At 44.1% G+C, this 288358-nt stretch overlaps 1 protein-coding gene and 1 long non-coding RNA gene across 10 annotated transcripts; both read right to left on the bottom strand.

Annotated features, from left to right (window-relative positions):
• Positions 1 to 115786: 115786 nt before the first annotated feature.
• LOC139755011 (uncharacterized) lies at positions 115787 to 120707 on the bottom strand. The gene is made up of 2 exons (XR_011714015.1): positions 119196 to 120707; positions 115787 to 117636 (listed from the first exon to the last, which is right to left on the bottom strand). It is a non-coding gene; the product is annotated as an uncharacterized lncRNA (long non-coding RNA).
• Positions 120708 to 125334: 4627 nt separating this feature from the next.
• Positions 125335 to 266578, bottom strand: LOC139755009 (uncharacterized). 9 transcript variants are annotated; one of them, XR_011714012.1, is made up of 4 exons: positions 266449 to 266578; positions 259662 to 259890; positions 256046 to 256138; positions 125335 to 125613 (listed from the first exon to the last, which is right to left on the bottom strand). XR_011714012.1 is itself a non-coding variant. In XM_071672917.1 (3 exons), the coding sequence occupies exons 1-3, from the start codon at positions 265215 to 265217 to the stop codon at positions 125549 to 125551; spliced, it is 318 nt and encodes a 105-aa protein (XP_071529018.1). In that variant the 5' UTR covers positions 265218 to 265232; the 3' UTR covers positions 125335 to 125548. The 9 variants fall into 9 exon arrangements, 1 of the variants encoding a protein (XP_071529018.1); XR_011714007.1 differs by lacking the exon at positions 266449 to 266578 and adding an exon at positions 265194 to 265232; XR_011714010.1 differs by lacking the exons at positions 256046 to 256138; positions 259662 to 259890; positions 266449 to 266578 and adding exons at positions 131164 to 131453; positions 131751 to 132014; positions 132140 to 143784.
• Positions 266579 to 288358: the final 21780 nt, after the last annotated feature.

The raw sequence follows: 288358 nt of genomic DNA, 5'->3' as shown, positions 1-288358 counted from the left end.
ACCTCAGCACGGAAAGAATCAGTAGTGTATGCATCGCTTCGAAACAAAACGTGTCTCTGATTTGTCCTGTACTGTCCCATCTTCGCTTCCCAAAACTCAAGATTCTTTGCGGAGATGAACAGACTTCAATGCTTGCACCATCCTGCCATCTCCGTCGAGTTGCATCGTGCAACACAGTTTTGTGAGAATCATGAAAGGCAAGCACAGGTATTTTCTAATGCCTTGCATGTAGTGCATATCATTAATCCCTCATAACTTCTGCATGGTCTGATCATCAGTTATCCCCACACGCCAACGATTATCATATATTCTCATACCTTATGCCACTACTGCCACACATCCCAGGCCTAGCACCACTCCTGCCACAAATTCAGACAGCCATCATTCTAAAGACACCACTGCTATCCTCACATCCCTTGGGTAAGCACTGCTTTCCTTCACACACTTAAAATACAATGAAGACGACCCATATTGCCACCACCTATTCATTTAGGACCTGACCTGCCACTATTGTATCACATTCATTTCCCTAAGCAAATAACTATATAGAAACGATCCAGAATTATGACAACCGAAGAAAATAGCGGGGTTTTGTCGTCGTCTCGACCCCCACAAGGCCTCTTTTCAAGAGACTGGGTTGTTGAACTAGTCCACGACCTTGAGATCATACTTTCATGGTCGACTGAACCCAAAAGAAGATTGAGAAGCTTTTGCACGCATGCGAACGTTGACAAAAATGTGGATACTTTACAATTAACAAGTTGAAATGAGTCTCATAACAGGCAAAGCAAAGGCTGTGGAAATATTGCCGTGATGGAGCTGCTGGAAACGAGTTGCTCAGTGGAGCGCAACTCTCACGTAATTTTCTCATAGCCTCTCGTAACTGCTTTAATGTAGCCAGGGCTCCAAGACGGCCCCCATGCCGGGACGCGATAATGCCACCCCTCGCTGGAAATGAGCGGCTGTGGGCTGCGATAGGCGGGCCCCTAATTTTCTCATAAGAAGTGGAAGCGGTCGGAGAAAATTCAGAGATGGATGACTCCACCGTGACTTCTTTTTCTCTTTGAGGTGAGGAGGTGAATCCCCAATGAGCGTTGCCTGGGGCTGAGGTCTAGAGCCTCCCGTGCATCCTTGATCATCACCAGATCATTTCAGGTTTGTTTGTCTTCTGCTGCTCTCCTGAAGGTGGTTCATGTCCAAAAAGATGGATTTGGGCAACTTTGTTTACAATGGAACACTGACGTTGCAACAGTGTTTCCTTTGTTAACTGGTGTTACTTGGTTCGATGACCACAGTAGTGTGTGTGTGTGTCAATCATGGTCTTATTCGATGTAAATGGGGTAAGCGTACATGTTTGCTTACAGTGGTGTAAACAGAAATGCGAGTGGGGCGCCTGCGGGCAATGATTCTGCGAGTAAATGCATGCGAGCGAGGAAGTCTGCCTGTTGTTGCTCCCAGTATGCACGTCGATTTTGTAAATATTTTCTCTTGAAAAGTTCATTGGTGTAGCTCATCTTAACTGTAATGCCTATGCCTTGGTTTCTACAGTATACAAAGTCACCATTCTCCCCAGAGCATTTCTCCAACCGTACGGTCTTCCCGTATCAAAAGTATGATCTTAAGATAAGCCAGTGATATCTTTTTAGGTCTGGTTATCCTTCCCGAGACACACTGGGGAAACCACAGCATGCCCCAGCTCTTGATAGCGTGTGGCATTGAGATTTCATGCAATTCTCCATTTTTCTAGTCTTATATGGTAGTTTATATATAGTTTCCTATCTTGATCGGTCATTTCCGCAATTGTTGAAAGATCAACCTATACTTTTCCTATCAACAGCGGTTTTCCTCTGGGTCCTGCCATGCAACCTACTTCATTTAGAAGATTTTCCAGTTTACTGCCACGCTGCTAACTTTGCATGCTTCTATATCTTGTACATCCGCGTTTTCGTTTTACAAAGCATACCGAAGTTGACTTTTTTTTTGTAGATTCCTGGTGATGTCTCCGAATGCGAAAGCTTGATGGAAATAAAATGAATAACTTTGGACAAATGGTATTTGAGCACCCACCTAATGGTAGAATGATAGAGAAAATTAGAGAAAGAAATAACTGAATATGCTGTCTTATTTAATTCTATGCGCATGAAAAAACTTGTTCCCAGCTTGCACTAATCTATAACTAAACAGATATATATATATATATATATATATACACACGGCCATGAAAAGTCACCTTTGGCGAGCCACTTCCAGTTAAGGGCCCAAAGACAATTATAAGCCAATGAATTAGTAAAATTTTATAAATCTATAATTACCTCAGGATCAGTTTCTATGAGCGGTTCCTGGTGCAGCACAAGACCCTTTTACGGGCTCCTGCAGCCCAAGGCTGCGTTCTTCAGTAGCAGAGAAATGTAGACTCCTTTGGAGTGAAGTTCTCTGGAAAGACTTTATTCTCAGTGTGTATACAGCTTTGCAAAATTTGGCTTTTTATTCGCGGTGTAATCTCGAACTGAGAGTCCAATAAGTTTTATATATATATATATATATATATATATATATATATATATATATATATATATATATATATGAATACACTAACCTGAGGAGTGTGTGCGTGTACATGCAAGATTAAACATATGGTATTGTACATATATATATACAAAGTTAAGAGATGGGACGAGTTCAAGACCAACTCCCCGTAATACAGACAACAACATACCCAAGCTCTGGTAATATCTCGCTTCTGCTCGTACTTCACCTTTCACCTGTGCTGATATGTTCAGGACTAACTTTATTCCCTTACCTCTCCTTTATTAACCTCTAACTCTACCCCTTACGTTTATCACAGTAGCCCTCGCCTACCACCCCAGGCCTCACGTCTATCTGCAGGTGTTGCGGTAGGACGTCCCTTCGATCAGTTCCATAGTTCCAGGGGTTATAGTCTCTTGCCAACACGAGCGCGCACCACCTGTCGCCGACGACCTCCTCACCTCCGTACACCACACACCCTCCTTTCCCCCCCTCCCTCAACACACCCACCCCACACAATCGCCACGCACCACAACTACACACCCACCCACGAGTCCGCCTCGCCCTTCTTGAAGCCCCTGGCGCGTGCCACCAACCGGAAGTCTAGTAACCACCACCACCGCTGTTGCCAGCGTTTCTCACGACGGTAATTGATTTTTTCCTCCGTCGTGCGTCACAGTAAGAGACACGTGTTCTCGTTTTCTAGAGAACAAGTTGTGTCTCTCGAATGATCACCAGACACAAGACCGCGGTGATAGACTACGTAAGTGCGTCATCACACAAACACACACACACCTGGCTGGCCAGCCAGGTGTTTACGCCTTGAGCACACACCTGCTTGGCCAGGTGTTTAAGCACAGCGAAAGAGCGCGCGCGCACACACACACCTGTCCCAAACGCCTGACTACTGAGGCCCAAGTGATGGACGGACACCAAAAGCCCTTCAAACTGCTAAGAACACACACACAGAGCCGGTGTGTGTACATAAAGAAAGTATGAAAAAAAAGAAGCAACACGATTGTAAAACTCTCCCCCATAACAATATTTGCCAATGGTGATTGTACACTAACTTCTATACATTAATGTCTTCTATAGTAGGCATCAACGACTTTAACTTATACGACAAATTCTCATGGTTCAGTTCAACGTAAATTGGTTCCAGTTCTCGTGGAAAGTGTCATTAGTCCCGTTTTAATGACGCGTATTAACGTTTCTTAACTTCAGTCAATATGAATGAAAGAATCCAACTAAAAAGTAAAGTCCTAACTTTACTGTGTGTTGTCCAGGCCTTATCAACGAGCAAGAAAATGATTACAAAAGGCAATGATCCCAGGTTTTATTGATCATTAGTCGTTCTAACTTTACCGTTAATAAATGTCGTAGATTTATAGATGAACAATAATGATCTCGCCTTTTCTGATTAACGTCAATGGTTCCAGATTTACCGATTAGTTTCAGTGGTTCTATTTTTACCGTTATACACCAATGTTCTTCGTTTCGCCGATTAGTATCGGCTGTTCCAGTTTCGCCGACTAGCGACGGTGGTCCCAGTTTCACCGATTGACGTTCACCAATTGACGCTAGTAGTCACAGTTTCACTAATTGGCGCCAATATCCCTAGTTTCAGATAAATATCAGTGGTGCCAATTTCAGTTTTACCAATTAACGTCAGTTGTCCCAGTTTCCCCGATATGCGCTAGTGGTCCCAGTTTCATCGCTTAGCGACAGTGGTCCCAGTTTTGCTAATTAACCCCGATGGTCCCAGTTTCAATAGCGCAAGTGGTCTGTTTCATTGATTGGCGCCATTAACTTTCACCGAAAGATCCAAGTAGTTACACAGGCAACCTGTTTCCTAGTATAAGCCTACCCACTACCACCCTCGTACGCCGTCGGGTGCTCCCAGATCCACATCCCTGATCACAAGACTCCCTTCAGGCCACAAGACTCTCGCCTCCCCTTCAGGCCACAAGACTCCCTCCCTTCCCTTCAGGCCACAAGACTCCCTCCCTTCCCTTCAGGCCACAAGACTCCCTCCCTTCCCTTCAGGCCACAAGACTCCCTCCCTTCCCTTCAGGCCACAAGACTCCCTCCCTTCCCTTCAGGCCACAAGACTCCCTCCCTTCCCTTCAGGCCACAAGACTCCCTCCCTTCCCTTCAGGCCACAAGACTCCCTCCCTTCCCTTCAGGCCACAAGACTCCCTCCCTCCCCTTCAGGCCACAAGACTCCCTCCCTCCCCTTCAGGCCACAAGACTCCCTCCCTCCCCTTCAGGCCACAAGACTCCCTCCCTCCCCTTCAGGCCACAAGACTCCCTCCCTCCCCTTCAGGCCACAAGACTCCCTCGCCTCCCCTCGTGCCGCCCATCAGGCATCGCGCTTCCCTCCCAAGCCGCGGCCGTCCCTGCCACCTGCCGGGCCAGCAGCTGCGCCCATCACCTGGAGGTAATTGTGCGCGCGTCCATCACTACCGCCGCCGGCCACTCACGGCACCTGGAAGCAGCCTCGAGACGCCGACGACTGGTGGGGAAAAGGTGTTCGAAACGGGGAAAAAAAGTAGCGTCTTTGGTGCTCTTTGCTAGACGTCCTTGTTCTCTTGGCTGCTTTCCGGTGGACCTCGCTGTTATGAAGTTTTTCTTTGTTCCTGGGTATTTCTCGCTGCATCGAGTCCTTTCCTCCCATTTACGTTCTTTCTATGTCCCTGCAACCGACTGTAGTACAGTCAAAAGCTGCAGCAGCCCATAGAAAATGGGATCTTAGGGTTATGATGGTAAGAAGTCTGTATCAGCTGTTCCTTTCTGCCCTTCGTTTCTCCTGGCTATTATTACCAGTACATTGCTGCCGTTTGCAATGCCTCGCAGGTCTTGGTAGATCCTGACCACCGCTGGTTGTTTTTGTACATATTGTTGTTCGTTGGTGTTCCCCGACAGCTTTTCATTGTCCCTGGGTGTTGAGCGGTATTCCTTGGGGCTCCCCGCTTCTCTTCGCGGTTACTGGTTTTCTTTGGTGCAGTTGTTTCTCGGGTAATGACTCAACCCTTCAGTCTTTACAAACCCTATTGCTCCCGCCGTCATTCCAGTGGTTCCTTACTCCGAAGTAACACCTGAATGATTTGCGTCCCAACATGAACACCTGTTCGTGAGTTAGCCAGAATTAAGTCTACGGTTTCAGTTACCCAGCAGACATCAATCGCGTCGTTCGTTGTATATTAGCAACATTTAGGTTAAATACCCAGTATCAGCGTCCGATTTATTACCTACCCAATTTCAATATCCTGATCAATAAATCTCTTACAGTGAAAGCCATAAAAAGACGATAGGCAAAGCTGACCGTAATCAAGGCCGGCTCTGGCGAGACTTGATACAGGTGAAAGCGGACAATCTTTAATCCAAAATCCAGTTTGAAACAGACTAATAATGATGCAGCCTCTGCTCAGCTTGACTGCTTCAGCAATACCGTGAAGAGAGAGATTCCAGAAAATCGGACCCGACCTTAACAAGGTCGACAGTGACCAAGAATCATATAGTCTGATGCTACTTTGCCTGACCCCATGACTTATCTTCAGTTGACCATGGCCGCTACTGGCCTTAAAACACGACTGAGCTAAGCTGACTCGCATCAAGGCTTGTTCTTAACCAATTAAAGACGAGACAAAAGTGATAACCATGACTAAAACACCAGCCCTAACCACCACCAGCTTTGGTCGCTACTGATAACGGCCGATTGCAAGAACAGACTCGTAAAGTCACTAATCATGTCCGTGACTAAACGTAAACATGGCCCCGACCCTCATTACTGGATAATGCTACCCTTAGAATAAATTGATTTAGCCTAGAAACGCTGAACGGAACACGTGAAAACTCGTGAATTCTGACGAATCTGAGCAAGCTGACCCTTGGCTAGACAACCACCATGGGTAACCATAAAATAAACCTCCATAACGAGGAACCATTACTAAAGCTGATCCCAATTACAGTTTAAGACCAAACTTAAGTCACAGTCTATGCCTGGCCAGTGTTACACCTGACTTACGCTGACCCAAGTCAAACTGACCTCAGACCAAGTGAGGTCTTGACTGAAGTTGTCTTCAACGATGGATGGCCCTGATATAGGACTTCTGTTTGACCCTGACCAGGTGATCTGTTTCAATCTACGACTGATCAAGGCCAAGTTTTAGACAGATCCTAAAGACCGACCGACCCTGATTATGTCCAATCTGCATCAAGACTGATCCTTGTCATCCTGAAACTTCAGGGCGTTTAATTTGACAAGTACACTCCTGCCTCAAGATGGCCCCTATCCTAATTTCCCACAATTTTCTCCGCGTGGCTTCTCGTGTCTTGACGCATCGTTCAGACCAACAGTGCTTCGTTCGTCACCACCAGGGAACCAAGGCGAAAGTCTTGAATTTTTAAAGGGAACGAAGAGGGCTACTGGCAGAGGAAGCGGCAGGTGGGAGGGAAGGATGTCTCTCCTTAGCGAAGCCTTAGACACAGCCACACCCCAGCATGACACGTGTGACCATGACAGTTCCTCTCTCTCTCTCTCTCTCTCTCTCTCTCTCTCTCTCTCTCTCTCTCTCTCTCTCTCTCTCTCTCTCTCAATACGGTGGCTCATGTTTCCCTCCCTGGTCCAGGTTGCTATTCCTTCTTTCCTCCTCACATACACACGGGTTAGAAATACGCGGCAAGACTTCCATCGGTTTAGAATCAGGAGCCACAAGGCGGAAGAGAGTTGTCCAAGTGCTCTACCATCAGGTAAACAGAATCTTTCTGACCCTCTTGTTACCTTACACACATTCTGACCCGACGAAAGGTTTCGTATCTTATACTTCATACAAAAACACGAGTTATACCAAAGATAAAGCCTTCAGTTACAAGAAGTAATGGTTTATATCGTGAGCCTTTAGTTACAAGTGCTAATGCTTTATATCGTGTTTATTGCAGTAGTTTCCTGTCTTGTCTATCTAAAGCCAGTGAAATAAGGAGTCATCTATCATTTCATCACTACGTTAGGACAAGTCATTGTAGTACGCTTAAAGCACGGGTTAAACAAGATCATTTACCCCTTCTCCTTACTATGGTTAATTCACTGTTCTCGGGGGAGAGCCATGAGAAAACCGACCAATAAATCTGTTGAATACAAAGTTACAGAAAGATACTGGATGGATGGAGTCCCAAATCCGGCTGACGCTACCGTCTACTTAGTCGTATTTTCAGTCTACCATCATCATCATTACCTATATTGTATCATATATTTTTCAATAAAAAAAGTTGTTTTCTGTATGGGTGTAATTAAATCTCGGTGCATAAAATATATATATATATATATATATATATATATATATATATATATATATATATATATATATATAATATATATATATATATATTATATATATATATTTATTATGCACCGATATATATATATATATATATATATATATTTTTTTTTTCCCCAAAGGAAGGAACAGAGAAGGGGGCCAGGTGAGGATATTCCCTCAGAGGCCCAGTCCTCTGTTCTTAACGCTACCTCGCTGAGGCAGGAAATGGCGAATAGTGTGAAATATATATTTTTTTCTTTCATTCAAACTATCCGCCATTTCCCGCATTAGCGAGGTAGCGTTAAGAAAAGAGGACTGGGCCTTTGAGAGAATATCCTCACCTGCCCCCCTTCTCTGCTCCTTTTGGAAACATTAAAAAAATAGAGGGGAGGATTTCCAGCCCCTCGCTCCCTCCCCTTTTAGTCGCCTTCTACGATACGCAGGGAATACGTGGGAAGTATTCTTTCTCCCCTATCCCCAGGGATATATATATATATATATATATATATATATATATATATATATATATATATATCCACGGGGAAGTGAAACACGCTAAGTTCATCATCATCAGGGGAGGTAAAAGTAAATTATAACAGTCAGTTGATATACAACGTAGAGAAATAGCTAGGACGCCATTTGGTAACATGCAACTACCCGAATGTAGACCGGGTACGTTCAAGGCTGGCACACAAGCGTATCAAACTTACATGGACAAGGGGAAATAGTCAACAAATTTTAAATTTTGGCAACTTTTGTTTCTGACCAGCACGTGACCTTGACAAGCTACGTCACACCACCTGCTATGACCTGACCTGAAAGCATAATGCCCAAATCAAAGAATAATGGGATCTTCCTCCTTCGCTTCGTGATCTTACCATAATCGTAACCTAATTGAAAATCATTCCAATGAAGGAAAACATTTCAAATGATGAATGGGAATTTTTCATTATTTTCATTTAAGCAGATGCAAAAATACTTTATCTGACAATCTGACATTCAGAAACAAGGCCAGAGTTAAGTCAATCATATGATTAAAATCTTACATGAAAGAAAATGGCACTTCTCATTTCCAACCCTGACATCTTTCCTATAAACAATATAGTTTACAGTGAGAGTGATAAGCTAAGCTGGAAATGATAATCTTGCCGTTTTCTGTCGAGTTAGAAATTTATCACATGCCTGACTACAGTAACTCACCTTGTTTCCAAATTGAACGATTGCATCGGAAGGTAATAGCGAATCTAGTCTTACAAGCCCCATATAAATCCTCAATTTATCAGATGTTCATTTTTTTTCCATCGATATTTGGTGGCTTTGTGATTAAGAGTGGTTTATATGAAGCGTTATCTGAAAGGGTGAATTAGTCAGAAGGGAAGTTGTGTAGCGTATTGCAGGTGGGCCATATGTGCATTGCTGGTGTGCAAAAAAAAAAAAGTCTGGGAAGGTAGGCTACTGAAGGTCTTGGGGTGGGAACCTGGTTGGTTGGTTGAACAGGTTAAGGATGGAAAAAAGAATGCAATGGGCAACCTTGGGGTGTGATTGAAGCCATGAAGGCTGGCAGAATTTGACCTTTCCACAAATTTTGGATTTGTGGTGTGCTGGCTAGGGTCTGTGGTTGGAGGGTGTATCTGGGAGGTTAGTGGTTGCGGTAGTTTTGTAGGTTTTAAGTGTGCAGTAATAATAAGTGTCGTGAAGCTTTACTTTTATGAATTGTATTTCAAGAATATTGCTATTGTATTGAGTGGTGTCAGAGAACGTGATCTAGTGGTTTAAGGACTCCTTGACCTTAAAGTCTTTGTCTTGTCCTCGAGTTGTGTACTTACACGAAGGAGGAAGTGTTGATCTACTAGATATAGATCTGGTAGCTCTCACCTTGGATGAGGGTTACATGTATGTTGTGTTCTTAAAGTAGATCGAGTAAGGTTAATACTGTACCTACATCGAGGAAGTGATGAAAGCCGGCGAGAATAAAACCTTTGGTGTCATCATGGACCATTCAAGAGGCTTCTCCTGCCCAAGACTGTTCAAATCCCAGTAGCAGGGAACTGGAGTCTCCTTTGACTCGAGATGTTTTTTGACGGAACTGTATTCGTAATGACAGCCTTATCAATCATTACTTTACTCGAGGTTTAATCTCAAACAGGCGGGGGGGAAGAGAGAGAGAGAGAGAGAGAGAGAGAGAGAGAGAGAGAGAGAGAGAGAGAGAGAGACCTGAGAAGCCCGAAATAATCATGTACCAGCAGTAAAGAAGAAAGAGCACTGAGGAAGGAAAACATCAATACAGACAAGAGGTGAACGATGGAAAAGTATGGTACGGCGAAGATACAGGGAGAGCAAAACATGATTAAGTCGACAATTTAGTGAAAAGATGAAGATGTGAATACAAGTAAATCTAAACATCGTAAAGAAATGCTATATTGAATTAGGATGACGAAAAGACGAAGAAGCCTTGTAAGATGGCAAGATGAGAGGAATTAAAAATGACACGAGTAACATACGAGGAGCAGCATAACGATGGCGCAGGTTGGAAAAGACAAAAAAAATACGGAAATGAGCGAAGAAGAGAAGGAAACAAAAATAGGATATGCTTAAATGAGAAATGACTATTCGGAGCGGTCCTTAGTTAATATAGAAAACGAGGGAGTGAAGAGGGACTCAAGGAAATCCAATAAATGGAGTAAAGGTTGAAGAGGAAGGTTAGGAATAGGGGGAGACAAAATTATGTAAAAGAGGACAAAATACAGAAAATCTAGAGGACGAACGAGCGAGAAATGGAAATAAAAACAAGAATGCTAGCATTCACAAACTAATGTAAAAAGCTCCTTCCAACAAACCCATCTTTGCTACTCTTCAAGAATATACCCTGATATACCTTCGACACCACTGGTGTTTGACCTGACCCTTATTGGTTAGGTTAAAGATCACACCAGAGGGACAACATGCTCTCTCTCCTACAAATGGACACATGATAGATGCGAGACATGAATAGGTGATAAAGAGAAGGAAACATGAGGCGGGGAAAAGTGGTAGACCAAGAATGGAAGGTGAAGGAAGAGGGAGAAAGGGTCAATAGGTTTAAGAAAGGGAGAAAGTTTAGAAAATAGGAGGAATGAAGGAGGAATAAAGACAGGAATGGACAGAGGAAAGGAGGATGAAACTGGAAGGAATAAAGATGGAGGAACAGGAGGATACAGAGGGTGAGGGAGGGCTGGTGCTGCTGACGGCGTCACGGACGCTGACGATGGCCACGCCTCGCCAGCCAAGCAGGAGCCTGGCACGGACACCGCCACATACGCCTCTACCAACTTGTACTGTAAGCACCATCATCAACGATGTCACCCAAACGTTACTAGGAAGTACTTTGCAAGCAATCTTGGCCTCTGAGTACATAACACACAAGACCCATCTCGTTACTTATTTTTTTTTTGAGATCCTAAAAGGGTCTTTGGGCGATTTAGGACTTATGGCAAGGGTAAAAAGAAACTATAGCTGTGCATCTTTCTAAAAAGAATGTCTGAATAAAGCATAAAAGCACTAACGTCATCGTATACAAAAGGGTGAAATCCAGAGAACGAGAGATTGGTGAAGTGTGCCACACTGCAAATCAGCAAAGGCGTAACAAGAAGACACTACTGTGGAGGGGTTAGCAGCTAAAAGGCGGCGTTAGGTCAGGATTTCGCCAAACGCTCGGCACTTCAACGAAAATCAAAGTTCGTATAGTGTGTGTGCGTGTATGGTTTCACGAGCGCGTCTGATTAGGTTTTTGTACGTGCATCTGTGGAAAACTACAGTCGTTCATAAGAGTTTTAAATTCTTAAAACCCTATCTGGATGAGTTTATCGTATAGTAGAACTTTTTAAACTTTTGTATACCGTCAGAATTCACAACATCACTGATCCCATTCAGTGTACAACCCCACCGACTCTTTTCTAACAAGTTTGTTAAATTTCTTATGGCATCTTTCTATGAAAGTTTCACCACCTTCGTAAAGTTCGTGTAGAAATTCAAAGGTTGTGATCATATCACCCTTACTCATCTCTCACGTTGGGCAAACTTTTAACCTTTCACTGTATACCATCTTTATTGCCCTCCACTAGACCTCCGTTATTTTTTTTTTTTTCTTTGCGCGTTTCTAAAAATTTGATGACCTGACCTGAAAAAGGACTTTTCAGGTCAGGTGTGAACAGTTTGTCGAATATTTTCTCACCTTTTCTCATCCATGATGTTGAATGTGATTCTAACACTTGCCAGGACGTTTCGTCTCCAATACAGTTCTAATGCGGAACTCCAACTTAGGTACGACGTTCCGTTTAGGTACAATGTCGACAGACTCCCCCCACGTCTCTCAGTCGTACAGTCACGCAGCTTTTCTTCTGCTAGATGGTAATTGAATCGTGGCCTTCTTTCACCGATTATTGATTTGCGGGCTTCACTTACTGTAACAATCGAACTGCGGCCTTCATTCACTGTGTCTCGTCCTTATTACCTTGACTAACGTGTGCCGAATTTCTCGAGCCATTTATCAGACCAATTTTGAAGTTTGTCAACGTCCCCTTGCAAGTTGACGCACTCTACCTTGCTTATTCATTCACTTCGCGTTATCCACAAACGTACGACTGGGTGTGCGTGTCTGTAGCAGATAATGTACGAGTTTAATTATAAAGATTACGATCATAGAAATAAAAAGACCACAGAAATAGTGATAAAAAACAGTATCTTTACTAGAAATATATAAAAGTAATAATGACGAAGATTTATCAATAGCTTACCACATTAAATGTAACAAAGAGGCTGAAAACTCTTAGAAATACAAACAATTACCCCCCTACCAAAAAAAAAAAAATAAGCACGTTATTAAATCAAGCGCCAAGTCATATACGGTAAATCCGGCGCATACAACTTCTTAGTTCATCTATACACATCCTCAGCCCTTACCCAGCTCGTTACTGTGAAACAAACACCCACGTCAAGTGAAGTCAGTATGCCTATTAGCATCCTTTCGTATGTCAGCTAAATCTTGCCTGCAGTTACCTATAGTAAGTGGGCGGGAGTCGGGCAGGACACCTTTATAATGAAAAGTATGATAAATGAAGTCTATAGGGAAGATTGAGAAACACTTTCCTTAATGAACTCGGAAAATCAAGTGTCCTCTTTCTTCGTCTTGTGATAACGCAACCCTGACGACTTCATGACCATGGCAGTCGACGGTCCTCAAGCCCAAATAAACCAACCATTCTACATACACACGTCCAACGTCACCAATCAGGATCGTTCATTGTTGTGCTGCCAGAAAACTAGTCTCACATACGCCATCTTCTACAATCATATCCATCTTGTAGTTGTGCTGCCAGAAAACTAAAGTGTCACATACGCTATCTTCTACAATCGTATCCATCTTGTACTTTCACATGATCAGTGGAGTTTCAAGCACAGTTTAACGTATGGAGAAACGTGTTAGAAGAGTGAAGGTACGTTTGTTTGGATATGCCTCCGAATATTTGCCATCGCCCTGTGGTTATCGAAGATCTAAAAACAGACTGATCTTCCCCAGTGCGTCCTTCAGTGTGCATGATGTAGATAAATGAATATCATGTGTTTACTCAGCGTAATCACCAAATGATCAAGCTCGGCTTTACGACCCAGGCCACCAGCTGGGATCACACACGAGCTCAAGTCAAGCGAAAAATTGTCTTCGTGTCTTCCGTGCTGAAATCGAAGACTTTTAATGGATCGTAAGTGATTTTTAACGATGTCAGCAGACTTGTCTCGGACCACTAACATCACTTAGAGCAAAACACCTGCGCTAGATCAACTGTGGTGTGGTGTGGGATGAGAACGGTCAGAACAACCACGACGCCATTTGAGGGGTGGTAAGAACTTATTGGTCAGCCCTGTACCTAACTGGATAATACTCAAGCTGCCTTTGCGGCATCAAGTCCTCAGACAACCTAAAACTTTTCTGTGGGGAAATGACCCGCCCTTAGAACGCTAGCTTGTAGGAGCAAGAACTACTCGAACAGTGCATCCTGTGGCGGTAAGAACGACCCGGACGACTTTAGCATCGACTTTCTGCGGAAATACGAGCTGCGTGAACCACAAGTGTTACCTGTGTAGCAAGAACTACCAGGATGATGGTAGTATCACGCTTGGAGACCAGAACTGCTGGAGTAACCCTGGTGTCAACCTGCGAGGATACGAACTGTTTGGACAAACCAGACGCTATATGAAGAGACAGGCAGGACAAAATTGGCATCACCTGCGTCAGTGCAGACCATCTCAACGTACTGGACTTATCTTTAGCGTTAAGAACCAAGTGGGTAAACAAGGTAACTATGGATTGGATTATAGAATTTAGGCTTCCAAGTACTAGAGCTTCTAAGGCTATTAAGCGCTCTTAATGGAGGTAACCTTAGCCTGGACCCTGTCAAAGCCACATTGTGTCGTTCACTTCTAATGTTCTTAAGAACATCCCGGACAATACTTGTTCCACCTGTGGGTGGAACCCTGGCGCCAGGTGTCCTTTAATGAAAGGGTCTCATCCGGTGCACGAGCTGGAACACCTGGCCAGTTAGTGTGTGCGAGTGTCTCTTGCGCTTCTTATACAAGAAATCCTTTCTTTCCTCCTTTCCTCCTCGTAAAAATCGATCGTTTAGCCTTGAAAAAATCTTACTCATTCGGCTTTCCTCTTTCGTTGTTTCAAGATATTCACACTACGCATTTTTCATTTCATACTTGAAAGTTTGTTGACATTCTCTAGTCTATACTTCATTCTTGTCTTGTTTTACAGACTTTTTCATTTATCCTGCATAAGAATATGGGTGGCCGAGGTTCTCTTGATCTTAGTTATTCATTCGTTTCCTCAATGTATTTTCTTTCTGCAGTAACATCTATTCAATCTCATGCAATTTGTTCATTTTTAAGGCATCGCTTCATTTTTTCCCAAACATTCCTTATAATCTCAAAAAAAATCCTTCAATCTCTAAACCGATCTTTCATATACCATGTGCTACCATCAATATAAAAACTCCCAACACCTCAATCTTACACACTTACCACAATCTTCAACTTGACCTAAAGTTTCCAACAGTTCAGAACCTCTCCAACCATCATGTACCTAACGCATCATTATCTCCCACGCACTCCCTGCGTGTAGTAAAAGGCGACTAAAAGGGAAGGGGGGGGGGGGTTTAGAAATCCTCCCCTCAAGTTTTTACTTTTCCAAAAGGAACAGAAGATGGACAAGATGATTTCCCCCTCAGGCTTAGTCTTCTGTTCTTAACGCTACCTCGTTAACGCGGGAAATGGGGAATATGTATAAAATTTTTAAAAAATCTTGTGTACATAATCTTAGAACACAGCCTTGGCCCTAACATCTACGAGTGGGACCCGCTGAACAGACTCACCTGTCAGGTCTCGCTGAACACTATACAATTTCTCCCTTCTGCCTGTTGGAAGAACCTCGTTGCAAGTACTCGTAAATGAGCAAGTTATTCCTCAGGGATATGAACGGAACCTCTGACCTTGCTTATTCCATTCCCATTTTCCCCTTCCATTAACGCTATATAATATATCCTAGCCCGAGCTAAGTACCCATTCTATAACGACCAGCTCCTAAAGGTGGATGAACATTTGGGTTGACTGTGGACAGACTGCCGCAACCAGGATTCGAACCTGTGCGCTAGACCCTGGATGGCCCGTGAATGCGCCACGGTCAAGAACGCTAACCGCTACACCACGGGAGTCCATATTTTCCCAACTTATCCAATGTTTGTCTCTTTCTCTAGTGCTCGGTCTCCATCGTCCCTATTCTGATCTCTTGACCTTTCATTTCCTCTTGCGCCACTGCCTCCGTGTCTTCCATCATCAGTCATCACCACAACCCCGTCTCTGAAGACGCCAGTCCGAGCTGCACCTGTTGCCACGCTCTGGGGATGTTGCTTCATCGGAAAGGCATTTGGTGTAGCTCTTGAGCGAGTATGGCGAGCCTCTTGAAGTAATTGGAAGTAGGAGAACATAGGGTGAGGAAGCTCAAGGGACGTAGTGTGAAGAGGAAGAGAGGTAAAGGAGGAAAGGAACAAGATGTGGTGCAAGTGGAAAGGTATGTTAGAGGAAAGCAGGGGAGATGAAGTAGTTATGAGGTGGGGTTGGGCAAGAAAGCAGATAAGTATAGCAGGTAAGAAGGAACGGGGCAGTTGGAAGAGAAGGACAAAGCAGAATAAACGGGCGAAATATAGGAAAACTCAAGAAAAGAGAGAAAAGGACGATGGATGACCATAAATGTATGATAAACAGAATGACCATCGCATACCCGTATATGAGGGGGTACCAGTGTGGCAAAACCCTGAGAGAATTGTGCGTGATTGTACACGAACAGGGTAAATGAAATCTGGATCATGACATACCTCCAGCACACAACAATTTCCCTCTTAATACGACTCTCTGCATCCGGTTGTGACTCGAGCGAATAATAGGACTAGTCGCAGACGTCCCTCTCGGTCTCACACTATCCATATTTATACCGTAGTCTTTCCTTAGTTTATCAACAATACTGAGATTTTTCTTCATGACCAAAAGAATACCCGGCTTACATCAAGACCCAGCCATAACGAAGGAGATATTACATAATGCTACAATAGCTGCAAAAAATATCAATAATGAATACCTCGGACGAGCGGTAATTATTGGATGAAGGCCCGTACAGATCATCATATTAGGGAGGAGCAGTATGATGGTTTCAGCAGTGGTAGAGGACGTTTGCTTTGAAGAATTGAGAGAAATGCTTGAGCACCAAAAGGATTTGTATGTGGCATTTATGAATCTGGAGAAAGCATATGACGGGGTTCATAGAGGTGCTTTGAGGAATATGTTAGTAATACATCGTGAGAGATGAAAGCTATTACAAGTGCTGATGAATTCTTATCAATAGAGTAAGGCGTGTGTGCCAGTGGGTAGCGAGGAAGTCACAGGTGAAGATGGATTTGCGATAATGTTATGTCACCGTCTGATTCGTTTCTGGGTGGGGTAGCGAGGAAGGTAAATGCAAGGGTCTTGGAGAGAAGGGTAGGTATGTATTCTGTTAGTGATGAGAGTATCTGGCTAGTGTGTGTTTGTGGATGACGCGGCAAAGATGGCAAATACAAGAGAGAAAAAAAAATGAAAGTCGAGATAACCGAGGGTGGTGCGCTGAAATAGTTTGGACCTATGGAGAGTTAGTAGTTGACCAACAGGATATACAGTTTGTTTCAGAAGTGGCGAGGACAAGAAGACCAAACTGGAGATTGAAGGATGGAATGAAATAGATAGAGTGATCGGGGCCTGAACATGCAGGAGGGTGAAAAGCATGCACGGGATAGAGTAAATTGGAACAATGCAATAAAAGGTAATCTACGTGCTGTCAATTGACCGAACCTGGCATCTGAAGCAGCCGGGGGAAACCACGGAAATGTGGGCAAGGCCTGATCGTGGCTAGAGGGTGTGATTTCGGTGCATTACTCATAACTAGAGATTGGATGAGAGTGAACGAGGCCTTCCTTCGACTGTTCCTGGCGCCACCTCACTAACGCGGAAAACCGCAAACGTATGAAAAAAAATCTAAAGGCGCATGATTTTAGATACAAAAAAAAAAATCACTAACCCAAGCAGCAGTAACATCAGTGACGTATTAGCAACAGAATCTACATCGACAAAACAAAAGCAAAACTATAGAAACATCAGCAGCAGGAGCAACATTATCAAAATCAATAACAGCTAGAACATCAGCGGCAGCAACTACTAAGCCATAAGCAGCAATGAAAACTAACAGCATCAGCAAGAACAGCAGTATTAACGACGTAGTCAAAAGCAGTAATGCCATTAGCAACAAGAAAAGCAGAATGACTAGGAAGAGCATCCCGAATCTCGAAGAACAGCGGCGGCACCAACAACATTCTTTGAAGAAGGCTGGGGTGGGGACGCCACTGCAACGGAAGGTTTCTGGGAAACCCATCGCGTCGTCAGCCTCATCATTTCCGGCGTGTTAGCCTGATGCAAGAGGCCATCTGGCGCGTGCGTGTGTGTGCAGGGTGGGTGTGGAGAAGGCTAAGGGCCTGCTAAGGGGTTGGAGACTTAACATAGAAGCAACAAGGGAGCCCAAAAGGCAACAATAATATGTAGATGGTTCTCATCAATAACAAAGACATTGACTATGTAAAGAAGGGAAGACTTGGCAATATTAAGAGCCTATAGAAGACAAACTATGTAAAGAAAGGAAGACTGGACATATTAAGAGCCTATAGAAGACCAAGTAAAAGTAGGGTTTAAGGTAGCGGACTAAGTAAAAATATGATCCACACAGGCAAGGGGAAGAAACAAAATTTGCACCACGTAGAGGTTCCAAGGCGGCAATCATGGGAACTGGCCAGATCATTACGAAAATTATCATTCCTCAGCCACAGAAGCCCGATCTATTCCACGGCCTTAACTAATAGCATGATTATGGCCGCGGGTCCGCAGGAGCTAATGTCAAACTACTTCCGCCAGCACGAGACCTGACATTTCCTCAAGTTGTATACAAACGCGTACTTTTCTATTTGTTTATATTGGTGTTTCTGGATCCCTGTTTGTGTGCAGGTGCTTCTGTGTGCGTGCGCGCTCATCTGTCTACCTACATTCCCTACCGTCTTCTACCAATTATCCCTCCGTTTCCAGTTTTCCCCCGTCTTTAAGTTTGTACTTTTGATATTAAACTTACCCGCCTTCCTGTGTGTTCACTTCTATATCCATCTCTTTCCTTTCCTGACTTTTCATACGAACATGATTGTAGTTATTCCCGCTTTCTGACCCCCCACAACCATAAACGGAATGGCTCCATTTTGCCCCCCCTCACACGACTACTTTCACCCCAACCGTTCATCGCGGTGTTACTGGCGTCAAGATCAACAGATTAACCCCAATTGGTGCGGTGATAATGGCCTGCCAAACCACCAGTCCAGATCCACCTACCATAACTATTCCCTCGGTGCCGATGATGGTCTTCGTCAGGAGCACGGCAGTAATAGCCTCCAGTACCGATTGGTAGTATTAATCTCTGAGTTTACCTCCTTTACGCACCGGCTACAATTCATGTATGGAGATTAATTCATTACCTGGCCTTATCTGTGGGTACCGTCTAGACGACCACCCCTTGCTCCCCGACTCCTAGGTAAATCACAGGCGATTTAAACCAGCTGTCAGCTAAATCTCTCGTCAGGTAATCATGTACGCAAGTCAGTCAGTCAGCCATCTGGTAACGCAATCTTCAGGTAAACCACAGACCAGATAAACTAGTGTTAAGGTGGGTTCAGATCTTAAGATTAACGATTCAATAGGTAGGCTAGTCTTCAAGGAAACGACTTACAAGGCAAACCAGTCGTTGGATAAAACAGTGGTTTAGGTAATTTGAAATGTAATCCAATTATTAGGTAAAGTATTTGACTAATAAACCAATAGTTAGGTAGAACGGTCAATTATTATATCGATCTTCAAGTGAGATTAAGTAATACATGAAGTATAGCCAAGATTTGGCAAATCCGTCATTTGAGGAAATTCACCAGATGAACCTGAATAACCCGATCATTTTTGAAAGATTCTCTTCAGGCATTGTTTTCTCGCTAAATTTCAAAATGCTTCTTCGTACCAAAGTAACAGACGATACAGACTAACCCAACAACAAAAGACTAACAAGTCATTAAGCAAATACAAAATGTCCCGATTCAGTTTAACCTTACCTAACAATACTCAATTTAAACAAATCCATAAACATGCTTTCCAAGCCTAATGTAACACGCCTATCGTAAACTCTGCCAGACCATGGGGTTTTCTTCTATTACATTCGGTTGGTCATGTAACTCACAGAAACTAAACATAGGAGTTAGCAAGTGAGCGCAGTAGTGGCGAGTGTGTACAAGGTTCGCGTACATCGATTGGGTGTCATTTATAAAGTGGCCGGAACCTGTTGTAGCTTTGCCTATCTTAGCTGGACTAGTTGCATCGAAAAGTTGTCAGTTTGAGTGGGAGAAAAGCCTGAGCAAGCGAGCTGGAGACCTCGTTATGTGAAAAGCCGCCTCCTTGAGAGCTAAAAGTCTCGTATGTATTCGTTCAAGTTTTGCTGAACTTTGATTAGAAGACTTTAAGAGTTAAAAAGTTTCGTTTGATTACAAGACTTGTTTACGAATTAAAAGTTTCGTTTTGTACCAGTTATAAGTTTCCACGAGTCAAAGGCTTGCATGCACGAGTCAGAAGATTCATAATACAGGTTTCGAGCCTCTCATTACAGTATAGAAACCTCTGCTGAAAGAATCGTGCACCCCATGTGTATAGTTGGATTAAAAGCCTTTTGTGTAGGAGCTATTATTTTCACCTGTATCATTTTAGTCGCGTTTGTGTATACTTGGAAGATATGTTCTAGTTAATCTCCTGTATGTGAATGACGAGTTGTTTGCACAAGATCATATTTCGTAAGTCAAATCAAAGTATAAACTTTGGCTGGCTCACTAGCCTATCACTGAGGACCATATTCCCGGATACGAACACGCTTGGGTTAACGAGAGCAGAATCTCAAGGTTTAGTCTGGCAAGACCCGTCGTAACTGTGGTGTGTTACCCTACCCGAAGTTGGTGCCCAATTATCCACCATCTAGATGGACGAACTGTTGGTTGAACCGAGCGCCGTCTGCCATAGCCGAAAATCGAACCTGGGCTAACCACAACAGCCGCTGTTATATCTTCCACACAGACGATCGTTTTAAGTTTGAATTCTACAGTGTAAGAGTAGGAATTCTTTCCCATGGAAAAATCTCATATGCAGATTTAGGCAACTAACAGATAGAAAACTCGTGAAGACTTGCCTCAGAGGTCCGAGATCAATATCAAAATGTTCTGTTCACAAATACCAAATTCATGGATTACTTAAATATGCTTCTAATTCTCATATTACTAACTGTCACTGGTAGAGGGAAAATTATTACTATCTAAACAAGTCTGCCTACGAGGCAAGAATCATCACTCAAGCAGATCACTCGCAACGTTCTTGCCATCATGAGATCTTGCACCGAAATAGCCACGAGTCCATCGACTGAAATATTTTCTCAAATCGAAGCAGGATTCTGCTTTTGATTTAATCTGCGGTGGTGGACGGCGACGGTGTGGCGTGCCGGCAGACTGGATGTGGGCGTCCTTAGGATTTAGTGGTGTGTGTGGCCTGGAGGATGCGAGTAACGAGTGGCTTGGGTGTGTGGTGGGGCAGCCTCGATGTGGGAGGTTGTCAGGCTGGGTGTGAATGGTGGGTGGCCGGGCGGTGGTGGTGAACAGCTCAGACTTCGGCCTGGATATTGCTTTATAAAGTCATCTACGTTGGAAGAGAGCCGTGTGGAGCGGGTGGTGATCATGACTTGGGTGGGTATATGGCTTAGGTGCACGGAATAGATGGACCATGAGTGGATGGTGGTTCAATTGTGTGTGTGCAAGAGAGGACTCACAAGCATTTTAATTGGGGTGGTATAATTTCGAGGTCAAAGCGCATGTCTATCCGTCTAATTTTAACCAAACACACTATCTATATCTATCCATCTCTCAGCACACAGGAAATTGAAGAGACAAGCAAAACTATGAACGTAGAGTTTTAGGAAATTGATGGTATGGGTTCAAAAAGTAATTAAGCATGCAGAATAGACAAGAGCCAAATTATCTTAAAGGCAAACTTTGTGCAGCGCTTTTACAGTAAAGTGAAAACAGTCTCCCTAGGAAACGTAGAACACTATAATGAACAAAGACATGATGGCAGAAACGAAGTATGTAGACCGCGAGGAAGGAAAGCATTAGTGCCACTTATCCAATGGATATCTTTCTGTAATACATATATCTTTCTTTCAAACTATTCGCCATTTCCCGCATTAGCGAGGTAGCGTTAAGAACAGAGGACTGGGCCTTTGAGGGAATACCCTTACCTGGCCCAATTCTCTGTTCCTTCTTTTGGAAAATTGAAAAAAAAAAAAAAAAGAGGGGAGGATTTCCAGCCCCCCCCCCCCCCCCCTCCCTTTTAGTCGCCTTCTACGACACGCAGGGAATACGTGGGAAGTATACTTAATCCCCTATCCCCAGGGATAATATATATATATATATATATATATATATATATATATATATAAACACGCACACACAGGAGGAAGGCAGTTCTAGTTTATGGCTTAAACAGGGATGTAAGATGAAATGACAATGAAAGGGACGAAATTTATATAAAACATGAATAAACCGACAGCAGAATGAAGCAAATGACAATGAAACAGAATATTAATCAAGTAAAAACAAGAAAAAACTGCGGGTGAATATGACAGTTGCGTGGGAAATAAAAGCACAAGAATGCAATTAAAGGATGGCACAAGAATAAAGTGAAAATGAAGATACCAAGAAATAGGACGAATAACTAACACTATGGCAACATGGAAGACGCAGAAGCTTTGATGAATGAAAGCATAACCACCCGTACATGTGTACGAGAGAACTCTAAAGAATTTTCGATGCCTCATGATGTAGAATGGATGAAAGTACGTATCTAAAAAAAAAAAAAACCTGAATATTTAAAGTAATATCCTTAAAAAAGTTGAAATAATGGAGCATTTTCTTCACATCAGGTGGGTTGCAGGGGCATTTCCATACTGGTCAGATATTTCTACACATTCAGATTTGTCTAATGAAATCATTTCTTAATGATACTTTACCGAAGTCCTCTTAATTCTCCAGCCTTCAACTACAGACAAGATCATTTCAGTCTTAACATAACGCAAAAATCCCTTGACAAAGACTTCAGAAACTTGCTAAGAGAGAAGCTGGAAACTAACCATAAGTTTCTTAATTAAACTATGTAGGTTTCGATTTGCTCATCTAACATTATCCCGGATGTGGATAAGAGCAACACAGTGTATCCTCAAGGCATCTATATACCAAGAAATGGGTCGACAAAAACCTCACCAACTTTTCCCCACTATCCAGCTGTGTGATCCCGTGGCTATATTTGCCAGCATTATGACCCAACTCATTTTAGCTCCTTTTTAGCGAGCGATATACAACATTAGCGGCAACGAATATTCGGCAGATACGCAGAGATATGTAATTAAGAAGTGATAAATGTAAACTCCACATCTTATACAATTCAGCCTTTTAGCACTAATGAACCTGATAAACGTTCAAATTAGCAATAACCTCGATTGCCTTTTTTTTTAAATGGCCTGGATCAGAAACGGATCTACTACATCCATGGACGACCAGATGCGATATTGTAGATCGAGATGAGATTGCTACCTTGGCCCTCTGATCTGGTCTAACCCGAACGAAAACGCAATCACCTTGATGCTGATTGGATGAAAGTTGCTCAACTTTTTTTTTTTTTTTTTTTGGTCCACGGCGCGCGCACATGAACCCATCACTGCGAATAATGAATCTGTCGCCGAAGTCTTAAAGAGGAAGAACACCTAGATGTGAGCGGGCGTTCCCTCACCCGTGGTACAACCTCCAACCGGCCATAAACACGAACCATTTAGTGGATAAGTTATGTATATACGATGGTGTATCTAGGCCTTCGTTCCGCATGACTGATGGCACTCTTGCGATTCCGTGACGCCCTAAAGAAGACCCACCTGCCGGTGTCAACACACAAGGAGCTTTGTTGCGAGGTGTCATATAACGTGTGGTTGTAGCGCGGTATCATTTCGTCTGTGTTGCTCCCCGCGCGGCTTAATGAAGGCTGTCTACATCTATCGACCTCTCGCTTCGGGGAGACGATCTAGTTCCATATTAATGTGTTGCATATACAATCGGATGGCGGAAACGGTAGCTTTTTCTGTGGTGTCGAATCCCTTCCGATACTCTTTGGGTAATTGGTTTGATAGCTAATGTTCCATGGTTGTTAATTCCAACAGGAGAAACAGTTTCCATAGCTGCTTCACTGGACGTTCCTCTCCCAGGCAGCTCAGTGAATGGGTGGAACCAGGCTGATTACAGAGAGAGGGTATAATGGGGGGTGGGAGCATCGGGATGGTTAGTAATGAGAATGGAAGCGATGAAGAGCTTGTCGAGTTGTACGCTGAAAAAGGGGTTGGTGATCGGTGTTCGCAATAGTAGAAAAGATGGTTAGTGGGAACTGTTGGCTTCCATACTATATGAAATCGGTGCAAAAGGGGAGACACTTCTGGATGAGAGTGCGGTGAGGGGGGGGCAGCTGGCGAGATGTATGATGATTACCTTGTGAATGCAAGGGTAAAGATTTGTCAAGGTGATTGGAAAAGTGGAAACTTAATGGTGGAGAAGACTGTGGTGAATGTACATGATTTTGGAATAGCGACTGCGTGAAGAAATACCAAGAGATACGAGTTTACAATTCTACATGAAGATATAACAGGAGTTAAAATACTGTATCATCTTTGTTCATACACTACAGAGTAAAAGTAAACCAAAATGAAAAGTAACTTTATATATATATAAAGTACACTTATATGAAGATAAATCGCATCATTCACGGTCTGTATAGAGGTGACACGATCAACATCTGTTTAGCAGGTGTGCAACAACAAGACCAGCTGTGCCTCGGGTCAACACACTGACCGAATATACAGAAGGAGCACGAGACTCGGGTCGCCCAGCAAGTATGATTAGACACAGGACCAGCTTTCGGAGAGGACTAATATACAAACCATCGTGATATAGAAACAACACGCGGTTCATATAGAACAGGTGGCCAGACCTGTTGAGCCTCTGGGGATATCTACTATTATCAAGGTCCAGAGGCAGCCGAAGAGAAGAGTGTCCAGCAAGTGTAGTCGAACACAGGACCAGCCAGCTCAGGCAAAGGGAATGAAGGCAGCTTTTTATCTACGGTAGTTGAGCAGAAAATGGTTAAAAACGGATGAAGAAGTTCTAAAACTTCCTATACTAATAGTGTTGAGTTGTATTTACATTTAAAAATTCTACAAAAAAAACAATTTCTGCAGATACGTTTGTTGGCTCAACACGAGCCAGCAAACGTTCAGTATATGTGATGCACGAGACCGCAGTTTGAATTGAAGAACGTAGTGCAGATGCAGCTCTTAGCAGTTTTAAGTATCTCGTGACTTAAAACCCCCAGAACTCACCACGTGGAGGTGGCTGCATTACGAGTTCCATCCCATACCCAACCCAACCACCCTACCATATTGGGTACTGGGGCAACATGGTGCTTTTGTGTTTACTGGCATTATCTAGAGGCGAAGCACAATCCCAGGATTGTTTGCATGTATAGCTCACCTCGAATGGATTATTCTACCAGGGATTCTCAATCAGGTTTGAGGGCTAGTAATCACATGAAATGGCTCGACACATCTTCCACAAGTGTCTTATTTGTAACTATTTGATACATCAAGAGGTGGGACAGAGCCTTTCGTTTTCCCAAGATAAAATTAGTTTAAATTTGTAGTTGAACTCTGCGAGTTTTAACGGTGACGTAGTGGGACTTCATTTTCGTGGAGATGGCTGATTAAACATTGCAAAAGCCCGACAAGAGCTCCACCAATCCATCAATATTGCCAGTTTCATCACAACGTTATTTCATTTATATCAAGAACTCCATCAGTGGAAAAGTTCAGAATGACTATTTCCTTAACCCACCAGGAGTTACATAGCCCAGGTATTGGGACCCTAGTTCACAATGTATATATATATGGCCTTCATTGATCGCTCTCCTATAGCATTTTGTAAGTTTCTAGAAAATACTTCCAGGTTTTGTCCTCTCGACCATCAAAATATAGTTCATTAGTTTCAGATGCATCAATTTCACCTTGCAGCCAATTCAGATTTGTTCTGTTTGGCCTATCTAATCCTGTTTTTGTTAGCGACGTCTATTTGGTCACCGCTCGTGAGAACTAAATCTTGTACAACAGCAGACTCTTGCCACAACAGATCTGCCCGACATACTAAGACGAATGATATCTTGCCAGAGCTGGAAGCTGAAGCCGCAGTCAAGTCTTTGGCCGTGATGCATCTAAACGAAGAAGTCCACTTAACTGGTGGTAGGTCTATTTCCCTCTGGTCCACTTGCATTTCCGTCAGTCAAAGGATCACTTTCAAGAAAAGTACTCGACTCTTCATGGGGTTGATATTCAAGCCTCTAGTTTGGCTCTTTGTTCATATTTCCTTCTTACTTTGTTGCAACTTTAAAGATTCCCGAGTGAACAATGGTCCTTATGACCACCTTCCTTGTACTTCTGTACCATGAAAGTGGTCTGCTTTTACAGAGGAACTTTCCAAGGTTTCTAAGAGATCACTTACAAAAATCATTTATAAAATCACAAAAACAACGTTCCTTTAACTTCATCTTAAAAAGGTAGCTCTCATCGCTAATTAGTCATCTTTTCTATTTTCTCCCTTACAAGGTTTCTGATTAGGGTCATCCCTCTCAGCGTTCACACTTGTCTGTCCGATTTCCAGCACGATGCATTCAACAACAACTTGAGAGGAGCTTTTGTATGCCCAACATACAAAGTAGATCCTTTTCAGAATTTTTTTTTTTTTCTCGAGTTATTGCTTCATCTTCTGAGACAGAACTTGTCCTTTATCAAACTTTTATATTGTTTTTTTTTTTTTTTACATATTCTCGTGCTGAAAAATGCTATATTGAGAAAAAACATTTAGGTCAGTTCCTCAAGAAATGCGACACCGTACAGGAAAGCAGAACTCCTGAAGCCAAAGTTACTTTATCTGTACTGAAGAGGTCGAAATATTTGCCCCTATTTTTCAAGTCTTTCGCCAAAACTTATCTTCTGATTACTATGTTTTCTATTTCAGCACGTCAACAGCGCTGTGTGAAATTTGGCGTTGTTTCACAATCACGTAATGCCTTTGATTTGCAGGTTTTGCGTCGACAGACGGGCCCGTGAGGGCAAAGCTGGTTGCAGATACTGATAAAACAACTTGTTCTAACACACAGGGTAGATGTCCTTCAGAAAATCTTCAAGTCCATCTTGCCGAGAGCATCAGGGAGCGAGCCACCAACGTCAGGAAGCAACACTCTGGGTGTTGAGACGCCTCAGTAAATTCTTTTCCTCCTCACGAAGGAAAGCGGACCCTTCCAGACAGTGCGACGAAGTGTAAAGTCCAAGAAACGTTTGCGTTTGATGCTTCAGGTTTTGTCGAGGACAACGAACACGAAGCAAGACTTGCTGTCGATTCCTCGATCCGCGGACGTCTGGAGGAAATCTTCGCCAGGAACCTTTCACGCCGAAAACCTTTCAGTCTTCCACAAGTGCCATGGTAGATGATGTTGCCGATGCTGTAGGCGATTATACAATCGTTACTTGTCACGTAGCTAATAACGATGCACTGAAGGAGAGCTCGCAGGAGCGGTCGGAAATATATCTACTTATTCGAAGTTTCAGAGATGAAACTTAAATGATTTCAGGGGTTCTATCCGGGATCAGCACAGAACGCCTTGTTTAGAAAGGCGTCACGTCTGCATAATAGTGAACCTCTGTGTTCAGGAAGTTCATAAACTGATAGTATTTCTACATGCAGCCTTATATATGTTTATGCAGGACGGACTAAAACCGAATGAAGTGGGACCTGCGCGTTTGGGTAGTCTCCTTAGCGAGTTTACACAGGCGTTTTGGTCAAAAGAGGGATGCAGTCCGTGTGGGGCAGACCGATCCCCCTTCGTTAACTACCCTTCGAAATAGAATAGTTTTAAAATGATACCCATGTTTACGAACGGAGAATACCCAATAAGATCTCAAACAGCGTTACGAGGAAATAATTCTATTGTAACCCGTGATCATTTCAATTTCATTTGTGGAAATCGGAGATAAATCTCAAAACAGTAGGACTAGTTTAAGGCCCCCCAGCACAAAACCAGATGTAGGAAAAAGATTGTGATCAGTTGGCAGAATATCTTTATTGAACAAAGTTAATTCTACATAGATGAAACATCCGTGGGGATCACTATCAATTTCATCACCGCGAGTTATGACAGCAATATAGTATCTATGCGTGCGCTATTTGACAAACTGAAAAAATCAATTACATCAACTGCTTTGGTATTACACTTAAACGTATATGTACTGCTAATCATGGAAGACGATGCAAATAGAGCATAATTTGTTCATTTGATCAGCACCGTCGATGGTGCGGGTCTCGCTCCATCTACTACCGTGCCTCGGGTTAGTGAATGGGTTAATAGTGGGAACCGCTTCCTATCCGGGTCTGGTTATGCGAAGGCCGTCCATCCCCGTCAGGGCTTCCCGAGGCCGGCCCGAGATCAACGATCTTTGACACTTATCATAAGCCCGGTGCGCTCGGGACGATCGAGACAGGAGTAGTACGAGACGTCCTACGAGCCCCGCATTCCGATCGTGGGGTCCTTCAGGAAGTCGGACATCGTGGCGTGTTCTCTCAGAGGGTTAGGGCTCACTTACCGGGACCTTGAGGTGTGCTCAGTAAAAGCCCTAATCTGGACCCACTCCCTTTACAGGATGTGGTCCAAGAGCACAGGTTAGTAATCGGAACTGCTTTGTACATCTGGTGTCGGCCGTCGGGCTGGCGAGGGTGGCTCGCACTTTGTGCGCTTGTGGCGAGCGGGATTAGGCTGTTCTCCCGAAGCTCCAAGGGCAGATACCAGTTCCTAAGGTCGGGTTGTCGTGACGAGCGATGGGCGTCTTGACAGGGTCGTCTGCTACTCCCGTACGACAGGCAGCACTGGAAGGTGAGCGGTGCTGGAGGGTTTTTTGTGCATCAAGTCAGTAAGGTGAGGTATGATCACACCATCGTCTAACTGCCGCCTCTCAACTTATATCTATGCTATAAACAGTTTCATGTACCATCTTCCTCTTGGCGTGTCCATACGTTCGTTCCTTCAATCATCAACTTTCACACCATGTAGTTTCGGTCAATTGCACGTCCGTCCCATCACTAATTGGGAATCTATGAAGAGAATCTAGCTTAAAACGAAGGTTGGATGATGTATTTATGGGTTCAAGCGGTTGGTTGTAGGGTGGACAGACTCCGAACCTGCGTAGCATGGGCCAATAGGCCTCTTGCAGTGTCCTCACTCAAGATAAAGTAGGTGAGAAACACACAAGGGTTCATGGCAAGAACAGAAAAGGGGCGAGGGAGAATCTGACGAGATATACACATGGGGAAAAAAAAAAAGTTGGGGCACAGAAGAAACAAGACGAAGGGACGAGCGAGAGCCGACAAGGTTAAAACAAGACAGCTCAACAAAGATGTGGTATAAGCCACGAGCGCTGGAAAAAAAAAAAAAAAAAAAAAACGGTTATACAAAAAAATGACATTATAACTTCGAATAACTTTCTCTCTTGTCATTGGCACAAGGTTCATGAAATAGAGGTCTATTAGCCGTTAAGCAGATATGTGCCGAGATACTGTCCATGTTTAGTTTACATGATTAAGACAACAGGAGGCCCGATTGGCCCACGACTGGGTAACAAAAAATGTTAAAATGTAATTCCGCTCAGCAGTTTTTTCAAGCTATCACCAACTCCCCACTGCTGCACATAAGCCTTCTACTGAATCCAAGTGTTCAAAATTCTGAACAAGTTCGGGAAGGTGGATCACGAACACCTCTATAGGCGTGTTGAACATTGGAATAACTTACAGTCAGACGAAAGAAATGTTAAGAAATACCTTAAAATGTCGTTGACAAATTTCATAGATTCATGTATACCGAGAAAGTCGCCAATAATTAAGTGTATAAACGACAGCGGTAACGGATACAAAAAGGCTAATGTGGAGCAGCGGGGAGTGCGATAAAAAAAAAAAAAAAAAAAAAAAAAAAAAAAGGACGAGCGGAATTACATTTTCATAAAGTCTTTTTTTCTTTCATCTAGACCATCTAGTCGTGGGTCAATCACGCCATCTGTTGCCTGTCTCGTGTAAACTGACGTACAAACTCCTGATGTCCGACTCTAAAGTCCCCCCGACCATGATGATGCTACGATGATCCTGCACTTCATCGTCTAGTACGCTAAACCTATTGCGAGTGGAGAGCTCGTTACCAGTAGGTTGTTTGGTAATGCTTCAAGTTTTCCTCGCAGGTTGGAAGATATGTACAGTGTGACGAGTCGAGAGGGTTGGTATCCCTGGCAAGTGAATGTCCCGAGTCGTTACGCGGACTTTAAAGCGGCTTAGTACATATAGCTCCATTATGCAGTAACATAAGAGAACCACTGTCATCAGAGAAGACGGTGATAGTGCAACATAGGAGCTGAAAACAACGAAGCGAGTAAGCCATGTAGAAGCTAGTGGTGTATACGAGAAAATTACGTGATGCCAGACACCGCCACACTATCGTGCAAAGAGCATGCCAATCAGGTAATGTATAGCTCTTATCACCACACATTCCCTTGTCTTACTATATACGCGATAGTAGACAAGACGGTTATAGCGATATTCTACCAGGAATATCCTGCATGTTAAGTGGCCGCAGTGGTTAGAGATTCGTTGTACGAGTGTTAAAGAGTATCATAACATCACTAATATTGATTTGGTTCGAAGTGTCATTATGAAGATTCACCTGCACGCGTTACAAAAAGGAGGGAAATGGGCACGAGTAAAACAGTCACGAAAACTACGGTCATGACCCGGGACAGACAGACCGACTGACTGTGGGTGAAAAACGCAAACACTACAGTCTTCACAGTCATTCGAAGACTATGTTTCAAGGTGCTACACCCATCCACACGCAGAATGGAGGGCAGGAACATCAACGTCGAAAAATCGAAGTGAACCGCTAGGGAGTATCATGTCCCTCCACCAACTAGCTTAAAAGATACAGACAGAGGTGCTCGCCCAACTAGTGTCGCAAGATCCACAGACTTGTTGCTTCGAGCTTTGCTATCAGCATTCTGTGTGTCCATACATTCCTTCCTTCACTATCAACCCAGTTTAGGTCACTTACTGACCCCCCTCCCCCCCCCCAATAACTGGGCTAGTATTATACTACACACACACAACCTGGAAATAACCATATCGCATCCCAATGTCGTCGAGCAGGATGGTGTGTGTGGGGCGGGAGGGGAAGGGAAGAAATGGGTGGGCCTAGACAGTATGCAACATCTGGGTTACTAAGTAGCAAATGAAGATGCATTACTGAAAACAGCCATGTTAAATGTTTAGCATCAATTATATAGGCCCATATTCCATCTAGTGGAGTCTGTGTTATAACACGTAACATGTCCAACACCACCATTAGTGCTACATATACGATGCGAGACATGTGCAGCCCAACACTTAGTGGCAGACGATCAGTCGCAGTGCTCGGATGGATACATTCGACAGGTGTTGGATAACTAGTCTGCAAAGGGTGGCTCACCAGTGACATTATGTCGAAATACCTTAAGATGTTTTGTTGTCCTCGCTGACGGTGAAGACAGCAAAATATCCAGAGATCTCATGATCCAAAGATCCCATGATCTCAATCCCATCGAAATTATACAGTCTGTAATGGTGAGAGGGAGACGAGTGGCTATCATACCCAGCATCAGAGCAAAGCCATTTTAGGTGAAGTGAGCACAGCAAACCTGGGAAAAGCCGAGGACCCCACAGGGACGGCAGTTGACCGAGTCTGGTAAAATCGATGTCAACTCGGCTGAAGTGTGTTCTTGTTTACACGAAGTACCGACTACAAAGCTTAAGAGATATGTTCAGCATTGTGTGACATACGTGGATGACCATACTAGATGGTAGGCAAGATACATGGATATATTTATAATAAAACACCGATGACAATACAAAATGACAAAGACGATGTTTCGAAGGAGTTGTGATCATCATATTGTGGTTAAGTGCCAACATCAAGGTACTGCCTTACGGATGTTATGAGCAGGTGCACACTGTCGGGGACAGAATAAGCAAACAATCAGGTACAAAATATTTTGTGCTGGCGAGGCACGTGTCAAGGTCACGTGCGCTATATCATATATATATTTCCTTAGAGTCCACGGAGAAATTAACTTCCAAAGTGCATTTTCGTGTGATGAAATGGGATATACAATAAATATAGCATTCTGTTGATATACAAGAAATGTAGCTAGGACGCCATTTGGCACAAGACTGACTACTATGAAATTAACTATAGCGTTACACGTGGGCATTAAACACGGCAGCAGTGCCATTAGTTACAGCAATTCTAGGAAATGGGCTATGTCAACACTGGCGTAGGCGCGTACCAAGACACACTGATAACACATACATATTCTACGATTTCGTTCAGTCTAGTACTGGTACGATTGCCAGGGTGGTCGATACTTTTTCTAACGACTGTACGAGGGCGAAACTTTTTTTGTAGACAGAGCCAGCAGCCAAACTGCTACTTGGGCCAAATCAGCGGTACTCGAAAGCCAATATACCGTTCATATACCTTCCCTGTCGGTGGCTTTCTTCCACTTACTACGTACGAGAAAGAGCATGTACCTGCTCACGAGCGCCTACGATGATATTATACCATGATGGCCGGGACTTTCCTTTTATGTTGACAACGGTTCCCTCGCTCGCCTCTTATCGTCTCATCACCTGCCTCGTTTGTATAACTATTTCTTATCTTCCAGCAGCTACTATACTCCTCTTCTGGCATAGTTATCTCCATTAAAGGTTCATCCAGTAATTTCTTCAATGAGCCAAATTTTGAATGTTTCTGTAGAAACTCTTTGCAAGTTGCTTCAATCACTAGGCATTGCAGCATTTATTATTCGTCCCAACTTACTTGCCCTCCAATCTTTCATTTTTGTCTGAAACGTTTTCGTTACATTTCCAGGAATTAATCGAGGGCAATTGTGGATAATTGTTGCTTGGCATACATTTCTCTTACCTTTCCATGTTCGAGACATTCTCTAGCTCTTCAATCTTCCGTGGTAGTTTAGATGCTCTAGTCCATTCATTTTGATTACGAAATACTTCTAAATAGTGGCCAAAAACGAATATGGTTCAGCTGTTCTTTGTGCGATTTGTTTACAAAAGTGATTTTGCGATCGTTAAAAAAATTTGTGCTGACCTGATAGTTGCAGAGAGCAGAGTGCTATGGTTTATGAAATTCTGCCGACATGAAGTTTGAAAAAGTATTTTTCACGTATCTCGTAGTTTAAGAACCTATGGAAGTCTGATAACGAGGTAGTCTTGTTACCATCCTGGTACTCTGTTTTGTTTCGAGTAATATTCGAACCACCCAGAGTTCGTCCTCCAAGTATATAGATGTTACCCATGAAACACGTCCTACTCCAGCAACATCTTTGTTCATTTTCAACGAATCTATAGTCCATCCAAGGACATGATTCACCCTCATCACGGATATACTTCGCTCCCCCCTAGTCTTTTCGCAACGCAACCAATGACTACCTCACGCGACGTTACTTGGAACTGTAACAAACAAATCATCCAACATCTGTTATACATCTGGTAACGGAGCAAGATATAACCGATACGCAACCGAAACAAGACTATGCTATACCCAAATATAAATAACCACGAGACAGTATCAAAGTCCACTCAAATAAGAACTATATTTCACCCTAACGTGATCATATTCCGCCACCACACAGCACTCCAGCACAACCGTTCATCACCATCATTCACGACCAAGATTTATAATCTCGCCAAGTCTACAGCTCGCCCCAACCCTGCCACCTCATCGCCTACGAAAAAGAAGCTACGAAAACACACTGTGGTACCTCGGACAGTCCGTACAAGCGGCGCCCTCCCTCACAGCTCGCAGGGTGGCGGCCAAGATCCGTGGCTGTGTCATCAAGGCTGCCACAAAGCACCTATTGAAACACCCATAACCTGCCGATGGTCGAACACGCTCTGATGAAGACGTTATGGCGAAGCGGCTCACCTGCTCCTCCGAGGCTCAGTGGCTAAGACCCTCATTATGTACCTCTTAAACCTCATTATGCCTTAACACAGGGCAGGTGTGGAGCTCGGCACTTTTGTGCTGCCATAATGTCGAAAAAAAAAAAAGGGAGTAATACTACCGAAAGTCCAGCGGTCAGAATGTTGGCATAGTTCACGAAAAACATTTGAATGTTACCGCAGATAAACATAGTACATACAAATGAACAGAAGGACACGACCTTGAATCGGGTCAGCTGTACGGGTGTGCTCGAGTGCAATGTTGTATCACTTGTTTATTGTTAATTCTATGATTAACAGTACGTCATCCTCCACAGTCTTGGATATTAAAAATCCTGCGACGATAGCCTAAAACCTTTCCTTCGCCGTCTTTTATGAACGGCTGTCTAGTTTGGGTCGGCTGGCACCACCAACATCCATCCCTCTGTCGTTGTTAATGCCAATGATACAGCGAATGCTGTTGCCGGCACTTGCCGCTGTCATCACAGTATTGCTACTAAAACGCATAAATCTCGTATGATACAAGGATCGGGCAAGCATTCCTTTTGCTTACAAGTCGCCCCTTGCACATAGAAAGTCGATAACTCGCTGTCGCTGATCAAAACTGTCACGAGCTTCTGCAGAGCAAACCAAAATCGAATTCTCTCTGGCGCAATCGACAACATATACGTGCTGCTTACAGTAGAGAGTAAAGCCAGTGACTGAAGCGAAATATAACGAATTGTATGAAGATCGATATCGAACACTAACTTCCACACAGCACCATAAGAATGAGGCGTTGCCTTTAAGTACTCTAATCATTGACTCATTCCATACGTTAACAATCCTAAAGAAAAAGTACTTAAAGATCACAGCGCATCACCATCGATAAGCGCTTCTCTTGTAGTTAAGTGTTCATTACAATGGCCCCAGGTATTTGCTATCAATGTACTACTTTAAAAGGTTGAGGTTCTATCAAGGAGATTACAAAGATTTTTCCGATTAAAACTGTAGTGATCTGGAAAAGAGGTTTAAACGAAGTGGGTTTTATGCGAGATGAAGGCGGTGATCAAAGCCTTAACTGCGGAAGATTTAACACTTAGCGACGAGTTACAGCGTCTGAAAATGGCGCACTGTAACTCACCCACACTACTTCCTCACCAGCACCTACTTTCCCCCTACCCACAGATATCCTGGCCCACCCCTCCCCACGCAACCTCTTCCATATTTGTTCAGCGCCCACTGGCTGCCCCATCCCACCCCTGCTGGTACCCTCCACTCACACCCAATACCCATACAGTCCCTCCCAAACCTAATCACGTTCATCCTAACAAAAGCTATACTAACACCGACGTTTCCGAAGCAATTAAGATATTGATAAATGGTATATGCTCACCAAGACACCACCACACCTACAACCGGAACACGTCGATATACACATATATAAACCAAATGTCTACAAACTACAAGACACTAGAAATCAAGGACAGTGTTCACATATGTACGCCCCACATACTCCGGAACATTGTTCTCCTCATGTGCTTCAAGGCAATGAAAACATCCCAACTTCTGCTTCGCAACAGACCCGCAGTGACCAAGACGCCCCTTCAGGAGGCCTGTCATTTATTAGCACAACGGCATTAGTGAGGAGAGTGAACCTCACTCGTACATAGGAATGATACGGGCGCCTTACTTGCCACCAACAGAATGAAGTCATGAAGAACCAATACGACAATTCCCGCTTCACAAGACCTGGATGAGAACAAGGTCATCTATAGAGAACAGAACCCTCGCAGTCTCTTGCTTCCAGAGGCAATTTACATCACAAAACCTATAACACAAAGTCAAAGATCTTGAAATCCTACCACCTTCAAAACGCTACACAAGCCTAACCGATGAAACGGCCAATGAGCGATCAGCTTAACCGATAAACTCCGCCCATCTGTCTCTAACCGATCCACCAGAATCGTATAGAAGTGGCCACACACCACAGAACCTTTAACAATTAGATGCATAAAAGTCTAACGACTTTCATAATATCAATAAACCAAATAAAACGAAGAACCTGGTTGATCACATAGTCGTCTGTACTTTTTCTTTACTTACTATTATCTATCAAAGTCTCTCCCTACACCCCGCCCCCCTACCCACACTCTTCCATTCTCCAACCTCAGACCAATCAACGCCAAGGACGTGTGACAAACTTTACTTCAGCCACAAGTCGAAAACAAATCCAGTTTGAAGTTCCATATGGAACAATTTAGCTCCGAAACTTCGCTTCCCTTTGGGGAACTCCTGAAACTAGGACCACCAAAAAATTGTATGGGAAATAGAAACTGTACATAAGAAAATAAGTCAAGGAGAATGTGCCATAGTCTTCAACCTCGTATGCCCAAGAAAATATCCTGTCTGGCTACATATATATAGTCTCCCCAAAACTCAAATGTGGATGTCCTCCTAGACCAATTATCTCTTAATTTTGCTTTGATATATTATCCAAATGGTTAGCTAAACACCTTAGCCATGTTAAAGGAAAACTTTCTCCATCGCATGTTAGAAATAGCTTAGATTTTGTAAACAAGGCTAAGAACAATTTGCCTGAACAAACCCGTTAGCTTTTAAGTGAACTGCCTATTCACCAAAGTCTCCATTGAAGAAACGATCGCTTACTGAAGGAGGAAATCACTAGGCTCAGTCTCTGTTTACCCCAACCTGTAAACCCTACCGTTCACTCAAGAGAACTTGAGTTTTCAAACCAGTTTTCCAGAAAGCTGAATGTAATTTCTATATACTTTGTCATTTTTTGTTTCATTCTCAGCGACTTTTTCATGAAGACGTTTGAGATAGAGTAACTTTCTATCGGTAACCATCCAAGAATCCGGCTTGCATACGTTGATGTATGGTTCGCATGGCCATCTCCCGAAGACTATTTTTACGAATTAAGGAACAGTCGACCCACCAAATTCAAGATCAAATGGGATAATTTTTTTTCTCGACATGTTAATGAAGCAATCTGATCACTTACCCTTCAAGGTCTACATGAAACCTACCAATGCTAAAGGTATATTTTTCAATACATGATTATGGAAATACATCTGCAGTTAGGTGTATGGGCTTTTTTCAAGAGCATTATGTATATACAATCCCAAAAGTCTGGAAGATGTATGTAACTGTGAAAGATGTACTTTTAGGCAATCCTGTTATCCCAAGTAGTGTGTGAACAACGCTTCGCAGAAATCCCGGACGACACTTTATAATTTAGTAACAAATATGTTGAAAGGATGATAGGTTTCATTGTTTGGTGCTGCCCTATTCTCCCAACGTAGGTAATGCAGGAAAGGTGCTATATAAAAGTTGCCATCCAGTATAACACCACCATAAGACCATAATTCAAAGTAAGCAAATCATCAGAATACTGGGAGTGTTTACGCCGTTAAATGTATGGCTTGTAAAGATATATACATTAGCCAGACAGTTAAAGAAACTATATTGGCACAGTCATTCAGTATTCAAGAGTTGACCACAGCATTGCTAAACATTGGCAGGAAAACGATCGCCTGTAGACCTTAACTCGCACACATTGTACCTCTCATAGGATTATGGTACCCGGTACATCAATCATCAAGTCCATCTTAATGCGAAGTTTAATTTCCCCCCAGGTAAATTTAAAGCACAGACTTTTATCCAAATGATTATGGAAAAAACTAAATACAGAAGAATAGCTGAACACTCATCTCGCTATGCAGGACAACCAACCACCTCCCAACAAAACCCCCCCATAACCTGGTTGATCCCAGAGTGGTTTATACTTTCTTTACTTTCCATTACCTACTTATCAAAATCTTCCTATACCCCCCTCCACACAGAAACACTCAACTCTTCCATTCTTTAACCTCAGACCTCCAATCAACGCCAAGGACGAGCGACTTCAGACTTTACTTTAGCCACAAGTCAAACATATCCATCTTGAAGTTCCATATGGAACAAGTTAGCTCCGAAACGTCGGTGCCCTTTGGGGAACTCCTGAAGAAATTTTAAGAAGACCATCGAAAAATTGTACGGCAAATAGAAACTGTACACAAGAAAATAAGTAGAGGAGAATGTGCCATACCCTTCGATATCGTCTGCCCCCACAAAAATATCCCGCCTGGCTACATCATATATATAGTTTCCCCCAAAACTCAAATGTGGATGTCCTCCTAGACCAATTACCTCTTCCTCTCAATTTTTCTTTGATATGTTATCCAAATGGTTAGCTAAACACAGCCATCTGAAAGGAAAACTTTCTCCATCGCATGTTAGAAATAGCTTAGATTTTGTAAACAAGGCTAAGAACAATTTGCCTGAACAAACTCGTTAGCTTTGAAGTGAACTGCCTGTTCACCAAAGTCTCCATTGAAGAAACGATCGCTTACTGAAGGAGGAAATTACTAGGCTCAGTCTGTTTGCCCCAATCCGTAAACACTACCGTTCAGTCAAGAGAACTAGAGTTTTCAAATTGTTTTCCCGAAAGCCGAATGTAATTTCTATAACAATTTTAGTCATGGGATATCCACTTTGTTCAATTTTCATTAACTTTTTAATGAAGTTTTTCAATTGTTTTTCTCGGTATGTTAATCAAGGAATCTGATCTCTTATCCTTCAAGGTCTACACGAAACCTACCAATGCTAAAAGCGTATTTTTCAATACATGATTATGGAAATATATCTGCAGTTGGGTGAATGGTCTTTTTTCAAGAGCATTACGTATATACAATCCCACAAGTCGAAGATGTATGTAACTGTGCAAGGTTTACTTTTAGGCAATCATATCATCCTAAGTGGTGTGTGTGTGTGTAAACAAGTCTTCGTAGAAAGCCTGGACGACATTATAATTTAGTAACATATGTTGAAAGGATGATAGATCTCGATGTTTGGTGCTGCCCTATTCTCCCAACGTAGTTAATGCAGGATAGGTACTACATAAATGTTGCTATCCATTATAACACTATCAGCAAGACGATAATTCAAAGTAAGCAAATTATCAGAAAATTGGGAGTGTTTACGCGGTTAAATGCAAGGCACGTAAAGATATATACATTAACTAGACAGTTGAATAAACGATATTGGCACAGTCATTCAGTATTCAAGAGTAGACCACAGCATTGCTAAACACTGGCAGGAAAAAGATCTCCTGTAGACCTTAACAACTCGCACACATTGTACCTCTCATAGGATTATGGTACCCGGTATATCAATCATCAAGTCCATCTTAATGTTAAGTTTAATTTCCCCCCCAGGTAAATTTAAAGCACAGCCTTTTATCCAAATGATTATGGAAAAAAAAAGTAAGATAAGAATACAAAAGAATAGCTGAACACTTATCGATAAGAATACAGAAGAACAGCTGAACACATCTCGCTATGGAGGCCAACCAACCACCTCCCAACAAACCCCCCATAACCTGGTTGATCCCAGAGTGGTTTATACTTTCTTTACTTCCCAGTACCCACTGATCAAAATCTTCCTATACCCCCCTCCACACAAACACTCAACTTTTCCATTCTCTAACCTCAGACCTCGAATCAACGCCAAGCACGAGCGACTTCCAAGTTTACTTCAGCCACAAGTCAAAACAGATCCATCTTGAAGTTCCAGATGGAACTAGTTTCTTCCGAAACGTCACTGCCCTTTGGAGAACTCCTGAAGAAACTAAGACCACCACCGAAAAGTGGCACGGCAAATAGAAGCTGTACACAAGTAAACAAGTCAAGGAGAATGTGCCATACCCTTCAACCTCGTCTGCCCCCCAAAAAATATCCCGCCTGGCTACATCATATATATAGTCTCCCCAAAACTCTCAAATGTGGATGTCCTCCTAGACCAATTACCTCTTCCTCTTAATATTTCTTTGCTATATTATCGAAATCGTTAGCTAAACCCTTTAGCCATGTTAAAGAATAAGTTTGTCCATCGCATGATAGAAATATCTTAGATTTTGTAAACACGGCTAAGAACAACAATTTGCCTGAACAAACTCGTGAGCTTTGAAGTGAACTGCCTTTTCACCAAAGTGTCCATTGTAGAAACTATCACCTACTGAAGGAGGAAATATCCCGACTTTGTTTACCCTAACCCGTAAACACTACCGTTCACTCAAGAGAACTTCAGGGTTTTTAAACTGTTTTCCAGAAAGCTGAATGTAATTTAAATTTTGTCTAGTCCTGGGATATCCATCTTGTTCCATTCTCAGTAACTTTTTCATAAAGTTTCAGATTAAATTTCTATCGGTAACCATCCAAGAACCAGACATGCATACGTTAATGTGCGCTTCGTATGGCCATATCCCGAAGATTTTAATTAAGGAATAGTCGACCCACCATCAAATTCAAGATCAAATGGGGCAAGTCAAATTTTTTTTTTCTCGATATGTTAATGAAGCAATCTGATCACTTATCCTTCAAGGTCTACAGGAAACCTACCAATGCTAAAGGTATATTTCAATACATGATTATGGAAATACATCTGCAGTTAGGTGTATGGGCTTTTTTCAAGAGCATTACGTATATACAATCCCACAAGTCTGGAAGATGCATGTAACTATGCAAGATGTACTTTTAGGTAATTATATCATACCAAGTGTGTAAACAAGTCTTTTGAGAAAGCCCGGACGACACTTTATAATTTAGTAACAACTATGTTGAAAGGAAGATAGGTCTCAATGTTTGGTGCTGCCCTATTCTCCCAACGCAGGTAATGCAGGATAGGTACTATATAAATGTTGCTATCCATTATAACACTATCAGCAAGATAATTCAAAGTAGGCAAATTATCAGAAAATTGGGAGTGTTTACGCCGTTAAATGTATGGCTTGTAAAGATATATACATTAACCAAACAGGTAAAGAAACGATATCTGCACAGTCATTCAGTACTCAAGAGTAGACCACAGCATTGCTAAACATTGGCAGGAAAGCGATCCCCTGTAGACCTTAACAACTCGCACTGTACCCCTCGTAGGATTATGGTACCCGGTACACCAAGTCTGTCTTAATCTTAAATGTTAAGTCTAATTTGTCCCCAGGTAACTTTAAAGAGCACAGGCTTTTATCCAAATCATAATGAAAAAAAATCTAAGATAAGAATATACAGAATAGCTGAAAACTCATCTCGCTACGCAGGCCAACCGCCCACCTCCTTAACCCCCCCCCCCCCCCCCCCCCATAAACACAAGCCAGTCCCCACCCACTTTCTCTTTAGCGTTCGCCAAAGACCATAACTTGAAGTTACGATTCGGATTCCTCAAGAGAGATGTTTTGATGAACCAGTGATGTAAAGATTTATCCCACCCCAAACGACTGTTCCAGTCGTATGGTCGACCATTCGACGATTTTCAAAACAGCAGTTTGAAGAAACGCATCGAACTCAAGAATGAAATGGTAAACAAGTTTTTAGCACTGAAAGAGGAAACTTGTCTTTCAAACGGATATAAAGACAATGGAAGAACTGTAGGCTGGACTACTCTTCAATGTATATTCATTTAAATTTTCGTCTCAATGTAGATAAATTCATTCTAAGATTCAGATACATATAATTCGAGATAGGACCATCACTCATTACCTCACTTGCCATCCTTGCGTTATATTATCCTTAAACGCTCTTTCAAATGGATATAAAGACAATGGAAGAACTGTACGCTGGACTACTGTTCAATGTATATTCGTTTAAATGTGTCAAAACGTGGATAAATCTATTCGTAGATTCAGGAACATATAATTCGAGATGGGACCATCACTCATTACCTCGTTTAACATCCTTGTGCTATGTTATCCTAGGAAATTGTGATGCAACGCCTTAATATTCACCCCCCCCCCCTCTCATGAACAATCTATTCAACGTACCTATGCACTTTTTTTAATCTACTACTGCCGACAATACTTGTCATCTGAATGATACCGCTCCTTATTTTCCCACCCATTACACTATCAGAGCCGTCAAGCAGAAAAAAAAATTATCTAAAGATCTATCCAGCAATAAAATTACAGCCGATAACAAACTTTCAAGATTTGCATCAAAAGCTTCAAAAAAAAAAAAAAATGTTTACGTTTATCCGTCTCTCTACCTATTTTTATTTCTATTTTTTTTTTTTTTTTTTTGCCATTTCTACCAACTTCATGGGAAAAAAAAAATCTGGAAATAAGTATTCTCCCAACCACACATACATACACTACTGAAGGTTCTTCCACCCTCAGGGTTCGTGATCGTCATGAAATTCCACTACTTGTAACTGGAAATAGGCAAAGCACCAAGGGAGTGGAAAAAGGTTAAAAGTAATACCCATCTGCAAGAAATAAAAAGACCGGGTAGAGGTGCAGAACTACAGACCAATCTCCCTGACGAAGAACATGGTTCACAAGGCAGTGGGAAATAAAGCAAACAGACTTTATGCAGCGAGGATAAACACAGTTTTAGGGAAAGGAGGTCATGTGTAATGAATCTTCGACTTCTAAGACAACGAGCTCAGTCTTAGTGTAGACTGAAGGTTGGGTAGATTGTTTGCATTTATAATGTCTGAAAGTATCGGACATTTTACCACATGAAAGTCTGATTAAGAGGTTGGATCATCATCAAGCAGGAATAAGAAGGAAGACTTCGAGGTGAAGACTAGAATAAGCTTCTCAAGTTAAGTCACCGCACCTAATGAAGCACAGAGATGATGGACATGGTGGTCTAGACTAGACCAGCAGATCCCAACCTGGGCATCGCAAAGGGTTGCTAAGGGGACGTGAAGCCTTGGGAGAACATTCTTCCATGCACACGTCATAGTCTTGGGGGATATTGAGAGTAAGGACAGTAGGCCCTAAGCGAGGGTGAAGGATGAGAAGGTACATCGCGAGTAGAATCTCAAATACTCGTTATAAGGTAAAAAACAAATTTCTAATTCTGCAAATAGGCCCGCGACATGCGGGGTTGTTCGCACGTTGCTCTCAAACATGTTTGAAAATCTCAGCGAGGTGATAAATGAATCCAAAAGCGGTCTTGATCATCCCCTGGAGGAGGAAGTTGTCCTGGCACATCGAGTCCTTAGAGAAATACTCCCGACAATACTAGACTAACAATAGAAAAGGAGGCACTGGTGAGGAATCCTTTCTCTACTCAACCTCCCAACACTTCAAACCCTCCAGTCGACGTTATGTCTCTCCTATACTTGCCAGTCTCGTTACCATACAGTTGTGTCTCCGTTTGTCATGTCTTACTCCTCCCGAGCCACCAGTCCCTGTGACTCTCCATCCGTCATTTTGACACCATGCCACCCGTGGCCTCTCCATACCCCCAGCTAGCTAGCCGGTCTGGATATCATCGAATTCCTAAAATGCCTACGTCATCAATAAGATTTTCCTACGAAGGTATAAACCTGCATTTTTTTTTTTTTCACACGTGATCATCCGATATCAACGCGTTAAATCGATAAAGATTAACCTCAACACCGTGTTGTGGTTTGGAAAATCTATAAAGCAGTTGACGGGGTCTATAGTGAACTGCATTAGTTGTCACTAAACCTTAGAATAGTTAGACAAATTCGAAGTGGGTGAAACTAGTCGCTTAACCTTGGAAAAGTTAAACTGAAATTCGAAGTGGGAAAACATTGCATGTTGACAGGGGAGACCCTATGCAACCAAAACAATTCGTATTCTTTTCTTGTCTTAAATACTACGAGTTCTAATTTCATGAAAATTAAGCATTTTCAATATACTGTCTGCAAAGCTACCTTTAGTACAACATGTCTTCATTCTCTTTTACTGTTTTTGTATATTTCACAATGACATCAATTAAGCTAACCATTATTATTACTTGCGAGTATATCTACATTTGATAAGAATATTAGTAAATCTACCGTTATCCTACTACACATCCTTCCGCTTCATAGTGTATATATCATGAACATCACGTATTTCAACGATTTACGCAATTTCTTGCCACACTTCAAGTGGAGGTTTTTTGGGGAGGAAATCTGGCCCAGCGACAAGCCAGTTTTCCAAGACATTTTCTTGACCAAGTTCACCAAATAGTTTTCTTTTTAACTACGCAACGATAAACAGTAAGGTTAAGTGAAGGGGGGGAGAGAGAGGGTTGGCGAGTGTTCATGTGCAGTGATGGAACGCCCGAAAGTGTGTGATGTGGGAGCAGCAGTAAGAGCGCGCCTGCGCCGCCTCCTACTCATTACCACCATGGAGAACCAAGCTGCACGCCTCTTATCACCACACCCGCCACTTGGCTAATTCTATGCGGTTATTACCAACACCTTGCTGGAATATGAATCAAGTTTCGACTACTGGGAGCAAAAAAAAAAAAAAAAAGTAATATTGCTGCCGGCTCTTACAAGACTTGCTTTTAAAAAGACGAGCGCTATTAAACCGCTAAAAGGCTATAATTTTACATCTAATTCAAACAGTGGTATGTCCACCGGGGGGGGGGGGGGGGGGGGGGGGGGGGGGGGAGGGTTAGTGTAGGGCTGGGTTGCAGTCGATCAAGAGCGACGGCAGCAGGATCCTCGCAAGATGGGCGCCATCGGGGAGGGAGGGAAGGCAGCTGGCAAGTCTTGAAGGCTGTCCCACACACACACACACACACACACACACACATCCTGTCCCAACACACACGCACCAGGCTCCTGCTTGTGTTCTTGTTGTACGACCTCGCACACCACTCGGCGTTGGCTCCTTTTAGAATAAATGAGCGATGCATCATGACCAAAAGCGTATCGTTAAACATCTGACCAAGAAGCTATCGTTATACAGGAGAATAACGAGCAATAAATTCCCGTTCAGTCATCTGTTTGGAGCAAAGGCATCCCGTCCTTCCTATCGAGTGAAGAACAAGAGTTATATTGCCTTTAGATTCACCTTTTACATGCCATTAGTGCAATTACCTTAGACGATAAAGAGTCTAGAACAATTCTCGTCGTTCTTACAATCTCCCCCATCGCAAGCCGGCGATAGTTCTGATGTATATCAAGTATGGTAGAAGGTTAGGCTGAGGTACGAGACTGGCAAGACTTTGGTAGCGGTAAGGGTGCGGCAAGAGAAATGCAAGGATTTTCAGTCTGGCTGCGGCGGAGAATGTTATAATGGCATAAGGGAGAAAGTCCAATGGCAGGATGGTTGGCATACTTTAAAAGTATGGTAGGTGAGAAGCAGTGGCAATTTAAGTTTGCCGATTATCATATTCTACCAGAAGCACAGACTAGACCCCGGATAATATATCAAGGTAGTTTAAGTAACAAATAGAATGGACATCTTAAAGAGATAAGGCCATCAAGTAGTTAGTGCTGCTTACGAGAAGGATGTTCACCTTCATGAATGATAACCACTGAAGGTGCTTGCATGTACTTGACCTGTGGCACGAGCTGGGTTAGTGGAGGAGACTACGGTCAGGCTTTGCTGTCTGCTCGATTTCACTGTAGTCCTATACATTTTCTGAAGGTTTTTGGAACCCGTCTTCTCTCTGCCACAACATGAGAAACAAAAGTGGTTCATTTGTGTCTAATGACCGTTTTGTCTACAAGCGTGAGGCAGGTGCGGCGCTTCGTCCACGCTCTGGTGGAAACCACGCACCGTGGATCCTTTAATTGGTCGACTCGGGGCCATCTAACTCCTCCAGACGCTACTCGTCACCCAGGGGCTACATGCGGCCCAACCCGATCCTCCGCCGTTCAGTTCAGAACACGTCGCACGCTCCTCTCATTCCGCTACCTCTTTACGTGCTACATGTCCGCTCGCTCGTTTTCCCTCCCTTCCTTTCGACCATTTACTTGTAGCCAAACATCCTACTACTTACAGTCCAGCTAGTGATATGCCACCCAGCCATTTCTCCGACGACGACATTGCACTCGATCCCGATATATGCCACTTGCTACACGCCACCTACTCCACACCAACCATCTTGCTAGATGACATCCAGTTCCTACCTGCCCCTGACCCGCTATACGCTACCTTACCCAATACATTGCACGTTAACCCACTTTATGCTACCCAAATTGTTACGACGCACACAGCATAACTCTCGGCCCGCTACAGGGGCCTCAGTCCAACACAAATACTCATGCTACATACGCAATACCTGCCGTCCAATTAGATACATACCACCCTGCTACTTGCCACCTACCTCGTCACATACAATTACCTTGCGTCTGGTCACCTCCCTTACCTGCTGCCCAGCTCTCCAATTATGGAAATCAAACCAGATTTTACAGTAGAAGTGGCGACACCTACCAAACTATAATCTGAGCTGATAGATTTATGAAGGACAGGAGGAAGAGATGTGGGACCTCCAGATACACGAGAACAAAGCCTATAGCTTTACCAATAGCATCTTCCTCCTTGCCTCACCACTAATTCACAACCTTCGTAAAGTGCTAATCGGTGCCTAAAAATTAGTGAATTAACAGCCCTCAGAATTTACGACTCTCACGAAAGCAAGGGTATATGAAAACTAACCTAGTTCAGAAGGGCATACATGACCATAAACCATCCTTGTATGTTATGGTCTGAAAGTTTTACCATCACAGCGCCTGTTAGACGTCTACACCACAAGAAAGTGGGCGAGTTGGAGCCTTCCGATTCTTCATAAATACATCCGACTGTATGAAAGTAGTTTGTTACACTCCTGTAATCACAGACCACATGCCCCTTGTTATCCATCTTCCACATGTATTCCTCATTAAAAAAATACAATGGCGATCCCCGGAATAAAAGTTAACCACATCTGGTGATCATCACACCAAGACAAACACAATGAGCCAACAAAACACGTAGTCCTGATGGTAGCAAATCTAAAAGACCAACCGTTCAAGACCCAACTAACCAACTTCCAGTCAAAAGCCATGTCACAAGTGAACAAAGTTCTGTGATCTGCAAGTGTAAACTAATAACGCCAAGCAAGGGCAAACCACCACCACAGACATGGCCAGGTGGAGTTACCTAAACTAGCACAAAATCAACACCCGGTGGTAAACAAACCATTAAATTATAACAGAACCAGCACAAAATGCATGACGACTAGGTGCAGCTGGACTCCAACAGGAACACACTACTGGGTCCTAACGAGGCTGTTCGTGATGAAGCTCACGGGTCAATGTGGTAGATAGATATTTTGAGCAAGATGATCTTTAAACTTATCGCACACGAGAGGACTTGCAGATAATGTCAATCGTGGATTTCAGACGAAACGTACATCAATTCTATGTTTATAAGTATCTACGGCACTTTTCAGATACTCTAATTGGCAATCCATTGGATATAAGAAAGATCCTGTTAAAGAAAAAGTCTTCCTCCTCACTGTTGCCTTGGACGAACAAACTTTTGCCACCGAAAATCACAAGCGTCAGGATCAGCCAAGCCATTCAAACGCGTACATGTTTGTTAAAGTATGTACTCTTTCTAAAAATATAACAGCCACTTACAATGGGGAAAATGCTGACAAAGTGCACGGACATGAAAACACGGACCAAAAAAAAAACGAAAGGAATCTAATCTTTTGTTCTACAAAAAAAATTAAATACGGCATATGGAAAAATTTATCGAGAACACTAGATAAATGTACAGATGTGTACGATGACTATGAACGAACGAATCAAACGTAATCTCACCATAGCTGTAACAAGATGAAAATCAACGCTCACGAAGAAAAAAAAAATGAAACGTAAGAAAACTGCAAAGGAAAGGTTTTCAACATCAAGAGAGCAAATACGCAAAAAGGAAACTATCTTGAATCCCAATTTCTTAGGTAGGACGCATCAAGAAACAGGCAAACCCTACAGTGGAGAACAGCGATTTAAAGAAAATCAATTAACTTCAGCAGCTGTACCAGCATCACAGTTCCAGCAGTGATAACAGGACCATCGTTAAAGGCAAAGGTAGTAATAACTGACAGCAGAATCAATAATATTACCAACAGCGAGAGCAGAGTAATGACGGTGAAAAAAGTTACCATTAATGGCAGCAGTACATTAAGAAAAACGTTATCAATAACGACAGATGACGGTGAAAAATCACCATTAATGGCAGGAGTGGCAATAACCCCACACCCTTATGTATGACAGCAACAGATTCAATAACAGTCATCACTACAACGGCAGGAATAGTGTTAACACCATCACCATTAATGCCAGCAGCAACACCATCAATGGAGGGAGTTGTAATAGTAATAGCATCACTAATTGCAGGTGGGTCAATAATGACAGCGGTAGTAGTTCTAGTAACACTATCAGTAACATCAGTAGCTCCAGTAACAGCATCGCTATCGGGAGTCGTAACGGCAATAAAGGCATCAAACTCAACGGTAGCAACATCAGCAACAACGTTGTCTACGCCAGCAGCAGTACGACCGTCAACAATGAGCATCACTTAAAACATTCATCAAATCAAACGTTGATATTTTTTTAAGCAGGAGCAGCAGTACAAGTATAGCAGCAACCAGATGGAGGTAACAACACCCAGCAGACACGGTGGTTATACCATAGTGGTAGCAGCAGGAACACACCACCACCACCACCTACAACGTCAACGAACAATATTCTTAATAACCGCAGCTGTAACCACCTACAACGTTAACCATAATAACCGCAGCTGTAACCACCTACAACGTTAACTATAATAACCACAGCTGTAACCACCTACAACGTTAACCATAATAACCGCAGCTGTAACCACCTACAACGTTAACTATAATAACCGCAGCTGTAACCACCTACAACGTTAACCATAATAACCGCAGCTGTAACCACCTACAACGTTAACTATGATAACCGCAGCTGTAACCACCTACAACGTTAACCATAATAACCGCAGCTGTAACCACCTACAACGTTAACTATAATAACCGCAGCTGTAACCACCTACAACGTTAACTATAATAACCGCAGCTGTAACCACCTACAACGTTAACCATAATAACCGCAGCTGTAACCACCTACAACGTTAACTAATCTTAACCGCAGCTGTAACCACCTACAACGTTAACTAATCTTAACCGCAGCTGTAACCACCTACAACGTTAACTATAATAACCGCAGCTGTAACCACCTACAACGTTAACTAATAATAACCCCAACTCTAAGAACACCTACAACGTTAACTAACCTTACTAACCTCAGCTGTAACATCTAAAATGTCAACAGTAACCCTATCCATAACTGTACCAACAACAATGGCACCCTTAGTATAACACTTCCACCAACAACTTTTAAGGTATTAGGAGCACCAACAGCTGCATCAACAGGAGGCAGCGCACTTGCAACGTAAACAGAAACAACGGAAGTATTAACAAATGAGGCAACAGTGGTATCATGGACATCAGCAACCACAGCAATACAGTTTATATGGTATTCAGTGGCTACCATTGTTACCTGTTCGTGGCCACTCTACACAAGCCCCTGTGTACACACACACACACACCCTGCCTCCAGTATACACAATGGACGCGTCTGTAGTCCAGGTGTACCAAGTGAATGCTAGATGTGTAGATACACCCATGGGGAGGAATGTCTGATCTGCCTCAGTCTCGACGTAAGTCTAGGTTTCTCTTCACCTTCATTCATCACCCTCAACACTGGTGTTCCTTAGCCCGAGGTTGGCGGCTTGATGTACACACTAATTTTGACGGAAGACTACAAGTAGGAAGAAGAGAGTTGAAAACAGTTTATAGGGAGACAGGAGGAGGAGAAAAAAAAAATGAAGTGGAGTAAAAGAGGTACGGAAGGAAGGAAGGAGATTGCGAGATAATGAGGTTCAGAGAGGAGATGGAAGAAGGTAAGGAGAGGTAATAAAGTGGAGATATAGAGGATATGGAAGAGCATGAGATGGAGAAATAATAAAGTGCATAGATAAGGGGTCGTGGAATGGAGATGTGGAAGAAAACAGAAGCTATTGACAATTTTATAAGACGCCGATAACATGAATAATGACGTTCGTTCCCAGATTTGATTGCAGTGTGCGCCTTAATAGTTAACCATGTTTAACACTAATCTTGAACGTGGCGGGTGTGCATACATATATACATGGTGCTGAGCGGTGCGCTGATGAACGCTAAGCCGCTGATGGGTGTTAAGCTCATCAGTAAGCTTCGTATAAATATATGTTCTCCACAAGCCTTTGTAATACGGTACTCAAAAGAAAAAAAGTATATAAAGCTTAAATTTATAAATTTGCACACGACTTATCGCGTATTGCTACTAGAATGCAAGCCACTTGACAAAATATGTACTTGATCAAGATGCCGCAACTGAAGAACATAGGAAATACTGAAGTATCTAGGCGAACAGCAGGAGTTATATATATATAACCGTGTAGACGTCAACCTGTTGTCACCTGAAAGTTATTGGATAAATGGTAAGGACGGCGGTGGTGGAGAGTGGTTTGTGGCGAGTAGTCCGTGGTGACTTTATACGGGACGTTACCCTTGTCACGAGTTTTCGCCGCAAGACACCCGATATAGCGAGATGTACCGACGAGGAAGTAGAGCTTCGTGGTGAAGGCTAGCGTTCAGGATCAACTCTTGGACCCGGGCCTTAGACGATCCTTTCCTACGGAGGCCCTTGATCGCTTCTACCGACCGGCCTGGAGCAGTAACCTGTAACCGCTGGTTCAGGCCCTGTCCGGCTACTAGGGAGGGACCAGCTGCCATCTTCGCCTCTTCCCTAGCGAGGAGCTCTACCTCCTCATCGGTCCATCTCGCCTTGAACACGACGTGCTGTAATTTGGAGGTGGTATAAATTGGCATGTGCCAGACGTTCGTGGACCCTACAGCCCCGATAGCTGGCAAATGCGCGTCCACAGTGTGGCAAAGTGAGAGCAGTTATCAGTGCCGAGCGAGATGCGTTCCGAAAGGCGCAAGACGTGGAGCGGCACCCAGGAAGGAGCACCGCGTGGTAGAAGGCGCGCGAGTGTTATTTCCAGTGGGGAAGGAAAGTTTCGCTGATCCTGGTGCCGACCCCACGGTTTTATCTGTCCCTGACGCTCTACGGTACCCCGGAAGTCCTTAGGGAAGTATGGAAATTAACCGGGAAAGACACCGTGCGAGTAACATCTGCCACTCTTAACTGGCGTGGAGCATGGTATCGGGAAAGTGCGAGTGCTCTCCGTGGATTAGGACTCTCCTACCGGGACCTGTGCTCCGTGAAAGCCCTAATCTGAACCCATACCTTTTACAGGATGTGGTCCAAGAGCACAGGCTAGGTCAATAGCCCGCAGTGTCCATCTGGTGTCGGCCCCCGGGCTGGCGAATGCGCATCCCTCTGTGTACTTGTGGGAGACTGTTGGCTATCCGTCGCCCTGTGGCGTACAGGCGGGTATCAATCCCCGTGGGCAGTTCGTTTGTCGGGGGTGTGGGTGTCCTGGTGAAGCTGAACGCTGTTTCGGTCTAACGGATCGCAGCGGACGATAAAGGCGTCGGTGAATGCCACGCGTATGCGATCAACGAGGTTGTACACTCCGAAGCATGTTCCATCTTTTCACGTGACTAGAGAATATACAGCACCGTCGGTACGCTTAATTTTTTTTTTTTTTTTGTTTCACGGATAATTGTTATTTCCTTCACCTGCAGCGTGTCTGTATATGGTCCGTTACTGCAGGCTGGCGAGCATCTTTTAAGGAATTTGTACAAGAATAGGAAACAGAGGCATTTCCCACTTTCCCGGGCAAGTATGCAACTTCATTTGACATTACTACACCTACTTATGCACCGAAGGAACCAGTTTCTTAATGTTCACCTTAAACACCCAGCCAAAACCAGTGTTCTCCTGAACATGTACAGGAACTACAGACTCGACATGACATAGCCCAGTGCATCTATACTGACGGATCTCTCAACACTGCCAATGGGAGGGCAGGCAGTGTTGTGATCCAGCCTAATGGTAATAGATCAGATAAATGTTAGAACAAACAACTGGGCATCTACTCTACAAACTGAATTGTCCGCCATACTTATCGCTCTTGAAACTCACTGCCACGGACAGTTTAATCATCTCTACTTGCCCTCAACACCTCGAGGTCAGAATGCAACTTGTTTCTCTCTGATGCCAGAGATAAATATTCAAACATTATTACCTAAGGTATTTAAATCAAATTGCTATTGGACTTGCATACAGGCGTCCGTGATCATTAAATCCATTTCTAATCTGGTCAGTACAAGACCACATGGACTATGTAATGAACCAATAATGAAAAACTAATACTTTACCACCGAAGTCTGATGAAGACTAACCTCTGGAAGCCTTTTGAATTACCGTTCACAGGATGAGCAAAAGGGGGGGCACAATAAATTTTGCCGTTACATCCACTAATACGCATCACGCTATACTCATCAGCTTTAGTTATTCACCTAAACCCATCCATCCATAGTCATCCACCTATACTCCTTCACCGCCTCTCATTGTTAAACATATGCAGCTAAAATCAATCTAGCTATAATCGTACAGCTGTATTTATCTAACTATAACCAACCACTTATACTTACCCACATACTCATCCGGCCACATATCCCACGCTCATCAAAGTACATACGAAAAGAAACGCTCTAGGATCTACACGAATGTGCACTCCACCGAAAATTTTGTCACATTCCCTAATTTACACTCGTTTGAACGACTTTCACCCAACCAGTCATCGATTTGTATTCGTCTAGCCCCACGCACACAGTCCTACTCACAAAGCCAAACTAATCGATCATTATTTACACTTAGCAACTCCACAAAATAATGAACCTTCATTGAACCGCAGTCGCCATATTCACCAAAATTAAGTTCATGACTCCTCCCCCCCAAAAAAAAAATTGAAACATTCAGAAAGCCATTACCTGTTACGACATTCACTCGTTGACCAACACTTCCGTAACCACCACACTCGCCAAGCATCATTAACCGAGTCTTGCTGATCAAGCCAAGTGTGGCAAGTAATACTCGAGCCGTCGTCATCATCGCGTCCTCCCACCACCACTACCATCCAACCAGTGATCATCTCCATAGGTTAATCCTAATGGTCGGTCGACCATTAGATCAGCATGACACAGCTACCAAGACGGCCCGCTAATGGCTTCATTGTTGGAATTAGCATTTTAAGCCTTCATGTACATCCCCGCGCACAGTGGAGTGAGAAGTCTACGTAGTGTGCGATCTCACTCGTGACAGCCACCAAGACTCTGTGCTTTTAGATACTGTAATCTACGTGTTCAGCCCCCGTGGATAAGAGCCTCAGGCGCTGGAGATTATAAACCCTCAGTGTGTCCTCGTGTGAATACATGATGCGCTTGACTATATTGGTGATGGCGACATACGACGTTAAGAAACCTTATACGTATAAAGATTCCAGTCTGAGATATTGCGACATTAATGACTGACCATAAAGATCGCGATGCTGATATTGACTCACGATATCGAGCTACATGGTAGATGTAGTAGATGACAAAACTGATAATGATTAGCATGATTTTTCTTACGATAACCCAGACGGCACGGACCATCAAGGCCATCCCATTAACTATACATATACTCTCGGTTGACTGGACAGACTGCCGCAACCAGGATTCGAACCTATGCGCTCGACACGTACTACACATTTACTGAAAATGTAAATCATGCAGACGATAATAAGCGATACAGATGATCACATATGCTTAACAGTCAAGATCATGAACAAACCAAAAGTAACGATGCGTAGGAAAGACAACAGGATATTATACAGCAGCCTCCACTGCTCCACGTCACTACAAACGTTAAATGATCTCAATCGAAAACTGGTCTGTTATGCATGTCCTCGTCACTGACAAAATTCACAGCGCTTCCCTCATGTTCGCGCCAACAGTTGTATAGTCCTCTCAGATCAATACTATGGAATTATAAACAACACACTTCTGAAAATAATATATAATGTTACCTTGCTCTCCGTCCAGGCTGATGTAATTTACCCTTCGTTCGTCAAAAAATCTATAGGAATTGCCTAATCTATTTGCTTTTCTACTTTCTCTCAAGTAAGACATACACGTCTTCATCTACCAACAGTGTCGAAAGACCGTAATATTCTGCTGCTCTTTTCATTCGTTTTGCGATTTCCTTTGTCCATTTCCTCAAATACTCGCTAGTCTACTGGTTTCTGTCCAGCAAAAACATCACTAGCATCTGCCTTACAGCGCCACCGTCTTAACGACATTCAAGACGCATCAACTTGGGTCGTCAAGTCAATATTTGTACAGGACAGACCCCGCCTTTAACCCGGCAGGAATGAAGGCGCCCGTGGTCACCACTTCTGAAGGCCCGTCTCCACACGGAGCTGGGTAGACAGTATTACCTTAAAATAACTGGCTCGGTAATTCCCACAGGTGCTCTCTCGCATATTTCTCAATCCCCTTCACCGCATCTACCACCATCGCCGATCTCCAGTCACCACCGCTATCCTAATACCCGACCTTCACTACTACTACACCATCCCACCACTACCCTCTACCACCCACCCTCGGCACCAGCACCTCCTTCCCTCCCTTCCTAAATACTGGATGATCCCAGTCCCCTTTAGCATCCCTACCATCATTCCGTTATGTACATTATCCGTACTATTATCACTAACCACCATTACTCCTATCGTCACTTCCAACACCACATCTTCCACTCCATGCTCACAGTCTCAATATTACCACAAGTCATGTGCCATCACACGACAGCCTCTCCACTCCAGCTCGCCCCCAGCCAATCTCAAGGCTCACGGGGGGACTTTTTCTTGGGGTGTTTACATATTCAGTGACCGACAGGACGCCCCTAGCACGTCCAGTCCTTTGTTCCTTACTTCCCGCTGGACGACATATACCAGATCCTACGATCTGGACTCTGGCAGTCGCTACCACCAAGATAACATAACTTATATAAAGTTTTCAAGTTTCCAAAATTTGGATTAACGAACAAAGGATCCAGAGACCAAATTCATTTCGTTGGAGTATCAACACGAATAAACGAACTTTTAATCAGAGACAAATGACATTTTCATAATACAAACAAAGGCCACGATACCACGAGAGAGAGAGAGAGAGAGTTGACAAGTAAACTACACCATAGTAATCTGCGAGATTCATATCTTATTTATCTATTCTACTTTGTCGCTGTCTCCCGGGTTAGCGAGGTAGCGCAAGGAAACAGACGAAAGAATGGTCCAACTCACATACACATGTATATACCTACACGTCCACACACGCAAATATACATAGATATACGGTATAAAATCGCTATTATAATCGCGTCTTGATATCACTAGCACTCTCGAGGCAATGAACGGTAAGTAAATTTATCAGATGTGATAACCTTTTCAGACTGTTCTTTCAGCTGCTTCAAACACAGGGGAAAGGAGAGTCATACTGGAGCTATATAGTATGGTGCAGTGTTTTACCAATACGTACACTAAAAACAAAAACTGGGATATACAACTTCTGCAGGAAGGATTCCCTACAGTTTTTATCATTGATGAATCATTGGTAAAAGTCTCGAAGGAACCCAACTTAAGTGTCAAGTCTATGATTTTTCAGTCTGTACAGATCCTCGCCAAAACCAGCACTCCTGCAGGGGATACAATAGGAAATGCACTGCACTCGTTCTCTTGGCAAGACTGAAAAACCTTAAAGATAGTCTGATCAAATCTTATCTTAAACTATTTTTAGCACGATCTAGTGATGCATTTGGATTCGAGTAGCATTACACAAGATGGGAAAAAAAAATAGTTACAAGAAATAAGTTTTCTCCACTATGTGGACATCCCACCTTGCTTTCTACTTCCCCTGCATTTCTTTTTCTGATCTTTTGAATTCTTCTGTTCAACTGCTTCCTTAACTTCAGATTTATACAAGACTTGGGACGAATATTCTTACTTTAACCGAACATCGATGTAAAAATCGGTGGCAGTGTACAAGACATGAAAGAGAACATGCCTAATACGATACTAAGGTACCATACACCATGATCAACCATATACTCGTACATCTACCCTCAATGTGATGGGATCATGAAATGTTAGGTCTGGCTTGCGTCCAATCCTTCGTTGATAAAACTTAAGAGCGAAAGGTAGCCCACTCAGAATTATAGAGGATCTCCAAAAATATGTACTGGATTTTCACAGCTGTTCTGTAGCTACAAGCAAAATATAAATAATCAGGAGCAAGCAGGTAGGCAGTCTACGATCCCTTTCCAATTCATTATAGTAACTTCCCATTAGGGGATGACTTACCAGACACTTTTAATGCAGGTAATTATAGGTTAGTGTTGGTTAAAAAACTATCAGAACAATACAATCGGCAATCTCCGTTCGATCTTAATTAGTAATACAGTAACTCGAACCATAAATATTGAGAGTGTCGTAAATATTTGCAAAACAAACCGTTTGGCTGTCAAGAGTTGCCATTCCTACCCCAGCGGAACTTGGGACGAGGCACGAACCCTCGACCCCCATCCGAGATGAACACCTCTGCCGGTCACATTGCTAAAGGTAACGTCACCTTGCATCAGCTGACCGGTCACGAACAATCTGTAGTCCTACCAGCTATCGCCTCTTGCAGGCCCAAGAGGCATAAATAATACAAGCACACCCACATACAACTGCAGAAGGCAGACATATACAAGAGCTGTGAAGGTATGTAGGGGTGTGTGTGTGTCTACTGGGTGTGTGCGCGCATCTATACCTTCATCTTTAACTGTGTGTCTACTAGGTTGTGTGTGCGCGCGCATGTATATCTTCATCTTCAACCGAGGATCAGGAGCGTCTATGTAACCTTTCAGCTCACGGCAACGCATACTCAAGGAGTGTACTATACACTGAAATGAAGTCATCGGCATTTTTACAACGCTTCTCTATCATTCACTTCGTAAAGTAAAATGTGCCGTAGGTGGACAAAACTATATTCACATCCCCGATTTCTTCGACACTTACGTCACTGTAGTGAAGACCAAACTCTTCCTCTTTGGAAGTACGCCTTGATGAAGCTCATTCCCAAGAAAGACAATCCCATATTTACCGCCCAACTGCTCTCACCTCTGTTTTAACCAGAGATATTGAAACGTTCCTAAATATAATAGTGTCAGCGGAAGAGGGTGGAGGCGTTGGACATGAAATATCAGAAAAACTTGGAGTGAGGTGGTTCGAGCAAGCGAGTGTTTAAATGGTAAGGTGTGGTGATGAGAAGAGCGAGGTTGAATGAGCTGAAGAGGGTGTGCTAAAATGGTTTTAAGATGGAAACAATGAGCGAGGAGAGGTTGACAAGAGGATATCAGTGTCGAAAATATGGGTGAAAAGACTAAATTAGACAAGGATATGGTGGAAAACATGAGTGGTTGGGGCCTGAACATGGTGGAGGGTAATGGGTATGTAAGGGATAGAGCGAATTTGTACGATATCGGATATAGGGGTCAACGTGTTGTCATTGGATTGAACCAGGACATGTGAGGCGGCCAGGGGAACCTAGAATGGTCTGTGGGTCTTCGTAGTGGGCGAGAGGCTGTAGTTTCGATATACTGCACATTACAGCTAGAAAATGGATGTGCGCGAATGCCGCCCGTTTTCATGTTCCTGAGGCTACTTCGCAAAAGAAACGGCGGACAATACACGATTACATTATAGCTAATACTTTTGTATTCATTATAGGACTAGAAATTACACATTTTCAAGTTCAAAAACACGTCCAACGAGCCTTCTGAAACCCGTCTCCACAAAAGTGCTTTACGACTCTGCGTATTCCCTCTGTAAAGGATGAAAATCTTTTAAAAAGACCCTAAGAGTAAAACTAACCAAAATGTCTCGAGAACCTTCCCGTCAACTCCCGTCTTTGCCGGAGAAACATAAATATCGCCAAGTATGTCCACCTGCACCACAGCAAACATTAGCCCTCCCGCCTGACAAAATACACTTATTTGCTCACACCGAGAGCTAAGTTACGGCATGCAGGGAGCCTTACCGTTGCTCACACTGGTCTCTGCTCGGGGCCGTTTCATTTATAACCAGATTCATTCCCCTTACGCACACGTGCCTCATGCGAGTGCAATAAACATTCACTCAGATTCGTTAATTTGGGACGCGGGTCAGAAGCCAAGAAGTATATGGCCTTGGAGAAAATGCGACTGCATATATAGCCTCATGCCCTCCGGTCTTACACCTGTTCGTATTACATCAGCCCATTTCATTCTGTATAGTTCATGGTGCCATCGAGGTAATAATAAACTCTTATGGACAAAAAAAGCACATGAACGTACTTTAAAATCCATATACCATTATACATTCTTGGCCGTTACCCCGTTTTACGCTTTTAGGAGAATTACTAGAATAATTAATAAAAGGAGACCATGCAGACATATAGATGAACATAGTACATTTTTCAAAAATTGTTGGCGGATAAAAACGGGGCGGGTTATGGTACGAGCAGCAACCGAATAGGGGAAGAAATAACTAGATAACATGGGTGGAGTAGAAAGACTTCGAGCTTGACATTTTTCTGCGTCAAGTAATTAGTCTTCTGTCAAACACACTGAAATACAGAATATGTCCTTTACACCGAGCAATTTATGTGGATTTACACCAGTGCTATACTGAACCAAGTGTATGATTTGATGATCCTACAGAAACGTTTTGTAACGTTTTCTTTTTTTTATTTTTTCATATTCTAGGTGATCTAGTTTGTGTCCAGATCTTGGACCCACAAACTTAATCATTCACATGATGAACATCTCCAGATAGGCCAAAGTGCCAATAGTACCTATAGTCTAGCCTTAGTCTAATGATTATAAACTGCTGATCTCGTTATTTCCTTCACATACATGTTTTACTTTTGACACATTTCACCGAAGGAATGTTTATACTTCTGCTTATCTGAACTCTTCTTCGTACTTCAAAGAGGTGAGTTGCGCGATATCGAATTTCAGTTCTGACCATTCCAATTGACAACCTAACGTTTTTCTTCAGCATCTCCTTTACTAAGTGCAAGTCTGGCTAAATGTTAAGCTTGATCATGTCCATGGAGACCTACGCGAGAGGGAATCCATAATTCCCTTTTGAATCCCTCGAGCAGTTATTAAACCTTTGAAATGTCCACATGACAAGATATGCAAAGAATCAGAATTTACTATTAACGTCTCGTACTACTGGCTGTTATCAATACACTAGTGGTGCTACTTCACTATGCTTGCTTTTTTTTTTTTTTTTGGGGGGGGGGGACATTTCTCCTAAAGTCTACAATATAGACGTTAGAATATCTACATAAACGCAAAGTATATAATATGGTCTTTAATTGAACTGCATATACCGAAACTACAATATTGTATACATTAATGTACCAAAGGTCCATGATACGTAGGTTAATGTACAGTCGGCATAGATTTGCAGAGACCCAACAAGTATTGGGTGGGTCAACAGATCTCGTGGTAATGTTTTGGTAATCCATGCATTACCTTGTACTTGTAATTTATTCATTCTTACCACAGTAACACACATTTGGGCAAACTTGAACAGTGTAAGACTTACGTAAAAAAGAAAAACCTGGAAAAACACGGCTGATTAAGATCCGTGCCGTTTATGATTAGAGTCGACAATCTAAAAGCACGTATTTCACAGCACCGTAGCTGTCGTACGATGGCTGCTGAGAAGCCATTGTACACTTTAAACCATAGCAAACTTTATATCAATGACCAGTTTGAAAATGAAATGCATGACATTACTGAAACAATCATCACAACTTCAATCCACCCCTGTCATCTACGCACAAACACTTTCCCTTCCTTTCACACCTCGCAAGATCTATTTAACCTGCCGTTCGAAACGATGCTCGAAACTGCGCCTTTACAACTTTTATTTCTTGCCATCGTCCGTACCGAAGTACTGCCGGGAACTAACGCAACGCTGATGTACGAGAATATAACGGGAGCAGCATGTTTACATAGTCAATACAGATCAACCACAAGCAAAATTTACAAATAGGAGGAATTATAAGAATAAGACAGGACGTGGCGCTTTCCTCCTGCTGTTGTCATAGTGTTGCAAAGTACAGTTCACTAGTGGTGTAGAAGATGCGACAAGGAATGGAATTTACGGAATCACAGGTTATTTGTACCCACGAATGCCACACGTACAGAAGACCAACAAATCCTTGTTGAGTGAACAACGGAACCCTTCTGTAATGCTGTAGCTGTCTGGTGTCACCTACGACTTCCAATGTCTTATTCTACAGTAGGAAACCGTTTTCATAAAGAATAGTAGAAGACCCGCCATCAAAAGTGTGCCGAATGACAAAGACCGTACGAACTGGCCCAGGTTCGTCCAACGCTATGGGAACGAGGGTTCGAAGTTTACTAGGGGATTGCTTTCTTTTTTTTCTCGTGCGAGACTACCTCCAATATTCACGGACGTCTACACTACTGACAACCAAATCAGACCAGATACGACCTGGGGAACATTTACGAAGTTGCCGGGAGTGGTCACGCCGCATGTAACGTGCGGGTGATGGCCGCGAAGGATCGTCACTCGCTTTTATAAAGTCTTTAAGCCGAGTAACTTGAGTGATTGCGCACTCTAAGCCCTAGCTTCGTTGGTTGGTTATTCAGTACATACCAACCAACAGCTGAGAGTCAGAAGTTGTCCAGCTACGTTTACTGGTACAGCAGGGAAACTACTAAAGGGCAATCCCTAGGACTGAAGCACAGCGGCAGTGTCCATCAACTGACTGCAGTTCTCCGCTTCCTTCGGGCGGCAGCACTATGCGACCAAAGCCGGAGCGTCTACCTTTGTCACGGGTTTTCGCTTCGTGGTACTAGTCACGTATAACCCATTCCTCAGTGAATAGCGTGCCAGCCTCTGTTGGTATGTCGGGTACCAGCAACATTCATGAGGGAGCGGCCGACGACAGGTCACCCTCTTGCCCACATTGTGGGAAGACCTTCGCCAGCTTTCGGGGATGTAGGGTCCACGAAAGGTAAGCACATGCCAACTCGTTTCATCAGGAGTTGGCAACTAGGCATGTTCTGTCCAAGGCTCTACGATATGACGAGGAGGTGGAGCTCCTCGTCAGGGCTTATGCCGGGATGGCAGCTGGTCCCTCACTAATTGCCGGGCAGGGCTTGAACCAGCGGTGGCGGGAGATTGTTCCATCTAGGACGGTCGAGGCGATCAAAGGTTTCAGAAACCGATCTTGAACATCTCCTCCAGGAAACTTGGAGTCGAAATGATGGTTGGTGTGTCGAGTGAGTGGAGTGTCTCATCTACAATGAAAAGCAACACGTGGAGTGGCGCCTCGGAGGAAGCATCGCGTGCAGGAATGCACGTGCGTGCCGAATCCACTGGAGAGTCCTGCAGAAACTCTGCTGGGGACGGTTTCCACGGTTTTAACCGTCACAGCTGCTCCGCGGGTTCCCCAATCCCAATCAATTGCTTCCTTTGTGGCGGAGACTCTCATATCTCGACACATTAGGACCTGGCCCCACAACTCCATCGTAGGGTGAGGACATACTAAATGTTGCCCTAGACCATCTGCGTCAGGTTAACAGCCTCGCCGCGATTAGGTTAGCCGCAGAGCTCCTGTGGTTAACCCGAAAATTGCTGGAATCATGGTGGAGATGGATCAAGGCAGTCTGTGAACTCTGGCCGCGTACGCCGCGCGGAGGAGGTTCCTTTGCGTGGAAACCGCCTTAGACGGGAACAGTACCGGAAGGTACAGAGACTATCGTGAAAATAGGTCTTTGGCCGCTGGACAGGTTCTCAAAGGCGACTGGGAGGTACCGCCAACTTCGGTTGGGCCGGAACGCCTCAATCCCTTTTGGGGAGCTCTCCTCTCTCGACCATCTGAGCCGGACGAACGTGCCATCACCGACTGCGACTTAGAAAAGGGACAATCAGCAGAAGTTGTCACCGTAGGCGAGGTAGCACATCACCTGAAAGCCACCCGAATATCGGCCCCTGATGGGATGTCGACTAGATTGCTGAAGTTCATTCCTCCGAGGGTCCTGGCCAAAATGTTTAATCTATGGCTAGCCAAGTCTGCAGTGCAAGAACCACTGAAGGCAAATCGAACGGTGCCGATACCCAAGGTACTCAACCCACCTGAAACCAAGGGCTACAGGCCAATCACCATCTCTTGTGCCATAGTCCGTCTGCTCCATAGAATACTGAGCAGCCGCATCTCGAGCCTCGTCGAGATCGATGGAGCTCAAAAGGCATTCGTCCCAATGGATGGATGCCTCGAGAACCTCACGATCTTTGATGCGACCGTCGGCCGTGCGCGGGCACACGCCCACGGTGTGCACCTGGTATTCCTCGACATGGCCAAAGCATTCGATAGTGTTAATCATAGCACTATCGAGCGGACCATGTCGCGAAAGGGCATTCCAGCCCCCGTCAAGGCATATGTCATGACGTATGACCGAGCCTTCACTCACATCGAAGGCAGCGACGAGATGGAGAAAATAAACATGATTCGTGGGGTCAAGTAGGGTGACCCATTATCACCAATTCTCTTCAACTTTGTGATTGACTAGGGAATCGCAAGGGTGAAGGAGACTGGTGTAGGGGTTAGGTTAGGTGATCAAAAGATATCAGCACTGGCGTTTGCCGATGATTTGGTCATGGTAGCGCAGACGCCCACTGGTTTGCAACAGGCAATGAACGTGATGGCCGAGACCCTCGCGGGGGGTGGGTTTCAAGTCAACCCAGGGAAATGTTGTACCCTCAGCATGGAGGTTGACGGCAAGCGCAAGACTTAGTACGTCAACAAGAACATGACGTTCCAAGTTTTGGGCAGCGCTGTCGGATCCATGAATGCTGAGGACGATTATAAGTACCTCGATATTCTTATCGGAGCAGGAGGCCGGCGAAAGTCCTACAGGGCCCTGCTAGAAGAGGGGCTCCACAACATCACCAGAGTCCATCTAAAACCTCAACAACGGATTGCGTTGCTTGTGGGACATTTGGTGCCCAAGCTCATGCATCGACTGGTGTTGGGGGAAGTTTATAAGACAATTAGCACGTATGGACAGGCAAGTGTGAGTGGCGGTCCCCCGCTGGCTGCGCCTAGATCATGACGTGCCTTGTGCATACTTCCACTCGGCAGTTGGAGATGGTGGGCTGGGTATATCGGACTGTCGAGACCGTCCGGCTGGACAAACAAGCGCGATTCGAGAAATTACTCACCTCGACCGACCCGGTGATTCGGGCAGTGATGAGCAAGCTCCAGCGCTGGACGACCTGCATGCATTGCTGGTCGGCAGGTGGGTAATAAAACCGAACGCCTACACGCATGGAGGGCCAATCTGACCAGCACCGTCGACGGTGCTGGTCTCGCTTCATCTGCCACCGTGCCTCAGGTTAGCAGATGGGTTAATAGCGGGAACCGTTTCCTGTCAGGTTCTGACTATAAAGGCTGTCCAAGTGAGGATAGGCACCTTACCTACCCCTGCCAGGGCGTCCAGAGGCCGGCCCGAGATCAACGGCCTGTGACACCTGTCAGAAGCCCTGTACGCTCGGGCATATCGCTCAGATGTGCCCTCGTACTCATGGCGGGAGGGTAAAGAGGCACGACAACATCTGTGCCTATTTGGCCGGACGATTGAGGCAAAGGGGTGACGAGGTGTTCTGCGAGCCGCGCATTCCGGTTGTGGGGTCCTTTCGGAAGCCGGACATCGTGGCTTCCAAAGGCACAGAGGCCGATATCATCGACACTCAGGTCTCTGTGTTCCACTTCGCGCTTTAAGTGAAGTATAAGTGCAGCTACTACGGCACCCCGGAAGTCTTACATGACGTACGGGAATATACCGGGAAAGACACCGTGCATGTAACATCTGCCACTTTAAATTGGCGTGGCGCATGGTGTCAAGAAAGTGCGAGTGCTCTCAGAGGGTTAGGGCTGACGTACCAGGACCTTGAGGTGTGCACCGTCAAAGCCCTAAGCTGGACCCACTCCCTTCACAGGATGTGGTCAAAGAGCACAGGTTGATAATCGGAGCCTGCCTTGTCCATCTGGTGTCGGCCAACGGGTTGGAGAAGGTCATCTCCCCCTTCGTGTGCTTGGCGGAATTAGGCTGTTCTACCGTGGCTCCAAGGGAAGGTACCAGTTCCAGAGGTCGGGTTGTCGGACGGACGGTGGACGCCTTGGCGGGGTTGCCCATTTCTTCCGTGCGACAGGCCGCACTGGAAGGTGAGCGGTCCTGGGAAGTCACTGTGCGTTCAGTCGGTAGGTAAGATATGTTTTGAACCATCATATGACTACCACCTCTCAACTTCTGTGTGCTATCAGCAGTCTGATCTTTAAATCTTCCCCTTACTGTGTCCATACACTCCTTCCCTAAATTAAGAACTTTTTTCACTATCAACATGTAGTTAGGTCGCCTACCGACAACCACCCCTGCTGTAGTTTTGAAATTACAAAAAGAATGCACAGTCGTAGTTTTAGTTATACTTTCCTGCACGTCCCATCACCAATTGGGAATTTATGATGAAAAATCTTACCCAGATGGGATCCTATGTTCATGAATTTTTGCTGCCATGGATAATTTTCAGATTTAAATCACTCCTTTCATCCATCTGTTTACCCCCTTCCTCATACCATTCCAAACTTTATCCTTCCCCTACATGCTTCCTCCAACTATACCACACATCACTATAACCCGTTCCAACCTTTAAGTACCTATAGCCACCATCTCTCACTCTCCTCCCTCTAACGACTACGGTAGGTAGAAGCAGCAGTCGATCCACTGCTATGGTCCATTTTACTACCTAATGTCCGACGGTTCTATTTACCACCACCAACACTATCCTCCACTTGCTTGCTCCATCCTTCAACCAAATTTCCCGTTGTGACGACTGCCCGTCTAACTCCGTCCTCTCCTGGTCTTACTCTGCCAACCTAGCCCCCTACATTTCAGTGCTGTATATACCAAGACTTCTTTCCAACATTTTTCCTCTCCTACAGTAAAACTCCCATGGAAATCCTTCCTTTCACCTCACCTACCATATTCACCATATATGGAACATTACGGATGTGTTCCATATAACTTAGCTGCTAAGCTTTATCCTAAATATCAAATCAATCGCCATCTTCAGATCCCTTAATGTCCATTTCATAGAACTAGAAACAGGCTGTCAGTCTGATGCTTTCGTGTTTATATTTCATCTCTACGATTAGTGAAGCCTACCTGTGTCTGCCTCTTGTATGTTTGGACACTAAGTAATCTACACTTTTCGTGGCTAGGAATTCCCTGTTGCTTGGTCATGTTAGGGTTGGTATTTCATTCTATTTTTTCTGGGAGAATTACACGTTCGAGTTCGTCAGTCATTGTCAGAATACTTAAAATTTATGACAATCCATATCTTTACCGGCCGTCAAGGATTCTGCTACGCTTCTCAGAGACGTGTATGTGAATCATAACGTCTTCACTGCTAGAACTGAACCTCCTAATGGCTGATGAAAAAAAATGTCAGACTTTTTGTGAAAGGAACAAGGAACGAAAAGTCGATTCCAGTTGCCAAAGAAATGAAATAAAACTCTTGACAAATAGATTGGTTAAGACTGATATAAGAACTGGGATGAAAAGAATATACTAGTGATCAAAGAATGAAAAAATGAATAAAGTCCTCGAGTACTCCTAAAAACAAAATGACTCCAGCATTCATTAGCCCAAGAATTATATTTTGATACTAAACATCAGGAGAAAAGTCGAGCTTAGTCACAATAACAGCAAAGAAAAAGACACCAATATAAAAGCCAATATAAACAATGAAGCTTCAGAGACGGGGGGGAAAAACCAGTGACGCGGGACAAATTCATTTACATATGACCTGGCTGGGTCCACAATCCATTACCAATGGAAGGATACTTGAGGAAAGGGAGAATCATAATTAGAGGAGACAACATACAAGCACTCTCAAGTCTAAGGGTTCCAGGGTTTAGATGGAAGCTGATAAATTCTCATCAGTTGTCTTCAGTTTACAAAGCTGTAAATCAAATATAAACTCAAGACACTTGTATTTGTGTAGAAAAAAAAATGACATGGTCGGGAATATCTGGTATAACAAGAGGGACATACACAAGGATACGTGGGCGAGTAGGTTAGATGGCAAGCGGGCATTAGATCATCCAGCAGGCGTGCAAGAGAATCTTGGTAGAGAACGTGCAGAGATGAGAAGTATGATCACTTCATGTGGGGGAAGAATAAAGGTCTGCAGAGGTACAAGGGAAATATCATGATATGGGTTGTCAGAGGTTAGCGACTGAACTCTAATGAGGTTTGTTTGGAGATAAACCAGCAGACAGAACCATGGGAGTGAAAGAAATAGGAGGTATTCAGAAAAGCAGCACTTGCACGTCCTAGAAAAGTGTATGGCATGCGAGGGAGGGTAATGAATTATAGAGTGAGGATGTTACTGGTGAAAGAACACAGGACATGTAAGTGAATAAAGAAAAAAAAAAGCAATAGCGAAGAAATTGAACGAGGAGACTGTACAAACAAAAATTGTGAACACAAGCAATGAAGTATTGGATTCTATTCAAAAACAATAGACTAAACCAATTGGATGTGTGGGAAAGAATTTATGATTAGTGTAGTAAACAAGGCAAACTGTCGAAGCATTAAAATAAAGTAACATATGCAGGTGGTTAACATACAGCGCAAGAAGTACAAAGTAGAAAGGCTAACACTCTTCAGTAAAGGCAGTAGGTCGTCCTCAACATACATGCACCTTAGATATATTTGTGCCATACTTAGAGATCATTCAGATGTCTAAGTCATGGGTCAAGTCTCTCCACCTCTAGCAGACATGAAACTGACGATGGAAAAAATTATTTTTCCAATAAAATTAGACCTTGAATGAAAGTTGGAAACTAAACTCCTTTTTTTTTTTTTCAAACATATCTTTCGAAGAACGTCTTTAGTTGTACATCTCAAAAAAAAAAAAACTGGCTGAAATACAGCCAATCAATTGCCAAAGAATTTATTGGTGGCCTTTGACCACTAACGGAAAAATAGCCAGTTCACGAGTATGAGAATGTGAGGGCATGACATGACCAAGCGATAGCCTTACACAAATGATCTCAATCCTCGATCCATACAGAACCGTAGAAACATAACATCTTATACATTGTACGGGGATTATGAAAAGGTATCTGTATATAGTGTCTCGCCTCAGCTGAACGATTTCATGGAAGAGCAACCCAAAATATACATCTTTGGCATGTCTGATCTGCCCTATAGAATATGCTAAAAGACATCCTTTAGTGTATGTTTCAAAGAATTATATTTTCCATTAAACCGAAATGGTTTTGTACACAATTTTATCGGTTCAATAGAAACAGGTAAATGAATACTGTCTAAGACTTCAACCAATTATTCTAAGAAGTCATCAACGAACTTTTGTGAACAGATGAAACATCAAAGCTTACAAGTTTGAAATCAAAATCGACATTGATATTAAAGTTTAACAATCCACATTGTTCATATAATTTGATACCTTGCCCACCACTAATGGGCTTAAAAAAAATTGTGCGTGATGGAGCCCACTGATCTCGATAGGCTTTGCTGGAACATCTGGTTTATGCTTTGACAAGTCAATACGCATATTGTAACGAAGGGAACAAATGAAAATATTTAGAGAACCAGTACCTTTCATCACAAATTGTCAAAGTGGTTAGTTTATTAAGCCCATTAAGCTTTCCCTCCGCCCCACTGATCTTTCCCCTACCACTCCTGTCACCACCTCCACCCATCCATTCTCCCCTCCCCATAGAGAAGGATCAATCCCTCGCTCACCCATTCTTCCCTCTCCAACACCCTCGACAGATTTTGGTACCTCCTACGGAGACCAGTCTATCCCCATAGACTTCCTCACTGTAGGCGGCTCCCTCTTCTTACAATGGAAGATCCAGGAACTTGGGCCTCAGACAGACCTCGCCCACTTTTTCGCTCTCCCATCAAGTAGATGTCGCTCTACGCCATCAAACCATCACATGATGTCCCCACTCCGCCTCCCTGGCTATATTGCTTATACCCTGCTTCGGCACAGTGGACAGGCTCATGGCCTAACTCGTGCGTAACACCATTTCATCCATTCGCCTCCCTTTGCCCGACTCTCATACACCCCCGTCCGAGTTAATTCGTCTCTCTTACTCTTGGTGAACGCACCCTTCGTGTTGTCAATGCTCATTTCCAGAGACTCTGGATCCCCAGGTTCTTCAAGACCTCCATGATGGGAAAGCCACTCTTGTTTGCGACTTTAATATCCGATATTCCACACCTACTCCAGATTAACGCTCCAGGTACTCTCAACGGATCTCCTCAGTCTCTTGCTGGGGAGGATAATGTTCGCTTTGTATGTTCTGATCATCGTACTCGCCTCTCCCATATTTTCCTTGAAGTTGGCTTACTATTGATCGATCTTACCTTCTCATCCTACAGTCTGCACAGAGCCCGCTCTGTATAGTGACCACCTTGCCGTTACCACCCATCTCTTGCTCTCCTCCTCTGCCCCCTACATCAGCTCCTTATCTGTCCCCGCGCCTCCGTCTCAAAATGTTGTACCTTCCTTTATTAAACACCTTTCTAACCTGAGCGGATTCTCAAGTCTTCCCTCACTCCCTTGACTCTTATGTCTCCGATCTTGTTGATGCCGTGCATAACTTCCAAAAAATAAATCTAGCATTCAAATAAATGTTAATAGTTTTCTACAAGGGAATTTCACGGTTAATTTCTATCAAAACGATATATAAACGTTATTCCGTAAAAAACTATAGTCTTGAATAGTTACGCCAAAGCCTGAATGTACCATTAACACTAACATGAAGATAAAAATAAAACTTATTAAATGTATAATATTCTGTTGTCGACTCGTCCTTAAACGTCAAAGGAACGCGTTTTATACGGTGCGACAGGTACACATCTCAAAAAACAAAAAACTAAGATATAAATGGTTTAGCTGCCTTGCCTTTCGGTCAGTTGTCCACTGAACTCTGTGCCGAGTGGACGTTATTCTCTTGAGCTCTTACTTCACAGCTGTGATACGAAGAATAACGCCTGCTGCACGATATTTTAGCAGTCGTAACTATACCGGGGAATTCATCAGGGTAAACTCGAGCAGAAACATAAGCTGTCGACTGTCTAGGGCTGTACCATCTGTGGTGTTTTACTCTTAAAATCTTTTAATGTCAAGATTTGCCTCATCGTAAGCGACCCTTTTTAACTGCATTAAACTTACTTCCTAGTGACTGCAATACCCTCGTGTCCAAGGCATGGCAAGTTTAAATGACCCTAGATGAAGTTTGTATATATGTGTAAAGAACCCTGGGGGAGAATAGTGGGAAGGACGCACCTCGATGCTCTCATGTTCGTTCGAGACGCTTGGCGTCGACAGGAAAAATTATGGTTCACAGCAGGATGAGCGAGGGGAGGCCACGAAGCCTCACGCTACCTTTGTAGGCATGTTCAGGGATGTTGGAGTCCTCTTAAGGCTAAGAACCGAAGTGAGAGTTAACACAAGCTTGTATACAGCAGCCTGAACGATAGACAGGCTTCGTAAGGATTAGGGGATTGGACATACGAAGGGAGATGTAAGTTTGTTACAGGCCAGAGTGACGAGGTGTTTTCTCGACTCTTAGGAGGTCACCAGGGATAAAAGAGCCCGACCTGACGTCTCCGGCCTGTGTGACACCTGTCAAGCCCGGTACAATATGGGCATTTCTCGCAGATTGGAGAGGCGCATGGTATCAGAGTGCGAATGCTCTCAGGGGGTTAGGGCTTCCTTACCAGGACCTGGAGGCATGCGCCGTGAAAACCTAATTTGGATTCTCTCTACAAGATGTGGTCTAAGATCACAGGTTACTAGTAATCGGTCGCCTGCCTCGTAATAACTATTGTCGGTGTTTCCCCTTTGTGTGGTTGTGGGTGACTGTTGGCTGTTCGAACCCTCGAGGCTTTCGTAGCGGGTACCAGATGGGTTGGCGTGGCGCGGGAATCCTAGGAGTCTTGCAGGATAGCTTGCTGCTGCCTGTCAGGCCGTACTGGATGGCGAGCGGGGCTGGGAGGTGGATTGTGGAGGTCCTTAATGTGAGGCAAGGTTATGGATTAACCATTTTCCGTTCTGTCTGCGTCTCATCCTTTCTTCTGCCTCTGCTATTAGCAGTTTGACGTATCGTCTCCCCTTCCCTGACATACAGAACCCGGCTAACCATCATTCACTGTTGACATGTAATTAGTTCCTTACGTTATTAACTTGCACTTACTATATCCAGTCCTCGGCACTCTTACCAATAATTTGAAATTGAAAAAAAAAAAAAAAGTCATTTGAAAACTACTTGTACATAAGATTTTTGAGGAAGTGAACACGTACGAGAGAATTCTCGTGGAATGGAACAGATTCTTTGGTTAATGTGACGTTCTGGTTCATGGAAAAGTTTCCCTGCTGTATTCTGACACTGGTCTTAGCCTCGTCCTATGTACCGAATCACTCTGTTCATGTAAAAATTCAGGACCTGAATTCCTATCTTGTATATATCGATATGACAGGTCTTTTTACATTAATATTTGAATAATTATAGACTTTAGTATATTTAGTTTTTTTTTTTTTTTTTGGTCATGCAAAGAATTGGATCGTGACACTGTGGGCTTTGGCTACTGTTTATAGTTTTCGCATAGAGGGAAAATAATCCCAGAGCAGGTTGGAGGATCCCAGTTTCAAGTGAAGACGGTGAATTGATCCGTGGTGTATTATATGGAGCACTTCTCAAGGAAAATAAGAGCCCTTATAAATGATAGCTTTACCCTCTAATATAATAATCTAACGTGTGGATAGAAAAAAATCCGGTTGCCATGTAGGGAATTCTTACGTTAAGATACGCAAGGACATTAACCCACATCATTACAAAGTATAGATGATGGAAAATATGTAAACGTCCAGTAATACACGACCTCACGCACAAAAAAAACACTAACGTAGTACTGGCGCGATTATGAAGCAGGGAATGAATCACGAGACGTGCATTTCTTTAGTATGACTAAGATTATGTTGTCCATGGCAGTGTGATCGTTAGGGAAATGCCCCAGAGACAAATAACGTTTGCGTTGGCATATACTATCGCCACAGGAGATTCGTTATCTGAATACAGTGTATCTAATACCTTGGAAACGGAACTGGTTCGACCTGCATCGAGCTGAGCTTCGCAGCGGACAGTAGAATCATAATGTTCACTTCGAATCATCCCTATGTTACACGAGATGAAAACCATGACAGGTCAAACTATGCCCGAGCAGCAAGGGGTTCCTGCTCTAGTGGTTACATCGTACCGTAAAGCAATATTTGAGTTATGAAGCCCAATCTGCACGTAGAGCCGCTGTAAAATGGTATACCAGTCATATGCTAAAGAGTAACTGGCAACTCAAGTCAGGGGTACCAACACCACAGTACTTTATTTTTCTTTTTCAAAAATTCTCGTGGTGTGGCATGCTGTATCATGCTGCGGGGGCGCAGAATAATTTTTAGTGGGTGTACAATTAGTATTCAAATATGACAAGGACACCCTTAAAAATATCCCATCAAATAGATATAAAGTCCCATGTAAAGACTAACCAATTATATATTGGAAAACTGTGAAAGATTTGAATACTAGGATCTCAATTATAGTGTTAGGACGACCCAACAAAGTTGCTCCTTCCCGGTCGGTAACGTTATCAAAGGCAAAGACCGTAGATAAATCAAATTGTTTTAGCGAAAGAAATGTAATTGAATCGTGTATGATCTCGGACATTCGATCACAATGTAAACATGTTCTTTGGTTATTTTAAATGCGAAAAAACCGAAATTAGTAGCATCCCTAGAATAATCCTGTCCATACACCATACAAGACGAGATAGGTCAGATATGTCAGGTCACATCAGTAGATTTCACCATCAACCTGGTCTCCACGGGGATTAGTGAAGCCCCGCCTCACTACAATGTGCATTTAACGAGCAGCACTTCTCTCCCATTGCGTCCGAGCATGTAATAAGCGAAAGTACTTACTCCAAGTGGTGGACTGGAAGACCTCATACAAGAGGAATAGAAGGGAGGAAGTCTCGCTAGCCTGTCAATGTCTACTCCACCTCATACAGCATCAACCTACAACCTTACACCAACAGAAGTTTCCAGTCTAGATGAGAGGCGTGTCAAACAAGTTTAACAATAGACCCCTTTTCATCCAGAGCAAGAAGAATCACGAAAATTCAGCTGGTGCCTCACTAGTTGCCGGGCAGAGCCTGAACCAGCGGTTGCGGGAGATTGTCCATTCTAGGACGGTCGAAGCGATCAAAGGGCTCCGACGCAAGGCGTCATATAAGTCCAAGGTTCAGGAACTGACCTTGAACCTGATCCAGGAAACAGGTGAAGGTGAGGTGCTGGATGGTGCGTCGATTAGGAGGAGTGTCCCAGCCACAACACGAAGCAACACGCGGAATGGCGACCAGGGGGAAGCCCCACGTACAGGGATATACGCGAGTGCGGAACCCGGCGGTGAGATGAACATTCCTCCCGCGGTTTTATCTGTCCCAGCCATTCTACGGATCCCCTAACCTCAACAAACGCTTCCTTCCTTTGCGGCGGACTGTCGCTTATTTCGACGTATTACTACTCGACCCCACAAGGACATCATGGGGCGAGGACGTCCTAAATGTTGCCCTGGACCATTTGCGTCAGGGTGACAGCCTCGCCGCCCCCAGGGCCGCTGCAAAACACGCATCACAGATATTAAGTTCTTGCAGCTCGCCCCAAGACCGCCCGGATCGTGGTGGAGGTGGTTCAAGGCAGTCAGCGAACCAAGGCCGTGTACGCCAAGCGGAGGGGACACCTTTGCGTGGAAATCAGCTTAGAAGGGAGCAATACCACAAAACACAGACTATCTAGAAAATAGGTCTTTGGCTGCTGGACAGGTACACAAAGGTGACAGGGATGTACCGCCAACTTCGGTTGGGCCGGAACGCCTCATTCCCTTTTGGGGGGGGCTCTCTTTTCTCGACCATCTGAGCCGGAGGGACGTGCCATCACTGACTATGACCAAGAATGTGAACAACTGGCAAAGATTATCACCATAGACGAGGTAGCACACCACCTCAAGGCCACAAAAACATCTGCTCCTGGACCTGATGGAATGTCGACTGTGTTACTGAAGTCCATTCCTCCGAGGGTACTGGCCAAGATGTTCAACCTTTGGCTTGCTACGTCTGCATTGCCAGAGCCTTTCAAGGCGAACAGAACGGTGCTGATACCAAAGGTCCCTAACCCTACAGAGCCCAAGGACTACCGGCCACAAGATTCTGAGCAGCTGCATCTCAAGCCTCAAGATCGACGAGGCTCAAAAGGCATTCGTTCCAGTGGACGGATGCCTTGAGAACTTTACGATCTTAGATGCGATCGTCGGTCGTGCGCGAGCACACGCCCACGGTGTGCACCTGGCATTCCTAGACATGGCCAAAGCGTTCGATAGTGTTAACCACAGCACTATCGAGCGGGCCATGTCGCGGAAGGGCATTCCTGCCCTCGTCAGGTCATATATCATGTCGACGTACGACCGAGCCTTCACCAAAATCGAAGGCAGCGATGGGATGTCGGAAAAGATAGACATGACACGTGGGATGAAACAGGGCGACCCATTATCGCCGATGCTCTTCAACCTTGTGATTGACGAGGGAATCGCGAGGATGAAGGAGACCGGTGTAGGGGTAAGGTTGGGAGACAAGACCGTATCAGTATTGCCTTTCGCCGACGACTTTGTTCTGGTTGCGCAGACGCCCACTGGCTTGCAAAAGGCAATGGACATCATGGCTGCGACCCTCGCGGGGGGTGGGCTTCAAGTAAACCCAGGGAAATGTCGTACCCTCAGCATGGAGGTTGACGGCAAACGTAAGACTTGGTACGTCAATAGAAATAGGACGTACGAAGTCTTGGGTAGCGCTGTCGGCTCCATGAGTGCTGAGGACGAATATAAGTACCTCGGGATTCTCGTCGGGGCCAGGGGGTCGCCGTAAGTCCTATGGAGCCTTGCTAGAAGAGGGGCTGAGAAACGTCACCAGAGCCCCTCTAAAACCTCAACGAATTGCGTTGCTAGTGGAGCATCTGATCCCCAAGCTCATGCATCGACTTGTGTTGGGGGAAGTATTTAAGACACAGTTAGCACACATGGACAGGCAAGTGCGGGTGTCGGTTCGCCGCTGGCTACGCTTAACCCATGACGTGCCTTGTGCATTTTTCCACTCGACAGATGGAAATGGTGGGCTGGGCATACCAGACTTCGTTTCAACCGTCCAGCTAAACAAACAAGCGCGGTTCGAGAAACTTCTCACCTCGTCCGACCCAGTAATTCAGGCGGCTGTCTGAGTCTGCAATCTTGAGCAAGCTGCAGCGCTGGTCCGGACCCGCATGCATTGCCGGTCGACAGGCGGGAAGTAAGACCGAACGTCAGCACGTATGGAGGGTTAATCTGGTCAGCACCGTCGGCGGTGCGGCTCTCGCTCCATCTGCCACTGTGCCTCAGGTGAGTAGATGGGTAAATAGCGGGAACAGTTTTCTGTCCAGTGCCGATTACGTGGAGGCCGTCCAAGTGCGGATAGGCGCCTTGCCCACCCCTGCCAGGGCGTCCAGAGGCCGGCCCGAGATAAACGGCCTCTGTGACACCTGCCAGAAGCTGGGTACGTTGGGACACATCGCTCAGATGTGCCCTCGTACACACGGCGGTAGGGTCAAGCGACACGACAACATCTGTGCCTTTTTAGCTGGACGACTGAGGCAAAGAGGTTTTCAGGTGTCCTGAGAGCCTTGCATTCCGATTGTGGGGTCCTTTAGAAAGCTGGACATCGTGGCTTCTAAGGGTACGGAGACCTATATCATCGACACCCAGGTCTCCGGTGTTCACTTCCCGCTTTCGGCTGCACATGCGTACAAGTGCAGCTACTACGGTACCCCGGAAGTCTTACAAGGCGTACGGGAATACACCGGGAAAGACACCGTGCATGTAACCTCAGCTACCCTGAGTTGGCGAGGTGCATGGTGTCAGGAAAGCGTGAGTGCTCTCAGAGGGTTAGGGCCGACATACCGGGACCTTGAGGTGTGCAGTGTCAAAGCCCTAACCTGGACGCATTCCCTTCACAGGATGTGGTCCAAGAGCACAGGTCAGTAGTCAGAGCCTGCCTCGAACATCTGGTGTCGGCCCACCGGGCAGGCGCAAAGTCATCTTCCCCTTGTCGGCTTGGGGTGTGCGGGATTAGGCTGTTCTCCCGTGGCCCCCACAGGAAGGTACCAGTTCCTGAGGGCGGGTTGTCGGACGCCTAGGCAGGGCTGCCCATTGCTCCCGCGCGACGGCCGCACCGGAAGGTGAGCGGTGTTGGAAGGTCGCTGTGCCTAAGTCGACAACCTAAGTCGAACGGGCCCAACAGAGTCCGAAACATCGTCTAACTGCCACCTCAAACTTATCTCGAACTGTGCTATCAGCATTCTGGCCTATAGTCTTCCTCTTATAGTATCCACACAGTTTTTCCAATTAACTTCCTTCACTATCGATACGTAGAGTAGCCGACAATCAAGCCCTTCGCACAGTAGTTAGATCTTCCCCATCGCACCACTACTAATTGGCAAGATTGAAAAAAAAAAAAAAATGGGAACCCGGCACCGCAGACGCGAGTGAAACTAACATATCTGAGGTGGGCAGCGAGACACTTATTATGTCAAAAGATTCCCCAAGAATGGTGCTTCATTCGGGTGATTAGGATGTAATTATGTCAAAATGTCAATACAGGTAAGAGGTATTCACTGCAATCTATTGGCGCTCTTAATATATATAGTATAGTGTGCTGCTGGTATAATAGACTTAAATTCTTAAGTTATTTTCATTAACTCAATAAAATCACTAACATCTATTGCGCCGTTTTGGTCACAATAACACCTCATTAAAGTATATAACTACCATATTTGACTGTTCTTTAGTAATTTTCAAAAGCAATAATTTTAAGTTCCCCTTTACTTTGTATCTATACCTCGTTCTCTTTCGTCTGACGATGCAATACTTGTTAGCGTAAACTATTACATATTAGATCACAAACCCATCCGAGTACTTGTATAAAGGAAGCTGTGCCTCATGTCTGGGCATGGTTTGCTGGAGGTGCCACCTCAAGACTTATTACCACCAGGGCGGCGGGATGTTGGTACTGGGGACAACATAGGGGGTTACATGACGTCTAATCCCTCCCTCCCTCCCTTCAGCAGCGGTGCTCGACCGAGAAACTCTCGGCATCCCATATATTACGTCAAATTCAATTCATACTACACTGAACTACCTTCAATTCATGCTCTAAGCATTTCTCGTTCACAGACTACACTCTCATACAGTTCTATCACGATCTTTTGTGCCGAGGTCCGAATACTACACAATCTTGAGCCTTGTCCAGATCGATGGAGCTCAAAAGGCATTCGTTCTTGTGGAAGGAAGCCTCGAGAACCTCACGATCTTGGACGCGATCGTCGGTCGTGCGCGGGCACATGCCCACGGTGTGCACCTGGCATTCCTCGACATGGCCAAAGCATTAGAGTGTTAATCATAGCATTATCGAGCGGGCCATGTCGCGGAAGGGCATTCCTGCCTTCGTCAGGGAATATATGTTGATGTATGACCAAGCCTTCATCCTCATTGAAGGCAGCGGAGAGATGTCGGAAAAAAATTAATACCACTCGTGGGGTCAAACGGAGATCCGTTATTACCTATCCTTTTGAACTCTGGAACTGACGAGGGAGTTTTAAGGGTTAAGGACCGTGTAGGAATCGGGTTCGGAGACCAATTGGGTAGACAGATACCAAGGGGAAACAGTTTTGCGAGTTAGATTTTTCCCGCCGACAAGTTCACTTCACACTGCAACAGCCCATCGATCCTACTATAAACAAACACTCTGTCATGGAGCCTAACAATTCCTGTTGACATGCCACACTAAACTGCACGAATCTATATGTTGAAAATTAAAGGGAAAAAGCCACTGGGTAAAACCATGTCTACAAAAAGTATCTGCTGCCGATAAGAATGATAACGTATCTATTGTCCAGTGGCTGCCCCGAGAATCAGTTTCGCTGGCTGACGTCACTGACACCCGGCACAAGCTACAGAGTCTGCCCCTCCCCTGCCGGGCGCCAGGAACACTGTCCAACGTTACGAGGGTACAAAAAGATCAGACGAGCCCAACCTGACGACAACGAGATGATTTAGACAACGTTCTCGCTTGGACCTTAGTTTCTCAAGTGATGGACTTTGCTTAATACTGTTCCGAGTAGGTTTTCCTCTACTAAGTTTTCCCATTTTCATAAATTATTTGGATTAAGGACATCTTGTTTGAGCACCCACCTAGAGGGACGCAAAATCAGACCATCGCAGTGCTTATGAAAGCGGCAGTGTAATTGTAATGTGACCTTGACTCCTGAAACCCTAGCTCCGTTAAGCGACTATCCAGCAAGAGTCATTCAGCAGCAGAGTCTGTGGTTGTCTAATCTACTTACTGCCAAAGGGTGATCAAAGGGCCACAACAGTGGCAGCCTCCATCACCTGACCGCAGTTCTATACTGTCTAAGGGCAGTAATACTTAGAAATCTTCCGGGGCTTCAACCCTTGTCACGGGTTTTCGTTCCGTGGCACAAGTTACGCTTAAAACAATCCTTCAGGAATAGCCTACCAGCCACTTATGTTGGATGCCAATAGAAGCAAAGGAGGGGTGCGGCTCACGTTTGGTTTACCGCTTGCCCATATTGTGGGAACATTTGCTAGATATCGGGGCCGGGGAGTTCACGAGAGGCTGGCACATGCAAACTCCTTCCACCACGAGTTGGCGACACTGCACACGTCAAAGGAAAGATTGTCCGACAAGGAGAGAGAGCTGTTCGTAAGGGAACAGGCGATGATGGCAGTTGGTCCCTCTTTAGTAGCCGGCCTGAACCAGCAGTTACAAGTTTCTGTTCATTACCGGACGGTTAAGGCAATCAAGTGCCTTAGACGGAAGGCATCACACCTTCAGGATTTGATCCCGAAGGTTAACCCTCACCACGAGAACGATGTAGGTGGTGAAGTGGACGCGTAGCGTGTCGGTTGGGAGAAGTGTTCAGGCGAATATCAGAACACGCGGAGTGGCACCCAAGGGGAAACACCAGGTGAGGAAAGGCGTGTGCCCGCCAATTCCGTCAAGCCTCTGTGGATAGTGAGCGGTGCTGGGAACTGGACTATATGCCTATATAGTAAGGTACGGCCCAACTACTTTTCGTTCTCACCATGTCTAATCCTTTTTTCTGCCTTTGCTATCAGCAGTTTGAGCTACTGTCTTCCATGACCTAAACAATTGGCTAACCAACCTCACTATCGATACATGTAAATAGCCTTAAACCAACTAGATTTTAGCCCCTTTATCAATTGCTGAATAAAGTTAGAGAGAAGAACCAAATCTTTCGTATTCAATTATATGTGCATTAGAGAAAACCTGCTCCCAGCGTATACTATTTTAAGACTACACGACCGACCAGTACATCAACGATAGTTCACTAGACTTTCGGAAGAAGTTGATAAGATGAACAAATACGTTTGAAATAAAGGCAGTCAGTAAGACTAAGAAATTACTGCGAAATATAACGAGATATTATTTGACCTTGGACTACACAGAGGAGGTCCTTCACAGTATTACAGAGACGCATGCTACAACCACGGAAACTCCCATCATGAAGAAACCATTTACCTACGTTTTGTTTATAAGCCATCGACTTGTACATTTACTTACGTTTTATTTATATACCATCGACAGGTCACGTGAGGGAGGGAGCGAGCGACCCCGCTCCCCACACACACTATTGTGGCTCTTGCAACTCGAACTTACTCAGTTTTACTAATCTCGAGGGAACAATTGTCCGAGGACCAGATGGCCTTCCTTAATCTAGGAATCAACTGTTAATTGGCCTCAATATATATGAACAGGCTAACAAGGCAGCGGAACCATCAGTTCTACGATTTGTATACATTTCATAGAAATGGTTGAATTATAGTGAACTCCGACTTTCAGGAGCAGATAATGTCAAAGAGTATCAAAAGCAATCATCGCCCTTCGAAAACACCGCTCACACCATGTCTACAGGAATTTGCGAAATGACAACGTAATAATGAGAGGATCGTTGTCAAAGACACAGAGCAAGTCGAACAATTACGTCGACCTTGACAGTAATGATTACCTGGAAAAATGAGACCATACTGTAAAATCCAACAAAATTTCAATAGATTCCGTGAAACCACACAGACAAGACTCAAAAATGCGCCTCAACTCTAATTACAGCTGCGAATGGAGAGATGACAAACTACATCTTCTAAAGGGAGACTTTAAACAGATATTTCTACAGAAACGAAAGAACGCAAAAGCCCGGAAATAAAGTATCATCTCACAGTTCCCTTCACCTCCATCCAAGTTAGCCAAAAAGCTAAACTTGTGTAAGTGTCGATAATGCCTCCGATATGAAAAGTTTTTACGATCTAGAATGTAGTTTTCATGCAGTCGTCAAAAGTATCCTACCCATTTTCATGTAATGAGAAAACATGGACATTAGGCGATTTTATTTATCCAAATCCAACACCACTGGTTAGAAGAAAAATTTGAGGTACAGATTTAACCATCCAACATTAATCTGAACTACCTAATGGAAAAAAATCAGGAATAATTCTTCAAGATATATGGAATTCATTTTTCCAGAAGTTTTTCTTAAAAACTATATGACACATTCAGCCAATAGATATGTACGACCAAATACTAGTTTATATGCGACCTTTACTTTGCCGTAACGCGCCCATCTTGATGCATGTAAGTGTTCTACAGCGTCCAAGTCGGACTTTAAACAAACCACAAGACCAATACTCGTCATACTATATTCCCAAGACTCCTGAAGTCTGAACACGAGACTGAAATCAGTTATCTAAAAATCTATGGCAACAATCAGCCTAACCATCCCTTTTGCCTCAATTCGAAATTTCACAGAACTTTATCGGCCTTTGGAAATGGTCTACAACAAGGTCTTGTGATTCATCCGGGAGTCTCGGTTCTTCCCACAGGGGAACCGTCTAAGCTACAATGAATGAAGGTTGCATGCCAAGCTTTCATTTTTTTTTTTTTTTTCCAGTCCTCGTCACTTCAGCATAACATCACAAACCATACATGTCCAGCAGTTAGCGAGTGGTTTCCCCGACATCCCCATACAACTCTTGCTACACCCACCCACATCCTCGGATCTCAACCCCATCGAGCATGTTTGGCCAGCCATGATGAAATACATGCGGGTACAAGGAAGTCACCAACTTGTGACATTGTCACCACAGCATTACAGGCGTGGCAGCATCTGGGAAGCCATTAGGGATAAAACCAAACATACGTGTGGTTGGCAACCATGATACCTCGCAGGTTTAATGCAATCATAGTGGCAGGAGCAGCTTACATTAAATGCTAAACAAAATAAAGGATAGCCAATTGGTGTGTACATAATGAATTTGTGTAATCAAAATTGTTAATAACTATGTCTTACGAGATTATCAACAAGATATAATTTACTTCTACAGGACAACTCTCTTTAGAGGACGGGTAGTAACAGCTATGTTGGAAAACACAGGCCGCTACCGATATGGAAGGTCAAGCATTCACTAGTTCTGTAAAGTACTAAACGTATTTCTTATATTGATATAATGTCATTTCATGGGAAAAATGAAAGCCATGATCGAATCTGAGAAACTGAATGCCTTTCAGAGGAAACCATCTTGAGCACAAACCGTGAGGAATAAGACTGTGTACAAGTTCCCACAAATTGCACTAATGCAAGTCGGTGCAACTGCCGTGCTTGCAAACACCTTTTAACAAAGTTGAATTATCACGTTACTTCCAAAATGAACCTGACACACCTATACCTTAACTAAATACAGTTTTGCAGTAAAGGCAAGAAATTATCCTTAAAACAGCGAAGACGAATTCTTTTATCAAGAACGGCTCTCAGACTCTGCAACTTGGATTAAGCAGTTGCTCAAGTACCCAATCTGTCGCCTGCAATACCTATGATTAAGTATTCTTCCAGCCATATATGCTTGAGACTTCTCCATCGTATGTAGTCAAAACTAGGCAGAAGAATCCATGGCGAGGATCTCCGTTCTGCAATAATCAAAACTCCACACAAGTCATGGAAAAATAGTAACAACTATCTGTGTGGCAGTGCAGACTCAAAAATCTTTATATATATATATATATAGTAATGAAGCCTTAATCTTGGTTATGCATTTTTTGAGATAAGCAAGTTGTGTTGATCCATTTTCTATATCCATTCACTTTAATTTTTACTTATGCTAGCTTTCAGGCTTTTATAAATACATTATGTTAAGGTAGGTAATACGAGGGGGTTTGATGGAAGAATAATCTTTATGATAGTGTAGTTAAGAGTAGATAGTGATTTTTAAAACGGAAAAGCCCGAAAACCTTTCATGTAGCTAAGGAGGATCAAACAATTGTACTCAGAGGAGCGAATCGTAATATTTATAAAGTTTAAACATCTATGTTACTGCTTGTAACTTCATCGATTAGCAAGGTAAATAACTCGTGTAAATGATCGCTACACCGGAGATTTCCAATCATTCTGAACGATGATTTTGTAGATGTCGAAATAACTTATCACGTCGTGTTCTAACTTGTGTAGGGGGTACCACCTCTGGTTGATTTTAAGGGGCCCATAGCCTCAGGGAAGAGAATAAAAGTCGTGGAAAAGGAAATGCTTTTCTACGGACATATATTTTCTTCCCCTACCACCCCCTGCCTTCTATTTACTTTAACAAAATTACTCAAATATAAAACAGGTTTTTTGCAGGGACTATTCTATCTATTCTTCTCAGAAATGAAAAAGTGACCGAATCTTTATGCAATTTTATACATACTCTGATATATGTAGGCGGTACTATCTAAAGGACCCATATCATAAGGAAAGTATAAACGCTCACGAAAAACAGTTATTCATGGCAAATATTTTCCCGTACCATCCTTGTCTCAATTTCTTTATGAAAACAGTCAATAACGCCTTTGATATGAAAAGGAGTCTCAATATAGAATGTAGTATTTTCATGCTATAGTCAAAGTCAAGTAACTGCCCATCGTATTTATGAAAATACATCAAACTATTTAATCTACCCAAACACCGCAACACTGTTTAAAAAGAGAAAAGATGTAATCAAACTTGATCAACCATAAACTTTGAATTTCCTAATGAAAAAAACCCACACATTTTCAGTAATAATTCAATGAAGGTATATGGATTTCAGCTTCGAGATTTTCCTTCAGCACTATACGAAAGAAGCAGCCAGTAGATAGGTATGACCAAAAACTACCGATCTTTACTAGATGAGAATTTAACGGCATTCAACTTTAGCAGACAATACTACCATTCGACATACCCATCTTTATACAAGTGAGTGTTCCACAGACTGAATTTCAACAAACTTCAGGACCAATGTTTGTCATTTTATTCCTAAGTTACATTTACAATAGATACCAATGAAATACAAAGTTTAGTGGGCTGAATTTCCTTCACAGATCTGTTTAGCTCAAACTAAGAAGTACTGTCCCATCCCATCGATTCTAATGTAAACAACACTCATGGAGTCTAACAATGTCTGTTGACTGTTGCAACAAACTGCACGAGTGTGTACAGGCAGTTAGAGAAAAAAAAAAAAAGAATCGTTCGGTAATACCATGGTTATGAAATAAATAGAAGTGCACCTGCTGCCGTTAAGAATGGTATAGTGTCTAAAGAATTGTAATCCGTTTCCGATGGGTGCCCAGGGAAAAGTAGTTTCGATGACGCTTTCCCCACGCGTTTTTGTGGAGGATTTGTAGAAAATCAAGAGATATTTACGGGACCATAGACTTGTGTTAGAAGCCATTCACAGAGAAAGCACGTGTTATCAACGTCCAGACAAAGATGATCGCCATACACCTATATGATGGCCCGCTAATAAGACGTGCAAGGATAGTACAAGTCATTGACCCGCCACAACCTACAGAGTCTGCCACTGCCGGGCGTCAGGAACACGGACCAATGTTACGAAGGTATGAGAAATCATACGAGCCCAACCTGACCTCGGTTCTACATCCAGACAATAACTATTGATTGGCCCTTCTCGGTATATTTAGTGATGGTCTGCGTAACAATGTTCTGCGTTTTCCGTAAAGTTTTTTCGTTTCCATATATTTAGATTGTATTAAATGGACTACGATCTGCTGGTGCTTGAGCACTTGCCCAATGGTAAAATAGAAAGTTAGAGAATATTAAAGATTAATGACCAAAGCTGCTGTCGTATTGCATTAGAGAAAATCTGCTCCCAGCGTATACTATTTTAAGACTAGACGACCGACTATTACAACAACTATGGTTTACTAGACTTCCAGAGGAAGTTGATACAGGAACATACGTCTGAAAGAAAGGCAGCAAGACGAAGAATTACTGCGAAATATAACCGAGGTTTTAATTAACCATGATCTTGGACTACAAACAGAGGAGGTCTTTCACATTATAGAGACGCATGCTACGGTCACGGAAACTCCCATCATGAAGAAACCATCGAGGCTATATGGTGGCTCACTAGCCACTCCAACCTAAACACAGCTTTACTAATCTCTCAAGGGAACACTTGTCAGAGGACAGGATGGAATTCCTTAATTCAGGAATTAATTATGACTTGGCTCCAATACATATGAACAGGCTAACAAGAAGGTGGAACCATCAGTCCTGTGATTTGTATACATTTCAGAGATATGGTTAAATAATAGTGAACTCCGACTTACAGGAACAGTTACAGGACAAGAGTCCCTAAAGCAGACATCGCCCTTCGAAAGAACTACTAGGACCACATCTACGGGAAGCTGCGAAACAACGTAATAATGAGAGGATCGTTGTTAGACGCGCAGAGAAGTCGAACCCTTACGTCATCGTTGACCGTAATGATTACCAAGAAAAATGAGATCATACCGCAAAATCCAACAAGACTTCAAAATGTGCGTCAACTCTAATTACGGCTGCGAATGATGACAGTACATCTTCTAAAAGGAGATCTTGAACAAAGATACTTCTACGGAAACGTCAAAACACAAAAGCCGGGAAATCAAGTCTATCATCTCACAAATCCCTTCACCTACATACAAGTTAGCCAAAAAGCTTAAACTTATCAAAACTGTCAATGATGCCTCTGATATGAAGAGGTTTTACGATTTAGAATGTTTCATGCAATCGTCAAAAGCATCCCCTCCATCTTCATGTAATAATGAGAAAACATGGACATGCGAATAATTCAATGGAGGTACATGGATTTATTCTTTCCACAAGTTTTTCTTGAAAACTACACGAAACATTTAGCCAACAGATGTGTACGACCAAATACTAGTTTATATGAGACTTTTACTCTAGTAAAATTTAACCGATTAACTTCATTAGGTATAATATTGCCGTAACAGACCCATCTTAATGCATGCTAGTGTTTTACAGTGTCCAAGTCAGACTTTATAAACAAACTACCAAGACCAATGCTCGTCATACAATATTCCAAGACCCCTGAAGTCTGAACACAAGACAGTAAAACCAGTTATCTAAAAAGGTATGGCGACAATCAACCCGATTATTTTAGCTTCAACTCGAAATTTCATTGTGGGAAGTTTCTCGGCATTTGGAAATGGTTTACCATAAGAGATTCATCCAGAGTGATTATGTTCTTCCCATAGGGGAAAATTCAAGTCACAATGGTTTCTTGCCAAGCTCATTTCAAATGGTCCTTTCTTCGTTTCAGAAAAAACGCCCTTTGAATTTTTAGTAGTTTGCTCAACCCACTAACAATTAAATCGCAAGACTAGTCTTGTGAAGATCCGTCTTGATTGCTTAAGTTTTCACTAATAATGTTAGAAATACTTCTAGTGGCTTCGCAGCAGCTTTTATCCTTTGTCTACAGAGGCAATTCTCGAGGAATTGGGATGACCGTCTTAAATAACTCACCTGAATGTTGAAGAACAATTATCAGGGATTGTAGAATTTGAACAAGGTGACCTTTTACAGTAATGTGGTATGCTTTGAGACGCAAAAGTCTCGATCTCTGCCAGATGCAAGTAGTCAAGCTCAAACAGCATAGCCAATTCGCTATCGTTGTATCCCACTTGCTAGGATGCCGTCCACTTCATTCTGAAGCAACAGGAAGTGATAGTCTCTATGCAAGTTTTTCACAACTCGCTAGGTATAGTCCAGTTAAGCAAATAAAATTTGTGGACATGCTAGTGCTGAAGCACATCAAGTCTTGAAGAAATGGGTCGGTGATATGGATTACAGGTTTCCTTCAATCACTATACTAAGGATCTCCCTTGGGCGATGAACGTTCTCTGTTCTAAAAGGTGGCGGCGGCAGAGGCCGTCGAATTTCCCACAAGTAGAAAAGGATCCAGTCATTTTCCAATCATGTTACCAGTCTCATTGCCTAATGGATCCAATACCGGATGGTCGTGTCATGTCGGTTCTTGTTTCCTTAATCCACATTTCCAGCTACAGAGGAACGGGCTTTCGGGCAATGTCCTGAAGTGCTATGATTGCAATTGTTTCCCACATAACCATCCAAGAGCAAGTATTCACCTTGTAACATTCGACGATCCCTGATAATTGCACTTCAAACACTCCAGTGTGTGTAGCAGACTGCCGTGATCTTGTGTGGTTGCTCCACTTCGTCTGATGTGAAGATCAGACATTATTCGAGAGCCACACATTCTCTTTTAAAAGCGCTGCACTTTCATCGTTTCCTGTTTACCATTATTTTATGCGACTTCTCCTCCCAATAGTATAGCACTTTGCGTAGAACAAGAGATTCAGATTATCAGAGGCTGGAAAATACCCTAAGATTACTTGTCCCTGGGAGGCACTGCTGAATGGCCTTATTCTGTCGACAGAAAAATCGTACAGATTTCATCTTTCCAGCACGATTCTAAGTATCAATCGTGAAATTCTGCCGAGGGAGGATTCCTCGACAGCAATCTCTTGTCACTCCAAGTTTTGTTTTTAGTGAAGATAGGGCGCCAAGATTCTGAAACTGCGGAGTCACCTGTTCGGTCTTCAGTCTATGATCGCTTGGTTAGTGAATGAGAGGGGTGAAAGTAGCGAGCATGGGATTTTCACCTACTTTCAAAAAGGTTTTCTCTAGCCATACTGGCTCAAATTGTCACTGTTACCAAGATATCATTTAGTGTACCCAAGTAGGGCTGATGCTTCAGAGGGTGGAACATTAAATCAACAGCAGCACTAAGACCTCTCCCACCATCAGGTAGCGCCTGGCAGTTTCCTGCTTACCCGGGCAAATCGAGTCAAGCCGGCATTTGTGATATACTGACTGACTTCTTTCAAGGAAGGGATGGGACCATTCTAAGGAACAGCCACTAGCTTTGGGTGACCACACCATGGGCCAAAAGTAACAGATTTTCTCATCTTTCAAAGAGTTACACATCCCTCCTTTTACACGAGACGGGCTGTTAATATATCTTCACCAGACTATTTAGAGAATCTTCGTAGTGGACCTCACTCCTGTTTTCTGAAAAATTCACGCGGAATTTTTGCTGAAGATGAAAAAACCACACTGGGCGTCACGGTCGTATAGCAGCAAGTAAATGGCATAAATACAGAATGTAATATGTATTTGAGAACGTTCAGAAATACAGCTTTTGGGACTGTAACATTAAAACATCTTGCACCGACGGTCCAACATCAAAACGTTATCTTTGGCGGACGTTAAATGGCAGGTTTGGCACAGAGTGCGTCAAAGGGTGTCAATGTGTGGGTATGTATTTTGATCATAGTATTTTTGAATATTGTTATACAGTATGATATCGACAGTTATACTAATGGTATATTCCATTACAAAATTTTGATGCATTATACTTTCATAACGCCATCAGATTCAAGGCAAGGCAAGAGGAGTGGTAGGGTCAGTGGTGGTCTGCGTGGATCGATGCACGTTAGGTGGTGTCGTCCGTCAGCTAGTTGATGGGAATGACAAGTTCACCGACCACAAGTATACTAACGTATTAAAGGAGGCTCCTCTGCCATCCATCAAGGCAGTTTTTTTTTTTTTTTTTGGCGGGAAATCTCTTACCTCGTGCAGCATAACAGCACAAGCCATACGTGTCCAGCAGTTAGCGAGTGGTTTCTCCGACATCCCCATATAATCCTTTTGCCACATCCATTCATCCCCGGATCTCAACCCCATCGAGCATGTTTGGGCAAAAATGATGAAATACGTGCCGGGTATAGGACGTAACCAACTTGTGACATTATCACTACATCATTACAGGTGCGGCAGCATCTGGGAAGCATGGTGTCAGGAAAGCGTGAGTGCTCTCAGAGGGTTAGGGCTGACGTACCGGGACCTGGAGGTGTGCAGTGTCAAAGCCCTAACCTGGACGCATTCCCTTCACAGGATGTGGTCCAAGAGCACAGGTTAGTAGTCGGAGCCTGCCTCAAACATCTAGTGTCGGCCCACCGGGCAGGCGCAAGGTCATCTCCCCCTTGTCGGCTTGGGGTGTGCGGGATTAGGCTGTTCTCCCGTGGTCCCCACAGGCAGGTACCAGTTCCTGAGGTCGGGTTGTCGGGCGGGATGGTGGACGCCTTGGCAGGGTTGCCCATTGCTCCCGCGCGATGGCCGCACCGGAAGGTGAGCGGTGCTGGAAGGTCGCTGTGCCTAAGTCGGCAACCTAAGTCGAACGGGCCCAACAGAGTCCGAAACATCATCTAACTGCCACCTTAAACTTATCTCGAACTTTGCTATCAGCATTCTGGCCTATAGTCTTCCTCTTATAGTATCCATACAGTTTTCCTATTAACTTTCACTCTCAATACGTAGTGTTAGCCGACGAATCAAAACCTTTGCACAGTAGATACATCTTCCCCATCGCACCACTACTAATTGGCAATGTTAAAAAAAAAGAAAAAATAAAGATCAAACATACGTGCTGGTGACAACCATGGTGCCTTGCAGGTTTAATGCAATCTTAGCGGCAGGGTCAGCTTACATTAAATACTAACCAAATACAGAACCAATTCACGTGTTCATAATTCCTGAATTTGGGTATTCATCCAAACTGTCAACAGTTACATTAATGCATTATCAGTACGAGTGTTTTTATACAGTTGCAGAATAACTGTAGAAGGGATGATAACCGCTTTTTTTGGGGAAAAAAAAGCTACTACCGAATGGAAGGTCAAACTTTCACAGGTTCTGTAATAAACATTCTATATGTTCTGTTTGTGAAAGAATATCAGCGAGCGATTTCACGAGGTTATTTACAATGTTACAAATATGATTAACGATTAAGACAAAATACCACAATGAATCGCTATATGGAATCCACATTAACACAGGGTTACCAACCTCTAGCACAAACAGCCTTCATATACCAAAATCTATCGACCATGGTCATTGTTTTCCCCACACAGAATGTTCAGTTGTTTTAGCTGTTGTACATCATTGGTGAAGTTTGTGGTGGCCACACCTCGCGCATTCCTTTAAGCCACGCTACTAATTGCCTCCATCTTAGACTGCGAGACTAGGCTTTACCTCTACGTTGATTACTACGTTTGTAGGCGATATTGCACAGCGTCATCTGGCAGTCTAGAGAGCACGTCAATGGGTAAAGTTTACCATGACTCATAGTAATCTGAAAAAGTAATATGAATTTTATCCAAGATTATAACTGAAGAAAGAATGTTATATTTGTCTGGCTGTCGACCCGGGTTTCAACAAACAAAAGGATCCTTCAAGTTGTTTGGAGTTCACTATGTATGGTTCGTCACAAGGAGTTACCTTCAAAGATACATAGAAGTTTAAGAACACTCTTATCAGCTGTAAACACTTAGTGAAATCCAAACAGCACGGCCGAGTCGCTATCGCTAAACCCATTTGTTAGGATGCCGTGCACTTCATTTAGAGGAATAAGTGATCGCGTCTATGCTAGTCTTTCACGACTCGCACTGTATAGTCCCATTATGCACATGTTGAACGTGTATATGCTAGTGCTGGAGCATCAGTCTTAATGTGGAAATGGGTCAGTGAATTGGAGTAGAGGACAGTTTCTTCATTCTTCAATCAAAGTAGTGAGGATCTCTTTTTGGAGATGGACTTCGTAGTCTCTAAAAGGTGGCGGAGGCCTTCGAATTCCCCATTATTGGAATAGGAGGTAGTGACTACTCTACTAAGTTTCCAGTTTCTCTGAAGGTAAATGGATCCAACACCGGATGGTCGTGTCAAGTCAGTCTTCGCTTCCTTAAGTCATATTACCAACCGAAGAGGAATGAGCTTTCGGGAAACGTCCTATGTGATAAGATTCAAACTGTTCACGTTATCAACCATCCAAGAGAAAGTATTCACCTTTTAACATTCTACGGTCCCTGATAATTGCACTTCAAACACTCCACTGTGTACCATACTGTCGTGATCATGATCGGTTGCTCCACTTCGTCTGATGTTTGTAAATACGCTGCACTTGTTGCTTTGTCTGATCACCTCTTTTGGAGAGCTCCCCTGAATAGTGAATGATTTTGCATCTAACGATTCAATCCGATCAAGATTTAAGAAAATACCCAAAAATAGACTAACCGTCCCAGAGAGGCCAGACTGAATGGCCCGATCCCTTAGGTGTTGGAAAAATTGAAAAGATGTAATCTTTTCAGCACACTTGAATACAACAATTGGGAAATTTTCCAAAGGAAGGAGTCCTCGACACCAATGTTTCTCTACCAAGTTCTGTGTCTATGAAGACAGGGAGCCAGGAGTTATCTGCAGAGTTTTGTGTTCGGTCTTCAGTTGGTGTTTACTTGGCATGAACATATAGGGTTGAAAGTAGAGAGCCTGGGATTTTCACACTTTCAAAAGGCTTTCTATATATTTGTTCCAATTGTCACGATGTTTGAGACTTTTTAGTGTACTGAAGAAGGACAGATGCTTGAGAGGGCGAAACATTTTTCAATAGCGGCAGTAGGACCTCCCCACGAACAGCCACAGCGCCTAGAAGTTTCCTAATTACCAAGGCAAATGAGGCCATTAAAACCTTCGCGATTGTTTTTTAGTTAAACACTGATTTTCCTTCACTGAACGGTTGGGAGCATTTGGTCTGGCCTCTCAGGAACGGCCAGTCTATTTTGGGCGACCCCATCATGGGCCAAAAGTAACAGAATTTAGCTTATCGTTTCAAGTTGTTACACAAACCCTCCTGTTATACGAAACTGTTGCTCTGCTGTCTTCACCAGACATGCAGAAAATCTTAGTGGACCTCAGTCCTGCTCTCAATGTCGAATTTGTGCCGAAACAAGATCAATAGAAAAACCACACGGCGTCACCGTTGGAGAACATACAAGCAAATGTTGAGTAAATGTCACACCGAGGCCAGTATCGAGTATGCCGAGAGGGACGACAGCTTTTAGGACTAGCTTTCTGCGACGGTTGAAACCTCTAGCACGGATGGTATCCACAACTACGATATATATGACGAATGATCAGTAGCAGATGTAGCCCTGTCCAGTGCGCGTCCATGTACGAGTTCGTCTGTTCCTATGATTATATTGTACTATTCTTGGATATACTGTTTTACATTCTGTTCCGTCCTGTTATAATATTGGTATACCATATTGTATAGTACTTTCCGATATACACTTAAAATGCCATTAGATGCAAGGTAAGGCAAGATGAGCGGCAGGGTTAGTGCTGGTCTGTGTGGATCGATGCACGTAGGTGGTGTCGTCGGTCAAGTGGTTGATATTGGGAAGAGCAGGTTCACCGACCATAAGTATACTGGCGTATTAAAGGAGGGTATTCTGCCAGCCATCGAGTGCGTTTTTCCCAGCCGGAAATCTCTTCAATCTCGTGTAGGATATAAGTGTTCAATTAGTGTCGTTTGCCCAACATCCCGGATGTAGTCTTTTCCAAGGTGTCAGAAGCACTTCATCTTAGGTCACGTGGCATATTTGGAGAAAAGAGACTCAAAGACTAAGCAATTATGCAAACCACACTTCTACAGTACCTCAACAAAAGGAGGTGGAGCTCATCTTCATGAAGGGCAAGGATCCAATATCAATGGCAGCATTTGTAAAATTTCTTTTTCCGTGAAAAGGAGATTCCAAAAGGAACTTTTGAAGACTGCCCAAACTGTTAACACTAGAGTATCTATGCTGCAAGGTATATTCTTGCTTCCAGTTGTACTACGCTAGCTGGGATACAGTCAACCTTAGGAGAATTTGGAAATCATGGCTTCATCGTACGTTTTTCCCGACTTTGGTAAAGGTTGTCGATATTTACCTAAAGCAGGAAAGGGGATGGTAGCTCTTCCGTCACGCTTTCCAAGATGAGACCCATATCTAATGCTGGTGGTTTTATAGATGCAACAGTGTATAGTTTTGTGATGTCAGTTCTCAGTCCAAACCCAAAGTGCTGACAATTTTTTTGGCTTTCGGCGAGTGTCTCGACGTGTTATCACCAACTATGCCACGAGATGGAACATTCGACAATTAGCATACATAATGCAACAATGGACACACCCACTCACTTGTCAGAGACTTGTGTTAACCGTTTTGGCTTTGTTTAAAGGAACCGAAAATGACGAGCTGTATCCCAGAAAGTGTAGTTACATGCGCTTTTTATCGAGATTGCTTTAGTACATATACTCATGAATCTCCCAAGAATTACATCATATCAAGGAAGTTTTCTTACGCCTAATGGGATTCATTAAGGCAGCAATGACTATCTTGTATTAACCTTTTTTAGAGGCAAGGCTGACGAGATATTTCCAAGCTTCAGCGGAGCCCGTGTATCATGATGAGCACGCCACAGAACGTACATCTCCTCCCCGAGAGCGTACTTTGCGTCGTCGAGTAGAGTTTCTTCCTGGCGGGGTTTCTTTTTCTCTCAGTTTCTTTTGGGAAGGTTGCGACTGAGGATGAGGGTCTTACTGGGCTCTCTTGGGCAATCTCTTCGGTGATGGTGATCGCCTCTGGCATTCCTTTAAGTGCCATAGAAAGAGAGTCTGACTAGACTAGCCATGATGAAGCCTTTGAGGTGCTCTACGCCTGCGGCTGGACACTAGTCGGCGGCTTCCGAATCCTTCAACACCATGATAAAGACCGTATCCTCAATGTGCTCATGGGTTTAGATATTTGTCCTGGCGTTTTAAGGAATCTTTTTGAAATGTGGTGTTGGTTGACAGCTTGTATGCTGCAACCCCCGGAGATTCTATGGCAGGTGTAGGTACCAGTTCCCTATGGAGGTTTGGCGTAGCGGGGGAGTAGGAGTCTTCTTGACAGGGCAAGTCTGTTACTCCTGTCAGTCAGGCCGCATTGGACGGAGAGCGGTGGTGGGAGCAAGTCCTTTGTAGGACAGTAAGACCCAACCACTTTTTATTCTGCCCGTTATCCTTTCTTCTGCCTCTTAAGTCATCTAATAGATTTATCTTCCTCACCTATACATCTGTTTAACCAATCTTTGACTATCCACTCGTGTACATAGTCTTACCTTACTAAGCAGTACTTTATCCAGTCTTCGGCATTTTTAACAATTGGTAATTGTTTAAAAAAGTACCTAACCACCATGTGTACTGTATCTTGTCTGCCTTTGTCATCTTAGTCCGAGCTATTGTTGACTTTCACACCTGACTAAACCTATAAACATCGTTTAAATAACCTCTTGCCCTTTAATATGTTGCCCTTTTAGTAGTTACTTATTATCAGTAATTTGAAATTGTTTAAAATAAATTACTAGTGGGAATGTACTCCTCACGGGTAGTGATAACATTGAGGCCATGAAAGCGATTGCAGGCGCACTCGCTATCCCCGCCAGGAGTTCTACAGGCCGAAACCGGACAAAAGCCCGGTGCGCTTGGCTATATCGCCCAGGTATGCCTACGTGCCCACGGGGGTAGTGTACAGCGACACTAAGTGCCTTTTTGGCCGGCCAACTGACATAGGTTACGACGTGGTGTGCAAGTCTCTTATCCCTACTGCAGGGTCCTTTAGGAAGAGAGACGTGGCTTATAAAGAGCAGAGACTAGCGTCATATATACACAAGTCTGGTGTTTGCTTCGCACTCTGCTGCACATCAATGAAAGTTCAGACATTACAGCACCCCGGGAGTTCTTCAGGGCGTACGGCATCTTACAGACAAAAAGACAATGCGCGTAACGCCAGTCACTCTGAACTGGCGAGGAGCATAGTGTCGAGTATGTGCAAGTGCTCTAAGGGGGAGAGGGATTTCCAACCGGGACGTAAAGCTGTGAAAGCCCTAACCTTTACAGGATATGGTCCAAGAGCACATGTTAGTCAGTAGTCTGCCTATAACAAATGGCGTCGGCACTGGCTGGAGTGGGTGCTCCTCCCTCCAGTGTTCGTGGGAGGTGGTATCTGGACGTTCCCAAGGCTACCATAGGGGGTACCAGTTCCCGATGGTGGTTTGGCGTGGCGGGAGATAGGACGCCTTGGCAGGGTAAGCCTGCTACTCCAGTCAGGCCGCATTGGACAGAGTGGTGGTGGGAGCTGGACTGAGAAAGTCCTCAGTTGGACAGTAAGGCAAGGCCCAACCACTTCGGTCTGTCCGTCATCCTTTCTTCTGACTCGACTATCAGCAATCTGATTATTTTCCTCTTCCTGACCTTTAGCAAAGGTCTAATCTTTCACTATCCATTCGTGTACATAGTCTTATCTTACTAACCAGCACTTTAGTCTTCGGCACTTCTAGCAATTGGTAAAGAGTTAAAAAAAAAAGTAATTAACCATCATGCGTACTGTATGTCTCATCATTGGCATGTGCCATCTTGGTCAGACTTATTATGTTCTCCAAGACTTGCACACCACCGACTTACCTCACTATTAGCACCGTGTAAATAACCCCTTGCCATTTAATCTTTTAGTGGCTAATCTCAGCACACACTAATAATTGGAAGTGGTTGAAAATGTCTAGTAGAAATTTACTCCTCACGGGTAGTGATAAGGCCATCAATGTGATTGCAGGCGCACACTCTACCCCCTCCAGGGCCGCTACAGGCTGGCACCGGTCAAAATCCCGGTACGTTTGACCATATCGCACAGGTATGCCTACATACTCACGGGGGTAGTGTAAAGCGGCACGATAACAGTGCCTTTTTTGGACGGCCAATTGACATAGGTTACGACGTAATGAGTTATAGATACTATTCTGTTTGCTTCGCACTTAGCTGCACACTAATACAAATTCAGCTATTACAGCACTCCGGGAGTCCTTCAGGGCGTACAGCATCTTGACGGGAAAGACAATGCGTGTAACGCCAGCCATTCTGAACTCGTGAGTACTCCTCAAGGGTAGTGATAATGTTTAGGCCATGAAAGCGATTGCAGGCGCACTCCCTATCCCCGCCAGGAGTTCTACAGGCCGAAACCGGTGAAAAGCCAGGTGCGCTTGGCTATATCGCCCAAGTGTGCTTACGTGCTCACGGGGGTAGTGTACAGCGACACGATAAGTGCCTTTTTGGCCGGCCAACTGACATAGGTTACGACGTGGTGTGAAAGTCTCTTATCCCTACTGTAGGGTCCTTTAGGAAGAGAGACGTGGCTTATAAAGAGCAGAGACTAGCGTCATAGATACACAAGTCTCCGGTGTTTGCTTCGCACTCTGCTGCACATCAATGAAAGTTCAGACATTACAGTACCCCGGGAGTTCTTCAGGGCGTACGGCATCTTACAGACAAAAAGAGAATGCGCGTAACGCCAGTCACTCTGAACTGGCGAGGAGCATAGTGTCGAGTATGTGCAAGTGCTCTAAGGGGGAGAGGGATTTCCAACCGGGACGTAAAGCTGTGAAAGCCCTAACCTTTACAGGATATGGTCCAAGAGCACATGTTAGTCAGTAGTCTGCCTATAACAAATGGCGTCGGCACTGGCTGGAGTGGGTGCTCCTCCCTCCAGTGTTCGTGAGAGGTGGTATCTGGACGTTCCCAAGGCTACCATAGGGGGTACCAGTTCCCGATGGTGGTTTGGCGTGGCGGGAGGTAGGACGCTTTGGCAGGGTAAGCCTGCTACTCCAGTCAGGCCGCACTGGACGGCGAGCGGTGGTGGGAGCTGGACTGAGAAAGTCCTCTGTAGGACAGTAAGGCAAGGCCCAACCACTTCGTTCTGCCCGTCATCCTTTCTTCTCACTCGACTATCAGCAATCTGGTTATCTTCCTCTTCCTGACCTTTAGCAAAGGTCTAATCTTTCACTATCCATTCGTGTACGTAGTCTTATCTTACTAATCAGCACTTTAGTCTTCGGCACTTCTAGCAATTGGTAATGGGTTAAAAAATAATCATGCGTACTTTATGTCTCATCATCGGTATGTGCCATCTTAGTCCGACCTACTATGTTCTCCACGAGTTGCACACCGACTTACAACCTCTCACTATTAACACTAAATAACCCCTTGCCATTTAATCTTTTAGTGGCTAATCTCAGCACACACTAATAATTGGAAATGGTTTAAAATGTCTAGTGGAAATTTCCTCCTCACGGGTAGTGATAAGGCCATCAAAGTGATTGCAGGCGCACACCCTACCCCCGCCAGGGCCGCTACGTCTTGGCACCGGTCAAAAGCCCGGTAAGTTTGGCCATATCGCACAGGTATGCCTACATACTCACGGGGGTAGTGTAAAGCGACAATATAACAGTGCCTTTTTGGACGGCCAATTGACATAGGTTACGACGTAGTGCGTTATAGATACAGTAGTCTGTTTGCTTCGCATTTAGCTGCACACTAATACAAGTTCGGCTATTACAGCACCCCGGGAGTCCTTCAGGGCGTACAGCATCTTGCCGGGAAAGACAATGCGTGCAAGGCCAGCCATTCTGAACTCGTGAGGCGCATGGTGTCGAGTGTTTGCAAGTGCTCTAAGGGGGGATAGGGCTTTCCTACCGGGACCTAGAGCTACGCTCATTGAAATCTCTGACCTTTACAGGACGTGGTCCAAGAGCACAGGTTAGAGTCAGTAGCCTGCCTGTAACAAATGGCGTGAGCACTGGCTGCTCTCCTCTTGAGTGTTCGTGGGATGCGGTATCTGGTCGTCTTCAAGGTTACCATGGCGGGTATCAATTCCCGATGGTGTTCTGACGTGGCGGGGAGTGGACGCCTTGGCAGGGTAAGCCTGCTGCTCCTGTCCGTTAGGCCGCAGAAGCAGCTGTGGGGGGCTGGGTGTTGACCAAGTGTAAATATAGTTTTCGAAGCACTTTTTCTAAGTACCAACGTCTATCCTTATTTTTGCCTTTGCTAATCGCAGTCTGACCTATTCCCTTCCTCTTGCCGATGTATACACCTCCAACGAAGGTGAAGGTTCTAACTTGGACCCATTCCCTTTACAGGATGTGGTTCAAGATCACACATTAAGATCGGTCAGCCTGCCTTTAATATCTGGTGTCGGCCTTTTGTCTGCCAAGGATGGCGCCGCTTTTAGAGTTCGTGGAGGGCGGGATCTGGTTATGCCCCCTCACTCTTATGGTTGGTACCAGTTACCGAGGCGGGAAAGTTAGACATCTCGGCAGGCTAAGCCTACTACTACTACCGTCAGTCGGGCCGCACTGGTTGGTATGTGATGGGTACTACGGAGGGCTCGGGACATATCGAACCACTTTCCCAAACTGTTGTGTTCTATCCTTCCTTCTGCTTTTGAAACCAGCAGTCTGATCTGTTTCCTTCCTCTTGGCCTACACGTGTATTAACTTGCTTCACTATCTACGTGTAGTTAGCATCCTTTGCCCCCTCACGATAGTTTCCTTTGATCAATCTAACCAAAAAATTCCCCACGATGCCAAATCTACTGCCTTATGTTTTAAGAGATGCCAGATTCCACACTAAATCTAAAACTATATGGTCAGGAAAGAAATCCTATACCTTTACCACAAGATGTGCTAAATGTTCCGGAGACGATCACTCTGGACAGTTGTACGGCAGAACGGAGTTTGTGCGTGAACTGCAAGGCCAACCATCCAAGCTAGGACCGGGAATGTCCCCCGGTTCATGTTTGAGAAGGAAGTGTCCAGTTAAAGGCACTTGATCTCATTGTGAAGCAGGTAGAGTAAAAATCTGTTACACCCCGCCATTTTTTCAATATATCACCCCGGTTCCAATGCCCTTGGTGGATCTAAACCTTTCTAATCAATTACCGCAAAGTAAATCAACTATAGGCGAATCTTAACGCCCATTAGTAACGCTCAACGGAAGCCAAGAGGAAAAATCGTTAATCTCACCGTAAATTCCAACTTCTCTTCTGAACGTTGGCAGGAGATCGGACAGGAAAGTATTGAGCCACCGACCTATCTTTTTCATCGTCAGATGTAATCAACATCATCACCTGGGATATTTTTGACAAGACTCCCTAGGAAGTGACCATTTCCTAGTCTGCTTTATCACATGCACCATCACAATCTCCAACTGAATATCTTCATTAAAAAGGTAGACTGTCTTTCACAAGGCTGGCAGTCCCAGATATTTCCGGTGATAACAGGAAAGTCCAAAATATAACCAATACCAACCTCAGGGAGACCGAGGCCTCTGGGAATAAAGTTAACAACAGTTTCCTCGAAGCATAAGAGTTCCTCAAGGGAGATCAGACTACCGAAATGCACCGCGTGAGCGCAATAGGAGGCTCAGGATTTTCGACTAATAGCCCTTGCATTACAATTACATTGCATGTAAACGAACAAGGGCCCAGGCAAGAACTGATAACTAAAAACGCTTATGCTTCGATAGTCAAGAACACAACCATCAGTCGGGTATGGTCCACAATAAAGAAAACCACAATATATAAACCCCCAATACCCCCACATCTGGACTCATAAAACCATAATGAAGACCGTATTCTCAATGTGCTCATGGGCTTGGATATCTGTCCTGGCGTTTCAGAGTCTGAAATGTGGTGTTGGTCGATAGCTTTACTTGTTTGCTGCAATATGCCCCTCCATACATATATATACGTGTGTGTGTGTGTGTAAAGTCCTGGCGAAATACTTTTCGCACGACAGATAACACAGGATTCTCAACGAGACTTGACAGTAAGAGAACCCAACCCAAACTGAGCGTCCGGACCTACTCAGACACTTTACTGGTTAATGTGTTCGACTCTTTTTGGTCGAGAGATTTTTGTACAACATCCCAACCCTATTGTCTAGGGGTGGTATGTCACCATCAGTGAACGTCTGCTGGGTTTAAACCGTCGCTAGACTTGTCAGCTTTACCCTACTGTTGTAAGTAGAGGTCGTTCCGATAGTAGTCCTGCTTAGTAAGTGAGGAACGACGGGTTCAGACATATGGTTCGGTTCTTGGTCGATCACAGTGAGGATGCTGCTCCGCCACTTACGGCAGGCAACCTGACTGGTGCGCAAGTAGTCTGCAAACTGTTCGGTACGGCACCCCAGTAGTTTGGTCATACAAAAATAATTCATTCACAGCTGCGTCAATAACTATTCATTTTGGGGGAAAGACAGAAGAAAATAGAGCCTCCTTTTAACAATTAGAGAGGTTATGGGCATCCTACGGTTCCTCGTATTCTAACAATGCAATTACTTCAATCTAACCGTCGAAAAATTCCCCACGATGCCAAATCTACTGCCTTATGTTTTAAGAGATGCCAGATTCCACACTAAATCTAAAACTATATGGTCAGGAAAGAAATCCTATACCTTTACCACAAGATGTGCTAAATGTTCCGGAGACGATCACTCTGGACAGTTGTACGGCAGAACGGAGTTTGTGCGTGAACTGCAAGGCCAACCATCCAAGCTGGGACCGGGAATGTCCCCCGGTTCATGTTTGAGAAGGAAGTGTCCAGTTAAAGGCACTTGATCTCATTGTGAAGCAGGTAGAGTAAAAATCTAATGTTACACCCGGCCATTTTTTCAATATATCATCCCGGTTCCAATGCCTTTGGTGGATCTAAACCTTTCTGATCAATTACCACAAAGTAAATCAACTATAGGCGAATCTTAACGCCCATTAGTAACGCTCAACGGAAGCCAAGAGGAAAAATCGTTAATCTCACCGTAAATTCCAGCTTCTCTTCTGAACGTTGGCAGGAGATCGGACAGGAAAGTATCGAACTACCGACCTATCTTTTTCATCGCCAGATGTAATCAACAACATCACCTGGGATATTTATGACAAGACTCCCTAGGAAGTGACCATTTCCTAGTCTGCTTTATCACATGCACCATCACAATCTCCAACTGAATATCTTCATTAAAAAGGTAGACTGTCTTTCACAAGGCTGGCAGTCCCAGATATTTCCGGTGATAACAGAAAGGTCCAAAATATAACTAATACCAACCTCAGGGAGACAGAGGCCTCTGGGAATAAAGTTAACGACAGTTTCCTCGAAGCATAAGAGTTCAAGGGAGATCAGACTACCGAAATGCACCGCGTGAGCGCAATAGGAGGCTCAGGATTTTCGACCAATAGCCCTCGCATTACAACTACATTACATGTAAACGAACAAGGGCCCAGGCAAGAACTGATAAATAAAAACACTTATGCTTCGATAGTCAAGAACACACCCATCAGTCGGGTATGGTCCACAATAAAGAAAACCACAATATATAAACCCCCAATACCCCCACATCTGGACTCGAAACCATAATAAAGACCGTATTCTCAATGTGCTCATGGGCTTGGATATCTGTCCTGGCGTTTCAGAGTCCGAAATGTGGTGTTGGCCGATAGCTTTACTTGTTTGCTGTAATATCCCCCTCCATACATATATATGTGTGTGTGTGTAAAGTCCTGGCGAAATAGTCTTCGCACGACAGATAACACAGGATTCTCAACGAGACTTGACAGCAAGAGAACCCAACCCAAACTGAGCGTCCGGACCTACTCAGACACTTTACTGGTTAATGTGTTCGACTCATTTTGGTCGAGAGATTTTTGTACAACATCCCAACCCTATTGTCTAGGGGTGGTATGTCACCATCAGTGAACGTCTGCTGGGTTTAAACCGTCGCTAGACTTGTCAGCTTTACCCTACTGTTATAAGTAGAGGTCGTTTCGATAGTAGTCCTGCTTAGTAAGTGAGGAACGACGGGTTCAGACATATGGTTCGGTTCTTGGTCGATCACAGTGAGGATGCTGCTCCGCCACTTACGGCAGGCACCCTGACTGGTGCGCAAGTAGTCTGCAAACTGTTCGGTACGGCACCCCAGTACTTTGGTCATACAAAAATAATTCATCCACAGCTGCGTCAAGAACTATTCATTTTGGGGGAAAAGACCGAAGAAAATAGAGCCTCCTTTTAGCAATTAGAGAGGTTATGGGCATCCTACAGTTCTCGTATTCTTACAATGCAATTACTTCAAATACGAGCAGTTAGCTTCGAGAAATACCACCTACAAACCAAGTATCTTATATCTCCAAAAGAAAATTTCATCCAATACTAGACATGAATAATCATATATATGCACAATCACCACAAGGAAATACTAAAACCCTGAGCTCTTTCGTGTATTACATCATAGGAATGTTATGAACCGAGAAAATAGGTACAATGGAGTGTACATATACAGAACTGGAGGAAACTGAACAGTTATGCGACCCTAGTTTATACACATAGAACTGGAAGAAACTTTTAGTAGTCTTACGACACTATAGTAAGAGTCGAGGTTGGCGGAAGTTTCTCAAGATTTTATCTCGATTCAACATCTTCAGGATGACCTCAATGGGGTATAACAGGACAAAGTTGTCATAGGACAATGAATTTACGTACATTTGATAAATGTTTTTCCAACTTTCTCTACAATGGAATTAATTTGCCTAATACTTTGATGTTCAGTATCCTGATGCGCGAAATCTTAGAATTCCCGAGTATTTTCGTTGTGCCAATTATGCTTTTTATCACGTTATCGAGACAAATGGGAGTGAAGGTGGAGGAAGGATAAGATTAGTAATAGAAGTTTATGGCAGAGTTTCGACGGGAAACGAGTAATGACACTAGTTTCATCACCGTTCCCTACTCAAAAAACTAGCTCTGGACGCATTCCAGATGGAAGAAGGTATAAGAGCAGTTAAAGGGTCTGTACTCCGAAGCACCACAGGGGCGCGCACCTCACCAAGTGGGTTAGTGTGCGCACAAAGGGTCAGTAGCAGCCTATACACTCCCTATATACTCCCAATCGCGACCCCGGTATATATGGGCGCGATAATGACAGTGGGGACAGACTGCGGACTAGGAAGACTGAAGATCTCAAGCAGACAAATTATTAGCTCCAATCAGAAATAAACCATACCACAGACTGCCCCGTAACAACTGTTGAATATGCCATTCCGAGGTACGCTCAGTTTTCAGGGATACAGAAAATAAAGGCTGTAGTGGTGTCTTACTCTTTGTTAAAGACAATCTTAATCCTGTACTTATTCCAAAAAAAAAAAATGGTCAACAATAAACTCCATTTTTGTCGAAATTATGGAACAAGCTTCGCAAGAAACTAAAAGCAGGATTAGTTTACAAAGGCGATGGTTGAGGTATAAGAAACAGGAAAAATTTGTAATGAACAAAATCCGATCATAATGGTAGACTAACATACCAGTATCTACTAGAAGAATCTCCATCCAGTAGCACGAAGCGTGGGCTCTACCTAAATTCCCTCGATTGTGCCCCAACAATTAAGAAACCTACGCACGACGAAAATATTTACTTCAAGGTAGAGTGAAGATATTGTACATAACGTTGGCAAAAGTGATCACCGAAGTGGTGTTCAACACTGCCTGTAATGCTGGTCCAACATGATATTCGCGTACAAAAACTACCAGATTATAGACTAATTTTAATGGTCTTAGCACTGCTCTCGACAGGCAAATATCTGGGATGTCGTTAATGATGTGGATGTAGTTTTGGAAATCTTCAGCAATACTTTCAAAGTGGATGGATCCTAGACGCAATTTGCGTATAGGGCCGTGTTCCACAATGAGGCCGGAGTGGTGGAGCGATGACAAAAGTGTGTGTTGTCTTCAGAGAAAAAGCACAAAATTTAGAATTGACTAACAAGATAGTGAACCAAGAGGTATACGTATATGCAGACATCAGTATGAAGCATATATTGCTAAATATAATGTAAAAAAAGAAGAGTCACGTTAGAAATAAGTCTTTACCCAATTATTTGGGTCACAGACTACAAAAAAAAAAAATGACTATTCAAGACAACGAAGCCATAGCATAGATATGAAACCATTTCTTTCCATCTGTGTTTGATTTGAAGATACAATTCACGTCCCGAATCCTGGTCCAGTGCTAAGAAGACGTTTGCAACATCGTAGTAAAGATAAACTATAAGCGGTAAATGACGAGAAAATAAGACTACAGACTTATCCAAGTTTCATCAGATGACACTGAATGTGGCTACAAAAAATGGGATAGGTAAATCAGTCTTTTCCAAAAGTCGTATAATACGGGAAAAGTTTGAGGGGAAATTCGTCAATCACCGATATTCATAAAAAGTAATTAATTACTGGTAGGGAATAATTATCCCGTTAGTTCACCGTTTGCAGTTGGTAAACTAATGGAAAATATCATTCGGAGAGAGACTGAACCATTTAGAGAAGTAACATCTAAAAGATTCTGAGCATATTCTTCGACGAAATTATTTTAGTCTGACAAGTCTACTAGGTTTCTAGTGAAACAACATGCATACTGAAAAAGCAGTCGATATCTACACAAGATTCTTAAAAAGCATTCGATAAAGTTCAACAAAAGTTAAAGTTGCAAGATACAGAAGGCGAAGTACTTCGACGGTTAGGAAATAGGTTAACTGGCCGTAAACAAATAGGTGCGACTAATGATCAAGCCTTATAATGATGAAGGCGTAATAAGCAGAGTGCTGCAGGTGTTAGGACCGGTTATCTTAGTCGTTCGTGGATCATACACTTACATCTGAAACAATGTCGAGCTTCAAACACATTTATAGACTGGACCAATAGGTGACATTAAATATTCAAAAGTACTAAGTTTCACTTGTAAAAAATGAATGGTCTTCAGCTACAATGGGTCATTGGGGAAAAGGAATCTGGGGCAATAACCTTTGGTGATCTAAAGCCAAGGATGCATTGCACAGAAGTTGTGAAAAGGGATGAACAACATTTAGATTGGTAATAAGGATTTTTGAATGAAAGTCTCGGGGAAGTATTCTCACTCTTTTCACAACTTGTTAGTGTGTCTCGACCTGGACTATAGTGATCAGTGATGGTTATCATACTCAAGACAATGGATATACTTCAGAGTCGAGGAACGAAGATTATTCCTGGCCTGAACGAAGTAGATTATTGCCATTCAAAATCATTACACGCTTCGATAATCTCCAACGAGCTACATAATGATAGATTAGTCTCTTGTCACTCTTGAGCAAACGTTTTATCTAGAACGAGTTTGGGTAATTATTCAAAAGGTTTGCGAATGTCAAATGTTTTGCGGTCTAGATGAAAGTTGCACCACATACGTTTAAGCACAGACTTCCTACCATTTCATTTCTAGCACGCAACTGATATTCTGCATCTCCTTAGCTAAACAAGTCACAGGCTATATCCAATAGTTTTAGAATATCTGTTCGACGTTTTATTCCTACCTCAATAATCCACAACTTTTTCCACCATCACAAACAGCGTTGTTAGGATCCAACGGTCTGCAGACAAATTCAGTTTTATTTAACGGCAATTTTCCTGCTACAACTTCAAACAGCTATCCAGAATACAGAGAACTCAGCCCCGGGGAAAAAGTAGTTAAATCAGCAAGCTACCTCGAAAAAGTCTTTGGGCTTATTTCGACACCTAGAGGGATATGCCATGTTTACAATACTGTCCCCCGAAGGTTCAAAACTGCCCGAGGAGTAATACGAACATCAGGGATAACATAACTCGATGAACTACCACCCTATACTGTCCCTACTGATCCGGAAATTAACTTTTGAAAGAATGACGGCCTTAGATTAAGAGGACATCTCGTAAGCAACCATCTGTATAATCCTACTCGATACGGCTTCCGCAGGGTCAAGGCCACCACTTAAAACACTGCGACAAAAAAGTTATTCTCAGTGGACAAAGAATTATTTGTACATCTATACAAAGACAAGCAAGGCTTTTGGCATAGTGACCACAAACTGCCTAAAATATAAACTACTACAATTAGGCGTACCAAAGACTATAAAGATTACTGTGTAACTTTCCTAATCAAAGGAGTGCAGAAATAGTCAACTCATACGTCATAGTCCCTCTGCCAAACTCTACTCTCCACCTCTTGCGTTCTGTAAATTCTAAGGTTCTGTCTTATTGAATCAAGAAGCAGTTAATGCCGACAGAGCATTCCAAGCAGGGGTTTATTGTGACCCTCGTACTCTGCATACGGAACTCCTATTGTATAGAAAGGAGGATTGTCTCCGCTGTAAACAATAGATTCACCTACCAACGTTGACAGTGGAGAAGCGTCCACCGGAAGGCTTAACGTTAGAATACACATAGTTAATAGCCTGGACAACGAAACCTTTTTTTGCATCCCGGGATCCAATCGCTGGCGCAAAGGTACGCCAGCTAAATTTTCCGACATCCAGTAAAGGTGTCAAGATGAACGAGCTAAATTTCCTCGGTCATCCAGACGGTGCTAAGATGAATCTGCTAAATTTCCCCATTCAAGTAACAGTGCAAATTTACGCCTAAATTTCCTCGGTCATCCAGTACAGCATACACTGGAGGAAAGATTTTGTACAGTCCGCACCACGCATGTACCATGTTCAGCTGTCTATGAAGCCGTAGCAGTTATTCGAAGATTAAGAAATTTCTTAAATTATCTCCTCACATGGTACCCCCCATAACTATTCCAAGAGGAGGTTCATGCAACAAAACAGCGATGTAGTATGGGACGAGAAGGAACCTCTTACAAAACAATGCCCTCCTTTTTTTTCGACTTTGGACACCGGGTCTTACAATTTGTTTCCGTTGCTGGGACACAGGACATCTATCCAAGCACTGTTGCTGGGACACTGGACATCTATCCAAGCACTGTTCGCAGGTAGTAATATGTCTGTAGAGGAGAGCAAGAGACCAGGTAATTCTCTTGCCGGCCTCCTACTGCTAAATAGTTGCCTTTAGCCGCGTCACCTACAAATGCGTCGTCCACTTACTCCGTATGTCCCAAATGTAGAGACGAAAGGCGCCTCCGCGTGGCCCCGACTGTCCTATCAGTTTTAGCACCTTTCCCATACACACCTTTAGAAGGCACCAGTAGGGAGGAAAAGGACCCCGACCCAGTACTCCCCTGCTTACGTTTCCCGCAGATATCTCCACTTGCACTAGGTACAAATGTTGTATACAGTAGTGTCAACGGTTCTGTAGTCGTACCCTTTTATCTGATTAATTCTTACAAGTACATCCTCCGAATTCCCTAACACCTCACTTAAGACAAGGCATGTCCATCCGCTCGACCTAGTTCTGAGACTTGTTCATTAACGAACTCTGTAATTGGTATGTCGAATACAGCCCAGCACGTCCCGACTCCTTTTCTGCCAACAAGATGAAGGTGATAGAATACTTTTATGACTACTACTACATATCTGAAGAGGAACAAGAGGCGTATAAACATCTATACCGAAGATTGACGATTGCAAGCCTTTACAAGAGCAGTTTCTAGTACCAACAGCAAACAATCACCAAAATCGGAATTGTGATCATCTGATCTTTCTAAAAGCTTGAGATGAATGACCATTTGTGAACAGACTACAGAGTTTCCTATAAGGCATCACTGTTTATATACACCAAAAGTTGTGTATGGAGGGACATTGATACGATTACCGCTGAGAAAAAAAAAAAAAAATCTCATACCTCAAAATCCAATGGACTGCACCAGCGATCTAATATATGACTGGCGTACGCAATCACAAACCTCTGCACTACCTCATTCTCTTCAGAATTCTCCGTAAACGACAGGAGTCAGAGGTTTTACTGTCGACAACAGCCTTTAGCGATCAAGATGGACAACAACCCAGTTGCTCAAATATCTAAGACATTCAATATCACATGGCAAAATTACAATTGGAGCTCATGGTGTCCTCTATGAGGTGTTCCATCACTTTATCACTTTTATTAATTCTCCTCTCGCTCTGTACTATATCAGCCTCCAACTAGGAGTTCGTCATGCCTGGACACGTGGTACCATCATAACTACACCAAATCTAACTCCTCAGTTTAGACCTACCTTCAAGTTTTGCTTCTGTAAAGTACTAGAGCGTACATCATTCTCAATAGGCTTATACATCTCTTATGGATCAGAGACTACCAATCAGACCGACATTTCTGGGTCTATTTCATCAGTAACCTCAGCAACACTTCCCCTAAGTATCCCACCGGATGGGCCCTCAACACAACACTGTTCAAGGTTCTCATGCATTAACTTCTCACCAAACGATGTAGATACTGATGACAACTTATGCAGAGGACAAGTCTTGGTTCCTCTTCGCCTACGACACTAAGTTATCCTTGATCAATTCACTCATTGACACTAACCAAATCATTAGCACCGACAAATCGCTCCCATATGCTTCATGAAATAAAATTTCTATTCATGCAACTAAGTATGCATCAATATCGGTCCCCTTAGTGTGTGGATTATGGACGATGCTGCACTATTTAAGCGGCGCGGATGAGCTGGCCAGTGCGGGGGAGAGGCCAGGAGAGAGCAAGTGTTGGGAGGAGTCAAGTCTCAGTCAGGGTCTAGCAAGTCGTACCTCCCACGAGGGAGAGATCTATCCTCATCGGCAGCTCCTGAAGTCTTCGTTTGGATCATTTTCTCTCCTCCGTGACACAAGATATGCCACGCCTGTGGTCTATGTGCCACACTGGGAAAATCATTCCTCTTGTACAGATCTGCCGCGAGTAAAAATCAGGAGAGGACCGGATGTTGGCAGACTTTGCGAGGGCCAACAACCCTCGCCATTCAGACTGCCTCATCCGCATCTCTAGTCATCTCCGCTATCCTCACTTCACTGACCCCTTCCCCCAACACCTGTCTGTATGCCCTCGCCACCAGCACACAAATATTCACCCTAGCCCATGAATGTATCCTCCCTACCACTCAGTGCCTCAATTCCATGCACCCAATTCCAGTTAAAACCATCACCGCCCTCTTACACTGATCAGATCTACACTGTGGCACTTGACTACTGCCAACCTTCCTCACCTCCAAGTCTTCCTTCAGAAGCCGAGGAGGTCAGACGCGAGGCCCGTGTGGCCCCCTGCCCCCCACCTTTTAGCCCGCAGTGCCGACGAGCTCCAAGTGCTTGATTTGCTGTGCCTCATGTCTGTGTGTCTCTTGATCGAGGCTACCACGTCGCCTGTAGGAGAGTGGGATAGGAAGATCTATAGTTTTCCCCTCTTCTATAACTTGTGGCTACCCGACACTATCCCTGAGTGGACCTGACACGGGAGTGTCAGTGGTTTCTGCTAGAGGTTCTCATCATCCAGTAATGGTACAAAGGCGTTCTAGCTAAATTTCCTCGGTCATCCGGTAATGGTACAAATTATTCTAAATTTCCTCGGTCATCCGACGATGGTACGAAGATATAGCTGAATTTCCCCGGTCATTCGGTAATGGTACAAATTTTCCTAGCCAAATTTCCTCGGTCATCCGGTAATGGTACAAATTATCCTAGCTAAAACTTCCTAGGTCATCCAGTGATGGTACAAATTTTCCTATCCAAGTTTCCTCGGTCATCCAGTAATGGTACAAAGATATCCTACCTAAACTTCCTCGGTCATCCGGTACTGGTACAAATTATCTAGCTAAATTTCCTCGGTCATCCGCTAATGGTATAAATTATCCTAGCTAAATTTCTTCGATCATCCAGTAATTGAAATACAGAATCCACTGGAAGAATGAATGTACATCGTCTGTACCATGCATGTACTACTCTAGTAAAGACGTAGTTTGGTATTTGCTTTATCAAATAAAGAAGTTCCAGGAGAGCTTGAGAAATTACTTTAAATCATTTTATCACATAGTACTCCAACTCTTCACTTAAAGCACGTCAAGAGGCTCCATTATGAGAGGAGGTTCATACAACAAAAGAGTATTGTAGAATGGGAAGATAAGGAACATTCACCCACAGCCCTCCATTTTCCGGCCTTGGATATTCTATTAATCCGAGCACCATTTCCAGGTAGTATTTTCATTTTCTTTTTTTTTTTTTTTTTTGCAGGAGATTACGAGACCCGACAATGCTGTCATCGGCCTCCTACTGCTAAATAGGAGTTTTCAGATACTTCGCCTGAATCCTGTTTACCCACTTACTTCATGTGTCCCAAATGTAGAGTGGAAGGAGCCTCCGTGTGGCACCTCCTCCAAACACCTCATTAGATGGCCCCAATGGGGAGGATGAGGATCCCGACCCAGCTCTCTCCCCTCCTTACGTTTTCGGCAGATATCTTCATCTTTCACCAAGTCTCAATATTGTATAGTGTCAATGTCACTTGCCCATTTTAAAAGTACAGTCGCCCTCTTATCTATCACGTGTAAAAATAAATTAGTTACCAACCATACTTAACCCGTAACCAAACCCCAGTGAAAAGTGTGTGGAGAGAGACGTGCTCAAGCGACGCGCTCGCTGACCCAGTTTCAAAAAATTTTGCCACTTACGCAATCTTTTTTTTTTTTAAGTGAATCTTGAATCTTTGCGAAATCCTTGTAAATGGCTCTTAATTTCTCCCTCAGATAAGGACGTTACACTGTTTGTGAAACAAGTTTGACAAGAATTTCTTTCGCCGTTAGGAAAAACTGAGATTCCTTTGTGAAACAATGAAAGTGAGAAGAGGAAGCCGTGTTCTTGGCGGTTAAGAAGGCGGTTGTGATACAGGAAACAGAGGTGTAGCTAGGGTAGATAGCTTTAGATAGGACAGCAACCGTCGAAAGTCTAAAGATGCTTCCACCTCCCAACCTGCGAGGAAAACTTTCCCACACAAATTGAATAACGTACCAGCAACGAAATCCTCCACTCGACAGGTTTAGCGTACAAAGCGATGAAGTACAGGATCGTAGCATCATCTTAGTCGGGGATAATAAGTCAAACATCAGGATCAAGAGTTCTGCGTGAAGGGTAGAAATAACAAGAACTTTTGTTATGCAAGTGCTAGAATAGAATACGTTCTAGATAAGTTCAAGAACAGTCAAACAATCACGAGGATGAGACTTTTGTCGTTCAGGTGGGAACAAACAACACAATGAGATAGGAAGAATTATTCGGACGCTTAAAATATAGGAACTGATAGCAAGGTATGACGTCGATTCTTACACCCTCAGTTGGATGCTGGGGATAAACTGAAGAATCGAAGCTCTCTGTAGGGAGGAGGATAGTGCGTTTAGTATAGACCTGCGGGACCATTTAAGTTATGATAGATCTCTGTACGCTAGGGATAGTCTACACTTAAATGGAATATGGAAAGCACGCCTTGGCAGAGTATTAGACAATATTAGGCCTTTTCGACAAACTACTCAAGAAAGCAAATCACGGTAGAGCCAAAGAAGAAACTAGGAGAATGGCATAAGGCGAGTGGTTATCTGTGGGAGGTAGGTCGGTGAGGGAATCAGTGCGAAAGGAATTGAGGAACCATCTGACTTATTTTCTTCCTCACGTACATAAATACGAACAAGTCTTTCTTCACTTCTCCCTCACGTACACAAATACGAAGAAGTATCTTCACTATCGACACATTGGTAGATGCACTTCCAGTAGCTAGTTTTTAGCAAGTTTATTAATTGGTAATAGTGAAAAAACAAAAATAGCGGTAGATGATGGGACCTTGGAGAGTAGAATGGCGATCGATAGCAAGTACAAGGCTTGATATGTCAACATGTTTCAAGTAGGGCAGCGGCTCTATGGACGCTGAGGATGACTACAAGTACCTCGGAATTCAAGGAAGGCGACGGTCCTATTGTTCCCTGCTAGAAGAGGGGCTATACAATATCATCAGAGCCCCTCTAATACCTCAGCAGAGGATTACGATCCTCACCGACCGCCTCGTGCCCAAGTTCAATGCATCGCCTGGTGCTGGGGGAAGTTGACAAGAAACAGCTGGCGCGAATGGACAGGCAAGTGCGGGCGGTGGTTTGCCGTTGGTTTATTCGTAATGACGCGCGTTGTGCGTACTTTCACTTTGCGGCGGGTGATGGAGGGCTTTGGATTCCCGACTTGGTCATGATCGTCCGGTTTCAACAGGGCAGGTTCGAAAATATTGCTACTCACCTGACCCTGTAATTAATGAAGAGGGGGAACCTGTAATTGGGAAGAAATTACAAAATTGGTCGGCCCTGCATGTATTGATGGTTGACAGGAGAGCAATAAAATCGAACGCTAGTATGTACTGAGGTCGAACTTAATCAGCATCTGTGATGCAAAGTTTTTTTTTTTTTTTTATACATACAACAGTAACAGGTTACCAGATGGATTACCAGTGGGGCCAGTCTACTCACGGGCGGCGACTAAAGGCCGTCCAAGCGAGGGTTCATAAGTTACCTACCACCACTAGGGCTGCAAGAGGCAGACCCGAAATGTCCGGCCTTGGACACATCACAAGCTCGGTAACGCTTGGGGATATCGCTCGGGTATGCCTCGTACCCATGGGGGTAAAATCAAACGACACAATAACTGTGGCCGGCCGGGTGAGAAAATAGTGCTAGTTGACTGGGGATCCTACATTGGTTCATGAGGAGAGGCATCAAACCACCTTCAGTCAGAACAGTTACCCGATTCATGCCGACCTACAGTTATTAACAGCTTGCTTCACTATCTACAAGTAACTAGTATTTTCTCCCCCTCTTAGCAGTTAGTTCATCATCGCAAACTAATAATTGGCAATAGTAAAAAGTATCACAGGTAAAGTAATTAGCAAAGAAAGGTCAAGCAAGGTAAGCTGCGGACAAAAGCAAACAGCACTGCTGCCGGATGAACGTGCTATTACCGATTTTGACCAAACACGTGAACAACTAGCAGAGATCATGACCGTAGACGAGGTAGCACACCACCTCAAAGCCACTAGAACATCTGCTCCTGGACCTGATGGAATGTCAACTCGATTGCTGAAGTCCATTCCTCCGAGGGTTCTGGCCAAAATGTTCAACCTCTGGATAGCTACGTCTGCGTTACCAGAGCCATTGAAGGCTAATAGAACGGTGCTGATACCTAAGGAACCCAACCCAACAGAACCCAAGGACTACAGGCCTATCCATCTACTGTGCCGTAGTCCGCCTGCTCCATAAAATTTTGAGCAGCCGCATCTCTAGCCTAGTCCAGATCGATGGAGCTCAAAAGGCATTCGTTCCAGTGGACGGATGTCTTGAGAACCTCACGATCTTGGATGTGATCGTCGTTCGTGCGCAGGCACACGCCCACGGTGTGCACCTGGCATTCCACGACATTGTCAAAGCATTCGATAGTGTTCATCATAGCACTATCGAGCGGGCCATGTCGCGAAAGGACATCCCAGCCTTCGTCAGGACATGCATAATGTCGACGTATGACAGAGCCTTCACTGTCATCGAAGGCAGCAACGGGATATCGGACAAGTACGACTCGTGGGGTCAAACAAGGTGACCCATTATCACAGATTCTCTTCAACCTTGCGATTGACGAGGGAATCGCAAGGGTGAAGGAGACCGGTGTAGGGGTTAAGTCGAGTGACCAAAAAGTGTCAGCATTGGCTTTTGCCGATGATTTGGTCCTGGTTGCGCAGATGCCCACTTGCTTGCAGAAGGCAATGGACGTGATGGCTGCGACCCTCGCGGGGGGTGGGCTTCAGGTTAATCCAGGGAAGTGTCGTACCCTCAGCATGGAGGTCGACTGCAAGCGCAAGATTTGGTACGTCAATAAGAACAGGACGTTCCAAGTCTTGGGTAGCGCTGGCGGATCCAAGAGTGCTGAGGATGAATACAAGTATCTCTGGATTCTTGTCGGGGCCGGGGGTCTGCGAAAGTCCTATGGGGTTCCGAAACATCACCAGAGCCCCTCTAAAACCTCAACAGCGGATTGCGTTGCTTGTGGAGCATCTGATGCCCAAGCTCATGCATCGACTGGTGTTGGGGAAGTATTCAAGACTCAGCACGCATGGACAGGCAAGCGAGAGTGGCGGTCCGCCGCTGGCTGCGCCTAGCCCATGACGTGCCCTGTGCATTCTTCCACTCAACAGCTGGAGATGGTGGGCTGGGCATACCAGACTTCGTCTCAACCGTCCGGCTAAAGAAACAAGCGCGGTTCGAAAAACTTCTCACCTCGTCCGACCCAGTAATTCAGGCGGCTGTCTGAGTCTGCAATCTTGAGCAAGCTGCAGCGCTGGTCCGGACCCGCATGCATTGCCGGTCGACAGGCGGGGAGTAAGACCGAACGCCAGCACGTATGGAGGTCTAACCTGGTCAGCACCGTCGACGGTGCGGCTCTTGCTCCATCTGCCACTGTGCCTCAGGTGATCAGATGGGTGAAGAGCGGGAACAGTTTCCTGTCAGGTGTCTATTATGTGAAGGTCGTCCAAGTGCGGATAGGCGCATTACCCACCCCTGCCAGGGCGTCCAGAGGCCGGCCCGAGATCAACGGCCTTTGTGACCTGTCAGAAGCCAGGTACGCTCGGGCACATCGCAAAGATGTGCTCTCGTACACATTGCGGGAAGGTAAAAAGGAACAACATCTGTGCCTATTTAGCCGGGCGACTGAGACAGGGGTTATGAGGTGTTTTGCGAGCCGCGCATTTCGATTGTGGGGTCCTTTCGGAAGCCGGACATCGTGGCTTTCAAAGGCACAGAGGCCTATATCATCGATACACAGGTCTCTGGAGTTCACTTCCCGCTGCACACCAATACAAGTGCAGCTACTACGGTACCCCGAGAGTCTTACAAGGCGTACGGGAATACACCGGGAAAGACACCGCGCACGTAACATCTGCCACCTTAAGTTGGCGTGGTGCATGGTGTCAAAGTGCCAGTGCTCTCAGAGGGTTAGGGCTGACATAGCAGGACCTTGAGGTGTGCACTGTCAAAGCCCTAACCTGGACTCTCCCTTCACAGGATGTGGTCCAAGACCACAGGTTAAAAATCGGAGCCTGCTTTGTACATCTGGTGTCGGCCACCGGGCGGGCGTAAGGTCATCTCCCCTTTGTTGGCTTGGGGCGTGCGGGATTAGGCTGTTCTCCCGTGGCTCCCAAATGGCAGGTACCAGTTCCTGAGGTCGGGTTGTCGGACGCCTTGGCAGGGCTGCTCATTGCTCCCGTGCGACGGCCGCACCGAAAGGTGAGCGGTGCTGGAAGGTCGCTGTGTCCAAGTCGGCAATCCAAGTCGGAGATCCAATTATATCCGAAACATCATGTAACACCCGAAACATCATCTAAATGCCATCTAACTTATTTCTAACTGTGCTATCAGCAATCTGATCTTGAATCTTCCTCTTATAGTGTCTATACACTTTTTCCAATTAACTTCCACCATCAACATGTAGTTAGGTCTGTTTGCCGACAAACATCCCAGCACAGCATCTATAGATAGACCTTGCCTCACTTCACACTACTAACTGGCAATGGTGAAAAAGGGAAAAAATAAGCACAGCCACATGTCAACTACCGTGTAACTTTTGGGACTAAGGCTGGCGAACACAAAACAGATCGAGAATAGTCTCTCCCGCTGGTGAACAGACACTAACATCTGTAATACAAACACATACCGACAAAACAAAAAATTTTGTCCAGAAATCAACAAGGATGCCTTTTCCCTCGGGGAACTCCCATCAAGGGAGTGGCCATGGCAAAAGACTACTTACCCCTGTACACAATGTCGGAGAATTGTGGAGATCATGGGAGAATCTGAAGACACCCCGCTCCGCCTCCATAATATTGTGTGGCACGTTCCCTTGCAGTGTTACCATAATAGACACCCAACCCAACCCCTTTACTGACTGGAGTCTAGTCAGATTCCTCTCATACCCGCCTGCAAGGCCTAAGTGCTCATGCGGGGAAGAAATATTAAACAATCCCTTGTCCCGTTACCGTATCTTTAACCCAAGTCATATCCCTTAGTTAAGCGATCAAGAGAGTATCTACCGAGGCGTCCCTGTACCGTAGCCTTACAAAGTGAATCAAGAATTCTGAAGGCCGATGAATTCCGCATCTTATTAGGATCTATGCCGGAACTCCCCGGGAAACGTTATGGGTCGTTGGAGAGAGCCTTCAAATACCGCTTGCCGAACCATACATCTGCATTTTGCGCAGAATTGTTAAGAGATTCATCGAACTATAGACTACATAATTCATATCACAATGTAGTAATTTTTCTACACTTTCTGCTCTTCAAGCACTAGGTTCTGGATACAGTTTTGCGAATTACAGTGCAATATTACTAATAAACTTAATTCATGTGAAAGGGATGCTTTGATCATAGTACCTGGTCTCTGCAATATATATGGCAATGAGCAGGCAGATAGCATGGCTAAGTCGACCTCGGAACTCGAGAGATTTTTCAGATCCCTCGGGAACTGGGGGTCCTGCCTTTCTTTGAGGAAGAGATCAATCTTATATGGAAGTGGACAAACCCGACAACCAACAAGCAGGATGTGGCGGACTGGCCGACATCGCAAGAACAGAAAAGAGAAGGTCGTGCTGGTTTGTCTCAGAATGAACTGTACATTCATTACTCACATGCGGTCATACATTAAAAAAAAATTACCAACATGTCAGCAGTGCCAAATAACTTTAATAGAACATTTACTTCTCCAAAGCTACAGTTTTATACAACACGAAAAAGTTAATTACAAAAAAAAAGTTAACATCGTCGATGTACTTTGGGACGACTCTAGTACTATCGACAAACTGATGATCTTCCAAAGAGAAACTAAGATTAATCAAGATGCAAAGTGGTTCGCGAGTTCTCGATGGCGGGGTTGGCTTCCGTACGAGGCTCCTCGTACTTGGGATAGTCGCATGGTGGGTTGGACAGGTCCAGTTGTTGAATGAATGATAGAAAAGTACAAGTTATGTGGGAAGAACTTTATAAAGTAGAGCTAGGGGCTTGATCCAGCATGCATTTGGGTTGCTGGGTTAGCTAGGACAGGGCTGGCGAGTCGAGGGGGAAGGAAAAAATATTTTTCAATGATGGGTATACGATGTGATGGATTATATCTTACGATACACTGATTTTGACATTTCTGCACGGATTAGGTTGCCAGGTCTATTAGTTTCAGCTTTTAAGTTGTAATAAATGGGATCTGGTATTGGGAAGTGGGGACGGTTGGGGAGGGGAAGTAGTGTTTGTGGAAGAGGAACTGGTAGGTGGAGATATGGATGGTTTGGTAGCGTTTGAAGGAGCTTTGTTAGGGGGGGATGCGGTATTGGGAGGGTTATAGGTTGTGTTGATGGGAGAGGGTTCGTTGATCGAGGTCGCCTGGGATATTACATTTGCGGTCAGAGGCGGGTGTGACAGGAGTCTGGGAAGGATGGTTGTTGGCGAGGAGTTCGGGTGGGGTTTGTACAGTTAGCCACGAGATAGAACGCATGTATCTTTCCTTGTAGAATGGAGAAGCTTGGGGTGGTAGCTGTTGGTTTAGTAGCAACGGCTGCGTGGAGACTATGTTGGTTTGTGTTTGGGGACAAGCAAGAGGTTTTGAGGGTCTGTCGCGCCGAGCAGTTTAATGCCTTTTTAGCGCATATTGCCCAGACAGCAATGCGTTGGTCTCTGTAGTAACATATTGGAGTCTGAGCGTTGCACTCACGAAATTGGTGTCTAACCTATGCACAATGACTGCAAGTCTGTTGTTGTGCTTTGCAGCTCTTGGTTTCGTGACCGCACTGAAGGCATTTGAAATATTGCCGAATTTCTAAATACTGGTCAGGTCTTAAGTACTTGGCGGGCACATATCATGGCAAACAATTCCTCGGGGTAGCAGGCAATCTGCCTCGGTTGGGCCGATTTACCGACCGACTATAGTTTATGTACGTTAGTGTCGCAGTTTTCCTGGTCAAAAGTTCCAATAATCTCGGTAGGGCTAAGGGACATAGATGCATCTAAGGTATTAGCAACGACGGTGCATCTGGCTTGTAGGGGCCGGTAATGAATGATTTGAAAAAGTTTTTTTTTTGGTAATTCGATCAATGGCTTGGATAGGATTTTGTCAAGACAACTATCATTGTTTAAGTATATTCTGAATTTGTATTACCCTATTGGGACGGACTTTTGTAATATACACAATAGTTAATAAATCTTTGGTGGAAAAGTAAAGTTTTATTACATTTCAGTCGAAAGTTGGGAGGCATGATGGTGGCATCAGTGTGAACAAGGAAAAATGGGCGAGGGATCACGACCCTACTCCAGAGAAGTTCTTGCACTAACACAAGGTACCCTGGAGGCTAGGTGGTGCAAAAAAAAAAAAAAAAAAATGCCTCAAGACAAGAATGGAGTTGTGGGAGAAAATAAAAGGCTCTTTAAACCTTTAAGCGAAAACAGTGGCACACCAAGCCTCCGCTCCTCAGCAGTACCAACCAAAAAGGGGGAAGAGTATTTAACGCCATTAGATATATATATACAATTGCTTATAGCTGACAGGATCCTAGAGCAAACTTGCATCTATGGTTGGATCTTCAACTTGCCAGCCGTCTTTAGCGTTTCACGTATTAGCCAGTCCTCCATCGCGATTCATTTGTCAACCCCCAAAGAATGATCGTCATAAATGTACTAAAATCTAGGTTTCTAATACCATATCCCCTAGCGAAAAGTTTACACGAAAACTGTTCAATTCCCTATGACCAATGCGCAGCCCTAACTAGACTCATGACGTCATTTTTCATTTTCCACTTTTTGTTGGGAGTTTTATCATCCTAAAAAGTCCTTAGTTGATACCGACTTAGCTTACAGAAAAAAAATTATAGTACAGTTGGATTATTTTAAACGCTATAGTCACACAGCGGAAGTGCTCGAATTGGTCATTTGCTACAGCAACTGGTCATAGTTGCCGAGTTCCGCTAACCCCGAATGGGATACATTTGTTAATGAACCGAAGATTGTGGAGAGAAATTAACAAGGTTTATGATAATCAAAATCTACTATGAAGAGCCGAGAAGTAAACATTTGGACTACGTCCGTCCGTCTTGCTTTGTATGTATTCTTCAGAAATGTATCCCAGGCCGGATGTCAAGGGTGAGCAACGAGATACTAAATCCACACTGATCAAAGAACATTACGAGTGCGTTACTATATTCACAAAATGTCAACTTGCCGCGCAGCCCTGAGCAGCTGGGATGATATATTGTAAGACACTTGCTCAACGTTTATTTTTTTCTTAATGCACGTAATCTATTCAGACCTGCGTATAGCTTTAAAAAGATATTTATGAATAGATTTTTTTCTAACAGGAATCTAAATCTTCCGTCAGTGTACATGTGCACAAAAAGTTCAACCTCAAGGAGACTTCAAAAATCAACTAGATGACAAAACGGAAAAAAAGTTTCAAGAGTATCTGGGTGGTGCCGCCTCTATGGAAAAAAATTCTTAGAAGATAGTTACCGTTGACATTATCATTTCTAAACCCCACACACTTCGTAGGACTCAAAAATTGTTATCTTCGTACCTATAAATGAACTACAGGTAGTCAAATTCGCAGTAGTTTCGCCCAGAAATAACAACGATTGTGTTAACCTATACGACTCTAGCATTACAGAAAGATATGGACATTCGTGAAGAAATCAAAGTCGATGCTAGATTCTAAATTACCTGAACGAAATTTCTCTGGATACAATGCAAGACCTTACCTTAATAAGGATGAAACTGCAGGAAAGTTTGAGTATTGGAGAACTTCACAGGGAAACAGAACATACCTGAAAGAAAAAAAAAATTGATGTTCATTCCGAATTAAGAAATGAAGTTCGTAAAAAACTTTCTATTGCAAGGACAACTAAAGAAATTGTAAAAGAATAATAGAGTTGATGCTGGCCTATTTGCCGAAATATATTCAGCAATATCTTTATAGAAAGGTATTTGATTCCTGGATGGAGTATCATAAAAATGAAATATTCTACAAGATAAAAAGTAAAAGTCAAACAATCGTCTAGCTTTTTTGTAACTAGTATATAAAAATTTCAGAAAGTAAATCATGTTTGTGATAATCACTTTCATCAATAGATTTAAGCACTTTTCGTATACCAATTTGTAGGATAAGTAGCGAAAAAAAAAAAAAAATCTGCAGGAACTTACTCCAATAACCTCTACACCGAATGAAAAGAAATATTCCTCATTACCTGGAGGCTCAAGTTTCCTATAAGAAATCAAAGTTATCTTTCTACCAAATATTGCTTAATATCGATAACATTGCATACGACACGAGATTGGAGGGTATTACAGAAGTGTTGAGGTTACAAGATAGTGACAGTTTACCAGTAAATGCTGGACGTTCCTCTTAGTCTTCGCATTATATACGAAACTACCAAGTATAAAGAACCGTACATGGACCTCCACGGTAAACCACTTGCTAATAATATGTGATATAACTACGCGTCGATTGACAGATGCTGTACAACAGCACATGTTAGCGACAACGCAAAATATCACTAACACATGCCTGATTGTTATACAAAACACCGGACCAGTCTTAAAAAGTAATTAGACTGACCATCTATCGAACAGTTAACGTCAGTACTCTTCCACTTATCGTTACGCCATCCTCCATAACAGTCATCAGCTCAGTTGACATTAGGTTTGTGCTCGCTAACTCATGTGGCGTAACATTCTTTTTTTTTTTCTTAACCCAATGATTGAAATACACGAATTTCAATCACGTGACTAATATAGCCAAGCATCCTCCTCCATTATGCGATCTAACGAGCTCAGTGCCATAGCTAACTAAAATCATCAGTTACAGTTCCACGGTTAATGAGCACACAGTTTTAAACTAGTCTAATGAGAATCTATGCATCTTCAGTATCAGAAATGGACATACTTTAGCGAAGCATTTCATTCCGAAATATGATTTAGTATCTGATGGTAATCGTCTGTACGTATTATACATCAAGATATTTCCCCTTACACTAGGACCAAGGATTTCAGGCATGTCAATATATCAAACCATCAGTTTAATAATGGATTAGTTACAAAAAGTACATTCGCAAAGCAAACTGCGTACTATAACAAAAATTTAGTGAAGTTACGGATGGAGAAAAACTAGCACATGTATAACCTTTAAATGTTTCAAGATTTCCTTTCATACGACTTATCCTAAACCAATTTCTTTAGTGAAACTACAAACCCCGTGTAACATATGAACGGGTATTAACATCTACATTGAATTTCCTAATGTGACAAAACCATTAAACCAGCATTGAGAAAGGCAAATGTTCATACCAGGTACTTTGCGTTCAATTTGTTCCAAAAAAATATTTACCTGTTACATCCAGCAACCAGCATGGGTTTCGGCAATAGCCGATGTGATGCCAACCAACAAGGACATTCCACTCGCTTTGACTATTACAGTAATAACGAATCTTCGCCTCCTCGCACTCGATCTTGGGTTCCTCTTCTCGTATCTTCAATCATCTGACAAAACCTTTGTCATAGCTGGTAATCGCGAACAATGACAATATATCACTACGCTTAGAGAGAGCGATACGCAGACATAACAACCTGCAAGCTAAACCCTCTCTAACCTCCTGGCCACAAACTGGGGTCCCAAGTGGACCAACAGCGTCACCTAATGACGTAGGGGCTCTAACTGCACCAATCATCGACCAGAATGTTTTGTTTACATTGGCTGGGCTACAACGACTGTTCTAACTACCTGTTAGTTGCGATGCAATCACACGGTGGTAAGGTAAAACATGATTTTTTTTCACTTACGACATACAGAATGAAACCAAAGAAGATATTTACATAATGGTCGGTTATACAGATCTCAGGTAATCGAAAATGTATGGAAGAACAAGACAATCTTCCATCAGAACAACATCGATGTCAACGCCTGAACTAGCCAGCCAGCCAGCCAGCCTGCCGAGTGCTAACTGACACTTCGATAAGGAGGGTGAACAAGTAGCATGATTTTATAACATAGAAGAATGTATATCTTCTTCATATATTTCATTATCTGAGTATCCAAAATGCAAGAAGAGGAAAGCGTCTCAAGGAATCTTTAAATAGAAAAATTTAACTTTGTTGTTGGTATGAGTCTATGTCACATTCCCAGCTGAAGCAAACCCCGACGGTGTCTCGGGTCCGTACCGTCCTTCATAGTCAAGCATTGACGGTAAGCGTGCCTGGCCCTTATCGTACCTGTTCATTAATCCAGCGGTGAGCCTTGCTTCAAGTCCACTAAAGGACCTTGCTGTGAGCTTTGCTTCAAGTTCATCCAAGATCCTGTCATGAACGTTGTTACAGCTTCGTCCAAAATACATCCGACTCATTCGTTAAAACTCTTAAAAATATGTTCGCTTTGTTTGTACGTGAGCTTCTATGAATATGCGCTTCTGTGCGTGCATGGGCAGCCACGCGCACACGTTTGATTTCGAGAGACCATGTGCGTAAAATATGCTCATGTGGTACAATGTGCCTAATTGGTATTTTCATTGCGTCTCTGCTTTACGGATGCGTATGTAATTACCTGTTTGTACGGTATGGGGACATAGTTTCAGACTTGAGGGGCGGCCACACCTCAACGTATGAAGAGATTTTCACCGGGAGGGCCTAGCACGTACTACTAAGTCCAGGAAAGTTTAGATTTAAGACGTCGAGTACGTTGCATGTTCTTGAGTGGTAGGTGTACGATGGAGACCGTGCGTTTGTAGTTTGACAGCCAGCAACGAATTACGTGCGTGCGAGACAAATTGTGGAGAAAGCAACCTCGGCCAAGGAGGGGATTTCGTAGCCACTATATTGGTGGCGTGCACCTGCAGAGTGCACTCACAGACGCGCGCACCAGCTACTGACCTGTACGGAGCTGTTGCCCTTCTTTCATAGGTAGGTTGTAGCTTTTCCTCCCTGCGTTGTCGCTACCCGCGCTTTGTTTTGGAGGTTTGTTGAAAGTTAGTTTATGAATATCTTTTATAGGGTTGTTTTGGGCAAAATATACATTTCATTAACGAGTGTCCGCAGAAGTCCGCCTGGCCTTTGTGCGGCCGGCTCCGCCCTGAAACCTTTTTTTTTGGATGAAAGAATTGCTTTTTTTTTTGGGGGGGGGGGGGGTTAGCTAGTTGTTTTTTCCCATTATCTGAGGTGGTTTGTTACCCCAGATTTGGGGGCTAGGCCCCTGTAGGATAGACCCAGGTAAGCCATCCACTGCATCCGTAAGGGGTAGTGGTGACGGACCTTCTATAAAGAATAAAAGTGTGGATTTTGTTTTGGCCCATCCGACTGGAGCAACGACCCTTGCCTTCCTCAATCCCTTCCTAATCAAGAAGGTCATTGATGGACGGTCTGGGACTGTTGAAACGGTAAGGAAACTGGCTAGTGGTGATTTGCTGATTAAAGTGAAATCAACGAATCAGGTGGTGAAACTGCTAAAGTTGACGAACTTCCATAGTCATGATGTGGTCTCGATACCAAGTTCCATGAATTCATGCAGGGGAGTCATCTACTGCACTGATGTCATGGATATGTCAGAGGACGACATTATGAAGGAACTGGCAAACGAGGACGTTATCGCTGCCAGGTTCATCACTAAATTTATCAATGGCGAACGGCGTAAACTCCCCTGATAAATCTAACATACGGAAAATCTCGTCTACCGGATAATATCTCGATTGGTTACATGCGATATCAAGTTCGTCCCTAATATTCCGAATCCCCTACGTTGTTTTAAATGCCAGAAAATTGGTCACCTTTTAAAGTCTTGCACTATTTCTGAAAAATGCGGGACGTGTGCTGCGAAGGGTCATACAGCGGAGGATTGTACGACTAACAGGGTGTTGTGTGTTAACTGTAATGGCAACCACTCAAACTCGGACCGGGCCTGTCCCCAGTTCCAGTTTGAGAAAGAAGTGTGCACAATCTCATATGGCGAGGCTAGGAAGAGGGTTAAGGAGTCCTAAACCTAATGAATCCTATGTAAGCCGGTTATGCGAACAATCTCGACGCAGACTCCTTGTGACACGCTGACCGTCAGTACCAACAACCTAGCTCCATCTAACCGTACACCTAATTCTCCAACCAAAGCCCACAACAAATCCTATGCCAACACCACATCCTCTTCCCACCCTAAAGATAAGAAAGAGAACAAAATTAACGTATCTCTAAACTCAACTTGTGAAAACTACGTTGCACGTCATCGTTCCAGTACGTCCACCAAAGGTGTCTGTGATTCACAGGTCCACTTCGTTGGAGGACATAGAATTGATGGAAGCCAGAAATTCCACTTCCAGGGACCGTTCATGTTCCCATGGGGACTCGCCCAGGTCCAGGCATAAACGGGCTAAGAAAATTGGTCGGTTGAATAACTCTATAAAAACTAACACGTTCAATATCATCCAGTGGCACTGTAGAGGCCTTAGGCATGAGCAAGCACAACTACAACTGTTGCATGCAGCCGTGATGTTTACAGGAGATTCTTCGAAACAGGACAGTCGAAGACTGTTCCGGTTTAGGTAGCTATCACTACGACGTATAGAAGAGACGAGAATCGTGGGGTAGCTATCTATGTAGACCAAAGTTTACCCAATACAGGAGTGATTTTGAATTCTACTCTAGGCGTTGTCGCATGTAAAATTTAATAACACGTACCTGGCCATCTGTTCGATATATTGTTCTGGTTCTAATGCACTTGATAATGGTGAGCTGAATTTGCTTGTTAATCAACTGCCTCACCGTTAAGTAGTTTTACGAGACTTCAATTGCTCATCATTATCAGTGGGGAAGCATCCGGACAGATGCCAGGGGGGAACAAATGGTTAATTTTATGATCAATGCCAACCTCGCTCTTGTGAACGATGGTAGTGGAACTCGTGTAGATGATCGAACTGGCAATATCTCGGATATAGATTTATCCTTATCGCCAAATATACTCATCACCACCTCGGGTATTTATGACGACTGCTTAGGAAGTGACCATTTCCCGACCTTTCATATTCATGCGACACTATTACCAACCCGTCTTCGCCCAAATTCAACTATAAGAAAGCAGACTGGGTGTCATTTACAAGGCAAGCCGTCCTTGACATATCTATTGCGCTCACGAACTGCATTTGTAAGGTCGTGGAGAGAATGGTTACCAGAAGGCAATTCTTTGTTAGAATAAAGGGGTTTATCAAATGATTAACAGTGTGCTTTCCGTCTTAAGAGGCACATTGGATCATCTATCTCTAGAATACTTAAAACATTCTATTCTAGAGTCATTTAGTAAAGTGCGTTTTTTGGTTGCTGTATTTTTAGATTTAGAAAAAGCTTTCGACATGACATAGTGAAACGGAATTTTAAGCTTTTGGCTTAAGAGGTTATTTACCCATATCAGAAATTCTTTAAACGATAGAACTTTTGCTGTGAAACTTACAGCACTCGATGTCACTTCGAACACATTTGTCCAGGAGAATGGGGTGTCGCAAGGCAACGTTCTTATCCCAACATTATCTAATATTAATGATACTCTGTCTCCAACTTCCGTCTCGCGAGATCTTAAATACTCACTTTATGCCGATGATTGTGCTCTATGGCATTCTTCGCCTAGTGCACAATTTTCGGCCGTGCAGGTTCAAGCTGCGCTCGAGTCGGTTCATCGTTGGCCGATACAGTGGGGATTTAGGTTCTCTCAACAAAAGTATCGGGGGTGCCTTCACCCGAAAAATCAATGTACCGAATTTGCTTTTAACGTTAGGCAACAACCCGATCCCATTTCGAAATAGTTAAATTCCTAGGCTTAAATTTTGATAAGACTTAATTGGAAGTCATGTTGACTATCTCGCAAGAACAGAAGAGGTCGTGCTGGCCCGCCTCAGAATGAACTGTACGTGCACCACCCATTTACAGCCATACCATGTGACCAAAAGCTTCCCACCCGTATGCTAACAGTGCAAACAAATAATAGAACATTTACTGCTAAAATGCAGTAACACTATTAGGAGGAGACTAATAAATCACAAACGTTTCCTTCATCATTAATATACTTGGGGATAACCCGAGTACTATTGACAAATTGATGGTCTTCCTCAGAGAAACAGAATTAATAATGTAAGGTGGTTCGTGGGTTCTCCTCTATGGCGGTGTCGGCTCGGCTCCGGTGTGCGGCGGCTCCTACTTGGGCTGGTCGCAACGTGCGAGGAAATGTCCATTCATCTGGCGGTCGGCCTCGAGGGGTGATGATCATCCTCCGGGCCAGATGCGCCATGGGGTTAAGACGGCGGACCTCCGATTAACTACCTATTTTGTGTGCATGTCGTGGTGGTAACCTATCCCTAGTTTGTCCTCTCTCTTCACGTTCTTGGGTAAAATGCAACCGTGGACACTTGACTACTGGGTGGTATTTGCCGACATGTCGGCCCAATAACCACAAATATTTCCATTATTTTCATTACTATTCATATATGAAAATTGCTTTTTTAGAATAGGTATTTAGGGATGACCTCAGTCATACATAAGTAAGGGCTTAATGACCTTCCTCATAGGTCGATGGCCGTTAAACCCAACAAACGAACGATATTAGTGGCTGCGCCGACGCGTTGTCGCTTATTCTAATAATCGTACTGTAGTGCATCCTTGGTCGATGGCTATCTGCCACCTATTGCCTCAACTTTTTCTTCCTTTTTTGAAGTTAATCATAAATCTGTATGGCATGGGATCGATGATCTACCTTCATGAGGCCGATCTCTTTGAAGTTTATCGAAATGTTTTATAAAACTTTATAAACTGTCAGCACCAACACGTCTATGCATGTCTCTGACGTTAAAACATGTGAATTAAGTGCATATAAATGTGTACATTAGGTTTTCCTGTGTACGAATGCAAATATGTGCAGAATATACGTCGCTTCAAATTTATGTACTCGTTTCGAAAAACCGTTTAACTATGTACGATAATGGACATTATGGTACTTTTGAGTAGGACACTTCAGCTAAGTTTTTAAATGTTTAAAGTTTAATAGGGTTTGGAAAACCCATTTTAGTTTTTACTGGTCACATATATTGTTTTCGTACAATAAGAATGCTAATCAGCGGTTCATCCGCTGGAGACTTGTTCCAAGATGATTTAGCCATTTCATACTAGGGAAATATATAAGTAGCAGATAGTGTCCTACAAGTACCTTTTTAAAGGAAGGGTTAGTAATGCATTTCCAAATTATAATTTCACATACAAAAATAGTGATTTTGCAGTATCCCTTTCTAGTACATTACTCCTGTAGTGTATGGTATTCTATTGTCACTTGACACTATGTAAAACATTTTTAAAGTGTAAAAACTATAATGCATAGCGTAAATGCAAAATGTGCAAACGTTGCATGGTTGATCATAATTTGTAAAATATAACTTGATATTCTAGTTTTATATATATTTACATGTAATTATAGTACTACATTACAGTCTCACATTAAAGGAAACTAATATACCCTCTGCTTCTCATGTTTATTATTACAAGTATCCACTATAAGCTCCAATAATTGCTGACATTCAATATGCTTGCCTACATGACAAAGCCATAAATTAACATTTTTAAATGGAATACACGGCAATCAATAATAATAAATACATGTTCCAAATGTCATGATGTGGGTGTGTCTGGTGGGTTACTGCGGTATCTACGGCCATGAGTACGTAGAAATGTTGGTCAAGTCGACCTCAGAACTCTGGAAGGTTTTTCAGATCCGTCGGGAGCTGGCCTCCTGCCTTTCCCTGGGGAAGACCAATACTTATGCAGTAATCAGTGGAACAGCTTGACAGTAATAAATTTAAACATGCAGCAGATAAGAATCAAACCCCTACAAATATATATATATATATATATATATATATATATATATATATATATATATATATATTGGAAAGGACCACAATTTTTTCCGCGTGATCAAATATATTCCTAAGAGTCCATAGGAAAAATGAAACCCGACAGTGGACTTGGGAAGTTATTGCGTTTCATTTTCCCAGTGGACTCATACGAAAAATATATATTATATATATACACACACAATAGAAAACATACTAGTGAACATGCAGGGTATCAATTACAGACTCGGCGAAACTAAACTAATCATGGCGTTATGAGGTGGAACATCGTCTCAAGAGATGCGGTAGGCCTGGGCACGGAGTACTCTTCTCTCCAACCCGGAGCTGGGGGTGTGTGGGTGACGATGTCACACATTCCCTGTCAATCTTTCTCATCCTTTTTTTTTATTTTTTATCATCCATCTCTCGACCGTTTGGCTCGAGCAATCTCTACCCCAGCTTCCCCATCCCATTCTGGAAAACTTATTTTCCTGATGAGTGGAGGCTTGGGGTGGCCCTGTTCTCACCTGACGGGGTGGAGACCCTCACACTGCATCTCTTACCTCTCCCCTACCTTGGACCGTCGAGCGTCCCTCACTTACGTTTTCTCGCACTAAGACACTGATGCCACCAACATGCCGCCCGACATACGTCTAAAATCTCTCAGAACTGATTGTCCCCCTCCTCTACGTTAGAACTCTGTCCATCGTCTTTAAGACCACCGAGATCCGTCCTACTAGGGTTATTCAATTCCCTTCGAACAAATACCAGTTTAAGATTTGCTTGGGCAAAGATAGTGATTTAGATAGAATCCTATCCAAGCCTCTCCTTGATGAACTAGCTGAAAAAAAAAAATCGTTCAGGACCGACACCAAGCTAGATGCACTATCATTGCCTACAATGTTGATGCATCTATCTTGTCCCTTAGCCCTTCGGAGATTGTTGAAGCCATCAATGGCGAAAACAATGACTGTCATCAGCGTCTATAAACCGAATAACTCCGGATCAATAAAGATACAATGTTCAAACCCGACCAAGGCCGATCGCCTGCTCTCCCGGGGAATCCTGTTACCCATGATCTCTATACCTGCAAAATCCCTGAAGAAAGATGAATATCTCTACGTACAACTGTTTCAAATGTCTGAAATACGGACATGAGACAGAGCTGTTAAGAACCCCACCAAACCTGTAGTCAATGCGCGGAAACTGGTCATGATTTTCTTGAGTGCAAGGCTCAGGCAGCGAAGTGTGTCAACTGTAAAGGTGAACACGTCGCTGTATCTGGGCTGTGCCCACGTAAAGGCCTGTCTACACGAGCGGGCCTGATCGGCGGGCTTGCCCGTTAACGGGCATATTTGATGGGCAAACGATCAAATTGCCCGAAAGCCCGCCGAGCGAAATCACTGAGCTGGTGCCCGGTAGCTGGAGTTTCTACCCTGCCAGACGCAAGATAATATCGTGAACCCACAGCGGGCCTTCATCCCACGGCATAGCAGCACAGTGAACATTTAACGATGGCAGCCAGGATAACTCTAGTGAGCCACCAACAATTTTTTGGTCTAAAGCACTTACTAGTACTTTGACCTTTATCGTAAGAATCCATGTTTATGGAGGGTGAAGCTGAAAAGCTATAAGAACAGAGACAAACGCATAACAGCAGTGATGGCTATTGCTGCGGAAATGAGAGAGCATGGTACTTCCGTTACGACGGATGACAAAAAAGAAAATAGACACGCTGCGTAACCAATTTCGGCGTAAATGCAAGAAAGTAAAGCATTCACAGAAGTCAGGAGCTGGGAGTGAGGATATCTATGTACCTAAATTGTGGTGCTTCTATGACCTGATTTTCCTCCATGACAGTGATAATCCAAGACCTTCATTGTCAAACTTGGACAAGCCAAAACACTGGGAATGGTGATGATACGTCTTCCGGAGAAACGTCTGATAATGACGTAAGACTACTTTGTAGTTCATGAAGTATTGTTGCAGTGCTTCCAAACATACATCTTTTCTTTAACAATCTTTACACCATATCCTTTTCTTTTTCTTCTCGAGACACAAAGCTATTATCATAGAGCACAAAATCTTTTTCTTGACAATGCTAGGCACCATGGTTCTCGTACCGCACTCCACCCGCTACTGGCAACATCGTCGGGCAGGCCCGGCTGTTCATCACTTCGGTCGTGTGGACAACATTCACGGGCAGGCCCGCCAGAATTTGCCCGTTAACGGGCAAACCCGCCGATCAGGCCCGCTCGTGTTGACAGGCCTTGAGGAGGAGCAACTCCACGCAGTGCGTCAGGCACAAAAAAACCAACTTGCCTCCTTCCACGAACCCTCACCTCTACGCAACAGTTGCTGCTGTTTCCCCCCCCCCCCCCCTTAAGCTTCTATCCCAACTACTAATTCTTCAGACCTCCTCACCCTACAAGATAGGTCGCATGCGTGCTACCTAAAAGCGTTGTTCCTGAGCAGGGAAGATAAGTCGGAATTCATCAGAATTTTCGATTTGCCGCTTGCTCACAACCTACCCAGTGTACGAACTCCACTTGAACTCCTCAGCTCCCCCGCCAACAATCAGCCCTCCCCGACCCCTGTCTCGTCCGCCACCCTGTCCCCTAAAGAAAACGTATCCCAAGGAGACACCCAGTAACACTTCCGACTCTCCCCCACCAACTCAACCTGTCACCCATCCAACTTCCAATATCCCCTCCGCACCCCTTAACACAACTCCATCCACAACCCCCCAACCCAACACCAACAATCCTACTTTTTCTCCAAATACCGATTCCCCTCCCACCCCTCACCGTCCCAACTTCCACCACCACGACAGTTCCCCCGAACCTCCACTCATCAATCCCCCCACCCCTCCCGCACCTAACCCTCCCAGAGGGGCCCCAGCACCTGACCCTGCCGACACACCAGACAACCCACCAACGGTCAACCTCGACCTTCAAATTATCGACAATGACCCTCTCCCCTCCCCACTCCTGATCCCTCACCAGATATGTCCAGACCCAAGACTAGGAACATGATACATGTGAAACACTCAAACGGTTCGTCAACGGCCTTCATCGACAACAGATACAGAAGGCCAATAAATTTCCACAAGTCGTAAAATGCTAAAAATCTTTCAGTTTAACGTGCGCAGCTATCACAATGGCCGTCATCTGATTGCCACTCTCCTCGAAGAAAAAAAAAACCGATGTTGTGATACTTAACAGCACATTATCACCAACGGATATAAAATTAGACATGGCGGGTATATATCACGAATGTCTCCAGACAGTTTACAAGAGGGAGTGGCCATTCTCATACGCAACACCATCGAACACGAATACCTCGCCATCTCATGGCAATTCGATCACTTTCTAGCAGTTAAGATAAACACAATACATGGCTTCATTATCTTCTGCACTACATACTCTCGACCCAACACTACCATTCCACTCCATGATCTCTACACAGTATTCAAACACACTCATATCCCAGTCTACCTTCTAGCTGACCTTTACGCCCAACACAGAACCTTACACCACAACAGAAACAATTTTCATGGTGATGACTTATGCGCTTCATACTCTTACAAACGTCTTAACTTCCTAGGACCTTACCTCCACACTGTCTTCACTGGCCCAAGAGGAAAAGTGCAGACCTGACCTTGTCTTCTCGAGAGCCAGAAATTATCTTCATAATTTCTTGTCTCCACGACCACTGTGTGGTTCCGAACAAATCCCTCTTTCTTCATCTCTCGTCTAACCCTACCCTCGTCCCATCACCCTCACACTACCACTAAAAAGAGCAGACTGGGAGAACTTCAAAGACACACTCTCCAACTGCACTTACACCACAAATTACGAAAACCACCCAATAACACTGACAGACACAGAAATAGAACATATACACGAAACTATCACACAGGCAGCTGACATTTCTATCCCCAAATCTTCATTTACTTCAAGATGATACTCCTTCCCTTCCCCAAAACAAGACTCCTCTCGTGCTACCGTCGACGCTTTGAGCAAGACAGACACCGTTTGGGCCTAGTACGGTGGGCCCTCACATCCCTACGAAACCACACGCTCAACAGCCTTCTAGAAGACCCTTCTGTAAGACCACAATAGACACGGGAAGTCTCTTATCACCATAACAGAATACCGAATCAAATCTCAAGAGTTTTGGAACAGAATCCGAAAACTCAAAGGAATACCAAAAACAGACTTTAATGGGCTAAATGACGACGACAACACTACATCATAAACTTCAAGACATTGCCAACATTTTTCACAAAAGATATTGAAAAAGCCTTTGACACCGTGCGGCACGATGGATTGAGGTATTAACTACGCACCTAATTCCAACTCTCACGACCAACCATTAAGCTTCTCTCCAACTATCTTAGCAACAGAAAAACCCGAATCAAATACAGAAACAATTATACAAGCTACTACTTCCTCAATGCCGGTGTACCTCAAGGCTCCGTGCTTGCCCCCACTTTTTATATACTCTACACAAATGATCTTCCCAATCCTATACACCTGGACTATATCACTCTCCAATAGGCAGATGATGTAACAACTAATCAGAGCCGTAACCCTCACACACTTAATCAGCAGAACCCAACAGGAAATTGACCACGTTTCGCTTTGGGAGTTAAAATGGAGGATGAAATCAAATCCTGCCAAAGCCAACATACCTTACTTTAACTTACGTCAGATACAACATAAGTAATGTCTACCTGCACTCCCGTATACACCGTCATTTACCCATTCCCATCTCAAATACCAACACTGTCCTGGGCCTAAATTATGATGTACACCTGAGAATGAACCGACATATTCAGTCTAGGGCGGCTATTGCGAGAGCGGAGCTCGCGAAATTGTACAGATTTAGAGAGGCCCAATTCAAAACCGAATTGCACTTCAAAGCATTAATGCAACCACTTATGCCCCTTCAGCTCTTGAACTCTGAGCCCAATCCAACATCCGTGCACTCCAAATCATTCAAAACAAAGCTCTACGTTGGGTTTTTAACATCAAATGGCATGAGTTCATCAGGAACACACAAGGAGAGCACGAACCCCTCCACAAAACATCTATTGGAGGAAATTGTTTGAAAGACAAGTAGGGCGATTACAAATACATCATATTCACTAGATTGATTACTTCAACAACCTCCTGGGAATAGACATAGACCACCCAGGTAACATGCTCAATATCCAACCTGAACAACATCCAGTGCCAATATATTAAAAACTAAAAAACACTAAAGATCTTGCTGCTAAGTCCGTGCGGGGAACGCCTTGGTAAAACCAGCGTCCATCAGCCAGAGATGCGATCCATCTCTTACATCCTTAAAAAAAAATTGCCCTCCACTCATCACCTTTGCCCTACTTATCCTGTTATTCCTATGCAAGCTGGGTTAAGCCCTGGCTCTTTTCCTCCCTCTAAAACTCACTTCCTCTAACAATTCTTGCTCTTTCCCCCTTTTTTCCCGCCCTTCCTTGGAAGGGACTTTTCTATCATCGTCATTGTGGTTTGGTTTAGGATTGTCCTCGGGAAACTGCATCACCTGTATAAAGGGTAGCAGCAGAAACTCTTCCTGGATTTCAAGTATTACTGGCCGGTAAAACAGTCCCCGACCAACGTCAGCCCGACACCACCGGGGTTACGCATCATCCACCCCAACAACCCGGCAGACGCGCCGCCCACTCGTACTCCTGCTGCCCAGCAAATTGTGGCTCGTACCTGAAAGAATTTAAAAGATATAGCACATATAGTAGTAGTCGCTTCATCTATCTTTCTGTAATGATACTGTAAATATGCTAAAATGGTTATGGGAATGCAACACAATGCTATAGACGCTAAAAATAAACTTACTCCATATGCTAATACACGACCCTTGAACTAGTTTGACTCGGGCAAGTTGGCTAGCAAGTGTGCAATCTAAAACCTTAAATCCAACTCTGATAATTTAGAGTGGATACAAGCACTAGTTGAAAACAAGTTGAGCTAAGCAATGGAAAAACAGGAGATAGAATGAACCTGGTGTTGAGCGGCAGTCTAACGCTGTGCTGCTCGACGTCCATCCGAGCAGAATGTCTTTTCATCACAAAAGACTACACGCTCCTAAACAGGGCAGCAGGCTTATCAGCAAACCCGAGAGCATACTCCATCTTGTTCTCCACATTACTATCCGTTTTCTCGACAAGACTGCCTCCCTTGCAACGAAGTGTCTGCGTAGTGCTGTAAATCTTGGTTGCTGGGTATGCTGACAGCAGTCGTTGGGTAGCAGCGGCAAGAAGGCCTCTAAAATAAAAATGCAATTAGTGGATGATTGGGTTTATGGTTACCTATATCAAATGACCACAGTCATTACAAATCCTTCGTAACCATATATTTAGTAATAACATGGAATTCCATATATAATAAACCTGATCACCTGGGGTGGAGCGGCGATACGCGTTGTCTGAAGAACCAGTACCACCATAGTCTCTATTCCACCGCGCTGCTGTGTGTCGGTGAACACGAAGCTGCCGGCCACCTAACATCGTATCCCGCATTATAGTGGGCTACAACATCTGTTCCCTGCGAGGTTCCAGTGTGACTGACTTGACCAATGACATCGGTGACCGAGTTAAGTCAGCTGAAATGACAGTGTGGCGTGTTCCAACATTCGATTAAATGAAAGTGAACCTTGTCTCATGTTTCCCAACACGTTCACAGTGTACTTCAAAGGTGACGAACCAACAGCCAGGCATACCAACCCTCCCACAACATCAGGAGTTAATCGAACCATGGAATGCAGGAGACGCATTGAGCACAGACACTCTTTATACCTAGACTGTACAAAGCCTTATAAGCGTCGTGGGCATACGTAAAACATTATTTGCGTACCAGAAAGATTAATCACACAAACTGTGTGTGTGAGGACTAGGCTCGAAGTCTATCGCCCCAAGAGTACTCTGCAAGATGTTTAATCTGTGGATTGCCACCTCTTGTGTTGCCGGAGCCTTTTAAGGAAAATAGAACGGTACTGATACCCAAGGTACCAAATCCCACTCAACCCAAAGACTACAGGCCGATCACCATCTCATGTACCGTAGTCAGACTGCTCCATAAGATCCTGAGCAGCCGCATCTCGAGCCTCGTCCAGATCGACAGAGCTCAAAAGACATTTCGTCCCTGTGGACGGATGCCTTGAGAACCTCACGATCTTGGAAGCGATCATTGGTCGTGCGCGGGCACAGTACCCTTGCTGTGCATCTGGCATTCCTCGACATGGCCAAACATTCGACAGAGTTAACCATAGCACTATCGAGCGGGCCATGTTGTGGAAGGGCATCTCAGCCCCAGCCAGAGAATACATCAAGTCGACGCACGAACAAGCCTTCACACGCATTGAAGGTAGCGGCGATATGTCGGAAACGATTAAGATGACACGTGGGGTCAAGCAGGGTGATCCCGTTTCCAATTCTTTTTAACCTTGTGATCGACGAAGGGGTCGCAAGGGTTAAGGAGTTGGGGGGAGGGAGCGAGATTTGGCGACCAGAATGTGTCGGTGCTTGCTTTTGCCGATGATTTGGTTCTGGTGGCCCAGACGGCTGGCGGTCTACAAAGATCAATAATCATGGCAGACACACTCGCGGGAGGAGGTCTTCAGGTAAACCCGGGAAAGTGTCGATCCCTCAACATGGAGGTTGATGGCAAACGCAAGACTTGCTATGTTAAGAACAGAATTTTCCAAGTCTTAGGCAGCGATATTGGCTCCATGGATGCTGAGGACGACTACAAGTACCTCTGTATTCTTGTTGAGGCTGGGGGCAGGCGAAAATCCTACGGCGCCCTGCTAGAGGGGCTCTCTAACATCACCAGAGCCCCTCTAAAACCTCAGCAGAGGATTGCTATCCTTATTGACTTCCTCGTACCCAAGCTGATGCATCGCCTGGTGCTGTGGGAAGTATATAAAACGCAGTTAACGCGCATGGATAAGCAGCAGAGAGTAGCGGTTCGCCGCTGGCTCTGACTGCCCCATGATGCGCCCTGTGCGCGCGCGCTCTCTCTCTCTCTCTCGACCATCTGAGCCGGATGAACGTGTCATTACCGATTTTGACCGAGAAAATGGACAACTAGCAGAGGTTGTCACCGTAGGTGACATCACAAAGCCACTAAGATATCTGCCCCTGGTCCTGACGGGATGTTGACTCGTTTGCTGAAGTCCATTCCACCGAGGGTCTTGTCTAAAATGTTCAACCTGTGGCTTGCCACGTCAACGTTGCCGGAACCATGCAAGGCAAATCGCACGGTGCTAATTCCAAAAGTACCTAACCTAACTGAATCCAAAGACTACAGGCCGATTACCATCTGTGCCGTAGTCCGTCTGCTCCATAAAATCCTGAGCAGCCCCATCTCGAGCCTCGTCCAGATCGATGAAGCTCAAAAGGCATTCATTCCTATGAACGGATATCTCGAGAACCTCACGATCTTGGATGCGATTATCGGTCGTGCGCGGGCACATGCCCACGGTGTGCACCTGGCATTCCTCGACATGGCCACAGCATTCGATAGTGTTAATCATAGCACTATCAAGCGGGCCATGTCGCGGAAGGGCATTCTTGCCCTCGTCAGGGAATATGTCATGTCGACGTATGACCGAGCCTTCACACACATCGAAGGCAGCAACGAGATGGAGAGAATAAATACGACTCGTGAGGTCAAACAGGGTGACCCATTATCACCCATCCTCTTAAACCTTGTGATTGACGAGGGAATCGCAAGGGCGAAGGACACTGGTGCAGGAGTTAGGTGACCAAAAGGTCTCGGCACGCATTTGCCGACGACTTGGTCCTGCTTGCGAAGACTCCGACTGGCCTGAAACAGGCAATTGACGTTATGGCAGAGACCCTCGCGGGCGGTGGACTTCAAGTAAACCCCGGAAAATGTCGTACCCTAGCATGGAGGTCGACGGCAAGCGTAAGACTTAGTACGTCAACAAGAACAGGTCGTTCCAAGTATTGGGTAGCGCCATCGGACCATGAATGCTGAGGACGATTACAAGTACCTTGACATCCTTGTCGGAGCAGGAGGGCGGCGAAAGTCCTGCTAGAAGAGGGGCCCTACATCACCAGAGCCCCCTTAAAACCTCAAAAACGGAGTACGTTTGCTTGTAGAACATCTGGTGTCAAAGCTCATGCATCGCTTGAAGTTTACAAGACAACTAACAGGTACGACAGACGGGTGCGAGTGGAGGTTCGCCGTTGGCTCCGTCTAGCCCATGACGTGTCCTATGCATGCTTCCACTCGGCGGCAGGAGATGGTGAGCCGAGTATACCAGTACCAGACTGTCTCGACCGTCCGGTTAAATAAACAAGCCAGGTTCGAGAAGTTACTCACCTCGACCGACCCAGTCATTCAGGCGGCTGTCCGGGAGCCTGCAGTGTTGAGCAAGCTGCAGCGCTGGATGGACCCGCGTGCATTGCTGGTCGGCAGGAGAGTAATAAACGAATATCATCGCGTATAGAGGGCCAATCTGGTCAGCACCGTTGACGGTGCAGGGTCTCGCTCCATCTGCTGCCGTGCCTCACGTCAGCAGATAGGTGAATAGCGGGAACCGTTTCCTGTCCGGTTCTGACAATGTAAAGGCCGTCCAAGTGAGGTCTAAAATCTTAGTGTCCATACACTCCTTCCCTCAATTAACAACTTTCACTATAAACAGGTAGTAAGGTCACCTACTGGCATTTCCCTGTTGGGTAGATAAAAAAAAAAAAAAATATGCAGAGAATATAGATCGTAGTTAGACTTTCCTACCTGGCCCATTACTAATTGGGAATCTATGAAGAAAATCTATTTAGCTAGCCAGTTGAGACAAAAGGGGGTGCGAAGTGGCCTGCCAGCCTCGCATTCTTATTGCGGGATCCTTTAAAGCCACGTCCACACGGTCGAGCAGTGTCCGTCGGGCACGAAGACTTTGCCCTTGTACAAGCAGTTTCAGCGGGCAAACCATCAAACTGTCCGCTCCCAGCACCAACAGAGGGCAGAGGATGGAGGTCTTCCGTCACTGCCAAACGCACGAGGTAAGGTGCAGGCAGATCCACTGACTACCACGTTATTAGTACACCATATCCACACCGAGTACTAGTGCATATTGGTCACAAGACACTATAACTTTGATATATATAAATCACATGAATGTCTGTGGAATGTAAGGTGTTTTGATTACAGAAATAGATAAACGTGCTGCAGCAATAAGGGATATAGCACAGACAATAAGCAGGAGTGTTAATGTAAAAAAAAATTGGATTCCCTCAGAAACCAACATCGGCGAGAATTGAGGCTAATGTGCACATAGGAGAAATCAGGAGCTGGGTCAGATGAAATTCATACACCCACGTTGTGGTGCTTTGACATCAATATTGTCATTCCTGAACGATGGTGACTCTGTGCGGCCAGCTGTGTCAAATATGTCGAAGCACCGCGAGCAACCAGACTACAGAAACAGTATCCGAGGATGTTTCTGATTCCGAGGTACGTATGTACTTACTATTCTCTCTATCTCTCTAAATATATAACCAATTTTCAATCATATGCTTCACATAAGGGTAATGAAATCCAACAATTACTTTCAGACAGCCTGTATAGGTATATTACAAAATCAGCCAGTTTTACCATGTAAAATAGGTGTCTTGAGTTAAGGGAGACTGCAATGGTTCACGTTAAACAAGCATTTCATAGTCCCACTCTTTTAATGTGTATTCAGTGTCTGAATTAATTTTTATCATAAGGTACAAAGTCACAGTATGAACAATAGTCCCATCAACAATAATTCCTGATACATAATTCGTTATGTAAATGTGATAGAGGGAGTGTTGATAAAAGTGATGGACAACGAGGGGATGAGGGAAAAGTCTGACAGGGAATAGAGGTCGAGGTGGTGAGTGCGGGGAAGGAGGGTTTTCTGGGGGAATGGGGAGGGGCACCTACACGATTATTCATTTGCCATTCTATACTGCCATTGCACAGCACCCTCTGCATTGAAGTAGTTCATGTACTGGGTACGGATATTGTTGCCAATAGTGGTAGATCCCGAATCACATCGTTGCAACTCCAACAACTGCGGTGCTACGCGCCAGTCACCAGGAATTATTGTTCTCCTACGAAAATCCTCAGAGTCCACAGCTCCCTGAGGTGTGTATTGGCTACCAAAATCCCGTCTGAGGTAGTTATGCAGTGCCGTGCATGCAAGGACAACTTTTTCAATTTTCCCAGGGGATAGACTAATTGGCGATAAAAACACCCTAAGCCTATTAGTGAGAATGCCAAATGCATTCTCAACAGTGCGCCTAGCCCTGCAAAGTCTGTACGAAAAAATTCTTTCCTCTCGTGTTTGGTTTTGGTGTGGAAAGGGGCGTCGTCTGGAAGTCTCCCATTTGAAAGACGTTTTCCAAACTCTGTTTTCAATAACCCCTCCATCTGATACACGTCCGTTTGTCCCTATGTCAGCCATGGTGAATTCATAGTTTGCATTAACCACTCCCAGTAAAACAAGGCTGTTGTACCCTTTGTAGTTCCAAAAATATGATCCACAATCTGGTGGTGGCGTGATCCGTACATGTTTGCCATCAACAGCCCCGACACAGTTCGGGGAAGTTCCATCTCGACTCAAACTCTTGTCCAATAATTTGCCACTCAGCCACTGAGGTAGGAAACTAAAATATAAAACGAATTATATATATACAATTAGTTTAATTTTATGTATCTTTACTTTCAGATTGCAGGAGATGAAACGGAAAATGCTACACCCAGCAGGTAAAACGTCCACGCAAAGGTCTCTAAATCTTATCAAATATTGGATACCGTGGCAAGAAAACTAGACGAATCTGTACATAAAGATATGTCTGGTATGGATCACTTCGGGAGCTACGTCACACGTATGATACTTGCAATGGAACAGCGCACTGCAATAATAACTAGAAAACTCATAAATGATGTACTTTTTGAGGCAGAGATAGGGAATTTGAATTCCTCATCTCGAGTAATTTCAACACACCAAGAGACGGTACCACTACCAATCCCTTCAAATAACTCATTGTATAGTTACTGCAGTAACAGTAGTAGTAATACAAATGACTCCCGAGATGTCGCACTACTTTTCACATTTTCAACCTTAGGATATATCATATGCCCTACGTTTACTTACTATTTTTTCATTTTTACCAAGATTACTATATGTTACTAAAATTCAGTTGTCATATTTTATCAATAAACAACTTACAAATTATTCATTACCTTTATATAGTCTTTTTGAAGAACCTTGTAGAGAGCAGCACACGTTTCTGGTATGATAGCTGATAAAGAGCTGGTGGAAATGATGGCTGAATATTTCAGATCAGCAAGTGACCTTCCTGTTGCTAAATACCGTAACGTGGCACTCAAGTCTCTCACATGTGGCGTTATGGCCTTCCTCATACTTGTATCTTTACAAGTAATGAAAGGGCTGACACGACTCAGTACATCAATGTACGTGTCTTCATCCATACGTAAATAATTACGCCAGTCATCTGGCTCTACTTTTAAATCAAGCAAGTTGGTGTGTGAATATTTCTCTCTTTTTAGTAGCCAGTCCTTTGTCCACTTTGCTCTTCTTTTTTTTCCTTCTTAGTGCCACTGCTAAACCAATGGCTATCAAATCGTCCTGGTCGAGAGACATGTTGACGTTTTAGCACAAGGCACACTGAGGTTCGATGTAGTGTCTGAAAGCTTCAACAAGTAGGTTCGACAACCGGGCTCGACGAGCTGTTCGACCGCGTAAAGTAATGAACCACTCAATCACAACGACTGCTGGCGTCGGACTGCCCTCCAACCACCACAGACAGCTGTGTGGACACCTTATGCGGACAGTCTGCAGACTTTGCCCTGCCAGGCACAGCTAGACCGTGTGGACGTGGCATTAAGGCCCGTCCTGACGATCGAGTGTTGCCCGCACACACAAGCAAGCAGTTTGCCCGTTAACTAGCTTACCGCTTGTGCCTGCTAAAATATGGGCAAAATGACTGTGTTCGTAGTTTCGTGGAATCGCCACACACTGCCCGCGCCTGGTGATATGGCGTCGCCACCAGACATACGAGGTTTCCTATGGATGAAAGGGGTCGAGGTCGTCATTCTTAACTCTCCACTCGCGCACCAGCTACCGACGTGTACGGAGCTGCTGTCGTTCAGAGGTAAGTTGTAGCTATTCCCCCCGGCGTTGTCGCTACCCTAACTTTGTTTTGAAGGTAATTTTTCTAAAGCTTTTGTTCATAAATTTGTGCAAAATTGATGTTTTATTGACTGGTGTTAGCAAAACTCCGCCTGGCCTTGTGCAAACGGCGCAGCCCCGAAAACTTTTCTGCATAAAACAATTGCCTGATTTTTTTTTTTGTGGGGGGGGCGGGAACTTTTTTTTTGTTTGTTTTTCACTGTCTGGGGTGGTTTGCCACCCCAGACTTTGGGGTTAGGCCCCTAGGATGGACCCGGGTAGGACATCCACTGCACCCCTAGGGGGGTAATGGGGACGGACCTTGGATCAAAAATAAAAACGCTGATTATGTTTTGGCTCATGCGACCGGAGCAACGACCCTCGCCTCCCTCAATCCCTTCCTAATCAGGAAGGTCATTGATGATTGGTCTGGCCCTGTTGAAATGGTAAGGAAACTGGCTAGTGGTGATTCATTGGTAAGTGAAATCGACGAATCAGGTGGCAGAACTACTTAAGTTGACCAAATTCCATACTTATGATGTGGTCTATACCCGTTTCCATGAATTCATGCAGGGGAATTATTTACTGCACTGATGGTCATGGATATGTCAGAGGACGACATTGTGAAGGAACTGGCAAACTAGGACATTATCGCTGCCAGATTCATAACTAAATTCATCAATGGCGAACGACGTAGAACTCCCTTGATAACTTTTGGATAATCTTGTTTACCTGAAAATCTCTATTGGTTACATGCGTTGTCAAGTTCGCCCATATATTCCAAATCCACTACGTTGCTATAAATGCCAGAAACTTGGTCACCCTTCAAAGTCTTGTACTCTTTCTGCAAGGTACGAGTAACAGGATGTGTGTCAACTGTAATGTCCCCGGTTCCAGTTTGAGAAAGGAAGTGTGCACAACTAAAACTCTGAACATCTCATATGGCGAGGCTAGGAGGAAGGTTAAGGAGTCTCATGCGACTCCTAAACCTAATGAATCCTACGCGTCAGCTCTGAAATGTAAGCCGGTTATGCGTACGATCTCTACGCGAACTCCTTGTGACACGCCGACCGCCACTGCCAAGAACCCAGCTCCACCTAACCCTATACCAATTTCTCCAACCAAAGGCCACAAAAAAAAAATCGTATGCCAGCACAACATCCTCATCCAACCATAAAGATAAAGAGAACAAGACAAATGTATCCCTAAACTTAACTAAACTAGAAAAAACTACGTCGCACGTCATCGCACCAGTACCTCCATCAAAGAAGTCTGTGATTCACAGGTCCACTTCGTTGGAGGACATAGAATTGATGGAAGCCAGAAATTCCACTTCCAGGGACCGATCATGTTCCCCTGGGGACTCGCCGATATAAACGGAGTAAGAAAACTGGTCGGTTAAATAACTAATAAATTAACACGTTCAACATCATCCAGTGGAATTGTAGAGGCCTTAGGCATAAGCATGCACAATTACAACTGTTGCTTGCACTGTATAGGCCAGCCGTGATTATGTCTACAGGAGACCCTTCTAAATGACACAGTCGAAGACTGTTCCGCTTTAGATAGCTATTACTCGTGCAGAAGAGACTAGAATCGTGGGGTAGCTACCTATGTTCACCAAAATCTACCTCACACAGGAGTGACTTTAAATTCTACTCTAGACGCTGTCGCATGTAGTAAAATTTAATAACACATACCTGGCCACTTGCTCAATATATTGCTCCGGTTCCAATGCAATTGATAATGATGAGTTAAACTTGCTTGTTAACCAGTTGCCCTACCATAAAGTAGTTTTAGGAGACTTCAATGCTCATCATTATCAGTGGGGAAGCATCCGGGCAAACAGGGGAGAACAAATGGTTAATTTTATGATAAACGCCAACTTCGCTCTTCTGAACGATGGTAGTGGAACTCGTGTAGATGATCGAACTGGCAATATCTACCTCTGCAATTGATTTATCCTTGTCATCGCCGGATATACTTAACGACATCACTTAGGGTATTTATGACGACTCCCTAGGAAGTGACCATTTCCCGATCTTTCTTATTCATGCGACATTATTACCGACCCGTGTCCGCCTAAATTTAACTATAAGAAAGCAGACGGTGACATTTACAAGGCAAGCCGTCCTTGACATAGCCGGTGGTGACATTGATGCAAAAGTTCTCAAGGTTACCTCCACCATACTGAGAGCTGCTGAGAACTCTATACCGAAGGTTTCTACAATTTCCACAAAGCATAGAGTTCCTTGGTGGACACCAGATTGCCGAAATGCACTAAGTGAGCGCAATAGGAGATACAGGATTTTCGACAACGAGCCTTCAGATAATAACTTTGTTGCAATCAAATATGCGAGGGCTCAGGCAAGAACAATCAAACAAGCCAAACGAGACTCCTGGCACGGCTCTCTCTCTACCGTGAACAAGGACACACCAATAAGTCAGGTCTGGTCCACAACGAATAAGATAAAGAGAAAATACAAGCCACCACTTCCTCCTCAAATCCTCCACCAAGACCGAATCATCGACGACCAGGTGGACATTGCCAACACACTCGCCAGGAGATTCTCAGAAACAAGCAGCTCGGCCAATTACGACCCGCGCTTCCTACACCACAAGCTCCAGGCCGAGCTGCAGTTACCAGACTTTGCCACAGAAGATACTCTTGATTACAACCAAATGTTCACAATGAAGGAATTGCTTCTTGCCCTGAAATCCTGTAAAGGTTCGAGCCCGAGACCCACCGGGATCACTTGCCTTAGTCAGGCTAACCTGACTAAGTTGCTAGCATTGTACAATGAGATTTGGACGTCTCGAACGTTTCCAAACTCGTGTCACTTTGCGCACGTCATCCCCATCCCAAAAGGCTCCGGACGCCTTACGAATACAAATTCATTTCGACCTATTGCGCTCACGAGCTGCATTTATAAGGTCATAGAGAGAATGGTTAACAGAAGGCTACTTTTTTTTTGTTAAAATCAAAGGGTTCATTAAATGATCAACAGTGTGCTTTCCGTCGTAACAGACGCACATTGGATCATTTAATACACTTAAAACATTCTATTCTTGAGTCAATAAGTAAGGTGCGTTTTTGGGTTGCCGTATTTTTTTAAGAAAATTTTAGAAAAAGCCTTCGACATGACATGGCGAAACGGAATCTTAAGCAAACTTTATGCTTTTGGTTTAAGAGGTTATTTACCCACATTCATTAATAAAAAAAATTTAACCAATAGAACTTTTGCTGTGAAACTTGCAGCACTCTGTCGCTTCGGACACATTTGTGCAAGAGAATGGGGTGCCGCAAGGCAGCGTTCTTAGCCCAACATTATAATAATATGATTAATGATATTCTGTCTCCAACTTCAGTCCCGCGATATCTTAAATACTCGCTTTATGCTGATGATTGTGCGCTATGGCACTCTTCGCCTAGTGCACAATTTTCGGCTGAGCGGGTTCAAGCTGCGCTCGAGTCCGTTCATCGTTGGGCGCTACAGTGGGGATTTAAGTTGTCACCCAACAAAAGTATCGCGGTTGTCTTCATCCGAAAAATTGATATCCCGAATTTGCATTTAACGTTACACAACAACCCGATCCAGTTTCGAAATAGTTAAATTCCTCGGCTTAAATTTTGATAAGACCAAATTGGAAAAGTCATGTCGACTATTTAGTAACAAATTGCAGTAAAAAACTAAATATTCTTAAATGCCTTTCGGGTTCCTTCTGGGGAGCCGACAGAAAATTCATTAATGATCTATAAGTCCCTAACTAGATCTAAATTAGACTATGGTTCTCAGGTGTATGCTTCGGCGAGCGAGTATACCCTGAGGAGGTTGGATACGATAAAGAATAAATGTTTGCGAATGTGCTTTGCAGCCCTAACCTGTATCAGAGTTCCACGATTGGAAGTTGAGGCCCTTAAGGCCCATGTACCTCCTCTTTGACTAAGACGTGAGATCCTGTCGTGGCAAAGCGGTACTCTGATGGCCAGAAGAACAATACAACTGCCTTTCGCCTGACTCTGGAATGTTCACAGCTCGTCAACAGAGGCTTCAGGCCCCTGGCCGTCAGAATACACTTACTCGGTGAGAATTCCGGTATCAAAGTGAATGAAGTGGACTCTCTGGTCAAGAATTCCTTACCCCCCTGGGAGGGTTCAAAAATTTACATCAAAACGAGCTGGCTTCCAACCAAAAAAGCAAACGCATCGGAGGGCGAGGTACAGCAGCGTTTTCAGGTCATCAGTGATCACTTATCGTACGTTCACTTCTACACTGATGGCTCCAAGACGGATGAATGTGTGGGTGCAAGTGTGTGGTCGATGGAGCGTGCAATCAGATACCGCTTGCCGCACCATACATCTGTATTTTGCGCTGAATTGTTTGACATTGATCGAGCCATAGACTTTATAATTCAAATCATAGTAAAGCCGTAATTTTTTCAGATTCTCTTTCCGCTCTTAAAGCAATAGGCTCAATATACAGTCCTGTGAATTACAGGGCAATTATCAATAAACTAAACTCGTGTAAAAAAAGATATCTTGATCTGGGTGCCTGGTCATTGCAGTATATACGGCAATGAGCAGGCAGACAGCTTGGCTAATTCGACCTCAGAACTCGAGGAGATCGTTCCGATCCCTCGGGAGCTGGGGTCCTGCCTTTCCTTGGGGAAGAGATCAAATCCATCTTCTGAGGCAGAGTCAGTGGACCAACCTGACCACAACAGGAAGTACAAGCAAGAAGTGGCGGACTGGCCGACCTCGTACCGCCAGAACAGAAGAGAAAATGCTGGCCCGCCTCAATGAACTGCACGTACACCACCCACCTGCAGCCATACACAAGCAGAAGTTTTCCACCTGTATGCCAACAGTGCAACCAAACCTCCACATAGAACACTTAAAATGCAAGAAATACGAACAAAGGAAATTTTTTACCTATCACGCCAACCAAAACATTTCCTTCAACATCACTACTGTACTCGGGGATAACCCGAGTACTACTGACAAATTGATGGTCTTCCTCAGAGAAACAGAATTAAGATGTAAGGTGGTTCGCGGATTCTCCACTTGGCGGGGTCGGCTTGGTGTGCGGCGGCTCCTACTTGGGCTGGTCGCATGGTGGGTGGACATGTCCATTCATTGGGCGGTCGGCCTCTGAGGGAGGTGGTCATCCTCCGGGTAGGCTGCGACATGATGAGTCAGCGGACCTCCGATTAACTACTGTATGTGTATGTCACGGTGGAAGCCTGTCCTATTTTCTCGCATTCTTGGGTAAAATGCAACCGTGGATACTGTGCCGACTGGGTGGTATTTGCCGCCACGTCGGCCCAATACCCACAAATTTCATTTCCACTACTTATATTTATCATTATCAAAATTACATTTTTTATCTATTTTTCTTTTTAATAGGTATTTAGGAAAGATGACATCAGTCATACACTAAATAGGGTTGCAGGCCTAATGACCTTCCTCATAGGTCGATGGCCGTAAAACCCAACAAACAACAAGTTAACCCTTAGTGACTGACTGACATGTCTGTCCCTGCGCCCGCTATGGAACAGAAGTCGACCTCAGATTCTACATTTAAAAGAACTTTATCGGTAATACCCATGCCTTTGCAATGTAAAATTGAACATATACAAATACAAACGAGCAGTAGCCCACAAGACCATGTCAGAGGACATAAAAAAATTGATGTCCGTGACGCGCAGCCGAAATAAAAAAAAAAATAAGACGTGCTCCGCAATCAACATAGACGAGAGATGTGTAAAATACATGTCACAAAAGTCAGAGGACATGTACACTCCAACATTACAGTACTTTGACGCACCTTCTTTCCTAAGCGATGGTGACAAAGTAGGTGGCATTGGTAACAAACATGACAATTGTAAATGGATCTACTTCGGAGACGCTCACATATTCTGATCATGAGGTAAGTACGATGTCTTGTGTGGAGTGTACTTCACTTTTATCTAGGTGCTTACATTATATCTTCATAAACTTAATTCTAATAGGCACTTCAGGTTACTGGTATTGTTAATGGGTTTGCCCTGTGTCGGAACAACAAAATGTCTAGGATGCCGTTAGTAAATATCTTGCAACAATCTAGAAACCGCGTCGTTCAGTTCGACAACGTCTGAATGAAGGCGACTTTTACCATACGATATCCGTGAAAAGGAAAGTGGAGTGAACGGTGGTGGCTAGACGGGAATAAAAAAAAAAAAAAAATACAGCTGAACGAGTCCGAAAATCTGGCTTGCAATGAGAATTAGCAGTAACTTGAAACTATACACAAGTACTAAGAAAGGATCAGAAATGACATCTGTTGCAGTTCCCAAGTTAACATCGCACCCTAGTGGTTAACAGTCTAGTGAAAACACGGAACAATTTTAAGAGGAGATAGATTTGCGTTTGCGTGTGGCGGGGGGGTTGGGGCTAAGAGCGAGAAAAGGAAGGAACCACGTGAGAGAAAAGTGAGGTTCGACAGTAACGCCAGCATTGAAGGACAAAAATAACGCCACTTTCATTTCACAAATTGCCACAATAAAACACTATTGCCGAGAATCACTGAAGAAATCTATCATCGCAATAAACAGTACAATCTCTCTCTCTCTCTCTCTCTCTCTCTCTCTCTCTCTCTCTCTCTCTCTCTCTCTCTCTCTCTCTCTCTCTCTCTCTCTCTCTCTCTCTCTCTCTCTCTCTCTCTCTCTCTCTCTCTCTCTCTCTCTCTCTCTCTCTCTCTCTCTCTCTCTCTCTCTCTCTCTCTCTCTCTCTCTCTCTCTCTCTCTCTCTCTCTCTCTCTCTCTCTCTCTCTCCTCTCTCTCTCTCTCTCTCTCTCTCTCTCTCTCTCTCTCTCTCTCTCTCTCTCTCTCTCTCTCTCTCTCTCTCTCTCTCTCTCTCTCTCTCTCTCTCTCTCTCTCTCTCTCTCTCTCTCTCTCTCTCTCTCTCTCTCTCTCTCTCTCTCTCTCTCTCTCTCTCTCTCTCTCTCTCTCTCTCTCTCTCTCTCTCTCTCTCTCTCTCTCTCTCTCTCTCTCTCTCTCTCTCTCTCTCTCTCTCTCTCTCTCTCTCTCTCTCTCTCTCTCTCTCTCTCTCTCTCTCTCTCTCTCTCTCTCTCTCTCTCTCTCTCTCTCTCTCTCTCTCTCTCTCTCTCTCTCTCTCTCTCTCTCTCTCTCTCTCTCTCTCTCTCTCTCTCTCTCTCTCCCTTCCACCATATGAAGCCTCTTATACCATAAGAATATAATCGTCAACTTACTGGTATAATTTTTATACGAAAATAGTCATAACAGCAACAACAATCATTACAATGTTAAGACATTCGAGGGTCGTTCACTAATGGACGCAGCCTAACTTATGAGTGGGCGACTTCTTTAGAGGCCAGTACAGTACAAAAAATACAAGAGTGGAAGAAGTGTACAATCTCTTGAAAAATAAAATATCCTCAGGGATGTTTCGTGGGTCTCACCAGCACAGATAAGAAATCAGGATGACCCATCCACCTCCAAATAATGGGCAGGAATCCCAAGGGTGATCAAAATTGCGGGAAAAAAGTTTTCAAAAATTGATGGATTTTAAAGAACAAGAGGAAACAGAACTGAATCCTGGCAACAAGAAGCTACAAACAACGCATTGCTTTTAACTGCTTTTAACTAACATATTCTCTGATCATCTGATGATGATAGACGAACAGTACCTTGCTGTGTGAGCCATTGGTCACAGTGTCAACTTGCCAGATTTGTACAAACTCACTGCCACCATGTAACAAGTTTTGAGGGAAGACTTGAATCAAGCATGACCAAGCAAAATATAAGGATGTCTTTTAATTTTAAACATATTTTCGCACAAGACATTTAATTATCTAAGAGAGTGAGAATGTAATCATATCCCCTGATGATACCGCTAACAAGAGTGTAAGAAAGTGAACATATCCCCTGATGATACCGGAGTGTATATCATTGGTGGACTGGAGCATCATAAAATGTCCATAAAGGTTTGTAAAGTTGCCTGACAAGTCATCGTACATGCTAGTAGACTTACCATACATGACTACTGCCAAGGTGTGTACCCTTGAGGTATTTACTGTTCGTTACAGATTTCAAATCCTAATGGTAGTTGCCAATGGTTAATCCAGAGAAGATTCTTTCCTCATACTTCAGCTACAAATGTGTTATTGCAGAAGTTGAGACTTGCCGTACAACAAACTTCTTAATGAAGACAAAAACATTAATTTCAAAGAACAAGAACAAACATCACCAGCGACCCTCTAAAATGTCAGAAGAGAGCATCACGATCCTCATTGACCATCTCGCGCCCAAGCCTATGGCTCCTGTGCGTACTTTCACTTTGCAACAAGCGATGGTGGACCGGGTATTATTCCCGACTGCGTCGACCGTCCAGCTGAATAAATAAGCAAGATTCAAAAAACTGCTTACCTTGTTTAAACATGCAATCAGCAAGTGGCATGGAAACCTGTAATTAGCAAGAAATTACAGAGTTGGTCAGTCCCTGCGTGTATTGCTAGTCTGCAGGCGAACAATAAAAACGAACGCCAGCAGGTATGGAGGTGTAACTTAGCACCTGTGATGGAAATGGTCTCGCTCTATCTATAGCCGTACCACAGGTTACCAGATGGGATACCAGTGGGACTAGTTCTTCTCACGGGCTGTGACTATGTTAAGGCCATCCATGCGAGGGCTGCCGCACTGCCCACCCCCACTATGGCTGCAAGAGGCCTCTTTGACAACTTCGGCCTCTTTGACACGTCACCACCCTGAGACACTTGTGCATATTGTTAAATCATGCCCACGAACCCATGTCAATCGCATCCATGGCGATATGTTCATGTCAGTAACGATATTCATTTGTGGCAGGCCGATTGAGGATAAAGGAATACGATGTGGTTTGCGAGCCTCGTTTCCACTGCAGTGTTCTTTTGTAAGCCCGACATTATGGTTTGCAAAGTTACAGAAACAATAATAGATAAAATGGTCTCTATCGCTTTGCTCCCTCAACTGCACACAACAGGTGCAGCGGTTACGGTACCAAGGAAGTCCTGCAGGGCGTACAGGAATAAAGAAAAAAAAAAAGCAAATCAAGTTTGTCACTTGGAACTGGTGTGGGGCATGAGTTAGAAGAATGAAAGTGCCCTCAGGGGGTTAGGGCATTCATACCGGGACCTCGAGGCGTGCTCCGTTAAATCCCTAACCTGTACCCATTCCCATTACAGAATGTGGTCCAAAAGTACAAGTCATAATCAAGTAGCCTGCCCGTAACATCTATTGTCGGCTCCCAGGCTGGACTGGGTGGCGCCGCAGTGTTTTGATGGAGGACGAGATCAGGTCACGACCCCAAGGTCAACACAAAGGGTACCATGTCCCAAGGGCGGTTTTGACGTGGCGGGACGGTGGACATCTCGGCCTTGAGGGCGAGCCTGCAACTCATATCCGTCGGGCCGCACAGTACGATGAGTGTTGATGCTTTTACTGACGTAAGCACACTGTCAACCATATCAAACTACTTTTCTGACCTACTAATGATCTCTCCCTACTTTTGACTAATCTATCCATACTCTGATCTGTTCCCTTCCCCTTGTTTGATATAAATAGTTTTTAACTTATTTCACTATCTACAAGTTTAGGGATCTCACAGTATCTAGCATTTGTTTATCTAGTACTAGCAATTGTTTAAAAGAAAAAGTTAATTAATGGTAGTACCAGCATAAAGCAAAAACTTTTATACCCTACAATCTTTACTTATGGTAGTAAAGATTCAGTAAATTATCGTGCGTTTATGATACTTCGTTTAAGATACAATAATCATCGGCAGTACACTGAAGGAACCGACGGCATTCCTTGTAACTTTGTCGGATGGTGGACTCCCATACATTATACCATTACATTATGGAATGTAACCATTACGAACATTAGGGGATACATCATAAGATGTGACATATGGTGTGCTTTGTGAAGCAAGATGTGATGAGAGATATGACTTATCTGAAGTGTACTTTTGAGCTGCTGAACACCCCATTTTGATGTAATTTTTGACAAATATTTTTAATTAGAATTTTCCCTTCTCTGGCTCCTTTCCCACCACAATCCAACCCAAATCCCTATGCAGCAGCAGCAGCTGATAAAACACCATCACCCAATCTATTCCTACTACAACAAACAAATCCCTCACTCTAACTCGCACTTCAACCAAAGATGTACGCATGCTTTCTAAAATCCATATACCTTCCAGCTATTTATCTGCTCTGTCCTACATATCATCACAACAGTCTACAATCCATCTCATCTGCGATCATACCGGCTTGAACAAGTCTGCTTACGCTACCCCATTACATTCCGAAATTCATATTCCAGAGATTCGGAAGCTTGTTAGGGACCTATTCCTATTTAATTCGGTAAGGGATCTTTATACAAATACTTTCTTCTCTAGTCAGTTATGCCACCTGCTTAGGTTCCGGCCCTGCGTATTCGCTGTTAATCTTTTTTTTTTTTTTTTTATTACAGAACCAACAGTTGAACTCCTATCAAGAAAAGGCTCCTCCCCTGGCGTGGGGTCGCGGTTCCTTTTCTTGTGAAAGACGCAAGACACTTGTCGACACCAAGCATCCCGAGATACATGTCAAATATGTCATAACCTATATTCCCGCTTCCTTCACCACCGACTTGCTAACTGCTGTTTACCGGGCAACAGAACTACGACCTAGCTGGGTAATCCAAAACCCTAACAAAAACAAGTCGCCGCAAACATCAAGTCCGACCATATCGAAGAACCCAATACCGACAAACTCCAAATGCCTTAACGGCATCATTTCCACCAACGTTTCCCCACATGTTCGTGACCGATCGACTGGCTATTTTATAGTCGGCAAGCTATAGCTGCTACAACGCTGTCTACGGTCTGCACCATGTCTTGGGGAATTTGTGGCAATTAGACGAACATACGGATGAAAAAGATATGAAGGCTTTGCCTTAGCACCTCGGGAGAAGTCCTGGAGCTATTTATAAGAGATTCTGAAGCAGAGGCTTCAACAGCTACGTTAGGAATGGTTATACAAATATAAACAACGTTCTTTGTAAGAATACTATTTGACGGAATGGTTATACAAATATAAACGCTCTTTGTAAGGATACTGTTCGACGGAATTTATTACAAAAAAGAAAAAAACAGGATGCGAAAAGACTGCAGAAGCCTATGTAAGAATAAGGAAGGACACGTTACTATACCGATAAAAATACGTTGGGAAGAATTGTTAAAGCAGGAAAATTAGGTGCGGCGACCACATGACTAGATAAGCTTTATCAGACAGGCGTAATGAAACAAGTAGATAGGATTATGAAAGATGTAACTCATCCGCTATACAATGTTACACATTTAAAATCAGGAAGGAGGTTAGCTTTGCCCATGCAGCGTACTGATAGATACAGAAAGTCTTTTGTACCTAAAAGCATCCTCCTTTTCAATCATTTGTCATCACAATATGAAAGTAAAATATTAAAGTGCTTAATTTAATATTTTATTGCTTTATTGATTTTATTCTTTTAATGTAGAAACACTAGGGACCTCTCAAAGCCAAGAATAATTTCATTTTGTAATATATCTTGTATTACAATTTGACTAATAAAAACTTGCTTACTTAACAGAAATAGAAAATGGTAAAAAATGTCATCAGCGAGTAAGCTTAGACTATACTAGTAAATACTGACACGGCACTAGTACATGACAGCACTAGAAAATATATGAACAGGATTGTTGGCATGAAGATGTGTAGCCTCATCTATTTACATTGCACACGAGCTAGATATACGTATACTAAACTACACCCGAAGACGATCGATTATCAAAGGCTGCTCTATTGCAAGTTGGATGGTCCATTTACCAACGTTACTGAACAACCAGTTAACTACTCATCTATAAACATTGTCGTATATTATGACAAACTCGAAGGCGACCTTTATTATACGATCTCGTAAAGAAAGTTAAGTGGACTGAGGGACAACACCATAACGCTCGCATGGCAATTCATGGGATATAGTACTTCCCTTCCAAGAGACAAGATTCCTAAGCATAGAACATCGTCTTTGACGAAAAGACATTTTCCTCCAGCACCTAAGGTCTTCACTTATCGACGGACTGAAACGCCTTGCAAGCGACAAAGATCTACGAGGCTGCCAGAAGGCGACCAAGCGTGGACGTGGATACACCTGTTCGCTATGGGTGAACTGGCCGTCATCGATTGTAGTTTCACCGTATGAAAGTATCTGGAGGTGGTGATGGTGTCTACAGTCAAGCTATGATTGTCCCTTTCCCTAAAGGATTATAATTATCTCCTGTACCGGACTGTCATAAATAAGCCACACTATTAGCATTCATTAAACGATTTTGAACTGCATAATCAATAGTTTCTTAGAAATGAAATACAAAGCATTTCATAGTTTACTTATCAATCTGCCTAGGTTAATATATATCTATATTGTATCTACACATCAATTACCCTTACTATATATAAACATGCCATTCCACACGCCCCTCCCCTCCCCTCAGGACAACTACCCTGTCCATGCTGCAGGGTATTAGCCAGCAGTGGTTAGCAAAACTGAGAAATCGATCTGCTGAACTGGCCTTGCAAAGGTTGCGATACACTGTAGAGAACTGCTTGGGAAACATCGTCCGGCCTCAAGAACAAAGAGCAAGTTAGAACAACACATCGGCTTTAAGACACTACGGAGCAGCGTGAGCCTTTCTAAAGAAATGAAGGTGTATTATATAACACGTATTCCCTCTCAGACCGTCTACGTTAAGTCATCACACACGAGCGTGGCTGGACTAGCTACAGACAGTAATTGTGATAAACCATTATGTCCCTCTACAGTTTTAATTTTTTTTTCAGATATTGAAGATGATTATTTACCCATAGCCATATTATATACAAAATTATTCTTACATAGGGAGGAACAAACAACATATAAATGTGGTGGTTAGACGGGAATATAAAAAGCATCTGAACGATTCCGAAATTCTGGCTTAGAAGAATTAATGACAACTTGAAACTGGTCAAGACCCAATCAGCAATTATGTAAAATTCGTCGGAATTCCCTAATTAAAATCGCACCATAGAGGTAAACAGTCGGGCGAAAACACAACGAAATTTGCGATGGCGTGTGTCTGTGTGAGACTGGGGTCGGTCATAAGAGCGCGATAACAAAAGAGGGAAACGTGCGCGCAAAATGATGTTTGGTGTACCGTAACACCAGTATTGGAGCACAGAAATAACGCCACTTTATTGACAAACATCACCATAATACGAACACTATTGCAGAGATTCACTGAGGATATTTATCACCGCAATAAAAGTGACAAACCACCACCACCAGCTTCCTCACCTTATTAAAAACGACAACCGCTTCTTTGCCTTCCTGCTCCTTACCCCTCCCCCATAATCTTCCCCCCCCCCCACCCTTTTACTTCCTTTCCCCTTCCCTCTCCCCATCCCACAATCCCCCTTCCCTTATTCATCCGCTACCCCTCCTGCAGCCTCTCATACCCTATGGAAATAACAGTGGTTTAAACTTGACAAAAAATCGTCAAACAATCACAAGAAAAAGATATTCGAGGGTCGTTCACAAGGTCTGCACGCAGCCCAAGACTTAGGAAAAGGAGACTTCTTTAGTGGGCAGTACATAACAAAATACAAAGAGGAAGAAGTGTAGTACCACCTCGTTGAAAAATAAAACAACTTCGGGGAAGATTCTAGAGTCTTGCCAGCACAGAGTTAAAAAATCAGGATGATCCATCCACAGCTCTCAGTGATGGGGAGGAATCCCAAGGGTTATCAAAAAGACATGAAAAAAAAAAAGTTGTATAAGATAGGGCTGGATTCTAAAGATGGAGAGAAAAGAGGAAAACGACAAAGAACTGAACCCTGGGAACAAGAGGGTGAATACTGAATTAGATTTGACATTTTCTTTGATTATCTGATGATAGAAAAACACTTCACCTCGCCGTGCGAGCCAGTGTCACAGCACCAACAGCCCACTGCCACTCTGTAACACGTTTTGCGGGAAAACTTGAAGCCCTATATAACCAAAATGCGATACGAAAATTGGCATGATCATTCTACAGTATATGGATATTTCCGCTCAAACGTGAATTGTACTAACAAACAACGAGTCGGAGAATGTATTCATATCCCCTGATGATTACCAACGCGTATATCGCTGGTGTACTGGAGGATCGTAATGTCCATAAAAATTTGTCAAGTTGCCCGATAAAGCCATACATAACCGACTTCCTATACATGACTACGCCTAGATGTGAACCCGTAAGGTACGCACTGTTCACTACCAATTTCAAAATCCTGATAGAACTTACCAATCGGAAATTGTTAAAGGATTCTTTCCTCCTATCTTAACTAGAAATTGTGCCATAGCAAAAAGGTAAGAGACTTGCCGTATAACAGGCTCAGTTATGAAAAAAACAAAACATCAAATTCCAAGAACAAAAGCCAACAACACCAAACACCCTCTAAAACCTAGCAGAGGATCACGATGAAAATACCCGTCCCATCATTCTCTCATATGGAAGAGCTACCTCAAGATGATGAATCCTCTACTTCTGCTGAAGACAGTAATCGTGGGCAGGGACAGTTATTTGGAAGGAAACCCATCAGTGGCAGAAGTTTGAGTCAGCCGGAGCTCAATGACCTCATTAGGGAGCTAAATTTCTCGAAGAAATCAGCAAAATTGTTGGCGTCCAGGATAGCTTTAAAGAACTTACTGCAACCGGGAACCAAATTCAATCACTATTGCAATATAGAAATGCACTTACTGCCCTTCTCTGAGGAAAATTTAGTTTCTTGCAACGTTGTTCGAGGCCTGCTGATGAAAATGGGTATATCAAAATATGTAACACGTGAATGGCGGGTATTCATAGATAGTTCTAAGCGGAGCATAAAATGTGCGCCTCTACACAACGGCAACAAATATGTATCAATCCCAGTTGATCACTCGACCAGGAAACAATCGCCCTGGTCTTACAGAAGACATACCACGATCATTACCAATGGCTCATCTGTGTGGATCTTCAAATGGTGACTTTTCTCCTGGGTCAGTCGAGTGGATACACTAAGTATCCCTGATCTTAAAATGGTGACTTTTCTCCTGGGTTAGCAGAATGGATAAACAAAGTATCCCTGGGATAGCAGGGTTAAGGGTGAGCACCTGGGGAAGCTCACCGCAGTATCAAAAAGCTGCTTTCGTGAGATGTCCGAGTAAATGAACATCGAATCAACTTTCTAGCGTTGTTTCACCATTGATCAGATTCTATGGATGTAATTTAAATCAAAACAAACTTTACTTGCTATTTAATCAAAAATTCTACTTGCATGAAGCTTCTTTTTTCTATCAGAAAGGTAACAATAATTTGTAGTAATCAATCCTTGTGGCCGGTCTGTTGTATGCATAGCAATTGGAGTATATCATATCTCGATGGAGTATATCATATCTCGATAACCAGAGCTGATAAGAGAAAAACTGATGGCATATTTAGGACTAGAAAAAATATCTCGGGCACCAAATTCTGTGTTCCCTAGCGCGCGATACACAGGTTTCTGCAGATCGCTTTGCGCTCTTAACTGCACACAAGAACAAGCGCAGCATTACGGTTCCGCGAAAGTCCTGCAGGGAATACGGGAAAAAACCGGAGACAGCAGATAATGTTAGCCACTTTGAACTGGTGTGGGGGAAGAAACCATGAGCGTAAGTGCCCTCAAGAGGATTAAGGCTTTCATACCAGGACCTCGATGTGTGTTCAGTTAAAGCCCAAACTTGGACACATTCCATTGACAGGATGTGGTCCAAAGGTACATGCCATAATCAGGTAGCCTGCCCTCACATATGGTGTCGTCGGCCCTCGGGCTGGAGTGCGTGGCGCCTCGGAGCTTGTTGGAGGACGGGATCTGGTCGCGACTTCAAGGTTAACATGGCGGGTACTATAGTTCCCGAGGGCGGATTGTTGTGGCGGGACGGTGGACATCTCGCCCCCGAGGGTGAGCCTGCCACTACCGTCCGTCGGGCCGCTCTGGACGGTGATAGAGGGAGGTCCTACTGAAGTCCACTGTCTGCAGCACATCAAACCATTTTTCTGACCTACTACTGATCTCTCCTTTCTTGACTGTGTTATCTACATTCTCGTCTGCTTCCTCCCTCTTGTTCATATATACATACTTCAGATTAACTTATTTCACCATCTACATGGAGTTAGAAAACCACTTCAGTTGCTAGCCTTCTATTGCTGCAATACTAATTGGCAATAGCCAACCTTCACCCCCCCCCCCCCCCAGAAAAAAAAAATGAAGTTCCAGATCCGTTTTCTACATCCAGGAAACCCAGTTGTTACATTAGTCTTAGGCTATTAAAAAAAAAAAAAATCACGGGGTAGTGTTCAATTTTACGGCTTTTTTTTTTTTTTTTTTTTTTTTTTTTGGGGGGGGGGGGGGGGGGGGGTTAGTTACTTTCCAGTCGAAATAGGTCATCACATAAGATGGGAACTAAAGTCCAAACTTAGGTAGGGGGTTACCATCTATGGTTGACAGGCAGCCCTTAAATGGAAGCACTTTTCTACGGACATATATTTTCTTCCCCTACCACCCCCTGCCTTTGTATTTACTTCACTGAAAAGCCACATTAATATGAAACAGGTTTCTCGATGCAGTGAAATGCAGTGAAAAAATTTCGGAAATAACTATACCAGTTGAACTGAACATAATAACATATCTCTGATCGCACGAGACATATGCAGTAATCACGTCTTCAACCGTCTTCCATTAAATCTTAAATTCCACAGCAGATAAACTATAAAAACCAGAAAAAGGTAATGCAATTTACAGAAGGCAGAACTGTGCATGGAATTAATAACCAAATATTACCGAGAGTACAAGTCTCTAGATTAATTTCTAGTTACGTCTTTTGTGGAGAGAACCTTTAGACAATATTACCAAATATCCACCTTTGTACAAGTAACTGTTCTTGACCGTCCGACTTGCACTTTCAACAAGCCATAGGTCCCCTAAACAAAGAGGAGGACCGACGTTTGTCACATTCCTAAGACCCCTTGCAGTATCATTGAAAGACAGCAAGATCAGTGTACAAAAACTTAAGGCCAACCACTACTTATCCCTTTCACTTCAGCAACTGTAATGTTGACTGTGGGACCTTTTCCGGACTTGGGAAATGTCATACATTACACCGAGACTCATTTTAAAGAGGTTTCATCCAGCACTGTCTTCGAATGGGCCGTCTGAATAATAACCAAAATTCATTTCAGTTGGTCCGGAAAGTGTCGATCCCTCAGCATGGAGGTCGACGGCAAACGAGAGACAGTACGTTAATACAAAACAGGACGTTCCAAGTCTTGGTTAGCGATATCGGCTCCATGGACGATTCCAAGAAACTTGGCGTTCTTGTTGGGGCAGAAGGCAGGGTAAAGCCCTACTGTGCCATGCTAGAAGAGGAGCTTTCTAGTATCACCAGAGCCCCTATAAAACAGCAGAGGGTTGCGATCCTCGTAGACCACCTAGTGCCAAAGTTCATCCATCGCCTGGTGCTGGGGGAAGTCTGCAAGACACAGGATGTGGTCCAAGAGCACAGGATAGGATCAGTAACCCGCCGTGTCCATCTGGTGTCGGCCACTGGGCTGGCAGATGCGCATCCCTCTCTGTGTGCTTGTGGGAGACGGTTGGATGTCCGTCGCCCTGCGGTATACAGACGGGTACCAATCCCCAAGGGCGGTCTGTTTGTCGGGGGGTGTGGTTGTCCTGGTGGGTCTGCACGCTGCCTCCGTCCAACAGATCGCAGTGGATGGTATAGGCGTCGGTGACGGCCACGTGTATGCATTGCAGATCGGCAGGCAAGACATAAGGTCGAACGTCATCATGCATGGGGGGCCAATGTATATCAATACCGTTGACGGACATGGTCTCGCTCCACCTGCTGCCGTACCTTTGGTCAGCAGATGGGATAATCGAGAGACCAGGTCGTCCAAGCGAGGGTCGGAGCTTTACCTACCCTGGCAAAGGTTGCCAGAGGCCTGCAGGGAACAAAGTCCTCTGATGTCAGAAGCCTGGTACGCTTGGGCACATTTCTCCATCTCTCAGATATGCCCACGTACCCATGGGGGTAAAAAAGCACGATAACATCTGTGCCTATCTGGCCGGCGTGTCTTGACAAAAGGGATAGGTGGTGGTTTGCGAGCCTTTCATCCCTATAGCGGAGTCCTTTAAGAAGCCGGCTCCCAGAGGGTCAGAGGCTTACAATACCTCTGGAATTCGCTCCGCACTCTTAGCCACACATCAAAAGTGCAGCTACTACGACGGCACCCTGTAATTCCAGGGCGTACAGGTTCTCGTCGGGGAAACACACTGCAGGTAACATCTACCAATGTTAACTGGCGTGACGCATGGTGCCAAGAGAAAGTGTGCTCTCAAGAGTTGGGGCTTTCCTACTGGAACTGAGGCGTGCTCCGTGACAACTCTAACCTAAACCTGTGCTCTTGGGCCACATCCCTTCACAGGATGTGGCCCAAGAGCACAGGCTGATTAGTCTGTTGTCTGCCTAGTTCATCTGGTGTCGGCCCTCGGGCTGACGAGGGTGTTCCTTGTGCGTTCGTGGGGAGCGAGACTTGGTCGTCCCGCCAAAGATACCATGGCAGGTACCAGCTCCCGAAGGTGGTTTGACGTGGCGAGAAGTGGAAGTCTCGGCAGGGCGAATTTGCTACTCCCGTTCGTCAGGCCTCACTTCCTGGAAGGTGAGCGGTGGTGGTATTCCCGTGAAAGTATATCCGAACCACCGAAACTACCAACTTTTCCACTTCTCTATCTTTGCTATCATCAGTATGATCTACTGTCCTTTCCCCTTGGTGTATTCATACATCTTCCAATCAACTTCCGCTATCCAAACTTTGTGTCTACCCCGTTAGCTTGCACAAATAGGTAGAAGTTTCCTGCACCATTACAATTAGTAATCTATTAAGAAAATTTAACCCACTTAAGTGTCAAGAAGTTATTTCATCAGAAATTGTCAATTTTGCTACAAGGTAAATTTCGGCCCTCAGATGGTAAACATCTTTTTGAACCCATAAAGTCCTTGGCGGCGTCTTGTAGCACTGCATGCCGACCGTGGCGAGTCCAGCCAGCACTCGAGTCGCTGTAGTAGTATTCCACTAAATGGGATGACGTCCACCTCATTCAGTAGAGTCCACCTCATTCCGTAGAATCAGACATTGAACGCGTCCGTGTAAAGTCTTCCACTGCTTCCCTTGTAAAGTTCAACCAATCATGTTAAACAAATGGTTAGTCAGTTTTGGAGAATATTCCAATCTTGACAAAAATGGTTCGGAGAGCTGCAGCAATGCTGCTCACTTCAACAATTTCGATACTAATGCTCTTCCTGTGGCGTTAAGAGTCTTACACCAACAGGAAGCAGCGATGGCCGACAAATTTCGAGAAAAACAGTTAAAGATGATGGTTGATAATCGCGTTTCTAGACACTGTCCATATAATTAAGAGGAAGGCATATGGATGAAATATAGCTTGGCTTGCTCAACCGAATCCTGACTTTCTAAACCCGCAATGCCAACTGCAGAGGATTGGGCTCCTGGGGAATATCCTGACGCGAAATCACCCCAATTATGAATGCTACGCGAGGTCAACCATCCGAGCGCCAAAATTCACCTTGTAACAATCAGCGATCCCCGATAACTGTTAGACTTCAGACAAGCGTGTTAATTGTTTAGGCAGGTTTTGCAGTTCCTCTCGAGACTGTCTCCTGTAGAAAAATTAAAGTTTTGCATATGTAAGGTACCATACTGGGTACGAGCTTGGTATCCTTCAGTGGTCACTATTTTTCTCCTCTAGCGATTACCTATTTGAAATAATCTGGTTTATATGATTTTTAGACTTATGTTGCGATTCTTAACCTTGAATTTCCTTGCAAGAACACCAGGAGAAAATACATTTTTCTTCAGCTACTGTGATGTGGTTTCATAGTTACTTGCTATCTTTTATGGGGGAAGGAAAGTAGATGGGAATCTTCCCCCATTTACCTTTCGAGGTTCGTAGACCCAACCGCATACCATTCTGTGCAAATAACCATGATGGTGGCCGTCATATTCCCTTGGTTTATAACCGATAATGATAGCAGTCATCTTGCCTCTGTATATACCCGATAATAATGGCAATCATCTTGCCTTTGTATATATACCTCATGTAGACGAGTAAAAACTAAGTGGAATTTCCTTTTTCTCTCCCCATTTTCTTACGGAAGAGCAGAGACCTAACGAGGTGGCTGACTGCAGCCTTCTGTTGAATTTCTTTAGTTAGCGGCGCCTTCTCCCGGCCTTTCTGTAGGTACTTCGGCATCAGTTTAGCCCGACACTGTTCGGCTTCGATAAATATTTCAAAGGCTCCCGAAGTGTGTGTGTACTCGCCTTGGGCTTCCGATTCCTCGAGCAGCGAGTGTTGAAGCGACACCATAGTCACTGTGACCATGAGTCTAGTACTCTGTTCTGGCGTTTGACAATTTTCTGCCGAGTGGGTTTAGTACTGCTGCATGTCAGGATGGTCGCTGCTCCGTAGAAATCAACTGCTACTTCTAGTTCCATCGTCAAGTTAAGAGACCGCTAGGCGCTCTGCGGTGATGCTACATTTCTCGGCCTCAACCCGATCAATATTTTGGTGTTGAGGCATCTCGTTCTTGCGCCTCCAACTCCAGGAAAGAACAAGATGTCTAACCCATCGCTCGTGACCTCCCTGACCTCATCCCACCACCATAACATCTTCCTGGGATAACGATCCGAGAACGTTTTGATTCTTGCGAAGGAGGTGACCTGATAGTCCTCCTTGGGCGGTGGTATGACTGTCAGGGAGGCCACGAGCACTATGTAGCAGCCAGATCATGCTCTGTGAGCGCCCGGTGCGCCTAGACACCTCACTTGTTCCTTTATTTTCTCGCTTCCAGGCGATAATTCGGCTTTCACAGAAAGATAAAAGACAACGATCTGGAAGCACAAGTGGAATAAATACATGGCATAAATGAAGTAGCAGCCAGGAGGAAGAAACATCCTATCCTGAAGACAGCCCGAAGCACACACAGGCGGGATGCTGGTGCTCACACTATAAATACGAGTCTCAGTGACCATATGTACGAGGATTCCACCCCAAGAGGGTTATAGGGTTGTACCCGCAACTAGTCGTGTATAGGCTTTAAAAATGCGAGGGTGGACATGGTCGTTTACGGCCGCAAACTTTTCTCAATGCTACCGCTAGGCTATGGGCCTGGCTAATAGGAAATAACTATTCGAATACTATGTACCCTTAACATTTCTAAATGCTACCGCTAGGCTATGGTCCTGGCTAATAGGAAACAACTATTCGAATACTATGTACTTAACACACCGTCTCACGTTGGTGAGCAACGGGGTCTACAAGGGTCATTTTCCAAAAGGCGCACATAGCCAGCAGATAGCATTTTACCCAACCTAATCGTACAACGCGGAGGTATATGAATACGAACAAAGTGCATGGGAACCTGAACCTTCATAGAACATACAAAACTCCAACAGCCAAGATCGAAACCGGGACCCCTGTGCAACATGCGGGAATGCTACCGTTAATACATAGAACACAGCATTCGAATAGTTATTTCTTATTAGCCAGGCCCATAGCCTAGCGCGAGTCATGGTTGGAGTTTCAACGAACATCGGCAGGCCAATCCAGAGAGAGGACGACACTTTTCCAAAACTTCATTCCTAATGCCACTAATTTCATTGCAGGGGAGAGCCGATGGATCAAAAATGTTGGCAGTCCGTGTGCTCGCCCCTTGTACTGTGCAAATTAGGAGGTTCTCCAGGGAAGCTTTTCATCAAAGGGAATGAAGTCATCCATACAAAGTCAAACGACTAAAGGACACCATGGACATTCTTTATTCATTTCCTCCTCCAAGGGGCCGTCTAAGCGACCATGTACGAAAGTTTATGAAGTTCATTTAAAATGCGGAATTGCTATTCCCTTCTGCTGCCGACAATGAGATTTTAACACCTATATAGTTGTGAGGTTCAGGCAGTTCCGTCATGCTAAGGAGATTGTCCAATACTTCCTTGATATATCGGAATTCCCTGGGAAATCTGAATACATGGAAATAATTACAACATCGAATAAGTTATGACGACCAATGCGCATATTTCCACAAGAAGTCATCGCTAGGAAAACGACGACTAACATTTCCGACATGGATCCCTTCATGGGACTTTAAGCATTTCTTTTCCCACAGGAAAAAACATCCTGAGAAGAATGTGGAATCTGGGCCAGGGCAGTTAACACGATCGAGTGTCTTACAAGCGGAAATAGCAAGGGCTGTAGATTATGCTTCACAGTCATTGCGAAAAACGCAAAAGGACGAGATATGTTTAAGAATTGCAGGAGGTATATCCAAGTCCTCCCTAGAGTTCCAGCAGGGAATAATACCAGTACGTGTCATTGTTTTCCATTTTTTCACATGGTAATCTTGAAATGATCCGAGAATCCTGCCTGAAGATCTAACACACCAAAGCGTGTATGCTGTTTGGTGAATTTTGTTTTTTGGTGGTAAAAAAAAAAAAAACAAAGGCCTCAACAGAGTCTCTGCATCACTACAAGACGTCCGTAAAAGTGTAGCTGGCACGATACAGACGCTATTGCTGTATTCCCACTTGCAGAAATACAGTCCAACTTATTCAGAAGAATTGGAGAGTGAAAGTCATCCATGACTTGCTATACGAAGTTCAACGACTCGTCTCCTTAAATGCCAAGTCAGGTGTTGAAGGACGTCACAGCTTGATTGCAGAAATGGGTCCGTCCGTGAACTGGTAATGAGACGATTCTAGGTACCTTTGGCTGGCGTAGGACTTTTAAAAGTCTCCTTTTATGGTGTCACCGTCGACGTTTCCTCAGTATGAAGGAGTAGCAGCTCAGTCATTCTCCAAAATAACGAAGTCCATTATTAACTGAAGGAGAGTATACAAAAAACAACAGCGTATGGTTTTGTCCCGTCATTCCTGAATCCCTATCCTCTCATTGCTGACTGAAGAACAACAGGCTTTTGGAGTGTCCAAACGTTTGCACCATCACTAACTCTTTCATTAAGGTCGACCCAACGAGAGCCAAACGAAGCATTATCTACAGTCCCTGATATTTGCACTTCTAAGACACCCAAGCGTGTTTATTGTCCTGGCCGAATTACAAGTTCCTCTCGGGATTATATCTTGTGGAAAATAACTAGTTAAATGGAAAATAACTTTTCAAGTCACACAGTGGGCATAAGATTATATTCATGTGGGAAAATGTTAGATGCCAGTTTCCTAGCGATGATCTCTCTACAGGAAATAGGTGCATTAGTCCATTACGTGAACTGTAATTCATTAGGCTTGATTACGTGAATTTTAATAATGTCAATGTACTATGATTTCCCTGGGAATTCTAATGTATCGAGGAGCAATTTTCCTTTGCCTGGTGATGAACAGTCACGCAAATGACCACCTTGGATTCTATACAACTGTCACAGTCAAGGTTGACAGGAAATTATTAGTTTTAAATTTAGAGCCCAATACACGTCACGCCAAGCACCCTGATGACTCTCCCCTCCCTAAGTGTACATGGCGTAGCAAAGCGTCTTCGTGAAGCTGTTCATTTTACTCGGAGTTCATCCGAGAGGAGAGACTGAAGATACTCTTCTGACTGGAGTCTCCTGGAAATAGTCTTTGGTGTGGGGATGATTGCGTCCGAGGTTTCTGTAGTTGCTCGAGAGAGAGTACGAGTCTGGTCCGGCTTTGGCGTTGATGGTATAGAGGCTCCCGACGACAGCAACTAAAACACTGTGAAGTCTTCATCCAAAGTGTGCTTACACTGAAGAGTTCGACCTTTTAAAGGGAAAAATGAATAATGCCTTACTTCTGGATGGTTGCTACAGGCATCGTCTGGGATATCTTGGTGGTGTTCAATTTCTCGTGGTCCAATTGTCTGTATTGAGGAACTCTCTCTTTCAGTCTTTGCAAAGTTTTACGAACACTTCCGTTTGTATCCGTTTCCTTGTCTCGTTAAAAAATGTTGTCTTTAACAAACGGCCAGATACCTGCTACGAAATGTTACGGTTCATACGACCATTACTAAAGCAGATTTTAATCAAATTTCAGTCCGACACAGACTGATGCATTAAGACTGCTATAACCCATGTCCTTCATGTCCTTTATGCATGAAGCAAGTACTAAACGTCGAAGTCTTGGCCTTTTAAACAAACCACAAGTGGACTAAGCAAAGAATGAAGGATCGATATTCATGATGTATAAATCGTAGGACTCCTGAGGTTACACTGTAGGAATGCGAAATCGGGGTTTACTCAAGGTCAGCGGCAGCAATGCTTATTTTTACTTTTTACCATTATAATCATTAGATTGACTGGGGACCTTCCCCTGCCACTTGAATTGACGTCATCTATAAATTCCACAGACTTCCAAGGAAAAAAATTAGTTTCTAAACAAATGCATAATGCGTCAAACAAAAAAAAACGAAATAGCTGTTCAATTTCTTTTGCTTTCGGCTGTCTACATGGTTTCAAGAAAACACTATCAGTTAGGGAGCTCACGTGGCTTGGTATACCCAGAGAGAACGAAGTGGCGTCCAGATAGTGTTTGGCAAAAGGGGGCAAGACAATGCATCAAAATCTTCTTTATGACAGATGCACAAGTTACATCAAGTCAGTGTTGCAAGGTCTACAGTTCCTTATTTTCTTGCATCTACGTTTCCCATGGCCTTATGCTAACTTTTTCACGGGAGAGGATCCTGAGGGGAACTGTGAGAGCCTCTTTTACTGTTAAACTTCAGCATCTGAAGTGCAGCAAGCAACATCAGAGTGATAACCATCGATGCAATTTTGCGAGAAGGCGACGGTAGCAGCCTCATCTCGAGCCTTGTCCAGATCGATGGAGCTCAAAAGGCATTCGTTCCTGTGGACGGATGCCTCGAGAACCTCATGACCTTAAGATTCTATAGTCGGTACTGTGCGAGCACAAGCCCACGGTGTGCACCTGGCATTCCTCGACATAAATAAAGCATTCGATAGTGTTAGTCATAGCACGATCGTGCGGGCCATGTTGTGGAAGGGTGTTCCTGCCTTCGTCATGGAATATATTATGTCAAAGTACGACTGAGCCTTCAACACATATTGAAGGCAGCGGCGGGATGTCGGGAAAATCAAAATGACTCGTGGGGTCAAGCAGGGTGACCCCTTATCGCCCGTTCTTTTCAACGTTGTAACTGATGGAGTTGCTGAAAGGATTAATGAATCGGGCGTGGGTGTTTGATTCGGTGACCAGAAAGTATCAGTGCTAGCGTTTGCCAATGGTCTGGTTCTGGTGGCGAGGAAGTCGGCTGGCCTACAGCAGGCAATTGACGTGACAGACCCTCGCGGTCCCTTAGCATGGAGGTCGACGGCAAGCGTAAGACTTGGTATATCAATAAAGGTAGAATGTTCCAAGTTTTGGGCAGCGTTATTGGCTCCATGAGTGCCGAGGACGAAGTACCTTGGAGTTCTCGCTGGGGTAGGAGGCAGGCGCAAGTCTTACGATGACCTGCTAGAAGAGGGGGCTCCTTAACTTACAGTTATTATGATCCTCGTGGACCACCTAGTGCCAATACACAAGCATTGCTTGGGGCTGGGGGAACTAAGACGCACCTAGTACGCATAGATAGAGGGGCAGGAGAGTAGCGGTTCGCCGCTGGCTCCGCCTGGCCCATGAGGGGCCATGCTAATACTTCCACTCGGCAGTAGACGATGATGGGCTTGGTATACTAGATTGTCAACCATTTTCGAGAAGCTACTTACCGCGTCAGACCCGGTGATTCATCTGGCGGTACGGGAGCCTGCAGTTATGAGCAAGCTGCAACGCTGATCCAGCCTCGCGTACACTGCTGGTTGACAGGTAGAGGAGGCCATCGAAGGAAAGAATCGTATAAGACCAGAGTTCAGGAGCTGATCTTTGACAATCTTCCCCTGGAAACAGGCGAAGGCGAGGTGACTGGTAGTGTTAGATGAGCGGCGTGGCCCGGAAACTACAGAAGCTACACGCGGAGTATCAGGCAACGCGCGCACAAAAGGCGCGTACGGGCCGACTCCAGTGAAAATTTAATGGTTTTATGTCCCAGATTTTCCGCGGGTTTCCCCTAATACCAATCCGTTGCTTCCTTCGTTGCGGAGACTGCCACTTACCTCGACACACTCGGGTCTGGCCCCACAAATCCATCGTGGGGCGAGGAAGTCCTAAATGTTGCCATGAGCCATTTGCCGCGATCAAGGTAGCCACAGAGAATGCCAGGCAAGTGATAAGCTACTGTGGCTCATCCTGAGACCACCGGAATTGTAGAGGAGATGGACCAAGACTGCGAAACGAGGCAGCGCACGCCGTACTGGGGAAGTTCATATGCGTGGAAACAGTCTTAGGAGAGAACAATACCGTAATGAACAGAGGATTCACAAGCAGAATAAGTCTTTGGTCTGGATTTCACCGACAAACGCACCGTGCATATGACATGTGCCACATTGAATTGGCGTTGCGCATGGTACCAAGAAAGTGCGAGTGCTCTCAGAGGGTTAGGGTTGACGTACCAGGGCCTTGAGGTGTGCACCGTCAAAGCCCTATGCTGGACCCACTCCCTTCACAGGATGTAGTCCAAGAGAACAGGTTGATAATAGGAGCCTGCCTTGTCCATCTGGTGTCGGCCAACGGGTTGGAGAAGGTCATCTCCCCCTTTGTGTGCTTGGCGGAATTAGGCTGTTCTACCGTGGCTCCAAGGGAAGGTACCAGTTCCTGAGGTCAGGTTGTCGGACGGACGGTGGACGTCTTGGCGGGGTTGCCCATTTCTTCCGTGCGACAGGCCGCACTGGAAGGTGAGCGGTGCTGGGAAGTCACTGTGCGTTCAGTCGGTAGGTAAGGTATATCGAACCATCATCTGACTGCCACCACTTAACTTTTGTCTGTGCTATCAGCAATCTGATGTTTAAGTCTTCCCCTTTGTGTCCATACACTCCTTCTCTAAATTAACAACTTCCTTCACTATCAACATGTACAACGCACAGCTGTAGATGTAGCTAAGACTTTCCTGCAAGTCCCATCACTAATTGGGAATCTGAAGACAATAGCGTTATAGGCTCCGTAAACGCTGAGGACGACTGTATCTATCTTTGTATTCTCGTCGGAGCAAGGCGAAAATCCTACGGTGCCCTGCTAGAAAGAGGGGCTCCACATCATCACCAGAGCCCCTCTAAAACCTCAAAAGCAGATTGCGTTGCTCGTGTGACATATAGTGCCAAAGCTCATGCATCGCTTGGTGCTGGGGGAAGTCTATAGAGACAGCTAGCACGCATGGAAAGACAGGTGCGAGTCGCGGTTCGCTGCTGGCTCCGTCTAGCCGATGATGTGCCATGTGCTTACATCTACTCTGTGGCAGATGGTGGGCTTGGTATACCGTACTGCCTCAACCGTCCAACTAAATAAACAAGCCAGGTTCGAAAATTACAAACCTCGACCCACCCGGTGATTCAGGCGGCTGTCCGGAACCCTGCAGCGTTGAGCAAGCTGCAGCGCTGGACTGGACCCGCGTGCATAGCTGGTTGGCAAGCGAGTAATACAAAGTCGAACGCCATCGCGTATGGAGGGCTAATCTGATCAACACCGTCGACGGTGCAGGTCTCGCTCCATCTTCTACCGTGCCTCAGGTTAGTGGATGGGTAAACAGTGGGAACAGTTTCCTGTCCTGGTCTGATAATGTGAAGGCCGTCCAAGTGATGATTGGCGCTTTACCCACCTACGCCAGGGCTTCCTGAGGCTGGCCCGAGATCAACGGCGTGTGTGACAAGTCCGGTACACTTGGGCAAGTCGCTCAGGTGGTTCCCTCTCAGTGCGTTTGTGGCGAGCGGGATTAGGCTGTTCTTTCGAAGCTCCTAGGGCAGGTACCAGTTCCTGAGGGCGGGTTATCGTAGAGAGCGGTGGGCTCCTTGGCAGGGTCGTCTGCTACTCCCGTACGACAGACGGCACTAAGGTGAGCGGTGCTTGAGGGTCTCTATGCATCAGTCAGTAAGGTGAGGTATGGTCGAACCACTGTCTAACTGTCGCCTCTCAACCTACTTCCATCTATGCTATCAGCAGTCTGATCAACCATCTTCCTCTGGGTGTGTCCATACATTCCTTCCTTTAATTGACAACTTTCACTATCAACATGTAGTTTAGGTCACTTACTGACAAATCCCATGTTATAGGTCATAAACAAGAAAGATGCACAGCAGTAGTATGTAGTTGGACTTTCCTGCATGTCCCATCTCTAACTGGGAATCGATGAAGAGAATATGTCCACGGGGGTACAATGAACGACCGTCGGTCGTGCTTGGGCACACGCCCACGGTGTGCACCTGGCATTCCTCGACATGGCCAAAGCATTCGATAGTGTTAATCATAGCACTATCGAGCGGGCCATGTCGCGGAAGGGCATTCCAGCCCCCGTCAGGGAATACATCATGTCGTCGTACGACCGAGCCTTCACCCACATTGAGGGAATCGCAAGGGTAAGAGAGACTAGTGTAGGGGTAAGATTGGGTGACCAAAGGATATCAGCAATGGCGTTTGCCGATGATTTGGTCCTGGTGGCGCAGACCCGACCTCGACCAACCCGGTGATTCATGCGGCACTCCGGGAGCCTGCAGTGTTGAGCAAACTGCAGCGCTGGGCCGGACCCCGCATGCATTGCTAGTCGGCAGGCGGGTAATAAGACCGAACGCCTGCACGCATGGAGGTCCAATCTAGTCAGTACCGTTGACGGAGCGGCTCTCGCTCCATCTGCTGCCGTGCCTCAGGTTAGTAGATGGGTCACTAGCGGGAACAGATTTCTGTCCGGTTCTGACTACGTGAAGGCTGTTAAAGTCGGGATTGGAGCGCTAACGACCCTAGCAAGGGCGTCCAGAGGCCGGCCCGAGATCAACGGCCTCTGTGACACCTGTCATAAACCTGGGACACTTGGACACATCGCACAGATGTGTCCTCGTACCCATGGGGGTCGAGTCAAAAGGCATGATAAAATCAATGCCTATCTGGCCGGACGGCTGAGGCAGAGGGGTTACCAGGTGGTCTGCGAGCCTCGCATTCCTATTGCGAGGTCCTTTAGGAAGCCAGACATCGTGGCTTCCAAAGGTACAGAGGCCTGGGTAATTGATACCCTAGTTTCTGGAGTCCACCTCGCGCTTTCAGCTGCACACCAGCATAAGTGCAGCTACTACGGCACCCCGGAACTCCTACAGGGCGTACGGGACCTAACCGGTAAAGGCAACGTGCACTTAACATCTGCCACGGTCAACTGGCGAGGTGCATTGTGCCAAGAAAGCGCATGTGCTCTCATTGGGTTAGGGCTGACACACCGGGACCTGGAGGTATGCAGTGTCAAAGCCCTAACCTGGACGCATTCCCTCTACCGAATGTGGTCCAAGAGCACAGGGTAATAATCGGGCCTGCCTTGTCCATCTGGTGTCGGCCGCCGGGCAGGCTAAAGGTCATCTCCCCCTTGTTGGCTTAGGGTGTGCGGGACTAGGCTGTTCTCCCGTGGCTCCCGGGCAGGTACCTGTTCCTGAGGGCGGGTTGTCGGGCGGGCGGTGGACGCCTTGGCGGGATTGCCCATTGCTCTCGTCTGACAGGCCGTACTGGAAGGTTGAGCGGTGCTGGGAGGTCACTTTCGTCGGTAAGGTATTTATCGAACCATCATCTTACTGCCACCTCTCAACTTACATCTACCCACGCTATCAACAGCCTGATCTGAAATCTTCCTCTTATTGTGTCCATACAGTCTTGCTTCAATTAAACACTTCTTTCACTATCAACATGTAGTGTAGGTCGCTTACCGACAAACACCCCTTGTTTGAGTAGTTTTAACTCAAAAAGAGAAGCACAGCAATTAGAAAGTAGTTAGACCTTCCTGCACGTCCCAATCACTAATTGGGAATCTATGACGAGTGCGTATTTGGCTGACCGGTTGCGGCAAAAGAAAGTTACCAAGTGGCCTGCGAGCCTCGCATCCATATTGCGGAGTCCTTTAGGATGCCGGACATCGTGGTTTCCAAGCTACAGAGGTTTACATTACTGACAAGCAAGTCTGGTGTTCACTTCGCGCTCTCGGGGGGGTTTTGTGTATGGTGGGTAAGATACGTTTACTAACCATCATCTGACTGCCACCTCTCCACCTACTTCGACCTTTGCGATCAGCATTCTGATCTGCCATCTTCTACAATGTGTGCATAATTAACAACTTTCTTCACTACATGAACATTGCGTCTTAACCGGTTTATCCTGCACAGTAGTTAGCTCTTCCTGCATCTCCCATCACTAACTGGGAATCAATGATTAATGGCCAACAGCCGGTCCGTTTACAGCGACTCGACCGTTAGCGCACACTTCTTCCTCAGATTTATTATCTGCATTCTACTCTTATGCTGATAAAATAACTATTTTCGTAAAATCAAAGATGAGTTCCGAAACAAAACAGCAGCAGGATTATTTTTAGTCCCTACGAGTGAAGCCGTAAACAACAAAATTCTTTGACTCGACAGCAGTATTCAGCAATGAAAAATATTCAATAATGGTACCAGATTTTTAACATACCAGTGTCTTATTGAGGAGAATCCCTTGCAGGTCACTTGGAGTGTGGGCATAACCTAAAATCTGCTAGTTCCCTTATAAACGAGTTGATAACCCCTCTCGATGCGATATTATATTCAGGGTTTCCACGCCAACGGGAAAAACCCGGGAATTTTATTTGAGGTGCTCCCGGCCGGGAAAAGGCCTGGAAAACGCGTAACATTGAAAATGTCCGGAAAAAAACTTTGAAACGGAAGTTAGTTAAAGGTTACTTCCCTTGGGCCTCATTCGTCCCTTGCTTTCCTACCCAGAATATACTTTATTGCTACATTGCGGCTTTTTTGTGGGGCAAGTTGTATGGTACGAAACAAACTGAAATCGCGGTCTCGATAGCGCTTGCTCACATCTGTTATGGAGTAATGAAAAGCAAAGGTTAATAATGATCGTGATGGCCAAGTTTTTGAAAAAACGTGCTTCGCATTTGCCAAGTCATCTCTGACTCAGATTGGGTTAAAGTCTTTTTTTCCCAATGCAATATCGTCTAGTACAAATACGTTCAAAGATTGCGAAATTTCTATAAATATCGCATGTTTACTTTCAAAGATTTTAGTTAGCATTGAATTGGAACCAAGAACTTTAACAAGAGAGAAACAATTTTCAGAGGAAGTTACGGATGAATGTTGGAAGGAAATAGCTAACGCTAAAATTATTGAATCTTTAAAAATTCAAAGGGCTTTTTATTTGAGTCCAAAACAAGTTGTTGACATTATAGAAGGAAATCCTAATCTAAGACTATTCTCCTTTACGCCAAGGTGGATTAACTCTGAATGGATTGGCATTTTTATTCAGTACAGCCACAGGCTGAAATTTGAAGATTTTTTCACTTCTACAAATATGTAGATTATGGCTACAGTTCCTTGTGCTACGATAGAATGTATGACGCTGCCCCTCAGTGGGCATCTATGGACCTTCTGGATGAAGACTGTTCAACATAAGTTTTCTACATGTCAGGAAGTGAATCAAACGACAGTGATGCAACTGACATTTTTCCAGACTTAGATAATGATTTATATATAGACAAGATAATTTTGAAAAAAACCCTGAAGTAGTATACCCTAAAATACCCTGTTGAAAAATCACCCTAAAAACATCATAATTAAGCCAAAAAATATGCTGAAAAAGTGCACATTGTCTCATTCTATTCATAATACCCTAGTCATTATACCTCCACTCAACGATTTGTTGGTAAATTTGAGTCATGTTGTCCACCCATCTGTTTTTCTAAAAGAAAACTTAATTTAAGGGCCTATTTATTTGGAGTACATTCAAAATAAACAGAATTTACATACAAATTGTACATGTAAATGAAGAACTTTTGGCAATGATAAGAGGAGTCTGAGCATTAAGTTTCACAACTGTATAGCTCATTAGAATTTGAAATTTGGAATGCAACTTTACTCTCATGATGAGTTGTATCATGTTACAATAACTCTGTTTACCATACTTAAACTTTGGCAAATGTCCTATGGCTACATTCGTTTAAGTTTACAATTAGAATTATGTTTTGCATTTCTGATGTCATGCACATTCCAAGATAAATGGTTGATGAATGAAGAATACAGAAATTGGACTCTCCTAATTCTGCCTATTGCAAAATGTGTAATAAAATCATAGATTTAAGAACAATGGGACAGTCTGCCCTAACACCTCATTCAAAGGGTCGGAAGCATAATGAAAGGATGTTGTCCTTTTAAGAAGCAGACAAGTTTGGACATTTGTTTCTACTCAGGAAGTTCACAGATAAATAAAAACGATGAAAAATCAGGGTCTACTTCATGTAGCAATACTGGAAATATGTCATTTCTAACTCGAACAGACACTTTGACAGCTGAAATTTGGTGGTGCCTTTTTACTGTATTCACAAATCACTCATTTCATTCAAATGATGGTTACATATTCAAGCAAATGTTGATGGACTCAGAAATTGTTAAGGGATTTTCTTGTGAAGAAACTAAATGTATCTTTGTTTTTGGGATAGCTCCTTATTTTAAGGGAATTTTAGAAAAACTTCGATGCGAGCCATATGTACTGCTATTTGACGAGTCCTTAAATCAAGAATTACAGAAAAAATTTGATACAAAGTAGAAAAAGAATATAATAAGTTCGTTAATATTATTTCTTGTGGGCTTCATACTGTTCATAATGGTTTTAGAGATGGTGTGAATGAAACTGAATGGTCACTTTCTACAACTTTCTGCACTACATACTTCATTTGACAATGTTCCTGCACGGCGGGAGGATTTTGAGTCCATTACCAAATCTTGTGATATATATATATATATATATATATATATATATATATATATATATATATATATATATATATATATGTGTGTGTGTGTGTGTGTGTGTGTGTGTGTGTGTGTGTGTGTGTGTGTGTGTGTGTGTGTGTGTGTGTGCGCGCGTGCGTGGCGAGGTTGCGATGGGAATGAATAAAGGCAGTGTGTGAATTGTGTGCATGGGTATATATGTATGTGTCTGTGTGTGTATATATATATGTGTACATTGAGATGTATAGGTATGTATATTTGCGTGTGTGGACGTGTGTGTAGATACATGTGTATGGGGGTGGGTTGGGCCATTTCTTTCGTCTGTTTCCTTGCGCTACCTCGCAAACGCGGGAGACAGCGACAAAGCATAAAAAAAAATTATATATATATATATATATATATATATATATATATATATATATATTTTTTTTTTTTTTCAAACTTCGCCATTTCCCGCGTTAGCGAGGTAGCGTTAAGAACTGAGGACTGGGCCATTGAGGGAATATCCTCACCTGGCCCCCTTCTCTGTTCCTTCTTTTGGAAAATTAAAAAAAAATTGAGAGGGGAGGATTTCCAGCCCCCCGCTCCCTCCCCTTTTAGTCGCCTTCTACGACACGCAGGGAATACGTGGGAAGTATTCTTTCTCCCCTATCCCCAAGGAAAATATATATATATATATATATATATATATATATATATATATATTTCAGGTCGTCCCCCAAAAAATGTACTTTTTGACAACCTATAACTTTTTTTTTTCTTTTTCAGATCCAACTGACACTAAATATTGCAGAAGCATGACTACGTTTTGAAAAAAAAGTCAAAATTTTACTGGAAGCACGAAAAACATCAAAGTGCAAAGACAATCTAGAAAACAATTTCACATATCCACCAACTCAACGCACCACTGTTCGAATCAAAGATAAGTTTGAAGCAGATGTAACAGTTCACGACGTTTATAAGCAACGTTCAGGAAGATCACTTTCACCTACCAGCCCGCAAAAGAGCAATTGCTGGAGATCCTCCACCGATCTCCACAGAAATCTGTACGACAAATGGCTCACGAGACAAAAATCCCAAAATAGAGCGCCAAACTCATTTTGAATTGTGTCCATTGGAGATGTTACATTCCAACATTAATCTCCGCTCTAAAAGATGATCCTGCTGACCGTAGAGTTGAATTTTGTGAATGCAGCATTTCCATCCACAACTGTCTGAAGCGACTAGTCCACCTTTCAGTTAAATGGCTCAATCGACAATCGCACCTACTGGTCTCCTCAAAATCCGCATGTTACTATGGAACACCATCTGAACTTACCAAGATTTACAATGTGGGATGGGATAACATTGGGCATCCTAGGGCCATTCGTTTTTGACCGAACTGTCACTGGTGATGATTACCTGAAAATGCTTCAGGAATCCGTCGGTCCACACATCGAAGAGATTTACTTTCAGCAAGGAGCAGCACCTCCCCACTACCATCGTGATGCGAGGGCCCATCTCGATGCAACTCTGACGAACAGCTGGATTGTGCGAAAAAGTGCTGTTGAATTCCCTGCACGTTCCCCAGCCCTCACTCCAATGTACATTTTTATGGCGATACCTCTTAAGATAAGGTTTACCGCGCACAACCAGCAACTGTTGATGAGCTGAAAGAGGAAATTGAATGACTCGCAGTTCCAAATGAAATGCTTCGTAACGTTGTCGAATCAATGCATCACCTGGTGCTGGTGTAGGTATACAAGACGCAGTTAGCGCGTACGGGGAGGCAGTTCAAGTTGCGGTTTACCGTTGGCTCCGCCTGCCCTATGACGCGCCCTGCGTATACTTCCACTTAGCGGCAGGGGATCGCGGTTTGGATATACCTGATTTTGTCACCCGACCATCTTAAAGTCCGATTCGAGAAATTGCTTAACTCGCCTGACCCAGTGATTCAGGTGGCGGTCCGGGAACCTGCAGAGTTGGTCGGGCCCCGCGTGCATTGAGGGTCGACAGTTAAGCAATAAGACCGAACGATCGCCACCATGGCGGTCTAACTTAATACCTGCGATGTGTCGAGTCTCGTTCCATCTGCTGCTGTACCACAGGTCCGCAGATGGGTCACCAGTGGGTACAAGTTTTTCGTTACTAGTGCGATCGGGAACACTTCCCACCCCCGATATGGGTAAAAAGAAGCCGGCCTATTTTTCCGTCCCCTGTGACAAGCTATTGACCACTGGGTTTATCTCCCAAGTTATGCCCACGTAGCCACAGGGGGCGGGTAAAAATTCAAGAAAATATCAATGCCTTTTTAACCGAATGGCTGAAGCATAAGGGTTACGAGGTGGTCTGCGGGCCTTGTATTCCTATTGCAGGGTCCTTCCGGAAGCCGGACACCGTGGCTTCCAGAGGATCGAGAGACCTATATCACTGATACACATATCCGGGGTTTGCTACGCGCTCTCGACTGCACCTCGGAAGTCCTTCAGGGCGTACGGGAACTTACCGGCAAAGACACCGTGCGCGTGACATCAGCCACACTTAACTGGCGTGGCGCATAGTGCCAGGAGAGTGCAAGTGCTCTCAGAGGGTTGGAGCTTTCATACCCGGACCTCGAGGTGTGCTCCGTGCTTTCGAGTGAAGCCGGGAAAGTGTCGGTCCCTCAGCATGGATGTCAACGGGAATTGAAAGGCTTGGGCAACGCTATCGGCTCCACGAGTGCTGAGGACGACTAAGTACCTTCGCGTTCTCGTTGGGGCTAGGGGTAGGCCTAAGTTGTACGGTGCCCTACTAGAAGATGGGCTCCGCAACATCACTAGACCTCCTCTAAAACCCCAGGAAAGGATTGCGATCCTTGTAGACCACCGAGTGATAAAGCTCATGTGTCGCTTGGTGCTGGTGTAAGTTTGCAAGACGCAGTTAGCATGCATTGACAGGCAGCTTAGTCGCGGTTCGCCGATGCTCCGCCTGGCCCATGACGTGCCCTGCGCATATTTCCACTCGGCGGAAGGGTGTAACGAACTGTCTCGATAAACAAATACAGGTTCGAAAAGTTACTCACCTGACCGGCGATTCGAGCGGCTGTCCGAGAACCTACAGTTATGAGCAAGCTGCAGCAGAGCTGGTGCAACAGGCTGTTAAGTTCGAACGCCACGCTAGGAGGGTCCAATCTAACCAGCGCTGTTGACGGTGCGGATCTCTCCATCTGCTACCGTGCCTCAACAGTTATGTAAAAGCCGTCCAAGCGAAGACTGGCGCTTTACCCACCCCGCCTGGCCTGCCAGAAGCCAGCCCGAGAACAACGGCCTCTGACACCTGTCAAGCCCGGTGCGCTTGGGCATGTCCCAGGAATGCCCACGTACCCACAGGGGTAAAGAGGCACGATAAAAATGTGCCTATCCAGCTGACCGATAAAGACAAAGGAGGTACGAAGTGGCCTACAAGCCTCGCAGGTTAAAGGTCATCTCCCCCTCGTTGGCTTAGGGTGTGCGGGACTAGGCTGTTTCCCGTGGCTCCCGGGCAGGTACCAGTTCCTGAGGACGGGTTGTCGGTGGACGCCTTGGCGGGGTTGCCCATTACTCCCATCTGACAGGCCGTACTGGAAGGTTGAGCGGAGCTGGGAGGTCACTGTGTTTCGGTTCGGAAAGGTACTGATATCGAACCATCATCTTACTGCCACCTCTCTACTTTACCTATGCTATCAGCAGTCTGATCTGAAATCTTCCTCTTATTATGTCCATACGATCTTACTTCAATTAAACACTTCTTTCACTATCAACATGTAGAGTAGGTCGCTTACCGACAAACACACCTTTTGAGTATTTTGTAACTCCAAAAGAGAAGCACAGAAATTAGAAAGTAGTTAGACCTTCCTGCACGTCCCAATCACTAATTGGGAATCTATGAAGAGAACCCATAGTGCAAGTACGTGCTCTCCGGGTGGATAAGGCTTTCATACCGGGACCTTGATGTGCACTTCGTTAAAGACCTAACCTGCACTCATTCCCTTTACAGGATGAGGTGAAAGATCAAATGGTGAAATCAGTAGCCTGCCTATAACATCTGGTATCGGCCCTCGCGCTGGCTTGGGTGGGGGGCCCCCTTATGCATTTGGGGAGACGATCTTGTGCTCCCGAAAGATATCATAGAGAGTGCCAGTTCCCAACAGCGGTTTGGCGTGGCGGGGGAGTAGGCGTCTTGGCAGGGTAAGCTTGCTACTCCTGTCCGTCTGGCCGCACTGGATGGTGTGCGGTGCCTGGGGAGGTGGACTGTCACCCCGAACCACTTGCGTCAGGGTGACATCCTTACCGCGATCAGGGTAGCCACAGTATGCCAGACAACTGATTAGTTCCTGTGGCTCGCCCCAAGACCGCAGGAATCGTGGGGGAGATGAACAAAGACAGCCAGCGAACTCTGGCAGCGTACGCTGTATGGTGGAGGTTCCTTTCCGCGGAAACCGGCTTAGGTGGGTACAATACCGAAAAGTGTACAGAGACTTTATCGTCAGAGTCTTTGGCCGCTGGACTGGTCCTACAAGGTGACAACGGTACCGCCAACTTCGGTTGGGTCGGAAACCCTCTACCCCTTTTGGGGAGCTCTCTTCTCTCCTTTAAACAAGCTGATATCAGAGCACAAACTAGAGGAGGCCCAGCGACAGGACCCAACCCTGACGAAGTTACACCAGGAGGTCCTGCCGAAAGAAGATATCCTCGACACACCTGCCTTCTACTACCAAGACAACATCCTTATGAGGTTCTATAGACCCCTAAACTCTCTGATGAAGATACATGGGCCGAGACGCATCAAGTGGTAGTTCCACAGTGTATAAGGCAGCCTCTTATGGAAATCGCACATGAATGTTTTAGTGGTCGCTTAGGAATTAAAAAAAACCTACCTCAGACTACTTAATGATTTCTATTGGCCTGGTATGAAGGAGGATATAGTTTCATTTATCAATTCTTGCTTAACTTGTCAGATTGTAGGGAAACCTAATCAATCAATTCCACCATACCCATTGCAATCCATTCCAGTTCCTTCAGAACCCTTTCAAAAGATTATTGACATAGTTGGTCCCTTGCCAAAGTCTAAGAAGGGAAATCGGTATATACTAATAGTACTTTGCCCTACATCTAGATACCCAGAGGCTTTTCCTCTAAAGACTATCTCTGCCAAAAATGTAGCTAATAAATTAATCCACATGTTCACTACTTTCGGTATCCCTCAGGAAGTACAAAGTGACCGTGGCACCAACTTCACCAGCGATCTCTTCAAAGATGTGCTTCAGGAGCTAGGTATCAAAACAGACCCTGTCCACAGCATATCACCCGCAGAGTCAAGGTGCCCTTGAGAGGCACCATCAAACCCTCAAATCAATGATACGCAAGTACTGTCATGAGAGGAATCAGGATTGGGATGAAGGGTTACCCTTTCTCTTATTTGCTGTTCGAGAATCTCCACACGAGTCACTTGGTTGTTCACCTTTTGAGCTCGTCTTTGGTAGACAAGTCAGAGGACCTCTTAAAGTGGTTAAAGATGAGCTCATTAATCAAAGTTCCACTGAAATCTGTCACAACCTACTTGCAACAACAGAAAGATAACCTTGATAAGATACGTAAATTTGCTAGGGATAATTCGAAGATTTCACAACATACTATGAAATCAGTATTTGATAAAGCTAAAGTCAAACTTTCAGGAAGGAGATAAAGTTCTAGCTTACTTCCCAATTACTGGTTCTCCTCTGTCAGCCAAGTATCACGGTCCTTACACAATAAAATCTAAAGTCAATGATCACAATTACATAAGTACTCCTGGTCGTCGTAAAGCAACACAGTTTGTCCATGTTAACCTTCTAAAACCTTTCCTATCACAGGATCCTGCACGTGACCAGATAGGATTGCCATGCAAGTTTGTCCATGTTAACCTTCTAAAACCTTTCCTATCACAGGATCCTGCACGTGACCAGATAGGATTGCCATGCAATGTAATGGGCTCACAGGTAGATAACACTCTTGATACTTCTGGCACAACTAACAATTGGAAAGGACATTCAAACAATGACATACTACAAGACTTGCCTAAATTTCTTGCACATTTGCAACCTGAACAAGTCAAAGAAGTCTCAAAAGTGCTCTTAAGTCATTCAAGTGCGATATCAGACACGCCAGGCCATTGCACAATTATGTCTCGATGTTGGAGCAGTCTTGCCACAAGAGACGGACGGAGTAATGCATCCAATAGCATATCACTCCGCAAAATTTAACAAGCATCAGAAGTCTTATAGTACCATCGAAAAGGAACTCCTGGCCATCGTCTCTGCAATCAAGAAGTTCGAGTGCTACCTCTACGGCCATTAGAGACTTGTGGTTTACACGGACCACAACCCCATCACGTTCCTCAACCGCAACAAATTCTCCAATCAACGCCTGCTGAGATGGTCGCTCTTCTTGCAACCGTACAACCTCCATATCAAACAAATCAAAGGATCTGAAAACAGGATAGCGGACGCTTTATCACGAGTTTAGGTCTCAGTCAGTACATCTCTGTATATACATCTTTTAACTTTCCCTTCAGGAAAGTTCTCTTTCGGGGGAGGTATCATGTACTCTCCTAAGATCTTGTTTTAAGTTAAAACTCTTATATCATTTTGTCCTCCATACTACGCACCACTGCCTCTGCCAGGTTGGAACCAGATCGTTCTCCGTTAGGATTCATTAGTTCAAGTCCTTGTTGCTTCATCTCACTGTTCTGAGTCAAGCCGGGCTTCATACCAACCCTTAATATATCGGTGCCGATGCCTTCCACGGCAGTCTCATCCCAGACGGCATCCTGAGGTGTAGTGGCTCTTCCCCGAGGTGTGGTGGTGTGGTAGGGGAGCAGAACGATTTTGTTATATAAGTTAAGCTGCCTCTGTGGTTAAATGCATTTGTGGTGTGTTAATAGTTTTATGTTGTGAGCTGGGGAAATCGCCTTTCATTTGATTTGTGGTAATATTTTTCTATTCATGGGGATGTGATTCACAGATTCATTGTAGATTGAATTTGGTTAATTAGTTATTATACTTGCTGTTACTTAGTGATTTTGTGTTACTTCTGTTTTGATTAATAATACTGATTATCAACCTGGGCTCATTCCAGACCTAATAAAATAATTTTTCACAATCATTTATGACGGGTCTTCTCCTCGCAGTATAACCTAGACAACAGTGCTCTATATCGACCATTACCTTCATTACTGTGAGAGCTAGATTCGTTATAATATACATACATGTGTATGAGGGTGGGTTGGGCCATTTTTTCGTCTGTTTCCTTACGTTACCTCGCTAACGCGGGAGACAGCGAAAGTATATATAGTGTAGACAGATTTGTATCTACAAGCGAGGACTTCAACTTTGAAGTCTTGAAAAGCTTAATACAGATCAACGGGGCTTTACTCGAGTTGAATTCTTAATGCTGTCAGCAATACTTGTCGGCAAATCGTTAAAAATATATATAATTTCAAATTTGCAAACCTTAAGATCTTCGCATTGCCCTTGACAGACCAATTTGGGACGATACAAATCAAGGCGATATGGAGTAGCATGGAGGTGCTTCAGCGAAACGTTCAAAGCAGTGGAGGGGACATTTGTCCTAACGAGCAGCAGAACACAGTCTTTCCAAAGCGATGTCCAAATGGTGAAACCATGACTAAAGTGTCTATCGTCTTAAGAGAGACCAATGACCAGCATAATGGAGCAAATTTTGCAAGCCTACGTTGAAGAAAGTTACAAGTGAATGTCAGTATGAAGAGTATATTGCCGAAAATAAAAAAATCAAAGGTTGGCCCAATAATAAATGAAAAACGCGACTTGGTTTATAAGAACTATGACAAAAAAAAAAAATTCAAATCTGTATTTACAACTAATATATACAACTCGTGTCCCAAATGCAATTTCAATGCAAAGGAAAACAGTTTGCAACATACGGACATAAAAGGGTTGAAGCTTAAGCACTAAATGAATGCAAACAAAACCATCAGCTGGCACAAATGTTTAGTACAAGAGGCGAAAAATGAAATGGTGAAACCCTTGCCCGCTCTCAAGTCGCTCTCATCACGGGGAAAGCGCCCGAGGAATGAAAGCCTGTAAAAAAAAAAAAAAAAAAAAAAAAAAAAAGTCACTCCCCAGAAACTTGCATCAAATCAGCTTAACGTCACTAGAAGGTAAACTTGTATAACCATTTAGTTACTAGACTTTGCGAGGCACAATTTTTGAGCAATTGTTAGAGTAAGATTAATTATCCTGTGTACATCTCGCGGTACAATAGATAACATTTCAGTAAAAAAAAAAAAAAAAAAAAAATTACTGCCGTTCCAGCACCATATGAATAACGAAATAATTGCCGTAGCATTAATCTACCTGTACTACTGATGTGCGACGTTCCCCTGGGTCATGTCAGCAGACACCTGCTAAGAAACAAGCAGGCTGACTACCGATATACCCTACTATACGTTTCAGCGGCGGACAAACGCTGGTTTTCACAGATTTCTGCTAAACGAATGGTTGTATCACATATTTCAGCACACTATCCTTGACACCCGGGCCTAATTTATGGCTGACATACCACATTGCTATATGTGCTATGTGAGGAGTTTACCGAGGGATATATTAAGCCTTCGCCAGTCATCATATCGAAGGCGTTAATAGAGAATCGGACGAGTGTAAGGTACCCGTCTAACCCTCCCTCGACCACTCCCAATATCGCAGTATCTCCCTCCCCATTTCCGTCTTCACCCCCATATTTACACCAATTGTCTATATTTGATTTTGTCGTATTCTTATTACGAACATAAATAATAGGTATGACAGTACGTATATACTTATCATACATTAGTAATATGTAATACAGTTATTGTGTGTGGACGTGAAAACCATAGTGCGTCAAACCACCATGAAAGCAACAGGTAATCCCGTTGTTAATAACCGACGTGTCGACGGCGACCACAAGGAAGTCGGTTTTGGACAACCAAATAAATTCGTTTATGGGTACTTCACGTGTTCTTTAAGTTCTTAAATAAATATATGCCTTAATATAATATCCACAGTCCCCCATATCCCCTCCCCCTCTCTGAGGTATGGGGTACCCCCATCCCAAGGTTACAACTCTAGCGACTGCCGAGGCGCACTCACCATCAGCAACAATGTTGTCCTTTTGCCCCCGTGGATGCAGTACAGCGTTTGTTCTTCGTCTTGTCACCTTGTACAAACGTGAATGCACCCGCGGTAGAACGTACCCAAGTTTGAATAGGTGCGTAGACAATATATTCTGGTTCGAACATACATTACATTTATATACATATGAAATATGAAAGTATAGCAGACTGTAGTGTCGCAATATTATCATAGTGATGAGACGAAATGTGTAACAAATTCTTATGCACACAGGCCTTACGAGCGAGTTGCGCACATCATGGGCATGACTGTGTCAAGAGCGAGGGGCATAGTCAACACCACCACCACACCACAGCCTCCCCTTCCACACCGGAACTACCACCACCACCTACATCGGCTGTTTGTGATAACTTTACCGACGGTGCAATACGGCGCCACATCTACAAGAAGTTTTCGGAAAAACAATATTTAACACCGAGAGTCATCAGCGGACCTGAAAACACATGATATCCTCCCGGAGGATACCTCTGACAACATGCACACCATGGGATTTCATTACAGACTGTCACAGCGAAAGATGTATGGAAGAAGGGAATCGCTGGACGTTGTGTGCCATCGGATTGACGCTCTCTGGGCTCTACAGCGCCACCGAGAGGAGGGAAGGAAGGTGGTACATGTGGATGACACGTGGTTTACTACCAAGATGGGCCACAGTAGGAAGTGGGTAGATACCACACAGGCTCTAAGCAACACCACGTACAGTCGTCAGGTACCACCTGGTGAAGGGGAGCGATTTGTAGTGGTCGCAGGTGGCACGGACGAAGGCTTTGTTGACGGCTCATACCTGTGCTACCCAGCAAAGACCAACCAGGGTAATTATCATGGAGAAATGAATGCTGAACTCTTCCTGCGATGGCTAACAACGCAGCTCCTTCCGTCACTGCCAGAGCCATAGGTACTTGTGCTGGAAATTGCACCATACCACAGCCAGCTGACGCAGGAGAGTCGATGTCCTATCAGGTGGCTAGAGAAGCGCAAGATTTCCATCCCACCTGCTGCCACTCGCCCTGAGCTGCTGGTCCTCTGCCAGCAGAACAGTCCACGGCCCTAGTATAAGATCGACATCACCATCCGTATGTGGGGCCACGAGGTCATACGGTTGCCACCTGGCCATCCCGAGCTCAAAGCCATCGAGCAAGTATGGGGATTTATGAAGCGTCATGTGCGCTCCACACTCCAGCGGTTTACCCGGATGGATCTAAAGGCAAGATTGGAAGAAGTCAGGCAATTGGTACACAAGGACGTGTGGGCGAGAGCTGTTCAGCACCTGTAACTTTGAAGAATACTGGAGGACTGACAACAACATACACGAGGGAGTCGAACCCGTTATTATTAACATCGTCAGTGAAGACGTTTTCTTTGAGTGTGATTACGAATAAATTTGGTTTTCTCATGTCATTTTATCCCTACAGTATTATTACATAATGTAATATATATATATATATATATATATATATATATATATATATATATATATATATATATATATATATATATTCCTATGAGTCCACGGGGAAAATGAAACACGAAAAGTTCCCAAGTGCACTTTCGTGTAATAATCACATCATCAGGGGAGACAAGAGAGGAATATAACAGTCAGTTAATATACATCGAAGAGACGAAGCTAGGACGCCATTTGGTAAACATGTGATTGTCCAAAACATACAACGAGCGTTCATAAACTTATTTTACAAATCTTAACAATAAAGTTATCTAATTTGTACAGACCATCACTAATATTAAGATAATTCTTTGTGTATTTAATAATAGAAGATTCAATGATATTTCTCTTGGTAATAGAGTTAGAGTTAACAACTGAGATGGCGTTACTCCAGTCAATACAATGATCATAGTTTTTAACATGATTAAACAAGGCATTTGATTCCTGTCCCGTTCTTATACTATATCTATGTTGCTTAAGTCTAACAGAAAGATCCTTACCAGTCTGACCAACATAAAATTTATCAGTTTCCACAAGGAACTTTATAGATGCAACCAATAAATGAAGTTGTTGAAAGGTAACATTTCTTTTATCAAAAATTTGTCATCTTTGTCCCCTTCATTGCCATATATGTATGGACTTATCAAAACACAAACAAAATTTTCCAGCAAGACCTATAGTGAGTTCAGTAGGCTCCATCACATATAAATTATCAAAATGGTTAGTTTCCTTATTAAGCCCTATAGTAGGTAAGGTATCTAATTCTAATATCATGAACAATGTAGATTTAGTCAAGCTAAACAATATCAACATTAATTTTGATTTCAAACTAGTTAGCTTTGATGTTTCCTCACTTTTCACTAAAGTTCCAGTTGATGACCTTTTAGAATATTTATTTGATGTCTTGGATGATATTCAATTACCTGTTTCAAAGTCTAATTTTATTGAACTGATAAAATTGTGTATAAAAGACTGTGTATTTCAATTTAATGGAGATTATTATGCTCAAAAATTTGGTATGGCAATGGGTAACCCTCTTTCACCTGTACTTAGTAATCTTTATATGGAATTTTTTGAAACAAAATTACTAAAGGATATCTTACCTTCTAATGCAATTTGGTTTAGGTATGTAGATGATGTTCTTTGTTTGGCCAACAGATGAAAATTTACAAATATTTCTCCCCTTACTTAATTTAGTAGCTTCCATCAAATTTATACCTTCCATCAAATTTACTGTAGAAAATGAAAATAATGGTGTGTTACCATTCTTAGATTGCATGATCCATAGACAAGGAAACAAGTTTAAGTTTAGCATATACAGAAAACCCACCAATGTATGCTCATATATCCATTATTACTCATCTCAACATGACAGAGTTAAATTATCATTTCAATCTATGTTCCTAAGGGCATTACGTATTTGCAGTCCAGAGTTTATTGATGATGAGTTTGAAAAGATATATTCTATTGGATCTGAGTTAAAGTACCCCAGATCTTTCATTGATAAATCCCTTAAGTTAGCAAAGAAATCATTTTATAGAGTTGAGCCCAAACCTCCCATTAACACCAAGAATCTTTTAGTACTCCCTTTTAATAATAATTTCACTTTGCTTCCCATGTTGCTTAAATCCTTTAATGTAAATGTTGCCTTTAGCAACAATAATACTATAAAGAATATCTTAATCAGGAATTCACCAGAAAATTCTCTTGGTTGCATCTATAAAGTTCCTTGTGGAAACTGTGATAAATTTTATGTTGGTCAGACTGGTAAGGATCTTTCTGTTAGACTTAAGCAACATAGATATAGTATAAGAACGGGACAGGAATCAAATGCCTTGTTTAATCATGTTAAAAACTATGATCATTGTATTGACTGGAGTAACGCCATCTCAGTTGTTAACTCTAACTATTACCAAGAGAAATATCATTGAATCTTCTATTATTAAATACACAAAGAATTATAATCTTAATATTAGTGATGGTCTGTACAAATTAGATAACTTTATTGTTAAGATTTGTAAAATGATACGTTCATGAACGCTCGTTGTATGTTTTGGACAATCACATGTTTACCAAATGGCGTCCTAGCTTCGTCTCTTCGATGTATATCAACTGACTTATATTCCTCTCATGTGTCTCCCCTGATGATGTGATTATTACACGAAAGTGCACTTGGGAACTTTTCGTGTTTCATTTTCCCCGTGGATTCATGGGAATATCTTGATCACGCGCAAAATTGTGATCCTTTCCAATATATATATATATATATATATATATATATATTATATATATATATATATTATATATATATATATATTATATATATATATATATTATATATATATATATATTATATATATATATATATATATATATTATATATATATATATATATATATATATATATATATATATATATATATATATGACAAGCATAATATATACATGTATAGAGGGCGAAATATATCAGATAATTTCGTGATATAAATACGAGAGACCAGTCAACAAACTGACAGTATATTAACTAGACCAGGTTAACAGTTCATGATGGGTAGGTAAACAGTATGTACTAATAACAGCAATAACATTTCCTAGAAGGTCCGAACCAAAGGTTGACCATAAGGACTGTAAAATCGACCTTCTACATACTACATGTAAATATGTTGTTGTACAGTAATTATCAACGTGAAATACGTATTGCTTCAATGGAATTGTATCATACTGTTAGTTAATAATCATACCTATACATGTACACCTACGTAATATTCTATTACAATTATATACTAAAGTTATGGGAAAATAGGGAGGGACAAAAGGTTGGGTGACGAGTTAGGGGGAGAAGAGGAGGGGTAACGAGGGCGAGAAGGGGGGAAATTGGGAGGGTGTTGGGGGCGGGCCTACACTTCCCTTAAAAAGCGTCAATATGACTACTCTTTGTTTTTTCACGAGTAAACTCCTCACATAAACAAGCAATGCGGTATGTCAGCCATACATTTGGCCCGGGTGATAAAATATAGTGTGCTGAAATATGATACAATGAATCGTTTATGAGATATTTGCGGGAAACAGAGTTTTGTCTGCCGCAGAAACGTATAGTAGTATGGAGGAATCAAGCACCATGCATCCAACTACAAGGGAGATGAGAGGTGGTATGATACTCATTTACTTAAGAGGATCCTTAACACAAGATCAACAATCCGTGCCAAGCAGAAAGACATGTAGAAAGGTGGATTCGGCAACTTCGGGAAAATGGCACAACGGAGAACAGTCACTGTTCAGGGGTAATACGAAACCTTCAGTCAGGCGACGTTCCCCTGGGTTACGTTAGCAGACACCTGCGCACACACCAATAGGCAGACTAACGATATACCGTAGTATGGAGAGATCAAGCACCATGCATCCAACCACCAGAAAGATGAGAGGTGGTATGATCCCCATTTACTGATGATCCTTAACACAAGATCAACATTCCGTGCGAGCAGAAAGACCCGGCAGAAAGGTGGATTCGGCAACTTCGGGAAAATGGCACAACGGAGAACAGTCACTGTTCAGGGTTAATACGAAACATTCAGTCAGGCGACGTTCCCCTGGGTTACGTTAGCAGACACCTGCGCACACACCAATAGGCAGACTAACGATATACCGTAGTATGGAGAGATCAAGCACCATGCATCCAACCACCAGAAAGATGAGAGGTGGTATGATCCCCATTTACTGATGATCCTTAACACAAGATCAACATTCCGTGCGAGCAGAAAGACCCGGCAGAAAGGTGGATTCGGCAACTTCGGGAAAATGGCACAACGGAGAACAGTCACTGTTCAGGTCGCCCTCAAGCGCCAACATCAAAAGACCAAGAAATAGCTACAACGATGGATGGCGAGTACGAGCAGCGATTACGCCTTAAGGCACAACTTCAGGTAGAATGTAACACGAAATGTGTGCAAAGACCTTGGTCGTCTACTTGATTGGCTCGAACCCCAGTTGTAAAACTTCCCTTGACCTAGGGAGAAAATTAGAATAATTAGCATTTGCAAGACTGTGTGCCGATAGGCCACTGGGGTTTTGGTGGAGTCATATTTTGTGACGAGAAGATACTCTCCTTAGAATTCACGACCACGCTGTATATGGCGCAGAGTTAACGACATAAGGCAAGCTAGAGCATGATTATTGCATTTTCGATTTCCTTTTGGTGTGTTCCTACCTCATAAACGCATCATTTTCATGAATATAATGGAAGGTTTAATGATGCTGTCCTAGTAAGCAGGCGATAATTTATCGCCATAACGAAAACATTGTCCTAGCCAGAGTTTTTATATTCAACCATCTTTATAGGCAGATACATGGAAAATAATGCGGCTTCAAGCAGTGGGCGCATCACGGGTGGAGTAAGTGGGAAGTATCCGGGTGTGTGTGATCGTTAAGCACGACTCTCAGGGGTTCGCAACAAGATGTCGTACTCTTTATACCGCCTAACAGCCGATTAACTTAAGATCACGATACCTAAAGCTCTATTTCAGTTGGTGGTGATCCAGTATAAGCCACTCAACAGCAGAGTCCAGAGTTGACCAGTTTCGTTTACTAGTACAGCACGTCAGCTGCTAAAGGGCGGCTTCAAAAGGACTGAGCACCACCGCGGCAGCTTACACCACCTACCTGACCGCAGTCCGCTGCTTCCCTAGGGGCGGTTGTTCTGTGCGAACATTTTCGGGGAGTCTACCCTTGTCACGGGTCTTCGTTCACTGGATCCCGTCGTCTAAAATTCCTTTAAGAACTTCATATCAGCCATTGTTGGTATGACTGTTCCAACCCAAGTCAAGGGGGAGGGGCTGATGACTTGTTTCCCCACTTGCTCACATTGTGGGTCCACCTTTGCCAGGTTTCGGGGCCGTAGGTCCCACGAAAGGCAGGCTCACTCCACTCTAACCAGGAGTGGCAACCAGGCTCGTCTTGTACAAGCAAGATGCTTTAGTATGAGGAAGAATACGAACTATATTCGGTCAGACAAAGTTCCCCTGGGTCATGTCATCTGACACCTGTGTACACAACACCAGGTAGACTTGCAACATACCCTAGTATAGAAAGATCAAGCACCAGGCATCCAACTTACCAGGGAGATGTGATATGATCATTATTTGGAAAGGTTCGTGAAAAATCACAAACATTCCGCGTTTGCTGAAAGTAAGGTGGATTCGGCAATTTCGGGAAGATGGCACAAAGGAGAACAGTCAAAGTTCAGGTTGCCCTCTCAAGAACAATGCAAGGTCAAGTAATAGCTACAACGATGGATGGAGAGTACGAGCGGCGTTTACGCCGTAAGGCAGAAGTTCTTGTAGAATGTATTACAGGAACAGTGTGTGAAGACCTCGGTCGTCTACTTCACTGGCTCGAACCCCAGCTGTGGAACCTCCCTTGACGTCATATTGATAAGTCATATTTTGTGAAGAGATATTTTCCTCAGAATTTACCACCATACTGTGTAAGGCGTTGTTAACACTAGCTAAGCTGGTGCATGACTACAGCATAGTTATTCAGCATTGTCTATTTCCGCTTGGTGTTCCCGTCTCAAACATTTTCCTGAAACGAGTAATGGAAGACTTAATGATGCTGTTCTAGTAAGCGGGCGATCTTTAATCGCCATTGACAAAAAAAAAAATGCAGCTACTTTGAGGAAGAGTAGGCGCATCACGGGCGGAGTCAGTGACTGAACGAGTTGTAGGTTAGTTATCCAAAATTGAAGGTAGTCTCACCTGAAAATTGTTGAAATTTGGAAAATGTTCTCGTCTCATCCACGAGTGCGGTACTCGAGAAGGGAGAAAGATCTCTATTATCTGGCTCATAACGGTGCCTATCCACTGTGCACGGATTGTAAGGGTCTGGTTTGATGCACATTTTTAAGAGACGCCGTGACTGGCCCTCGCATCACCGGACATTGTGTGTGTGTGTGTGTGTGTGTGTGTGTGTGTGTGTGTGTGTTGGGGGGGGGGGGGGGAGACTGGGTCCATGAGGACAGCTAGGATGCGACGGCCGAAGAGAATCATTTGACCAAGTAATGTAGTCATGGGAGGCGTTTCGATTATTGGTATGTTGGGTACCAGCAACAGTCATGAGGGAGCTGCCGACGACAGGTCACCCTCTTGCCCACATTGTGGGAAGACATTCGCCAGCTTTCGGGGACGTAGGGTCCACGAAAGGCAGGAACATGCCGACTCCTTTCACCAGGAGTTGGCTACCAGGCACGTTCTGTCCAAGGCTCGGTGGTCTCATGAGGTTGAGTCCTCGCCAGGGTTGAGGCTGGGATGGCAGCTGGTCCCTCACTAGTTGCCGGGCAGGGAAGGAACCAGCGGCTGCGGGAGATTGAACCTTCTCCAGGAAACTGGTGAGAGCGGTGTTGGATGGTGTGCCAATTGAGAGGCGTGTCCCATCCACAATGAGAAGCAACACGCGGAGTGGCACCCCGGAGGAAGCACCACGTACAGGGATGTGCGTCTATGTGGAATCCAGTGGTGAGAATACTCGCACGGTTTTAACTGTCCCCGATGCTCCGCAGGTCACCCAATCCCAATCAATTGCTTCCTTTGTGGCGGAGACTGTCGCTTATTTCGACACATTACTACTCTGCCCCACAAATCCATCGTGGGGCGAGGACGTCCTAAATGCAGCCCTCGAACATTTGCGTCAGGGTGACAGCCTCGCCGCAACCAGGGCAGCTGCAGAGCAGGCATCACAAATGAGAACCTCACGATCTTGGATGCGATCGTCGGTCGTGTGCGGGCACACGCCCACGGTGTGCACCTGGCATTCCTCGACATGGCCAAAGCATTCGATAGTGTTAATCATAGCACTATCGGGCGGGCCATGTCGCGGACGGGTATTCCAGCCCCCGTCAGGGCATATATCATGTACGACCGAGCCTTCACCCATATTGAAGGAAGCGACGAGATGTCGGAGAAGGTATGTATGACTCGTGGGGTCAAACAGGGTGACCCCTTATCGCCAATTCTCTTTAACCTTGTGATTGACGAGGGAATCGCAAGGGTAAAAGAGACTGGTGTAGGGGTAAAATTGGGTGACCAAAGGATATCAGCATTGGCGTTTGCCGATGATTTGGTTCTGGTGGCGCAGACGCCCACTGGCCTCCAGCAGGCAATGAACGTAATGGCCGTGACCCTTGCGGGGTGCGGAATTCATGTAAATCCGGGAAAGTGTCGTACCCTCAGCATGGAGGTTGACGGCAAACGCAAGACTTGGTACGTCAATGAGAATAGGACGTTCCAAGTCTTGGGCAGTGCTGTCGGCTCCATGAGCGCTGAGGACGAGTACAAGTACCTAGGCGTCCTGGTCGGAGCTAAGGGGCGGCGGAAATCCTACGGTGCCCTGCTAGAAAAGGGGGCTCCTTAATATCACCAGAGCCCCTCTAAAACCTCAACAAAGGATTGCGATGTTCGTGGGACATCTGGTGCCCAAGCTCATGCATCGACTGGTGCTGGGTGAAGTCTATAAGACGCAGTTAGAACGCATGGACAGGCAAGTGCGGGTGGCGGTTCGCCGCTGGCTGCGCCTAGCCCATGACGTGTGCCCTGTGCATACTTTCACTCGGCAGCTGGAGATGGTGGGCTGCGCATGCCAGACTGTCTTGACCGTCCGTCTAAATAAACAGGCGCGGTTCGAGAAATTACTCACCTCGACCAACACGGTGATTCATGCGGCAGTCCGGGAGCCTGCAGTGTTGAGCAAGCTGCAGCGCTGGGCCGGACCCGCATGCATTGCTAGTCGGCAGGCGGGTAATAAGACCGAACGCCTGCACGCATGGAGGGCCAATCTGGTCAGTACCGTTGACGGTTAACAGATGGGTTAATAGCGGGAACCGTTTCCTATCCGGTTCTGACTATGTGAAGGCTGTCCAAGTCAGGATTACCGCGCTACCCACCCCAGCCAGGGCGTCCAGGGGCCGGCCCGAGATCAACGGCCTCTGTGACACCTGTCATAAACCTGGGACACTTGGACACAACACAGATGTGTCCTCGTACCCATGGGGGGCGGGTTAAACGGCATGACAACATCAATGCCTATTTGGCCGGACGGTTGAGGCAGAGGGGTTACGAGGTGTTCTGCGAGCCCCGCATTCCTATTGTGGGGTCCTTTAAGAAGCCGGACATCGTGGCTTCCAAAGGTACAGAGGCCTGGGTAATTGATACCCAGGTCTCTGGAGTCCACCTCGCGCTTTCGGCTGCACATCAACACAAGTGCAGCTACTACGGCACCCCGGAAGTCCTACAGGGCGTACGGGACCTTACCGGTAAAGGCACCGTGCACATACCATCTGCCACGGTTAACTGGCGAGGTGCATGGTGCCAAGAAAGCGCGAGTGCTCTCGTTGGGTTAGGGCTGACACACCGGGACCTGGAGGTGTGCAGTGTCAAAGCCCTAACCTGGATCCATTCCCTCTACCGAATGTGGTCCAAGAGCACAGGGTAACAATCGGGCCTGCCTTGTCCATCTGGTGTCGGCCGCCGGGCAGGATAAAGGTCATCTCCCCTTTGTTGGCTTAGGGTGTGCGGGACTTGGCTGTTCTCCCGTGGCTCCCGGGCAGGTACACACAACAAAAAAAACTATCGCGCAGAGGGGGTCTGAAGACGTCTGTAATGATCACTGACCTACCTGTTGTACCATGCCGGTAGGGTTGGTATACGTGCCTGGAAGCCACAGGTTTTTCCAGAGTCCTATGCTAGACCCATGTAAGTTACGTGCCACAAGAGCGGCATTATATTATTAACAATAAAATTACATCATACAAGCCAGTACGAACCCCTACTTTTGAATTGGTGTGTGTAATATAGCTGTGAGACACACACAGCTATAAGCTGCAACCCTCGCATGTGGTAGCTGCAGCATACCTCAATGTGATGCGAGGTAAACACAATAGCTTCATATTGTATAGGTGTAATTTGGGAAGAATATGTTTTAATATTGATATTGTATTATTCTATAGCACATCTGGGTTCGTGACAGTCCATAAAGGTTATCTTACACCGCCATTTCGTGTCCAAGCAGGAAATGTAATGAGACATGCGATATATTTTTCAAACAATGAAACAGCGCGGGTATAGTGCACTGAGAGCCAATGTCGAAAGGTTGTTTTTGTGGTATATCTAATTTTACCATGGAGACCTCACAAGCGACACGTCAAGCTATTCTACAGCTTCATAATGAGGGCTACAGCGACTCTGAAATTGGGAGACGTCTTGGTATTCACCGGTCAACCGTAGCACGATGGATTCGCCGACAGGCAGAGTTGGGCAACACAGACAACAGGCATCGGCGTGGGCGCCCACGTTGCACAACCCCGGAAGATGATCAGGTAATGATGTTGCATATATAGGTATACTGGACCACTTGATGTTATGTAAACAACCACATCATATGTTATATTTGCAATATGTCATCCTTTCCCTAGGCCATAGCAGCTGTCATTGCTCCTGCCCCCTTCACGCCCGCTAGCAACATTCGGGATACTCTTGGTCTGCAGTGCACCCCTCAAACTGTCCGAAACGGACATCACTCTGAGGGGCTACGTGGTCGCATACCAGCAACAAAACCTATGTTAAGTGAGGCAAACATGGAGAGCATGGTGGAGTATGCGGACAATCCACATCAGTTTTGGGAGAACGTCATCTTTTGTGATGAAAAAAACCTTCTGCAGCGATGGTCCCCCTGCAAACAAACATGTTGGGCGGCATCCTAACACCAGGTTAGCTCTTTCTCTGTCTGTCTGTCTGTCTCTCTCTCTCACACACACAGGTTATGCTATATAACATTTTCCATTTTATAATGACAATTTATGATGAGGCCAACATGAACAACCGTTCCGGAAGTGCTTTGAAACCAGGGTGCCACGGCCAACACAGTCGTTTGCTGCTTGAAACGTCCTGTTGTGCTGCAGTATTACATTTTAGTTATGCACAGTCATCATTTTTAATGCTGCAGTATTACATTTTAGTTATGCACAGTCATTATTTTTAATGCTGCAGTATTACATTTTAGTTATGCACAGTCATCATTTTTAATGCTGCAGTATTACATTTTAGTTATGCACAGTCATTATTTTTAATGCTGCAGTATTACATTTTAGTTATGCACAGTCATCATTTTTAATGCTGCAGTATTACATTTTAGTTATGCACAGTCATCATTTTTAATGCTGCAGTATTACATTTTAGTTATGCACAGTCATCATTTTTAATGCTGCAGTATTACATTTTAGTTATGCACAGTCATCATTTTTAATGCTGCAGTATTACATTTTAGTTATGCACAGTCATCATTTTTAAGTGAATAACAGTGACCATGATCACTTTATACGGCATAAGTAAATACTGTAGCAATAATCTCTATTTACGATGTGATATAAATTATTATATATTTAGTTATTTTTTAATTTACTTAGTTATTATCTTAATCTATATTGCAGCAACAGTTGCACTAATATGATTAAGACACACTGTCTTATGTAATTTTATACATTTTATATAACCAGATACGAGACATGTGGTGGATAGCAAGAGGAGTGGGCGCGTCAGTGCAGGACTATTTGGTTGGATCCATGGTGCTGGTGTCGGTGAATTGGTGGATGTCGGGCCTGGCCAGTTGACCGGACCTAGATACGTTGAGATACTGGAGGAGGTCCTGCTACCTTCAGTGGGGGATATGCTGTTTCCAGAGCCGGAGCCATTTTACCTCGTCCAACAGCCCACTTCACACATCCAGGGTTGTAAAGGCGTGGTATGCTCGCCATCCACGTATAAGTGTTGCCACATCCTGCAAAATCGCCTGATCTCAACCCGATAGAGCACATATGGGTGGCCATGCAGAAAGGCATGCCTGACCGACAACATCGATGTCGTGCTACTGTCGTAAATGATGCTTTCCAAGCATGGGAACATCTACGAAGCCCTTCTGGTAGGAACTTCCAACAACATGTCTTTGGTCATGTTATATAGAAATCTGATTTTCACTGTTAAAGGGAAGTTAACTAATGCAGATCCATGAAAAGAGTCATTACTTTTCATGTTGGTTTACTAAATACTATGATGTGGTGCCAGGTTTGTGACATACTGTTATCAGTCACACAGGTGATACTACATATTACGTGAGGTTGCTGATTAATCTAAACCAGCAGACAGATAAATCGCCTCCGGTATGAAGCAGGGTGTCGTAGTTACCATGTAGTGTATCATTTTACACCACGAATTTGACACTTTGCAAGAGATAATGATTACTGCAATATGCCTTACTGTGCAGAATATTACATTTGCAGGCTCAATTTACGTATCCCATCTACTGTACTACATACGGAAGGATATGTCGTTGGCATTAGATAGGTGAGGACACCCACAGGCAGGGACATCAGGGCTACCACCATCTCACAGGAAAATGTTGACTTCCATTATTCCACGTCTGGTGCGTCATTTTGTTTCGTACAAAAAACGCGCGATAGTTTTTTTGCTGTGTGTACATCCCTCCCACGGTTTTAACTGTCCCCGTTGTCCCGCGGGTTCCCCCCCAACCCCAGACAATTGCTTCCTTTGTGGCGGAGACTGTCGCGTATGTCGACACTATGGAAGCCCCCCCCCCCCCCCCCCCAGTCCATCGTGGGGTGAAAACATCCTAAATGGAGCCCTGGACCATTTGCGTCAGGGTGACAGCCTTGCCGCAATCAGGGGAGCCGCAGAGCACGCCACCCATATGGTAAGCTCCTGTCGCTCACCCGACGACCGTCCAAATCGTGGTGGAGATAGTTTGAGACAGCGAGCGAATTCTGGCAGCGTACGCCAAGCGGAGGAAGTCCCTTTGCGTGGAAACCGGCTTGGAAGAGAACAATACCGGAAGGTACAGAGGCTCTAACGCGAAAATAGGTCTTTGGTCGCTGGACTGGTCTTGAAAGGTGACTGGGAGGTACCGCCAACCTCGGTTGGGCCGGAACGCCTCAATCCCTTTTGGGGAGCTCTCTTCTCTCGGCCGTCTGAGCCGGACACACGTGCTATTACCGATTATGACCCGGAGTGTGGACAACTAGCAGAGGTTGTCACCGTAGGCGAGGTAGCACACCACCTCAAAGCCACTCGGACATCTGCCCCTGGACCTGACGGGATGTCGACGAGATTGCTGAAGTCCATCCCCCCAAGGATCCTGGCCAAAATATTTAACCTGTGGTTGGCTACGTCCACCCTACCAGAACCACTGAAGGCCAATAGCACAGTGCTGATACCCAAGGTACCTAATCCGACTGAACCCAAAGATTATAGGCCAATTACCATCTCTTGTGCCATAGTCCGTCTGCTTCATAAGATCTTAAGCAGCCGCATCTCGAGCCTCATCCAGATCGATGATGCTCAAAAGGCATTCGTCCCTATAGACTGATGTCTGGAGAACCTCACGATCTTGGATGCGATCGTCGGTCGTGCGCGGGCACACGCCCACGGTGTGCACCTGGCATTCCTCGATATGGCCAAAGCATTCGATAGTGTTAATCATAGCAATATCGAGCGGGCCATGTCGCGGAAGGGCATCCCAGCCCCCGTCAGGGCATACATCATGTCGTCGTACGACCGAGCCTTCACCCATATTGAAGGAAGCGACGAGATGTCGGAAAAGGTGAATACGACTCGTGGGGTCAAACAGGGTGACCCCTTATCGCCTATCCTTTTTAACCTTATGATTGACGAGGGAATCGCAAGGGTAAAAGACTGGTGTAGGGGTTAGACTGGGTGGCCAAAGGATATCAGCATTGGCGTTTGCAGATGATTTGGTTCTGGTGGCGCAGACACCCACTGGCCTCCAGAAGGCATTGAATGTAATGGCTGAGACCCTTGCGGGGGGGACTTCACGTCAATTCGGGAAAGTGTCGTACCCTCAGCATGGAGGTCGACGGCAAACGTAAGACTTGGTACGTCAATGAAAAGAGGACGTTCCAAGTCTTAGGCAGCGCTGTCAGCTCCATGAACGCTGAGGACGAATATAAGTACCTAGGCGTCCTAGTCGGAGCTAAGGGGCGGCGGAATTCATACGGTGCCCTGCTAGAAGAGGGGCTCCTTAACATCACCAGAGCCCCTCTAAAACCTCAGCGAAGGATTGCGATGCTCGTGGGACATTTGGTGCCCAAGCTCATGCATCGACTGGTGCTGGGTGAGTTTATAAGAAAACTAGCACGCATGGAAAGGAAAGTGCGGGTGGCGGTTCGCCGCTGGCTACGCCTAGCCCATGACGTGCCCTGTGCTTGCTTCCACTCGGCAGCTAGAGATGGTGGGCTGGGTATACCGGACTGTCTGAATAAACAAGCGCGGTTCGAGAAATTACTCACCTCGACCGACCCGGCGATTCATGCGGCCGTCCGGGAGCCTGCAGTGTTGAGCAAACTGCAGCGCTGGGCCGGCCCCGCATACATTACTGGTCGGCAGGCGGGTAATAAGACCGAACGCCTGCACGCATGGAGGGCCAACCTGGTCAGTACCGTTGACGGAGCGGCTCTCGCTCCATCTGCTGCCGTGCCTCAGGTTAACAGATGGGTCACTAGCGGGAACCCATTCCTGTCCGGTTCTGACTACGTGAAGGCTGTCCAAGTCAGGATTGGAGCGCTACCCACCCCAGCCAGGGCGTCCAGGGGCCGGCCCGAGATCAACGGCCTCTGTGACACCTGTCAAACCTGGGACACATCGCACAGATGTGTCCTCGTACCCATGGGGGTCGAGTTAAAAGGCATGATAAAATCAATGCCTATTTGGCTGGACGGTTGAGGCAGAGGGGTTACCAAGTGGTCTGCGAGCCTCGCATTCCTATTGCGGGGTCCTTTAGGTAGCCGGACATCGTGGCTTCCAAAGGTACAGAGGCCTGGGTAATTGATACCCAGGTCTCTGGAGTCCACCTCGCGCTTTCAGCTGCACACCAGCATAAGTGCAGCTACTACGGCACCCCGGAACTCCTACAGGGCGTACGGGACCTAACCGGTAAAGGCACCGTGCATATAACATCTGCCACGGTCAACTGGCGAGGTGCATGGTGCCAAGAAAGCGCGAGTGCTCTCATTGGGTTAGGGCTGACACACCGGGACCTGGAGGTGTGCAATGTCAAAGCCCTAACCTGGGCGCATTCCCTCTACCGAATGTGGTCCAAGAGCACAGGGTAACAATCGGGCCTGCCTTGTCCATCTGGTGTCGGCCGCCGGGCAGGATAAAGGTCATCTCCCCTTTGTTGGCTTAGGGTGTGCGGGACTAGGCTGTTCTCCCGTGGCTCCCGGGCAGGTACCTGTTCCTGAGGGCGGGTTGTCGGGCGGGCGGTGGACGCCTTGGCGGGGTTGCCCATTGCTCCCGTCTGACAGGCCGTACTGGAAGGTTGAGCGGTGCTGGGAGGTCACCGTTTCCGTTGCTAAGGTATATTCGAACCATCATTACTGCCACCTCTCAACTTACTTCTACCTATGCTATCAGCAGTCTGATCTGAAATCTTCCTCTTATTGTGTCCATACAGTCTTTTCTTCAACTAAACACTTCTTTCACCATTAATATGTAGTGTAGGTCGCTTACCGACAACCACCCCTGTTGTGTAGTTTTTAAACACAAAAGAAGCACAGAAGTAGAAAAAGTAGTTAGATCTTCCTGCACGTCCCAATCACTAATTGGGAATCTATGAAGAGAATCCTGTAGCTCACCCGAAGACCGCCCGAATCGTGGTGGTGGTGGTTGAAGGCAGTCAGCGAACTCTGGCCGCGTACGCCGCGCGGAGGAGGCTCCTCTGCGTGGAAACCGCCTTAGAAGAGAAAAATACCGCAGAATACAGACTCTCTATCGTGAAAATAGGTCTTTGGCCGCTGGACAGGTTCTCAAAGGCGACTGGGAGTTACCGCCAACTTCGGTTGGGCCGGAACGCCTCAATCCCTTTTTGGGAGCTCTCTTCTCTCGACCATCTGCGCTGGATGAACGTGCCATCACCGATTGCGACCTAGAACGTGGACAAATTGCAGAAGTTATAACCGTAGACGAGGTAGCACACCACCTCAAAGCCACCAGAGCATCTGCCCCTGGTCCTGATGGGATGTCGACTCGATTACTGAAGTCTATTCCTCCCGAGGGTTCAGGTCAAAATGTTCAACCTATGGATAGATAGGTCTGCATTGCCGGAACCATTGAAGGCAAATAGAACAGTGCTGATACCAAAGGTATCCCCAACCGAACCCAAGGACTACAGGCCTATCACCATCTCCTGTGCCGTAGTCCGCCTGCTCCATAAAATCCTAAGCAGCCGCATCTCGAGCCTCGTCCTGATCGATGAAGCTCAAAAGGCATTAGTTCCAGTGGACGGTTGCCTTGAGAACCTCACGATCTTGGATGTGATCGTCGTTCGTGCGAGGGCACACGCCCACGGTGTGCACCTGGCATTCCTCGACATGGCCAAAGCATTCGATAGTATTAATCATAGTACTATCGAGCGGGCCATGTCGCGGAAGGGCATCCTAGCCCTCGCCAGGACATACATCATGTCGACGTATGACCGAGCCTTCACGAACATTGGAGGCAGCAACGGGATGTCGGATAAAATAAATACGACTCGTGGCGTCAAACAGGGTGACCCATTATCACCAATTCTCTTCAATCATGTGACAGACGAGGGAATCGCAAGGGTGAAGGAGACTGGTGTAGGGGTTAGATTGGGTGACCAAAAACTATCAGCATTGGCTTTTGCCGATGATTTGGTCAAGGTGGCGCAGACGCCCAATTGCTTGAAGAAGGCATGGACGTGATGGCCGCGACCCTTGCGGGGGGTGTGCTTTCAAGTTAATCCAGGGAAGTTTCGTACCCTCAGCATGGAGGTCGACGGCAAGCGTAAGACTTGGTACGTCAATAAGAACAGGACGTTCCAAGTCTTGGGCAGCGCTAGTCAGATCCATGAGTGCTGAGGAATAAAAGTACCTTGTCATTCTTGTCGGGGCTCTGCTAGAAGAGGGGCTCGGCAACATCACCAGAGCCCATCTAAAACCTCAATAGCGGATTGCGTTGCTTGTGGAGCATCTGGTGCCCAAGCTCATGCATCGACTGGTGTTTGGGAAGTGTATAAGACGCAATTAGCACGTATGGACGGGCAAGTGTGAATGGCGGTTCGCCGCTGGCTGCCTAGCCCATGACGTTGCCTTGTGCATACTTCCACTCGGCAACTGGAGATGGTGGGCTGGGTATACCGGACTGTCTCAACCGTCCGGCTGAATAAACAAGCGCGATTCGAGAAATTACTTACCTCGACCGACCCGGTGATTCAGACGGCTGTCCGGGATCCTGCAGTCATGAGCAAGCTCCAGCGCTGGACTGGACCCGCATGCATTGCTGGTCGACAGGCGAGTAATAAAACCGAACGTCAGCACGTATGGAGGGCCAATCTGGTCCGCATCGTCGACGGTGCGACTCTCGCTCCATCTGCCACCGTGCCTCAGGTTAGCAGATAGGTGAATAGCGGGAACAGTTCCCTGTCAGGTTCTGACTATGTAAAGGCTGTCCAAATGAGGATAGGCGCCTTACCCACCCCTGCCAGGGCGTCCAGAGGTCGGCCCGAGATCAACGGCCTCTGTGACACCTGTCAGAAGCCCTGTACGCTCGGGCATATCGCTCAGATGTGCCCTCGTACTCATGGCGGGAGGGTAAAGAGGCACGACAACATCTGTGCCTATTTGGCCGGACGGCTGAGGCACGAGGGGTTACGAGGTGTCCTGCGAGCCGCGCATTCCGGTTGTGGGGTCCTTTCGGAAGCCGGACATCGTGGCTTCCAAAAGCACAGAGGCCGATATCATCGACACTCAGGTCTCTGTGTTCCACTTCGCGCTTTAAGCTGCACACCAGTATAAGTGCAGCTACTACGGCACCCCGGAAGTCTTGCAAGACGTACGGGAATATACCGGGAAAGACACCGTGCATGTAACATCTGCCACTTTAAATTGGCGTGGCGCATGTGTCAAGAAAGCGCGAGTGTTAGGTCCGACATACCAGGACCTTGAGGTGTGCACTGTCAAATCCCTAACCTGAACTCGCTCCCTTCACAGGGTGTGGTCCAAGAGCACAAGATAGCAATCGGAGCCTGCCTTGTCCATCTGGTGTCGGCCACCGGGCAGGCGGAGGTCATCTCCCCCTTTGTGCGATTGGGGTGTGCGGGATTATGCACCTTCCATCATTAACTGGGAATCTATCAAGACAATACGCCTCCCTACCCATGGAGGGAGGGTGAAAATGCAAGACAATATAATTGCTTTTTTTATGCCGGACAGCTGAGGCAAAAGGGTTACGAGGTGATCTGCGAGCCTCGTATTCCTATTGTAGGGTCCTTCCTGAAGCCGGACATAGTGGCTTCCAGAGAGTCGGAGACATGCATTATACACATGCAAGTCTTCGACATTATACACATACAAGTCTCCGGAGTATGCTTTGCACACTCTGCTTCACACCAGCATAAGTGCAGCTACTACGGCACCCCAGAAGTCCTTAAGGGCGTACGGGACAACCTCGATCGGCAGGATTTACTCGGACAGACGATCCCTGAAGGAGAAGTTTGTTGAAACTACCGAGAAAATAATTGCTCTAACACAGGGTAGATGTCTTAGGACATGCGCGAGAGAATCAAAGCGTGAGACGCTAACGACTGGAAGCAGCCCCTGTGGATGTTGAAGCACACCATCAATCCTCTCTTACCCATAAAAGCAGACTCTTCCAACTGGTTTACCTTTGGTGCCTATACTACAAAACACGTTCTCTGGCCATGGAGGATGTACAAGACAATGAACACAAAGTAAGGCTTGTCGGAGACTATAGTCTGGTAACAGCTGGAAGAATCCTGCACCAGGTACCCTTCACGCCATAAACACACTCGTTTTCCTTGTGTCAAAACAACAACGCTTGTCTGGTAAATGTTTAAGATTATACGTATACATCTTTTGAGATTTTGAATAATTAGGATGTAAATCAGGGCTCAGCATGTTGCTTACGACTGACTAAGCGAGATAAAGACGGAGAGTGTTGTATTTGGGGCAAATTACATACGTTACCACATTCTAGTTCGATTTAAATCTATCTTATTTCATGGGCTTGTGCTTGGTATTTAAACCAGTGCTGAATGAAATGTGTTGTATGCGGCCATCAGCTTAAGATGTTATCCAGATGTTAAGGAAGAGTTCCCAAACCAAATCTCTTAAAAGAAGCTATTATTTCAATTCTCTGATCTAATGGGTCTATGGGCAGATTATACATCCATAAATGAAGGGGGCGAGGTCTTAAAACTACACCTACACCGTCAAGCAGACGGATTACGCAAGTTTAAATGTATGAACGCGTAGCTGATCTGTCCGATTCTTTTTCGGTCCTGGCAGGTGCACCATTGAATACGTAGCGACTGGACGGTGTTTGTCGTCAGGAACCATTTATTTTTTGTTTTTTTTTGGGGGGGGGGGGTGAGGAGAGGAGAGACCCATAACCAAAAAAATGAATTCGCACAACGGTAATCCTCAAACTATATTCAAAATCATTCCTTTCTCAGAAGCTTTAAAGACCGCGGCCGGCCTTTAAACTCCGCCATCTTTAAAAATGCCATATAAGAGCGTTTACACTCGCTACCACGAGTGAAGTCGAAAAATCGCAATTTCAGATTTATTTCTTTTTCCTCGTCATATGGCAACACTCGTCTCGACACCCACATGCGAAGACAAGACTCGCTCAATCCTTTTCAAAGAGGTTTTTCAGCATTATATATATAATTACACTTGGTCGCTGTGCTGTCTCCAGCGTTACCGTGGTAGCGCAACGAAACACGAAAGAATGGTCCAACCCACCCACATATATATATATATGTGGGTGGATGGTATTGGATGGTATTGCAGTGGAATTTATTAAAAAAGGGGGTGACTGTATTGTTGACTGGTTGGTAAGGTTATTTAATGTATGTATGACTCATGGTGAGGTGCCTGAGGATTGGCGGAATGCGTGCATAGTGCCACTGTACAAAGGCAAAGGGGATAAGAGTGAGTGCTCAAATTACAGAGGTATAAGTTTGTTGAGTATTCCTGGTAAATTATATGGGAGGGTATTGATTGAGAGGGTGAAGGCATGTACAGAGCATCAGTGCGGTTTCAGAAGTGGTAGAGGATGTGTGGATCAGGTGTTTGCTTTGAAGAATGTATGTGAGAAATACTTAGAAAAGCAAATGGATTTGTATGTAGCATTTATGGATCTGGAGAAGGCATATGATAGAGTTGATAGAGATGCTCTGTGGAAGGTATTAAGAATATATGGTGTGGGAGGCAAGTTGTTAGAAGCAGTGAAAAGTTTTTATCGAGGATGTAAGGCATGTGTACGTGTAGGAAGAGAGGAAAGTGATTGGTTCTCAGTGAATGTAGGTTTGCGGCAGGGGTGTGTGATGTCTCCATGGTTGTTTAATTTGTTTATGGATGGGGTTGTAAGGGAGGTAAATGCAAGAGTCCTGGAAAGAGGGGCAAGTATGAAGTCTGTTGGGGATGAGAGAGCTTGGGAAGTGAGTCAGTTGTTGTTCGCTGATGATACAGCGCTGGTGGCTGATTCATGTGAGAAACTGCAGAAGCTGGTGACTGAGTTTGGTAAAGTGTGTGGAAGAAGAAAGTTGAGAGTAAATGTGAATAAGAGCAAGGTTATTAGGTACAGTAGGGGTGAGGGTCAAGTCAATTGGGAGGTGAGTTTGAATGGAGAAAAACTGGAGGAAGTGAAGTGTTTTAGATATCTGGGAGTGGATCTGTCAGCGGATGGAACCATGGAAGCGGAAGTGGATCATAGGGTGGGGGAGGGGGCGAAAATTTTGGGAGCCTTGAAAAATGTGTGGAAGTCGAGAACATTATCTCGGAAAGCAAAAATGGGTATGTTTGAGGGAATAGTGGTTCCAACAATGTTGTATGGTTGCGAGGCGTGGGCTATGGATAGAGATGTGCGCAGGAGGATGGATGTGCTGGAAATGAGATGTTTGAGGACAATGTGTGGTGTGAGGTGGTTTGATCGAGTAAGTAACGTAAGGGTAAGAGAGATGTGTGGAAATAAAAAGAGCGTGGTTGAGAGAGCAGAAGAGGGTGTTTTGAAATGGTTTGGGCACATGGAGAGAATGAGTGAGGAGAGATTGACCAAGAGGATATATGTGTCGGAGGTGGAGGGAACGAGGAGAAGAGGGAGACCAAATTGGAGGTGGAAAGATGGAGTGAAAAAGATTTTGTGTGATCGGGGCCTGAACATGCAGGAGGGTGAAAGGAGGGCAAGGAATAGAGTGAATTGGAGTCATGTGGTATACAGGGGTTGACGTGCTGTCAGTGGATTGAAGCAAGGCATGTGAAGCGTCTGGGGTAAACCATGGAAAGCTGTGTAGGTATGTATATTTGCGTGTGTGGACGTGTGTATGTACATGTGTATGGGGGGGGGGGGGGTTGGGCCATTTCTTTCGTCTGTTTCCTTGCGCTACCTCGCAAACGCGGGAGCAGCGACAAAGTATAAAAAAAAAAAAAAAAAAATATATATATATATATATATATATATATATATATATATATATATTGTTACGGAACACGTGTGTTTGTGCCCACATGTTCGTGTATATTACGTGTGTGTGTCTTTGTGTATAGAGATGTCTTCCTTTGAGAATAGCTCGGAGCTTCTGTTCCCACCAAGCTTTAGGCTTAATTTTGGAAACCAGATGGTCATTTGTCCTTGAGCTGTCAATCAAGAGGAGGGTGAACTGCCCAGATGTGCGTCGCGAGAATACCCAACCAATCACGAGTGCTCTTGAGTCCCATAGCCAATCAAGGGTGGCGTTATAGCCAGCAGGGCGGAGACTCTTTGTAATATATACCCATGACACCCGCTGAGAGCTCTCTCTCTAGCCCAGCGAGTTAGGTGGTTTCCCCTGCCGTAAGCATGTAAGCCTGTAACCCCTGCTGTGCTGTAAGCCTGTAAGCCCGTTATATAATTATCAATGTAATGTTATCGAAGAACTGTCATAAAGGAAAGAGATCTCCTGGCTTGAAATCTTATCTGGAATGTTAATTCATGTACCAATGTTAACGTAAATGATTCATGCCTGATTTATGTGCTTATCTTTGTACACTTAGATTTTCATTATAAGTAGATTTAATGTAATGCTGGTCTTTAATTCCATCCCATAACTTTATGAGTATGTTATCCCGTTGTGAAACAACAAGGACCAGTAGTATCTAACATATATGTTACTGGCGACCTAGCCTGAATAAGGAGTTCGTAACAATATATATATATATATATATATATATATATATATATATATATATATATATATATATATATATATATACACACACGTCCACACACGCACATATACATACCTGTACATTTCAAAGTATACATATATATACATACAGACATATGTACATAATTCATACTTGCTGCCTTTATTCACTTCCGTCGCCACCCTGCCACACAAAATAACCTCCTCCCCCGCACGCGCGCGAGGTAGCGCTAGGAAGACAACAAATGCCACATTTGTTCACACTCAGTCTAGCTGTCATGAATAATGCATCAAAACCACATCTCCCTTTCCACATCCAGGCCCTACAAAACATTCCATGGTTTACCCCAGACGCTTCACATGCAATGATTCGCAATCCATCGACAGCACGTCGACCCCGGTATTCCACATCGTTCCAATTCACTATTCCTTGCACGCCCTTCACCTTCCTGCATGTTCAAGCCCCGAGCGCTCAAAATCTTTTTCACTATCCTTCCATCTCCAATTTGGTCTCCCACTTCTCGTTCCCTCCACCTTTGACACATGTATCCTCTGTCAATCTTTCCTCACTCATTCTCTCCATGTGACTAAACCATTTCAATACACCCTCTTCTGCTCTTTCAACCACACACTACAGTAAGTATTTATTACCATACATCTCTTACCCTTTCATTACTTATCTGATCGAACCACATCACACCACATTGACCTCAAACATCTCACTTCCAACACATCCACCCTCCTCCGCATAACCCTATGTATAGCTCAAGCCTCGCAACCATAAAACATTGTTGGAACCAGTATTCCTTCAAACATACTCATTTTTGCTTTCAGAGATAATGTTCTCGCCTTCCACATTTTTCAACGCTGACAGGAGTTTCACCCCCCCCCCCCCCCCCCGACTCACTTCCGCTTCCATACAATGCCAAATCCACTCACAGATATCTAAAACACTTCACTTCCTCCAGTTTTTCTCCATTTAAATTTACCTTCCAATTGACCTGTCCCTCAACCCTACATAACCTAATACTAATAACCTTGCTCTTATTCACATTTACTCTGTTTTCTTCTTTAACACCTTCCAAAACTCAAGTCACCAGCTTCTGCAGCTTCTCACCCGAATCACCACCAGCGATGCATCATCAGCGAACAAGTGACTCACTTCCCAAGCCCTCTCATCCACAACAGACTGCATACCTGCCCGTCTTTCTAAAACTTGCATTCATCTCCCTAACAACCACGTCCATAAACAAACTGAACAACCATGGAAACACCACGCACCCCTGCCGCAAAGCGACATCCACTGAGAACCAAACAAGATTATATCTAGAGTAAACACGGGGGAGAGCTTCAGAGTCTTAGCATGCTCAGGACCTTCTTTGGGAAACGCAAAATGATTTTATATATATATATATATATATATATATATATATATATATATATATATATATATATATATATATAAATTAAGGACTATTAATCAAACAATGCCAATAGCGTAATGGAAAGGCGCACAGGGAATGTTGAGAACAAGGCAGAGTTATACAAAAGCAAAACGTTCACCAGATATGGATAAATACTTAACGAAGACGGGGATAAACGTCGCTACATCAACAGGGATGAAGACAAGGGATGCGTTGACAACGTGAAGCGAATCAAGTACCAACAAGGATAGTGTGGTATACAGTATATACAGTATCCTTCACTCCCAGATTTGGTTAAGTTTAAGCAGCACAAGTTTTTCAGCAGTATATGGTCCCAAAGATCAGATATGCCAGATGATCCCCAAACACTTTCCATCCGTGTTATAACCAGCACCAATACACATGGGGAAACATTCAAAATTTCATTGACAACCGCCCTCCTGACCTAACTTCCTTAATTAAAAATGTACATAACGCAATTGAAAATTCCAGCTCCTCAAGGTGTATCATATATAAAGAGCTCAACCCAGGTTTGTCTGTACATGACATACACTAAAAAACATCTGATACCAGAGTCCAACTGTATTGCATTTACGCGCTTCCGTGTAAGCGGCCACAGTTTAAGTGTTGAAACAGGTCGCTGAAATAGAAGGGGACGTGGACGGATACCTTTTGAAGGTGTGTGTATTTGTGGTGATGTACAAACCGAGAGGCATGTGATTGAAAATTGCTCTAACACAGAACATCAGACATATGTATAACTTCATAAGATTAGAGAACCTTTTTGCAACTGATTTTCCCCATGACATGTTGTGAAATAATTTTTAAGATATTAGAAATGCATGATTAAATAACTAATAATATTCTGTAGACTACATTATCAACATTAAAAGTGGATCTTGTGATTACTGTTACTTTAGATTTAACGTTTGTATTTATGTATGCTTAATGTCAATCTTGCTGTGGTCAATAAACTATATATCTGGAACATCTTTCTGCTTTTGAGAATCTTGGTATGTTTCTCGAAAGGTAACAGGAAATTTCATGGGATACCTGAGGCCTACAGGTTTTCCTTCAAAGATTGGTCCAGTTTGGTACAGGAAGACGTGTTGTTCAGGTACGCGTCTAGGGCTCTAGCAGATCCAGAATCCTTAGATGACCATCTGTCCTTTGAGGTTGGGTCTTGACAGTAAATTTGGTTAATGATTTCTCGATCCTTGCCTTGGTAGCTTAAGTACTGTGCGTCGTGGTCGATATCCTAAACTTCGTCAGAAGTACTGGTGGTGTTGGACAGAGATTTGGAAACCTATCGGGTGGAGTCTCTCCGAGGTACGGCGGCGTTTTGTCTCAGTCCAGAAACTTTTTTTTCTTCTTTCTTCGGCAGAAGCGAGTGGCGGTGGCGATGGGTTTAGAATCCGTCGGGAAAGGGAAGGGCATCCGTAGTCTGCTAGTCACTTCCTCGTATCTTCGTTCAAGCGGCGGAGCTTCCCCATATTCTTGGTCCGGAGTTTGTCATCTTTGTTATCAGCGCGGTGTGGGGCGTTCATTTTTCGGCGGCGAAGGCATGGGTTTCTTGTTCTGAGAGCATGAGCTGCTCGCAGCTGAAGACATTCCTACTTTAGGAGATTTGTTAAGTTCAACTAACAATACCCAATTCCTACAACCTTCAACTTTGGGTGCTCCCGCAGGATCACTGGATCCCACAGCGACTCTCTAGGCTGCTGCGATCCCTGATGGCCGCTCAAACCCACCATTGAGGTGTACAGTGCGAGGCGCTTTTGGTATGAATACAGACCCTACTCTCACCATAGGATCCACACACCCCTCCACGATTTTTGCCGCTGGTCCGGCCCAACGTATAAAGCCCTCACTACTGTTATTCCTTCGTCTTCACAAACACACACACACACACATATATATATATATATATATATATATATATATATATATATATATATATATATATATATATATAGGCAGCTTGCATATCTTTTCTTATTTGCTTGTTCGCGCATTATATTCGCCTTTTACTAATTTGGTAGGTGTCCGTAGTTGTATTTTTTTTTTTTATTTTGCTATGTCGCTGTCTCCCGCGTTAGCGAGGTAGCGCAAGTTGTATATATGTGGACAAAAAAAACTAGTTTGATGTCCTGTGATGACGTTCATCATCTTACTTTCGCCGATCCCTTTAGCGATACCTCCCAATGTTTGTCCATAGTAAGTGGCCGCGCGTACACAATGAGCATGGTATATTGTATACCACATTATCCTTGATGGTACTTGATTCGCTTCTGTTGTCAACGAATCCATCATCATCCCTGCTAATGTAGCAACGTTCATCCCCATCTTCGTTAGGTATTTATCTATATCTGGGGAACGTTTTGCACTTGTATATCTCTGCCCTGCTTTCAAAATTCCCTGTGCGCCTCTCCATTACGCCAATGGCATTCTTGAGCTTGACGAATAATCCCTAATTTATATTTTATATATATATATATATATATATATATATATATATATATATATATATATATATATATATATATATAATCCCTGGGGATAGAGAAGGCATTCTTCCTACGTATTCCCTGCGTATCGTAGGAGACTAAAAGGGGAGGTAGCGGGTGTTTTTTTTTTTTTTTAATTTTCCAAAATAAGGAACATAGGTGAGGCCAGGTGAGGATATTCCCTCAAAGTCCCAGTCCTCTGTTTTTAACGTTACCTCGCTAACGCGTGAAATGGCGAACAGTATGAAAAGTTTTTATCGAGGATGTAAGGCATGTGTACGTGTAGGAAGAGAGGAAAGTGATTGGTTCTCAGTGAATGTAGGTTTGCGGCAGGGGTGTGTGATGTCTCCATGGTTGTTTAATTTGTTTATGGATGGGGTTGTTAGGGAGGTAAATGCAAGAGTCTTGGAAAGAGGGGCAAGTATGAAGTCTGTTGGGGATGAGAGAGCTTGGGAAGTGAGTCAGTTGTTGTTCGCTGATGATACAGCGCTGGTGGCGGATTCATGTGAGAAACTGCAGAAGCTGGTGACGGAGTTTGGTAAAGTGTGTGGAAGAAGAAAGTTAAGAGTAAATGTCAATAAGAGCAAGGTTATTAGGTACAGTAGGGTTGAGGGTCAAGTCAATTGGGAGGCGAGTTTAAATGGAGAAAAACTGGAGGAAGTGAAGTGTTTTAGATATCTGGGAGTGGATCTGTCAGCGGATGGAACCATGGAAGCGGAAGTGGATCATAGGGTGGGGGAGGGGGCGAAAATTTTGGGAGCCTTGAAAAATGTGTGGAAGTCGAGAACATTATCTCGGAAAGCAAAAATGGGTATGTTTGAAGGAATAGTGGTTCCAAAATGTTGTATGGTTGCGAGGCGTGGGCTATGGATAGAGTTGTGCGCAGGAGGATGGATGTGCTGGAAATGAGATGTTTGAGGACAATGTGTGGTGTGAGGTGGTTTGATCGAGTAAGTAACGTAAGGGTAAGAGAGATGTGTGGAAATAAAAAGAGCGTGGTTGAGAGAGCAGAAGAGGGTGTTTTGAAATGGTTTGGGCACATGGAGAGAATGAGTGAGGAAAGATTGACCAAGAGGATATATGTGTCGGAGGTGGAGGGAACGAGGAGAAGAGGGAGACCAAATTGGAGGTGGAAAGATGGAGTGAAAAAGATTTTGTGTGATCGGGGCCTGAACATGCAGGAGGGTGAAAGGAGGGCAAGGAATAGAGTGAATTGGAGCGATGTGGTATACAGGGGTTGACGTGCTGTCAGTGGATGAATCAAGGCATGTGAAGCGTCCGGGGTAAACCATGGAAAGCTGTGTAGGTATGTATATTTGCGTGTGTGGACGTGTGTATGTACATGTGTATGGGGGGGGGTTGGGCCATTTCTTTCGTCTGTTTCCTTGCGCTACCTCGCAACCGCGGGAGACAGCGACGAGGTATAAAAAAAAAAAAAAAATATATATATATATAATATATATATATATATATATATATATACATATACATTATATATATATATATATATATATATATATATATATATATATATATATACCCTTTGGTTTCCCAATAGATGCCAGTATTCCCCTGTAAAGGCCTTTGAAGACGCCAAAGGGGATTTAGATTAATCCTTCAATTTTCCTCTAAATTGTTGGATGCCTCCACGCAATTCTCTTACCGTTTGGCATCCCCAAAGTGGCATTAAAATGCCACTATTCCCCTGTAAAGATCTTTGAAGACGCCAAAGGGGATTTAGATTAATCCTTCAATTTTCCTCTAAATTTCTGGATGCCTCACCGCAATTCTCTTGCTCTTTGGCATCCCCAAAGTGGCATTAAAATGCCACTATTCCCCTGTAAAGGCCTTTGAAGACGCCAAAGGGGATTCAGATTAATCCTTCAATTTTCCTCTAAATTTCTGGATGCCTCACCGCAATTCTCTTGCTCTTTGGCATCCCCAAAGTGGCATTAAAATGCCACTATTCCCCTGTAAAGGCCTTTGAAGAAGCCAAAGGGGATTTAGATTAATCCTTCAATTTTCCTCTAAATTTCTGGATGCCTCACCGCAATTCTCTTGCCCTTTGGCATCCCAAAAGTGGCATTAAAATGCCACTATTCCCCTGTAAAGGCCTTTGAAGACGCCAAAGGGGATTTAGATTAATCCTTCAATTTTCCTCTAAATTTCTGGATGCCTCACCGCAATTCTCTTGCTCTTTGGCATCCCCAAAGTGGCATTAAAATGCCACTATTCCCCTGTAAAGGCCTTTGAAGACGCCAAAGGGGATTTAGATTAATCCTTCAATTTTCCTCTAAATTTCTGGATGCCTCACCGCAATTCTCTTGCTCTTTGGCATCCCCAACGTGGCATTAAAATGCCATTATGGCTGATGGCTGCTTCGCTCCTCAGGGTCCTGGCAGCATGGCAAGGAAATTGCCCATCGCTGACCAACACTTCCACTGGACCTCTATCATCACCTCGTTAAGATCGTGTGTCAACACATCATATAAAGCGCCTCTTCGCAAACGGAACTACCTTGGCCCACCAGTGATGCTACTACGTTTGTGAATCGGGAACCATTGCAACACAAACTTCGCCAGGTGGTAGAGTTTCCCGCAGTGTATCGAGACAGACTTCCCCAGAACTTCTTTTTAAAGGGGAAGTAAATGTTTATAGTTGTGTTACTGGAGTGATAGTTTTCATACATGGTGTTTTGACAAGAAAATAGTGAAATTGGAGAAAAATGTAGCTTAGACAAGCTTATTGATACAGTGGTTAAATTGACAAGAACTGCTATTGACGTTTGTGTAAATAAATTATACATTTCCTTTTTCCATAGCCAGAGGTTGAACCATTATGTGACATTCATTTTTTCATTCATTTCAAGCTAGAAGTTTCAGTTTTCTAAATTGTTTCTTACATTTTTCATATGTATATATATGTATGTGTATATGTGCGTATGTATGTGTATATGTATATATGAATATTATCCCTGGGGATAGGGGTGAAAGAATACTTCCCACGTATTCCTCGCGTGTCGTAGAAAGCGACTAGAGGGGACGGGAGCGGGGGGCCAGAAATCCTCCCCTCCTTGTATTAACTTTCTAAAATGGGAAACAGGAGTAGTCACGCGGGGAGTGCTCATCCTCCTCGAAGGCTCAGAGTGGGGTGCCTAAATGTGTGTGGATGTAACCAAGATGTGAAAAAAGGAGAGATTGGTAGTATGTTTGAGGAAAGGAACCTGGATGTTTTGGCTCCGAGTGAAACGAAGCTCAAGGGTAAAGGGGAAGAGTGGTTTGGGAATGTCTGGGGAGTAAAGTCAGGGGTTAGTGAGAGGACAAGAGCAAGGGAAGGAGTAGCAATACTCCTGAAGCAGGAGTTGTGGGAGTATGTGATAGAATGTAAGAAAGTAAATTCTCGATTAATATGGGTAAAACTGAAAGTTGATGGAGAGAGGTGGGTGATTATTGGTGCATATGCACCCGGGCATGAGAAGAAAGATCATGAGAGGCAAGCGTTTTGGGAGCAGCTGAATGAGTGTGTTAGTGGTTTTGATGCACGAGACCGGGTTATAGTGATGGGTGATTTGAATGCAAAGGTGATTAATGTGGCAGTTGAGGGAATAATTGGTATACATGGGGTGTTCAGTGTTGTAAATGGAAATGGTGAAGAGCTTGTAGATTTATGTGCTGAAAAAGGACTGATGATTGGGAATACCTGGTTTAAAAAGCGAGATATACATAAGTATACTTATGTAAGTAGGAGAGATGGCCAGAGAGCGTTATTGGATTACGTGTTAATTGACAGGCGTGCGAAAGAGAGACTTTTGGATGTTAATGTGCTGAGAGGTGCAACTGGAGGGATGTCTGATCATTATCTTGTGGAGGCTAAGGTGAAGATTTGTATGGGTTTTCAGAAAAGAAGAGTGAATGTTGGGGTGAAGAGGGTGGTGAGAGTAAGTGAGCTTGGGAAGGAGACCTGTGTGAGGAAGTACCAGGAGAGACTGAGTACAGAATGGAAAAAGGTGAGAACAATGGAAGTAAGGGGAGTGGGGGAGGAATGGGATGTATTTAGGGAATCAGTGATGGATTGCGCAAAAGATGCTTGTGGCATGAGAAGAGTGGGAGGTGGGTTGATTAGAAAGGGTAGTGAGTGGTGGGATGAAGAAGTAAGAGTATTAGTGAAAGAAAAGAGAGAGGCATTTGGACGATTTTTGCAGGGAAAAAATGCAATTGAGTGGGAGATGTATAAAAGAAAGACAGGAGGTCAAGAGAAAGGTGCAAGAGGTGAAAAAAAGGGCAAATGAGAGTTGGGGTGAGAGAGTATCATTAAATTTTAGAGAGAATAAAAAGATGTTCTGGAAGGAGGTAAATAAAGTACGTAAGACAAGGGAGCAAATGGGAACTTCAGTGAAGGGCGCAAATGGGGAGATGGTAACAAGTAGTGGTGATGTGAGAAGGAGATGGAGTGAGTATTTTGAAGGTTTGTTGAATGTGTTTGATGATAGAGTGGCAGATATAGGGTGTTTTGGTCGAGGTGGTGTGCAAAGTGAGAGGGTTAGGGAAAATGATTTGGTAAACAGAGAAGAGGTAGTGAAAGCTTTGCGGAAGATGAAAGCCGGCAAGGCAGCAGGTTTGGATGGTATTGCAGTGGAATCTATTAAAAAAGGGGGTGACTGTATTGTTGACTGGTTGGTAAGGTTATTTAATGTATGTATGACTCATGGTGAGGTGCCTGAGGATTGGCGGAATGCGTGCATAGTGCCATTGTACAAAGCCAAAGGGGATAAGAGTGAGTGCTCAAATTACAGAGGTATAAGTTTGTTGAGTATTCCTGGTAAATTATATGGGAGGGTATTGATTGAGAGGGTGAAGGCATGTACAGAGCATCAGATTGGGGAAGAGCAGTGTGGTTTCAGAAGTGGTAGAGGATGTGTGGATCAGGTGTTTGCTTTGAAGAATGTATGTGAGAAATACTTAGAAAAGCAAATGGATTTGTATGTAGCATTTATGGATCTGGAGAAGGCATATGATAAGAGTTGATAGAGATGCTCTGTGGAAGGTATTAAGAATATATGGTGTGGGAGGAAAGTTGTTAGAAGCAGTGAAAAGTTTTTATCGAGGATGTAAGGCATGTGTACGTGTAGGAAGAGAGGAAAGTGATTGGTTCTCAGTGAATGTAGGTTTGCAGCAGGGGTGTGTGATGTCTCCATGGTTGTTTAATTTGTTTATGGATGGGGTTGTTAGGGAGGTAAATGCAAGAGTTTTGGAAAGAGGGGCAAGTATGAAGTCTGTTGGGGATGAGAGAGCTTGGGAAGTGAGTCAGTTGTTGTTCGCTGATGATACAGCGCTGGTGGCTGATTCATGTGAGAAACTGCAGAAGCTGGTGACTGAGTTTGGTAAAGTGTGTGGAAGAAGAAAGTTAAGAGTAAATGTGAATAAGAGCAAGGTTATTAGGTACAGTAGGGTTGAGGGTCAATTGGGAGGTGAGTTTGAATGGAGAAAAACTGGAGGAAGTGAAGTGTTTTAGATATCTGGGAGTGGATCTGGCAGCGGATGGAACCATGGAAGCGGAAGTGGATCATAGGGTGGGGGAGGGGGCGAAAATTCTGGGGGCCTTGAAGAATGTGTGGAAGTCGAGAACATTATCTCGGAAAGCAAAAATGGGTATGTTTGAAGGAATAGTGGTTCCAACAATGTTGTATGGTTGCGAGGCGTGGGCTATGGATAGAGTTGTGCGCAGGAGGATGGATGTGCTGGAAATGAGATGTTTGAGGACAATGTGTGGTGTGAGGTGGTTTGATCGAGTGAGTAACGTAAGGGTAAGAGAGATGGGTGGAAATAAAAAGAGCGTGGTTGAGAGAGCAGAAGAGGGTGTTTTGAAGTGGTTTGGGCACATGGAGAGAATGAGTGAGGAAAGATTGACCAAGAGGATATATGTGTCGGAGGTGGAGGGAACGAGGAGAAGAGGGAGACCAAATTGGAGGTGGAAAGATGGAGTGAAAAAGATTTTGTGTGATCGGGGCCTGAACATGCAGGAGGGTGAAAGGAGGGCAAGGAATAGAGTGAATTGGAGCGATGTGGTATACCGGGGTTGACGTGCTGTCAGTGGATTGAATCAAGGCATGTGAAGCGTCTGGGGTAAACCATGGAAAGCTGTGTAGGTATGTATATTTGCGTGTGTGGACGTATGTATATACATGTGTATGGGGCGGGGTTGGGCCATTTCTTTCGTCTGTTTCCTTGCGCTACCTCGCAAACGCGGGAGACAGCGACAAAGTATAATAATAATAATATATATTATATATATATATATATATATATATATATATATATATATATATATATATATGTGTGTGTGTGATTACACGAAAGTGCACTTGGGAACTTATAGTGTTTAATTTTCCCCGTGATTCATAGGAATATCTTATCACGCGCAAAATTGTGATCCTTTCCGATATGGATTCCACATGGCTCTTCTATTACCGCTCTGCAAGCTGTCCTTGACTTTCCCCTTTCGTTACCGGCTTTATCCAAATCGTTAATCAAGGCCCACCATCTGAGGTTACGATTTGGATTCCTTAGGAAATGCCTTGAACAAGTCATGCCAAGATCTGTCCTACCTCCTAGATTGTTGCAGCTGTTTGGTCGACCATTTGACCAATTCCAAAATATTATTTTAAAGAAAAACAACGAATTAAAGAAACTGGAAATGGAGAAAGCTTTTCGCATTTCAAGAGAAGAAACGTGCCTTTCAAATGGCAATACCGACACACTGGAAGAACCGGATGTTGGACTACTGCCATGATAAATCAAAGAACGCAATAGGCTACAAATGTCACTAAATTGAAAGTTGGGCCATCTTATCAAAAACAGCGACTGGACCAAGAACACAAACCCATCTTTTGTGGTAAACCTGTCTAATAAACAACTAGATAAGGATTCCATGTGTGCATTAGGCTATGGTTTAAGTTTTGTGTGCTCTAACAGGGAAGCCACCTGTGCTGATGTCACAGTCTTTTTGTAATTTAGAGAAATACAGTGTACTGAGAATATCTCAGTATGTCCTATTGGTCAAGTTTTCTTTGAATTGAATAAATTGTATTATAACTATAATAATGTTATTGTATTAACTATATATGTAATTTTCTAATGTTTTGCATACAATTTGTACTATCATTTTGCTAATGAGATATTGTATTTCGCTCTCCCGTTTTGGCATGCGCTTGTCGCTGTTCTTGTGTGTAAAGTTGTGACGTAGGAGTTGAGTGACGGACAGGATGGAAGTGTTGTCCATGCCGTCAGCTAGCGGCCCTTCATTGTTTCTCGGGAAGGCCTGTATGTTGGGTGGTGACGACTGGTGGTGGTGTTGGGGCAAGGGTTGCAGTGCCCAGGTGTGGGGCAGGGATTTAATGTTGGTGATCCTGGAGCTGTGTGGCACATGGTCCAGTAGTCTCAAGAATGTTACGCCGGAGTACACCATTGTGCTAGTAATTGTGACCCTGAAGCTGTGAAAAGTGATCTCAACTCCAGTTTCACCTGTGTGCTGATAGGGGAGGCACTGTGTGGGTAATTGGATGTAGTAAATAAGACATTGTGATAATGTATATGTGTGGGGTGTTTATGTTTTGTAATTGGTACTGTGACATGTACACTTATTACAGGTTGGACCCTAGATTAAATAGAGTAACGACCAGTGCTGTCTCACTCACACCTTGGTGAAACATACAGTAATTTAAGTAAGGATGAAATTAATATCTGTATGGGTTTAAGTGTATGCCAGATTGTCAAAACCAGTGGAATCTAATTGCCCTAAAAGATTTAAGAGCTACTAACACCTTAAAAAAGACAAGGATATACATATTACTAAAGCATATAGGCTAACACTTGTGATTTTAGACAAAAGTAACTATTTATCTAAAATGAATGATCTTCTAAATGATAATTCTGAACTTAGCAAAAATCCCTTAGAAGCCGTTAATTCTCATTTCAATAAAGAAATGAAGTTGTTGAAAGGTAATAGTTCCCTTAAAAATTTGTCATCTTTGTCCCCTTCATTGCCATATATGTATGGACTAGTCAAAACACAGAATTTTACTTCAGCAAATCACTTTTCTGCTGAAGTACGCTTTCCCATGAGATACGCCACGTCACCCCGCGCCGCCAGTTGCTTCGGTAATCTCACGCTGTCCAGACGTTCCGTCCTGCCTCTCTCGCTTGAGGTTGACTTTTTTTCCCACCCGTTCCGGAGAAAATTTTCTGGTCACACGGGTTCCAGTGGCCTTTTCTACCCGTTACCCGATTGAGGAGCGGGTTGGTGCCCATATTTCGCCCAGTTAAGTGTTATACTGCTGGGTTGAGGGGTGGCAGTGAATGCCCCGCCATCATGGCTTCTGTTGACAAAGGCTCCCTGTCGGGGAGACATGCTTCTGGCACCAAAGACACATCTTCCGGAGGAGGTTCAAGTAGTTCTTCTAAAAGAACTAAGCACAGAAGCTATTCTTCACACCGAGAGAGCTCGAAACGCAGCAGGAACTCTACCATGAGGGATGATCGGGGACAGGAATGCCAGCCTTCGGGGCAACAAGGGCAGCAGGTGCCGCCTCCTCCCTCACCCTGTACCTCACGGGATGATACTAACTCCCCTCCCTGGGCAATGATGTTTGAGGCTATTGCTGAGCTCCGGGATGAAATCAATAAATTGAAGAAGGTCAAGGATAAGTCCGCCTACGACGGGCAGCAAGGCATGTTAGATGCCGATGCCGCCCCATCAGGGGGTGAGGGGAGCCAAGGTGACGCCACCACCAGCACCAACGCTTCACATCGCCACGAACGTGTGGTAGCAAGTCCTCTCTCAATACAGTCAGCCGGCTTTTCTGGTTTTACTGCTGGCAGTGATGAAGAAGATGGTGAAATTCACGAGGTACCGAGTATTGGCAGCGCACTCCTGCATAGTGCTAAAACATACGGGCCCTCGGAAGACATTTCGGTAGACATGGAGCTGCCAGTGGCTGATATGGTGAATTATCTATTTTACCACGGCATGCGTGAAGAAGAATACAAGCAAATTGTGGAGGACGAGGCTACCAAGAGGCCCGGCAACTGCCACGCATTAACCCCTGTCGTCTGCAACGCACAGATCTTTGATGCTCTCAAGATTGAAGCGAAAAAGACCGATTCTCGCTTGAAAGAGGTCAGCAAGGCCATTCTGATGGCTGCCACTATCAAAGTCTCTCACTACCCAAGACAAGATCGCACAAGATAGTCATGCAGGGGTTGCCCAGGAAGTGGGTATGATAAATGGAGCTCTTGCGTTACTTGGGAATGCCAACCATCGTAATAACTTGGCCAGGCGATTCATCATCAAGCGGGGAAATTAATCCCAAATACACTCACTTGTGCTCAGATAAGGTACCCATGACGCGGTATCCGTTTGGTGACGATGTCTCGCAGTCAGCAAGACAGATTGAGGAGTGTGAAAAGCTCAGGAACAAGATTGCGCAAAAGAAGCCTTTCTCATCATGGCAATCTGCCGCTGGCAAGTTCGGTGGGCCAAAAGAAAGAGGATTTTTTGGGAGAAATCTGTCTTACAGGGGCTTCTCATCCAGATTCCACCCCTACGGGCAACGCAGGGCTGGCTTCACAAGGCAGTCCCCCTCCAGGCAGGACACTGAGCCAAAAAAACGCCCGAGGCCGGGGACACAGCAATCTCCGGCAATAACTCAGGTAAGCAACAAATTTGAAGCAGGTAGAATTCATAAGTTTGTGCATCAATGGCATAAGATCACAAGTAAACCATTTATTTTAGATATTGTTGCAAGTTGTCGTCTTGATATTGATGTAAACAACATTGATCATTTATTTCATGAAGAAATTGAATGTGTTTAGCATTGAAGGACAAAGAATTTTCAAGAAATTACTAAACTGCTAGAGCTTAAAGTGATCACAGAAACTCAAAGAGCAGATTATATCCCCTATTTTTCTAGGGAAGAAAAAGAATGGAGAAAATTGAATGGTCCTTAATTATAGAAGCTAAACAAGCATATTCCATGTAAGCATTTTAAGATGGAAAACTTTGAGCAAGCAATTAGGCTCATCAATAAGAATGACTACATGACTTCAGTTGATTTACGGCATGCATACTATTCAGTGAAAATTAGCTGATGAGCAACATCATCATCTTTGTTTTAAATGGCAGGGAAAAATTTACCAGTTCACATGCCTTCCCAATGGTATTTCTGATGGCCCTCGGCTGTTTACTAAGTTAATGAAGCCCATCTTTGCCAAGTTGAGAGAGAAGGGATACACTATCACCAGCTTTATTGATGACACTCATGTGCTGCTGTTCATGGTTAGGTTGCAAGGAATGCATTCAAAGCACAATGCAGGTCTAAAGCAAAATGGGTTTCTGCATCAAAAAAGAAGTGTTACAACCCACCAAAAGAATTGAATATTTGGGTAATATCATCAATACAGGGTAAATGTCTTAAGACATGCGCGAATCAAGCTTTCCGAGAAAAAAAAAAAAAAAAAAAAACGTGAGCCACTAACGCCTGGAAGCATCCCCTGTGGACGTTGAAGCATAATTATAGCAATCATCCTCTTACCCATAAAAGCCAACACTTCCAACTGGGTTACCTTTGGTGCCTATTCTACAAAACACGTTTTCTGGCCATGGAGGATGTACAAGACAATGAACACAAAGTAAGGCTTGTCGGAGACTATGGTCTAGTGACAGCTGGAAGAATCCTGCACCAGGAATCCTTCACGCCGCGAACGCTCTTGTTTTCCACGTGTCAAGATACTACAACGCTTTCTGGTAAATGTACAAGGTTATATGTAAACATCTTTGAGATCTTGAATAATCAGGATGTATATCAGGGCCCAGTATGTTGCTTACGACTGACGAAGCGAGACAGACGGAGAGTATTGTATTTGATGCAAATTACATACGTTGACACCACATTTTAGTTTGATTTAAATATATTTTATTTCATGGACCTGTGCTTGGTATTTAAACTAGTGCTGAATGAAATGTTATAAGCAGCCGTCAGCTGTAAGTTATCAAGAGGGTAAGGAAGAGTTTCCAAACCAAATATCTTAACAGAAGCCATTATTTCAGTTTTCTGATCTAATGGGCCTATGGGCAGACTATACACCCATAAATGAAGGGGTGAGGTCGTAACATTACACCTACACCGTCAAGCAGACGGATTACGCAAGTTTAAATGTATGAAAGCGTAACCCGATGTCACACTTTTTTTCGGTCCTGGGGGGAGGGAGGGCGAACAGACCCATAACCAAAAATGAGATTCACAACGGTAATCTTCATGCTCTATTCTAAATCATTCCATTCTCTGAAGCTTTAAAAGACCGCGGCCGGCCTTTCAACTCTGCTATCTTTAAAAATGCCATTTAAGAGCGTTTACACTCGCTACCACGAGTAAAGTCTGAAAATCACAATTTTTTTTTTTTTTTTTTGGCGTTGACACCTAGATGCGAAGACAATACTTTTCAGAGATTTTTTAGCATATACATTATATATCATTGAAGAGATACCTGAGGGTGAGATGAACAGCCCATACCCCACATTCTACCTTCCTCATCATCCTGTCGTCAGGGAAGTCAGCACCACAAGTAAAGTACTTGTTGTAAAGGCATATGCTTACGTCTGTTCCACGAAAACTGAACCAGTCCTTATCAGCGAAGTGGCAAAAGGGATTTACGTGACTCGGTGGATGACGCGCGCCATTGACCCTTAAAGCTGTTAGAAGTGGTCAAATAACCACACCACCACCAGACAGTGTGGCCGAGGCAGAGGTCGAGTTTGCGAAGGCGACGAAGCTAGGGGTGGACGTGATCAAGAAGAACGTGTGTCAGGGCCGCCGTGTTGAAGAGCCAGACAACGAAGCTTCGCATCGTCGTCGTGAAGAAGTGTGTGTGTCCTGCGACGCTGATTGGCTGGCTGGTGTGACTATGCTGTGTATTATTGGAATGTTGCAAAGGTGATGTTTGCAATGGTCCCCCCCTGCGATGAGACTTTCCGACGGAAAATAATAGTTTTAACAATTACATTTGTTTTTGGAGAGAAATGAAGAAAAATGTAGCTTAGACATTGAAGCTTATTGATACAGTGGTTAAATTGATGAGAACTGCTATTGACGTTTGTGTAAATAAATTATACATTTCCTTTTTTCCATAGCCAGAGGTTGAACCATTATGTGACATTCTTTTTTTCATTCATTTCAAGCTAGAAGTTTCAGTTTTCTAAATTGTTTCTTACATTTCTCATATGTATATATATGTATGTGTGTGTGTGTGTATATGTGCGTATGTATGTGTATGTGTGTGTATATGTATATATATATGTATATTATCCCTGGGGATAGGGGTGAAAGAATACTTCCCACGTATTCCTCGCGTGTCGTAGAAAGCGACTAGAGGGGACGGGAGCGGGGGGCCAGAAATCCTCCCCTCCTTGTATTAACTTTCTAAAATGGGAAACAGAAGAAGGAGTCACGCGGGGAGTGCTCATCCTCCTCGAAGGCTCAGAGTGGGGTGCCTAAATGTGTGGATGTAACCAAGATGTGAAAAAAGGAGAGATAGGTAGTATGTTTGAGGAAAGGAACCTGGATGTTTTGGCTCTGAGTGAAACGAAGCTCAAGGGTAAAGGGGAAGAGTGGTTTGGGAATGTCTGGGGAGTAAAGTCAGGGGTTAGTGAGAGGACAAGAGCAAGGGAAGGAGTAGCAATACTCCTGAAGCAGGAATTGTGGGAGTATGTGATAGAGTGTAAGAAAGTAAATTCTCGATTAATATGGGTGAAACTGAAAGTTGATGGAGAGAGGTGGGTGATTATTGGTGCATATGCACCTGGGCATAAGAGGAAAGATCAAGAGAGGCAAGTGTTTTGGGAGCAGCTGAATGAGTGTGTTAGTGGTTTTGATGCACGAGACCGGGTCATAGTGATGGGTGATTTGAATGCAAAGGTGAGTAATGTGGCAGTTGAGGGAATAATTGGTATACATTGGGTGTTCAGTGTTGTAAATGGAAATGGTGAAGAGCTTGTAGATTTATGTGCTGAAAAAGGACTGATGATTGGGAATACCTGGTTTAAAAAGCGAGATATACATAAGTATACTTATGTAAGTAGGAGAGATGGCCAGAGAGCGTTATTGGATTACGTGTTAATTGAGAGGCGTGCGAAAGAGAGACTTTTGGATGTTAATGTGCTGAGAGGTGCAACTGGAGGGATGTCTGATCATTATCTTGTGGAGGCTAAGGTGAAGATTTGTATGGGTTTTCAGAAAGGAAGAGTGAATGTTGGGGTGAAGAGGGTGGTGAGAGTAAGTGAGCTTGAGAAGGAGACCTGTGTGAGGAAGTACCAGGAGAGACTGAGTACAGAATGGAAAAGGTGAGAACAATGGAAGTAAGGGGAGTGGGGGAGGAATGGGATGTATTTAGGGAATCAGTGATGGATTGCGCAAAAGATGCTTGTGGCATGAGAAGAGTGGGAGGTGGGTTGATTAGAAAGGGTAGTGAGTGGTGGGATGAAGAAATAAGAGTATTAGTGAAAGAAGAGAGAGGCATTTGGACGATTTTTGCAGGGAAAAAATGCAATTGAGTGGGAGATGTATAAAAGAAAGAGACAGGAGGTCAAGAGAAAGGTGCAAGAGGTGAAAAAAAGGGCAAATGAGAGTTGGGGTGAGAGAGTATCATTAAATTTTAGGGAGAATAAAAAGATGTTCTGGAAGGAGGTAAATAAAGCGCGTAAGACAAGGGAGCAAATGGGAACTTCGGTGAAGGGCGCAAGTAGTGGTGATGTGAGAAGGAGATGGAGTGAGTATTTTGAAGGTTTGTTGAATGTGTTTGATGATAGAGTGGCAGATTTAGGGTGTTTTGGTCGAGGTGGTGTGCAAAGTGAGAGGGTTAGGGAAAATGATTTGGTAAACAGAGAAGAGGTAGTGAAAGCTTTGCGGAAGATGAAAGCCGGCAAGGCAGCAGGTTTGGATGGTATTGCAGTGGAATTTATTAAAAAAGGGGGTGACTGTATTGTTGACTGGTTGGTAAGGTTATTTAATGTATGTATGACTCATGGTGAGGTGCCTGAGGATTGGCGGAATGCGTGCATAGTGCCATTGTACAAAGGCAAAGGGGATAAGAGTGAGTGCTCAAATTACAGAGGTATAAGTTTGTTGAGTATTCCTGGTAAATTATATGGGAGGGTATTGATTGAGAGGGTGAAGGCATGTACAGAGCATCAGATTGGGGAAGAGCAGTGTGGTTTCAGAAGTGGTAGAGGATGTGTGGATCAGGTGTTTGCTTTGAAGAATGTATGTGAGAAATACTTAGAAAAGCAAATGGATTTGTATGTAGCATTTATGGATCTGGAGAAGGCATATGATAGAGTTGATAGAGATGCTCTGTGGAAGGTATTAAGAATATATGGTGTGGGAGGAAAGTTGTTAGAAGCAGTGAAAAGTTTTTATCGAGGATGTAAGGCATGTGTACGTGTAGGAAGAGAGGAAAGTGATTGGTTCTCAGTGAATCTAGGTTTGCGGCAGGGGTGTGTGATGTCTCCATGGTTGTTTAATTTGTTTATGGATGGGGTTGTTAGGGAGGTAAATGCAAGAGTTTTGGAAAGAGGGGCAAGTATGAAGTCTGTTGGGGATGAGAGAGCTTGGGAAGTGAGTCAGTTGTTCGCTGATGATACAGCGCTGGTGGCTGATTCATGTGAGAAACTGCAGAAGCTGGTGACTGAGTTTGGAAAAGTGTGTGGAAGAAGAAAGTTAAGAGTAAATGTGAATAAGAGCAAGGTTATTAGGTACAGTAGGGTTGGGGGTCAAGTCAATTGGGAGGTGAGTTTGAATGGAGAAAAACTGGAGGAAGTGAAGTGTTTTAGATATCTGGGAGTGGATCTGGCAGCGGATGGAACCATGGAAGCGGAAGTGGATCATAGGGTGGGGGAGGGGGCGAAAATCCTGGGGGCCTTGAAGAATGTGTGGAAGTCGAGAACATTATCTCGGAAAGCAAAAATGGGTATGTTTGAAGGAATAGTGGTTCCAACAATGTTGTATGGTTGCGAGGCGTGGGCTATGGATAGAGTTGTGCGCAGGAGGATGGATGTGCTGGAAATGAGATGTTTGAGGACAATGTGTGGTGTGAGGTGGTTTGATCGAGTGAGTAACGTAAGGGTAAGAGAGATGTGTGGAAATAAAAAGAGCGTGGTTGAGAGAGCAGAAGAGGGTGTTTTGAAGTGGTTTGGGCACATGGAGAGGATGAGTGAGGAAAGATTGACCAAGAGGATATATGTGTCGGAGGTGGAGGGAACAAGGAGAAGAGGGAGACCAAATTGGAGGTGGAAAGATGGAGTGAAAAAGATTTTGTGTGATCGGGGCCTGAACATGTAGGAGGGTGAAAGGAGGGCAAGGAATAGAGTGAATTGGAGCGATGTGGTATACCGGGGTTGACGTGCTGTCAGTGGATTGAAGCAGGGCATGTGAAGCGTCTGGGGTAAACCATGGAAAGCTGTGTAGGTATGTATATTTGCGTGTGTGGACGTATGTATATACATGTGTATGGGGGGGGGGGGGGGCCATTTCTTTCGTCTGTTTCCTTGCGCTACCTCGCAAACGCGGGAGACAGCGACAAAGTATAATAATATATATATATATATATATATATATATATATATATATATATATATATAGGGGAGAAAGGGGATAGGGGAGAAAGAATACTTCCCACGTATTCCCTGCGTGTCGTAGAAGGCGACTAAAAGGGAAGGGAGCGGGGGGCTGGAAATCCTCCCCTCTCTTTTTTTTTTTAATTTTCCAAAAGAAGGAACAGAGAAGAGGGCCAGGTGAGGATATTCCCTCAAAGGCCCAGTCCTCTGTTCTTAACGCTACCTCGCTATCGCGGGAAATGGCGAATAGTATGAAAAAAAAATATATTATATATATATATATATATATATATATATATATATATATTTTTTTTAAACTATTTGCCATTTCCCGCGTTAGCGAGGTAGCGTTTAGAACAGAGGACTGGGCCTTTTTGGAATATCCTGACCTGGTCCCCCTGTTCCTTCTTTTGGAAAATTAAAAAAAAAAAAAAAAAACGAGAAGGGAGGATTTCCAGCCCCAAGCTCCCTCCCCTTTTAGTCGCCTTCTACGACACGCAGGGAATACGTGGGAAGTATTCTTAATCCTGAGAGAGCTTGGGAAGTGAGTCAGTTGTTGTTCGCTGATGATACAGCGCTGGTGGCTGATTCATGCGAGAAACTGCAGAAGCTGGTGACTGAGTTTGGTAAAGTGTGTGAAAGAAGAAATTTAAGAGTAAATGTGAATAAGAGCAAGGTTATTAGGTACAGTAGGGTTGAGGGTCAAGTCAATTGGGAGGTAAGTTTGAATGGAGAAAAACTGGAGGAAGTAAAGTGTTTTAGATATCTGGGAGTGGATCTGGCAGCGGATGGAAACATGGAAGCGGAAGTGGATCATAGGGTGGGGGAGGGGGGCGAAGATTCTGGGAGCCTTGAAGAATGTGTGGAAGTCGAGAACATTATCTCGGAAAGCAAAAATGGGTATGTTTGAAGGAATAGTGGTTCCAACAATGTTGTATGGTTGCAAGGCGTGGGCTATGGATAGAGTTGTGCGCAGGAGGGTGGATGTGCTGGAAATGAGATGTTTGAGGACAATGTGCGGTGTGAGGTGGTTTGATCGAGTAAGTAACGTAAGGGTAAGAAAGATGTGTGGGAATAAAAAGAGCGTGGTTGAGAGAGCAGAAGAGGGTGTTTTGAAATGGTTTGGGCACATGGAGAGAATGAGTGAGGAAAGATTGACCAAGAGGATATGTGTGTCGGAGGTGGAGAACGAGGAGAAGTGGGAGACCAAATTGGAGGTGGAAAGATGGAGTGAAAAAGATTTTGTATGATCGGGGCCTGAACATGCAGGAGGGTGAAAGGAGGGCAAGGAATAGAGCGAATTGTATCGATGTGGTATACCGGGGTTGACGTGCTGTCAGTGGATTGAATCAGGGCATGTGAAGAGTCTGGCGTAAACCATGGAAAGCTGTGTAGGTATGTATATTTGCGTGTGTGGACGTATGTATATACATGTGTATGGGGGTGGGTTGGGCCATTTCTTTCGTCTGTTTCCTTGCGCTACCTTGCAAACGCGGGAGACAGCGGGGAAAAATTATATATATATATATATATATATATATTTTGGAAAGGATCACAATTTTGGGCGATCAAGATATTCCTACGAATCCGCGGGGAAAATAAAACCGATAAGTTCCCAAGTGCACTTTCGTGTAATAATCACATCACGGGAAACACGAGAAATATGTCAGTTGCTATACATCGAAGATACGAAGCTGGGACGCCATTTGGTAAACATGTCTTGGACAATCGCATGTTTACCAAATGGCGTCCTAGCTTTGTCTCTTCAATGTATATCAACTAACTTATATTTCTCGTGTCCCCCCCCCCCCCCCCTGATGTGATTACATGAAAGTGCACTTGGGAACATAGCGTTTCATTTTCCCCGTGGACTCATAGGAATATATATATATATATATATATATATATATATATATATATATATATATATATATATATATATATAAACTCAAGAATGCCAATAGCGTAATGGAAAGGTGCACAGGGAATGTTCAGAGCAGGGCAGAGGTATAAGGTATAAAAGTGCAAAACATTCACCAGAAATAGATAAATACTTAGAAAGAAGACGGAGATAAAAGTCGCTACATCAACAGGGATGAAGACAAGGGTTGCAATGACGAGAAGTGAATAAAGTACTAACAAAGATATAGTGTAGTATACAGTTTACCATTCTCAATGTACGCACGGACACTTACTATGGGGAAACATTGGGAGATATCGCTAAAGGGATCGGCGAATGTAGGCTGATAAACGTCATCATAGGACATCGAATAAGTATAAGTCACATACAAATATGGACACCTACCAAATTGGTAACGGGCGAATATAATGCACGACAAGCAAATAAACGCCATGCAAGCTGCCTAAATATGTGAAAACGAAGAAATAACAGTAGTGGGGCCTTTATACGTTGGGCCGGACCAGTGGCAAAAAAAAAAAAAAAAAAAAAAAATGGCAGTCCCAAAGAGCGAGGGGAACACATCGAAGGAACGAGAAACAACCAGCATAAGGAACTTGCAATGGCATCAGGCCAAGGTAACACACTTGCAGGAATATAGAGACCCGACATCAGACCTACCTACCCATCGTTTATTGCTTATGAAAGTCTATACTACTAAAGCCTGGTGTTGTGGATTTATCGGTCTCGTTCAATTTTCTACACGTTTTCGCTATCGTGGAGGGGCGTGTTGATCCTACGGTGAGAGTAGGGTCTGTATTCATAACAGAAGCGCCTCTGGCACTGTACACCTCAATGGTGGGTTTGTGCGCACATCAGGAGTCGCAGCAGCCTACAGAGTCGCTCTGGGATCCAGTGATCTTGCGGGAGCAACAACAGATGAAGGTTGTAGGAAATGGGTATTGTTAGTTAAACTTCACAAATCTCCTAAACCAGCAGTGTCTTCAGGTACGAGCAGCTCATGCTTTTTTAAACAAGAAACCCACGCCTTCGAAAAATGGACCAGTGACTCCACAATGATGAGAAGTATGACAGACTCCACACTGATGAAAAATATGACAAACTCCGGACCAAGAATATGGGGAAGCTCCGCCGCAGACGACGAACGCCCTTCCCTTCCCCAACCGATTCTGAACCACCCACCACCGACTCTCTCGCTTCCGCAGAAAAAAAAAAAAGTTTCTGGAAGTTAGAAAAAACGCCGCCGTACCTCGGAGAGACTGCACCAGACAGGTTTCCAAATCACTGGCCAACAATAACAATAGCAGTACTTCTGACAAAGTTTAGGATGTCCACCACGACGCAGAAAACTTAAGCTACAAAAGAAAGGATCGAGAAACTAACCAAATCTACTGTCATGACCCAGCCTTAAAGGACAGATGGTCATCTAAAGATTCTGGATCTGCAAGAGCCCTAGACGCGTACCTGAACAACACGTCCTCCTGTACCAAACTGGACCAATCTTTGAAGGAAAATCTGTAGTCCTCGAGTAACCCAAGGATTTTCCTGTTAACTTTCGAGAACCATCCCAAGGTTCTCGAAGCACAAAGATGTTCCACAGCATCAGACAAGACAGTCGCCACATGGAATGTCCTGATCACGCACTATGGACCGTCACAGAGCAGTACAAACCTCAAGAACCGGGAAAAATACTATGTGCTGAAATATGATGCAGAGCCTCAAAGATGCTATCGATGCGTACGACTTGGGCATCACCAGGTGCACATACGAGTAAGTGCGTGCCATCTGCGCTTTCAACAAACTGAATCGTGCCTCAAAAATAAATGCCAGAAAATAACTCCCAAATGTCCGAGCTGCGGAGGCGAGCACTCCTGGAACCCTGCCTGCATCGAAAGAACCAAGAGGGTCCAGGCAAATTGACCCACACCACCTTCAGTCGGCATTACCACCACATACCATCCAGCCCCTCTAGGAACCTTCGTCGAAGGATAGCACACACGATTCCGAAAACATCAGCTTTCCCCAAGAATGGACACAAGAGTGCAGAGTAATTGCCCAGTATGCCCCTCCAAACCCCACCCTCCCGCACAACAGCCAAAACTAGCAGCGAAGATCTCACCAGTGGCAGACTTGGACACATGCTTCAAAAATCACCAGCTATTATGAGCTACAAGAAAGAAGACTGAAGGACACACGGAGGCAGCACTGACGACCACAGGACTTCCCTGAAGATTCTCTCCTAGCATGTGCAGAAAATGAGGGAGACGACGCGCCTCCTGCAAACAGATACGCATCAAGAAGCACTACTGCAGGAGGTTACTCCAGGAGCACCACACATTTAAGGTGATTGGCTTGCATTTCTTTAGAAAACTTTTTCGCTAGCCACCAAGAAGCACCATTTCAGTCGCCACATCCACTGCAACGAGATTATGTCATATTTCTTGCGGTCAACACATTGAAATAATCCGTTAGAATTCCTCTGCTAGACCGCAACGTCACCATATAAGAGAGCTAAAGAACTTAATAAGCGTGACGAAATTGTTAGCCTAGTAGTAGGCTAAGGAACACTACACATTACATAAGAAGCGTTTCAAGCACATCATTCGTTCCTAAAAACGAGAAGCCCCACCAAAGATGGGCTACACCTGTAGCTAACACTACAGGACACGATACGAATCACCATTACTACACAAGGGTGATCCTACCAACATAATGGGAGGAAGGCTGGATCTTTGTCCTCTAGCACGCTGGAGCCCTCAGCCTACTGGCAGCTACGCAATAGTGCTCATACACTCATCCTACTGGGAAGTACATCAAACTTTGACGAATGACCACTATCACGCTGACTACACCTAGGATCAGCAACATCCCCAGCAGCCACCACCACCGGGATGGAGAAGCCTCCCACAAGGTGAAATGGGATCTCCTCGAGCAATGCGTGGAAGAGTGACATACAGGAGAAACGCAGGCTGACACCACTCATCCGAAAAAAATCAAACCTATATAGACTTGAGGACCCTCAAGAAGCTGCCGAACTAGATATCTCGAAGACAGAGGCTACAATCTAAGAACACAAGGACCGCTTGTATTACTACAGCAGCAGAGCGAAGAAACGCCTCTACATAATAAACAAGGCCTGGGAAAACTAAAAGACGCTCAAATCTCAAAGAAACCTATGTTTCAACCCTAACGGGTAAACCAGTGATGGTGACAATAGCCACAAGTTACTTTGCCACATTTCACGACTCCATACGAATCCCAACCTACACGAACACAAAGATGACCATGACAAAATCTCATTCATAAAGCACTTACTCTTCGACAACCTTTTTCCCCTAATCCCCTTAAAAAAAAAAATATTAAATTGACAAAAAAAAAAAAAATCGTATTTCGTCGTTCCTGTGGCATCTTCTACCAGGTACAAGGTAATTTCCCAGTATAGGTAATTTCCAATATTAACAGAAGAAACTTCAGAAACTTTAAAACACTAAACTATGAAACTCTGCACTTCAAGTAACTAATATTTTCGTTGAACACACATTTTCAACAGAAAAAGAATATCAAACATGCTCAAGTGCAAGGTTCGTTCATAGCAAATTCGAGCACATTCACATTTTACTCAGGGATAACTTTAGTTGGCGTAGAAACGTAGTCGTGTCGGCAACGAGTAGCAAAGAACAGCCATGGCCTCGTCACACACTATCCTTCCGGCCAAAATCAAACGTCATGCGTCGATTCAAAATTATTCAGAAAGATGGGAAAGTGATCTAAACAATGGCAAACTAATAGTAGAAGTGCTATATTCCCACTGTAAACACGGACGGAAAAGTTAGCAAGCCCGAGAAAAAAAACGTACACCAAGAACAGTCCATGTTGAGAATGCAGAACGTCTTTGTAAGTAAAAGTAATGGACATGCCAGCTGCTCATGCTTACATCATGTAGGATAAAGGAAGGCGAGACAAGGTTAGCTTTTGTAGATAGCCTTGTTTCAGTGGCCAAGACAATATATCGAAAATTCAAATAAAAAAGTACATTAAGAAAATGCACATCTATCGAGAACAATGTTGGGGTCAAAAAAAAAATGAAATTTGTTTTTCTTTAATGGGAGACGAGTCAACAAACCAAGGATACAATAAACAACTGGCTCTTGTACCTTAGTTCCTTCCTAAGTTACAAAGGATTAATCAACACTGGTTCCCTTAGGAATTGTTACTGTTCTATGAGCACACGAAATCTGTAATAAGCTATGCAAATATACCCCACAAAGAACATATGATCGGAATTGCTGCCGACGGTGCTTTCAGAACAAAAATACCTTATCTATTTGTGATGAAATGTATAGGTGTTTGGTTTCATTTGTGTATATTACATGCATGCAAGTCATTACCAAGGTGGCTTGAAGCTATAGTTGGTGATTAAATATATATATATCATCCCTGGGGATAGGTGAGAAAATACTTGGCACGTATTCCCAGTGTCGTAGAAGGCGACTAAAATGTGAGGAAGCAGGGGACTGGAAATCCTCCCTTCAAGTTTAATTTTTCCAAAAGGAACAGAAGGGGGCCAAAAGAGGACATTCTTTCAAAGGCTTTAAGGCTAAAATTCCCTAAAGCAGCTTCAGGTAACCTGGGCATTGGTTATCAATTACTCCTTCCTGATGACTACTGAAGCCATTAACATCCTCGTCAATGCTTCATTATCATAGGACTATTTTCCATGAAACTTTAAACCTATCAATGATCCCAAAGCTAAATAAAAACAACCAAGACCCTCTCAACTATAAACCAATTAGCTTACTCGATAGTGAGTAGATTAAATGCAAACTTAGCCAACATTATGTGCTTGACTGTTGTAAAATTAATTATTTCAGATAAATGCTAAACATAAAACGAAAACATTTCATAATGTTCTATCTCGGATACAAGAGTACCATAACTGCTTATTGTAAACATTTTGTTTATCCCGATACGTAATCGAATCACTGTTGCTCAAATTATGAAACTATAAATTACCATAAAATGAATAGGGTTGCCCAAAACATGTTCACACTTTCCTATGTAACCTATAATGCATTTCAATAACCGAGGCCTAGTCCCAAGACCTTTTATGCACTCTAGTCCCTTTTAGGCCATCGCCCACAGTATGGGTAGTAGGGCACAATTAACAGCAACTGCGGCAAAATCCAATCTGCTTGCATGGCCAACTTCAAATGCAGAACGAATTTTTTCTAAACTAGGGCTAACTGAAACAGGATTTGAATTTAGCGCGCTCGCTAGAGGTTCTGTGCCCAGCCGTTGGGGAAACCAATCAACGCCTGGGGGAAGGAAGGAATGGTCTTTTGATGTGGGCGGCTCTGAGGGATAGCGCTGTTGTGGGTGTTTTTTTTTTTTTTTTTTTTTTTAGGTCGCGCCGGATTATCGCTCGCTTTTATAAAGCCTAAAAGCCGAGTAACTCGAGTGATTGCGTACCCCAAGCCCTAGCTCCGTTGGTTGGTTATCCAGTATATACCAACCAACAGCTGAGAGTCGGAAGTTGTCCAGCTTTGTTTACTGGGATAGTAGGATAACTACTAAAGGGAAATCCCTTGGGCTGAAGCACAGCGGCGGAGGCCATCGTCTGACTGCAGTCTTCTGCTTCCTTCGGGAGGCAGCACTGTGCGACCAAAGCCGAAGCGTCTACCTTTGTCACGGGTTTTCGCTTCGTTGACACCCGTCACGCATAACCCATTCTTAGGAATAGCGTACCAGCCTCTGTTGGTATGTCGGGTGCCGACAATAGCCAGGTGGGAACAGTCGACGACCGTTCACCCACTTGCCCACATTGTGGGAAGACCTTCGCCAGCTTTCGGGGCCGTAGGGTCCACGAGAGGCAGGCGCATGCTGGGCTCCTTTCACCAGGAGCTAGCAACACGGCATGTTCTGTCCAAGGCTCGATGGTCTGACAAGAAGATTGAGCTCCTCGCCAGGGTTGAGGCCGGGATGGCAGCTGGTCCCTCACTAGTTGCCAGGCAGGGCCTGAACCAGCGGTTGCGGGAAATTTGTCCCTTCTAGGACGGTCGAAGCGATCAAAGGTCTCCGACGTAAGGCGTCGTATAAGACCTAGGTTCAGGAACTGTCCTTGAACTTAAACGTCATCCAGGAAACTGGTGAAGGTGAGGTGCTGGATGGTGCGTCGATTAGGAGGAGTGTCCCAGCCACAACGCGAAGCAACACGCGGAATGGCGACCAAGGGGAAGCACCACGTACAGGGATGTACGCGAGTGCGGAACCCGGCGGTGAGATGAACATTCCTCCCGCGGTTTTATCTGTCCCAGTCATTCTACGGATTCCCCAACCCCAACAATCGATTGCTTCCTTTGTGGCGGAGACTGTCGCTTATTTCGACGTATTACTACTCGACCCCACAAGGACATCGTGGGGCGAGGACGTCCTAAATGTTGCCCTGGACCACTTGCGTCAGGGTGACAACCTCGCCGCAGCCAGGGCAGCTGCAAAGCACGCATCGCAGATGCTAAGCTCTTGCAACTCGCCCTAATGGGGGTTTTACACGGTCAAGCATGTTGGCCAACACGCTTGACAACACGACGTTTGAGAGAATGTTTGAACGTGTGAAAGGGGTAAACATGTTTGACCAACGTGTTGGACGGATGTCTGACGGGGCCTGACTTTTGTGGGCGGAGCTTGCTCGGTGCATGTCCATGTTTGAACGTGTGAACGGTCATCAGTCTTGAACCGTCATACATACTCAAATCTCGCCGAGGTGACATCTGTAACATCTCCTTCAGTGACAGGCGTAGTGTATCAGCTGCAAAATGAGTGACACGTGTGCCGTTAAGGATAAGGAAAGGGAAGTAATGGTGGATTTCATTTATATATACAGGAAGCATGTGGCTTTGTGGAAGGTGAAATCAAAAGAATACTCAAACAGGAATTTAAGAAATAAGGGTATAGATGAACTGCATGGAAAGCTACAAGTACTTGACCCATTGTACGCGGGATGATGTGATGAAAAAAAATAAATTCTCTCCGTAGTTCGTTTAGAAGAGAACTTCGAAAGCATGAGAGCTCTAAAAAGTCTGGAAATTCAACTGATGACATTTACACGCCCACTCTCTGGTATTTTGAAGACATGATGTTCATATGTGATCAAGAGTTGCCACGAGAGAGTACATCAAATATGGAATCTGTTAATGAAGAGGTGAGTTGCAAGGATTTGCCCAAAACTGGATAACAAGTAACCTTCAGAACCAGAGTGGCCGTTTATTTATTCGTCAGGGTGACAACCTCGCCGCAGCCAGGGCAGCTGCAAAGCACGCATCGCAGATGCTAAGCTCTTGCAACTCGCCCTAAGATCTTACCGCCCGGATCGTGGTGGTTCAAGGCAGTCACCGAACCAAGGCCGCGTACGCCAAGCGGAGGGGGGGGGGGGGACTCCTTTACGTGGGAACCGGCTTAGAAGAGAGCAATACCGCAAAGTACAGAGACTCTATCGAGAGAACAGGTCTTTGGCTACTGGACAGGTACTCAAAGGTGACAGGGATGTACCGCCAACTTCGGTTGGGCCGGAACGCCTCATTCCCTTTTGGGGGGGCTCTCTTTTCTCGACCATCTGAGCCGGAGGGACGTGCCATCACTGACTATGACCAAGAATGTGAACAACTGGCAAAGATTATCACCATAGACGAGGTAGCACACCACCTCAAGGCCACAAAAACATCTGCTCCTGGACCTGATGGAATGTCGACTCTGTTGCTGAGGTCCATTCCTCCGAGGGTACTGGCCAAGATGTTCAACCTTTGGCTTGCTACGTCTGCATTGCCAGAGCCTTTCAAGGCGAATAGAACGGTGCTGATACCAAAGGTCCCTAACACTACCGAACCCAAGGACTACAGGCCGATCATCATCTGTGCCGTAGTCCGTCTGCTCCACAAGATCCTGAGCAGCCGCATCTCAAGCCTCGTCCAGATCGATGAGGCTCAAAAGGCATTCGTTCCAGTGGACGGATGCCTCGAGAACTTTACTACTTTGGATGCGATCGTCGGTCGTGCGCGGGCACACGCCCACGGTGTGCACCTGGCATTCCTCGACATGGCCAAAGCATTCGATAGTGTTAATCATAGCACTATCGAGCGGGCCATGTCGCGGAAGGGCATCCCTGCCCTCGTCAGGACATACATAATGTCGACGTACGACCGAGCCTTCACTAAATTGAAGGCAGCGATGGGATGCCGGAGATCAACATGACTCGTGGGGTCATCAAACAGGGCGACCCATTATCGCCGATCCTCTTTAAACCTTGTGATTGACGAGGGAATCGCGAGGGTGAAGGAGACTGGTGTAGGGGTTAAGTTGGGAGACAAGACCGTATCAGCATTGGCTTTCGCCGACGACTTTGTTCTGGTTGCGCAGACGCCCACTGGCTTGCAAAAGGCAATGGACGTAATGGCTACGACCCTCGCGGGGGGTGGTCTTTAGGTCAACCCAGGGAAATGTCGTACCCTCAGCATGGAGGTCGACGGCAAGCGTAAAACTTGGTACGTCAATAAAGATAGAACATCCCAAGTCTTGGGTAGCGCTGTCGGCTCCATGAGCGCTGAGGACGAATATAAGTACCTCGGGATTCTCGTCGGGGCCGGGGGCCGGCGCAAGTCTTATGGAGCTTTGCTAGAAGAGGGGCTGCAAAACACCACCAGAGCCCCTCTAAAACCTCAACAACGGATTGCGTTGCTGGTGGAGCATCTGATCCCCAGGCTCATGCACCGACTGGTGTTGGGGGAAGTATACAAGACGCAATTAGCACGCATGGACAGGCAAGTGCGGGTGTCGGTTCGCCGTTGGCTACGCCTAGCCCATGACGTGCCCTGTGCATTCTTCCACTCGACACCTGGAGATGGTGGGCTGGGCATACCAGACTTCGTTTCAACCGTCCGGCTGAATAAACAAGCGCGGTTCGAGAAACTGCTCACCTCGTCCGACCCAGTAATTCAGGCGCTGTCCGGGAGCCTGCAGTCTTGAGTAAGCTGCAGCGCTGGTCCGGACCCGCATGCATTGCCGGTCGACAGGCGGGGAGTAAGACCGAACGCCAGCACGTATGGAGGGCTAAACTGGTCAGCACCGTCGACGGTGCGGCTCTTGCTCCATCTGCCACCGTGCCTCAGGTGAGTAGATGGGTAAATAGCGGGAACAGTTTTCTGTCCGGTGCCGACTACGTGAAGGTCGTCCAAGTGCGGATAGGCGCCTTGCCCACCCCTGCCAGGGCGTCCAGAGGCCGGCCCGAGATCAACGGCCTCTGTGATACCTGTCAGAAGCCGGGTACGCTCGGGCACATTGCTCAAATGTGCCCTCGTACACACGGCGGTAGGGTCAAGCGGCACGGCAATATCTGTGCCTATCTGGCTGGGCGACTGAGGCAGAGAGGTTTTCAGGTGTCCTGTGAGCCGCGCATTCCGATTGTGGGGTCCTTTCGGAAGCCGGACATCGTGGCTTCCAAAGGTACAGAGACCTTTATAATAGACACCCAGGTCTCTGGCGTTCACTTCCCGCTTTCAGCTGCACATGCATATAAGTGCAGCTACTACGGTACCCCGGAAGTCTTACAATCGATGGTCTGATGAGGAGATTGAGCTCCTCGCCAGGGCTGAGGCCGGGATGGCAGCTGGTCCCTTACTAGTTGCCGGGCAGGGCCTGAACCAGCGGTTGCGGGATATTGTCCCTTCTAGGACGATCGACGCGATCAAAGGACTCCGACGCAAAGCGTCATATAAGTCCAGGGTTCAGGAACTGACCTTGAACCTAAACCTGATCCAGGAAACGGATGAAGGTGAGGTGCTGGGTGGCTCGCCGATTAGGCGGCGTGTCCCAGCCATAACGCGAAGTAACACGCGGAATGACACAGAGGGGGAAGCACCACGTACAGGGATGTACGCGTGTGCGGAACCCGGCGGTGAGATGACCACTCCTCCCGCGGTTTTATCTGTCCCAGCCATTCCGCGGATTCCCCAACCCCCACAAACGATTACTTCCTTTATGGCGGAGACTGTTGCCTACTTCGACCTGTTACTACTCGACCCCACAAGGACATCGTGGGGCGAGGACGCCCTAAATGGAGCCCGAGATCACTTGCGTCGGGGTGACAGCCTTGCCGCCGCCAGGGCCGCTGCAAAACACGCATCGGAGATGCTAAGTTCTTGCAGCCAGCCCCAAGACCGTCCGAATCGTGGTGAAGGGGATTCAAGGCAGTCAACGAACCAGGGCCGTGTACGCCGAGCGGAGGGGATACCTTTGCGCGGGAATCGGCTTAGAAGAGAGCAATACCGCCAAACGCAGAGACTCTATCGAGAGAATAGATCTTTGGCTGCTGGACAGATCCTTAAAGGCGATTGGGAGGTACCGCCAACTTCGGTTGGGCCGGACCGCCTCATTCCCTTTTGGGGGGCTCTCTTCTCTCGACCGTCTGAGCCGGACGAGCGTGTCATCACCGACTGCGACCAAGAAAGTGAGCAACTAGCAAGTGTGATCACTATAGACGAGGTAGCACACCACCTCAAGGCAACACGAACATCTGCTCCTGGACCTGATGGAATGACGACGAGGTTGCTGAAGTCCATTCCTCCGAGAGTACTGGCTAAGATGTTCAACCTTTGGTTGGCTACGTCTGCGTTGCCAGAGCCATTCAAAGCCAATAGGACGGTACTGATACCGAAAGTCCCTAACCCTACCGAGCCTAAGGACTACCGCCCAATTACGATCTCGTGTGCGGTAGTCAGACTGCTGCATAAAATTCTAAGCAGCCGCATCTCTCGCCTCATCAAGATCGACGAGGCTCAAAAGGCATTTGTCCCAGTTGATGGATGCCTTGAGAACTTGACGATCTTAGATGCGATCGTCGGTCGTGCGCGAGCACACGCCCACGGTGTGCACCTGGCATTCTTAGACATGGCGAAAGCGTTCGATAGTGTTAACCATAGCACTATCGAACGTGCCATGTCGCGGAAGGGGATTCCAGCCCTAGTCAGGTCATACATCATGTCGACGTACGACCGAGCCTTCACAAAGATTGAAGGCAGCGACGAGATGGCAGAGAAAATATATATGACTCGTGGGGTCAAGCAAGGCGACCCATTATCGCCGATGCTCTTTAACCTGGTGATTGACGAGGGAATCGCTAGGGTAAAGGACACCGGCGTAGGGGTAAAGTTAGGCGATAGGACGGTATCAGCGCTGGCTTTTGCGGACGATTTGGTTCTGGTAGCACAGACGCCCACTGGCCTCCGAAAGGCAATGGACGTCATGGCTGAGACTCTCGCGGGGGGTGGGCTTCAAGTCAACCCAGGGAAATGTCGTACCCTCAGCATGGAGGTCGACGGCAAGCGGAAGACTTGGTACGTCAATAAAAATAGGACGTATCAAGTCTTGGGCAGCGCTGTCGGCTCCATGAGTGCTGAGGACGATTATAAGTACCTCGGAATTCTTGTTGGGGCCGGGGGTCGCCGAAAGTCTTATGGTGCCTTGCTAGAAGAGGGGCTAAGAAATATCACCAGAGCCCCTCTAAAACCCCAACAACGAATTGCGCTGCTCGTTGAACATCTGATCCCCAAGCTCATGCATCGACTTGTGTTGGGGGAAGTATATAAGACGCAACTAGCACGCATGGACAGGCAGGTGCGGGTGGCTGTTCGCCGCTGGCTCCGCCTAGCCCATGACGTGCCCTGTGCATTCTTCCACTCGACACCTGGAGATGGTGGGCTGGGCATACCAGACTTTGTTTCAACCGTTCGGTTTAACAAACAAGCGCGGTTCGAAAAACTCCTCACCTCGGCCGACCCAGTAATTCAGGCGGCTGTTCGGGAGCCTGCAGTCCTGAGCAAACTGCAGCGCTGGTCCGGACCCGCATGCATTGCCGGTCGCCAGGCGGGGGGTAAACTCGAACGTCAGCACGCATGGCGCGCTAATCTAATCAACACTGTTGACGGTGCGGCTCTTGCTCCATCTACCACTGTGCCTCAAGTGAGTAGGTGGGTGAACAGCGGGAACCGTTTCTTGTCCGGTGCTGATTATGTGAAGGCCGTTCAAGTGCGGATAGGAGCCCTACCCACCCCTGCCAGGGCGTCCAGAGGCCGTCCCGAAATAAACGGTCTCTGTGACACCTGCCAGAAGCCGGGTACGTTGGGTCATATCGCTCAGGTGTGCCCACGTACACACGGTGGTCGGGTCAAGAGGCATGATAACATCTGCGCGTTTTTAGCCGGACGTCTGAGACAAAGAGGTTTTCAGGTGTCCTGCGAGCCCCGCATTCCGATTGTGGGGTCCTTTAGAAAGCCGGACATCGTAGCTTCTAAAGGAACGGAGACCTACATTATTGACACCCAGGTCTCCGGGGTTCACTTCCCGCTTTCGGCTGCACATACATACAAGTGCAGCTACTATGGTACCCCGGAAGTCTTACAAGGCGTACGGGAACACACAGGTAAAGACACCGTACATGTTACCTCAGCTACCCTGAGTTGGCGAGGTGTATGGTGTCAAGAAAGCGTGAGTGCCCTCAGGGGGTTAGGGCTGACGTACCGGGACCTAGAGGTGTGCAGCGTCAAAGCCCTAACCTGGACGCATTCCCTCTACAGAATGTGGTCCAAGGGCACAGGTTGAGTAGTCGGAGCCTGCCTCAAACATCTGGTGTCGGCCCACCGGGCAGGCTGAAAGTCATCTCCCCTTTGTTGGCTTGGGGTGTGCGGGATTAGGCTGTTCTCCCGTGGCCCCCACAGGCAGGTACCAGTTCCTGAGGGCGGGTGTCGGGCGGGATGGTGGACGCCTAGGCAGGGTTGTCCATTGCTTCCGCGCGACGGCCGCACCGGAAGGCGAGCGGTGCTGGAAGGTCGCTGTGCCGATGTCGGCAACCTAAGTCAAATGGGACCCAAGAAGTCCGAACCATCATCTAACTGCCATCTCTAACTTACTTCGAACTTTGCTATTAGCATTCTGATCTATCATCTTCCTCTTATAGTATCCATACAGTTTTCCTATTAACAACTTCCTTCACTGTCTACACGTAGTTAGCCGACAGACCAACATCCTTTGCACTGTATATAGATCTTCCCCATCGCACATTACTAATTGGCAAGTTTGAAAAAAAAAAAAAAAAAAAAAATACGGGAATACACAGGAAAAGACACCGTGCACGTGACATCGGCCACCCTGAGTTGGCGAGGTGCATGGCGTCAAGAAAGCGTGAGTGCTCTCAGGGGGATAGGTGTGACATACCGGGACCTCGAGGTGTGCAGTGTCAAAGCCCTAACCTGGACTCGCTCCCTTCACAGGATGTGGTCCAAGAGCACAGGTCAGAAGTCAGAGCCTGCCTCGAACATCTGGTGTCGGCCCACCAGGCAGGCGTTAGGTCATCTCCCCTTTGTCGGCTTGGGGTGTGCGGGATTAGGCTGTTCTCCCGTGGCCCCCACAGGCAGGTACCAGTTCCTGAGGTCGGGTTGTCGGGCGGGATGGTGGACGCCTTGGCAGGGCTGCCCATTGCTCCCGCGCGACGGCCGCACCGGAAGGTGAGCGGTGCTGAAAGGTCGCTGTGCCTAAGTCGGCAACCTAAGTCGCCGGACCCAATGACGTCCGAAACATCATCTAAGTGCCACCTCAGACCTCGAACTATGCTATCAGCATTCTAGCCTGTAGCCTTCCTCTTACAGTATCCATACTCTCTAACAACTTCCTTCACTATCAATACGTAGTTTAGCCGACGTTTAAGACCTTTGCACAGTATGTATATAGATCTTCCCCCATTGCACATTAACTAGCAATAGCGAAAAAAAAATGTTTGTGCTGTCGGTGTTAACTGGCTTATGCAGAAAAGGATAAAAGTTGTGCCGATTACAGTGCGTAGTACGGGAGGGATCTTAAGTTACCAAAGCGAGGAGTTTTGACGAGCCGACCGCATCACCCTCCCAGTTCGACTGGCTTGTGCTATATATTCCATAGTGATTATCAACCTCCGTGGGTGCCTCTCTTAAGAGTCGCAAACGGATTATAACTTTCAAGCAGTGACTCGAGTGATTGCGAACTTAAAAGCCCTAGCTTCGTTGATTGATTATCCAGCATGTATCAACCAACATCAGAGTCGGAAATTGTCCAGCTACGTTTGCTGGTATAGTAGGACAACTACCATAGGGCAATCCCAGGATTGAAGCACAGCGGCAGCCTCCATCTCTTGACTGCAGTCCTCTGCTTCCTTGGGGCTGCAGTACTATTGTGCGACCCGTACCGGAGCGTCCACCCGTCACGGATTCTAGTTCCATGGCACCAGCTACGCGCAACCAAATCCTAACGGAATATCGTACCAGCCACTGTTGGCTGATATACTGACGAGGAGCTAGAGCTTCTCGCCAGGGATGAGGCGAAGATGGCATCTGGTCCCTTACTGGTTGCTGGACTAGGCCTGAGCCAGCTATTGCCTTCGACGCAAGGCGTCGTATAATACCAGGGTTCAGGAACTGATCTTGGACAACCTCCACCAGGAAATCGGAGAAGGTGAGGTAACGGATGGTGTGTCGAGTGAGAGGCGTGTCCTGGCAACTCCAGGAAGCGACAAGCGGAGTGGCATCCCAGAGGAAACACCACGCGCAAGTAGGCGCGTGAAAGCCCCACAGGAGCTGAAGAGGGGTTTTCCTCGAACGAGGGGAGCCTACCGCTTCTGGCCTGGAGGCCGATCCCACGGTTTTATTTGCCCCAGTCGCTCCGCGGGTCCCCAAATCCCAATCTCTTGCTTTCTTTGTTGCAGAGACTGCTACTTACCTCGACACAGTAGGACCTGGCCCCACAACTCCATCGCGAGGACATCTAAATGTTGCCCTGGACCACCTGCGTCAGGGATACAGCCTTGTCGCGATCAGGGTAGCCACAGTGAATGCCAGACATCTGACTAGCTCCTGTGGCTCGCCCCAAGACCGCCGGAATCGTGGAAGAGATGGACCAAGACAGTCGGCGAACTCTGGTGACAGCGTACGCCGCGCGGAGGCGGCTCCTTTGCGTGGAAACCGGCTGACGACTGGAGCAATACCGTAAAGTACAGAGGCTTCATTGTCAGTATAAGTCTCTGGCCGCTGGACTGGTCCTAAAAGGAGACCGGGAGGTACCGCCAACTTCGGTTGGACCGGAAAGCTTTAACCCCTTTGGGGGGTCTCTTCTCGCGCCCATCTGAGCCGGATGAACGTGTCATAACCGATTATAACAAAATTGACAACTAGCAGAGGTTGTCACCGTAGGTGAGGTAGCACACCACCTCAAAGCCACCAAGTCCTGACGGAATGTCGACTCGCTTGATGAAGTCCATTCCACCGATTTTTTCCAAGATGAATAACCTGTGGCTTGCCACGTCAACGTTGCCAGAACCATTCATGTCAAATAGAACGGTGCTGATTCCCAAAGTACCTAACACAGTAGAACACAAAGTCTATAGGCCAATCACGATCTCTTGTGACATAGTCCGACTGCTACACAAAATCTTGAGCAGCCACATATCGAGCCTCGATGGAGCTCAAAAGGCATTCGTACATGTGGACGGATGCCTCGAGAACTTCACGATCTTGGACGCGATCATCGGTCGTGCGCGGACATACACCCACGGTGTGCACCTGGCATTCCTCGACATGGCCAAAGCATTCGATAGTGTTAACCATAGCACTATCGAGCGGGCCATGTCGCGGAAGGGCATTCCTGCCCTGGTCAGGGAATATATGTCGACGTACGACCAAGCCTTCACCCACATTGAAGGCAGCGGCGGGATGTCGGAGAAAATTAACAAGACTCGTGGGGTCAAACAGGGAGATCCACTATCACCTATCCTTTTCAACTTTGTGATTGGCGAGGGAACTCCAAGGGTTGAGAGATTAAAGGTGTCAGCACTGGCTTATGCTGATGACTTTGTGATGGTTGCGAAGACGCTGACTGGCCTGCAACAGACAACTGACATCATGGCAGGGACCCTTGCGGGAGAGGTGGACCTCGGGTAAACCCGGGAGTGTTCCCTCAGCATGGAGGTCGACGGCAAGCGCAAGAATTGGCACGTCAACAAAAGTAGGACGTTCCAAGTCTTGGGTAGCGCCGTCGGTTCCATGAACGCTGAGGTCGATTAAAAGTACCTCGGCATTCTCGTCGGGGCAAGGCGTAAATCCTTCGGTGCCTTGCTAGAAGAGGGGCTCTAAAACATCACCAGAGCCCCTCGTAAAACCTCAACAGCGGATTGCATTGCTCGTGGGACATCTGGTGCCAAACCTCATGCATCGATTGGTGCTGGCGTAAGTCTATAAGACTCAGTTAGCACGTATGGACAGACAGGTTCGAGTCGCCACTGGCTGTCTAGCTCATGACATGCACTGTGCTTACTGCCACTCAGCTGCAGATAGTGGGATTGGTAAACCCGACCTTCTGAACCGTCCGACTAAATAAAGAAGCCAGTTTCGAGAAGTTACTCACCTCGACCGACCCAGTGATTCAGGCGGCTGTCCGGGAGCCTGCAGTGTTGAGCAAGCTGCATGCATTGCTGGTCGACAGGAGTAATAAAGTCGAACGCCATCACATGTAGGGCTAATCTAATCAGCAATGTTGACGGTCTCGCTCCATCTGCTACCGTGCCTCAGGTTAGTGGATTGGTTGACAGTGGGAACCGCCACCTGTTCTGGTCTGATTACGTGAAGGCCGTACAAGTGAGGACTGTTGCTTTACCCACCCTCGCCAGGGCTTCCAGAGGCCGGCCCGAGATCAACGGTCTCTGACACTTGTCAAGCCTGGTACGCTCGGGCACATCGCCCACGAACCCATAGTGGGAGGGTAAAGAGGCACGACATTAGTGCCTATTTGGCGGGGCGAATGAGACATAAGAGGGGGTACGAGGTGTGCTGCGAGCCCCGCATTCCGATTGTGGGGTCCTTTAGGAAGCCGGACATCGTGGCTTCCAAACGTACAGAGGCCTACATCATCGACACCCAAGTATCTGACGTTCATTTCGCGCTTTCAGCTGCACACCAGCACAAGTGCAGCTACTACGGCATCCCGGAAGTCCTTCAGGGCGTACGGGATTTCACCGTGAAAGGCACCGTGCATGTAACATCTGCCACACTGAATTGGCGTGGCGCATGGTGCCAAGAAAGCGAGTGCTCTGAGGGTTGGGGCTTGCTTACCGGGGCCTCCAGGTGTGCTCAGTGAAAGCCCTAACCTGGACCCACTCCCTTCACAGGATGTGGTCAAAGACCACAGGTTAATAATCGGGCCTGTCCTGTTTATCTGGTGTCGGAGGTGATTCCCCCTTTGTGCGCTTGTGGCGGTCGGGATCAGGCTGTTCCTACGTGGCTTCAACGACAGGTACCAGTTCCTGAGGTCGGGTTGTTGTGGTGGGCACCTTGGCGGGGTTGCCCATTCCTTCCGCGAGACAGGCAGCACTGGAACGTGAGCGGTGCTGGAGGGTCTCTGTGTCGGTCAGTAAGGGGAGGTATGTTTCGAACCATCGTCTAACTGCCGCCTCTTAACGTGCTTCCATCAATGCTATCAACAGTCTTGATCTGCTGTCTTCCTCTTGTTTTGTCCATACACTCCCCTTAAATAAGTTTTCACTATCAACATGTAGTTAGGTCACCTACTGACATTCCCGTTAAGAGGGAAAATAAAAAAAAGCACATTAGTAGGTTGTCGTTAGACTTTCCTGCACGTCCCACTAACTATTGGGAATCTCGTTATAGTCGGTACTGTCAGTGTTAACTGGATTATGCAGGAATGGATACAAGTTGTGCTGATTAGAAAGTAGGGGAGGGATCTTAGTTACGAAAGAGGAGTGCCGCCACGAAGGGAAGGAGTTTTAACGAGCCGACCTCATCACCCTACCAGTTCGACTGGTGCTTTAAATTCCATAGCGATTATCAACCTCCGTGGTTGCCTGGCTGGTGGTACGAAAGGGCTCGAGATTGGAGTATGAAGGTCTACGGCGCCAGGTGATGCGGAGATGAGAGTCGGAAGTTGTGCAGTTTCGTTTGTTGGTCAAGTTGGGGAACCACCAGAGACAGGTCCTAGGACTGAAGCACAGCGGCAGCCTCCATCTCCTGACAACAGTCCTCTTGCTTCCTACAGGCGGCAGCACTGTGCGAACCTTTCCCGAGCAGCCACCTTTTGTCATGGATTTTCGTTCCGAGGCACCCGTTACGCTTAAATCTTTTCGGAATAGCGTACCAACCATTGTTGGCATGTCGGGTGCCGACAAAATCCAAGGGGGAGCGGCTGATGACAGTTTTCCCCACTTGCCCATATTGTGGGATCACCTTCGCCAGCTTTCGGGGCTGTCGAGTCCACGAAATGCAGGCACATCCTAGCTCTATTTCACCAAGAGCTCGCAATACGACACGTCTTGTCCAAGGAAAGATGGTCCGATGAGGAGGTAGAGCTCCTCGAAAGGGCAGGTTATTGTTCCGTGAAGGACGGTCGAATCACGACTACCGCCGCTGGTGCAGCCAAGTGCATGGGGTCAAAACTGCGGAAAGGAAGGTGGAAGCATGCCTTGTGTACGAGAGGTGCCCTGAACGGACCAAGTAACGAAACTCGAACTCTTATGGTGTGATGTTTCGGCGTGTCGGCAGAAAATCCTGGCAGTGCTCTAATAAGCATGTTGGTAGTACAGACCAAAACAATACATGTAAATGCATATGCTGGTAGTACAGACCAATGATGTATGTGAATGTCCTGTCCCATGTTGGTAGTACAGACCAATGTGATGTATGTAAACGTTTCGTGCACCATGTTAGTAGTACAAACCAATGTTGATGTAAGTAAGCAGCTCGGAAAAAAATGTTTGTTATTTTTCTTACTGTACGCAATGTCTTATGTGGGCAATTAGGCTAAAACGTTTTTGCCTGGAGTTAATTTTCTTATTGTAATATTGGCCATAGTTGTAAATAATTTTGTAAACCCTACCCATTGTATGCACATCACGAGATTCGTGTAGTAATAAGAGGACCGTAGTGGTGTTTTCTCCATACTGACAGTAGCTAAAGGTGAGCCCTATAAGTATGGCAGCTCAAGCCCAGCTCATTACAGATAAACAAATTTGACAAACAGAAGCATTATTTCAAGCGTCTGAAAAGAAAAAAAAAAAAAAAATTGCGGCCTAGTAAATGTTTAACATTTTCCCTAAATGACATCTGCAACACAAGGTAGTGCGGTAACTGGGGGGGGAAAAAACATTTAAAATACAAATGTAAAACAAGGTAGTGCGGTAACTGGAAAAAAAAAATTAAAATACAAATGTAAAACATTTACATAAAAATATTTGCACTTTTCTTTTTAATAAACATGACATTTGCATTTTGCTTACTGCTGATCAGATGTGACAATTACATTCGCTTACATTATTTTCATTTCCCCACTCATCTAACGTTGATGAATCGAATTTATAAGAGATTTAGTTACCTCACGATATCCCCTTGTTTTCTTCAACATACCTATCATAGAAAACGTGGTCATGCTAGAGCAGGAGATTGGTATCCTTGGCAACGCTGGACAGCTTTGCCAACGTGAGGAATTTTAGAGTTGTACGGGGAAAAAAAAGTACCTACTCCCAAGATTGAATACGGACGTGGAATCCGCTACCGATTGAATCCAAGAAATAAATACCAAATGACTTAACTGAAAACATTTAGCTTATAGGCAAAATAAAATGCCTACTCGATAATTACCATACTTAAACTATTTTGTAGCGAGAGCCTCTAATGTACATAAATGCGGGTTACGAAAATCATTTTTTAAACTTCTCTGTAAAGCGAAGCTCATACGACACGAACAAACACTCCCGTCTACGATTTACTAACGAATGGTGTGATATGGTAATCGTTGCCATTTTCTTGAGATTACGTTTGTTGCCAGCCGTACGTTTCCTTGTCTTACTGGCATTTACGTTTGTCATCAGCAATGTACCATACCAATAATTTACTTTGTTCGTTACGAATAAAATAATCTAGTTTCTCAAAAAGCCAAAGTAACGAAATGCAAAGAATATACTCGGGAGAAATGCATAAACATCATGAGTAGCGACATATACCCAATATTTCTTGACACAGTTAAAGATTCTAAAAATCCCTAGGACTTCTCAATTTCTTTCCAAATGAAATGAAGTTGTAATTCAGTTTTGCCTGTTGGACAAACATGTTAACGCTAAGTACGTAAAATAAAAACGCCAAAAGAATATTTTTCCAAATTAAATCCGACAACATACAAAGATTGGGAACAAAGTTGACCTGTTACAGTCATCTTTCCCCATAATTGTTTCAGCTATCCAGTTTTCTATGCAAGTTGCATTATACTTTTTTGAAGTCTTATTGCATGCTAAAATATATAATTGAACAAGTTCATAGATATTTCTAATAATACAAGATAACATGTATCAATAGTACTTGTACAACGCTTGTCGGGTACATGTACCATATTTGCACACATCTTAGCGATTTCAAAGAGTGTTACGTATTGAGACCAGTATGTTTGCATTAGACTTGCCTGGTAAAGGCAGTAGAGGGAGATCACTGTATTAGGGGTAAATTGCTATATCTATGTTTAGAGCGTGCTTATCGGTTAATGTAAATGTTTCTTTTATAACTTTGGTATTTAACCAGATGGATGCAAAGATATATATATATATATATATATATATATATATATATATATATATATATATATCCAGCCCCCCGCTCCCTCCCCTTTTAGTCGCCTTCTACGACACGCAGGGAATACGTGAGAAGTATTCTTAATCCCCTATCCCCAGGGATACAAGGGGGGCTGGAAATCCTCCCCTCTCGGTGTTTTTTTTTTTTTTTTTTTTTTTTTTTTTTTTTTTAAATTTTCCAAAAGAAGGAACAGAGGGGGCCAGGTGAGGATATTCCGAAGGCGGCCCAGTCCTCTGTTCTTAGCGCTACCTCGCTAATGCGGGAAATGGCGAATAGTTTGAAAAAAAAAAAAAAAAAATATATATATATATATCAAGCGGCCGTCAGCTGTTAAATGATGTTAGCCAGAGGATGAGAATTCTGTCTAGGCCAAATCTCTAACAGGAGCAGTCGTTTCATAGCTGTCTTAATAGGCTTACTGGCTGAATATACATCCTAAAAAGAAAATTTTTGCTATAGATATTATGGAAACGGAGCAACAAACATCCTCGCAAAACCTAAATATAGCAGTAACCCTCACCCGTTGTTTACCCATCACATTTCTCACGCATCATGTCCACGTGAAGGATATAACAGACTTGCCACCACCCACTATCATCCCTCCCTTTCCCTAACCAGTAAGATTTATCCCATGGTTCTCCGTTTCAGTCCGGTTTTCTCCCTTTTATGGATTTTGCTTGTAGCTTTGGAGCAATGTGCAATACCCAGTGGTGGCCAAATAAGAAAGCTTATTTCTTATTGAATCCACCTTTTAGTTAGGAGTACGATTAGGTGACGTGCGCGACCGAGTACTGTGGTGCGTGCCGGTGTGGCGTGAGATTGGTGTCATGTACTATAGTATGGTGTCAAGACATACTTATTAAAGTCAGAAAATGAGTACAAAAGTATCAAGTTTGGCTTCACCGTTAACGGGAAACATGGACTGACTTCCCTAAATGCGTTGCGTGCAGCGCAATTCACAACAAAGATGCCCCGAGATCTGGTCATCTGGAGTGACGCTTAAACCAGACCACAAGGTAACTAAAGTTCTTTGCATTCAAAGCTGAAACTCATGACGCTGGACACCACTAGAGGTTTTCTGGTACCAGAAGTCGTTCGAAGTGGTGAAAGCATCTTACGAGTTGTCACTGCTTATTGCCAAAGCAAAGAAAGCTCACTATAAACAAAACCATGCTTGTCGAGTGCTGCAAATATACTAATCTGACAAATCATACTTGTCGAGTGCTGCAAATATACTAATCAGACAAAAATCATACTTGTCGAGTGCTGTAAATATTATGCTAAGCATAAAAAAAAGTTGAGGATTTAACTCTAGCAATATCATGAAGCGTCCATTGATGAACTTTGACAAAGAGTCATGATAAATGAAAAACTTTTGCATTTTGGAACACAGTACAACGATAAAATCGCAATAAGGCGATACCACTGCTGCTGACCAAAGCTTTCAGGTGCTTATCAATCAATTAGATGGAGTTGCGAAATTTTTCTCGAAAGCACTGGGAACAACAAAGGCTTCCGAAATATTATAATCTTCCATGGGAAACGTTTGACGGAGTCTCTAATGACTGTGCCCTAACGATGCTGTTGGCAAGTATGCCAGTTTTCCGGCTTCTTGATCAATTAGAGTCAAATTTCCGGTTTCCCATTTTTCTCTCCGTCTGTCTTTTGTCTTTCTAATGATGACAGCCGGAAAATGAAGAAGTAGACTCTTGACGGATGTCTTCATATATCGATCGTGGATTTTGTATATATACTGTATGTACTTCAAAATACGAATATCGCAAAACACCTGGATCGCTAACCTAGCGAGATTAAGCTCCTCTCCCGCTCTTGCTTTTTGCATGCTTTGCTAATGGTTCGTACATATGCGCGATGCGACAGCATATGAATGTATACCTAGCGCTACGAACGGGCTGTGCGGCCAGCCGGATAAGGAACCGGTAGCATGTCTGCAGCCAAGCGCTGTTTGAAACGGTACGGCGTGTGTACATCGGGGACAATCTGAATTTTGGATGAGGGCTTACTCGTTTCAAATTAATAAGCGTGTCGGACAAAATCTTTTGTTTGTGTGCGCGCGCCCATGGATATTTAATCGGATCTTTACCTTTGGAATTGCATGGAATGCAGGAAACGTGCGCAAGATTTGCCGTCGATACCTGCACTTTCTACCAACCCTGGCGCGGTAAGTTACAGTGTGTGCTTGTTGTGCAATACACACTACCGTATGTTTAGACTTTGATGTGACAACGCGTGCATAGTCTGTATTGGAGCCGCATCACGGATAATTCTAACATTCGTAATGGAGGTTGAAAGAGACGCTAACGTGAAACTGATTGATGTTGGAATCAAGAATAAGTAACTGGCGCTGGCTTCAGGCCAAAGATAATACTAGATCTTTCTTGTCGGATTACATTCGTAAACTTAAATGTTGCAGGGTAAGCATTAAGCAAAGTGTGCAATCAAAGCATTTCATATGGCAGTGCAGGATTGAAGGCACTTGTGAAACATGGCAACTGTGATGCACATACGAGCAAAGACGATGAAAGAGGCTGACGAAACACTTCCTGCAGTCTTTAAAGCTGCTACTGCAGTAGAGTCAGGGAAGGCTGGCAAAGGAGCTACACTAGTATCTAGAGATAAGGACAGACCCTGCACTTTACCATACGGTGCTCCTCCAAATGTTCACCTGTCGATGCTCCTTTACCAAATGTTTCTTACGCAGATAGGAAAGCAAATGTAGAAGCCATGGTTGTGTCCTTCATTGATGAAAATAACTTGCCATTTACAATGACGTCAAAGTTACCAGACACTGCAAAGGAGCTTGCAAGATATAAAGTTTTGCAAGGTATGTCACTAGACAGGACTTCATGTACATATAAACCTAAAGATGGACTTGCAGCGGTGTATCATAAACGTCTAGTTTCAGACCTGAAGAGCGAATTTTCCATTAATATTGATGAATGTACAGCAAAAATAACAAGCGGGTGTTAAGCGTACTTGTTTCATATTTTGCCGGGAACCTTGTAATGTGTATTGTTCAACACTACATGTCAGTAAAGATGACAACTGTGAATGCTACAACTGTATATGAAGCCGTAACCAAGGCATTCAAGGAGGATAACATTCCTTTGGAGAATGTGGTATCGTCATTGAGTGACTCAGCAGCATACATGCGAGGCAAAAACTCTGGATTTGAGAAGAGAATGCGTGAAGTAGCACCAAATATGCTAGACATAGACGGGGACTTGTGCCATCACATCCGCAACGCTTGTCAAGAAGTTCTGAAAACATGCATGCTGAAAGGTTATCAGATGACCTCATGACAGTCCTGATTTACAAGAACATTTGAATGACATATGTGAATTGATGGGTATATCTTGTAAAATTCCAACGGATAGGATTGCACATCGATGGCTATCATCTTACGATGTAACGTGCAGAAACAGTGAAATGTTAGATGCCTTCACCGTCTTCTACTTTGCATAGATGGATGTTAGCAATATCTCTGCATGTGAATACACAATTAATGACATCAGGAAAGCTGATCCTGCAAAGTTTCTAGTGAACAAGCAGCAGCTTGACAGAATTTTCGTCAAACTCAAATCCAAGCAACTAACACCTCAAGGACTTTCGAGGAAGAAACGGATTGTTCAACGCCTCTTACCAGCGTCAACTTGCCCATGCATGTATGTACCTGTACTGCAGTATCTTGCCTATGTTCAAGAGCTTTGTGCTCACATTTGAGCAAAAGGAACCTATGGTTCATAAAGCCCATGATGAACTCAGCTTTATACAAGTTTCTTAGCATGCTTCCTGAAACACGAGACATTGTCTGATTTGACCGCCAGACAGCTAGCTGACTTAGTCATCAGTGATGCAAATCTTCTGAAGTGCGCAAGGATGTTTTTAGGAACAAGATGTGAACACACACACGTTCAAATGAAGCCTGAAGACATCAAGTCATTCCTCAGCGAAGTTAGGAATGCTTATAAGAATGCTGGTATCTATCTGCAAGGAAAGCTACCTCTCAAAAACAAGCTGCTCAAGTTGTTGTCAGCTATTGACCCCAAAGCACAAGGACACTCAGTCACCTGGCAAAGGAAATGAAAACAATATCTCCCTCAGAGAGAGATCAGTACAATCTGCAGGCATCAAGTATTCAGCTGGACAAATCTCTGTCTCCAGCAGAAGGCAGAATTGATAGGTGGTGGGCAGTTACACTGAAGAAGTATCCAGCACAGACATGTCATTGCACCAGCACTGAGCATCTTCACCGGCCCAAGAATAGAACAGTCCCTTCAGTATAATGAACAATGTAATTAATAAAACTACTAATAGACTGAACATTGACACATTCAATGCTATTCAAACTGTAAAGTTTGATCTTGCTACAAATGAGTCTTCAATCCAAAGGTATCACAGAGAAGGTAACTTTACTTCATGTGACCAGTCAGTGACATACGAGAACAGCGTGTGAAAGACAAGAGAAAGCAAACAGAACCTTCCAGCACTAGTTCATCAACCAGCCAACACCAGCCTCCATGGAAAAAGAAGAAAATCACCCACACAAGGAAGGCAACATCAAGTGTCCACAATGCAGCCAGCAAACTAAAGGCCAAAGTATTCCAGCAGCACAAACAATATGTACAACAGACCAAGAAAAAACACTAGGAGAGTTGAAGTTTTTAATAATAGGTCAAAAATATGAAATATTTTTGTCAAATGAAAGGTTTTAAAAACATTGTAAATGGTTCAAATTTAGGCTGAGAATGCACCAGAGAGTATCTAAAACACCATAGCTTCCAGGGCCCTAAGGCGGGCCCTGGACCCCGGCCGCATGGGACTTTGCGCACATATTGCCCCTTTTTCCACCTAATATTTTTCAGGCCCTAGAGACATTTGCCACAGGCATCCCTGTGTTGGGTTTCGCTCTGGATTCATAAAACTGGTCAAATAAATGAATGGAGCCATAACTTGGACTTGCATCCACAGATGAGCACTTGCTGTAAAAGACCCTTCAAAACATTCACCGAATTAGGAAAAAAAAAAAAAGTGAATCTTGTGGTCTTTATATTCAAAGCCCTACGCAGCTTTGCACAGATGTGGAGCCGATCATGATGCTCACCCGTTTTCACATGAAAGTCCGCTGGCACAGGAAAAGAACGTGCCAAGTCAGCTCTATGAACGCAATGGAGCAATCTTTTATTATAAAGCCAGGAACAAGGACCGTACGACGCGCCTTTACAGACGAAAAGTTTTCGTTCTTACTAACGTAGCTTGTGAACACAGGCAACAACCTCAATTGATAGTTTCAAGGTACACACGCAAACCATTGTGCATTACGACGTAACCAGACAGAGGTTTCAAGGAGAAAACTTGCTTTGGAAACGGCCGGAGCTTAATAGTTTCAATCTCGAGCTCCTAGGCGAGAGGAAAGGTCATGATCAGTAAGCGTTGGGCAAAAATGAAAAATGTATCTCATCTGGATTCCACTGCTAAGGAACTTACGAGCTATTTACCAGATGTCATCTTTAATTCTGATTGGAAATTGGCGTGGCATCCATTAAACATAACACTGTGGGATAGTTACCGGATCCTTTGCAAGCTGCAGCCACCGATTTCAAGGGAGACAGTGCAAAGGATAGCAATCCATGCGTTTGAAAGATCTCTGGATTAAATGGCTCCCTATTAACCCAAAACTTGGCAAGGGAGCAATTCGTTAGAAGACTTATATTTAGCTCTTGCAAAGCTGAGTTTTAAAGTCATTGTACGAAAAGCCATACATAGCAATCTACCGATTTTTAAAAAACGACTTAGCGTAGTTCTCTTATCCCCGAATACAAGTTCTGATGGAATGGCAGCAGCATCCATCTCACCGAATGCATAAGATTCAATTCCTTAATTCCAGTATGGCAAATATGAGCAGTGTCTATTTTTGATTCGTTTGTTTTTTTGAGAGTATGATACATAAACGCTTCATGGTTTTATATCATCTTCAATTTGGCTTTGGCTCCTGTAAGATCGAGTGTTGCTAAATCAAAAATGTACACATACTACGCGTTATGAAGACATTATTTCCGTCTAGTTTTCAACCATGTTCAAGATATACAAGGTTACATCAATTACCAATCAGCCGATCCTTCACATTAATAATACAAAGCGTATAATTCATCAGAATAAAATATGAAGGCGAGGGATATTATTTCGAGAAAGCCACAAGGGAGTCTCAAGAGTTCGATAACGACTGACCAAAGTGAGTCACACGATAAAACTAATCGTCGAAGAAAAAATACGTTAAGGAAAATTGCAAGAGAATAACACACTTACACAAAGGAAATGTTCATTTACTGTAGCAGCTGCCCGGCAGCATATGACCGAACTCTGGTAATCTTCGATATATTAAGGGACTGAATACACAAACGCCTTTTGGAAGAGCCTGGAGATTAATATTACGAGAAACGTCCTATGTCGTTTTGAACACGCTATCACGCTCTGTTTAAGTCCTGCTTTGCAAATCTAACTTTTATAAAGGCAAGCATCATGCCAAGGACTTAAGCATAGGCATACACCAATTCACTGTGCGAAGAACAAAAAACATTACGGTTGCGTTACCCAAATAAGTGAAGTTGAACTTGCCACAGCCCTGACTAGGGAAGGATGGTATCCCCTGCTACATTACACAACACCTATGTAACGCATCCGCCAATCCTCTTCTTGCACTATAATAACACCGCGAGCTCTGTGGCAGATGTTTTACTCGCTAACTGGACAAGTATTGTCCTAATAACCAACCAACTAGCTTTCATATCTACACCTATCAAGATATTCATGCAAAATCTTTGAAAGTATGGTCCTCTGCCGTTACTTTAAGAGAAGAGATCCTCAATCTTGCATTCTACACAAAAAAAGAATTTAACTTCAAAGACAGAGCAAGAATTAATGTAAACACGGTAACTAAAATAAAAGCTAGTAGTACATCTGGTTGGATATAGACGCTACAAAAAAAAATCTAAGGTAAATTATAAAGAAAAAATACTGTACAAATGACAAGTGCCTTCTAAAATGTACAATAAACTTTCAGGCGGATGTCCCGTCTATGATATGCCCGGCATTTTTAATCAGACATCTCTTCAGGATGAGTTACCGATTGTATCAATTTTATCCTTCATAAGGATAATTTCTTGGGGGTTTCCTTCATTATGGATATGTTATTGTTAAACTAACTTTGGTAAAGCTAGGGTTGGATTTACTCAATCTTTATGCGAGACAAGGTTTGGTTATGCGTGGTAATAAAGTTATGTTTTGGTTGAACGTTAGGCTTCGTAACGTTAGGGTAGGACGGTGTCGCATTTCTGCGTTTATATATTCATACCATTTCCCTCTTGTAAATACCAACCACCCAAGCCACCCACTTTGAGCGGAACTTAAAATTCTTTTATAAGATTGTTTCACGTCATTTCCGTACTTATACAACTAACTATAAATGAAAGACAGTCAAGTGGCTGCCTTGACGAGCGACTTACCAACGAACATACCAACGTATTTTTTTTTTTTTCGGAAACCCTATATGGCTGTCTACGTTTGTCTGACAGCAGATATGCGCGAGATTCAAATCATTGTTTATAAGAACTTGACGATGGGCTTCCCATGTTATCCATGCGTCATATGCAAGAGGAAAACTACAAACCTCATTCTTTTAAAATTGCCCAAGGACAATGAGGAAAAGAGTATTTTTATAACGTAATTAGATATTTATAAATAAAGCGTAGGGTATGAATCTGCTGGTGTAGTACTACAGGCAGTGGATCCTACCGATGGAATGCCGACGAGGGATCATTTAAAATTTTTTGAGCTTGCGTCTGAAACCGATAGACTATCATTCTTACAAATAACTACCACTTAAGAATTACAATACGTATGTAACATACGTATGAACAAATACAATATCAATATTCATGTATATCAGCTGTAAGGGAAGGAAAGATGCACCGAAAACCAGCAACCATAAAATAAAAATCAGAAGACTAGCATAGTTAATTCAGAGTTTGCAGCCATCACGGTTTCAAAAGGAAATACAATAATTCCAGACTGTCATGCTGCTTGCCTAGACCAAAACTTAGAAAAATTCAACAGTTTTTGTTTCAACTTTTCTCCAAATATCCTTTCTTGGAACGTTTTTATATGTTTTGGTAAACAGTACATTAGTCAATCTATGTCAGTACTGCACGTTTACAGTATTTTCCTGTTTATCTCTGACACTAGTGGTACTGACCATCATGAGGATCATGATAGATTTTGACGAAAAATGATTTGTCAAATGTATGTGCTTTCCTACATAGTGATAGTTTTGCAATCCCAGTAAATGTACCAATAATTTGTCAAATGTATGTGCTTTCCTACAAAGTGATCGTTTTGCAATCCCAGTAAATGTACAAGTTTTTTTATGCAAGCATCTTTCCCTGTGCTTTGCTACGTTTGAGATTTCTTTCATGGTTTGCACGTGTGTTTATGCTACTTGTACGATAAAAAATTTTACTTACAACTTTCATAGTTCTTGCACGTCTGAACAAATAATGGATTTCGTAACGCATAAAACATGTTTCCTTACATATAAATTTTATATGCATTCAAGTTTCAAGCATTAAGTGCTCTTACTTGGAGGCATTTCATTACAGTACTGTATGTACTTTCATATATAGTTGGGTATTGTACTATACATTATGAAAAGTATACAAATAAAACATTAGTAAACGTTAAATTATCAAGCGATGTACCGTTTAAAATATTCAAAACATCTACCGGTAGGTATGTGGTTGAACAAAGAGCCTGTGGATAACACCAGGACAGTCTTCCTGACACCCAATACATTGCATTTCTTCCCCATTGTATAGAAAACGTCTGATAAATTGTCGTCAGTGTAGTGGAAAGATCTATCAAATTATGGACAAGTTTGAAACTCGCACCCAAATTCAGATAAAAATATACTGGAATGCGAACGAAATAGTTTATTTTATTGAAAAAACATGAAGCTAATCATCTCATGGCATGAACCGTAGCAGATAAAAACATGTACACTTACATAATGCATATGGTGGGGCAGGCCATTTTTCGCTCAAATATCGAAGTATTCAGGAACAATGCGCATATGGAAGTATCTGGTATATCTCAGTCGGTTTTGTTTTCAGTCTTTGCTTAAAGTGAAGTGCACCGGGTTATGACAATACTCACCTAAAAATAACTTTACATAGCATACACGAGGTTCCTACATACAATTTCAAAATACAGATCTCAATTATTAAAAAAATTTCGCGACGGACGTAATATCTAATGTCCTGCGCTTTAAGGAAACTGATCAAGTAGACCTGTGTCGTTTCCCTCAAGTAGCCTCAGCCAGTCACTGTGCCTTATGGCACCGCAGGAGGTAATTGAGCAAAAAGCAGGATTGTGCAATTGAACATGAACCCTGTGTTCAGAATGTTAAACCGCTTGCTACATCTTCCTACTTTTCGCCATTTTCAAAGCAAAAATGGCTTCCAAGTGTTCTAACATCAATGGAGCGGACAATATCCACTACGTAAATGGGGTCATCATTACGCCTAAACCACAAACTAAGAAATATCAGAATATAGTCTACCCTTTGTATTTTGGTTTGAAAATGGTAGATAAATGGTGGGCACAGCACTGTGTATCCTCGATGTGCTGCATTTACTGTGAACCACGAATAAACTGCATTCATGCTACTGCATTATTTCTCTTTGGCCATTACATAAATATATCAGAAGTAAAGTTTGCAATCAACTATGCACAGCATGATTACAGCGAAATTACGCAAATGACTAGCCAACCAGCTACAGAACGAGTGAAATCAATAAAAAAAAAAAAAAATTGCATGAGCTAAATCCCCCCCCCCCCCCCAAAAAAAATCCTAAAACACATCAAAGGATCTTACCTTGACCGTGGGCGAAACTAGGACGATCAATCAACACAAACGTTGAGTATTACGAAGACTATCCTGACGGGAAAATATTGTATACAAACATACCTGAAAATGGGGAAAAATTATTCATGAATATACAATCTCTTGAAAAGTTATTTGTATGGTTAAGAAAAGCATACAAAAGCGTACAAATAACAATGACGTTAATGATGGCTTGCTTAATGAAATTAAATATCAAACTATTCTTATATTAAACCACAACATACAAAATATATTTTGGAAGTGGTGGTGCAAGGCAAAACAAGGATAAAATCTAATCTTATACAAGGTAAACATTTTCTTAATTTGCAATATTGTTCATCAAACTCCGTGTGACTATGAACGAGCATCGATATTTACAGCAATATTCCTCAAAATATAAGATTAACAATGGTTCTAAATATTTCCATTATACATTTCCTAACATTTACGTAGATATCGAGCCCAATCTTTTCACACATCAGTAAACCACTGAACTGTTACATCCTGCAACAAACAAGTCCTGCTAATGAGGGATGCAATACCACAAAAGATTTCCTTCGCTAAGCCTGTTGTCAGTGCATGTTCTTTGCACGCTTCCACTACACCAGGTCTCCCCACATCAGCGCAGTTCGAATATACTTTCCGACAAATACGTACAGTAACACACACCACGACCGGACAGTTCAGCTGACGTTAACCCTATAGTGAGAGTTTCCACAAACTCCCAACTGGGCCACCGGGGGCAGCTGTGGCCTTATGGGAAAGACACACCAAGCTGCACCACCAATCATCGTGCAGAATGCTTCGTTTACATTTGCTGGACGACGACGACTGCTCCACCTACCCGTTATCCGTCAGGATACAATTACACGGTAATATGGAAAAACATTCATATAACGAGAAAGACCAAAGAGCACAATTAATAAAAGTGTTATACAGGACTCTGGAAATTATGTTTGGAGTAAGAATCTTCCACCAGTACATCATGGATGACGCCTGAACGAGCCAGACTGCCGCTTGTTGACTGCTAGTATGGTACTACGATATGGAGGGCGAACCAATAGGTCTTACATGATGAATGCATATCTGTATAGTTCATTATTGGCACATCCATACGTACGATTGCGTCTCATGCAATAAATTTTTTTTTTTTTACAATATACTCCTAATAGCAGCAAATCCTGACTTTTTCCTACGTCCACCGTAAAACCTGGCCCGACATTGCTGGGTTCGCACCGTCATCATTCCAACAACGACGGATGACTTCGTGCCGAGCCGTTAACTCTGATGCAAATCTTACTTCGGGTTCACTACATAACCGCCAGGTAATATTGCTTCAGGTTCATCCAACATCCCGTTATAAAAATTCTGGTTTAACAGAGAATCTCGCAGCGAACTTTGTTTCAGGTCCACCCAAGATCTCGCTGTGAACTTTGCTTCAGACGGACTAAAGATTTCCAACTAAAAACTCACGAGCCCTGTATCTGATCCTCATTGTTCCTCATATTCCTCTCAATGCTAACAGAACACATCAGGTCACAGTTAACTGTTCCTCAATAAGGGCCAGGGACATGGACCATGACAACAAAGATCACGGGCAGCAGAGACGAAACCCCTCAAGGCGATGCTCAAAAATACAAGTAGTGATATCACTAAGAATACAGAAATGACCAAGTAATCATGTTACCAAGGTGACGGAGAAATGATATAACGATGGTGTAGGCACTAAACGAATATACCGGACTCTACTAACACACTGAAATGGGAGTGTCCAGTTGAATCAGAAGAAACCGAAGATGAATAATCAAATATAACAAACATCCAGCCTAAGGATAAGACGACAGGGAACTACCTACATCAGAGGTGGAGAAAACCAGACAACGCTTCCAGCTGACAGACAAACCCACTGGAAAGGAGTGTTCTACTGGAGCAACAATCACTAAAAATGTCTTTATATACATCACTGCCACTTAAGTAAAACTGTACACTCTCATCTTCTCAATATGATGTACACATTCAGATGACAAAAATATATCTAGTAAATAGCTAAATACTTGTCTACACTTGTGCACCTTTAAAAAATAATTGATTAATTAAACGTGATCTGACAAATTAAGAATGGCAGGCAAAAATGCGCAACCATAAGTATTTCTATCGAAAAAGTGTCTTGGATTTTAGTCAGAACTTTGGTTTTGGTTATGAGAGTCAAATACATAGTTTAAGAAACATATGAAGCACAATAATGGGGCAGTTTAGGTGTTTTCTTTGGGGATAAGAGCACTGATGGACAAATAAAAAAAATATGACCACCACCCGACACCAGGGAAACTATCTTAAACCTATAAACAGTCCGTTCCACTGATGAGAGTTGTCAACAGAACAAAAGCATTATGATCACTTGTCAGCATATCGGTAACCAAGACTGTCCTATATTTTCTTGCCCCTTTTTGGTGGTTAGCGACATGCTTGACACATGAACATCCAACCATCAGGCTCGATGCATAAACCTGCAACCACCAGTCTTTATGCATGAACCTGCAACCATCAAGCGTGATGCATGAACCTCCAACACCATCAAGCTTGATGAATGTACCTCCAACCATCTGACGATGCATGAACCTCCAACCATATGGCTTAATAAATGAACCTCCAACCAACTGGCTTGATGCAGGAACCTCAACCAACAGGATCGACGCAGGAACCTTTAAAAAGAGGTTCGACGCATGAACCATGAAGTAATCAAGTGACACCACAAAATTTGAAGCATAAAGGTCTAACTAACCAGCTCGACACATGAACCGCCAACAAACAGGCTCAATGCATAAATATTGAACAAGGCTCGAAGAATAACCCTCAAACCAACTGACACAATCAGGACTACTCGACCAGAGAGCATCGTTATGATGCAGCAGAGGTGAATCTAGGAGGCATCATCAATTTCATATAACACGATTCTTAAACATGAGACAGCACCACCAGGTAGGTCCAAGTACCCTCAACTAGTACCATTATGCAGCACGAACAAAAGCAAAAAAATATCACCATGAGCAGCACCACCAGGTTGGTACAAGTACCCTCAACTAGCACGACAATGCAGCACTAACAAATGCAAATATATCACACCAAACAACAAAATGAAGCAAGTAACTGCCAGTTAGCAACATTATTAACACGAGCATTAAGTACCACAGAGAAACTCACCGGCATCACCTTAGAACAAACACAGTAGTACCAACAAATAACGCTAACAGACAGCCCACAGTAGTACCAACAAATCACGCTAACAGACAGCCTCGCCGACATCAACCACCACAAAACGCCATCATGTGGCGTTACTACGTAACACCATGTAACATCATGGCCAGGCTGTGGTGTAATGATGTCCTGGTTGTGTAACACTGTAATCCCTTAAAGTGTCGTCGCCGTCATAACTGTACGTCCTGGTAATGATGTACTGTATTATTACCGAGCATGTCCTGGATGTGGTGTAGCAGGGTATGTTCTCGGAGGGGTGTACCGCGACACACCTAAGAATGCTCTAGAAGTGTCACACCTGCGTAAGTTAATGCACTACCATACATATTTTTACATTCTGGCTTTAACATACCTGTATTTATCCTGGATGTGGAGTACTGGTAATGTCTGTATTCGTCCTGGATGTGCAGTTCTCTGGCTGGTCTGTAGTCCATGGGAACATCGGTGAGGGGTGGGGACCAAACTGGTGTGTTACCAGGCATTGATGAAAATATGAAGTGAGTAATTATGAAGTCCTGTCGAATGTGATGGGGATTTCTTCCTGGCACTACCTCGCCATCGCGGCACACCAGCAAACAAGTCTGAAACAAGAGAAAGAGGTATAAATAAAACACTGAAAAGGCATCCTTCGCTCATAATTTTCGTGTCATGTTTAAACTGGACAATAGCATGTCGAAACTAAACGAATGCCTTCACTGCAGTGTGTTGGGTTATTCAATGAAGTTACCGAGTGCGAGAATAGGGTTATTAGCATGTCGAAACTAAACGAGTGCCTTCACTGCAGTGTGTTGGGTTATTCAATGAAGTTACAGAGTGCGAGAATAGGGTTATTAAGGTTATTCAAGTTAAAAGTCCATCAATTTGAAGGCACACAATCTATATTTGCCACAAAAGACTGGCAAGTGTTTATGTGCAGCTCATGAAAAAATCAAATTCACCTATGGTTACCAGAATCAGTTTAAATGTAAAAAAAAAAAATGAATTTTCATTCTAATCATCTAACGACTAAGTGACAGATACTGCATTCCTAATGCTGTTGAAATGTTAATTTCTGAAAGTCCTAGAATTTGACATGCATATCTAAAAGAATTTGACATGCATATCTAAAATACATATGATGCACCTAACGAAACCAGCTTAATCCTATTTACAATACCTGTGAAGAAAGGCTGTAAGCGTCTGGTGTAAACCAAGGGGCATGAGTGTGGATAGAGAGCAGTGGTGTCGGTGCATTACACATGACAGCTGCAGGATGAGTGAACGAATGTGGCCTTTTTTGTCAGTTTTCCTGGCGTTACCTCGCTCAAGCAGGGGAGCGCCAAGAATGGAAGGCAAGCAAATATGAATATGTACATGTGTATGTGACTTCTGCGTATGTGTTGATATGCATGTGTACGTGTTTATGTGTATGTACCTCGCTGACGTGGAAAACTGCTATAATATATATTATATATATATATATATATATATATATATATATATATATATATATATATATATATATATATATATATCTTCTTTTAAACTATCCGCCATTTCCCGCATTAGCGAGGTAGCGTTAAGAACAGAGGACTGGGCCTTTGTGGAATATCCTCACCTGGCCCCCCTCTGTTCCTTCTTTTGGAGAATTAAAAAAAAGAAAAAAAAAAAAAAGAGAGGGGAGGATTTCCAGCCTACCGCTCCGTCCCCTTTTAGTCGCCTTCTACGACACGCAGGGAATACGTGGGAAGTATTCTTCATCCCCTATCCCCAGGGATATATATATATATAATATATATATATATATATATATATATATATATATATATATATATTGGAAAGGATCACAATTTTGCGCGTAATCAAGATATTCCAGAGTCCACGGGGAAAATGATACAAGTTCCCAACTGCACTTTCGTGTAATTAGATAACTTTGATAAAATTTGTAAAATAAGTTTGTGAACGCCCATTGTATGTTTTGGACAATCACATGTTTACCAAATGGCGTCCTAGCTTCGTCTCTTCGATGTATATCAACTGACTTATATTTCTCTCTTGTCTCTCCCCTGATGACGTGATTATTACACGAAAGTGCACTTGGGAACTTATCGTGTTTCATTTTCTCCGTGGACTCATAGGAATATATATTCCTGAGTCCACCGGGAAAATGAACCACGATAAGTTCCCAAGTGCTTTCGTGTAATAATCACTTTAGGGGAGACACGAGAGATATAAGTTGATATATATATATATATATATATATATATATATATATAGATAACAGGTGTTGTTGGTACCTCTGGCAAATGTGAAGATAGTAATCAATGTCAAATTTCATTGACAAATGATAGCAAAATGTTTCACGATAAAGCATATCTAATCTGTAATCACAGATTTATACACTGTTAGTGTTATAGCGTGTGTACAATCATTCAAACACATACAGGCGTGCTAGCACCTACGATTACACACTTGCACGCACGCACACACTGATCTCATTCCTAAATGAGTAAACGAATGATGCCGAGGTCATAAGGGAAGACACGAGTGATAATTGCATGAACGAACTTAACAAGGGAACTAGTCTCGTACATGGTAATGAAATCTAACCAAGTAAATCGATGGATAGGTGGGCAGACTATAAAGAGCCGGTCGGTACAATAAGAAAACAGCGAAATGAATACGAAATAAAGAGCTTAACAGATCCCCACTACAAGTGATATGAAATACTTGGGAGTAATGAAAGTTGGCGATGCCCTTACCGAAAGACAAATACCTGCCAGTGGATGACGTGGAGAGGTTATTGCACTATCTGAACAAAGGAAAATTTGCCTTAAGGATAGCGCACTTGCAATGATCACGGCCAGCGTTAAGTGCAGAATAGGAGTTGGAAGATGTACACTTTCTAAAGGCCGATATGCCCGACCCCCTCGCCTGGATGGATACAGAACATAAGCGGTTGACCAAACGATTGAAAGAAATGGTAGTTTTGAAAGAAGGCGACTTATATGCTTGTATATTCCCGTAATAATCCTGCTATGCGTTTGGAGAAAGACAGGCATCTACAGTAATTTACCAAACGAAGGTCAGAAAAGAACTATGAAAAGTTGTTCGTCACGTATATTCATGTCCCAATATTTGTCTGAAAGTGGCTGCTGTACGGGGAGGTGCCGTTAAAATAGATACGTTTTTGAGAATATAGTCAGATGAACAAATTGGGAGAATGTGTAGTTACACCACGATGTATTAGTGGTGAAAAACAGATCAAGAATAATCACACAATACTCTTGTATAATAAGTGGTGATAATTTGTTCAAAATCACAGAATGGAGAACACCGAGGGTTTCAATCCTCCCACCATCCTAACGAGTTCAGCCATTTCCTACGGGAAAGATGAAATTCCTATACATAACATACTACTTTGCTGTAATAGTATATCAGCGAAGACGGATCACATTAGTTCTCCTAAGCGAATCGGGGTATCCAGTCGCGTGCCATAGAGCTCGGTCTTTCTTAAGAGCCAGTTATACTAATTCTATATCCACAGTAATGACTCGGCAGAAAAATTGCGTTAATATTTCGAATACGTTTGCAAGTGATGCTACAAGGAGAATGATCAGGATCGCATAAACTTATAAAGGAACGTGGACGAGCTCCTAACCTAATGGGGGTCTGATAAACGATTTATGAAATTCAACCTACAAATTTGTAGCAGTGAAACAAGGCCAAGGCCTTGCAGGAAAGAAGCCTCGTGAATCTGTGCGTTGCAGACTTAGTATAGACATAATATACAACCTATCGGTTAAACACGTTAGGAGAACTGATGGAAGAGCAAAGTACTTACCGATTAAAAGCATTGTATTGTAGTAGTTAGATAGGATGCTGCACTAGTTACTACTTGAACCTTTATGACAATGAGCATCTCAAACCTCAGGACATACTAAAAAAAATCTTTTGAGAAGGTCCTGAGGATGGAAATAAGACGGTACTCGGAAAAAAAAAATCTTCAAAGGAGAATTTAGAGGCCAGGAACTTGCCATTAAGAGAAAAGAAAAATGGGAAGACATAATCATTTGCTAACGCTCACTGAGTAAATGACAAATGAATGGAACGCATTAGCTAATGAAACCGTAACAGTAAAGATCAAACCAAAGTTTATATAATCCTGTTATAAGTGGAGAGAGATATGGAGCCTTATGTGGGTAAAACTCACACTCCATTCTGTACCATTAGAACCACAAAGGTTTTCCAGTCAAGAATGGTCGAATAAGCAACGAGTCATTCCTTATGAAAATGGCCTTTTATCACGGCAAATTGCTCGCATAAAGGTACGATATCATCCGATGCGAGTAGAGCATTACAGCATACCGGGACCCCAGATCGTGAGGGAGAGTCTTGAAAGCGCTATTTTAAATCATGCAATAACTATTCTAGATCACAAAGAGAACATCTAACGAGATAAAGTTCCTTTAAGAGACGACAATGATTTTAAGTATCAATCAAATGGGAAACTTTTAAGCTCGACTCATACCATAAAACTTTGCCGGCTCGACTATCATTATACATCATATACGTAATCTACCAAGCTATACAAAATACATCATTTACCACCAAGCTAGACAATGCTCCGAAACAATGCACTCGTAACGGATACTTAAATGGAAACTCGACTCCCTTCACAGCTTCGCTAAGCGACTCATCGTGGAGTTGCAGCAGCCAAGAAACTTCTAGACCGCTCGGGTTATGGACATAACTTCACTCCAGTCTATCTTACCAGCTAACTTGTGTAATATATACTCAAAAACCACAGCGAATAAAAAGATAAATCTATGGGTGTAACTCAGTATGGACATATATGGAACTCGTATTCTTTCATTTCTTACCAGCTAACTTGTGTAATATATACTCAAAAACCACAGCGAATAAAAAAAATCTATGGGTGCAACTCAGTATGGACAGATAAACAGAACTCGTATTCTTTCATTTCTTCAGCGTGGACTTGTATCTCAATGAGCATAGCCTTCACCCGCCTTTCCGTCTGAGCGCCACCTAATCACACAAGTTACCAGCAACCTGCCTCCCCGTCTGAGCGCCACCTAGTTTTACATAAATCCCAAGCAGCCCGCCTCCCTGTCTGAGCGCCACCTACTCACACAAGTTACCAGCAACCTGTCTCCCTGTCTGCGCGCCACCTAGTTTTAAACATGTATAGCAGCAAAACAAAGATATAGTGGGTATACATTGATATAAGATTTACAACAAACAGCAACAAGGAATGAACCCAAACATCAACGAATGAAACCCGGAAGACATTACTGAAAGCGTTTCCAGAAACTAATATAAAAAAAAAGTAGTACTTTTAACAAATGGTGGTTTGGTACCTTCGAATAGATGACAGCCGAACTTGAATGCCATGTAAATGCGGAACTCGTATGTCGTCTTTACTGTGATTTAAGCTTTTAATTTTACATGTACGAATGTATGTTAACACACTTATGATGATCATAAGAGAAATTGACAGGCTTAAAATTACAAGTTCACTCACATTTAAGCGTTCACGAAACTTCTCAACATTATAAATGGGACTTCCCGAGAAGCAAAGGAAATATGCAGGAAAAAACAACCAAGCGTTTGTAGCCACAGTTTTTCAGAATACAACCTTGTGAAAATTACGCAACTCAAACTGAAAAATTACATTTCTCGAGATTATGCCATGAGCGAGACAAAAAAAAAAAAATACACAGTACGTTAGTTATTCCAGAAATGAAACCCAAGGGTCGTGAATACAATTCATTTTAGAAGCTTAGAATGCTTCTGGTCTGCCATAGTTGGCTTAGCGATCTGCAAATAAAACAGCATACAAAATAAAAATGTAATCCAAACTTCCTTTGCAACAGACATTTACCATTTTGTAACAAATATAAGCCATGTTCAACTTTGATAAAAGTATCATGCCAACTGTCGGCTAACGTTAACAGACGTTATCAGACAAATTCTTAAATGGGCAGCAGCAACATGGCCCAACCTGCCCACAATCGGCCGTTGAGGTCCACAGCTGTAGACTCGATTAACGTCAGGGGGACTGAGGTCTTCACAGCTTCTGTTGATCATTTACCAGCGAACGAACGAACGAGCTTAGTCCCCGCTTAAAAGTACCGCGAAGTGCCTTAAAAAAAAAAAAAAAAAAAAAAAGCGTACTCAAGATGTAATAGAAGAGATTTTGCCAAATACCCGGACTAGCAGGAACGCTTACCATAAAAAAAAAAAAAATGAGGTACGAAGGACGAGTCGCGTTATATCCCGGTCATAGTAAGTTTGACAAAGCCAACTGCAAAAGAACGGTTGAAACAAAAACATTACTTTTTTTTTCCCAAAAGAGGGAACAGAGAAGGGGGCCAGGTGAGGATATTCCCTTGGAGGCCCAGTCCTCTGTTCTTGACGCTACCTCGCTGATGCGGGAAATGGCGAATAGTATGAAAGAAAAAGACCTGGACCAAAGGAGCGCCAATGGAGAACTACCTTAGAGCAGGCTTACTGCGCAGCAATCACTTACCACACCAATGCCTTGGCGATTAAGTACCCGAAACTAATTCACCTTGGTGTGACTGCTTACACCTAACACCAGCCGAAGTAACGAGACTAACACAAAGAGCACACCTTGGGGCTGATAGATATATGGGTAATTGGCCTAGTGGTCTAAAATGAGAAGACTATACTAAAGTTTAAGGGGGAGAAAAAGTGCAAAATTCTCCGACACTAATAGCAATTACCCGTTATGCCTGAAAGAAACGTGAAAAACGTGCATTTATTGGTATGCATAAGGGTATGTGCGTCAACCTGACTGACCACTAAGGCACGTTTTATACATTGATAACATATGTGGGTTAGGATATAATATGAAGTAACGACTGACAATATAATGAACCAATGCCATGAGTGAATACCAACCAGTCCCTCCTACATACGATACCTTACCTAAACTGTAGCGGCACCTAAATCGTTGTCCCGAGCGAACTAGGCGACTATCACGCCATTTTTTCGCCTTACTTTGCCATCAGCTGCATTTGCAACAAATTCCATATTTTGAATCATTGAACACTAGATGGGACAATCAGTTTGAAGATTAAAAGATGTTATACAAATCTACGAATAAGTCTTACCGATCATGGAGATCACCGTGAGTGTGATGTACGTCCGAGCTCAATTAAGTCTCTTAGCAGTCTACGTGACACCGGCGACCGACGGCGTTGAGCCGGTGACATGTGAAATCAAAAATGGAAACACAAGCTCCGCCTTTTCTGACAATTGACATGTCGTCGTATTATCTGATCGTCAGCGGTTTATTATTCCCAATATTATTATTATGATTATTATTATTATTATTATCATATCATTATTATAATTATCTCGATTGTTCTAATACATATTCCAGTTTGAATGATGGGTAGCCGAATTCTATTTAGTAGATCTCTTACGTTACCCGATTTTTTGCTTAGAGAAGTAACCACAAAATCAAACTTATCAAAAATGCCACGAACACTTAAACATGGAGAGGGACATATAATTGCTTACACTGATGGCCACTACCACCACACCTATATATCAAAGTGATGTACCAAATTTGTGAATATTGTAGTTTGTTCCAACTTATAGTTCAATAGTTGCCAATGCATACCATCCATAATATCCATGTGTCTCTTCCTTCGAAGATATTCCTTTTTGTTTTGAGAAAAAATAACCATCAGCATTCAAAATGATGTTCATGCTTAGTCTTCTGCCATTCTTCACTCATCCATATTCACATCCTAGGTCCACCAACCATATTATTTGCCCTCCTCCACTAACATTCAGCTCCCTCTATACTCCCATCGTAATTTCAGTCACTTTCTACTTTTAAAGATTTTTATCCCCTTCTTTTCACTCATATTTCCCTCTAAAAAAAAATACATCTATCGCTCTTTTGCCTCCTAGGCCCTTGTTTCCCTCTCAATGACTATGCAGATTTTGGTCGTGCGTCTGGCAGGTGTCTGAATTCCCGTCTGATGTTGTTTGCGTAACATCAAACGGCTGCCCAATCAGCAGATGTCAAATTGCTGGTTTCTCTCTTCGTAAACTATAAAGAATGTTAATGGCAATACTATGTCAACTTTTCTGAGAGACGATTTAGATTTTCTGTCTAATTGCGCATCTGGCCAATAAATCCTATAAATTCTTAAATATTGGATGTTTCGGCATTAGTTGACGTCAGGTACCCTTCTAACGTACACAAAATAATTCGGTTTATTAAGATATATATGGATTTGATGTGTACTGCATGATCAAATTAACAGGAACCGAATTTGAAAAGCTATAGCTGTGGAATGCATGGACAACTTTTGGATGAGGTACGGTACTTTTATAATAGAAGTGGTGTTTGAGTAAAGTGAAATCACTGTGCCAAAAGCTGAAAAATAAAATGTGCTAATTCATGTGTTGAAATCATGTATCAAGTACTGCTCTCTGACCTTAAAGAACATATTTTAAAAAGATGAAACAAATTTGCATCTACTGTAGAGCATGACACCCCTTCAGTAGTCAGCCAAACATATTTGCGGCTCCTGTACGTTATATACTACATAAAAACCGTATGCTACTTAAAGTTCTCTTGTCAACAGCAGAAGGCAGCTTGTCAAGCCACCGAGGCCAGTGTTTTAATTCTCATTTAAAAAGAAATAAATGTGACGATTAGATGAAATCAACATTCAAAATCTTATTCAAAAATCCTAATTACAATACTGATGGTGGATGCAGAAGAAAGCATAAAGAAATAAAACATTTTTATGCGTAATAAAACCCACTGAAAATCCAGCAACCACAAAAAATAAAGAATTTATTGAAAAAGTTATGGATGATTTCATAGCTTGATAGAGACGTCGCATGGATTTTACATTCAAGTAATCTGCTGTGTATAAACGATATACGGCGTAAGTATGTATATTGTAGAACTGTGACAAGAGACAAGAATATTCTGTACATATGGTCAGTTAATGTCTTTGCTATAACCTTGTGGTCCAGTCTTCTAGTGCCTGTCCTCTCCTCTTGTGTCCTCTCCTCTTGTGTCCTCTCCTCTTGTGTCCACTCCCCTTATGTGCTCTCCTCTTGTGTCCTCTCCTCTTGTGTCCTTTCCTCTTGTGTCCTCTCCTCTTGTGTCCTCTCCTCTTGTGTCCACTCCTCTTGTGTCCTCTCCTCTTGTGTCCTCTCCTCTTGTGTCCTCTCCTCTTATGTCCTCTCCTCTTGTGTCCTCTCCTCTTGTGTCCTCTCCTCTTGTGTCCTCTCCTCTTGTGTCCACTCCTCTTATGTCCTCTCCTCTTGTGTCCACTCTTCTTATGTCCTCTCCTCTTGTGTCCACTCCTCTTGTGTCCACTCCTCTTGTGTCCACTCCTCTTGTATCCTCTCCTCTTGTGTCCACTCCTCTTATGTCCTCTCCTCTTGTGTCCACTCTTCTTATGTCCTCTCCTCTTGTGTCCACTCCTCTTGTGTCCACTTCTCTTGTGTCCACTCCTCTTGTGTCCTCTCCTCTTGTGTCCTCTCCTCTTGTGTCCACTCCTCTTATGTCCACTCCTCTTGTGTCCTCTCCTCTTGTGTCCACTCCTCTTATATCCTCTCCTCTTGTGTCCACTCTTCTTATGTCCTCTCCTCTTATGTCCACTCCTCTTGTGTCCACTCCTCTTGTGTCCTCTCCTCTTGTGTCTTCTCCTCTTGTGTCCTCTCCTCTTATGTCCACTCCTCTTATGTTCTCTCCTCTTGTGTCCTCTCCTCTTGTGTCCACTCCTCTTATGTCCACTCCTCTTGTGTCCTCTCCTCTTGTGTCCTCTCCTCTTATGTCCTCTCCTCTTGTGTCCTCTCCTCTTGTATCCTCTCCTCTTGTGTCCTCTCCTCTTATGTCCACTCCTCTTGTGTCCTCTCCTCTTGTGTCCTCTCCTCTTGTGTCCTCTCCTCTTATGTCCACTCCTCTTGTGTCTTCTCCTCTTGTGTCCTCTCCTCTTATGTCCTCTCCTCTTGTGTCCTCTCCTCTTGTGTCCACTCCTCTTATGTCCACTCCTCTTGTGTCCTCTCCTCTTGTGTCCTCTCCTCTTATGTCCACTCCTCTTGTGTCCTCTCCTCTTGTGTCCTCTTCTCTTGTGTCCTCTCCTCTTATGTCCACTCCTCGTGTCCTCTCCTCTTGTGTCCTCTCCTCTTGTGTCCTCTTCCATCTTGTGTCTACTCCTCGTGTGACCACTCCTTTTGTATCCATATCTCTTGTGTCCACTCTACATGTGTCCACTCTACGTGTGTCCACTCCTCTTGTGTCCATTCCTCCTATGTCTTCTACTGTGTCCACGCCTCTTATGTCCACTCCATTTGTGTCCTCTCCTCTCATGTCCGCTCATATCACGTTTTCTTGCTGTCACTGGCCATGATAGGAGGTGGAAGTAAAGACATCTACGATACATTGCTCAAAGTGTTCTTCTGTACCTTGGTATGAGCACATCCTGAAGTATGTGTTCTGTACCATGGTGTGAACATCTCCTGAAGTAATTGTTCTGTACTTTGGTGTGAGCACATCCTGAAATATGTGTTCTGTACCATGGTGTGAACATCTGAACTAAGTGTTCTGTGCCTTGGTGTGAGCATATCCTGAAGTATGTGTTCTGTACCAAGGTGTGAACATCTCATGAAGTGTTTTGTACGTTGGTGTGAGCACATCCTGAAATATGTGTTCTGTACCATGGTGTGAACACATCATGAAGTATGTGTTCTGTACCTTGGTGTGAGCACATCCTAAAGTATGTGTTCTGTACCATGGTGTGAACATCTGAAGTAAGTGTTCTGTACCTTGGTGTGAGCACATCCTGATATGTGTTCTCACCTTGGTATGAGCACATCCTGAAGTGTGTGTTCTGTACCTTTGTGTGAACATCTGAAGTAAGTGTTCTATACCTTGATGTGAGCACATCCTGAGATATATGTTCTCACCTTGGTATTAGCACATCCTGAAGTATGTGTTCTTTACCATGGTTTGAACACATCCTGAAGTATATGTTCTCTACATTTGTGAACACATCCTGAAGTATGTGTTCTCTACCTTTGGGTGAACACATCCTGAAGTATGTGTTCTATCTTGGTGTGAGCACATCCTGAGGTATGTGTTCTCACCTTGGTATGAGCAACATCTTGAAGTATGTGTTCTTTACCATGGTTTGAACACATCCTGAACTATATGTTCTCTACATTTGTGAACACATCCTGAAGTATGTGTTCTCTACCTTTGGGTGAACACATCCTGAAGTATGTGTTCGGTACCTTGGTGTGAGCACATCATGAAGTATGTGTTCTGTACCTTGGTGTGAGCACATCATGAAGTATGTGTTCTGTACCTTGGTGTGAGCACATCATGAAGTATGTGTTCTGTACCTTGGTGTGAGCACATCATGAAGTATGAGTTCTGTACCTTGGTGTGAGCACATCCTGAAGTATGTGTTCTGTACCTTGGTGTGAGCACATCATGAAGTATGTGTTCTGTACCTTGGTGTGAGCACATCATGAAGTATGTGTTCTGTACCTTGGTGTGAGCACATCCTGAAGTATGTGTTCTGTACTTGGTGTGAGCACATCATGAAGTATGTGTTCTGTACCTTGGTGTGAGCACATCATGAAGTATGTGTTCTGTACCTTGGTGTGAGCACATCATGAAGTATGTGTTCTGTACCTTGGTGTGAGCACATCATGAAGTATGTGTTCTGTGCCATGGTGTGAGCACATCCTGAAGTATGTGTTCTGTAACTTGATGCGAGCACATCCTTACGTACGTGTCTGTGCCTTGGTGTGAGCATATCCTGAAGCAAGTGTTCTATGCCTTGGTGTAAGCACATCCTAAAGCATGCATTCCGCATCTTGGTGTGAGCACATCCTGAAGTATGTGTTCTGTACCTTGATGTGAGCACATCCTGTAGTATGTGTTCCGTACCTTGATGTGAGCACATCCTGTAGTGTGTTCTGTGCCTTCGTGTGAGCACATCCTGAAGTATGCGTTCTGTACCTTGATGTGAGCACATCCTGTAGTATGTGTTCTGTACCTTGATGTGAGCACATCCTGTAGAAAATCTTCTGTGCCTTGGTGTGAGCACATCCTGTAGTTATGTGTTCTGTGCCATGGCGTGAGCACATCCTGTAGTATGTGTTCTGTGCCTTGGTGTGAGCACATCCTGAAGTATGTGTTCTGTACCTTGATATAAGCACATCCTGTAGTATGTGTTCTGTGTCATGGCGTGAGCACATCCTGTAGTATGTGTTCTGTGCCTTGGTGTGAGTACACCCTGAAGTATGTGTTCTGTGCCATGGTGTGAGCACATCCTGAAGTATGTGTTCTGTACCTTGGTGTGAGCACATCATGAAGTATGTGTTCTGTACCTTGGTGTGAGCACATCATGAAGTATGTGTTCTGTACCTTGGTGTGAGCACATCCTGAAGTATGTGTTCTGTACCTTGGTGTGAGCACATCATGAAGTATGTGTTCTGTACCTTGGTGTGAGCACATCCTGAAGTATGTGTTCTGTACCTTGGTGTGAGCACATCATGAAGTATGTGTTCTGTACCTTGGTGTGAGCACATCATGAAGTATGTGTTCTGTACCTTGGTGTGAGCACATCATGAAGTATGTGTTCTGTACCTTGGTGTGAGCACATCATGAAGTATGTGTTCTGTACCTTGGTGTGAGCACATCATGAAGTATGTGTTCTGTACCTTGGTGTGAGCACATCCTGAAGTATGTGTTCTGTACCTTGGTGTGAGCACATCCTGAAGTACGTGTTCTGTGTCTCGGTGTGAGCACATCCTGAAGTATGTGTTCTGTGCCATGGTGTGAGCACATCCTGAAGTATGTTTCGGTACCTTGCTGTGAGCACATCCTGAAATGGGTTCTGCACAATGATGTGAGCACATCCTGAAGTATGTGTTCTGTACCTTGGTGTGAGCACATCATGAAGCATGTGCCTTGGTGTGAGCACATCCTGAAGTATGTGTTCTGTACCTTGATATAAGCACATCCTGTAGTATGTGTTCTGTGTCATGGCGTGAGCACATGGTGTGAGCACATCCTTAAGTATGTGTTTGGTTCCTTGGTGTGAGCACATCCTGAAGTATGTGTTCTGTTGTGCCATGGTGTGAACACATCCTGAAGTATGTATTCGGTACTTTGGTGTGACCACATCATGAAGTATGTGTTCTGTTCCAGGGTATGAGCACATCCTGAAGTATGTGTTCTGTACCTTGGTGTGAGCACATCCTGAAATATGTGTTCTGTACTTTGATGTGAGCACATCCTGAAGTATGTGTTCTGTGCCATGGTGTGAACACATCCTGAAGTATGTGTTTGGTACATTGGTGTGAGCACATCATGAAGTATGTGTTCTGTATCTTGGTGTGAGCACATCATGAAGTATGTGTTCGGTACCTTGGTGTGAGCACATCATGAAGTATGTGTTCTGTACCTTGGTGTGAGCACATCATGAAGTATGTGTTCGGTACCTTGGTGTGAGCACATCATGAAGTATGTGCTCTGTTCCTTAGTGAGCACATCATGAAGTATGCGTTCTGTACCTTGGTGTGAGCACATCCTGAAGTATGTGTTCTGTACCTTGTTGTGAGCACATCATGAAGTATGTGTTCGGTACCTTGGTGTGAGCACATCATGAAGTATGTGTTCTGTACCTTGGTGTGGCACATCATGAAGTATGAGTTCTGTACCTTGGTGTGAGCACATCATGAAGTATGTGTTCTGTACCTTGGTGTGAGCACATCATGAAGTATGTGTTCTGTACCTTGGTGTGAGCACATCATGAAAGTATGTGTTCGGTACCTTTGTGTGAGCACATAATGAAGTATGTGTTCTGTACCTTGGTGTGAGCACATCATGAAGTATGTGTTCTGTACCTTGGTGTGAGCACATCATGAAGTATGTGTTCTGTACCTGGTGTGAGCACATTATGAAGTATGTGTTCTGTAGCTTGGTGTGAGCACATCATGAAGTATGCGTTCTGTACCTTGGTGTGAGCACATCATGAAGTATGTGTTCTGTACCTTGGTGTGAGCACATCATGAAGTATGTGTTCGGTACCTTGGTGTCAGCACATCCTGAAGTATGTGTTCTGTACTTGGTGTGAGCACATCATGAAGTATGAGCTCTGTTTCTTGGTGTGAGCACATCATGAAGTATATGTTCGGTACCTTGGTGTGACCACATCATGAAGTATGTGTTCTGTACCTTGGTGTGAGCACATCATGAAGTATGTGTTCTGTACCTTGGTGTGAGCACATCATGAAGTATGTGTTCGGTACCTTGGTGTGAGCACATCATGAAGTATGTGTTCGGTACCTTGGTGTGAGCAAATCATGAAGTATGTGTTCTGTACCTTGGTGTGAGCACATCATGAAGTATGTGTTTTGTACCTTGGTGTGAGCACATCATGAAGTATGTGTTCGGTACCTTGGTGTGAGCACATCATGAAGTATGTGTTCAGTAGTTTGGTGTGAGCACATCCTGAAGTATGTGTTCTGTACCTTGGTGTGACCACATCATGAAGTATGTGTTCGGTACGTTGGTGTGACCACATCATGAAGTATGTATTCGGTACCTTGGTGTGAGCACATCATGAAGTATATGTTCTGTAGCTTGGTGTGAGCACATCATGAAGTATGTGTTCTGTACCTTGGTGTGAGCACATCATGAAGTATGTGTTCTGTACCTTGGTGTGAGCACATCATGAAGTATGTGTTCGGTACCTTGGTGTGAGCACATCATGAAGTATGTGTTCGATACCTTGGTGTGAGCACATCATGAAGTATATGTTCTGTAGCTTGGTGTGAGCACATCATGAAGTGTGTTCTGTACCTTGGTGTGAGCACATCATGAAGTATGAGTTCTGTTTCTTGGTGTGAGCACATCATGAAGTAAGTGTTCGGTACCTTGGTGTGAGCATATCATGAAGTATGTGTTCTGTACTTGGTGTGAGCACATTCTGAAGTATGTGTTCTGTACCTTGGTGTGAGCACATCATGAAGTATGTGTTCGGTACCTTGTTGTGAGCACATCATGAACTATGTGTTCAGTACCTTGGTGTGAGCACATCATGAAGTATGTGTTCGGTACCTTGGTGTGAGCACATCATGAAGTATGTGTTCTGTACCTTGGTGTGAGAACATCATGAAGTATGTGTTCTGTACCTTGGTGTCAGCACATCATGAAGTATGTTCTGACCTTGGTGTCAGCACATCATGAAGTATGTGTTTTGTACCCTGGTGTCAGCACATCCTGAAGTATGTGTTCTGTACCTTGGTGTCAGCACATCATGAAGTATGTGTTCTGTACCTTGGTGTCAGCACATCCTGAAGTATGTGTTCTGTACCTTGGTGTGAGAACATCATGAAGTATGTGTTCTGTACCTTGGTGTCAGCACATCCTGAAGTATGTGTTCTGTACCTTGGTGTGAGCACATCATGAAGTATGTGTTCTGTACCTTGGTGTCAGCACATCCTGAAGTACTTCTTTTCATACAATGCATTGGCAGCTGAACCTCATTTTAAACACCTGATGTTTACATTTTCCCCATCATGGTGATGTTAGTTGTCTGTGTATGGATGCTGTGCAACAACTGTTTCATATGTGTCAAACTCAGGTGTTATGCAACATCATGTCAACACGTGTCAAACGCAGGTGTTCTGCAACATCATGTCAACACGTGTCAAACGCAGGTGTTCTGCAACATCATGTCAACACGTGTCAAACGCAGGTGTTCTGCAACATCATGTCAACACGTGTCAAACGCAGGTGTTCTGCAACATCATGTCAACACGTGTCAAACGCAGGTGTTCTGCAACATCAGGTCAACACGTGTCAAACGCAGGTGTTCTGCAACATCGTCAACACATGTCAAACGTCTGCCGCTGGGCAGGGTACAGGGTACCATTTAACGTATTAATGGTGAGGGTAACTCACCCAGTAAGCCCTTCCTTCCTTCCCCAGTATTCACGAACCATAAGCCAATTTTGCCCCCCCCCCCAAAAAAAAAATTAGGCCCATTATGGCCCTTTTTACTATAACATTATGAACTGTATTACTCCTTATGAGCTTTCTGTCATAACGATGTAGTTATCATCTACCAGCTAACTCCACGCACATCCAAGGGTCCTTCCGAAATGTTGCCCCGAGTTAAGTTAATGTACGTTAATATACCAAGTAGATGTGACGACTGTAGACTGTAGAGATGGGTGAGCAGAGCACTATGTGCCCAGCGAAGACCCAACCCAGGCAGGTGTGTTAGAGAGTTAGCGACATGAAGCATTTCACCAGTGACACACAACTGAATTTGACACTCGACATTATAAGACACTGAGTATTATGTATACATTCCCTCAGAGAACTCAGGTCAATTTTTAGGTTATGCTAAGTCAGAGACTTGACGGTTGTTCCCTGCATCATGGTGAACAGCACCAAAGTGAGCCAATTTTCCCTGCATCTTGGTGAACAGTACCAGTCTGGACCATTGTTCCCAACAATCTGGTGAACAGTACCAGTCTGGACCATTGTTCCCTACAATCTGGTGAACAGTACCAGTCTGGACCATTGTTCCCTGCATATTGTTGAACAGTACCAAGCTGAGCCACTGTTCCTTACAATCTGGTGAACAGTACCAATCTGGACCACTGTTCCTTGCATCTTAGTGAACAGTACTAAGCTGGGCCGGTGTTCCCTACATCCTGACCAGTACCAAGTTGGGCCAGTGTTCCCTGCATCCTGGTGAACAGTACTAAGCTGGGCCAGTGTTCCCTGCATCCTGGTGAACAGTACCAATCTGAGCCAAGTGTAATCATTACCATGAGTGGGAGGGATAAACACAACAAGAGTCAGTGTAGCTGGTCATGGTTGGTGAGGCTCATGTTAAGGTCACACATGATGGGACGCAGTGTACAAAGTGTCATTCGTAGTTCAGGCGGTGATGGACCCGCCTCATAAGGGATGATGAGGTTGTAGAGACTCAGTGGGGAACGTCGGAGGTAAAGAGGTCCACAGACTGGCTGGGGAGGAGAGGAACCACAGACACTGTACTGGACAACCTTCGAGTAGTCAACACTCAGTGTCAGGTGGGACGTACTGGCCTGTCGTGGCCTGCCTGACCTTGCCAGAGCGGAAGGCACGCTAGCAGTCTACTCCCGAGAAAGGGATAATATATATATATATATATATATATATATATATATATATAGAGAGAGAGAGAGAGAGAGAGAGAGAGAGAGAGAGAGAGAGAGAGAGAGAGAGAGAGAGAGAGACTAAGACCAGTCATGGTATATAACACAGGAAGTTATGACAACAATGTTGTGTTTGGGAAAGAAACATTGTAACACAAACTGATGCACCCAGGGAAAACCAACCGACGGATGGAAGTGTACAGAGACAAATGGTCAAGCTTATCATGTGGTCATGAAGTACGAACGATAAACGTCATAAGATTCTCGAAAGTCTTTCAACTTGTGACCGGATATGAGTCATGTAGCAAGAAAAAAATAAATGTCACCATTAAATATATCACTTGACGGAAGCGTAGCTAATGAGGAGGAGTGTGTGGCACTGACACTTGCTTGGGAATGTCACAAATGAAGAAAGACTCGATGACTTCCTCAGTACTGAAATGAAACTGGACTTTTTTCTTCATCAGGCGGACGACATTCTTATTAACGTTATCTATGTACAATTCTGTCCCATTAAACACAACTGGACGACCTGTGACGACACCATCTCCCCTCTGACCTGACCCTTGAGCAAGGTCAGTCTGAGGTCATTTAGACCATATTCCTGCTCACGGGTCGTTCGTCCCACCGTGTTTAAGAAATTAGAATCTATATGTAACGAGAGTCACCTTCGTCGTGCAGCTGTGCCGTGCAGGAATGGTAAACAGAAAACTAAAAATATTTGAAACAACAACAACAACAACAACAACAACAACAACAATAACAACAACAGGACGACTCTCGTGTACCCAAGGTTGCGTCGCCTCCACCAGTCACACCACCAATCACAGTAGCCGTTGCTGGTGACGTCACACAGGATACACTTTCGGAAACTGGTAATTCATTGTATGTATGGTAATGATATTCCTGTTAACTTCTCTTTTATAGAGTTCGTTATGAAATAGTCTTTACTTACCGGTATCATAAATGACGTGTTATTTTGCTGCTGTGTACGACAAAGGTGTCTCAATGCTACAGAATTAATATCATACCACAAATAACACCAACTTGTGACTGTGTAGCTTAGAAATGTGTCATTAATTTTCCCCAAAGTGGCAGAACAACACACCCAATTGGCACTCACCAATAACGTATTACAAACGTTCTAAATATACCGATCAAACTGCACTCTGTAGATACATACAACCCGATAATGTTGTCCCACTCGAGTTCAAGACATTTTACCATCAACAGTGTCTCATATGTGAGTGGGAAACACTTTAATATGTAAGTGGGAAACACTTTAATATGTGAGTGGGAAACACTTTAATATGTAAGTGGGAAACACTTTAACATGTGAGTGGGAAACACTTTAATATGTAAGTGGGAAACACTTTACTATGTGAGTGGGAAACAGATTAATATCTCCAAGAAAATCGGAATATTTCGAGCTTCATTCTAAGTAAACAGAGTGACGTATGGATGGAAACTGAGTGATGGATGGGAAACAGTCATGTATGGATGGGAAACAGTGCGACGTATGGATGGGAAACAGTGACGTATGGATGGGAAACAGAGTAAAGTATGGATGGGAAACTGCGACGTATGGATGGGAAACAGTGACGTATGGATGGAAAACAGTGTGACGTATGGATGGGTAACAGTGTGACGTATGGATGGGTAACAGAGTGATCCAAGACTAGCAATCTTCCTGGCTGTGAGAGAGGCACACCATGGTCGACGTGTCAGACAGTACATCTGCCCTGACGTCTCTTACCAGCAGGAACCCAACCAACAGACCTAGTTGGGGATATAAGAAAACTCCTCGCCGAAGCTGTGGAAGATGATCAAAAAACCTCCTTTATATGGGGCCCCTCTCACATTGACATCACACGAAACGAGGCAGTGGATCATATAACTAACCTTGCCAACACCAGAGATCAGATAGACTGTGATGTTCACCTCTCCGCTCGGCATATCTCCAGGATCCTGGTGGGCACGAGACTGCACACAGGATACAAACAACGAGTCGTTGCTGACACTCCTACGAACAACACTCTGCAACACTATTTCCGCGTCTCAAAGCCGCCACAACATTGACTACAGGAAAATTCGAGGAAGACGTGCACAGACCGCGATCGCCAGGATGAGGATTGGTTACCCATACCTCTGGCAGGTGACACAAGCTCCACGACCGGTACATACCAGGTGCCGGCTATGTGGCCAGGACGGTAAGTACACAATCCACCATTAGCTGACGGAATGTCCTAAAACCAGAGACTACAGACTAGATGATGGCGTGACGTTCTATGAACAGCTCTATCATCACCTCCAAGTGCCTATAATTGTAAAAATACTAAACAATTATCCCAGGTTCCTTAATTATATGTGATTTTCGTTCACATTTTCAATTATCACCCATACTGGGTGGTTGTGATGGTCTTTTGTTTATGCTCCTGCACCTTGTTATGCACATGAGCTGATGATATAATGTTGTATCACGTAAATGATGCAACACTATCAAGCTCTGTCCAATGAACGGTTAATAATAAGCGTTTCAGGGAAGCCACCGTAAGTGACACAGACTAAATTCTGGATTCTGCCTCTATTATCCTAGGTTCCTAAATAGTATGTGATGTCCTTGTTTTGTATATTGTTTCTCATGTGCTGATGATCTTTGGTTTGTATATTGTGTATTACTGTGACCACTTTAACAATTATCACCCAGACTGGGTGGTTGTGATAGTCTTCTGACTATACTCGTGTACTTTGTCGAGCATGAGCTGATATTATGTTGAACCATGTACACGATCTAACACGGTATCAGTTTCTGTCAACAATTTTAATAAGAATAATAATAATGATAACCATAATAACAATGATAATAATAATAAGGATGTAAACACTGGTTTAAGGTCAAGCAACCTTCACATAATAATAATAATGATAATAACAATAATAACAATGATAATAATAATAAGGATGTAAACACTGGTTTAAGGTCAAGCAACCTTCACAGCAACCGTTAGTTCCCCCGCGCAGCCTTCGTGAAGCTCGGCTGTGAACAATGGCAGCCGTGTTTGGTGTGTACCAATGCCACAATATTATATAACCGTTGTATTCAAGTAACAAGTGCCTGGGTAATTATTTCCTTTCCTTGTGCCAAATTATAAGCGGATTTATTACTTATTCAAATAGCAGAAAGCTGTTCAAGTTATGCATAAACAAATTGGCGACATGGTTCGAAAGTTATTAAGCCTTCACTAAAATATCAAACCCATATACAGCTGGGATCTTCTGAGCATGGTAGATTCTAGTGACCAGCGACCTAAAAAGGGTCATTAGGCCACCAATCCTGTTCATGTTCTACTAAGTCTCCCATTATTCATTTTTACAAGTATAAATAGTAGGGAGAATGAAGAAGAAAAGGTACGTCATGATGCTGCAGTGGGGAAGGCAAGGCAGAGAGAACTGTACAGCTCATTCAGATAGACAAGTGGACGATGGTGATTCACTTGTCTTTCATCTCCCCCAACCACCAACCCCACTCCCACCCCCTTAACCTGAGTGATAAAATTTTCCTACAAAACAGGCTTTTCGAGGACGTTCGCATAAATATATGCAAAAATCATCTATTATGAAACAGGACACTAACCTCATAGTGTCCATCATATCCTTCCTTGAACACCACGAATGTTACCGGAGGGAATACAATACGATGCGGTGAACGGGGTTTTTCGTGGGTATTCCAATCAGTTTTCTTTTATGAGCATCAAAACATTCGAAGGTCAGTTATAAAATGTTTGAGTAACAGTAAACTACTTCACGTTATACACTGTGGGCGAACAGGTTTGCCAGCAATGAGGTTTGAGATGCGTAATGATACTGACTGTGTCAGACGCGCTGACGCCATCTCCTTTGGTGTGTCAAGGACGGTAGGCGAAGCTGCTGGCCGGCCGGCCGGTCGAGGCCCCACTTGGAGGAGGTTTGTAGCCTGGCAGGTAGAGCCGAGGCTCACCCGACCCCCCTCACTAGATCTGGCCAGCTTGTCTGTCTGACCATTGCCATAATGTGTTACAATGACCAGCCACACACCTCCACATGACGGACTCATGAGGTCGAATTAGTTTATTAATGATATCGCCATTTAGTGAATTTGTATCAAGAGTGCAAACTGGATCCAAATAGATTAATAAATTTATTATCAATAGAATTAAGGACGTAATCAACTGCTTCCCCAACTGCAAAAACATCGGCAGTAAACATCACTATCGTTTGGTTAACACAATTTGAAGAGCGTAATTTTCTATTTCTTTTTTTTCCACTGACGTGCTTACCTGGGTTAGAACTCTGGTATTCTGGAACTATTTAATTTTTCATGATATTGGAATTCCAACAAATCGACTCTTTTTTGATAATTTTCTCTAGTGTTTTATCATTAAGATGGCTCAAATATTCAATAAAAAAGAGAAAATGTTGCTACAGGAATAACTGTTGCCTAGTACATGAATATGTTCGATCATTTCTGGATTCTCTCTCTGTGAAGCGCACCAGCTGCTAATAACCAATTAAGATGGTTGCAACAAGTGACTCAGTTTGGTCAAGTACAGTAAAGTTTGGTTAGGTGTCCCCAATCAATTCTTTGGGGTTCAGTGTATTTCTAAACAGACCTGCGCTGCAGGTTGTCTTCATCTCGTGAAAAGTTCATAGTTTCTGAGCAAACCCTCGCCATAAATAAGGCGTCTCCATAAGTGCAACAACTTTATGGGGAAACTGATAAAAATCACAATAAATCCGAGCAGAGAAAGTAATGAATTGCCGAAATGTGTCATGAGACCCATATAATGTATTCCTGTTGTGTAAAGCGTCATAACAGGGGAATCTTTAAAAGGCAATATCAACATTGTTTCACCTTATATAAACATTCTAAATGATAGGATTTTCAATTTGTAACATTCGTAAATATCTTTTCATTGTCTCTTGTTCTGCCTTATCATATTCATCTCTATACTTCAATTAAGGCCCGACCTTGATGTGCACTTATGTTCGTGACTGAAGCCCTCTAACGTATATATATATATATATATATAGAATTCATATTTTTTATACTTAGTCGCTGTCGCCCGCGTTAGCGAGGTAGCGCAAGGATACAGAAGAAAGAATAGCCCAACCCATCCAGACACATGGATATCCATAGACGCCCACACACGCTCATATTCATACCTATACATTTCAACGTATACATACATATACATGCACAGACATAAACATATATACACATGTACACATCCTTACCTGCTGCCTTCATCCATTTCACAATACATACATTATATCTGCCTCCAAATATTCTCAATGCACTTACTATATCTGCCTCTAAATATTCACAATGCATTCGTTATACTGCCTCCAAATATTCACAATGCATTCATTGTATCTGCCTCCAAATATTCACAATGCATTCAATATATCTGCCTCCAACTATTCATAGTGCACTCATTATATCTGCCTTCAAATATTCACAGTGCATTATATCTGCCTTCAAATATTCATTGCATTCATTATACCTGCCTCTAAATACAAACAATGCGTTCATTATATCTGCCTCCAAATATTGACAGTGCATTCATTATATCTGCCTCCCAATATTGACAGTGCATTCATTATATCTGCCTCCCAATATTGACAGTGCATTCATTATATCTGCCTCCCAATATTGACAGTGCATTCATTATATATGCCTCCAAATATTGACAGTGCATTCATTATATCTGCCTCTAGATATTGAGTGCATTCATTGTATCTGCCTCCAAATATTGACAGTGCATTCATTATATCTGCCTCCAAATGTTGACTACATTCATTATATCTGCCTCTAAATATTGACAGTGCATTTATTATATCTGCCTCCAAATATTGAAAGTAGATTCATTATATTTGCCTCAAAATATTCACAATGCCTTCAACGTATCTGCCTCCAAATATTCACAGTGCGTTCATTATATCTACCTCCAAATATTCACAGTGCATTCATTAAATCTGCCTCCAAATATTCACAGTGCATTATATATGCCTCCAAATATTCGCAGTGCATTCATTATATCTGCCTCCAAATATTCATAGTGCGTTCATTATATCTGCCTCCAAATATTCAGTGCGTTCATTATATTTGCCTCCAAATATTCACAGAGCATTCATTTTATCTGCCTCCAAATATTCACAGTAAATTCATTATCTGCCTTCAGATATTCACAATGAGTTCATTATATCTGCCTTCAAATATTCAAAGTGCATTCATTATATCTGCCTCCAAATATTCAGTGCGTTCATTACATCTGCTTCCAAATAGTTACAGTGCTTTCATTATATCCCAAATATTCACAATGCATTCATTATATCTGCCTCCAAATATTCGCATTGCATTCACTATATCTGCCTCCAACTATTCACAGAGCATTCACTATATCTGCCTCCAACTATTCACAGAGCATTCATTATATCTGCCTCCAAATATTCACAGTGCTTTCATTATATCTGCCTCCAAATATTCACAGTGCATTCATTATATCTGCCTCCAAATATACACGGTGCGTTCATTATATCTGCCTCCGAATATTCACAGTACATTCTTTATATCTGCTTCCAAATATTCACAGTACATACATTATTCCAAATATTCACAGTACATTCTTTATATCTGCCTCCAAATATTCACAGTGCATTCTTTATATCTGCTTCCAAATATTCACAGTACATACATTATATCTGCCTCCAAATATTCACAGTACATTCATTATATCTGCCTCCAAATATTCACAGTACATTCATTATATCTGCCTCCAAATAGCCACAGTGCATTCATTATATCTGCCTCCAAATATTCACAGTGCACTAGTTATATCTGCCTCCAACTATTCACAGTACATTCATTATATCTGCCTCCAAATAGTCAGAGAGCATTAATCATATCTGCCTCCATGTACAGTAATGCGTATCAAATCACCTTTGTGACTCCTCACGATCAAGTATATGTTGTGGTCGTTACCATGAGAGTGTCATCTACGGTGGCTGAGACAACATGGGTCAGGTGCTGAAAATACCAATTTTTGGTAACCTTTGACCTCTGCAGGAGGCTAAAAATGAGGTCACATAATTGTAACTGCTATCATGTTGTGAATGTAGGACGACAACGTTATCCTAACCAAGTTATGGTTGATATGATATATCTCAATGACCTTTTGACCCCTAATTGTCCAAACAGAGTCAAGTCAAAGATTTGATATAAGCATAAAGAGGAGCATATAATAACATATATATGTGCCAAACCTTGTAAACACTGGCTCAAACAGGGTCACAGTATGGCCTGAAAAGTGAATTTGTATTGACCGATGATTCCTGCAGAGTATGAAACGCGCCTCCAGCCACTAACTTGGCCTGCACAGTAGTGTATGAGGCTCGTGGTGTGGGTCTGCTTACAGTGTTTCGTCTCAGCTGATTGAGAATGCACTGGAACAGTATCCCACAATATACCTTTTTGGGTTTAATATAAATATATATATATATATATATATATATATATATATATATATATATATATATATATATATATATATATATATATATATATATATATATATATATATATATATATATATATGGTAAATTATATGGGAGGGTATTGATTGAGAGGGTGAAGGCATGTACAGAGCATCAGATTGGGGAAGAGCAGTGTGGTTTCAGAAGTGGTAGAGGATGTGTGGAGCAGGTGTTGGCTTTGAAAAATGTATGTGAGAAATACTTAGAAAAGCAAATGGATTTGTATGTAGCATTTATGGATCTGGACAAGGCATATGATAGAGTTGATAGAGATGCTCTGTGGAAGGTATTAAGAATATATCGTGTGGGAGGCAAGTTGTTAGAAGCAGTGAAAAGTTTTTATCGAGGATGTAAGGCATGTGTACGTGTAGGAAGAGAGGAAAGTGATTGGTTCTCAGTGAATGTAGGTTTGCGGCAGGGGTGTGTGATGTCTCCATGGTTGTTTAATTTGTTTATGGATGGGGTTGTTAGGGAGGTGAATGCAAGAGTTTTGGAAAGAGGGGCAAGTATGAAGTCTGTTCTGGATGAGAGGGCTTGGGAAGTGAGTCAGTTGTTGTTCGCTGATGATACAGCGCTGGTGGCTGATTCATGTGAGAAACTGCAGAAGCTTGTGACTGAGTTTGGTAAAGTGTGTGAAAGAAGAAAGTTAAGAGTAAATGTGAATAAGAGCAAGGTTATTAGGTACAGTAGGGTTGAGGGTCAAGTCAATTGGGAGGTAAGTTTGAATGGAGAAAAACTGGAGGAAGGAAAGTGTTTTAGATATCTGGAAGTGGATCTGGCAGCGGATGGAACCATGGAAGCGGAAGTGAATCATAGGGTGGGGGAGGGGGCGAAAATCCCGGGAGCCTTGAAGAATGTTTGGAAGTCGAGAACGTTATCTCGGAAAGCAAAAATGGGTATGTTTGAAAGAATAGTGGTTCCAACAATGTTGTATTTTTGCGAGGCGTGGGCTATGGATAGAGTTGTGCGCAGGAGGGTGGATGTGCTGGAAATGAGATGTTCGTGGACAATATGTGGTGTGAGGTGGTTTGATCGAGTAAGTAATGTAAGGGTAAGAGAGATGTGTGGAAATAAAAAGAGCTTGGTTGAGAGAGCAGAAGAGGGTGTTTTGAAATGGTTTGGGCACATGGAGAGAATGAGTGAGGAAAGATTGACCAAGAGGATATATGTGTCGGAGGTGGAGGGAACGAGAAGTGGGAGACCAAATTGGAGGTGGAAAGATGGAGTGAAAAAGATTTTGAGTGATCGGGGCCTGAACATGCAGGAGGGTGAAAGGCGTGCAAGGAATAGAGTGAATTGGATCGATGTGGTATACCTGGGTCGACGTGCTGTCAGTGGATTGAATCACGGCATGTGAAGCGTCTGGGGTAAACCATGGAAAGTTGTGTGGGGCCTGGATGTGGAAAGGGAGCTGTGGTTTCGGGATTATTACATAACAGCTAGAGACTGAGTATGAACGAATGGGGCCTTTGTTGTCTTTTCCTAGTGCTACCTCTCACACATGAGGGGGGAGGGGGATGTTATTCCATGTGTGGCGAGGTGGCGATGGGAATGAATAAAGGCAGACAGTGTGAATTGTGTGCATGGGTATATATGTATGTGTCTGTGTGTGTATATATATAGGTGTACATTGAGATGTATATAAATATAAAACCCCCCACAAATCTTCACCTTCGCCTCCACAAGATAATGATCAGACATCCCTCCAGTTGCACCTCTCAGCACAATAACATCCAAAAGTCTCTCTTTCGTGCGTCTATCAATTAACACATAATCCAATAACGCTCTCTGGCCATCTCTCCTACTTACATACGTATACTTATGTATATCTCGTTTTTTAAACCAGGTATTCCCGATCACCAGTCCTTTTTCAGCACATAAATCTACAAGCTCTTCACCATTTCCATTTACAACACTGAACACTCCATGTATACCAATCATTCCCTCAACTGCCACATTACTCACCTTTGCATTCAAATCACCCATCACTATAACCCGGTCTTGTGCATCAAAACCACTAACACACTCATTCAGCTGCTCCCAAAACACTTGCCTCTCATGATCTTTCTTCTCATGCCCAGGGCATATGCACCAATAATCACCTATCTCTCTCCATCAACTTTCAGTTTTACCCATATCAATCTAGAGTTTACTTTCTTACACTCTATCACATACTCCCACAACTCCTGGTTCGGGATTAGTGCTACTCCTTCCCTTGCTCTTGTCCTGTCACTAACCCCTGACTTTACTCCCAAGACATTCCCAAACCACTCTTCCCCTTTACCCTTGAGCTTCGTTTCACTCAGAGCCAAAACATCCAGGTTCCTTTCCTCAAACATACTACCTATCTCTCCTTTTTCTCATCTTGGTTACATCCACACACATTTAGACACCCCAATCTGAGCCTTCGAGGAGGATGAGCACTCCTCGCGTGACTCTTTCTTCTGTTTCCCCTTTTAGAAAGTTAAAATACAAGGAGGGGAGGGTTTCTGGCCCCCCGCTCCCGTCCCCTTTAGTCGCCTTCTACGACACGTGAGGAATGCGTGGGAAGTATTCTTTCTCCCCTATTCCCAGGTGAGGGTATTCCCTCAAAGGCCCAGTCCTCTGTTCTTAACGCTACCTCGCTATCGCGGGAAATGGCGAATAGTATGAAAAAAAAAAAAAAAAAAAAAAAATATATATATATATATATATATATATATATATATACATATATATATATATATATATATATATATATATATATATATATATATATATATATATATATATATATATATATATATATATATATTTTTTTTTTTTTTTTTTTTTTTTTTTTTTTTTTTTTTATACTTTGTCGCTGTCTCCCGCGTTTGCGAGGTAGCGCAAGGAAACAGACGAAAGAAATGGCCCAACCCCCCCCCCCCCCCATACACATGTACATACACACGTCCACACACGCAAATATACATACCTACACAGCTTTCCATGGTTTACCCCAGACGCTTCACATGCCTTGCTTCAATCCACTGACAGCACGTCAACCCCTGTATACCACATGACTCCAATTCACTCTATTTCTTGCCCTCCTTTCACCCTCCTGCATGTTCAGGCCCCGATCACTCAAAATCTTTTTCACTCCATCTTTCCACCTCCAATTTGGTCTCCCTCTTCTCCTCGTTCCCTCCACCTCCGACACATATATCCTCTTGGTCAATCTCTCCTCACTCATTCTCTCCATGTGCCCAAACCATTTCAAAACACCCTCTTCTGCTCTCTCAACCACGCTCTTTTTATTTCCACACATCTCTCTTACCCTTACGTTACTTACTCGATCAAACCACCTCACACCACACATTGTCCTCAAACATCTCATTTCCAGCACATCCATCCTCCTGCGCACATCTCTATCCATAGCCCACGCCTCGCAACCATACAACATTGTTGGAACCACTATTCCCTCAAACATACCCATTTTTGCTTTCCGAGATAATGTTCTCGACTTCCACACATTTTTCAAGGCTCCCAAAATTTTCGCCCCCTCCCCCACCCTATGATCCACTTCCGCTTCCATGGTTCCATCCGCTGACAGATCCACTCCCAGATATCTAAAACACTTCACTTCCTCCAGTTTTTCTCCATTCAAACTCACCTCCCAATTGACTTGACCCTCACCCCTACTGTACCTAATAACCTTGCTCTTATTCACATTTACTCTCAACTTTCTTCTTCCACACACTTTACCAAACTCAGTCACCAGCTTCTGCAGTTTCTCACATGAATCAGCCACCAGCGCTGTATCATCAGCGAACAACAACTGACTCACTTCCCAAGCTCTCTCATCCCCAACAGACTTCATACTTGCCCCTCTTTCCAGGACTCTTGCATTTACCTCCCTTACAACCCCATCCATAAACAAATTAAACAACCATGGAGACATCACACACCCCTGCCGCAAACCTACATTCACTGAGAACCAATCACTTTCCTCTCTTCCTACACGTACACATGCCTTACATCCTCGATAAAAACTTTTCACTGCTTCTAACAACTTGCCTCCCACACCATATATTCTTAATACCTTCCACAGAGCATCTCTATCAACTCTATCATATGCCTTCTCCAGATCCATAAATGCTACATACAAATCCATTTGCTTTTCTAAGTATTTCTCACATACATTCTTCAAAGCAAACACCTGATCCACACATCCTCTACCACTTCTGAAACCGCACTGCTCTTCCCCAATCTGAT

The sequence above is a fragment of the Panulirus ornatus genome, chromosome 18, assembly GCF_036320965.1.
Source record: "Panulirus ornatus isolate Po-2019 chromosome 18, ASM3632096v1, whole genome shotgun sequence".
NCBI classification, from domain to species: domain Eukaryota; kingdom Metazoa; phylum Arthropoda; class Malacostraca; order Decapoda; family Palinuridae; genus Panulirus; species Panulirus ornatus.
This window is presented reverse-complemented; position numbering and strand designations above follow the sequence as displayed.

Coding starts and splice junctions, on each gene's coding strand:
- LOC139755009 (XM_071672917.1), bottom strand. CDS start 265,217: ATGGCTTATATTTGTTACAAAATG. Junction 259,891..265,193: donor CTTATATTTGTTACAAAATG/GTAAATGTCTGT, acceptor CTCTTGTTTCAG/ACTTGTTTGCTGGTGTGCCG. Junction 125,614..259,661: donor CACATCCAGGATAAATACAG/GTATGTTAAAGC, acceptor GGTCTTCCCCAG/GGAAAGGCAGGAGGCCAGCT.